Source organism: Lissotriton helveticus, chromosome 1_1 (genome assembly GCF_964261635.1).
Source record: "Lissotriton helveticus chromosome 1_1, aLisHel1.1, whole genome shotgun sequence".
Lineage (NCBI taxonomy): Eukaryota > Metazoa > Chordata > Amphibia > Caudata > Salamandridae > Lissotriton > Lissotriton helveticus.
In genome coordinates, this window is record NC_136057.1 from 287,090,719 (window position 1) to 287,331,212 (window position 240,494).

Consider the following 240,494-nt stretch of genomic DNA (forward strand, 5'->3'; position numbering starts at 1 on the left):
TGACAGATTCCCTATCTTGTGAAGAATAGTGTAACACTTCAGGAAAGGGATGTTTTAAATAGGTAAAACATCAAGTCAAGAGGTAAAATGCTTAAAAAGTATTCTAAAAAATGTGCTACAAACACAGGGACTATGGAGACCTTCCTCCAAAATATGGAAAAAAAACTTTCATGGAGATCAGAAAAGGTTACAGAAATATTGTAAAGAGTGGTTTAAGGCTACCCAGAAACACACATACAGCTGTCCAAAGGAAGGGACATTTGATGATAAAATATGAGATACTACCAGGTACCTTAAAAGTATATACTCAGGAGTTAAGTTATAGAAGCGAGAAGCCGTTTTAGCATTGTGGTGAGTCTTTTGTGAGAAGCCTAAAAACGCTTTAAATACTGACACATCTTGTACCATGTCCACTCGCCCATTCCCATATGACCCTACTAGTAGCTCTCCTAAGGTACCCAGTATTTATCCATTAGCGCAGTTACAGGAAGCTGCTGTAGAAGTTGAGAATCCAGAGGTTGTGACGCCCTCCACTAGGTGGTGACCTCCTCCACAATCTCCGAAGGTAACTCCTAGTGTTTCCTTACAGGCCTGAAGGCCAAAACATACAAGTACTCCCAAACAACAAACAAATGCAGATGATTCTTAAGACAAATGAAAGAACAGTTCACGTTACATTCATGTCGGGTCTCTCCCCAAGAGGTTAGAGACGAAAGGCAGAGTCCAAGAGATAATGACGATCAGTCAAATATCTCATCAGCAACGTCACATTTTTCACAATAAAGAGACATAACAGGAAGGGCAGACAAAGAGTAGGTGTCTACCCCACAACAGAGAGATGCAGATGTTGCACGGTGGAATGATTATGTTGGTATGGCTTGATGGTCAGTAACTCAATAAAAAGATGAGGACTTTAAGAAGACTGAGGATGATTTGCCACTATGGCAAAAGGAGAAATGAAGTATTACAATTACACCAGAGAACATTCGGAGATGGTTGTCACGAAGTAAAGATAAAAAAGATGAGAGAGATGCAGAGAGAGATGGACATTGCAATGATACATCAGAAAAATTTCAGGGAATTTTGGGAGGATGGCAGACAGAATAGACTAAGTACATAGGTATGAAGATGACATGGGTGAAATACTTCAATCTCAGGAAGCTGGACACCCCACCTACAAAATTAGCACCTGAGAAAGGCCCCTCATCGATCTTGATCATAGGGCTAGATCAATGGGGTCGCACAGTCACACTAATATGTTTATAAAGACAACTGGAGAAGGAGAGCAGGGTGCTTTCTATATTGTTAGGAAACCCGAGTGACAGAGCTTGAGCAGTTGCAGTTTCAGGGAACGCCTGGTCAGCCATATCCTAGAAAAGGATCTTGTGGTGTAACAAGGGGATTGATGCTTCATGACAGACTAATACCACAGCTGAATGTTCATTCATCTTCATGTGGCATTGATCTCACGCCATTGAGATAGTTGCCCAAGGAAGAAAACAGTTGGTATAATTTTGTACCCTATTCTGTTAATTTAGCTGGGTGTACTGAAGGCCTATCCCAGCTGGTGAGCCCATGGCCAAGAGAAGGGTTCTTTGATCCACATGACATGGCAATTGCTGAGGACTGGATCCTCTACTGTGAGGGAGATCCAGACTGGAATTATCCCTATATGCGACTGTAACAATTGTTTTGTTTTGCCCCTATTTTGGCCTGCTAGATGCTGGTTTTTGACTCTGATAAGGCACTGGGAACTGCTAACCAAACCCCAGGCCCCATGCTCTTTTCCCTAAATGTGATGTGAATTTGCACACCCAATTGGCAAGGTACTTTTCCCCCATATAAGTTCCTAGTATATGGTACTAGTTGTATCCAGGGCAAGGGTGGTAAAGGGGTAACCAGTGCGGCAGCATTATATTATGCCACCCTGTGGGACCCAAATGAAAGCATTCAACACTGTCAAACATGACAATCTACTCTACCTCTTGCAACGCAGGATGGGGCTCTCAGGCACGGTCCTTAAATGTTTTTCCTCTTTCCTCAACAACAGAACACAAAGAGTCAAATCCAACCAGGCTCTGTCTAACCCTAGTCCCTGCACACTGGGTGTCCCCCAATGATCCTCACGCTCCCCACACTCTTTAACCTTTTCCTGGAACCATTGACTGTAATTCTTAAAGACTCCAACATCCAATATCACATGTATGCGGATGACACCCAACTTTGCAAACGTCCAACTTTGCATCCTAAGAAAACTCAAATCTTACCTTCCCCAAGATGACTTTAAATCGGCGGTGCAAGCACTTGTCATCTCTAGACTAGAATACGGCAGTGCTACTCTATGCGGACTGCTAAACTCATTTTAGCCCCCATCAGAGCATCTCTAAATGCTGAAACTAGACTCATCACGGGTTCTAAGCAGACCAACCACATTTCCCCAGACCTGAAATCGCTCAATTGTCTTCCTTTTGAGGCAAGGGTCCAACTAAAGATCGCTTTAATGCCCCATAGAGCACTACACTTCAACACCCCACTCTACCTGACAAACAAGTTGGAACTATCTGATGGCTCAAGGTCCACAAGGAGCTCCGGCACTCTGCTGCTCAAGCCAAAGAAATATAATAAGCTTACAACCTACAAGCGTACATTCTCTGGCATCGCCCCAAGAATCTGGAACTCCCTACCAGTGGAAACAAGACTGATTCCATCTACACTGGCCTTCAAAAGGGAAGTCAAAGCTCTACTAATGAACACTGCGTTGAACTACATACTTTTCTCCTCTTGCCTCTAGCCTACTGAATACATATCATGTGTTGAGACCCATTGTCGTTTGCCATATAGTCTTGTTTGCTCTTAATGTATATTGCCCCACTTTTCGTTCTCACCCAGCCTGCTTCCTATGACGATCAGTTCAACTAGATGCTTTTCTCCTCTTGCCTCTAGCCTACTGAATACATATGTTTTGGATTTAGGTGATGCGGAGGTCCGTGGCGTGACAAGGATTCCTGGTGAGGTTTTTCCTCCTAATCATCACAGTACTTATCTCTTACAAACTTCCTCTCAAAAACAAGGGCCACAATATGTATTCCTACTGATAGAGTGTATTGAGTGCTGCCGGATAGAACATTTATGAAAGACAATATACGTTTATTTTCTTCACAGTACAAATACTTAGACACCTTCTCTCTAACTCTAGGGGGCAGCATGCCTTTCTGCTGCCCCTTATATACCTTTTTTACTTAATTTCCCCAACACCTCCAATTTTTTACATTAAACAGTAATGGTGGCCATTTAATTTCTAACATTCCAACAGCCAGCCAATGAGAGCGTGCACTGTCATGAGACTCACAGGAGCCTCTCGCGAGAGCGTGATTGCTCACAGGAAAATTTGGCTTCTTGACCAATCACAGGCCTCCATTTATGATTTTGTGCTCTCACGGGACGCCCCGGGAATTCTCATGAGCCTAACTGCCAAAATATACAACTATTTCTTACCCATTATATCTCAAAAACTACTGAATGGATTTGCACGAAAAACACACTCTGCGGACCAAGGTCTAGCTTCCTGCTGAAGGTAGTGTAATTCAGTTTAGTGGTTTTTGCTATACCCTTGTCTAAAGAAGTCTATGAAAAATGCTTGGAGATTTTGCGTTTTGGGCCCCTTACATTTTTCTCGGTCCCCGCAGGTCACCCCGAAACTTTCCAAGAAGGTGCTGAGGTGGATGAACCTTTATTGGGAATGTTTGTTCCCAAAACTGTATGTTCTGAAACTGAATATTATGAATGAATATTTACATGGTCGTACACAGTTACAGGTGTGCAGTAGATTCATATTTAAGTGGAGTGTCAATGTTTATGGATTTGTTTAGGAAACAATTCTATTTTTCAGTTGAAAACCAGGAGTAAGACAAATTAAATCCAATCTCAGGTGAATGGTTTCTGGGTTAGTGGTATGTTAACGTCACAATCTGGGAAGCTCTAGGGGCTGAATATAAAGTAGTTCACGCGCTCAGGCAGGAATTCCGGAACGTGGTCCTGTGTTAGTAGTGTTTGTGCTGACTCACAGACCTGTGTACAATTTGCGACAGTGGTTTTCTAAAGCATAAGTCAATGGGGAGCATCTATATAATAGTAATATCAATACAGTGTATACTACAGATCAATTCCTAATGGAACAAAGGGTGGAGTTATATTTAATTGACAAACATCAAATGTTGATAACATTTCATTACTTCACAGTGACGTATTTTCTTCCTACATGACTAGATCACACTAAATAAATCAACATTACAAAATATCCTACACCCATTGGTAAATCATTAAATGATAATGGGAAATGATTGATTATGTCGATAAGTATCCTGTATTGACAAAAACGTTATACTTGTGTTTCACCGGTAAACTCCTTTCTCAAGGCTTCTCATTAAGAGTGAGCCATAAAAAACTAGATATAAGAGTAATAGTCAAAGTAATTAATATCCTGAAGGATAAGCCATCATAAAATCAATTCAACTCAAAGGTTTTTCTTCACAATTACCACTAAATCATAGGACTTTGCTGAACGACAAGATGGAAATTGTCAATCCCAAATCCCAAAATTAAAGTTCTCCACTTTGAATATCTTCATTAGGGTATGTGGAGTAAAAGTTGAAGGGTATATAACATATTTTATTCCAAACAAATGCCCATAAATGCAGAGAAATAAGCAAACATTCCTAAATAAGAAATAAAATAAGACAACCTAAAAGGAGTGATAGGCAGGTGCATGGTATGATAAACACCAGTAGAATCAAAACAAAAGACACATCACTATCTGGCCAAATTATTGGACTTAGAAGGATTGTACAAATAATCACATATAGAGTGGTACACATCAAAGTGGTTACCGGAAGAACCTCCACTAAAAAGCTGATAAGTACACTAGGCAGAATCATAGCATGGGATTCCCATCAAAATGTACTGCCATAATGTAAGCCCCTCTTAATGTTATCATCTTAAGCCCAGGAGGTAGAGGCATTACATTAAAGGTGTGGATATATATGTTTATACATAAAATATCTCTACAGAGACACTGTAAAGCAAGGCTTTACTGTAAGTAACTGGCGGTCCACTCTATGGCTACCGAGAAAACCAGAGAAAGTCAGCCCCATTATGGAGTAACTGAATTGTGTCATGTTTGGTGTCAAATAATGTGCTTTTCACCCCAACATAATTTATGTGTCGAGGGTAAGCTGGCATGCACGTAGTTGCCACCCTGAGTGGGTGCCCACCAAATGTTTAGTGCTTGAGTGCCTTGGTGGGCTTCCCTGAGCAGTTTGCCGCCAAGACAAGAGTCTGCCCTCCTGGTGGGATGTGCTAGCACTTTCCCATGACGGAGACAAAGGCTTGGGCCAGAAGGAGGTCATACCTCCTCCCTCCCAGGATGGCTAGAGTTTACAGTGAACATGGCGGTGAGCCTCAAAGGCTTTCACCGCCCTTGATTTGTAATTACTTGTCCCTCACTCAAGGACAAAGCCCTGTCCATGCAAATAGGCAGTCAGGAGACATACACTTCCAAATGGCTAGCCACAACTCTAGGGTGGGCTAGGAGGTCTGTACAGCCATGAAAGGGTTCTGCTTATTTGGAAGACCCTAAATTAGAGGACTCTGGGTAGAAAGGTGATATACACCCACAGAATGTTATCACCTTAGGGGCGTATTAGCTGCATGGACAGCTAGCCCATTGACCACTGTCCCTCACACCCTTGATGTCCCCTAAACTCGGATTTAAGGGGCTCACCTGACCCCAGAACCTCAGTTCTAACTTTGAATCCGAGAAGAGGCACAAAGAAGACACAGTCACTGACAACAGGACTTTGGACTCTGCCACCAGGTGAAGATAGGGCACTAAAGTGCACTGAAGAGACCATATACTGGAACTGAGTGTTTGACATGTATCCGTGGCAAAAGCTCGTTGCTCCCACCAAAATGGACTCCAATGGATGACAGAAACAGAAGCAGACTCCCTTGGATTGGTGGGACTTGTCCCCTGCAAGCTAGCAAATTGTTGTGCTGCGTAACCAGAATTGCAACCCTCTGGGCCTGTTAAGAGTGAGCCCAAATGGAAGTGGTGTCTTGCAATCCTCGAGTGGTAGCTAAGATTTCACCAAGGTTCAAGCCGCTACTTCACTCCTGTTGACCTCTAGGCGCCATAGTAACCTTGGACTACAGTTGCCGCAGCCAAGGCTTGATGATCGCTAGTCGGGTGATCAACCCCTTGAACGACATCTCCAACCCGAGAGCACCTCACAGCGACAGCGACCGACGTCAGCTTTTACCCCTCTGCAGTGTCCCTGCATTTTGAAGGTGGAGTCATCGAGTCTGTGGTAAAGCATATAAGGTGGGACCTATCCCGATGAGTGACAGCTGCTAGCTACCTCTCCACCCAGAGCCGCCTAGCAAGGTAGAAGAAATTCGGCTGTTGAACCCGAATTCTATGACCCCAAATGCCTCTACTCTTCGTGGGTAGAGTGGAATTCCATCTCCAAGTGTGGTTTTGTCGAGTGCTGCAAGTTTGACAGCTCCTGCGGATACCGTTCAGTACCAAGGACAGCAAAGTCACATCTGTACCTGGACTCCCTGGGCACGGTAACGAAGAAACAACTGTTGGAACTTCATCTAAGGACTCACATGACTTTATCCACTAGAGGTTTTTTTTTAACTCACCCTGCAAGTGACTGAGCATCACCTGTGCTTTCCCCCATTCATTTCTAAGGGATCAGTTTGACTGATTTACTTTATTTTGGAATGCTTTAAAAATCCACAACTCCAGTTGTATGTATGATACAAAGTTTGTTGTAGTGTCTATATTTATATAAAAATTCACTCTATTTTTATAAATTGGTTTTGGATTTCTTTCTAGTGGTCTCAATTAATTATGCACCATAATAGTACTGTAAAATTCTGTCCAGGATCACACAGGAAGTCAGAGAGGAGAAAAGAGATCCAAACGGGAAGCATGCACAAAGGAACAAGGTACCTAGACCTCAGAAAGGATAGGCGCTCAAGAGGTGATTTAGTATTCAGAATAACTACACCATGGACAGATGTGCAAGACATATATATAAAACAACATTAACAATAAAGGGAATGTGGTATAGAGCACTTGGGAGCTCTACCGGGGAAGACAGGAGCTCAGTAAGTTCCTCACCCACAATTACTGTTACAGATAATGACTGCAAATACCCACATATAGGATATGCATGCAAAGGCAGGGTCTGTGGAGCTGATACCTATGGTGATGTTATAAATGTAACTCAAAGATAATACTCACAGTGAAGAAGAAACACCACCTAGGTAGTCAGCTGTGCCCATGGGTCCTGGCGATCAAACAGGGACACATAAGGCAGTAACAGCAAGGGCTTAGAACTAAACACAAGCACAATTGACAAGGTGCTAGCAAGGAGGAATGCTTAACAGGAAAGAAAGGAAATCACAGGGCACACTTGGCAGAAAGCAAGTAACAAACATACTAGGTAACAGAAGCAAGACAGTAGAATAGAAAGACAGCAAACTAGTAACTAGAACCAAGGAAATGGGAAGAAAGGCAGGGACTAGAAAATGATATAAAGAAGGGGAGGCTACAAGGGTATACTAGAATAGTGCTGGATCAGAAGTCAAGAAAAAAGGTAGAACTGAAGGCTGTGCTGGAGCAAGTATAAGAATATAGCAAAAGCTCAAAAGCCAGGGCAGCACTGCAGGCTGTGCTAGTTCAGGAACCAGGGACTAAGCATGGGCGGATTTTGCGAATCTGCCGTACGCGAACTTGCGTATTTACGGATTCGCAATCCGCAAAATCCACGAACTCTCGCGAAATTGCGGATTTTTGTGGTTTTTTTGTGTTCGCAAGGGTTTCTGCCAGTTCGCGAGGTTTGTTTACCAGTTCGCAATTGCGAACTTACTTTTCGGCTCGCAACGGCCGCGACTATGATGTTTCTACGTCTGGTTCATCATCACAGGTTCACAGCACCCTCTGTTTCACCACTGCCACCCTCTGGTACACCCATGCCACCCTCTGGTACATCCTCACTGCCACCCTCTGGTTGGGTTATCACTGTAGATTATGGGGGTGAAAAAAAGCAAGCACACCTGCCCTGCTTCAACTGCCATGAATTAATTTGGGGTTGATTAATGTGTCACTGATTTTTAAACTTCCAGTCTGGCTGGCACCTGCTTCCTTCCTTATCTGTAATTTGCTTTCTGTTGCAGTGCAATTTTTTTTCACAGGACCTTTATGGCCTACTTGTAGCTATTCTATGAGCCTGCTGTGAGGGTCAGAGCAGGGTCATAGAATAGTTGCAAATAGGCAACTGAACTCTGGAGGGGCCCCTCAGGAAGCACTAGAGTGACTGGTTACTAATGTTAAGATTGAACTTTTGCACCTGCTGATTGCTTTCAGTTTAGCAAAAATCGTTTTTCTGCAATTTCGCGCGATTTGCGGGGCGCGAATCCGTGCGAGATCGAATTCGGAAGCCGCGAATTCGTGCAAATACACGATTTGTTTTTTGCTGCGTGTTTGTTCGCGTGATTTTTTGCATGTTCGCAAGCCGCTTGTAGCACAATGTTTGCGAAGTTACCCTAGCGGTCGTACATGGGCGCGGCCATCTTGTTTGCGTGACGTAATTCCGTTTCCGGGCGCTATGTGTAATCTCGCAAAGTGTGCGGCTCGCTCGTACATGTTCGCGTGTGATCGCGAGGAAAATCTCGTGCGAACTTACCCACGCGGTCGTGAACGGGCGCGGCCATCTTGTTTCTCATTCATTGCTATGGTTCTGGGCATGCTCTCTGTATCCTTTCTTAATCTCTGCCATCCTTTGCTTGTTTGAAGTTTTTTTTAATCTATTTTACTTATTATCTATCCCTCTATTTTTTTAGCTCTATATTTTTGTGTTTTCTGCTACTTTTTGTTAATTTTAAACTACTTTTTTAAACGCTTTTCTTTTCTTCTTCCCTGTTCTATTTCTTCTTTCTTATTTTGCTTCCTTTCTGCCCAGACCATGGCAAAGGGAGCCGGGAGGAAGCCCGCAAAGGGGCAGGGTCCCACACCCCGTGCCCGGCTCCCGTGCGGGCGTTTGAGGGGGGAGACAGTTGTAGCTCGGGAGATTTTTAGTGCGGAGGAGGTGGCCGCACTAGTCTTTCACGTCCAGCGCCGCCTCCCCAAGACCATCATGGGAGGCGGCAGGATCGCTACCGGCTACGGGATCCGGGAGCGCCGGAAGCGGTGGGAGAAGGTGTGCCGGGCCATGTTTGAACACTCTGGGGTCCGGCGCACCTATAACCAGGCCACCCACCGCTGGACGGATCTCATGGACCGGGAACGCGACTTGCTGGACGTGCTCGACGTAGAGATCCCCGGGCTTGGTGAGTAGTAGTAGCTATTTCTATCTATTTCATCACTACTCTGTTTTATCCCGCTCTGTGTGTTATTATATTGCAAATTTTTGTTTTTTACCAAGAGCAATAATGCTGCCGATTACATTGTAGGTAAATTATATTTCAAAATCTTCTATGCATTTCAGGTGCACTGCTCTCCTTCTCAGTAGCCTTGCTACTATGCTTATTTGTTTTCTATTTTGTGTTCATTTCATTGGCCTGAGAAATTATGTATGAGTGTAGTGTAAAGAACTGCGTAATGCTAGACACTAAGGGTCAGATTTTCAAATTACCGGCGCATCCCTGCAAAGTAGCAGGGATGCGCCAGTAATTGTGCGCCATGCCACCACCACCCATGTTGCGCCGTATTTACAATGTGGCGCACCATGGGCCCAAAACGTCACAGAAGCCTTACGCTTCTGTGCCGTAAAGGCGGCGCATTGCTGGAGTTGCGTGCCAACGATGGCGCAGCTCCAGCAATGCTCTGGGGTGCCCTATCTCTCCAATGCTGCATCAAGCCGTACGTCGGCTTCAAGCAGGCGCAGGCTTTGAGTCACGCATCATTGTCCTAAAAGTGACTGATTGACATCTTGTAGATTTCCCTCAGCCACTTTTAGGATTCGTTCCTGCGCAGGAACGCCCTCCCTTGCGCCGGAACGCCCCCTGATGGCGCAGGGCTTTACAACGTGATGCATCTCCCATATGCGTCACTTTGTCAATATACGCCGCACCATGGCGCCTCTTTTGTTCTGCCGCTGCGTCACAAAAGGCACGCAACAATGGAGCAAAAGAGCCGCAAGGGGCTTCTAAATCAGCCCCTACAGACTCAAGTCCAGTCCTTCCTTTAGACATATGGCTATAAGAACAAATAGTGGTGGTGGTCGGTGGATTGATAGTTTGAGTATTCACTGATCTGCAAGCACGATGGACTTTGTCTGTCACTTTGCGTGCTGCGGACTGCTGCCTGCCAGGCCTAGGCAAACCTTTTTAATAGTTTGTTTACTGAGTTACATAGGAACTTTCCAAGTCAACGGTCCGCAAATCAAGCAATGCTAATAACGTAGTAGACCACATGAGATCGGTCAATATATCCCGTGGAATAGTTGTCCATTTGCTATTTCGCCAAAATATTTTGTTATTGTTCTTTTGAAATGTTTGCTTTGGTTGACAAATATCATCCATGTTTTCTGGTCTTTCTTTCTTTCATGTTGTACATCAGCTCCCCCCAGGGGCAAGAGGACACAGGAGGAGGGTGCTGTTCAGGATGCAGGCCAGGATCGGGCAGGCGAGGACTCCTTTGCTGGCCCCAGTAAGTTTTAATTTTAATATAGAGTACCTATTTCTTCCTAGCGTTCCTCATTCGATTTTTTCTAAATCGTCTTTGATCTTCTTGTAGACTGGATCTAAATTCTTATCCTGCCTCGACTATGACTCCCTGTGGTATTACTAGATTATTCTTATTAGTCTGTCTGTGTAGCTAACTAAGATTGCACATTTGGCAATTCCATTGGACTCCCATTCTAGTCAGCAATAGCTCTATGCACTGAGTGCAGTCCTCTGGGATTGTCCATAATGTCTTTTCAAGTATTCTAAATGTTTATGCTTTGACAATTGCCAACAATAAAAAGGTGAATGACCACCAAGAAAGAATAAGATACTACTTTACTTTGGGTTTGGATAGTAGGACAATCCATTCTACTACTGTTGCAGGGACAAATCTGCACAAACAGAACTATGGACACTAAATAATGCATTGCTTAGCTTATCAATTATAATAGGTGCTGTTAGACTTTCCACATACCTCAGTGATAACAGACTTTGTAGTTGAACCCCCAATCTCCTTACTGACTAGATAGTGTGTCAGAGTCATTTAGCTCCCAAAGTCACCGATGATTGATCCCCAATGATGATTAATTTATCCAACGCAGGACAAGAGTACGGAGTCAGAGTCAAGAAGTGTCAGAGGCACGGACTCATGCTTGCAAAAATTCCAAAACCTTTAGCTCATCCACTCTAGTCTGGAGGACCAAAAACCACAGAGTCTATTTAAGTTTAAAAGCTTTATTAAAAGTAAACACATTTATTAAAATCAACTTTGTCATAAAACTAAACGTTTAACTGAAAATGGAAAAGTGCTTAGTGCTGACGATTAATTGGACACATTTCTTGTGGTCGAGCCGAGCTCTCACCTGGTTTGAACTTGATCCTGCTCGTGTTCTTAGAAGGCAATCTTCTGTCTGTTAGGAGAAAAAGTGGTGCGTGTTAAAAATAAAAAGCAAGCATTCATCAGTTGTGCCAAAAAGTGCAGCAAGACAACAGCCTTCCCTGGAAAAAGGGACATTTTTACTTTAGAGTAGACAGTCGCAAATTATTACATTGTATTCTGTTTTTTTCACATTTCTTTATTCCTCCTAGACCAAATATTATATAGTAGTGAGTGGTGTATTCTAACATTCTTAAATGTACTTTGTAGGTGGAACATCTGGTGGCGGGGCCAGCGCGGAGGTGGTGGTATTGGACGAGGGGACCAACTCTGGGGAGGAGGCCGTGCAAGTGCCGGACGTGCCTGTGAGGGTTCACACGGTGGTGGCGGGCAGAGGTAAGCTATATATTCCTTACTTATTGAGATTGAAGACTGCATAGTGTGCTTTCTGCACAGGTGTATTATAAATCAACCAGGTAGTAGCCTCCTATAAATGTACTTCGACTTAGGTGTGCAGTTTTTGGCGAGAAGAATCCCAATAAGATCTGAGATGAACTTGATGGATGGGATGAACGAAAAGCGAAAGAAGGGTGTAAGTAAGTGTGGAAGGATGAGAAATTTAATGATGACTGGCAAAGAAGAAAGATATGTGTTTGCTTGGTCCCCGAGGTGGCTGGGAAGGAAAGAATATGGTATGGTGCATGGCTGGGTGAATGATGAAGCAAGGATGGGTGGAAGGAGAACAGCCTGGGTGGGTGAAACAGAAACTGTATGTGTGCATATACTTTGAATGGATGGATGCCTGGATCATGGTATTATCTGACTCTTAGATAGCATATGTGTATCTAGAGAGAGTAGACGGTCACTGGATGAACTAAGTGTTACTTTGAAGAGCATGTAACACCGCACCCGCACGTCCGTTCCAGTGTAGGAAAGGCAAGGAAAAGAAGTTGTAATTTTGTCCAAATACTTCCATGAATAGTAGCAGTAGTTTGTATTGCAACTGCAAGCACAGCATATATCCGGTTATTACTGTGGACACTCCCTACCTCTCTTAATAACTTTAGTTTAGTAGTAGGACGTCATTCATGTGTGGGTGTATCACTGTTCACTCAATAATAAGCAAAGCACCTAAAGTCATCCCATATGTCATCAAATACATCCCATGTGAAGTGATAGATAATCAGATTATTTAGCTTCTTCATTTTCCTTTTCTAGTACTCATTTGCACTGTAGGGTGAAAGCTAAATTAATTAAGCAGTAGCCCTTTTAACAGAGTATTCTCAGTGCCACCCGTAATAGAAAAGTAAGAGCTTCACCACCTGCATGTACTGGACCGGTACAGTAACGCAAGTCTGTCTCACTCATCATGGTGTGCGTCTGTTTTTCTCTGGTGCAAGTTCACTGCGCTGGCATTATGCCGGCTTGCATAAGATAACGTACCAATTTTCCTAAACAAGAGAGAAGAAGAAGAATAAGACTTGTGTACTGTCATAGTCGACTGTAATGGAAGTCCATAGTGCTCGTAGAATTTGTTCCTTAAACTCCCACTAATGTTAGAGCAAGGATGAAGAAGTGGGAGGTTAGATAGATACTGTCCTCAATAGTTATGTACTGTGCTTTCAATTTGCTACTTGTACTGTGACACAACTTTCTGCTCAATCATTTTGTGTTAATCTTAAGGAGCATTGGTTACAGACTATGTCTTTCTTTCTTCATATAGTTGCTCCTTCCAAATCAAACAGACCATCAAGGAAGGAGCTGGCTGGAATGGCCCGGCAAAGGAGGCTGGATGCCACTGTCGCCGAATATCGGCGGCTGGTGGCCCTGGAGGAGGAGGACATGCAGTCTACCAGTACAACAACAACATCCACTGGGACAGCTGCATCCTCCTCCGTGCCCCCACGGGCTGCCAGCCAGCGCAGTGCTCCAGCAGTACGGAGCCGGGCTACCAAAGCCAACCGCCACCGCCAAGCAGCAAAGACATCAGCTACCCCCCACAGGAGTTGCAAGGCACGCCAGCGCCGCTTATCCCTCAGAGTGTCCTACCTGGAGCAGGAGGTCTTAACCTATAAGAACTTGGTGGAGGGCCTCCGCTTCGACCATGCCACCCTCCGCAAGGAGTATGATGCCCTGGCCGCTACAGTGAACAACATCCTGCCGTAGTGTCCCTTGCCCCTTTTTTAGAGACTTTTGGGGGGTGGGATTTGGGAGTTGGGTTCTTTTTGGGACTTTTGAAAGACAATCATTGGGGTTAGGGAGGGTCTTGAGGGAGATTATTTTGTTAGGGCTACAAAAATATACTTTTGAAACTTTATCTGACCATACCTGTTTTTTACTGCTTTTGAGTCTGGTGGGTGGGGGTTTAACAGTAAGTTTGTTTTCCTGAAGAGTCCTAGGACTTTAGTAGTACTACCGTCAATCTCTCGTCTAGTCCTAATACTCCATTGTACTACCTCCCACCAAACGCTTATCTTACCTGTAATTTGTGTTTGAAAGTAGGGCTAGGCCCAGGGCTGGCTCCACGGGAAATGGCGATTAAGGTTGGCAATCCTGGGCGGATGAAATGTCCTCATTGCGGTGGTACTAGTGGTGTGACACAGTGGCAGTTGCATGCCTATGAAAAAAAAGAAAATGAAACCTGGTTTGTCCTTACTGTAGCATTACAACGGTACGATAGAGAATAGAGAATATAGCAGGTGACAGTACACTAGAACAGTGCCACACAGAGCCTAACAAATGGTAAAGTATTGAAAGTATAACTAGTACTTGCGTTGAATTTCTTTGACATTGGCTACTACTACAAGAAATAGTACTGAAGCTGAGTAAGTCTAGAATATATCCTCGGATTCCTTCACCAGCCTGTTGCTATGACCTTATCCTCCCCAGCAAGTGTGTGGAATTATTGATGTCATTTAGTGACACATCAAGCAAAACCACACAGCCCGGGGGAAGAGGGTTAGGGTTTGGAAAATGGATGGGAATGGGGGTTTCTTTTTGGGTAGGTTTTGTTGAGAGAAAAAAAAAAAGCACAGCATGGACAAACAATAATTGAAGATAAAGAAATCTTTGGGTACAAAGCTAACCATAAATCTTTTACGTGACATAAAGGAAGTGCATGCCCTACTGCATGCATTTGTACTGAAAAGTAAGTAGTACTAGAATGCGACAGTACAGGGCTGCAGCGTTTTCACTTGCCTATCTCTGCACTCAGAGAAACACTTCTTACATTAAATTAGCCGAAGTAAAACCTATAGAATGGCTGTAGGGATCAATTTAGAAGCAGAGAGAGATCCAAGAAATGCAGTCACACTCATAGAAGAAAACAATGGATACTGTATCTGTATGTTGTTGTAGTTGTCCTGTTGAATTTGGTAAGTAAGTTGCATGCAGCAAACAATTCCTCTTATTAGCGGCACTCCTCCATTCCAGCTGACGCTTCGTCCATCAATGTTGGTGACCAGAAGACACCCTGTCCACTGCCTGCCTGGTGGATGCTGAATTGCGGCTCGCTAATGTGAAGCCTGACTCCATCCTTTTTTTCCCCTTGCACAGACTGAAACCCGGCCTGTAATTATTGAATGAAAAACAGGAAGTGCTATTACAACACCACTGATAAATAAATATAAGGTATGTACGCTGTGTAGTGCAAAAAGTCACACTTTGATTTTCCTAATAGACAGTACAATATTTTTGAAAGTGCGTACTCTGTCTGAGTCACCTTTTGAAGGATAAATAAGTATGGGCAAATTAATTTAGCGGATCTTTCCCCTCAAGCTAGGTGTACTGTAAACTATGTTTTAGAACAAAATTAGACCTTCCCAGCAGTGCTCCCACCCAGACCCTTACTAAAGCCAGTCGCAAAAATGTAGAAGACCCCCAATCAGATCTCAAAAAACGAGGCCTAGCAGAAAACTGGTGACAAAACGTACTTTGAAAGTAAAAGTAGGCCCCAAATACCCCCTTACCCATCGTGGATTGTATTCAAACCACTTGCAAGCAAGCAAAAGTATCCATAGCCAGCATCGCTCCAAGACTCGAAACGCCCCCCACCCAAACACATGCAATAGAAATACTGCTAACCCTAACGAGCCCTAAGTTAAGAATAGTGGCAAAGGCTTTCTTTAACTATGCCAAATCCCCCCTTTCCCACCATACTACTGCTTTTGAGTCTGGTGGGTGGTGCTTTAACAGTAAGTTTGTTTTCCTGAAACTTAAGTCTGTGTCATTTTCTTCCTTTAAGTCTAAATGGCGAAATGTTTTCAACATATTCAACAGTGGTGTGGCTCACTGGTTAGAGGCGGCAGACCCGTAAGCAGAGGACGGCCCGGGACCAGGGTTCGATTCCCGACGCGGCAGGGTCGTGGACCAGGGTCAGCGGGCTCGATAATTCTCGCCTCGGTGCCTACTCTAGTCAGGGACCACACTCGGCAACTCTGGGCATTAGCTTGCCTCATCTTCACAACGGCCCCCCAGACCGCCGGGGATGCTTGGTCGCACCTTAGAGATACCCATTAGGGACCATCTCTCAGGGTGAGCCAGGACGGGTTCCCCAGCGGTCGAAGCGCGGAGATACTCCTCCGGGAGTTGATTCTAGCGCTATATAAACCCACAATTAATTAATTAATTAACACTAAGTGCCTCTCACAGAGTAAGTGATCCCCCCTTTCCCACCATGGATTTTCTTCAAATCACTTGCAACAAAAATTACACATTCCCACAAGTGCTCTAAAACCCCAGAACTCAGTTGCAAAAATAAAGAACACCCCGAAACACATGTAATCCTGCTGCTAGGGCTAACCCTAACGAACCCTAGGTTACAAAAAGTGCCAAAACCTTTTTCCTCATGGATGTTGTTAAAACCAGTTTTATCCGGTATTAGACTTTCCCAGCAATGGCCCCAGAGCCGTCAACCCAGGCGAAAACAAGTAGAAGACCCCCAAACAGCCAAAAAGCAAAAGTACAAAAATGTGGACTTAGTCACATATCTGAAAATTTCCAAAATCACTCAGCGCGCGCGCTGCAGCTAGGCCCTAACTCCCCTCTGCCTCCATTGATTTCCTTCAAACCTCTTGCTATCTAAACTATCCATACCCAGTAGTGCTCCCAGACCCCGAAACCCACCCACAAACACCAGGAAGGCCCCCAAACAGGCCCTCGAAAACGCTACATTGAGTGAAAAGTCAGAAAATGCAAAACCTTTTTCCTCATGGATGTTGTTTAAACCAGTTTTATCCGGTATTAGACCTTCCCAGCAATGGCCCCAGAGCCGTCAACCCAGGCGAAAACAAGTAGAAGACCCCCAAACAGCCAAAAAGCAAAAGTACAAAAATGTGGACTTCGTCACATTTCTGAAAATTTCCAAAATCATTCAGCGCGCGCTCTGCAGCTAGGCCCTAACTCCCCTCTGCCTCCATGGATTTCCTTCAAACCTCTTGCTATCTAAACTATCCATACCCAGTAGTGCTCCCAGACCCCGAAACCCACCCACAAACACCAGGAAGCCCCCCAAACAGGGCCCCGAAAACGCTACATTGAACGAAAAGTCAGAAAAGGCAAAACCTTTTTCCTCATGGATGTTGTTAAAACCAGTTTTATCCGGTATTAGACCTTCCCAGCAATGGCCCCAGAGCCGTCAACCCAGGCGAAAACAAGTAGAAGACCCCCAAACAGCCAAAAAGCAAAAGTACAAAAATGTGGACTTAGTCACTTTTCTGAAAATTTGCCAAATCACTCAGCGCACGCTCTGCAGCTAGGCCCTAACTCCCCTCTGCCTCCATGGATTTCCTTCAAACCTCTTGCTATCTAAACTATCATACCCAGTAGTGCTCCCAGACCCCGAAACCCACCCACAAACACCAGGAAGCCCCCCAAACAGGCCCCTGAAAACGCTACATTGAGCGAAAAGTCAGAAAAGCCAAAACCTTTTTCCTCATGGATGTTGTTTAAACCAGTTTTATCTGGTATTAGACCTTCCCAGCAATGGCCCCAGAGCCGTCAACCCAGGCGAAAACAAGTAGAAGACCCCCAAACAGCCACAAAGCAAAAGTACAAAAATGTGGACTTAGTCACATTTCTGAAAATTTCCAAAATCACTCAGCGCGCGCTCTGCAGCTAGGCCCTAACTCCCCTCTGCCTCCATGGATTTCCTTCAAACCTCTTGCTATCTAAACTATCCATACCCAGTAGTGCTCCCAGACCCCGAAACCCACCCACAAACACCAGGAAGGCCCCCAAACAGGCCCCCGAAAACGCTACATTGAGCAAAAAGTCAGAAAAGGCAAAACCTTTTTCCTCATGGATGTTGTTAAAACCAGTTTTATCCGGTATTAGACCTTCCCAGCAATGGCCCCAGAGCCGTCAACCCAGGCGAAAACAAGTAGAAGACCCCCAAACAGCCAAAAAGCAAAAGTACAAAAATGTGGACTTGGTCACTTTTGGGAAAATTTCCAAAATCACTCAGCGCGCGCTCTGCAGCTAGGCCCCAACTCCCCTCTGCCTCCATGGATTTCCTTCAAACCTCTTGCTATCTAAACTATCCATACCCAGTAGTGCTCCCAGACCCCGAAACCCACCCACAAACACCAGGAAGCCCTCCAAACAGGCCCCTGAAAACGCTACATTGAGCGAAAAGTCAGAAAAGGCAAAACCTTTTTTCCTCATGGATGTTGTTTAAACCAGTTTTATCCGGTATTAGACCTTCCCAGCAATGGCCCCAGAGCCGTCAACCCAGGCGAAAACAAGTAGAAGACCACCAAACAGCCAAAAAGCAAAAGTACAGGTGATTAAAGTTTTAATTATATTAACTTGTGCAAAACAAAGAAAGACAGAAACACAGGAATAAAAGTCAATAAGTACGAAAAAGAAAATGTCTGAATTCATTGGCTCATTTTCAGGCCTCGGTGTCAGGGAAGAAGAGTTCATCCTCATACTCTGCGAAATCATCAGGCAGGAGTAGGTCAGTGTCACCTAACACAGAAGAAATTCCCTCATCTAAGTTACTGTCCTCCTCGTCTTCTTCCATCGTGCTATTTGGTACTTTGAAATCTGGTGGTATGAGGTGCTCATTCATCTTGATCATTGTCAATATCTCCACATTTTTGGGCGAGAGGCGGGTCCGTTTGCAAGTTACAATGCCACCAGCAGCACTGAAAACACGTTCAGAAGACACACTTGCGAGTGGGCAAGACAAGTAATGTATAGCCAGGCGGGAGATCTCTGGCCACAATTCTTTTTTCCCATGCCAATACGCCAATGGGTCAGCATTAACATAGACCTCTGTTGAGTCATTCAGATAGTCCTGCACCATCGACTCAAAGTTCTCCACGTTTCCTCCACTTTGCTGAATTTTCGCTCGGACCTTTTCAGAACCATAACTAATCTCAGCTAGCCAATCCTCTTCATCACCCGATATTTCTGTTGTGTCTGGTGCAGATGATGCGGTTGCCGGTGTCTTTAACAGCTGAGAGGTCACTTCTGCCACAGCCACAGGTGCAGAAGGGGAGTCTTCTGACTGGGGATGGCCTGCTGATGCTGATGTACTGCCTTTTCCTTCAATTTGCTTCCGTTCTCTTTCAAACCTGATGGCTGACCAGGCTACCCAACGTTTGTACTTTGTAGCATCTTCATCACTAAAAGGAAATAATGCAGAGCCTGCCAGCGCCTTTTTGTAGCGTGGATGCAGAATAGTAGCACAAATATAATGCTGTTCTGAGTGGATCTTTTGAAGACGTTCATCGCCACGTAGACGCTCTAATAATTTCTCCGCCAAAAGAACAGCTTCTTGCTTTTCTTCATCGTTTTGAAACTTTGAAGACACCGCCTTCAGTTTGTGCTCCAGCATGCGCAACAATGGGATAGCTTTTCCCAAATTACAGTGCTCCCTGCTGACTGCACGCGTGAAGAACTCAAAAGGACGAAGCATGTCTGTCAGGCTTTTAACTAGCTCCAATTGCGCCGCATTTAACCTCAGGTCCTCCTTCACAGCTGTACCCATTGTTAAGAAATACTGATCGAGTACCGTAAACTGCTCATACAGACGCTCAAGCATGTAGAAGGTTGAGTTCCAACGTGTTGGCACCTCCTGGATGAGTGCTTTCACTGGCATTCGACGTTCATGTAGCAGGCTCCTCAGATGCTTCCGGGCCTTAAAAGAATGGCTGAAATGGTTGCACATTTTTCGGCAGGTGACCACTAACTGGCATGCTGGACTTTCTTTCTCCAAGAATTTTTTAACAACCAGGTTTATACAGTGCGCCAAACACGGCACTCTGAAATAGTCACCCAGTTCCATGGCCTTAACTTCATTGGCGCCATTATCCGTGGAAACATAACCAATGCCGCGTTTTTTTGGAGACAGCCAGTGAAAGACCTTTGTGTTGAACTCATTCAAAATGTTTTCTGCTGTATGACGTTTCTCCAAGCCAAACATGGCTAGTGTTGCATGTTTCCGAGCAGCTTTAAAAACTTGGTCCAGGTCAGCACCTGCGTTTAGCTTTGCTTTAACCCCTGAAAAAGAGACCCAGTGTGCAGTGATGCACATGTAATCAGTGCCTGCGCCACTGGTCCACATGTCTGTTGTGAGATGTATAGTGTGAACAGCACTCTTCTGCAAAGCTGCCCCAATCACCTCCAGCACATCTTCATGTAGTGCTGGAACCGCAACTCGGGCAAAATAGTACCGGCTAGGAACCTTCCATTTAGGGCAGAGCGCTGCCACTAATTCGACAAAAAAACCCCTTCTACAAAAGAAAAAGGTAGAAGATCCAGCGCTAGCATTTTAGCCACCTTAGTGTTATACAGACGCACCATTGGGTGGTTGCGGTCATATGGCGCGTCTGAAAACAACATTGTTTTAATGTTGCCCTGGACCATTTTACGGGATGATGATGATGACTTCTTCGACCCAGTTACGCTCGCTGATGAACTTTTTCGCATTGGTGTCTCACTCTGTCCCACACTCTTAGTGTGGCTCCCAGGGGTACTGGGTGTAAGTGAAGTGTGTGACACTTCTTCCTCCTCGTCATCATCAGATGGAACATCAACGTTTTCTCGACTTGCAATTCGGGCTTCCTTGATCTGCTTTAGGTGCGCCAACCATTGGACAGTGTGCTGTCTCTTAAGATGACCTCTCTGGCCTCCAGCCCCATAGTTGGTACCAAGCTTACCACGACTAACTGCAAGCTTACAAATGCTACAAATGGCTATGTTTTCCCTTTTTGTGGAAACACTAAAGAAGTCCCAAACTGCAGACTTGAAATGTCTGTGGGGGCCGGAGGAGGCGATACTGGTGGTGGCCATGCTGCTAATGCCAGATGAAGTGGAGGATGTGTATTGCTGAACTTTACTATGTTGTGCACTTTCACCACCACTAATTGAGGTCGAGGTGGAAGGAGGTCCCTTCTGGCGAGTAAGAAATATGGAAGCGGCACGTTGTGGTGTACTAGTTAACATCAATGATTCTGGTGTTCCCATTGCCTCCTCGTCGACTTCATCATCACGCTCAGCAGCTTGTCGGGCTAGGGTCAAAATGTCTGTTTGCTGCATGCCTGCTGGGGCTTCAGTGACGTTAGTGATGATGACTGCGTCGTCGTCGTGAGAGTCTTCAGCAGCAGGAGTATACGCCACTTCTTGTTGAGCGTCATCACACTCCATAACTTTGAGAGTTTCGACGACCTTCCTTTTACGCTTTGCTACCTTTGTCAGATCATGGTGTGCCTCCTCAACCTCACTCTCAGACGGCAGTGGTGCTGGTTCCCAAGTAAGATCCATATCATCAGAAGGAGGTGGGCTTGAAGAAGATGTAGACACCAACACCCTTGATCTTTTCCTTGCTCGGGATGTGGACGACAATGAATGATCATCAGGAGGAGTGGCTTCCTCGAATGATACCTCGGCTTGATTGTCGATTTCCAGATGTGCCCCTACTTCTGGAAGAACAACTATTGTGGCCACTTGTTGTGCCCCTCCATGCACCTCTGCTTGCTCCTCTCCTTGCGCCGCCTCTCCTTCCACATGTACTTGGGCTTGTACTACTTGCACATGTGATTGTTGTTGCGGCTGTGGTTGTTCAACACTCGTCAGATGAGTTACAACAACCTGTCTTGATTCTTGAGGGACATTGCTGCTACTTTCTTGCGATGAGCCAACATCACTGGTCGATGGTGATTGAACAACTATACTGGCTGCCTCTGCAGCACTCAAGGGCTTGGACCTAAGTTGGCGTGGTGGGGGTGGCACTGAGCCCAATGGAGCGGAGATGCTGCTCCCAGCTTGGTCCCCAGCAGACCCCGCTGCTGCAGCAGGCGTACTTTTTTTTTCCCCAAAAAATGTGGCGGTCGTCATCACACCAGTCTCCTTGGCAAGTGGCGCCACTTGCTTCTTCTGCTCCTTACTGGCAACTTTCTTGCTAGAGGAGCTACGGGCCACTTTTTTTGGGGCCATCTTCTTCAGATGTCACTCTGAACAGCAGGCCGCAGTTGCACAAGTTGCAGAGTTGTCTGTGGCCACAAGTGACGTTGTGCTGCACACATCGCAGCAGGACTTCTTCCTGGCACTGGTGGTTCTCTTGTGCACCTACAAGCAATGGAAGACAGAGGAACATCAGTTATACACCCCAAAAAGTCGAAAAAACACAAAAATCAGCACAATCCCAGCCCATCCATGGCCTCAATGGTGTTTAACTCCAAGAAGACACCCCACAGAAAGACTAGGCCCATGCATCACTCACTACCCCTGGGCATAATGGATGAAAGCTAGGCAAAATAAGTGCAGGCCTCAGACACTGCCTCTCTTCAAAATGGCCCCTTGCTCCCCAAGCACATGTTGCCTGTACCAGCACTCAAGATGGCCACCACCACCCACATGGCCAGTCCAAATCAACAGTAGCACCCCCAAAAAAACGAAAAACACACAAAAATCACCACAATCCAATGCCATCCAGGATGTTTACATTAAAGAGAGTGAGACCCCACAGGCAGACTCAGTCCATGCACCACCCACTACCCCTGGCCAAAAGGCCCCACCAGCAGCCCCAAACAAACGACAAAAAACACAAAATTCAGCACAATCCCAGCCCATCCATGGCCTCAATGGTGTTTAAATCCAAGAAGACACCCCACAGAAAGACTAGGCCCATGCACCACTCACTACCCCTGGGCATAATGGATGAAAGCTAGGCAAAATAAGTGCAGGCCTCAGACACTGCCTCTCTTCAAAATGGCCCCTTGCACCCCAAGCACATGTTGCCTGTACCAGCACTCAAGATGGCCACCACCACCCACATGGCCAGTCCAAATCAACAGTAGCACCCCAAAAAAAACGAAAAACACACAAAAATCACCACAATCCAATGCCATCCAGGATGTTTACATTAAAGAGAGTGAGACCCCACAGGCAGACTCAGTCCATGCACCACTCACTACCCCTGGCCAAAAGGCCCCACCAGCAGCCCCAAAAAAACAACAAAAAACACAAAATTCAGCACAATCCCAGCCCATCCATGGCCTCAATGGTGTTTAAATCCAAGAAGACACCCCACAGAAAGACTAGGCCCATGCACCACTCACTACCCCTGGCCAAAAGGCCCCACCAGCAGCCCCAAAAAAACGACAAAAACACAAAATTCAGCACAATCCCAGCCCATCCATGGCCTCAATGGTGTTTAAATCCAAGAAGACACCCCACAGAAAGACTAGGCCCATGCACCACTCACTACACCTGGGCATAATGGATGAAAGCTAGGCAAAATAAGTGCAGGCCTCAGACACTGCCTCTCTTCAAAATGGCCCCTTGCACCCCAAGCACATGTTGCCTGTACCAGCACTCAAGATGGCCACCACCACCACCCACATGGCCAGTCCAAATCAACAGTAGCACCCCAAAAAAACGAAAAACACACAAAAATCACCACAATCCAATGCCATCCAGGATGTTTACATTAAAGAGAGTGAGACCACCACACAGGCAGACTCAGTCCGTGCACCACCCACTACCCCTGGGCAAAAGGCCCCAACAGCAGCCCCAAAAAACCGACAAAAAACACAAAATTCAGCATAATCCCAGCCCATCCATGGCCTCAATGGTGTTTAAATCCAAGAAGGCACCCCACAGAAAGACTAGGCCCATGCACCACTCACTACCCCTGGCCAAAAGGCCCCACCAGCAGCCCCAAAAAAACGACAAAAAACACAAAATTCAGCACAATCCCAGCCCATCCATGGCCTCAATGGTGTTTAAATCCAAGAAGACACCCCACAGAAAGACTAGGCCCATGCACCACTCACTACCCCTGGGCATAATGGATGAAAGCTAGGCAAAATAAGTGCAGGCCTCAGACACTGCCTCTCTTCAAATTGGCCCCTTGCACCCCAAGCACATGTTGCCTGTACCACCACCCAAGATGGCCACCACCACCACCCACATGGCCAGTCCAAATCAACAGTAGCACCCCAAAAAAAACGAAAAACACACAAAAATCACCACAATCCAATGCCATCCAGGATGTTTACATTAAAGAGAGTGGGACCCCACAGGCAGACTCAGTCCATGCACCACTCACTACCCCTGGGCAAAAGGCCCCAACAGCAGCCCCAAAAAATCGACAAAAAACACAAAATTAAGCACAATCCCAGCCCATCCATGGCCTCAATGATGTTTAAATTCAACAAAACAGTTGTATAATGCATACACCCATAACCAACCCTGGTCATACTGGATACTGTGGCTACCCACAATATATTTTATTTAATGTTCTGAAAAAGTTCCAAAATTGTAGTTGCAGCAACTGTAATGCCCCAACAAACTTACTTGTGAAAGTTGATTTCTAATCCAAAAGTGATCCAAAGAAAGTCAAAAAGGCCTCAAATCCAAATATCCAGCAGCACCCACAAAAAGTAATCCTTCCAGGTCAAGGTCCAAATGAAAGTGACCAGCACATGGAGAAAGCACTGGGAGGAGCCTGCTGGACAGGAACAGGAAGTTGGAGACTGTGGGGCACTTCCTTCCTCTCTACCCCCCCCCACCCCCCCAAAAATGGACTCCTTGCAACAAAAAAGTGCAGGCAAATGTCAACCTGAGGAGTGATTCTGATAAAAATCATCATTTTCTGAAGGTTTATGCTGTTTGCTGGTGGATTTCTTGTGCAGAATTGCAAAATCTCTATTTCGCGAGTGCGAGATTGTTCCTGCCCGCCGCACCTACGTGTTCGCAATTGCGAACTCTCGCGATGCCTGCTGTGCAAGGGAAGGTGGCAAGCCGCGATGACGTATTCGCGGGCGCCAACTCCCGCGGGATCCCGCAGCAAGATCCAAAATGGCGCAGCACTCGCAAAATATCGAGAAAAACAACTCGGCAAACGTTGAATGACGGAAAGTGAACGACGTGCGCCACGCCGCGCGCCGCAATATTGTATCACCAAGCAAAAAAATCCGCCGCGTGCGAATCGACGGATTTTCGGCAAATTCGCTAGAGTTCGCGGATTGCAATTTTGCCTCTGTTGAGTCATTCAGATAGTCCTGCACCATCGACTCAAAGTTCTCCACGTTTCCTCCACTTTGCTGAATTTTCGCTCGGACCTTTTCAGAACCATAACTAATCTCAGCTAGCCAATCCTCTTCATCACCCGATATTTCTGTTGTGTCTGGTGCAGATGATGCGGTTGCCGGTGTCTTTAACAGCTGAGAGGTCACTTCTGCCACAGCCACAGGTGCAGAAGGGGAGTCTTCTGACTGGGGATGGCCTGCTGATGCTGATGTACTGCCTTTTCCTTCAATTTGCTTCCGTTCTCTTTCAAACCTGATGGCTGACCAGGCTACCCAACGTTTGTACTTTGTAGCATCTTCATCACTAAAAGGAAATAATGCAGAGCCTGCCAGCGCCTTTTTGTAGCGTGGATGCAGAATAGTAGCACAAATATAATGCTGTTCTGAGTGGATCTTTTGAAGACGTTCATCGCCACGTAGACGCTCTAATAATTTCTCCGCCAAAAGAAAAGCTTCTTGCTTTTCTTCATCGTTTTGAAACTTTGAAGACACCGCCTTCAGTTTGTGCTCCAGCATGCGCAACAATGGGATAGCTTTTCCCAAATTACAGTGCTCCCTGCTGACTGCACGCGTGAAGAACTCAAAAGGACGAAGCATGTCTGTCAGGCTTTTAACTAGCTCCAATTGCGCCGCATTTAACCTCAGGTCCTCCTTCACAGCTGTACCCACTGTTAAGAAATACTGATCGAGTACCGTAAACTGCTCATACAGACGCTCAAGCATGTAGAAGGTTGAGTTCCAACGTGTTTGCACCTCCTGGATGAGTGCTTTCACTGGCATTCGACGTTCATGTAGCAGGCTCCTCAGATGCTTCCGGGCCTTAAAAGAATGGCTGAAATGGTTGCACATTTTTCGGCAGGTGACCACTAACTGGCATGCTGGACTGTCTTTTTCCAAGAATTTTTTCACAACCAGGTTTATACAGTGCGCCATACACGGCACTCTGAAAAAGTCACCCAGTTCCATGGCCTTAACTACATTGGCACCATTATCCGTGGAAACATAACCAATCCCGCGTTTTTTTGGAGACAGCCAGTGAAAGACCTTTGTGTTGAACTCATTCAAAATGTTTTCTGCTGTATGACGTAGCTCCAAGCCAAACATGGCTAGTGTTGCATGTTTCCGAGCAGCTTTAAAAACTTGGTCCAGGTCAGCACCTGCGTTTAGCTTTGCTTTAACCCCTGAAAAAGAGACCCAGTGTGCAGTGATGCACATGTAATCAGTGCCTGCGCCACTGGTCCACATGTCTGTTGTCAGATGTATAGTGTGAACAGCACTCTTCTGCAAAGTTGCCCCAATCACCTCCAGCACATCTTCATGTAGTGCTGGAACCGCAACTCGGGCAAAATAGTACCGGCTAGGAACCTTCCATTTAGGGCAGAGCGCTGCCACTAATTCGAGAAAACCAACCCCTTCTACAAAAGAAAAAGGGAGAAGATCCAGCGCTAGCATTTTAGCCAGCTTAGTGTTATACAGACGCACCATTGGGTGGTTGCGGTCATATGGCGCGTCTGAAAATAACATTGTTTTAATGTTGCCCTGGACCATTGTACGGGATGATGATGATGACTTCTTCGACCCAGTTACGCTCGCTGATGAACTTTTTCGCATTCGTGTCTCACTCTGTCCCACACTCTTAGTGTGGCTCCCAGGGGTACTGGGTGTAAGTGAAGTGTGTGACACTTCTTCCTCCTCGTCATCATCAGATGGAACATCAACGTTTACTCGACTTGCAATTTGGGCTTTCTTGATCTCCTCTAGGTGCGCCAACCATTGGACAGTGTGCTTTCTGTCAAGATGACCTCTCTGGCCTCCAGTTCCATAGTTGCTACCAAGCTTACCACGACTAACTGCAAGCTTACAAATGCTACAAATGGCTATGTTTTCCCTTCTTGGTGAAACAGTAAAGAAGTCCCAAACTGCGGACTTGTAATGTCTGTGGGGCCCGGAGGAGGCGATACTGGTGGTGGTCGTGCTGCTAATGCCAGATGAAGTGGAGGATGTGTATTGCTGAACTTTACTACGTTGTGCACTCTCACCACCACTAATTGAGGTAGAGGTGGATGGAGGTCCCTTCTGGCGAGTAAGAAATATGGAAGCGGTAGGTTGTGGTGTACTAGTTAACATCAATGATTGTGGTGTTCCCATTGCCTCATCGTCGACTTCATCATCACGCTCAGCAGCTTGTCGGGCTAGGGTCAAAATGTCTGTTTGATGCATGCCCGCTGGGGCTTCAGTGACGTTAGTGATGATGACTGCGTCGTCGTCGTGAGAGTCTTCAGCAGCAGGAGTATACGCCACTTCTTGTTGAGCGTCATCACACTCCATAACTTTGAGAGTTTCGACGACCTTCCTTTTACGCTTAGCTACCTTTGTCAGATCATGGTGTGCCTCCTCAACCTCACTCTCAGACGGCAGTGGTGCTGGTTCCCAAGTAAGATCCAGATCATCAGAAGGAGGTGGGCTTGAAGAAGATGTAGACACCAACACCCTTGATCTTTCACTTGTTAGGGATGTGGAAGACAATGAATGATCATCAGGAGGAGTGGCTTCCCCGAATGATACCTCGGCTTGATTGTCGATTTCCAGATGTGCCCCTACTTCTGGAGGAACAACTATTGTGGCCACTTGTTGTGCCCCTCCATGCACCTCTGCTTGCTCCTCTCCTTGCGCCGCCTCTCCTTCCACATGTACTTGGGCTTGTACTTGCACATGTGATTGTTGTTGCGGCTGTGGTTGTTCAACACTCGCCAGATGAGCTACAACAACCTGTGTTGATTGAGGGACATTGCTGCTGCTTTCTTGCGATGAGCCAACATCACTGGTCGATGGTGATTGAACAACTATACTGGCTGCCTGTGCAGCACTCAAGGGCTTGAACCTAAGTTGGCGTGGTGGTGGTGGCACTGAGCCCAATGGAGCAGAGGTGCTGCTCCCAGCTTGGTCCCAGCAGATCCCGCTGCTGCTGCAGGCGTACTTTTTTTTATCCCAAAAAATGTGGCGGTCGTCATCACACCAGTCTCCTTGGTAAGTGGCGCCACTTCCTTCTTCTGCTCCTTACTGGCAACTTTCTTGCTAGAGGAGCTACGGGCAACTTTTTTTGGGGCCATCTTCTTCAGATGTCACTCTGAACAGCAGGCCGCAGTTGCACAAGTTGCAGAGTTGTCTGTGGCCACACGTGACGTTGTGCTGCACACACCGCAGCAGGACTTCTTCCTGGCACTGGTGGTTCTCTTGTGCACCTACCTACAAGCAATGGAAGACAGAGGAACATCAGTTATACACCCCAAAAAGTCGAAAAAACACACAAAAATCAGCACAATCCCAGCCCATCCATAGCCTCAATGGTGTTCAAATTCAAGAAGACACCCCACAGAAAGACTAGGCCCATGCAACACTCACCACCCCTGGGCAAAGGGCCCCACCAGCAGCCCCAGAAAAACGACAAAAACCACAAAATTCAGCACAATCCCAGCCCATCCATGAACTCAATGGTGTTAAATTCAAGAAGACACCCCACAGAAAGACTAGGCCCATGCAACACTCACCACCCCTGGGCAAAGGGCCCCACCAGCAGCCCCCAAAAAAACGAGAAAAACCACAAAATTCAGCACAATCCCAGCCCATCCATGGCCTCAATGGTGTTTAAATTCAGGAAGACACCCCACAGAAAGACTAGGCCCATGCAACACTCACTACCCCTGGGCATAATGGATGAAAAGTAGGCAAAATAAGTGCAGGCCTCAGACACTGCCTCTCTTCAAAATGGCCCCTTGCACCCCAAGCACATGTTGCCTGTACCAGCACTCAAGATGGCCACCGACCACCACCAACCACATGGCCAGTCCACATCAACAGTACACCCCCCCAAAAAACGAAAAACACACAAAAATCACCACAATCCAATGCCATCCAGGATGTTTACATTAAAGAGAGTGAGACCCCACAGGCAGACTCAGTCCATGCACCACCACCCCTGGGCAAAGGGCCCCACCAGCAGCCCCAAAAAAACGAGAAAAACCACAAAATTCAGCACAATCCCAGCCCATCCATGGCCTCAATGGTGTTTAAATTCAAGAAGACACCCCACAGAAAGACTAGGCCCATGCAACACTCACTACCCCTGGGCATAATGGATGAAAAGTAGGCAAAATAAGTGCAGGCCTCAGACACTGCCTCTCTTCAAAATGGCCCCTTGCACCCCAAGCACATGTTGCCTGTACCAGCACTCAAGATGGCCACCCACCACCACCAACCACATGGCCAGTCCACATCAACAGTACACCCCCCAAAAAAACGAAAAACACACAAAAATCACCACAATCCAATGCCATCCAGGATATTTACATTAAAGAGAGTGAGACCCCACAGGCAGACTCAGTCCATGCACCACCACCCCTGGGCAAAGGGCCCCACCAGCAGCCCCAAAAAAACGACAAAAACCACAAAATTCAGCACAATCCCAGCCCATCCATGGCCTCAATGGTGTTTAAATTCAAGAAGACACCCCACAGAAAGACTAGGCCCATGCAACACTCACTACCCCTGGGCATAATGGATGAAAAGTAGGCAAAATAAGTGCAGGCCTCAGACACTGCCTCTCTTCAAAATGGCCCCTTGCACCCCAAGCACATGTTGCCTGTACCAGCACTCAAGATGGCCACCACCACCAACCACATGGCCAGTCCACATCAACAGTACACCCCAAATAAAAACGAAAAACACACAAAAATCACCTCAATCCAATGTCATCCAGGATGTTTACATTAAAAAGACCCCACAGGCAGACTCAGTCCATGCACCACTCACTACCCCTGTGCAAAAGGCCCCAACAGCAGCCCCAAAAAATCGACAAAAAACACAAAATTAAGCACAATCCCAGCCCATCCATGGCCTCAATGATGTTTAAATTCAACTAAACAGTTGTATCATGCACCCATAACCAACCCTGGTCCTACTGGATACTGTGGCTACCCACAATATATTTTATTTAATGTTCTGAAAAAGTTCCAAAATTGTAGTTGCAGCAACTGTAATGCCCCAAACAAACTTACTTGTGAAAGTTGATTTCTAATCCAAAGGAGGTCCAAAGAAAGTCAAAAAGGCCTCAAATCCAAATATCCAGCAGCACCCACAAAAAGTAATCCTTCCAGGTCAAGGTCCAAATGAAAGTGACCAGCACATGAAGAAAGCACTGGGAGGAGCCTGCTGGACAGGAACAGGAAGTTGGAGACTGTGGGGCACTTCCTTCCTCCCCCCCCCAAAAAATGGACTCCTTGCAAAAAAAAGTGCAGGCAAATGTCAACCTGAGGAGTGATTCTGATAAAAATCATCATTTTCTGAAGGTTTATGCTGTTTGCTGGTGGATTTCTTGTGCAGAATTGCAAAATCTCTATTTCGCGAGTGCGAGATTGTTCCTGCCCGCCGCACCTACGTGTTCGCAATAGCGAACTCTCGCGATGCGTGCTGTGCAAGATAAGGTGGCAAGCCGCGATTACGTATTCGCGGGCGCCAACTCCCGCGGGATCCCGCAGCAAGATCCAAAATGGCGCAGCACTCGCAAAATATCGAGAAAAACAACTCGGCAAACGCTGAATGACGGAAAGTGAACGCCGTGCGCCACGCCGCGCGCCGCAATATTGTATCACCAAGCAAAGCAATCCGCCGCGTGCGAATTGACGGATTTTCGGCAAATTCGCTAGAGTTCGCGGATTGCGAATTTACCGAAAATCCGCAAATTCCGCGAGCGGAACGGATTTTACGCCCATGCTTACCAGGGACACTGCTGCAGCTCAGGAAGAAGGAATGCTAAGGCTCAGGAGTCAAGGTACACTGCAGGTAGTTCTAATTCTGGAACAAGGAAAACAGTAGCAACTCAAGAACCAGGATTAACCAAAGCTCAGGAAACACTGGAAACAAGGATATCAGAAGCTCAGGAAACACTGAAAACAAGGGCTGATCTCACCGGTACACAGTTACAATGACCAACCTTGGACTGAAGGGAGCTGGGGCTTAAAAGAGCTCACAGTAATCACATGCATCAGGTGTGAGCAGGCTAGCAGCAGCCAGCCACAGGTGAGCTGAATTCCTCCACCCATCCTTGGCCTGCAGGGATGGAGACGAAGCAGTGTGCAGGGAATTCTAGGTAGTGGTGTTTGAAACATGAGCAGGCTGGCTTCAAGCATGAGTAGGCTGGCTTTCACAAAACCCGGCATGGATTGTGACTGGATGTCAATTCCTAAATAGTCTCCAAATGGCTGGAAGTCAGGATATGCATGCAGGGGAGTGTCTGGAAGCTTATTAGAACACTGGAGAGTCCCACAACTCACAATGCACCCCTCTGGTGGTGGGCAAGAGAGTGTAGGAAGCGAATCAAGACAGTAACAGGAGGAAATGCTGTGTTGTTTTATAATGTCGTAAAGAAGGGATTACCCCCTGATGTACAGGATAATTTAGTCAATATAGTGGCATTGGAAGCCAAACCTTGAATGGAGATACTGTTGTGGAGCTGAGCCTTGCATTTCTACAGTGTTAAGTTAACATGAGCTTATTAGAAGTTTAAACGCCATTTTACCTTTTTGCTTTCTTTTGCACACGGCACACATGTTAGTTATTGTTTCACATTAGGCTGAGAGTTTTGCTTAACATGAGAATAACTTGTTTTTCCACATTGCTAGACTTGCCTCGTAAGCATTGTCTGAACAGTGAGTGCCGAGGCCTTCAAGACAGACTTAAGTTAGGATTTTGTCTTAAGTCTGTCTTAAGTCTGTCTTAAGACAAACCTAAGACAAAATCCTAACTTCTGTGAATACCAAAAGTAGTAAGTTCATTCTGTGAATGCCAAAAGTAGTAAGTGCATTCTGTGAATACCAAAATAGTAGTAAGTTTAGGATTGAGTCTTAAGTTCATTCTGTGAATCCGGCCCTGTGTTTCTCTGCCACATCAGTGCCTGTCAGCCCAAATATCCTGACTAGCTCACAGTGCCTTACCTGAACCCTTAAACCTTCTAAAGTGGCAGGCAATTTTGGCAATCTAGATCAAAACACTCTAGACCCCAAGGGAACCGTGACAACAGATCATCAACTTTCTCTTCTCAGTCCTACATGTCCCTAATAAACAAAATAAAGACACAAGGAAAGTTTACAATATTTATTAAAACTATAATACTTTATTATGAAGCAAGTGTGTTACAATTAGAAAACATATACAACTAAGCAAAGTAATCAACATTTCTAGCAAACTGTATACAATGAAAAGCCCTAACATCTTAAGTGATATATCTGTCTAATATTACCCTCACTACGTGAGTGCAGGGATATATCAGTGATCTCTGGGATTATCACTGGTATTTTGTACTTAGGTGGTCTGTGGCATAAGTGTAAACTCAGTTTATGCAAGGCTGTGGGGCCTGTTCTATGACCTGTCGCTCTGCAAGAATCCTCCTCCTCTCTGTTTTCTAAAGGGTAGGTCTTGGTTTATATGATAAGAAGTGCTGTGATGGAAAACGGCAGCTGAGTCTCTGTGTTATTGTCTAAATGTTAGGATAAGTTGATGACCGATCACAGAAAAATAGGGCACTATGTTGTGACCTTGTACGAACGTTCAGAAGAAGAAGAACTGAATAATAAAAACACGTGAAGTTTATTTCTAAACTAATATCGTGGCACAAAAGTAGACATGTTACGTGTGGCTGTGCAAAGCAAAGTGACCTACAATGATTAGTTAGGCTAAAATAAGGGAGAAATAAATTGGAAACTTCTTACACTAGCTTGTTAGATAACATCTGGTATCAACACATGCCAGAAATAGGATTAGGAAGCAGCAATGAATCATGAATCATGCTTTGTTTGCTCATTGATACCCCACTCCACTTGATCAGATAGATTACCCTCAACTAAAGAAGTACCCCCGCTTTATGTCTCTTGCACCTTTATCTCTGTGGGATTAAGGACCAAGTGTAGCCAATATATGTTATGGTAACACATTTTAGAGTTAATACTACAAAGCATGACTCCCTAGTAGACATATTACATATCGTCACAGATAGGCAGGATATTAAGGACAAAATAGCACAGCTGCAGAAAATAGGTCATCACAAGACAATAGAATAGATAGAAATGGTTTTAGACTTAGGACCTCATTTATGAGGCCCTTACACTGCCATTGCGTCACCTTGCAGTGATGCTGCGGCAGCTTAAACAATGCAGCACATTGCGCCCTATTTACAAAGTGATGCATCTAGGCAGAGGCGTCATTTTGTAAACCCCTGAGCTACATTATACCTGCAACAGGTATAATGTATGCAGGGTGGGCGGTCCGATGCAGGAAAGCCTCTTATAAGTGGCATAGTGAAATCTGTGAGATTTCATTGTGCCACATCCAAGGCATCACTGTGTCAAATACTGCTTGAAGCAGGCATAAGGGGTGATGCAGGGCTTTAAATGTGGGCTTGCCCAATGTGAAATGACAAATTGCTCGAGTTGCGTCAGTTTTCAGACACACTCCAGCAATGCGCCATTTTTGGCCAGTAGATACGTCACAATTCCTGATGTATGTGTTAATCTCTGCAACATGGAGCGCCGTACTGTAAATACGGTGCATCCATGGTGTCGCAAGAATGGTACACTGAAAAATGTTGCATCGCTGTTCTCACCAAGCGATGCTGCACTTTTAATTAATAAGGCCCATAGTCGTTTTAGGATTGGCACATCTGCCCACTCTGTGCAATAATTATTTAGTCAACCTTTTGCCGCCGGATTGTGTCCATAGGCCTGGACTCAAAGTTATTGGGTTAGTTCATGCCTATGGTCAATGGCATTCCAATATTGAATGGCACTGGGTTTAGGATGCAATACAAAAGTTTTCCGTATATGGGACAATAATATTGTATGATACACTTGGGTGGATGGTGCAGTAAGCCCTGGGACAGTAATCAGATTAATATCTGTTTCTTTATATTTTGTGGGAATGACATCATCAATGTGGGGGAAAATATCAATTGCATTACCACAATAGATACCACTGACATGCAGGGGGTACCTCCAGCCTCATGGACCATTATTGGAAGTGCAGATAACTTCTATACACCCAGTGCCACCTACATGGAACGACCTCTGTTCTTTGGTTACTTTGCACACACCAGTCTTGGTCATTCCAGGATTAAATATTTCCAAATTACATGACCACTCCTTGAGCCATCCAATGACCTTGTTGCATCATCAGCAGAGGAGAAGAGCTGCAGAATAATATGACACTGCTACCTGGAATGATGTTCCCCAAGAGCACAGGTTGTTCAATGACACTCAGCTGTTTTTTGAAAATGTCAGCAAAACTGATTATGCTGTGTGACATGGAATGATGATCATGCAGCACCGTTATCTATTTAATCATATGAGGGTCAAGGGAGGAGGAGTATGTGCCAAGACAGGGACTGCTTGTTGTACTTATGTCCCTGCAAACTATGCAGAAAATAGAACATTATCGGAGGCATACAAATAGTGCACAGTTTACAAAAGAAAACAGAGGTTGAAGGAAATGCCCCAGATTAATGGCTTGAGAGTTGGTTTGATTAGCTCCCATCCTGGATGTCAGGAGCTTAATTATAGCTTAATATGTTATTGTCTTTGATATGTTGTGTTTTCAAATTAGTTATAGCTTTTTGCAAGAGGTTGAGTACAAATAAGGGAGGGATGTTCATGGTCAGGCCACCTACACAAGTAGTAGATCCTTAGGGTAATACATATCATTGAAACCAAGTGCAGATTCAGGATTAGAAGAACTAGTTGAAATATCAACTAGAGGGGGGAATGGTAAGGAGAAAATGAAATGTGGGGAAATCGCGCTACCGCAGACAATAGTAAAGAACAATGTGAGCGATGTGTGGTTAAAGAGCAATATATGCCTTGAATTCATAAAGATGCAATTTAGGTTAAAGTTCACCAGAAATCAGAAAAACTAGTTCAGCAGGTTTTCAGTTAAACAGAAAAACATGTTTACGAGCCTTAAAGAGATTATAATCAAAGCACACAAGCGGGGTCCATTCTCTTTGTTAATTGAGACATTATTTTAGAAAATGTTGGTCAAAGGTGACTTTGATCTAAAGCATACAGTGTCAGATAAGAATTCTTGGGATCAGTAATCAAAATGAACACACTCGGAAAGAAGGGTAATGTTTTGTTAAAGCTTTGTTAGAACTATGATAAAGAGAATGTAGAGAAAAGGTAACGAAGTTAAAGGACACAGGTGATGTTTATGTTAAAATATATTATTAACTCATGTATTCTTTGACCTGTTTTTGGATTTTTCAGACAATTGTGTTTAGGTCATCACTTTTTCAACTACATAAGCAGCTGCCCACGAGCAGCAAATTGAGATCCCTTTTTCAGCTCTACGGAGGTGTCTGTTGTCCCGACCTACTTTTGCCTTGGCAGTGAGGTCTTGTCTCTCTTTATTCCATTTCTCCCCCAACATTTGTGCAAGAGTCCTTGCAAACCTCTAAAGCTGGACATGTGTCTAAAGTCAGTCGCAAGCCTTCAGTGGCCTACCCAGATCAGTTCACTCAAGGTAAACATATGTTCTTAGCCAGAAGGAGTCAGGAAGTTACATATAACACCCAGAGACATGCATCAGCCCCATCCTTACCAACACCTGCTGCACTGCCAAGTAAGGGAAGCTAAATGAGGCTGTAAATTGGGGCTGCAGATAGGGTGACTTTCAAATGTAGTGAGGAGTGTGTGCTGGTAGCCATATAGGAGAGAAAGAAGGAGGGAGGCTCTGTCAAATGAAGAAAAGTATAGTACCCACGAATGAGAAAAAGATGTTAGGCTTTTAGCTTGTACTAGAACAGCAGTATGTTAAAGAATCCTTCCTTTTTTTAAGCATGCCAAGATGGTGTGCACAGTGCTTGTCCCTCACCCTGTTCTGAAATGACAAATGAGGTTGGGAGTGAATTTAGGATATACCCTGTAGTGCACTTACTGATGGTGAATGATGGGCTGAAGGTGAGAGTGCTTCTGCATTGCACTATTGCTCAAGCACTTGAGAACTGAAGATTCAAGTCCTACACTCACACTAAGCACACGCTAGGTCCTATCAGAGCAGAGAAGCTGAAGCTGGATGTGAGGTTAGGACTTGCCCATCTATCACTAAATAATGCAGTCAGACTATGAGAGCACTGAAGCAGGACATGCTGTGGCAAATAATCAGAGTGCAGCATACTATCACAGGTCTAAGCTTTCAAAAATCATAATTCCATAGATTATAAACTTTTAGTCCTTTTCATCCTATGATTATACAAGGGAGCTTGTATTCACTATATACACTTCTACCTCTTATTTCTCTAGTATGTTCGAGTTGTGACGTTTCTAGTCACCTGTAATAAGATAACATAGATGCTCATCTCTAGTATGTTATTACACTCGAGGAATGACATTATAATGAATGGCGCCAGAGCCACCAGCCAAGGTGAACGAGATCCCAGAGTATAATATCATCTGCAGGTCAATCAATTAAAATGGAGCCTGGCTTTTCAATCTTCCGTAATGTTTTTTTTAAATGATCAGCAAAAAGGAGATAATGATGGAACCAGGTTTATTTTTTGCATGCTACTGGTCATTACAGGAAAGATAAAATCCCTTTGCACTTTCTGAGCTACCACATTATTTTAATCTGATTTACATTAAACTTATTCTAATCGTTTTTTCAACAAACTATGAACATTCTTTTTGGTGTATTTAACTTTGCACTACAGATTGTGCTTTTGTTCTGCACATGTGAAAACATAATCTCTCTTTCATATGAAAGAACATGATGCCAAGGATTTAAGTGATTTCTGGGAAGACTGATGGTCTGGCTATGCATAAAAATGCCATTTGTTAAAAGGAAATTTTCAAATCACATGGGTCTAAGGGTATGGACATTCCATGACCTTAGAGAAAAACTCTCCCTTCAGCTTTGTCTTGCTAGCTAGTCAAGGAAATCCTCGGTGACTTGCAATATACTTGTGATGTATGGAAGGGGCATTGTATCCTGTATATAAATTCAGGTCTACAAAATACCATAATGCAAAAAAGAAGTTGGACTGGATGAAATATTCATGCAATCAATGAGGAAATCTTAATTCTCTGCAGTGTTCAGGTGCTGAATCTAGTGATGGAGGCTACTCTTGCAATTCATGATTTTTAATGGAGAAGGTTCTGATATGAACGGAAATGTCTTCCTAAATGCAAAAGTTTAATCTCACCCTTGGATAAAGGCAATTCGCTGTATCTGGGCTCGTCCAGGTATGTAACAAAGAGATCCCAAGTGGTACAGACTGCGGCAGCTAGACTCTTTTTAAAAATCCCCAACGGCATATCTACTAGGGAACCACTCAAATAGCTACACTGGTTGGAGATTGCTTTACTTCTTAGCACCTGTGCTTTGAACATTGCGGGCACCGATTGCTTACCCCGCGTGACAGCTCCACTCTTCTGGGTTTTTTGCTGCTCGCCAGCATCACGTGCTTCCCCTCCATGCCTACGGTCTGATGCTGCTTCCATGGAGCTGACAGGAGCAGAGGCACTCTTCACTATGTCCGCAGCATTTTCGGAGCCGTTCTGTCCACCGTGCCCTCGGATTCTCTCACTTTTTTTTACACTCCGGTAGCGCACAATGCTGACCCATATTTACAAGGCCACACATAGCCACCCGTGTGGTTTTCCATAGCCTTGAAAATATGGCCCTCTGAAAGGGGCTTTCCATTGGTGTTGCTGTGGGTGTTCCCATGCAACACCTATGGATTCTGAGGCATTCCCAGAATTACAAGTATTCATAAACCTGGGAATGCATCAGATTCTAACGCTTCCCCAGGGGAGGCGTTAAAGTGGCGCAATGAGGAGAAATAACTTTATTTCTCCTCGCTTTTTGCTCTTGGGGATTTCTATGTGTGCTACATTGTGAAGCTCACACAAAAGAAGGAAAAGACCATCAATTATTGTTTTTGTGCAGGAAGTTGTCCCTTCCTGCACAAAAACAATAATGTCTGCAATGCAGGCACCCTTGCACCATGGCTGCTATCTCTCAGCCTTCATAGAATCTTAGGGTACAGAGTTTAAAGAGCAGAGCGACTCCTTAAGTGACTCAAATCTTACAAGCTCAGGCCATATTCACGATATGTATTGCTTAGGCTTATTTCTGTTACACTGATCCTACTGCAAGTGTAAATGCACTTCCCATTATCCCTCACTTGGGGATTTTATTGCTATCTAAGCAAAACTGTCACCTCTTTAAATTCCTGAATGTTAGACCTGGCATCCTTGACGTGGTTCTCCCCTAACCTTTTGCCTTTAATCCTCCTGTTTTGATGAATTCATTTTTGCTGGCTTTAGGACTCTGTTCACTTTACCACTGCTAACAAGTTCTAAGGTATTTGTGCTGTCTTCTTAAAATATGGGAGAATTGGCTTACAACCAATTGGCACATGTAATTTACTAGTGATTCCCTAGTAAAGTGGTACTGCCTGTACCCAGGGTCTGTAAATTGAATAGTGCTAGTGGGTCTACAGCTCTGATTGAGTCAACCACTTATTAGCCCCTTAATCATGTTACTGGCCTCCCGATGTAGCCTGTGTGTGAAGTTTTAAACTGCCATTTAGACCTGGCAAAATAAACCTATTCCAGGCCCAAACTTTCCATTTTGATGAATATAAGTCAACCCCAGGGTAGGCCTTGAACAACCTAGAGTTCAGTGTGCAGTGTATTAAAAAAGTTGGTAATGTACTTTTAAGTTTTACATGTCCTGGCAGAGAAAAACTCCTAAGTTCGTTTTTCGCTACTACAAGGCCAAACTCCCCATAGGATAACATCAGAGTCACCTTATTACATTTAATATGCTATAACTTCTAATTGGGAGCAGGAGCAGGTAAACAAGTCTGGTTTGGCGTCTTAACAATTGTAATTGAAAGCCCTCTTCAATAGAAAAAGTCCGATTTTTAACCACAATTCAGAAAATGCCACCGTTGGACAGTTGCCATTTTCTTGTGCCAACCATTTGGTGCCTGCAGCCTGTCACATGACTAGGCGTGGCTGGCAGTGAAATAAAGGGCGATAGGTGTCTGAGTTAATGATGGGGGGAGCTGCCACCTACCACACTTGCACATCAAAAAGGCTCTGCCTGAGCACACCCACAAAGGACTTGACACTGGTCTATTGTGACCCCAGACAAGCTGGGACCAGCACAGAGAGGAAGGGATCGCCTGACACCTCAGGAGTGTGGAAAACTTTAGAAGCTTCTTCCACTTCATAGTCGCTCCCAGGTATACATTTTGGACCTCAGACCCCAACGCTTAAGTACACTTCTGGACCTGTGGTCTTTGCCAGTAATAAGGACTGCTGTGGTGCTGAAAGTGCTGCGACTCTCCTAGACTGCTGCTCTGAAGACCTGCTGCTCTGTTGTGCTGACCTGCTGTCCTCTTTCCTGGGTGAGAGGGAGTGGACCTGCTTCTGATAAACCTAGCACCCCAAAGTGACTCCAACGCTAGTTGGCTGGGCTCCTGACCAAAGCTTCAGGGACAGAAGGCTCCACCCACATTGAACCCTGAACCTGCACTCTGTCATCTGTAAGCTTACCATGCCAAGTGGTGCCACCCCAGTCTTGGGTCCATGGAAATGGGCCTGAGGGTACTCTGCCAGCCTATTTGTAGATCCAGCAGAACCAACGCATCTCCTCTGATGTGTCGACTTTCCATTGTAGCTTCGTAGCTCTTTGGAACCAAAGCTGCACAACACATCTCCATCCAAGACTTCGTATTGCCTTAACTGCGTGACACATTCTCGCCTTAGGAGTCTGCAGCCTGGATTTAAGATACAGCACATGCTGGGTCCCTGTAGTCAGGACTAGCTGGGTCCCTGTAGCCGGCCTGTGCTCCATCACCGTTGGCGAACTTGTGACTTTGTACCAGTCTAGCGCAACCAGATTTCCACTGTTGCCGCTTTGTGCTTTTTGTCCCTATAGTCATTGAAATCTCAAAAATTCCAGATCTCTGGTTCTACTGATTTGATGTTTGTCATTTTGGTCACGATTTATTTATTGAAATGTGGTAAGTTGGAGTGGGATTTTTCTTGTGCTGTTTTTTCACCTTATTATTGTTTGAAGTACTCCAGAAATACTTTAGACATTGCCTCTAAATTACGTCTGACTGCTCTGTGCCAAGCTAACAGAGGGTTCAGCACAAGTTATTTGGGGGTTGCTTCTGTCTCCCCCTGACTGAGATTGTGGTTGCTGCTTGAGTAGAGTTTCAGCCCCCCACCCAAAAAACCAGTAACCCAATTTCCTCCACTGAATATACCAACCAGAAGTAGATTTGTAACCAGTTAACTTTTGAAAAGTATCTGTTGTAGCATTGTGCACTGCGTGGAGTTAGTTTAATACCATTCAATGAGTTTCATTTAGAAACACAATTGTTTTCTTAAAATATGCAAATTATACAGGAGATGTTGGGTTATGTAGTTGGTGCAGAAACAGTTGGGGCCATGGAATAACTATTTGCATCTGGCCTTGATTAACAATAAGCCTTCATGCATAATCGGTCTGACAAACTCTTTCCATCTTACTCGCTACCACCCACTTCCTTTTTCTATTACCCTCTTACTGTCATTATCTTTCCCCATGTATCCCAATACTTTGCGGTATAAGTTCCACAATAGCTGGTAGGCCCTCACAGGCACCATTCCTGCATTTCCCCCATCTTTCTAGACTTCCTCTATGTCTGCGAAAAAAACAAAGTGCAGCTATGTACATGGTATTTGCATTTGTAGCATCACTGTGCAATTTTGAAGAGCAGATGTACAAATGGTGGTCATGGTTTCTTCTACATTCCATCTTTCCTTCTCACATAGGTACAACCACGTGTACCCTGTGCAGTAGCAGCCAGAAATCAGTAGATCCTGACCCTTCTCCTGGATCTCAGCCAACATGCACTGTAATTGGTTATGACTTACGGATGTCCATTTCTGCCACTGCCCGACACTCCATGGCCTCCAACTAATCAACAGTGGTGGGGATTGCTGGATGAGGAGACCTCAGGCTCATTTAGCACCAAAATACTGGCTGATTGAGCACAGCTCAGAACAATAACAATAGAGTCTCGAGGCCACACTCGCACTTGAAACATTTTATGTAATCCAGGCTTTGTGTAAAATCACTATCAAGTAGTTCTGACAGGTGCTCTGTACACTATACTTGTGAACTTGCAAGAGTAAACAGAGTTGGCATATTGCTTTGAAAACTACTGGTTAACTGCAACTGAGCAGATACATCTAACAGCAGAATACAAGATGATGCACTTAAGACTAGAATTAAGTTCAATATGCACCTTGTAGTGGTGATTCTAAAAGGAATAATAAGAAAATAACACAGTTTTATAATAATGTGCAGAATTAACATGTACACTTTAATAAAAATAATGCATTTAAAATGTATAAAAAGCAGTAGGTAACCATATTTACTCGTATTAGGCCTCAAATGCTAAAGCAACATTTGATGACAAGCTGACTTGACGAGAAATGTTAAGTCTGACTGCTCTGTGCCAAGCTAACAGAGGGTTAAGCACAAGTTAATTTGGGGTTTGCTTCTGTCTACCCCTGAAATAGATTGTGGTTGCTGATTGAGTAGGGTGTCATCCATCTCTAAACCAGTAACCCAATTTCCCCCACTGAACCTACCAACCAGAAGTAGATTGGGGACCAGTTAACTTTTGAAACATATCTGTTGTAGCGTTGCACACTGTGTGGAGTTAGTTTAATACCATTAAATAAGTTTCATCTAGAAACACAAATGATTTCTTAAAATATAAAAATTACACAGCAGTTGTTGGGTTATGTAATTAGGGCCATGGATTAATTTTTGCATCTGGCCTTGATTAACAATAAGCCTTCATGCATAATCTGTGTGACAAAACTCTTTCCATCCTACTCGCTACCTCCCTCTTCCTTTATCTATTACCCTCTTACTGTCTTTATCTTTTCTCACGTATCCAAATACTTTGCGGTATAAGTACCACAATAGATGCTAGGCCCTCACAGGCACCATTATGCATTTCCCCTTCTATCCAGATTTCCTCTATGTCTGCTAAAATAACACTGTGCAATTTTGAAGAGCAGATGGTCATGGTTTCTTCTACATTCCATCTCTCCTTCTCACATAGGCACAACCATGTCTATTCTGTGTAGTAGTAGCCAGCGATCGGTAGATCCTGACCCCTCTTCTGGATCTCAGCCAACATGCACTGTAATTTGTTCTGACTTACGTCCTAGCCTGTCTTCCTTGATGTGGTTACAACTGATTAAGCCGTGATTGGCCATGATTGCTACCCCCGAGTAATAGTAGCTTGACGAGTGCATGACAAAAGATCTGACCCAAGATCTTTTAGCCACCCCCTATTATTCCAACAAATATGTGTCTCCTGAAGACAGAGCACATGAATTTTGATATGTCTGATAAGCTGAGAAAAAATGGCAGTCTTTTTCTTATCATTCAGGCCACAGCAATTAATAGAGAAAATTTTAATGTATTTATTCTTCATTGGCATACCAGTAGTAAATTGTTTTGACCCAATACAATACTAAGATCTTGACATTACCCTCTAGGCAAACATTACAAGAAGAGAAATGATTAACTGACATTTGAACTACCATAGGTTTGATAAATTCGTCATAACTATAAAGACAAATCGCTACTAGTGTGAGCCACCCCCTCCCACCCCCCTATGCATCCCCCCTGAACTCCTCTCCTTCCCACTCCCCCCTCCACCCCAGCCTGCCCTTCCCCTTAACCACCCACCATCCAAGGCATAGGGACCATCTGTCCCTGGTGATGATGAGATAAACCACATACCCCTCCACCCTGCTTGACCGCTACTCCTTTGCTGCTGATAGAGAAACCGAATGTGGACACTCACAACAAAGAATACACTGCTAGCATATATAGGGAATGAGGCCCTTTACATACATTTTTCTCAGCGGGTCAGAAGAAAAAAAATATATTTTCACAAAGAGTAGAGTTGCTAGGATCCAGAACTTATGACTGGTTCAATGCTGTCAAATACTTTTTGGCCTGGACCACTGATTGAAAGTATTGTGTACGACCCTGAAAGACCACCTTCAGTTTTGCTGGGTTGATAAGATAGGTCTGAGCTCCTTTGGACTGGAAGCCAGAGATCAATTGCCGAAGAAGCCAACGTTGTTCTACTGTCTTTTGGCAAAAGTCCAAATGGACAGAAAACACGCAGCCCTTCCCTGATCTTTTCCTGTCCAGTCTGGCAAGGTTGTATAGGATTCCCTTGCCAAAAAGTTATTTAGTAATATCAATATGGCACGAGGCCGATTATCTGATTGCCCCCCAGTTTTCTGCTGATTGAAGGGAAAGCGATGAGCCCATTGGATCTGAGTTTTCAAGTCCCATTGAGGTAGATCGGGAAAGCCTTCCCAAAGAGATCAATTACAAACTGCTGGATATCAGATCCTTCTTTCCCCACTGGCATGCCCAAAATATGCAAGTTATTGCACCCTGCGCGATTTTCTAAATCAGTTAACTTCATGAAGGTGTCATCCCTCATTGCTTGCATTGCCTCTGTTTTTTCTTCTGCGTGCTAAATTCGTCCTCAAGCTTGGAGATCCCGACCATCAGCACAGGTTTTAGCAACTCTCCTAACAGCATTTTGTAGCTTTCTGCAAGTCCCTTGTTTACGAGAGCTCTCTGCCCTCGTTTCAGCACGATGTGCCGTAATTACTTGGTAGATCTTTGAGAGGGTAATTTCTTTGGTACCGTTGGTTCCTATAAGGGGCCTACCCAAATTGCCTGTTTTCTCCACACTGTTTCCCTCCTCCTCCAGAATTGGGAGTGAAAAGCCCCCTCAGGTTTGTTGGCAAAAGTGGGAAGAGAGGGAACTTTTTTACCAGTGCCGAACTGAAGCATGAGTTGATCACCCTTCCCCTCCCAATGAAGCCTGCTTGTGTCCCTCCCATCTCCACCCCAATCTTTGTCTTGAGACTCGTCCTCAGATGAATTAGATTGGTCTGATAGGGATAAAAATCTGTCAGCACTTTCTTCTTCTCTATGATTACATTCCTTGCCATTATCCAGGCTAGCAAGGTTACCCAGCATCCTTATTTGTAACAGCAAGTTTGTCAGGGATTTGTCCTCCATTTCCCACAATGCACTGGGGGTGCTCTGACAAAATTGTGGAACCATCTTTTGGCAAAGAACTCGGACATATTGCACTACTATCCAAAGAAAAGTTCCCCATGTCTGTGTCTAAAACTTCATTTGTCACAGAGCTACTTTTAGTTAAGCCTTCCATACTTGAGTATGCCCCCGCCAGGGCGATGGCCCCCTCAACTTTAGATGCAATGTCCTTGCCCAACTTAGTTCCTGAAGGTGCTACTTTCTCTGAAGATACTCTTCCCATGAGGAGCAAGAGATTTTTGTAGCGGGGGTGTTGTGACATTGTTGCCAGAGGGGTTGGAGATTGCTTTACTTCTTAGCACCTGTGCTTTGAACATTGCGGGCATCGATTGCTTACCCCGCGTGACAGCTACGCTCTTCTGGGTTTTTTGCTGCTCGCCAGCATTGCGTTCTTCCCCTCCATGCCGACGGTCTAATGCTGCTTCCATGGAGCTGACAGGAGCAGAGGCACACTTCACTATGTCCGCAGCATTTTCAGAGCCGTTCTGTCCACCGTGCCCTCGGATTCCCTTACTACCAGTCTTCGGCGGCATCTCCTCGGAAACATCAAATGAGCACGGCGACTGAAGCGCCACAGAGAGAGAGTGCCGTCGGGACGCTAATCGGCTTGGGAGCGGAACTCCCCAGAACCACTGCCACGACCTCCAAAGCATTCAGCTAGATCACCAACAATGAAGTGAGTATCCACTTGGTTCTGTCCCATTCAATACTTCTTAATTTAGTAGAAAAAACATTTTCTGTAGCTTGTCGTACATCTCATTACAGCGGTCAGGCCGGGAGGAGTAGATGAGGCGCTCACTCGGCCGGCAAACCGGCTGCCATCTTGCCTACGAAGGGACACCCAATACCTCTTGTGCACTTGTGTAGCCCCCTGACATTCCATGAACAGATGTAGGTGGCCATGCCTGTATTTGGCTAGCATGGATAATGCCTAAATAAGGGTAGGATTTCTAAGCCTAAATATGGGCAATGCGAATTGTACCTATATAAGGTCATAAATCGGGAAACCTATATACAGTATCTAAATCAACACACAACAAATGGCTTTAGCCATTTTAAAGCTCGGCAAGGACAGCAGTTTGCTAGTCCTATGCTTAAAGACTTTCCTGTAGAAATGGCAAAAGACTTTGTCCCTTTTTATCTCAGCATGGATAGCACTGTGCTAATCCTATGCTTATAAACTTTGATAGAAAAGCAGACATTTGAGGTGAGCATATCTAGAGTGTCGCTGGCATTGAGAGTGCTCTATACAGGGGCTGTTTTCCACCTAAACTTGAGAACTACCCAGAGTTCTCTGCTTCTTCTTTTTAGTATATATATATATATCCACAACAAAATCCCAAAGTGCGACCATCCAAACAAACGGCGCAACACCAGGATACAGACTCCGTGGGCAATGATGAAGATAAGTGTTGTTTATTCACACATCATAGGTCCAAATGACGCTTTTCGGCTGCCAGACATGTGGCCTTGTTCACATAGCGCGCAGTGCATTATATACATGTGACAGTGGTAGTATTTTTTCTATGTTGTTTCAAGTGACTAGGCATTTTACTACATGTGGTAACCTTTACTGTAGCGTTGCTTTACTGCTGACAGGCATATATACTGAAGTGACAAAGTGAATTACATCCCTCTCTTATGCAGCACACTTCTAGGTCACTAGTAGAGACTCTGAGAGATGTAAAACAACTCTTCCATTGGATCTTGCACACAATGTTAGTACACATCCTAGTAGATAGTTATGTATTCTTGTGGTGTTCTGTTGTGCAGAAAAGTTACCCATATTTAATGTATAAGGGTATATGTTCTTAGCGGGGATCTGATATAATGTTTTCTTGTGTGGAATTTGGCAGTTTATGATTAATGCTGTAATGGATGATGAGATATCATGTCTGATTTTAGGGGTGCCCTATCATGATGTAGTACGTTAGGTAAGTTATGGGGAAATGTGGTATAGAAAATACTTTCTCTGTGGAGAAAACCTTCCCTCTACACCCTCACACATTTAGGGATCTTAACTCCATTTTCCCACACAGGCTGCAAGTTTACACTCTTGCTTAGGGGCATGACCAAATCTCACTACATTGAGGTGGGGATGTGCTTTGTAAAGGTTTAGGAATATACATAAACTAGCAGGCATTCATCAGCTTTCCAGGGTATCCCAGTCCAGTAAACAGATTTGCTTGTACATAATCTTAGACTGCAGCATTGATTGATTTCTAAAAAATAGTTGCAGTGGCACAAATTAACCACTGCACCTTAGTGATGTGATATTACAAGGGACTATGAGTCACTGCAGTGTCAATCCACGTTTTGTGTATATAGATTGTGAATTTAAAATGTTCATGCAAGGCGTTTCTACACCTAAATCCAACTGCAGTGTGCAAATGACTATGTGAATTGAGCCTCTGTGGGTTCTGGTTCAAAGACTTCTTATATCCTGCAAGTCACTGATCTGAATCCTGGCAGCGTTGATTCAGTTGCTCCTCCTTCCGTGTTCAAAATGCATCAATAAATTGAGATTCATGAAGCTAAAAGGAAATCCTTAATTGCCAAAAAGTTCTTCGCATCACTGTGTAGACTTGCTAGTATTCATCGTGGAAAGGATATTCGGGGTGATCAGTGCACCTGGAAAACACAATTATTTACTTCCAGTAGTCATTCTCTGCAAAATGAAGTATTAAATGAATATAATTAACGAACTTAGATTGGATGGGAAATAGTCAGTCCACTTTCTACATGGGTTTGGCTGCAAGTGAAGATTTGCATTGCAGACAAGTTATGAAGCTACGCCACCCATCAGCAGATGTAAGACCTCAGGTTTGGGATCCACATTAGCATGTACAAACAGAATATGTTAGAGAAAATACCCTACTTCTGACTAATTGTGTTACAAAACCACCTATCTTCACAAACGTTGATGTAAGTGTCTGAAATACCCAGAAGTCCATTTTCAGATGTAAGTAGTAATGGCAGCCATCTTGCAAATCACAGGAGGAGGTCCTCGTGCCAGCTCTTCCTGCAACAGTTCTCCTGTCCAGCTTGACCACAGTATGCTACGCTGTGCTGCCTGTCTACCAGCTTCCCTCTGTTTGTGCCTCATTTGCTCGGTTCTTGCTCTGTTTGGCCGTTTCTGTTCATTTTCTGCCCTCTGTTATGCCTTTTTCTGCTTGTTTTCTGCCCTGAGGTTTGCCTTTTCTGCTCGTTTTTTGCCTGTTTTTAAGCTCTCTGTTTGGCCATTTCAGCTTGTCTTTCTGCACCTCTGTTTTGCCCTCTTATGCTCTGATTTGCCTTTTGCTGCTTGCTTCTTCCCTCTTTCCGCCATTTCCTCACGACCTGGCTTTTCGACAGAGACCTCACACCCCAATTCCCAGATACCCCCAGGGATGATAGTGCCTCACTCTACAAATGCTGATTGATTGAAAGCAACACCTAGTCATTGCCTACTACTTTAAAACACTACTGACTGGTGTGATGGCCTGAAGGTAGTTACCCTTTTGCGGTTACCCGGTTCACTAATTACCACCTCTCAGCCTTCCATATCAAATGAAGAGTCGGTCAGACAGTGGAGAATACAAACCAATATCTGTTTATTCAGGTACACTCAGAGTGGAGCCCAGTTTGCCCAGTCGCTCGGAGTGCTGCAGTGGTACTGACATTAGCAAGCATAAAGAAACATTATGTATATTTCAGAACCACTGAAGACACACCCAGAATGGAATTTTCCTAGCAGTTGCAGCTAAACAATAAAGTACAGAGGATAAGTTTCGATTCTGAGGCCGAGCACACACTATCTACTACTCAAGGTCACTCTGCCCATGCCCGCCACTAGACAAGAGGGAGAAGGCCTTTAACGAAAGGGAAAGGTATGCGTTAATAAGAACAGTGTATTCATTAGTGAAGTGAATCCCAGCCTCGGGGAAATGAAACCCATTAAAAATGGAGCCTCGAATGCTAACCTACATAAAACAATACGCAAACATTATTTTTTTTATTCTAACACCCCAAGCACCCCTCTGGGCTCATTGCTCAAAATGCACAATTTAACACAGACACCTCATTAGTATAGCTACCTGTTGTGAGTTTTCTTAGTTGTGACATTTTCTTGCTTGCAGTCGACTTATGGGTGACATTTCCTGGCCTTATATGTGACACTTTGAGTGACACTTTATAGGAAACTCAAGCAATGATTTCCGATCTAGGAATGCAATCTGCCTACAACAGGATGTTACACAAACACAACCATTTTAAAGCTTGGGACTGAAAACATGGTTTACAGATGAAAAGGAATGAGGGAGCAGCCTTATCATCTGTAAATTGTTCAATACAGCTTGTACATTTTGCAGTTAGTGGCTGGGTAGCTGGGTGAGGAGACTTATGCTTTCCGTTTTTTCTCCCATACATGCTCTGTGACACAAATCATATTTTTGTTTGAATAATCACTTTTGAAAGGGGGTTTATTCATACTCGTCTAGCCTCATGACAGAGGGTCTAGTGTAGCTGGTGATCTGTTCAGACTTGGGCCCCAGGAGTGATTCAAGACACTCCACGATGTGTGGGAGCAGAGATACGCCAAGATTTCACCCACACACGCACATATACACAAACACACGCAACTTTACTAGAAGAGTCCACCAGTCACAACAGCCCTCACACTTTCTTCATTATTATGTTTCTGAAAGCATCTGAGGGAACACCTGCATATTATTTTAAGGCAACAGAGCAATGCTAAATTACTTTGCAAATGTATTTATTTAATCAGTGAATCAAGATTTAATATTTCCTTCTGAAGTGTACCAATTAAAATGGGATTTGCTAAACCAGTACAAAGATGCTACCTTTGAAGGTTCAGGCCTTGTTCCCGGGTCAATGGCACCTGGCAGAGAATGGGGGTGGTGGGGCAGTGGGAGTTGAAAAAATTTTTTTTTTTTTTTAACGCACTTACTTTTAAAACGGGTGCCGTCTCTCTGCTGCGTTGCCGCACTTCTGTTCTCACCAGGAAGCATCCAGGCTTCCCATAGCCAATCACAACACTGCAATGCAGCGATGTGATTGACTCCCCATAGCAAATCACGTGATTGGTCTGACCACCGTGGTTCTGCGCGCAGATGGGGACAGGGAGCCTGTGCATGTTCCTTACCAGGCTGTGTAATACAGCACAGTGGGGAACATGCAAAGTGCGCATGACCCTTTGGCCTGCCCAAGACATTAGGCCAAGCAGCCATGCACACTTAAAAAGTTTAAACCACTCCTCCGACTGTGACCTTAGCCCGCCCTAAACCAGCCCATAGTCAAGAAAAATAAAATGATAATAATCAGTTTATTATCCTTTTCTTCTGCTCTACGAGCATCGGGGCGATGCTCCTCCGCCTTAGCGGAGAAGCCGCCCCTGTCCCCGTTTACCCTCACCGGAGAGTTGAGAGGTTGTTGGTACCCATGAAAACCTCATCTCTCCTCACCCCACGCACTCCAGGGCACCTAGCAGCATTCAGGCTGACATTACGCTATAGCACCTTGAGCGGTAAGAAAGACAGAGGATAATGTATTTCAGTGCATTGATGATGTGAAAGGCACTGAAAGGCATTTGTTTGACCTGCTATGCGTGGGACTTGGCAGGGCTACCTTGGTGTGAAAAAAAAAAGTTTCTTTAATGTTACAAGTCTGACAGGAAAAACATCAACACCTGCTCTGTAAGGTTTCATATGCAATATAGGTAACCACGAAAAAGGATATAGCTCAGCAAACACTCTACAATGGGTCGGGAGTGGCTTAGTGGACTAATGTGTCCACTGCCGGAGGCTGTGTTCAACCTCATGGTCAAAGGTTCAAATCCCCAGTGGATCGACTCAGGCCTTCAGCCTTCTGAGGTCGATAAAATGAGTACCACTGAGCTAAGTAACAACAGACATCTGTTATTCAGCGCCAAGTTACCCTTTGATGAATATGTGTTTTACAAATACACATTTTATGTTAGGAGTAGGGTTACAATTACCCCAATTTCTAGCAAATGTAAAACTAGTGCAATAAAAAACATGTTAGTGCAGGTGGTGTAGTTTCTTGTCGACCAATTATGATGTATAAACATTCCTATTTTATTTTAATCTTTCACTAGGGGGACCAATTATGTATGTCTGTACATTTGTATGAATGTGTGTAGTCTTTTTTTAGTGTGAACCTAGCCAAAAGGCAGCGAGTGCTGTACAGGGTCAAAGACTAGCAAAAAGTCGAGGGAGAAGTAGCTGAATTGTGGACCCTCAATGCATTGTGATGCAGGGTTTTTTAAATAGGTGTCTTTAACTATATCCTAAAGTGCATAGACAGAAAAGGCCTTTTATCATGTTTTTTTTTTCACACATCTTAGTCTGTAGTTTAATGTTGTCCTGTATGCAGGTGTGCTTAGAACCACCAAACATAATGAGCTTGGTGCTGGACGTGATGGCCTTGTAGCAGCTGGGTATGAAGATGGTACCAGCCAGAAAGAGGAGCCAATGGACTTCAATCAAGATTAGGATGATTGAACTATTTGGATGAGATTTGCTGTAGTGTAAAGGGTGCAAGTATGGAGTTTGGGAGGCCAAGGAGTAAGGCATTACCGACATTCAGATGCAAGAGTACAACGTCTTGAACAGCAGCTCTAAATTACCTTCTGGAAGAAACAGTTGGTTGCACTTTCCAACTTGCACTTTCTTAGAAGAGAGAGTTAGAACCAGGCTGTGTTTGCTTATTTGGAAATGTGTTCCTTGAGGGTGAGGTTGTTGTCGGTGACTTGCTATTCTGTGAAAGTTGCCTTTCGATGCCTTCAAGGGTCACGTCACTGAGCCAGGCTTGTACTGTTTTTTGTTTGTTGTTCTTGACAAATCAGGAATTCTGTCTTGGATGGGCTGAGCTTCAGAACATGCTGAACATTCTAATCTGGCTTATGTAAAGGCAGTATTTCAGAAGGATGTTGAAGCAGAGGAGACTTCAACTAGTGCTCCATTACAGTTGAATGCAGGCATTATCTGCTCATAATTTGACAACATTAAGTGGATGTGGCAACACAAATTTATTTTGTGCCACTTTTGGCAGTCATTTTAACTGATTGACTATAATATTGGATTCATATTTCTCATTTCAGCAGTGGGAAAAAATTTAAGATTGGATATCTTCATCACTCAGAAATTATATTGGAGGGAAATCACAGGTGTATTCACAAGTAAATCAGGTGTATACAGCCCAAAGACTTCTATAGAGGGACTTATGACTTGAACTGAAACAACCTGGATGGAAGTGAGAAAAACAAGGACCCCCTGAACAGTAAATATTACGATTCCTAGGACAGGGTAAAACTGTATGAAGAAAGTCACTTCTAGGCAATCAGAGTATTTCACATTTTTTATATTTTCCAGATAATTGTGTGGCTACTCCTAAGGAAGGCGTTGAAATATGCAGAAACGCGTGTCGAGAGAGTTTAAAGATATTGCCACATTTCTAACTTCTTAATTTTGTTTATGTTGATGTTGATATTATAAATTGTGATGTACTGTGTGCTGTGTAAATGACACCATTTTTTATACATATGAAGTTTTTAACAGATAATCATTAAAGTATAAATATATTTCGTACATTTTTTCCTTTTTTTCTGTTTCTCCCTATATTATGATGTGTATGCCTGTTGCTGGAAATACTCTGATTGCCTTGGAGTTACTTTCTTCATACAACATTGATAGAATGCGGACAAAAAATGCCATGGTAAAAGAACTGGAAACAAAAGGTTTTGACCTAAGCAATATTAAAATTGGTTTTAACTGGAATGGAATGTGGAATACTTATCATCTTGGACCCTGCACAAATAAATATTTTTAAAAACCCCTCTATTCCAAGATTAAGTCACTTAAGTTACAGCAGTCATTGCACGAAGCTAAAACTATATAAATCTATGGTGGTTATTAGAAATGGAACATATTTACAAAAGTATCTATCTTTCAACATAGATCATGGCATTAGGTGGTTTATACGGTTACTTAGATTAGGGGTGCTACCACTAAATTGACTGTAAGACCCGTTAGCATAACTACACAGAACTGTGCGATCTATTTCAAGAAGGGATTCAAAAACGTAGTTCTTGAATCCCTTGACACTCGACACTTGACATTTGCCCTGCAGTCTCAGTAGCATGTCGGCAATTTAGTAGTCTGTTATAATTTAAATTTAGCATACCAAACACAGATAAATTATTATATTTTATAAGGTTTCCACCAAAAGAATTTGTGTGCTATAATGTATTTACATTGCTTTTTATCCTTTTGAAATTGTTTTAAATATTTGATGTATGTGCACATTTGAGTCATAACATGATTGTGGTAATCTCTATTTTATATTGTTGATCCCTGCTGAAGTCTCAATCAATAAAAATGTTTCACTTGAAACTTTGACAACATAAGCAAAACAAAGCATTTCAGATCTATCTCGGTTGCTAAGACCTTCTGGATATTGTGTGGATTTTCCTTTCTTCGGTTTGAGGTTGAAATTAGCAAACTGCAGTCGTCTCAAGATATAATTGATAGGACAGCAACCTTTCTTGAATTTTCTCACTGCCTTATTGTATCTAAATTGCACACATTTATTACTCTCTACATAACCTCTTTAGTGATTCAGCATCACTGGCATTTGTAGAATCAACAATCCAACAGGAATATATGGCATCCATTGAACTGTGAAAAAATAGCACAATACAGTGGGCACCAATTGTAAACAATGATTACCCACCAAAGAACCGTCTAGTAACAAATGGCTGCATCAGGAGGACATAGAAACAACACCTAAAACCAAAGCCAATGGAACTGCTGGTAAGAGGAAATTCACAGAGTTGAGTTATTTGGATGTCAAGGTATGACCAAAAGCAGACCTCCACCTCAGAAACATTGCTAAGCACCAAAGATCCTCTTCAACCACTGCTGTGACCTGCGTAAATATGTGGAGAACAGAGGTGAAGGACAACTGGCCCAAATTACAGAATTGTCACTGTGAGCGTTTTGCTCCCAAAGCCTTCCAGCACAGAAATGGGATTATCATTTATAAAGGATCACAAGAAATAATGGGCCTCATTTATGAGGCCTTGCGTCAGTTTTGCGCTTCCGATGCGTCACTTTTTGTGACGCATCGGCGGCGTAAAACATGCCTCCTGTTGCGCACTATTCACAAAGTGACGCATCTAAGCAGATGTGTCACTTTGTAAACCCCTGCGCTACATTATACCTGCGTCAGGTATAATGTATGCAGAGGGGGCGTTGCCCCGCAAAAAGCCTCGTAATAGTGACGCAGTGAAATCTATGAGATTTCACTGCGTCACTTTTAGGACGCTGTTGCGTCAAAATCTTGTGCCTGCCTCACAGCAGGCGTAAGACTGACGCAAGCCCTTTCACATGGGGCTTTCCCCATGTGAAAGGAAGCATTGCTGGAGTTGCGTCACTTTTGTGACACATTCCAGCAAGGCGTGACTTTTGCGCTTACAGATACGTCAGAAATACTGACGTACAGATACTCCTTGCGCCATGATGTGTCATAGTGTAAATATGACGCATCATTGGTCTCGCAGGGAGGGCGCAGTGAAAAGTGACGCATCGCTGTTTTCACGCAGCGATGCGTCACTTTTCATAAATGAGGCCCCAGGAATGCGTTTGTTACTCTACTACATACTCTCAGTGCTCCAGGACAGCAACATTAGCTCTTCTAGGCTGCGTTAATTTCTCTAAAAGTGCCCCTTGTAGTTAGTGCTCTAGAAACATTGATTGATGAGATTTCATCACCTTTCACCAGAAGTATGGCCACCTTGTCTAGCTGGTACGGTTTGGAAAACAATTCTAGTGGATATGAAGTGTGGGACTGCAGCTTTTTTAAAACAGGAGATGAAGAAAGCTGTGCACTTTTTAAGTGAAGTGTGTGCATAGCTGTAGTGCGTTTGGTACATCCAACAAGACCCCAGGCAAAAAGTAGGTGTGAGTGAATCACATACACGTAGGACTAAGCAGTTTCATCAATATGCTCACTTTGAAGAAGCAGGTTAAGCTCAAGGTATGTGGTATATAAGCTTTAACATCTGGGAATTAAAAGGAGCCACAATGTTTTGAATATCACAACTGATGATGAAAAAACAAAAAAATATATTCTCTTGCAACAAGGCTCAACCAGATTACTGTAACTCTGTCTTAGTTAAAGATTCTAACATTATTGATGACATGCCCATTTTGGACAAAATGGGCACCGATGTGGATATCAAGAACGCTTTGGCAGGTTGTTCATCGGGTTCTCCACTTGATCTCTGCTCCCAATTTTCTTTTTATTTATCATGTGAGATTATTTGCTCCTACTCTGTAGGTTTCTTGGCTTTCTCAATTATTCCCTAGAATTTGGGATAATCCCCTTCTACTGATAACCTGCCACAGGGATGCCTCTGCTGGAGAAGTTGACTGTAGATCCTGCCATTTTGGCAAATTTAGCCCTATTACTTTATTGCACGTGCCAACTAAAATCTTGTAAAAATCAGTAAATAAGCAGCTGTCAGCTTTCTGGAAGCACTCTCTCCACTGGATGGCTCACAGTCAGGCTTCGGGCAACAATGCAGTACACAGACTTATCTTCTAGTCGTCATGCTGCTTTAGTGTTATTAGACCTTTCAAAGGCATTTAACACCATGCTATACTCTATTCTCCTAAAGCAGCTGCTCAAGTGGATACACTCTTTTCTCTTAGATCAATCTCAATGAATCACATTGTACCTGTACAAATCTACACCTTTTCAGCTTAAACGGGAGGTTCCTCAGAGCTCTTCACTTAGGCCTATCCTGCTTAGATTGCATTTAACACATTTTCCCCAAATTGTGTAATCTTTTAGTTTCTTGTGTCTTTTGCCCCGCACCTTGGTGTAAAGCAGGTGCAGCACAAGAAGAAAATGAACACACCTACACATCGGTCAGCAATGCTACCCCCAAAACTTTGCCAGAAGGGGACCCTGAGCAGCCTCTATCCAATTCTCCACTGGACATAGAATTATCCCACCTAATTTCCAGGATAGAAAGGAAGAAGACAGGAAGCGGGTGACCCAGGGCGAGAAGGAAAGCCTTGCGCAGAAAATTGAGCAACCCGTAGAACAAACAGAGCAACATTCACCTACGCCCCGATAACACCAGATATTACAACACCACAGGAAAATGGGCAACCTCAAACCGTCTCCCTACTAGGAAGACTCTTATCAACTCACAAAGGACCTAACCTACCTTCGATTCAAGGAATGGGAAATCATGCTCTCTTCATATGAAAAAGAAGCCTCTCACAACACAAGACCCCCATTCACCCCAAATGAGGAAAGCAAGGCCAAACAGGAGTCGGCCTGGACCACAGCCCTAGGCATACTACACAAGTCGGTGGATGCAATGTCGTTCCAAGCCAACACAATGGGCATACAGATAAGCCAATTAAATACTCTGGCCTTATACGCAGGCAGCATCTATGAAAATATCGGATACCGTTGATGTACCGGAAAAGACACCCACATTGTGCAATTGTTCAACCATTACTAACGAGAAAGCTTTTTGTAATCTGGTGTCCTGGAATGTTGTTGGCTTGCGCTCAAAGCTGAGCGAGCCCATTTGGTGTGAGTTTCTACTAAATCATGATCTCCTTTGTCTCCAAGAGACATGGGCTAGAGATGCGATTCACATCAATGGGTTTAAAACTTTACATACTAGGGCAATTGGAGGACACAGAGGAAGACCCAAAGGTGGGCCCTATACCTACATATCCAATAGTTTAAATGTTCAGGCTGACCTTTATATAGAGGACATCTATTATTAGTTAATCAGGATTCAACTAGACAGTAAGCACCATTTGATTTTAATGAACATTTATAACAATATCCCAGCGCTTAGCATAGAACGTGTTATCAAAAAGCTATGCAGTGATATACAATCTTTATGGGGAAAATCTGCCAAAGAAACGGTTGTTATCTTGGGTGGGGATTTTAATTGTGTTTTATGTTCACATACTGTAAGTAATATCTGTAGTCATGAAGCTGAAGAGGGGCTTAGCAGTACCCATGTTTGTCATTCTAGTCAGGGGGAGATATTTAACGAGATGTTGTGTCTTCTAGATCTAGGGTTTGTAAATGACATGTGCCCAAATCCTCTTGCATTGGGTCATACTTTAATGGCAGGGGCCTGTGTTCTACTATAGATTTTATACTCATGTCAAACAATTATGCTTTGATAATCCGTTCTTTTCTCATTGATGATATCTCCCTGAGCGATCATTTTCCACTATGTCTGACAGTCACTTTGGGGATGAATCACCCAAATAACAGTAATAAATGTGACCAGATCTTAGACTCAATTGCTCTTCACAAACATAATGGTTACACGTTGAAATGGTCCACGGTTGATCCTGAATGTGTTGTCAAACAGGTGGTAGTTAACTGTGAAAACGCACTAAGGGTCTGTCTGAGTGAGACATCACCTCCCACGAAGATACTGGATTCTTTTTTATTTATATCCAGCTCGGTGAGGGAGGTACTACATGTACAGAAATAAAGCAGATGGATGTTGGATGGTTCAACTCGAAATGTACCACAGCATAATCAAACTTAAAACATGCCCTCCATACTAATCCTAAAAACCAGGATAAGACATGCCAGAGGGATGTACAAATCAGCAATTAAGGAAAGGAAAATTATCTTGGGAAATGAAACATGGGACTCGCTTCATATGGTTGCCTTAAACCGAGATAGCAGCGCTTTCTGAAAAGTGGTCAGAGCTCCTTTTCGAAAGCCGGAAGGGGGTCTGACAATAGAGATTGCTTCTTCAGAGGATCAGTGGATGCAACATTTCACCAGAGTCTTTAACGGGGAAGGTATAATAACTTTGATGAATTTTTGTCAGACAATAATACCCAATACTCCGACCTCCAATTTACTTTGTAGCAGTTATAAGGGCCATTTCGGTTTAATTAGGAGGAAAAGCCCCAGGTCCTGATGGCGTCCCAGTAGATTTATTCAAATCTAATATGGACTTATGGGGACCAGTGGTCAGACAGGTAGTTAATGGAAGCTGTTCTGTATCTTTTTTGCCTACCTGGGTAGAGTCAATTATCATCCCCATTTTGAAAAAGGGTAACCGTCAGGACCCGCGATGCTATAGACCAATCTCTCTGCTGGACTCACTGACCAAAGTAGTGGGCCGCATAATTTTAGCGCGCCTAAATGATTGGGCACAGGACAACAATGTACTTTCAGACCTTCAATTCAGGTTCCATGAAGGTGTGGGAACCACTGAACAGGGCTTAAATTTAGCTCTATTGGTGGGAAAATGCACACGAGTAAAAGAAGGTAGACTATTTCTAGCTTTTGTAGATCTCACTGCTGCATTCGATTCAGTTAGACACGCTAAACTCTGGGAGAATATAGATAATATAGGTGTAGATCCACACATCATCCATTTTTTGAGACTTTTTTTGTAACGCTAAGACAAGAGTACGATTTAGCATCAGTGGCGGTTGTACCGTCCCGATCCCAATTCGAAGGGGGGGTCAGGCAAGGTTGTGTCTTGGCCCCCATTCTTTTTAATCTTTACATAAATGGTCTGGAAGTGGCATTGGTTAAGGAAAGAGATTGGCTCCCCTCTTGTAAACGGGCGGCTGATTCCTGCTCTTCTTTATGCTGACGACGCTGTGCTAATGTCACGGACACAATTCGGTTTACAAAAGGTCTTAAATGGTTTTACCAATTTTATGAATAATTTAGGACTCCTGGTGAATACTTCTAAGACGTTTGTTATGAGATGTGGCAGAGGGAGCCGAAAGTGTTGGGATATGTTCATGAATGGCAAAAAAAATATAGGCAACTAAGACATTCTCGTATCTAGGAATATTATTCCACGAGGATGACTTGTGGACCCAGGCCATCTTATCAAAAAAGTTAGCCTTCCTAAGAACTATTACCGCACTTGCCCAGTTTTTGAAAAAACTAGGGAGAAAACCCCCTCTGGAACTTTTGTAGATTTATCAGGCAAATTGTATTCCAACGGCAAGGTATGGAGCAGGGGTGTGGGGTCTGGCAAATACGCAAACCCTTCAGATCGTGGAAAAACAATTTCTTGAGGTACATTTTATCAGTACATGAGAGTACCTCGTCATTTGTTTGTCACACTGAACTGGGTTTATCACACTTATCAGATATGATCAAACTTGAGCCGGGTCTTTTATGGCATCGGGTATGGACCAAGGAGGAGACTAAATTAAATAGAGATATTTTAACTGATATTTTGTAGATGGAAAAGGTTTTAACAATTCCTTGGGTTAGATATGTCCGTGATTTTATGCAGTACCTAGGCCACCCAAAAGATACGTAGAAAAGATCTGAAAAAGGAAGGCTTGATGATGTTGGACATGTCATGATTGACCACAGAGATTCTGAAACCCACTGTACTAGATAATCAACTTATTTTAAGTGTTTTTAGCATTCAGCCATATTTAGCAATTGTTCCTGGAGGCTATGACAGATTTTTAATAACAAGATTCAGGTTGGGAATATTGCATAGAATTGTAAGCTTTCCCACTATGAACGATTGGTCACGAACAATGATTCTGTGTCCTTGTGACAATTTTTCCAAACAAACTGCTATTCATGTTATTCTTTTTTGTAGATTGTATTGTCACATTAGGAAAGTGTGGATTCTCCCTATTTTGAAGTCTATGGATATTAGACAGTGCCGCCCTGCGTTCATTGCTTTACAAACTTTGGATAACGATCATGTAATGTGGAGAGTAGCAATGTTTTTTAAAAAAGTGGTTAGTGTCAGAAAATCTATTGTCAATTAACTGATTCACGCAGCGCTTTTTTTGGCATGTTTTCAACGCGCCCCTTGTGCTATGATTCTATTCTGTTATAATTAAAAAATGTATTCTGATGAACATTAATAACTTATTTTAAGCTTGGGCACAAAGATGAATTACATTTGTAATTATGAGATGTTTATTGTAACCATGTGTATTGCTTTTATGATTGTATTGTACAACAATTGAATAAAGCTGTTCTTTAACTTTGAGTTCTAGAAAAGTTTGGAAAATCATCATTCACAAAGTGATGATGCCTAGGTTGGATTATGGCAACTCACTTTAGCTGCCCAAATATGACGTTCAACAACTGCAGACAATACGGAATGCAGCGGCTTGTTTAATGTTAAAACTACTGCACCACCTTTCTCTTAAGAGTCTCCTCAATACCTTCAAAAGCTAGTTCAGCTGAATGGTACACTGACAGCTTGAAGGTGTTTATAAATAATGCAGCTGGCTTTGAAGGTGGTACAGGCAGGCAAGGAAATCAAATGTAGTTCCATGGAGTTATTTACTGTACCCAGGTTTCTGCATTCTCGATTGGTTGGACGTTTCTTCTTCTTTCTGGCCTCCAACCACTGGACCATCTCCCAGCTGTCCTGTTTATAGCACTTACCATTAAGAGGATCTGAAAAAAACTGAAAACCTCGCATTTTAATCTTGATTAGCCTTCCCCTGATGAGCATGCATTGCCTCCATGCCTGGTATGTCATTTGGGGTAGCTGTTTGCGCTTTGCCATTTTTTTATTCATTCATGACAAGCAAAAAACTGTTTTACAATTATCTATCCGGTTGTGTACATCCAGGCAGAAGCCTGCTCAAACAGTGCATTGATCCGCAGGCATTTCAGGCTTTGCCTAATAATTCGTTCATGCAAGTAATAGAAGGCCTTTTAAAGCATGTTGCGTGTACACAAATGGGTGCATCCATTTTTAGACTGACAATAATTTAGAGAGGGGATATTACTGTGGCTCGGATTGGACCTGTGTTGCTGAAAGCAGAGCATGCAACAAGTAAATGTGCTGGAACATCTGAATCTCAATCTATGGAGAAACATGAAAGAATCACTTTCCCAAACACACACTGGGTAGTTACTCACTGGCAGTTGCTTCCACTAACCCTGCTTACTCATACGAAACATAGTTTCTCACCACTGGACCTGCTGCAGAGCACAAAAGGAGCAGGTACTCCGGATGGAGCCCTCTTCTCGGGTACTCAATGGCTATTCCTTCTGCTGGACCATAGGTGCACTTACCATCTTCTTTGTTTTTAACTGTGAGAATTAATTTGCAGGATACTTTTTCACTGTGCCTTCATCTTTGTTGTGGTAAACTTCAAGAGTAAATGGTTGAGTACCAGGCTGATGGAACATGATCAATAATCAAAGGTATTTCCTGAGACAAATGTCTCATTTTTGGAAGGCTACCCACTGACATTGTCACATTAGTCTTTTCTAATTCGTTAAGTGCAGTCCACACTTAATAATAATAATACAGAATTTTATAAAGCGCGAACGGTTACCTCTAACAGAGGTGTCCCGGCGCTAAGTGGGCAGCATGAGACTAGGTGGAAGAATAAGGGCCTGTGTCTTAGGGCTTCTGGGTAAAGAGCCACGTCTTCAGTAATTTCCTAAAGCTGGTTTCAGAAGGTGCCATCTGGATCGCAGGTGGCAGAGTGTTCCATAGAAGCGCCGTGCTTGCCGAGAATGTCCTGCCACCCAAACGTGCCCTTCTAACTCGTGGAACGGTTAGTTGAACCAAATGGTTGGAGCGGAGGATTCTCGCCTGGGAATATCTAGGCAGGCGAGTTTTAAGGTAGTTTGGCCAAGTTCCATATAAGGCTCTAAAGGCTAAGGTGAGAGCCTTAAATGTTATCCGACTGGCCACTGGCAGCCAATGTATCATACGTAAATGCGGAGAGACATGATGTTTATAAGGAATATGCTTTATCAGCCTCGCAGCCGCATTTTGAACGGTTTGCAGACGTTGTATCAAAAATTTCGGGAGGCCCAGATAGAGGCCGTTGGCATAATCCAGCCTGGAAGTAACCATGGCATCGATTACCGTTTTTCGGCATCCCTCTGGAAGCAACTGGAGAAATTTCCGCAGATTCCGCAATTTGCTTAGGCATCCTCCAACCACCTGCTGGATGTGGGAAGAGAAAGATAAGCTGTCATCCCACTTGACCCCCAGATTTTTTGCCATTTTACTGGGGGGGCACTGGACCCATCTCGGCAGGCCACCAGAGTTCCGCCAGGGGGGGGGGGGGGGGTGCCTTTCCCGAAGAAGATCACCTCCGTATTGTCTGCATTCAGTTTTAATTTATTAGTGTTCATCTAATTTGCTACATCACGGAGGCACCCCTTGAAGCTAGCAAAAGCAGCCTCCGACACCTCTGAATATGGGAAGACCAACTGGGTGTCGTCAGCATAAGAGATTGCCTTGACGCCCCAGTTAGCAATCAGCGTGAAAAGGGAGCCAGATAAATATTAAAAAGCAGCGGACTGAGCGCCGAGCCCTGCGGGACCCCGCAACTCAGTCTCCTAGGTTTAGAGGAAAAGGCGCCCAGCGCCACCTTCTGAGATCTGTTAGACAGATACGAGTGTAGCCAACCGAGCGCCTGATCCTGAAGGCCAATCTCCGTCAGTCGCTGCAATAGCCTACCGTGATCCACGGTATCAAAGGCGGCCGATAGATCCAGGAGCACCAGCATAGCCGAGGCCCCTGAATCTAATGACCACCTTACTGATTCGGCCACCTCAATCAGGGCGGTTTCGGTACTGAAACCGGGTCTAAAGCCCGATTGTGTTTCATGCAGAATTTTGTGGTCTTCCGTAAATTTGTTCAATTGCCGCTGAATCAATTTCTCTAACATTTTACCCGGTGCTGCCAATAATGAAATTGGGCGAAGGTTGCTAAGGTCCTCTGGATCACCGGTCGTTTTGTTTATCAGTGGGAGAAGAGTAGCATGCTTCCAACACTCCGGGAACACCCCCGAAGAAATGGACGTATTCCAGATATGCTGGAGAGTGGGCGCAATTGAATCCGCCATCAGACTCCAGAGCATTGGAGGACAGGGGTCATCTGGCGACCCTGATTTACATCGCTTTAATTCCTGCATGATTGCGGCCATCGACACAGGCTGAAATTGGCATAAGGTCGCCTGGGGTACGCTAGGTACTGCTGTATCAGCCTTTACAGTAGGCCTAGGCGGGCCAAAAGTATCATACACTTTCTTGATTTTATTGTCGAAAAATTCTGAGATACTATCACAGAGTACTTCCGACGTGGTGACCTCTGTCTCAATGCATCTCGGTTTAAAAAAAAACTGCACTATTTTAAAAACTTCCTTGCTCCAGTGTTCTGCTTGTTGGATGGAGGTAGCAATAAAAAGTTTTTTTGCTTTTTTTATTGATTTATGAAGATTCCGGATGGCTGCTCTATATTGAACCCTCGCCAGGTCGCAGTAGTTCGCCCTCCAAATCCGCTCCAGCCTCTTACAGGCAGATTTTTCCGCCCTGAGCTTCATTGAAAACCAGGGAGCCGAGGGGGATTCCCTTCGTGACATTGCCCGTTTGGCTGGCGCAATAGACGACACCATGTCACCTATCCATTGGCTCATAGCATCCCTGTTAGTGTTAGAGGTTAGAGCAGGGGGATTTCGAGCCAGGACTGGGCCCATAGTTTCCGGGAGCAATTTTTTCCATTGTCTCTGCAAGTAAGAGCGTTTCCCCGTCTCCATCCCACCACCTGCTAGCTTAACCACAAAAGGGATTAACGCATGATCTGACCAGAACAGCGGCTGCGGTGCTTCAACTGACATGTCCCTAATGTTAGAAAATATCAGGTCAAGTGTGTGACCTGCTTTATGCGTGGACCCTGAAGTGGACAATGTCAGGTTAGCGGCGCTCAGGGTAGACATTAGCTGCTCCGCCAGCGGGCAATCCACACTGTCAGCATGTACATTAAAGTCCCCCACTACCAGGAAATGTTGATAAAGGAGGGAACTTTGTACAATGGTGTCCATAAGTTCAGCTGAGCTAGCCTCTACACAATCCGGAGGTCGGTATATAACTAACCCAGCCAGTGATTGATGGGGATCGATTTGGAGACAAAAATGCAATCCTTCCACCCCTGGGATCCTAATCGGCGAAGAGGATGTAAGTGTGTACCGATCCCTGAAGATGAGGGCCACCCCCCCACCCCTTCTACCATCATCCCGATTGGCAAAACTCATTTTAAAGCCTAATGGCACCGCTAAGGCGATGGCGGTCATGTTGTCGTCGTTGAGCCAGGTTTCTGTCAGTAACATAGCGTCCCATTCCTCGTCCCCCAGCAACAGCAAGATGTCTTCTGCATGCTTTACTACGGATCTGCAATTCAGAAGACCAGCTCTAAAGCTGTAGCTAGGCGGGCCAGCCAAGGCCTTAGACTTATGAGACCTAGTTGCATTTACTTTGTTAAAAGATTTCCCGCAGTCCAAGCATACCTGCGGAATATTAACTTTTGCCAAGTCCAGTAGGCGTGCTTTGCACGGTTGTGCCGAATTCAACGACAACAAGCCCTCTCTTGTCCAGACAATCCTCCTCACGCCCTCACCTACACCGGCAGCATAACTGGCCCTGGTCGCTGTCCGGTCACGGACGGGCGCAGACGGGCTTGACTTTGGCTTATCATTACAGGTCCATTTGATTGAATTATTACTCATTCCTCTACAAAAAATGACTTACTCTGCCAAATAATCATAGTGTATATTTCTGTTGAGGCCATCAATGATTTTCATATCTTCAGGTTCCAAGTGGAAGTCAAACACCTGTTGGTAAAAAAAAATGTGTTCTCAGTGACATTATGCAGAAGCAAACTATTGTACTGCACAACACATGGAGAAGATTATTTCTATGGTCAATGAGCAAAAAGCTTAGATGAAAACATACCATGCCGGGGGAGCAAATACTTAATGAAATAAGGGTGTCTGATTGAAAATCCTTCATTTCATCAAATTCAAAAAATTGGTTAGTAAAAACTAAAACTTAAGAAGCCATTACTTCCATTGCTCTAAGACTGGAGGCAGAAAATTAGTTGAAGGACACAGAGGGTTCTATGGGATTGAAATCTGGGTAATACTTTTAGGATTAGTGCTTTTTTAAAATCCACAGATCTGATTCAGGCAACTAATGTTGGAGCTATAGGAGCCTTACACAGTTCACCAAGGGTATTGTGTCTGAGGCTTCTGAGACAGAGAGAGAGACAGAAAGAAATAGGGATACAATTAAGTACCACTTTTAAATATCAGTAAGTTACCCCTATGTAGACCTTGTAGCCCACGAGGTACAATGCATGGTACTTAAAGTAAGACATGTAGAAAATTAATGCTACTGTGTCCAACACTAGGTCCAAAAAAGCTTTTTTCACTGTGGCAGGCGCAAGCTGCACTACTTAGAAAACTTGAGTACACATTCAAATATTAATACCGCTAACTCAGGTTCGGGATCAGCTGGGAAAATATTGTAACTACTGTTTAACATAGTTATTAAAAATCCTACTCAATTATGAGGTTGGATTTTAATAAATATTAAGTAAAAGTAATTTTGAAAAGGTTACTCTTTACCTTCTAGAGCCTTTGAGAGTCTATTTAGCATTAGTCACTGACAGCTGGTCACCATGTACTAAGCCAACAATGAAATGTGAAAATGCTCTGGAAACACCCAATAGGTCACTTTGATTGACAGATCTACCTGACTGAGCACTGATGGCCTATCTGAGTTCTGCTGAATATTGAGGCTATGAACTGCTGCCATCCTTTTGGAATAACAGTATGAAGACCCGATTAATAGGTCTGTCTGAGGCACAAGTAAAACCTTTGCACTCTTGAAAGGGATTAAACAGCAACATATAGCAATTATTGTGTATCTCCTGTCTGGTCAATGATGGACCTTGCTTTATTTTATTACACTTCTGACTTTTTTGTTGTTGTGGGTATTGGGCCTGCTTCAAACTGCATTTTAGTATTAGATATGGGAGGACACTGGGGATTTGGCTATACAGAGATTGAAGTTTAGTCCTTGTCTACTGCAGCCATTTACTTACATTAGACACTATATTGTTCTTGGTACTTTATACTTTAATTCTTTAAAAATTCACATCTCTGGTTTCCATTATTGAATTTCTATCATTTTGTTCGTAATTAACTCAGACTGGTTTGACAAGTAAAAATGTGTTGTGAAATTTTAAAGTTTGTGTGACTTTTTATACAGTTTATACAATGCTTACAAAGTTGACGCATTGACTTTGATAGAACCTGGCTGTTTTATGTCCCGTTACCAAGAATTGACCATGGCTATAGTGTATGTTGAGTAATATCCAGCAGGTAGTAGCCTTATTCTTTGAGGTGAGCCCTAGTCCTGTCCTAATAATATTCCTCTTTCCTAATAATTATTTACTGGAGGATGTGAATAATGCTCAAAATAGGATGTAAAGCGGTACAAAAGGGGGTGGTGATGGACGGATCATCTAAACCAATCAAACACTCACACCTAGTCAACAGATCTGGGTTTAATCCATCACCATTCTTTAGCCCACTTTGCCACCCCAGTTCAGACAGGGCCATATGCAAATCAGTCTGACCCTGTGCCTCATGGGAACAGTCCAGCCCGAACTGCCAAGCCATGCCTTCCCTGGACCGTATTTAAGCTTCCTAGGACCGGTTTCTGTCATCACAGACCGTTCTTTAGCCCACTCTGCCATGTCTGAACTGGGGTGGCAGAGTGGGCTGAAGAACGGTGATGGATTAAACCCAGATCTGTTGACTGGGTGTGATTGTTTGATTGGTTCAGATGCTCTGTCCATCACCACCCCCTTTTGTACCGCTTTGTTCGCCATAAGTTGGCAGGGTATGCTCAGACGTGAGTCCCTTGCTCACTATGCCACTGGATTTAAGCAAGCCTGGGTGAAGACAGCTGAAATGCCAGAAACCGGTCCCAGGAAGCTTGTTTCCGGTCCAGGGAAGGCATAGCTTGGCAGTTCGGCTGGACTGTTCCCATGAGGCACAGGGTCAGACTGATTTTCATATGGCCATGTCTGAACTGGGGTGGCAGAGTGGGCTAAAGAACGGTGATAGATTAAACCCAGATCTGTTGACTGGGTGTGATTGTTTGATTGGTTCAGATGCTCTGTCCATCACCACCCCCTTTTGTACCGCTTTGTTCGCCATAAGTTGGCAGGGTATGCTCAGACGTGAGTCCCTTGCCCACTATGCCACTGGATTCAAACAAGCCTGGCTGAAGACGGCTGAAATGCCAGAAACCGGTCCTAGGAAGCTTGTTTCCAGTCCAGGGAAGGCATGGCTTGGCAGTTCGGGCTGGACTGTTCCCATGAGGCACAGGGTCAGACTGATTTGCACATGGCAATGTCTGAACTAGGGTGGCAGAGTGGGCTAAAGAACGGTGATGGATTAAACCCAGATCTGTTGACTGGGTGTGATTGTTTGATTGGTTCAGATGCTCCGTCCATCACCACCCCCTTTTGTACCACTTTGTTCGCCATAAGTTGGCAGGGTATGCTCAGACGTGAGTCCCTTGCTCACTATGCCACTGGATTCAAGCAAGCCTGGCTGAAGACGGCTGAAATGCCAGAAACCGGTCCTAGGAAGGTTGTTTCCGGTCCAGGGAAGGCATGGCTTGGCAGTTCGGGCTGGACTGTTCCCATGAGGCACAGGGTCAGACTGATTTTCATATGGCCATGTCTGAACTGGGGTGGCAGAGTGGGCTAAAGACCGGTGATGGATTAAACCCAGATCAGTTGACTGGGTGTGATTGTTTGATTGGTTCAGATGCTCCGTCCATCACCACCCCCTTTTGTACCGCTTTGTTCGCCATAAGTTGGGAGGGTATGCTCAGACGTGAGTCCCTTGCTCACTATGCCACTGGATTCAAGCAAGCCTGGCTGAAGACGGCTGAAATGCCAGAAACCGGTCCTAGGAAGCTTGTTTCCGGTCCAGGAAAGGCATGGCTTGGCAGTTCGGGCTGGACTATTCCCATGAGGCACAGGGTCGGACTGATTTGCATATGGCCATGTCTGAACTGGGGTGGCAGAGTGGGCTAAAGAACGGTGATGGATTAAACCCAGATCTGTTGACTGGGTGTGATTGTTTGATTGGTTCAGATGCTCCGTCCATCACCACCCCCTTTTGTACCGCTTTGTTCGCCATAAGTTGGCAGGGTATGCTCAGACGTGAGTCCCTTGCTCACTATGCCACTGGATTCAAGCAAGCCTGGCTGAAGACGGCTGAAATGCCAGAAACCGGTCCTAGGAAGCTTGTTTCCGGTCCAGGGAAAGCATGGCTTGACAGTACAGGCTGGACTGTTCCCATGAGGCACAGAGTCAGACTGATTTGCATATGGCCATGTCTGAACTGGGGTGGCAGAGTGGGCTAAAGAACGGTGATGGATTAAACCCAGATCTGTTGACCCGGTGTGATTGTTTCAGATGCTCCGTCCATCACCACCCCCTTTTGTACCGCTTTGTTTGCCATAAGTTGGCAGGGTATGCTCAGACGTGAGTCCCTTGCTCACTATGCCACTGGATTCAAGCAAGCCTGGCTGAAGACGGCTGAAATGCCAGAAACCGGTCCTAGGAAGGTTGTTTCCGGTCCAGGGAAGGCATGGCTTGGCAGTCCGGGCTGGACTGTTTCCATGAGGCACAGGGTCAGACTGATTTGCATATGGCCATGTCTGAACTGGGGTGGCAGAGTGGGCTAAAGAACGGTGATGGATTAAACCCAGATCTGTTGACTGGGTGTGATTGTTTGATTGGTTCAGATGCTCTGTCCATCACCACCCCCTTTTGTACCGCTTTGTTCGCCATAAGTTGGCAGGGTATGCTCAGACTTGAGTCCCTTGCTCACTATGCCACTGGATTCAAGCAAGCCTGGCTGAAGACGGCTGAAATGCCAGAAACCGGTCCTAGGAAGCTTGTTTCCGGTCCAGGGAAAGCATGGCTTGGCAGTACGGACTGGACTGTTCCCATGAGGCACAGGGTCAGACTGATTTGCATATGGCCATGTCTGAACTGGGGTGGCAGAGTGGGCTAAAGAACGGTGATGGATTAAACCCAGATCTGTTGACTGGGTGTGATTGTTTGATTGGTTCAGATGCTCCGTCCATCACCACCCCCTTTTGTACCACTTTGTTCGCCATAAGTTGGCAGGGTATGCTCAGACGTGAGTCCCTTGCTCACTACGACACTGGATTCAAGCAAGCCTGGCTGAAGACGGCTGAAATGCCAGAAACCGGTCCTAGGAAGCTTGTTTCCGGTCCAGGGAAGGCATGGCTTGGCAGTTCAGGCTGGACTGTTCCCATGAGGCACAGGGTCAGACTGATTTGCATATGGCCATGTCTGAAGTGGGGTGGCAGAGTGGGTTAAAGAACGGTGATGGATTAAACCCAGATCTGTTGACTGGGTGCTATTGTTTGATTGGTTCAGATGCTCCGTCCATCACCACCCCCTTTTGTACCAAAATAGGATGTGACATGTTTGGATTAGTTTCTGTAATGAGCTATGTAAAGGAAAAAAAGAGTGCAAGAAAAAGGATCTCCCATCTGGTCAGGAAACAAACTACACAAATAACTAACTCAGACTGTTGTGCCCACAGTAAAAAAATAAACAAAATGTCACACATATAAAAAATGTACAATTGATTACTCTCAATGAAAATATATGCCATTAATTATAATCGAAACACGATACAACTTGTAGGTTTAATGATACCATTTCACTTCTCATTATTAATCAACTGAATAGGACAAAATTCCTTATTCCAAACACATAATGTGAGATTTTCTATTCTCTTGAAGGGGATTATTAAATCCTAGTTTGCATCTACGGACCTAATTGGGTTTGGGGGGAGGGACATCGACAGAAAGCTTTCTCATGCTGCCTAATGGAGCAGGGCTGTTGGAGCTAGGACATCACACCACCCACCCTATTGGATGGCCAGAGTAATGTCCTTTGTTCTGTCTGTCACAGACAAAAACAAATAATGACCCCCACATCCTGAAAGAAAACAGTCAGTGTTGAGGTCAATAGCTTTTTGTTTTTAAAAACCAATTGCAGCCACTCACCAAACTTTTTGTACCATAAAGGGAACCACCATGATGGTCCGTTGGCTAAGGATTCTCCTGGTTGGTGTCTTCCACCTTCCTGAGCCTGGGGAGCTAAGGAGGGTTAAGCACCCACCCAACACCGCTCTTTGCTTGGGAATGCTTGGCAAGCCATTTTTCCTCAACTATTAAGCCCCAATAAAGTGGTTGCTTACAGAACTCAGGGAAAGACACATGTCAGTGTTAGGTGTATCGGCCGGCCCACGGGTGATCTGGTCAGCCAGCCACAGACAAGCAATGTGGTTGGCCAGCCAGCGGCTGGTCATCAGGTCAGCCAGCCAGGCAGCAGAGGGTTTGGGCCGACCTGGTGACAGAGTGCCCAGGCGGCAGCCGACTATGAGTCCAGGTCTCAGGAGGCTCTTTTATTGAGCTTCCTGCCTTTTGGCAACTCCGCTGGATCCTGCTCTGGCCATCTGATCAACCTTTGAGGGTTCATACACTCATCCATGCACCCAGCAGCACATGTTGGGAGGGTGAGGCCCCTGTGCCGTTCTGTTGTGGTGAGCCCATCCATTATGGTAAGGCCACTTCACAAGCAGCCAGGCTGATTGGCCTTCGCTCTGCTGAACGGCCTCCACAAAAGGCGGACCATCGAGTCCGACAGTCCAGACGAGATGGAAGCTCTATGCAAGAAACTATAGCAGAGGCTCGCCAAGCAGTCCATCCCTAAATGGACCAAGTGTGCCCAATCAGAGTACAGGGCTGCCTAACCCTGGCCTGACCAGACCGTCCTGCATGGGGATGTTAGCTTTGCATCCCTACCTTCTCTCCAGGAAGCAATGTTCAGAAGAAAAGCGTGCAGGGATGGAAAGCAGGCACAGACTCAGGCCCTAGGGACCCCGAGACGAGCCGGCCCAGGCACTTTCGGCACCTGGGGAGAAATACGGGAGGAGAAGGGGAACGTCAAGCCTTGTGCTTAATATTCCAGAGGTATGCTATCTGCCTCTCTTGTAATCCATGTACACCGAGTGAAAAGGGACATTTTGAGTGCACACATCCAAACTCCGGGAGCCCTGCATGGCCCTGGAGAGTCAAATAAGACGTCTTCAAGATTTCCAGGTGAGCCGCCCATCGACATCACATTACATTGCTGACTACACCACCCCTGAGAAGGCTACCCTTTATCAGGATGTCACCTCTACACCCCTGCCTGCTCTCTTAGAAGCAAGACTTGGAGGAAACGTCCATTGGACAGCGCTGGATGGCAGCTGCAGACCCGGACAGCCCCATGGTGAGAACACGGATGATAAGGTGGTCCTTGCTAGTCAGGAGCAAGTCTATCCCACTTTGCTGTAATCCATACACACTGAGGTATGCTAGTGCCACAGCACGTAAAAGTGGATGACACAGCAGTAAACGACTCTACACTTACTGGCACGCAAAACAAAGTGCTGTTGATCTATCTCCTCAAGCCTGGCAGGCACCCTGAGTCCCTAGGCTCCTATCGTCCGCTAGCCCTCCTGAACACTGCAAGATCTTTGCGTTGATTCTTGCTTAGGGCTTGTCGCCATCAGTAAAGGCATTGGTGCACGCGGACCAGAATGGTTGTGCCCCCGCCTGAAGCACCTCACTTAATATACGCAGGTTCTTCCGGATGCAGAAATATGCACTACATAGATGGCCACACTCAGGCTGCCTAGTACTAGACTTAGAGAAGGCCTTTGACTACCTGGAGTGGCCCTATCTGTCGGTGGTACTACACAAGAATGAGCTAGGGGACCATTACATGAGCATAATCGAATTGCTTTACCAACGACCCATTGTCCAGGTCAGAACCGGTCGACTCATTTCGGACCCCATTCGAGTGAGACGAGGGATGCGCCAGGGTTGCCCCTGTAACTGTTACTCTTCTCCCTCGCAATGGAACCGCTGGCGATGTTACTCAGTGTAGATGGGGAAGAGTGGGGAATCCAGTTGGGAGATGGGATGCATACCGTCTCTTTATACGCTGAGGATCCGCTACTGTATCTGCTCGATATACATGATATTGCCATGTCCATAGCAGACACGCTCCGGACCTTTGAGATGGTGTCAGGTCTTCGGGTTAACTGGGCCAAGTCGGGAATGTATTTCTTTAGCGAGAACACGGTAGAAACGGAGGTGCTCCTCAATAGCTCCACTCTCACGTAGTACCCCGCTACGTTCTGCTACGTTTCGCTATCTCGGTGTCTTCATATACCGATCGTGTGCTGATATACTTGAGGGCAACCAAATCAGAGCTATTTCGGCTGTTAGGGCCCAGGTGCAATTTTGGTAGTCACTCCCGCTGAACGTTATGAGCCGCATTACTTTGATGAAGGTGGCTATCGTCCTAAGTTACTATACTATTTTTCAAATCTCCCAACAAATGTTCCAACCAGGGTCTTCCAAGAGCTGGAGCGTATGTTCCGTGACTTAATCTGGAACAAAGGCATGCCCCGGGTTTCATTGTGGAAGCTACATGCCCCTACCAGCCAGGGAGGGCTGGCGGTCCCTAACATGGAGTTATACTACTTAGCATCACAGTTACAGTGGGTGACGAAGTGGTTACGCGGCAGGAGTCTGGAGGACAGGGCGACCCTGCAACGGCCCTGGACCCAATCCCAGATCTACCATTTGTTCCACCCCATTGCCAAGCCTCCACGTCCATCCCAAATACACCTGGAACTGGCGCATAAATGCTACAAAAGGAGCCTGCACCTCACCCGAGAAGTAACCTCGTACGCCCCGATACTGCCATTCAGGGGACACCTAGAAGAAGAGTAGGCACCTCCGAGGGGGTCCTCACACTCTGGCATACAGCCGGCATAGATAAACATGGCGAGCTATATGTGGACGGTGCTCTGCTCTCATTTGAGGCGTTGGCAGAAGACTATGGCTTGCCGGCAGGACAGTTTCTTTTGCACACTTCTCTCACAAGGGCCCTTTCGACCGCCTGGGGGGACATGACGGCCGAACCAATGACACACCTGCTGTTGCAGTACTTGCATGTAATGGGTGAGGGTTCACACATGCTGAGTCTTCGCACACATTGGGAAACGGACAGAGGACAGCCGTGGATGGAGAAGGAATTGAGTACTATCCTAGCCAGCTCCTCCCCCAATCAATCAATCAATCAAGGACATTTGTAGAGCGCACTACTCACCCGGAGGGTCTCAAGGCGCTTGGGAGGGGGGGGTGCTGCTACTGCTCGAACAGCCAGGTCTTGAGCTTCTTCCTGAAGGAGAGGTGGTCTTGGGTCAGGCGCAGGTCGGTCGGGAGGGAGTTCCAGGTCTTGGCGGCCAGGTAGGAGAAGGACCTTCCTCCTGTTGTCGTTCTTCGGATGCGGGGGACGGCGGCGAGGGCGTGACTGGCTGATCGGAGGTGGCGCTTGGGAGTGTAGAAGTTGATGCGGTTGTTGAGGTAGCTCGGGCCTTGATCGTGTAGGGCTTTGTGTGCGTGGGTGAGGAGACGGAAGGTGATTCTCTTGTTGACGGGAAGCCAGTGCAGGTCTCTCAGATGTCCGGAGATGTGGCTGCGTCGGGGGATGTCGAGGATAAGTCTGGCTGAGGCGTTCTGGATCCGCTGGAGTCTCTTCTGGAGCTTGGCGGTGGTTCCGGCGTAGAGGGCGTTGCCGTAGTCCAGTCTACTGGTGACGAGGGCTTGGGTGACCGTCTTTCTGGTTTCGGTGGGGATCCACCGGAAGATCTTCTGTAGCATGCGCAGGATGTTGAAGCATGACGAGGAGACGGCGTTGACTTGTCTGGTCATGGAGAGGGAGGAGTCCAGGATGAAGCCCAGGTTGCGTGCGTGGTCTGTCGGTGTGGGTGCGGTGCCCAGGGCGGGGGGCCACCAGGAGTCGTCCCAGGCAGAGGGCGAGGAGCCCAGGATGAGGACTTCCGTCTTGTCTGAGTTCAGTTTCAGGCGGCTGGTCGTCATCCACTCGGCTACATCTTTCATCCCTTCGTGAAGGTTGGCTCTGGCGGCGGCGGGGTCGTTGGTCAGGGAGAGGATCAGCTGGGTGTCATCGGCGTAGGAGATGATGTTCAGGTTGTGTTGGCGTGCGATGGTCGCGAGGGGGCTCATGTAGACGTTGAAGAGGGTGGGGCTCAGGGAGGAACCTTGAGGAACGCCGCAGATGACTCCGGTGGCCTCTGACTTGTACGGTGGTAGACGGACTCTCTGTGTTCTTCCGTCGAGGAAGGAGACGATCCATTCCAGTGCCTTCCCCTGGATTCCGATGTTGCTGAAGCGCTGCACTAGGGTGCGGTGGCAGACAGTGTCGAAAGCCGCGGAGAGGTCTAGGAGGATGAGGGCCGCTGTTTCTCCGTTGTCCATCAGGGCTCGGATGTCATCGATGGCAGCGATGAGGGCGGTCTCGGTGCTGTGGTTGGCACGGAAGCCAGACTGTGAGGGGTCGAGGGATCCATTCGTCTCGAGGAAGGCGGCCAGCTGCTTGTTGACGGTCTTCTCGATGACTTTGGCTGGGAACGGGAGGAGCGAGATAGGGCGGTAGTTCTTGAGTTCGGTGGGGTCCGCAGTGGGTTTCTTTAGTAGAGCGCTGAGCTCGGCGTGCTTCCAGCCCTCCGGGAAGGTGGCGGTGTCGAAGGAGGTGTTGATGATGTCCCGCAGGTGGGGTGCGATGACAGCGTCGGCCTTGTTGAAGACGTGGTGAGGGAAGGGGTCGGTCGGCGATCCGGAGTGGATGGAGTTCATCATGCGGACAGTGTCATCGGTACTGATCGGAGTCCAGGCGCGGAGGGTGGTCGTGGGCGGCGGTGCTGCGGTCGTTGTGTGCGATGGTTGAATGCTGAAGCTGTTGTGAATGTCCGTGATCTTGTTGTGGAAGTAGGAGGCGAGGGAGTTGCAGAGGTCTTGCGATGGGGTGATGTCGTTGTTTCCGGCGCTGGGGTTGGAGAGCTCTTTCACGATGTTGAAGAGTTCCTTGGAGTTGTGTGCGTTGTTGTCCAGCCGGTCCTGGAATGCAGTTCTCTTGGTGGCGCGGATCAGTTGGTGGTGCTTCCGGGTGGCGAGCTTGAGGGTGGTCATGTTGTCCGGTGTTGGTTCCCTTCTCCAGACTTTCTCGAGGGCTCGGCAGTCCTTCTTGGAGCTCTTGAGTTCGTCTGTGAACCATGGGGCTTTCTTGCTGCCGGGTCTGCTGGGCAGGGTCCTCAAAGGGGCGAGTTCGTCCGCGCAGTTGCTGATCCACTTCGTGAGGTTGTCGGCGGCCTGGCTGGGGTTCGCTGAGCTGGCGGGAGGGTGCTGACTCAGGGAAGCGGCGAGCTGGTCGGCTGTGATCTTGTTCCAGCTTCTTCGGGCAACCTGTTGCTGGTGGTGGTGGATTGTCATTCTTCTGAAGGTGAAGTGGACACAGCTGTGGTCCGTCCAGTGGAGTCCTGTGGCGTGGCTGAAGGCGATGTCTTTGCTGGATGAGAAGACGGCGTCGAGTGTGTGTCCGGCGAGGTGGGTGGGGGTGGTCACCAGCCACCATACCGAGAAGTTCTAAATTTAAGCTTATACAACCCTATATTATACAGAGAGCATACCTCTCGCCTGATAACATAAACAGATATTTCAACATTGCCACTTCTGTGTGTCCACGCAGTCAAACGCTCAATGGAAACCTGTCACATATGCTCTGTTCCTGCACCTCCCTACAACTCTACTGGCACGGAGTAACCACAGCAATTGATCCTTGCACTGATATACCCCTGCCGCATTTTTGGGAAGTTTGCATACTGGGGCTATACGCCAGGTCCAAGAAGAACAGGGTCACATCCCGATTTCGAGATTTGGGTCTGATAGTGGTGAAGGGATTGACCACTAAGAGGTGGAAACAGAATGCCCTGACTCCCCCCCCCCAAAATAGTCAGTTGGGAAAGATCACTCACGATTTGGGCACAGGCAGAAAGCACGACACTGCACAGGGAGGAAACAGCTGGGCTCCGCAAATATCCTATATCGCAGCCCTGGGATGCCATACTCACGACATTCACTCACGGACGGAAATGACTATGGCAGTGCCCCCCCCCCCGACACCGCCTAACTTGTGCACCGGAAGCCCCGAGACACTGAACGTGCGGCATCCATTATTAACATTGCGACCTATGGCGAAACCTGTCTGTGGCCTGACCGCCAATGGGAATTTCCCTAGCCCCCGGCCGGCTGTCTAGTATTCCACGCTCATCATAACCTGTATGAGTCATAATGCCCCCCCTGGCGAGTCTACATGATATAATATACTAGACACATGAACCTATACCCAGGCGCATAAGGTTTTCTTTTTGATGGCCGTTTGTTTAGTAAAGCGATACAAAAGGGGATGATGGACGGAGCGTTTGAACAAATCAAACACTCACCCCCAGTCAACTGATCTGGGTTTAATCCATCACTATTCTTTAGTTCACTCAGCCACCCCAGTTCAGACATGGCTATATGCAAATCAGTCTGACCCTGTGCCTCATGGGAACAGTCCAGCCCGAACTGCCAAGCCATGTCTTTCCTGGACCGGAAACAAGCATCCTGGGACCGGTTTCGGATTCATAATCCTCATCAGCCAGGCTATCTTGAATCCAGTGGCCAAGTGAACAAGGGACTCACGTCTGAGCATACCCTGCCACACTTAGGGCGAACAATGCAATACAAAAGGGGATGATGGACGAAGCGTTTGAACAAATCAAACACTCACCCCCAGTCAACTGATCTGGGGTTAATCCATCACCATTCTTTAGTTCACTCAGCCACCCCAGTTCAGACATGGCTATATGCAAATCAGTCTGACCCTGTGCCTCATGGGAACAGTCCAGCCCGAACTGCCAAGCCATGTCTTCCCTGGACCGGAAACAAGCATCCTGGGACCGGTTTCGGATTCATAATCCTCATCAGCCAGGCTTTCTTGAATCCAGTGGCCAAGTGAACAAGGGACTCACGTCTGAGCATACCCTGCCACACTTAGGGCAAACAAAGTGATACAAAAGGGGATGATGGACGGAGCGTTTGAACAAATCAAACACTCACCCCCAGTCAACTGATCTGGGTTTAATCCATCACCATTCTTTAGTTCACTCAGCCACCCCAGTTCAGACATGGCTATATGCAAATCAGTCTGACCCTGTGCCTCATGGGAACCAAAACTGCCAAGCCATGTCTTCCCTGGACCGGAAACAAGCATCCTGGGACCGGTTTCGGATTCATAATCCTCTTCAGCCAGGCTATCTTGAATCCAGTGGCCAAGTGAACAAGGGACTCACGTCTGAGTATACCCTGCCACACTTAGGGCGAACAAAGCGATACAAAAGGGGATGATGGACGGAGCGTTTGAACAAATCAAACACTCACCCCCAGTCAACTGATCTGGGTTTAATCCATCACCATTCTTTAGTTCACTCAGCCACCCCAGTTCAGACATGGCTATATGCAAATCAGTCTGACCCTGTGCCTCATGGGAACAGTCCAGCCCGAACTGCCAAGCCATGTCTTCCCTGGACCGGAAACAAGCATCCTGGGACCGGTTTCGGATTCATAATCCTCATCAGCCAGGCTATCTTGAATCCAGTGGCCAAGTGAACAAGGGACTCACGTCTGAGCATACCCTGCCACACTTAGGGCGAATAAAGCGATACAAAAGGGGATGATGGACGGAGCGTTTGAACAAATCAAACACTGACCCCCAGTCAACTGATCTGGGCCCAGATCAGTTGACTGGGGGTGAGTATTTGATTTGACCAAACGCTCCGTCCATCATCCCTTTTTGCATCGCTTTGTTCGCCCTAAGTGTGGCAGGGTATGCTCAGACGTGAGTCCCTTGCTCACTTAGCCACTGGATTCAGGATAGCCTGGCTGATGAGGATTATGAATCCGAAACCGGTCCCAGGATGCTTGTTTCCGGTCCATGGAAGACATGGCTTGGCAGTTCGGGCTGGACTGTTCCCATGAGGCACAGGGTCAGACTGATTTACATATAGCCATGTCTGAAATGGGGTGGCTGAGTGGGCTAAAGAATGGTGATGGATTAAACCCAGATCAGTTGACTGGGGGTGAGTATTTGATTTGCTCAAACGCTCCGTCCATCATCCCCTTTTGTATCGCTTTGTTCGCCCTAAGTGTGGCAGGGTATGCTCAGACGTGAGTCCCTTGCTCACTTGGCCACTGGATTCAGGATAGCCTGGCTGATGAGGATTATGAATCCGAAACCGGTCCCAGGATGCTTGTTTCCGGTCCATGGAAGACATGGCTTGGCAGTTCGGGCTGGATTGTTCCCATGAGGCACAGGGTCAGACTGATTTGCATATAGCCATGTCTAAAATGGGGTGGCTGATTGGGCTAAAGAATGGTGATGGATTAAACCCAGATCAGTTGACTGGGGGTGAGTATTTGATTTGCTCAAACGCTCCGTCCATCATCCCCTTTTGTATCGCTTTGTTCGCCCTAAGTGTGGCAGGGTATGCTCAGACGTGAGTCCCTTGCTCACTTGGCCACTGGATTCAGGATAGCCTGGCTGATGAGGATTATGAATCCGAAACCGGTCCCAGGATGCTTGTTTCCGGTCCATTGAAGACATGGCTTGGCAGTTCGGGCTGGACTGTTCCCATGAGGCACAGGGTCAGACTGATTTGCATATAGCCATGTCTGAAATGGGGTGGCTGAGTGGGCTAAAGAATGGTGATGGATTAAACCCAGATCAGTTGACTGGGGGTGAGTATTTGATTTGCTCAAACGCTCCGTCCATCATCCCCTTTTGTATCGCTTTGTTCGCCCTAAGTGTGGCAGGGTATGCTCAGACTTGAGTCCCTTGCTCACTTGGCCACTGGATTCAGGATAGCCTCGCTGATGAGGATTATGAATCCGAAACCGGTCCCAGGATGCTTGTTTCCGGTCCATGGAAGACATGACTTGGCAGTTCGGGCTGGACTGTTCCCATGAGGCACAGGGTCAGACTGATTTGCATATAGCCATGTCTGAAATGGGGTTGCTGAGTGGGCTAAAGAATGGTGATGGATTAAACCCAGATCAGTTGACTGGGGGTGAGTATTTGATTTGCTCTAACGCTCCGTCCATCATCCCCTTTTGTATCGCTTTGTTCGCCCTAAGTGTGGCAGGGTATGCTCAGACGTGAGTCCCTTGCTCACTTGGCCACTGGATTCAGGATAGCCTGGCTGATGAGGATTATGAATCCGAAACCGGTCCCAGGATGCTTGTTTCCGGTCCATGGAAGACATGGCTTGGCAGTTCGGGCTGGACTGTTCCCATGAGGCACAGGGTCAGACTGATTTGCATATAGCCATGTCTGAAATGGGGTGGCTGAGTGGGCTAAAGAATGGTGATGGATTAAACCCAGATCAGTTGACTGGGGGTGAGTATTTGATTTGCTCAAACGCTCCGTCCATCATCCCCTTTTGTATCGCTTTGTTCGCCCTAAGTGTGGCAGGGTATGCTCAGACGCGAGTCCCTTGCTCACTTGGCCACTGGATTCAGGATAGCCTGGCTGATGAGGATTATGAATCCGAAACCGGTCCCAGGATGCTTGTTTCCGGTCCATGGAAGACATGGCTTGGCAGTTCGGGCTGGACTGTTCCCATGAGGCACAGGGTCAGACTGATTTGCATATAGCCATGTCTGAAATGGGGTGGCTGAGTGGGCTAAAGAATGGTGATGGATTAAACCCAGATCAGTTGAAAGGGGGTGAGTATTTGATTTGCTCAAACGCTCCGTCCATCATCCCCTTTTGTATCGTATGTTTAGTAAGTTATTAGCTTAGTAAACCAGATAATGTATATCTTATTGGCACATTTTGAAGATTTCTTAGTTTATACTGAGGTGACCATACATTCGCAGCCCCCATACGATTCGCTTCTGTACATTACATGTGTTAACTGAACAGTATTATGTGAGACGTGATTACATATCACATAGACGTTATTACCTGCAAATAAGAGAATGGTACGATGCAATACGCGAAGAGAGCAGCGTGCAACTGTTTTTTGGCATAGTATACCCATAGGGGCATATATATATATATATGTATATATTACCTACTGGCGATAGCCAGTAGGTATATATAGTTAAGACCTAGCTACCATAGGAAATCCGCAACATTCTATTGGGAGTAACTTTGGCGCCGGTTGAGGAATTTGCGTGTAATTTTCCAAAATTTTGGCCAGCTCCGCTGCGCTCCTTCCCTGAAAGTTTCGGGGAGATTCATGAAGTGGGGGCTGAGAAAAAAGGGGGGTCTCAAAACGTGTTTTCCCCATGTTAATTTCCATGGGACGTTCTGACAAGGCTACCGAACCACTGAATGAAATTACACCAAACTTGGCAAAATTGTAGGGACTGGTACACAGAAGTGCCTTTGCTATATTTGGTGAAAATTGCTCCAGTGGTTTTTATGAAAATTAACTTCAAAAACACATATATATCTGGGCGGAGCCTAACCACACATCTCATCGTGAGATCTGATTGGCTGTCAGCACTTCATCCAAGAAGTGTTGGCAGCCATTTTGGGACCAATATACATGATAGCACCTCATTAAAAAGCATTGTAGTTAATAGAGGGTTTTAGGACTTTAGTTACATTATAAATCATTTGTTGATGGTACCATACTCATTTTAGGAATTGTGGTGTGTTCTAAGGTGATTTTACCATGTGAAAAAGCCTTCTGCTGGGATATCATGAATCCTGTTTGAAAGAAAACTATTATCTCATGTTTTTCCCACAGTGGTTTGGAAGGGGATCTATAAGCTAAACTGAATCATATTTTCTGTAAATTCACATTATCTTTCTCAGTCATGTGAGAATGAAGTCTGACATTGTCAGTAAAACATGTACATCCAACAAGGACAGAGACTGTCAGTTGATTCCTTTGTATTCTACTGCAGCCTCCTAGAGTGTTCTAAAGAACAACTAGAACGCTAACAGTCCTACTTATTACAAAGGTATGGCACACCTGAAGCCATCTTGATTGGAATAAAGTTGTAACTCTTTAAACATTTAATTTAAAAAGGAAGAAAATGAGGGGGTATATTTTGCCAAAGAAAGTATGATTAGTGCTGCAGAAAGAAAAATTAGGGCACATTTTGAGTGACTTCCCAAATCCTCTTCTATTTCATTAAAAAATTCTGACATGCAGTCTCCCAAGATGGCCACCAGAGACAAAAGAGCCCAAATGTAGCCCAAATATCACCCAGATGTAGCCAAAGTATAGCCCAATGACAGAATGTCCCAGAGTGTTCTAAAGAACAACTAGAGCACTAACAGTCTTACTTATGACAAAAGTATGGCACACCAGAAGCCATCTTGATTGGAATGAAGTGGTAAGTCTGAAAACATTTAATTTAAAAAGGAACAAAATGAGGGGGTTCATTTTGCCATAGAAAGTATGATTAGCAGCAGACTTCCCTGGTGAGCAGTAGCTTTACTACAGTGATCTAATGAGCAACTAGAGTGCTAACATTCAGAATTTATGGCAAATGTGTGACACATCTGAATGCCTTCTTGATGGAACCATAGTAAACAAGCATTGAAAATGCAATAGATTATATATGTTTATATATGTATGTATGTATATATATACACAGTGGTACAAAAGGGGGTGGTGATGGACGGAGCATCCGAACCAATCAAACACTCACACCCAGTCAACAGATCTGGTTTAATCCATCACCGTTCTTTAGCCCACTCTGCCACCCCAGTTCAGACATGGCCATATGCAAATCAGTCTGACCTCAAGCAAGCCTGGCTGAAGACGGCTGTAATGCCAGAAACCGGTCCCAGGAAGCTTGTTTCCGGTCCAGGGAAGGCATGGCTTGGCAGTTCGGGCTGGACTGTTCCCATGAGGCACAGGGTCAGACTGATTTGCATATGGCCATGTCTGAACTGGGGTGGCAGAGTGGGCTAAAGAACGGTGATGGATTAAACCCAGATCTGTAGACTGGGTGTGAGTGTTTGATTGGTTCGGATGCTCCGTCCATCACCACCCCCTTTTGTACCGCTTTTGTTCGCCATAAGTTGGCAGGGTATGCTCAGACGTGAGTCCTTGCTCACTTTGCCACTGGATTCAAGCAAGCCTGGCTGAAGACGGCTGTAATGCCAGAAACCGGTCCTAGGAAGCTTGTTTCCGGTCCGGGGAAGGCATGACTTGGCAGTTCGGGATGGACTGCTCCCATGAGGCACAGGGTCAGACTGATTTGCATATAGCCATGTCTGAACTGGGGTGTCTGAGTGAACTAAAGAATGGTGATGGATTAAACCCAGATCAGTTGACTGGGGGTGAGTGTTTGATTTGTTCAAACGCTCCGTCCATCATCCCCTTTTGTATTGCTTTGTTCGCCCTAAGTGTGGCAGGGTATGCTCAGACGTGAGTCCCTTGTTCACTTGGCCACTGGATTCAAGATAGCCTGGCTGAAGAGGATTATGAATCCGAAACCGGTCCCAGGATGCTTGTTTCCGGTCCAGGGAAGACATGGCTTGGCAGTTTGGGTTCCCATGAGGCACAGGGTCAGACTGATTTGCATATAGCCATGTCTGAACTGGGGTGGCTGAGTGAACTAAAGAATGGTGATGGATTAAACCCAGATCAGTTGACTGGGGGTGAGTATTTGATTTGACCAAACGCTCCGTCCATCATCCCCTTTTGCATCGCTTTGTTCGCCCTAAGTGTGGCAGGGTATGCTCAGACGTGAGTCCCTTGCTCACTTAGCCACTGGATTCAGGATAGCCTGGCTGATGAGGATTATGAATCCGAAACCGGTCCCAGGATGCTAGTTTCCGGTCCATGGAAGACATGGCTTGGCAGTTCGGGCTGGACTGTTCCCATGAGGCACAGGGTCAGACTGATTTGCATATAGCCATGTCTGAAATGGGGTGGCTGAGTGGGCTAAAGAATGGTGATGGATTAAACCCAGATCAGTTGACTGGGGGTGAGTATTTGATTTGCTCAAACGCTCCGTCCATCATCCCCTTTTGTATCGCTTTGTTCGCCCTAAGTGTGGCAGGGTATGCTCAGACGTGAGTCCCTTGCTCACTTGGCCACTGGATTCAGGATAGCCTGGCTGATGAGGATTATGAATCCGAAACCGGTCCCAGGATGCTTGTTTCTGGTCCATGGAAGACATGGCTTGGCAGTTCGGGCTGGATTGTTCCCATGAGGCACAGGGTCAGACTGATTTACATATAGCCATGTCTGAAATGGGGTGGCTGATTTGGCTAAAGAATGGTGATGGATTAAACCCAGATCAGTTGACTGGGGGTGAGTATTTGATTTGCTCAAACGCTCCGTCCATCATCCCCTTTTGTATCGCTTTGTTCGCCCTAAGTGTGGCAGGGTATGCTCAGACGTGAGTCCCTTGCTCACTTGGCCACTGGATTCAGGATAGCCTGGCTGATGAGGATTATGAATCCGAAACCGGTCCCAGGATGCTTGTTTCCGGTCCATGGAAGACATGACTTGGCAGTTCGGGCTGGACTGTTCCCATGAGGCACAGGGTCAGACTGATTTGCATATAGCCATGTCTGAAATGGGGTTGCTGAGTGGGCTAAAGAATGGTGATGGATTAAACCCAGATCAGTTGACTGGGGGTGAGTATTTGATTTGCTCAAACGCTCCGTCCATCATCCCCTTTTGTATCGCTTTGTTCGCCCTAAGTGTGGCAGGGTATGCTCAGACGTGAGTCCCTTGCTCACTTGGCCACTGGATTCAGGATAGCCTGGCTGATGAGGATTATGAATCCGAAACCGGTCCCAGGATGCTTGTTTCCGGTCCATGGAAGACATGGCTTGGCAGTTCGGGCTGGACTGTTCCCATGAGGCACAGGGTCAGACTGATTTGCATATAGCCATGTCTGAAATGGGGTGGCTGAGTGGGCTAAAGAATGGTGATGGATTAAACCCAGATCAGTTGACTGGGGGTGAGTATTTGATTTGCTCAAACGCTCCGTCCATCATCCCCTTTTGTATCGCTTTGTTCGCCCTAAGTGTGGCAGGGTATGCTCAGACGTGAGTCCCTTGCTCACTTGGCCACTGGATTCAGGATAGCCTGGCTGATGATGATTATGAATCCGAAACCGGTCCCAGGATGCTTGTTTCCGGTCCATGGAAGACATGGCTTGGCAGTTTGGGCTGGACTGTTCCCATGAGGCACAGGGTCAGACTGATTTGCATATAGCCATGTCTGAAATGGGGTGGCTGAATGGGCTAAAGAATGGTGATGGATTAAACCCAGATCAGTTGAAAGGGGGTGAGTATTTGATTTGCTCAAACGCTCCGTCCATCATCCCCTTTTGTATCGTATGTTTAGTAAGTTATTAGCTTAGTAAACCAGATAATGTATATCTTATTGGCACATTTTGAAGATTTCTTAGTTTATACTGAGGTGACCATACATTCGCAGCCCCCATACGATTCGCTTCTGTACATTACATGTGTTAACTGAACAATATTATGTGAGACGTGATTACATATCACATAGACGTTATTACCTGCAAATAAGAGAATGGTATGATGCAATACGCGAAGAGAGCAGCGTGCAACTGTTTTTTGGCATAGTATACCCATAGGGGCATATATATATATATATGTATATATTACCTACTGGCGATAGCCAGTAGGTATATATAGTTAGGACCTAGCTACCATAGGAAATCCGCAACATTCTATTGGGAATAACTTTGGCGCCGGTTGAGGAATTTGCGTGTAATTTTCCAAAATTTTGGCCAGCTCCGCTGCGCTCCTTCCCTGAAAGTTTCGGGGAGATTCATGAAGTGGGGGCTGAGAAAAAAGGGGGGTCTCAAAACGTGTTTTCCCCATGTTAATTTCCATGGGACGTTCTGACAAGGCTACAGCCCGAACCACTGAACGAAATTACACCAAACTTGGCAAAATTGTAGGGACTGGTACAAAGAAGTGCCTTTGCTATATTTGGTAAAAATTGCTCCAGTGGTTTTTATGAAAATTAACTTCAAAAACACATATATATCTGGGCGGAGCCTAACCACACATCTCATCGTGAGATCTGATTGGCTGTCAGCACTTCATCCAAGAAGTGTTGGCAGCCAATTTGGGTCCAATATACATGATAGCACCTCATTAAAAAGCATTGTAGTTAATAGAGGGTTTTAGGACATTAGTTACATTATAAATCATTTGTTGATGGTACCATACTCATTTTAGGAATTGTGGTGTGTTCTAAGGTGATTTTACCATGTGAAAAAGCCTTCTGCTGGGATATCATGAATCATGTTTGAAAGAAAACTATTATCTCATGCTTTTCCCACAGTGGTTTGGAAGGGGATCTATAAGCTAAACTGAATCATATTTTCTGTAAATTCACATTATCTTTCTCAGTCATGTGAGAATGAAGTCTGACATTCTCAGTAAAACATGTACATCCAACAAGGACAGAGACTGTCAGTTGATTCCTTTGTGTTCTACTGCAGCCTCCTAGAGTGTTCTAAAGAACAACTAGAACGCTAAAAGTCCTACTTATTACAAAGGTATGGCACACCTGAAGCCATCTTCATTGGAATAAAGTGGTAACTCTTTAAACATTTAATTTAAAAAGGAACAAAATGAGGGGGTATATTTTGCCAAAGAAAGTATGATTAGTGCTGCAGAAAGAAAAATTAGGGCACATTTTGAGTGACTTCCCAAATCCTCTTCTATTTCATTAAAAAATTCTGACATGCAGTCTCCCAAGATGGCCACCAGAGACAAAAGAGCCCAAATGTAGCCCAAATATCACCCAGATGTAGCCAAAGTATAGCCCAATGACAGAATGTCCCAGAGTGTTCTAAAGAACAACTAGAGCACTAACAGTCTTACTTATGACAAAAGTATGGCACACCAGAAGCCATCTTGATTGGAATGAAGTGGTAAGTCTGAAAACATTTAATTTAAAAAGGAACAAAATGAGGGGGTTCATTTTGCCATAGAAAGTATGATTAGCAGCAGACTTCCCTGGTGAGCAGTAGCTTTACTACAGTGATCTAATGAGCAACTAGAGTGCTAACATTCAGAATTCATGGCAAATGTGTGACACATCTGAATGCCTTCTTGATGGAACCAAAGTAAACAAGCATTGAAAATGCAATAGATTATATATGTTTATATAAGTATGTATATATATATATACACAGTGGTACAAAAGGGGGTGGTGATGGACGGAGCATCCGAACCAATCAAACACTCACACCCAGTCAACAGATCTGGTTTAATCCATCACCGTTCTTTAGCCCACTCTGCCACCCCAGTTCAGACATGGCCATATGCAAATCAGTCTGACCTCAAGCAAGCCTGGCTGAAGACGGCTGTAATGCCAGAAACCGGTCCTAGGAAGCTTGTTTCCGGTCCAGGGAAGGCATGGCTTGGCAGTTCGGGCTGGACTGTTCCCATGAGGCACAGGGTCAGACTGATTTGCATATGGCCATGTCTGAACTGGGGTGGCAGAGTGGGCTAAAGAACGGTGATGGATTAAACCCAGATCTGTAGACTGGGTGTGAGTGTTTGATTGGTTCGGATGCTCCGTCCATCACCACCCCCTTTTGTACCGCTTTTGTTCGCCATAAGTTGGCAGGGTATGCTCAGACGTGAGTCCTTGCTCACTTTGCCACTGGATTCAAGCAAGCCTGGCTGAAGACGGCTGTAATGCCAGAAACCGGTCCTAGGAAGCTTGTTTCCGGTCCAGGGAAGGCATGGCTTGGCAGTTCGGGATGGACTGCTCCCATGAGGCACAGGGTCAGACTGATTTGCATATGGCCATGTCTGAACTGGGGTGGAAGAGTGGGCTAAAGAACGGTGATGGATTAAATCCAGATCTGTAGACTGGGTGTGAGTGTTTGATTGGTTCGGATGCTCCGTCCATCACCACCCCCTTTTATATATATATATACACATACATAACTGCATATGCATATATATGTATATAAATATGTGTATATGTGTGCGTGTAGAGAGAGGTAGAGAGGTAGAGGTAGAGAGGTAGAGGTAGAGAGGTAGAGACTAGTAGAGAAAGAAGTAGAGAGAGGTAGAGAGGTAGAGAGAAGAGAGTGAGTAATAGAGTAGAGAGTGAGTAGTAGAGAGTAGTAGAGAGCAGTAGCGAGAGTAGCAGAGAGTGAGTAGTAGAGAGTAGTAGAGTGAATAGTAGAGTGAGTAGTAGAGAGTAGTAGAGAGTGAGTAGTAGAAAGCAAGTAGTAGAGAGTAGTAGATAGTAAGTAGTAGAGTGAGTAGTAGAGAGCAGTAGAGAGTGAGTAGTAGAGAGTAGTAAAGAGTGAGTAGTAGAGAGTAGTAGAGAGTGAGTAGCAGAGAGAGAGAATAGTAGAGAGTAGTAGAGAGTGAGTAGTAGAGTGAGTAGTAGAGAGTAATAGAGAGAGAGAGAAGTAGAGAGTGAGTAGTAGAAAGTAGTAGAGAGTGAGTAGTAGAGAGTAGTAGAGAGTGAGTAGTAGAGAGTAGTAGAGAGTGAGAAGTAGAGAGTGAGTAGTAGAGAGTAGTAGATAGTGAGTATTAAAGAGTGAGTAGTAGAGAGAGTAGTAGAGAGTGAGTAGTAGAGAGTAGAGAGTAGTAGGGAGTGAGTAGTAGAGAGTAGTAGATAGTGAGTAGTAGGGAGTGAGTAGTAGAGAGAGTAGTAGAGAGTAGCAGAGTAGTAGAGAATGAGTAGTAGAGAGTGAGTATTAGAGAGTAGTAGAGTAGTAGAGAGTAAGTAGTAGAGAGTAGTGGAGAATATTCCAAAGTTTGGCACAGCACCACTTGCACAATAAGTCCAATCAAATCATATCACTTAGAGTCTTTATTGAAGCGCTGAATCTTGGTGTATATTCAAATGCTTTTATTTTCCTTAAGTTTATGTACCACAGCCAGCTGATGCGTTTTGTTCTGTACAACAGAACTTCTTCAGGGCGTTCTTATTTCCTTCAAGTTATGTCGGTATCCTGTTGTCATATAACTAGATATTTCTTCCAAATGTTAGACGAGACGTAAGTACATTCTTATTCAAAGTGACTAGGTATCAATTTTACCCACACAATTCGGGCAGACTTGAGTAATTTATAGCATCCTCAAAGTCAGTCTTTCAAAAAATTCCAAAGTATAGGACATGATAATCCAAATCCAAATGTTTCTCAAGAAAAGTCATTTTCAATTGTTCGGAATTTCGGCGTTTGGGCAGATATGACCCAGGGACCCCCAGTATGCAAGGGGAATTAGTCCCCCCTCTGCAAACGCGCCAGTGGCCTGCGTTGCAGAGAGGTGTAAAAAGAGGCATAGCCTCATTACACCTCTGTGCAATGCAGCCCCCTGGCGCATGCTGGAGGTTCCAGGTAGGCTATTTGGCCCCCAGGGACCCCCAGTATGCAAGGGGAATTAGTTCCCCGTCTTCAAACATGCACGGGGGCTGCGTTGCAGAGAGGTGTAAAAAAGGGTGTGGCCTCATTACACCTCTCTGCAATGCAGCCCCCTGGCGCATACTGGAGGCTCCTGGTGGGCTAGTTGGCCCCCAGGGACCCCCAGTATGCAAGGGGAATTAGTTCCCCCTCTGGAAACGCGCCAGGGGGCTGCGTTGCAGAGAGGTGTAACAAGGGGCATAGCCTCATTACACCTCTGCAATGCAGCCCCCTGGCGCATTCTGGAGGTTCAAGGTGGGCTAGTTGCCCCCCAGGGGCCCCCAGTATGCAAGGGGAATTAGTTCCCCCTCTTCAAACATGCACGGGGGCTGCGTTGCAGAGAGGTGTAAAAAGGGGCGTGGCTTCATTACACCTCTCTGCAATGCAGTCCCCTGGGGCATACTGGAGATTCCTGGTGGGCTTTCAGGCCTTATATAGTTAGGAATTAGCATTTAAAAAACCTTGCAAATTCACTGAAAAAACCATAGGTTTCAGGCCTTATATAGTTAGGAATTAGCATTTAAAAAACCTTTGAAATCCACTGAAAAAACCATAGGTCACTATGGACATCTCAAATGACATCACTGATGACATCACTGATTACATCATCCACGTGACAATCACATACACCTTTTCATACACTAGTAAAATCTTTCATCACTCTTTGTAAAATACAGAGTATCATATTTGAATCCATTGTTACAGCAATACAAGTATCTAAAAACCCACTCAGTGATTCATAGATGTATACACACATCTAATCACTTACCTGTAGATTCACTCATACATGCTGTCAATGAACAATAGAACACTATCAAAAATACTTATACACCTAAATCGACATTACACACCAGCACACATCCTATTCACATATGAAGTCATCCTACTCACTTATGCAAACAATGGATCATACTTACATATTTACTTAGCTACACACTTATACACACACAACTTCATCTATTCATTTAGATAGTAAGTCATACTTAGTGAATTATAAAATCATTATTACAAGTATAAAGTTATCCATACAGTCACTCACACAATCATTGAGTCTTATGTATACTTAATAATATACAACAACTGACACATACACTGCCTTTTATTTTTCTAGTTTGTTGGACATGTACCATTGAGAAATATATTTGCTCATCACCACACCCATAAAGATATCCACTCACCCAAACAACTGTTAGAACATGTAGTTTTAACTTCATATATCTAGTGAATCAACTATTCACACATCTTTGGGCAGTCACACCCCCCCCCACCGAACCACACACACATTCACTCTCCCATACAAATACTCAGTTAACTAATCAATAACTAATACAGACTTTCACATAGCTAGTAACCAACTGCAGAACCAGTTTACACAACAACTGACAAAGTGATACAGATATTCAAACAGTTTAGTCACTATCCACTATATTTAGTGAGACACTATAAATTGGTCAAGTAAACAGTCAATTACACTGCTACTAAATCCTCCATCCAAATATTTATTTTTATATATCCACTCATTCTTCAATGCAAATTGCTATATATATAATGCATATTTAAATAACGAAGCAAACCACATTCACTGTATGATGTCATCAGTGATGTCATTTGAGATGTCATCAGTGATGTCACTGACCATGTCATGAATGATGTAATATGTGACAGCATCAGCAGTGGATTGCGGGTGCGAGAAATATAGTTAGTACAACTAACTATATAGGAGCAATTTCAATGGTTTTGTATGAGTGAAATGTCCAGCTAACTATAACACCCCTAAAACTTATAGTTTTTTGAGTGAATTTTAAAGGTTTTTTAAATGCTAATTCCTAACTATATAAGGCCTGAAACCTATGGTTTTTCAGTGAATATATATATATATATATATATATATATATTCTGTATTTATGCTTCTGTTATACACCTACGCTATACGTACTCTTTTACAATGTTGATACGTACACGTATGTACATTTCTCCGGATGACCTCAGAATGTCATAAAATTCAAAAATGCAATAAAGATATTTAAACAAAAAAAATCCATGCACACTGAGTGCCAGAGTGTGCTGTCAGACAAAATGTACCCGATCTCCTGGACCCCTGTCTGGCTCACAGAGTCAAATGAATCCTCACTGGAACTTCCAAGGCAGCCCATCCATCTGGGAGCACCATAGGAATGCATGTCCTGGGACCAGAAGTCCGGGGCTTGGAGCAACCAATTGCCCATAGTAGAAGGGCAGACATCTGGTTTGGTCTTGACTGAAAAAGTCGGCAAAGTGTCTCAGTCCTGGGGTCTCAGAACCCAAACTGGTTATCAGGCAAGGAGCCATAGCAGAGTCCTCACGGAGCTCTGACCCGAGGCCTGGTCATAGCTTCTGGACAAGTCAGCAAGACTTCCTGATGCCAGAGGGAGCCCATCCCGGGCACTCTGCAAACCAGTGGGTCATAGAAGGAAGCCCAGGGCCAGGGGCTTTCACCCCAGGGTCAGCTGAAGCTCTGGCCAAGGGCCCAGTCAGAGCTTCTTATCTTAGGCAAGAAGGAGAGGTTTCCCTCAGCCAGTGAGTCTTTGTACAGGGTACTTTGAGACATGCAAAGGCCAGGGAGCAGAGCCCAGGGCTGGGATCTTTCACCCCAAGGCCCATCGAGGCTCTGATCTAGGTTCCAGTCTGCGCTTCCTATCCCAGGGAAACAGGGGTGGCCCTCCTGGGCCTGAGTGTTCTTGTCCAATGCTCTAACTCACACAGAAGGCCATATAATGGATCCCAGATCTGGGGGATTCTACCCCAGGGCCTTGTATCCAGGGCAAAAAACAGAGAACTCGCTGCATCTCCATCCAGGGAATTTAAAGGCATGCGGCCAAAGAAGCGAGCCCAGGGCTGGGGGCCTAAACCCCAGAGCCAGCCAGAGCTCTGACCCGGTCTTCGGGCAGAGTTTCTGAACCTGGGGAAGCAGGGGAGACCTCGATGGGCCTGGCCTGGGCACTTTGAGACCCAGAGGGTACCTGTCCAATGCTCCAACTGACAAGGAAGGCCATGGAACATAGCCCAGGTCAGGAGGCTTCCACCCCCAGGGCTTGGTCAGAGCTTTTTATCTGGGGCAAGAAAGAGTGAACTCACCAAGTCTGTGGGTCTCCGTCCAGGGCATTTTATGGCATGGCAGCCAGAGAAGGGAACCAAGGGCTGGGGGTCTAAACCCAAGCCAGAGCTCTGACCCAGGGTTTGGTCAGCACCTCTGAACCTGGAGAAGTAGGGGAAACCTCTACGATCCTCTCTTGGGCACTTTGAGACCAAGAGGGCTGGGAAACAGAGCCCAGGATAATGGGCTTCCACCCCCAGACCAGCCAGAGCTCTAACTCAGGATTCAGTCAGAGCTTCTGAACCCAGAAAAGCTAAAAGACCTCCCTGGGCCTGTGAGACCCTGCCCTGGGCGCTTTCCCACACAACAGGTCAGAGAAGAGAGCCCAGGGAATGGGCTCGCGCCATCCCTCTTCGCCACCCCATCCTCCCCCCAGGGACAACTGGAGCTCTGAGCCAGGCCCTTGTCAGAGCTTCTGAACCCAATCAGAGTACAGTGCTAGTTAAATCACCCCCGAGCAGGCCACCCTGCACGGGGATATCAGCTGCCCATCTCTGCATGCTCTTTAGGAAGCAGGGCCCGGAGAAAAGGCCATCGGACAGGGCTGGAAGACAGCCAAAAACGTAGGCCCTTGGGACTCCGTGGTCGAGCCAGGTCATGTGCTCCCAGCACCTGGGAGGAAAGACCGGAGGACACTGGGGTCCCTCATAACTTGTCCCTAATAATCCAGAGTAAGGCTACTTGCCTTTCTTGTAATACATCCACACTGAATGAAAGGGACAATCAGACCAAACAAATCCGACCTTCTGTAGCCCTGGCTCGGCTAAATATTCACATGAGCCTTTATTGAAATCTCTATGTCGCCCGGCCATCACAGTGCAGTGCTTCTTAAACCGCACTAGAGCAGGCCCTCCTGCATGGGGATTTCACCTTTGTAACTTCCTATCCCCGGCAAGCAGGGAAAGCCTCGAGATGCAGCTGGCCAGGGAACAGAGCCCAATGCTGGGGGCTTTCACAACCTCGTCCATCAGGGCTCTGACCCAGGGCCCAGTCAGAGATTCTTATCCAGATGAGCAAGGGAGGCCTCCTTGGGACTACAGGTCCCAGTCCCAGGCTCCAAGTGACCCGGAAGGCCATGGAACATGCTGCCAGAGCTGGGGACCTTTACCTCCAGGCCTGCTGTGGCTCTGAGGCTGGGCCTGGTTCTTATCCCAGGCAAGCATGGGAGGCCTTCTTTGGCCTGCAGGTTCCTGTCCTGGGCACTTTCTGACACGGTGCACGGAAACCAGGTCCCTGCAGTCCTCACAATGGGCCCGACAGAGCACTTTCTATTCGTGTAATCCATTCACACCGAGAGACAGATGGGGACATTGAGTGACTGAAGTGACTCAAGCTGGACTCCTGGAGCCCTGGCTGGGCTTCAAACTTCAAATGAGCTCTCACTGGGACTTCAAAGGCAGTTTGGAATTATTTATTATTATTTATTTATTTAAAACATTTGTAGAGCGCACTATATCACCATGGCAGGCATCCTGGCGCTGACTGAGACTAATGGGGTAGGGAGAGATCGGAAAACAGAGGGGGCAGGAAATTAGTGGACAGAGGTCTTGGGAAAAAGCCAGGTTTTGATTCTTTTCCTAAAGGGTAGAAATTCGGAAATGTGTCTAATGTCTGATGGGAGTGAATTCCAAAGCTTGGCAGCTGCCACGTTGAATGATCTGCCTCCGGATCTGACCCTTTTGAATTTAGGAACCAGTGCCAGTTTGGCGTCAGAAGAGCGAAGCTGCCTGGCTGGAGTATACCACGCAAATTTGGATTGGAGGGAGGCAGGGCCTATTGCGTGTAATGCTCTAAACACGATACATAGGGCTTTAAACTGGACCCTCTGCCTCACCGGAAGCCAGTGGAGCTTGCTCAGTGAGGAGGTTGCACTTGCTCTTCTGGGGAGCCCCAGTGCCAGTTTTGCTGCGGCAGACTGGACTCTTTGGAGTCTGTCCAGTAAGAACCCAGGGGATTCCAGCAACAAGGCGTTGCAATAGTCAATACGACTAAGTGTGGTACAGCGTACCACTTGGGCCCGTGCAAGAGTAGGGAGGAGAGGCAGTATCTTCCTTAGGGAGCGGAGGATAGCGAAACAATATGCAGAGGTCTTTTGGATGTGCGTCTCCATACTGCGGTCCTGATTCAGCATGACCCCGAGGTTGCGGATCGTGGCTACTAGGCGCACAGTGGTCCCAGATTCAGGTGGCCAGAAATTGTCTGGGCATTGTGAACACTGAGTCACCTGAAGGAAATTATGTCTTTATTTATTTTAAGTAAAAAACATCAGGATGGTACATTTTGCACCACCAATGTAGGTATGGTAAAGGACACCTAATTTGAATTAATTCCCAACCTAGTAGATAGTCATTAGATAGGATTATTTTATTTATTTATTGTGAACGGCAATTGGGACTAACAATTTTGTATAAACTGTGCTCTAAGGCCGGTAGTGAAAAAGTAGTTTTATAACTAAAACTGGTATCTTGTTTGGTTTATAGATATGACTGTACCATATTGTACTCTGTTGAAACAGCAAAAATATGAAAGTCTGCACTTGGGGTGCAGTCCTTTCATCCCCATTCCTTCTAGAGTATCCATGGGAATTGGGTTCTAATTCAACCACAATGATTAAGCAAACAGATTAGGTATTCTTCGACATTAATATAACATTAATTTTCCCGTAATTAATGGGTTCTCAAAAGAGCATTCCCCCATCTACGTCTGATAAAAGGGGCTCCGCTGTTTCTCAATTGCTCTTCGAAAACTGTCCTAATCCTTGCTGTGATGTTACGCTGGGTTTATTGCAATAGTATACAAAATGGCCTCTTGGATATGTCTCTCTCACAACTCTAGAGAGGTTTGAAACTATGCAGCTTGCATGTTGTGCAGCCTGAAAAAATATGACAGTATCACACTGGCCCTGAAAACCCTAAATTTGATCCCAGTAAAAGAGTGAAATACTTAGGCAAGTACAAAAATCACCCTTTACTTATTCATCCGGCTATCCTACAAAATGGTTTGTCCCTCGCTAACCGACCAGGAACCTCAGTCCAACAAATTACTGCTGCCATCAATTGTTTAGCTGTAAAACATATGAAAGTCAATATATTCCGCTCCAAAGCGACTAAACGTAAAAATCCCAATCTTGAAAATAATGACTGCAAATTCATAAGATTAATTTAAAAGACACACCCCTTCAGCTTGCTGTTTGATTAATCACCACTTCCTCTCGATAGCTCCCCTCAGATGGATCTGCCCAGTCAGACGACTAATACTGGCTTTACATTCCTTACCCATCCTATGTGGACTGTTCCTCTTCTTCAAGGCTTTATGATCATGCTGAATCCATACAAGGGCTAGAATCCCTGAGCACTGTTTATCCCTGCTGGATGATCAACCAGTAGGATACCACTGGATCCTTGCGAATCTTGTATGTTCCGCCTCCTTTTACTCTCTTATACACGCTATCCCAAAGTGCTCTGCAGCTACTGCAGGGTATTTAGAAGTGCTTTAGACCCCATCAAATAAAATAAATGTGAATCATTTAAACATTTTTAATGAAATACTGTATATGGTTTTAATTATTTATTACAACACAGATTAATAATACATTTTTACATATTGCCAGTAATACATAATGGTTATTCTCTGTGACTACCTGGTAGCTTCTTACTAGGCTACCAATCTTCCAGAATCACACACCATGGTAGACGTTTCCCAAGCCCACACATTGTTTCTCACCTGGAGGTTTTGTTTAATGTGTTCTGCGGAGAAGCTCATAGCCAGGGCCACAACACCCCTCTGGAGCACGTTGCGCAAGGCAATCTGGGCTGGTGACTTATTGTACTTTTGCCCAATCTGCACAAGTACCGGATCTTTCAGGAGCACTGGAGAATTTTGATCAATGCTGCAAAAGAAAACATAATAATCTGTGCCTACATACTGCATCATGAAGTTATCAATGTGGAGGGAATAAGAAGCTGTGATCCATTCGGCTTCCAGAGGTTACAACAATAATCAGTGGGAGAATGGATCACTTTTCCTATGAAATCACGGTCTTTGTAGTGTTGGAACCATATAAAAACCCTCATAAAACGTACACAGGCCGGTGGCGGTATATCTTGGTTCTCCGCCTCGGTGTAACGTTACAGCATCATCATAGGGTTCTTGGAGAGTATGCATGCTGTCCTCCACCTGGAGGTAGACGGACTGATTTTCCAGTAGTGTTTAGATTTTAAAAAGGTGAAAACGTGCAGGTGCTCATGTGCAGTGAAGTTAAAATTCCCTACATCACTATATAGCACAAAAATGTTATTAGGAAAACAGTGATGTGAGAAAATAAAAAAGATAAGTTGCGTCCGTAGACCTAGTTACCAGTCTACTGCACTATAGGGTCAACATGTTTCAGCCTTCTTGTGAAATCTAAAGGCTTTCGTCAGGACCAAAGGTGCATTAGGATGCTTGCTGCAGCCCCTAATTACAGTGGTTAACTTACCACCAGCATTTATGAATTCAGATCTGTAGTATCTTGAATTGTAAGAAAAGAAGTGATTATTATCATAGTTCTTGGATATGTACCCTATGTGTCCAATGTAATTACATTTTGTTCCACTATAATATCAATAATGCTGTTACGATTCTTAGTGCAGATTTGTAAATAAAAACTTGGTGTGCTATGCTGGTTTGGCCTAAATGGCATGTGGCATATCTTGGCTATTTAGAGATGGTGAGTATATCAGGCTTTCGAGTGGTTTGTATAGGAGGATATTCATTCGTGCAAAAGAGTTAGTAAGTCTGACTGGCATGGTGTTTAGTTTATCACTGCAGTCATCGCGTAAGGTACATAGCACAATAAGCATGACGTGCAGCGGTAGAACGCCAAGAGTGTGTGCCTTGATTTGTCAGTGCAGTTACCTAACAGGGTCAGTTATGGCATTAAAAACAAGGTGCAATGTGTTCAGGATATGGCAATAAAAACGGTCCTTGTCAAATGGAGAATATGCGTTATGAGTATTATCAACGCGCATTTTTCTCAAACATTGGTTTTCAGGGACATGAATCCGTGTATTAATATAATACAAGCAAGGTACCTTGTTCAGTGGGCTTAACTTGGTTCTTGCACCCAGGTCATGCTCCATCGCGGTCGGCCTGAACTTGTGACTTTGTGCTAGTCTGACAAGGTCAGATAACTGCAGTTGGTGCTTTGTGCATATAAGCGCTATTTTTATATAAACCTTTAAAATTATCCATCCTTGTTTCTACTGGTTACATTTTTCTCCTTTTGGTCTAATATTATTTATAAATTATTTATTAAATTTTACTTTATTTTTCAAAATTTGTGGGCGATATTTGTATTATGTTTTCACTTCATTACTGTTTGAAGCGTTGCTTCATACTGTCTCTAATTTCTGTCTGACTGCTTTGTGACAGCCACCAGAGGGTTAAGCACAGGTTATTTTGAGGTTGCTTGTGACTTCACCCTGACAGAGAATTGTGGTTGTTGCTTGAGTAGGGTTTCAACCCATTCAACCATTAACTCAGTTTCCTAAAGACATATTTGGGAATATGGAATGAATAGCGTTCTTTCAGGGCTAAAACCCTGATTTTGTGGAGTCCTCAAAAATATACAGTCTTATGGAAATGTTCTGAGAAAGCTATGACTATGAAGCTCAGGAAATGCAAAAAATCTTAACTTTTCTTGGTATACTACAGTTTCACACAAAGTACATTCCCAACCTAGCCTCCAATGTGAGATATGAGAGCACTACTCAACAAATCAAGAGAATATATGTTATGTTATGTTATGTTATGTTATAACAATTTGTTATGCGCACAGCGACTCCAGCGAAGGAGCATCCCGGCGCAGAGACACAGAGCAGTCATAACACAACAAGGCTAAAATGCTACAAAAAGTGCTAAAACAAAGGGGCTAAAATAGGAAAGTTTTTATGGCTCTACGAAACGACAGCAAGTCCTCTATCAGCCGAATTTCAACAGGGAGGGTGTTCCAGATTGACGCAGCTCTCACCCTGAAGGAACGGCCTCCCATCCGGCTGAGCCTAAATCTGGGGACAACAGCAAGGGCCTGACCTTGTGATCGAAGGTTACGGGTAGGGACATAGAAGGAAATAGAGTTGGCCAAGATCTCAGGACCTATGCCTCTAAGGATTTTAAAGGTCAGACACAGGACCTTGAAGAGGATACGCTTCCTAACCGGGAGCCAGTGCAGGGAGCGGATGACATGAGACACCTGGGAGAACTTAGGAAGTCCAACAATGGCTCTCGCCGCGGCGTTCTGCACCCGCTGCAGGCGTGTTAACTCAGCCTGGTTAGCCCCCGCCAGCAGAGAGCTGGCGTAGTCCAGACGAGAGATGACGGTTGCCTGGACCACAAGCTGTCTAGTCGGGGCATCAAAGAACTTAAGCACCGGCCTTAACCCTCTAAGGAGACCGAAGCAACAGGCTGCGATTTTTTTGGTGTGCCCTATAAATGTGAGACCAACGTCAAGCCAGACCCCAAGGTTCTTCACCTCCGGCACTGGGGTCGGAGTGGGGCCAAGCTCCGAAGGCCACCACTGATCGCCCCAGAGCTCCACTCCCTTCCCGACAACCATCACCTCTGTTTTTGTGGCATTAAGCTGGAGACAGTTAACTGTCAGCCAGCTAGCCACCGCCTTCAGACCGGACTGGAACCTGGGGGCATCCTGTTCCGCATCCCCGCTGAGAGTAACCGCCAGCTGAGTGTCGTCGGCGTATGAGACCATGGTTAGGCCCCACTGCCTTGCGACATCAGCCAGCGGTCTCACGTAGAGGTTGAACAACGTGGGACTCAGCGAGGATCCCTGTGGAACCCCCATGGCCAGAGGCTGGAACCCGGACTTGAACGGAGGGATGGCAACACAGAAGGAGCGGTTGTCTAGGAAGGAGCGGAACCATTGCAGCGCCAGGCCGCCGATACCAGTCTCCTCGAGCCGCCCAAGGAGGATGCTGTGCGACACAGTATCGAATGCGGCGCTGAGATCTAACAAAATCAGCGCCGACGTCTGTCCAGCATCCAACCTTGCACGGAGATGTTCCACCATCACCAGAAGAGCAGTCTCCGTGCTGTGACCAGCACGGAAACCATTCTGTGTGGGATCGAGGGCATTGGACCGGGCTAAGTGTTCAGACAGGGCCAGATTGACATGGGCCTCTGTCAACTTAGCTGGCCAGGGCAGCAGCGAGATGGGGCGATAGCTTTCCGGCTTAGACGGGTCAAGAGATGGCTTTTTAATAATCGGAGACACCACCGCCTGTTTCCAGCTGGTAGGAACGACCCCAGTCTCTAAGGAGAGATTAACAAGAGAGCGTATAGCCACACGTCCCACAAAGGTCTGATCCCGAAAGAGGGCAGGCCTCACTGGATCGGATGGGGACCCAGATTTAACTTGCGTAGCAAGTTTATCAAACCCTTCCACGGTGAGGGGGGGAAAAGTGAGAAGAGCGGGCTGGTAGGGTGTCCCCTTGGGGCTGCCCAGTGCTATACCCATACTCGGGAAAGTCCGATAAATAGACTGGACTTTACCCAAGAAGTAGGAAGCAAGGGACTCACAATGTGTGACAGAACTCTCAGCCGTAGAAATAGGCCGCTTAGACATAAGATCTTTCACCGCCTTGAAGATAGCCTTCGATGGGTTGGTGCTGTTCCGGAATTCCTCGGCATAAAATGCCGCTCGGGCACGACAAATGGCCCGGTGATAGAGCTTGACGGACGCGACATAAGTAGCTTTTTGCTCAGCCCCATATGTCTTCCGCCAGGCCCTCTCCGCCCGTCTACAGGCTCCCTTCAGAGCGCGCAAAGCGTCGTCATACCAGGGGCTAGACACTCGAGGGTTGATCTTCGTGGTTACAACAGGTATCAAAACATCCAGAGCCCTAGTGAGCCAAGAGCAGAAGAGATCATATCCCTCCTCTACGTTGTTAAATGGGCCCAAAGGTTCCACTGACAGGAGATGGTAAAAGTCATCCAGCCTGAGTTTACTCCAGGGTCTCCTGGGTACCTGCTTGGCTGGAGTGGTGGAAATGTTGGAAGTCATAGGGCAGTAGATGGACACCAGAGAATGGTCAGACCACTCTACAGGAGCCACCGACGTGACTTTAGCCTCGGTCAAGTTGGTGAAAAAAGGGTCAAGAATATGACCCCCGGAATGAGTGGGCTGGGAGACCAGCTGTGAAAGTTGAAAGGCCTCTAAGTCCGTAAGAATACTACGCGCTGCCAGACAGGATGGGGCATCAAAATGCAAATTTAGATCGCCCAGAATGGAAAAATTGGCACAGGCAGTGACCAAGGTGGCAACAGTGTCCGGGAAAGCATTCCTGAACGCTACATCACTGCCCGGCGGACGATACACCACCATCCCAGAGAATGTAAATTCTGGGCTGACAGAGACTTTAAACGAGGCGCTTTCACAGCCAGCGATCTTAAGAATGGTCCACACACAGGGAAAACTAGATCTCACTATCAGAGCTATACCCCCACCTCTAGATAGCCTATTCGCAGTATACATGGAGTAGCCGAGAGGGCAGACTAGATTGGGAATGGCAGTGTCGGCTTCCTGAAGCCATGTTTCGGTTAATGTCAAAATATCCGGGGCTTCATTTTCAATCAGGTCGTACACATTCTGCTGGTGTCTAAGAATCGACCTGACATTAAGATTCAGAATCCGCAGAAAAGGCGGTAGCCCCCTATTACGCCGAGCGGCAGAGGGAAGAAGCCGAGAGAGAAGCAGATGAGTGTGAGAGAGAAAGAAATTAAAAAAACGACCCTTGGAAAGCAACTGATCATGCTCAAGAATATGGGATAGCAACAGATGTTTGGGCAAGAATGAAGTTTAGAATTGGGGGGAGGGAATCTTCGATTTGTACAAATTGTTACCCTTTGATATTTAGAGAAAAAACTGGTTGGATTGTATTCATGTGCATCAGCAGATGGATAGTAGTTTTGCAGGAATTTAATTACAGTGTTCATTATAAACTTGGTCTGTGAAACACTGTACCAGATTGTCTGTTAAGATTAAGTTCTGACTTTGAGGGTGAAGAATAGGTGGAGGCATGCTGTTACTGAAGGAGCTATGAGTCGAAAAATGGGTGTAAACACTCAAAGGTGATGTAGTATTTCAAATGTATGTGGGCATACATGAGAGATGGATGCGTAAGAAGAGATCACAGAAGTTGGAAGCCTATTAGAGGGTACAAGGTGGCTCCTCCGCTAAGGCGGAGGAGCGTGGCCCCACTGCTTTAAGGCAGTGCAGAAGAAAACCAAAATGATAACTAATTGTTATAATTTTCTCTTCCCGTTCTTAGGGGAGGGGCGGGGCTAGCATGAGCAGGGGCCAGGGAAGGAGTGGTTTGCACACTTAAAGTGCACATGAATGTTTGACCTTCTGTGTTGGGCCGGCCAAACATTCATGCACACTTTGCCTGTTCCCCACCAAGCTAAATTACACAGCCTGGTGGCGAACATGCACAGGCTTCCTGTCCCTATCTGAGCTCCAAACCACAGCACTCAGACCAATCACAATGCTGCAATGCTGCATTGTGATTGGTTATGGGCAACTTAGGGGAAGCAATCACAACACTGCATTGCAGCATTGTTATTGGCTTAGGGAGTCTGGGAGCTTGGGTGTTTTCCCTGCGTTTTGGGGAACTTAGGGGAAGCAATCACAACACTGCATTGCAGCATTGTTATTGGCTTAGGGAGTCTGGGAGCCTGGGTGTTTTCCCTGCGTTTTCCCTGGACCGATCAGTCTACTATGACTGTTTTTTAAACATGAAGAAATGCCAATATAATTGTGAAATAAAAATCACTTGTACTGGTTAAACCCAGTAGCTTCCGGGGGGCGTGGCCGAACAGCCACGATGGCGGACGGCTTCCACTAGTGCTCCGTGCCCGGCCAGGAATTATCCAGTAAAAACGGAGCTGTGCGGGACATTTGCACCGCAGTCCTGAGCGGACTTGAGGCAGAGCACAGCCCGAAGAGCAGCGGCCCGAACGGCGGTGAGGAGAGACGCCGGACGGCCGGATTCACGGCGCGCCGGGAATCGCGGAGCGGGCCCCAAAAGCCGGGAAGTGGAGTGACGCTGTAGCCCAGCGGCGGGCCTGGAATCCTGGGGTCTGTCTGGCAGCGGACACCGGAGCTGCGGGGGAGGGGCCTGCGCCCTGAGGACGGCGGCGGAGGCCGACTACACCTTCACGGAGGTCACTGGACACTGGAAGAGCTGGCGGCACACGGCGGGGACGGTGAGGAAGGCCGCGCTGGTTCCCGTGCTCCGGCTGCAGGATCAGACGACGACGCCATTTTGAAGCCGCCGGACTGGGGAGTACCCTGTGATCGCGGCGCGGCCCCTGCAGCGTGAGGAATCTTGTGGGTCTCCTCCTTACCCTTTCCCCCCCCCACGCCTTCTGTTGCTTGCTGCCCGGTCCCACTGGGGGGCCGGGGGGTTCATATGCGGAGGGGAAGCGCAGTGACGCACAGGACTATTGGGCGCTCACCCTGCGCAGCGGCCATAGTGAGGAGCCGCACTCACTTACCACCTTCATTCGGACCTGGCCTGGAGACTGAGGGAGGCACTACCGTAGTGTGGGTTCCTGCCTGGCGTGGCCCCGGTGCGGGCGAGTGATTGCTGGGGCGGAGGCTCGAACCCCAGGAGAGGAGACCCTGATCAGTGCCAAACACATTTGCCCCTTGGCTCTCCCTCCTCCTGGGCCCCCCTGCACGGGATCACCGGAGCGGGTGTGCCGTGGAGACGGTGGCTTGCTGTCTGGACTGCGGCGCCCGTGGGGCGGAGTGCCCGCGCTGTAGTTGAGTGCCCCGGGAAAAGCACAATATGGTGCAGAAGGGCCAGAGAACTGTAGAGGGTCTGGGAGAGCAGACGGGACCCTGCCCGCAGACGGGGGCTGGAGCGGGCAGCAGCGGATCCAGACAGGCTGATCAGACGACACCGGGCAATCAACAACCGGATAAGCTGGACCTCATACTCCAGGAGATCCGAGACTCACGGCACGCACTGGAGCAACAGTTGGGGACCCTCACCACCAATTTATCTGTTCTAAAAGCTGATCAAGGCAAGGTAGCGGACAAAGTCAAAGACCACGGGCTAGTGCTCACAGACCTTGTGCCCACTGTGGCGGAACACAGCACGTCTATCTGGGACATGCAGGGTCAGGTTGCCGCCCTGATGGAAAGGGTCGAAGACGCGGAAGGACGCAATCGAAGAAATAATGTGAGGGTGATTGGCCTGCCAGAAAAATGTGAGGGACCGCGGGCTGCGGAGTTCATAGAGCAGTGGTTCCGAGACCACGTTGCGACAGACGGACTCTCCCCATACTTCTGCGTGGAAAGGGCGCATAGGATCTCGACGGGACAGCCCCGGCCGGGGCACCCTCCGCGCCCTCTCATTGTCCGCATCCTTAACTACCGTGACAGGGATGTCCTCCTGAGGAAAGCTCGTGAGAAATCCACCATCCATTTCGAGAATCAGAGGGTGTCGCTTTACCCGGATTATAAGAACATGGTACAAAAACAGCAAGCCTCATGTATGGAGGTGAAGAAGAAACTGAGAAGCGCACGGCTGAAATACGCGTTACTCTTCCCTGCCCTCTTGAAAGTAATCCATGGACAGAAATCTCACTTCTTCGAGAGCCCTACTGACGCTGAAGAGTGGCTGGAGGTGGTGGGATTAGATGGCAGTCAAGAGGCGTCCCAAGGAGCGGAGGCGGAGATGTCGGAGAGGGGCTCGGGAGGCAGCCGCCGCTCATCCTCTGGATCCGGGAAGGGGATTGCTGGGCGAGGACCGTCGCGGGACCATCAGAAGAAAGATCAACTGACGGCTCTCTCGATCGCCGGCACCTTCAGGGAGGACTCGGCGAAGATAATCACGGACTCCGACGACAACGCGGTGCACTCAGACACGGAGAACAGTGTGCTGCTCTTTCCTACAATCACACCCAGAGCCGCGGATGACCTCATAGACAACTGACCTGCCGGGTGAAGCCCAGGACCGGCACCTTTGCTACTGTCGCTGTATGGTATCCTTTTTTGCTGTGATTGGTACCTCTGGTGCCTGCCTCTTTCTGGAAAGCTATGTATGGGGGAGGTGGGAGGTATACATGGTGGATGTCAACGACTCTCTCCCCAATATACACCACACCCCCAGAACTGAGACTACAATGGGTACCTCTGGGCATTGCTCGAGGACGTTTACTGTCAATCCCACATACACAGTTTATATATTACACTGATCTTCCCTTCTGTGCATCATGAGCCCCGGCTGGGCCACTGTTGAGCCGGTGGAGCCCGGAGCTGGTAATAAAATGAACGCAAGTGTGCTAGGCCACCCCCCCCCAATGGCGAAAGCACGAGAATTTGGCTCTCTATGTTTCAATGTTTTAATGTTGGGCACGGCTCTGTTCTGCGGCTGCGCCGAGTTAGTTCTGATTATGTTAGATGTATTTAAAGGTGTATTCTCCTGGGTTCAGCTCCCCGGTGTCCCCAAACCACGACCGCTGGCAGAAATGGTTTCGCCACCTGATGATTATGGCTGAACAGTCCGAAGTGTACAAGGTCATCACCTGGAATGTGCGAGGGCTAGGGGCAGTGCAGAAAAGACACAGGGTCCACTCCTACCTCCTTAGGCAGCAGACACACAGGAAACACACCTCACGGTGTCTGAAGTTCAGAAGTTCAGGAAGAAATGGAGGGGGACTATATACTCCACGTCATATTCTGCCTTTTCCAGCGGGGCCACCATCTGGGTACGACATGGGACACCGTTTCTAGAAGTGGAGCGGAAGGTGGATGACCAGGGCAGGTACATTCTAGTCAAAGGTACCTTAGATGGCAAACTGATTGTCCTGGACAGCATTTACGCCCCGAATTACGACCAGGAATCGTTCCTACAGAGGGCTGGGAGGGCTCTTTCCTCATGGGCAGACATACCTTGGGTACTCGGGGGGGATTGGAACGCTGTTCTAGACCTGGCCTTGGATAGGTCACACCCGCCCCTACAGGCCGCTGGCACTACGAAGCTCACTGACATTTTTAAGGCATGGGTGGAGGGCTGGAGACTGGGTGATGTATGGCGACTGGTACACCCCACACACAAAGAATACTCCTTCTACTCCCCAGTACACGACCTACACACACGCATTGACCGACTCCTGTGTTCTCACACACTGGTTTCATTGATAGGTGCCCCGGAATACCTGGCAAAGACCTTCTAGGACCACAGGCCCCTAAAATGCACCGTTTCCTGGGGCAGAGTCCCGACCCCAGTCCCTACATGGCATCTCAACCCACAACTTTTGGAAGACGGGCCGTTCAGAGCAACTCTTTCAGAGGCCCTGACAAATTACTGGGATGTTAATTGGGGTTCTGCTTCCTCCAACTTGGTGGTCTGGGATGCGATGAAAGTGGTGATACGGGGGGTGGCGATAGGGAAGTTGGTCGGCGCCAGCAGGAGATACACCGGACGTTATGCGAGGTGGAGGCCCGATTAACGGAGCTTGAACGGGAGGCAGTTGAGGATCCAGGGAAAAAACAGGCCCTACAGGAACAACATATCTTACACGCAGAAACGCTAGAAACACTGCGCAGCCTTGACTACAAAGCCTACCTACAGAGACAACACATGGAGGCGGACCGCTCTGGCGCGCTGCTAGCCCACTTGGTGCGAGATAGACCAGACACTCCGATCATTACCCAGGTCCGTAACCGGGCGGGCTACCTAGTGTGTACACAATCTGACATTAACCGGGCGTTCCACAACCACCTAAAGGCACTGTATGACCGTACCGGGACGGAAGACCTTACATGAATAACTGACTTCATGAGGGACCTTCCCTTCCCCCTATTAACAGCAGATGTGCAAAAGTCGATGGAGGGACCCATTACCCAACACGAAATACGTGCGGCGATTAAAAACTTAAACAGAAACAAGACGCCGGGCATGGATGGACTCCCGGTTGAGTTCTATTCCACTTATGCTGATACGTTAGTACCGGTCCTGGAAAAGGTGCACAAGGAAGCATTCAAAAAAGTCTATCTGCCACACACAACCATGCAGGCCATAGTGACCTCCATACCTAAACCAGGTAGGGACGTTTCGGATATTCCCTATCCATGCTGGCCACGGAATATGAAATTTTGAGCAAAGCTATTGCTCTGCGTGTCCAGCCTCACCTGACTGCGCTCATACACAGCGACCAGTGTGGGTTCCTTCCGGGGCGCAGTATCTCTCTCAACACGAGACGGCTGCATGCCATAATGACAGCGTCACCGACAGAGCTTGTGCAGGCAGGATATATCGCGTTAGATCTCAAACAAGCATTTGATTTGCTTTCTTGGTCCTTTATGTTTGAAGCCCTGCGACCCTCTGGTTTCCCGGCCCCGGTAATAAGATGGATCAGGCTGCTGTATACTGATCCCACGGCCCGGGCGAGAATGGGACGCTATGTGTCGGCCGAATACCCAGTTCATAGAGGCACCAGACAGGGGTGCCCTCTGTCCCCCATGCTGTTTGTGTTAGCGCTTGAACCGCTGGCCATTGCTCTTCGTAAATACGCGGCTGTGCTGGGTATATCAGTAGCGGGGACGTCCCATATTCTATCCATCTACGCGGACGATATGTTGTTATATCTCCGGGACCTGGAGGCCGACCATATGCTCTTATATGATACCTTTTGCCGGTTTGAAATAGTATCGGGATTGGCCATTAACCCGGAAAAGTCCGTGGGATTCTATTTCCGGGATGTGCCCCACCCGCCCTCTATACCGTTTGGCTCTTACATGATCCCAGTGGCCCAATCCAGTTTTAAATACCTGGGGAATCCGCATATATAGAAACACGGAGGATCAGCTGGATGGCAATATTTCTAGGGCCATCGCCGGCCTCCGTGGCAGTATTGGCTTTTGGACCTCGCTTCCCTTATCAGTAATGGGCCGCATTGCAATAGCAAAGATGGTCATGCTACCTCGTTTATTGTACCACTTCGTGAATCTACCTATATGTATCCCGCACCGCATTTTCGCGACCATCAAGTCCTTGCTGACCACCCTTATATGGGGGTCGGGCAGACGATGGATCAGTCTGCGTAAATTACAACTTAGTACCTCTCTGGGGGACTTCCAAGGATATTATTACCCAAGTCAGCTCCAATGGCTGTCCTGTTGGCTGGCCGGGAAAAACCTTCATGAGATTGGATGGACGACAGAACGGTTAGACCGGGGTGACTTGCATACTCTATTGCTACCCAAAAGTAGAATACCAAGATCATGCCACCCTCTGCTACGTACTGCCCTTCTCTGCTGGAAGAAGGCGCTGGCTTATACATCACCCGCACAGCCATATGCAGATAATATCCCCTTACTGGGCATCCCAACACCGCAGGGAAGGCTTACCAAAAACGCACTAAGGCAATGGACGGAGTGCGGAATTGAGGGGGTGGGTAGTTTCTTTGGAGACAACCTACTGCTGGACTATCGCACTTTCGCGCAGGTGACTGGGATCTCGGACAGATACTTCTTATTACACGCTACTGTATCTCACTTCATTAGGACGACTTGGGCACCGCAATGCATTCAACCACAGCAACACGAGCTAGTCCATCTGATACACTACATGGGGGCCGGGGGCCACTTGGTACGATGGCTGTATACAGGGATTAGAACTCACGCTGCACTGCCCCTTGACACCCTACGAGAGACCTGGTCACGGGACACAGGGGAGGATTTCACAGATGCAACCTGGCGGATGGCCCTGGAACACCCAAAGAGAGTTTCCCGGAATGTAAAATTTAAATTCATCCATGCCATGGTACTCCATAGGGCATACCTCACCCCGGAGAGAATTCACCGGATGTTTTCCGATGCCCCACATCAGTGCCCGCGATGCAGGGCGGATGGGGCGGGCCTCCTACACATGCTTTGGTCATGCCCACAGCTGGGCAGCTACTGGAGAGAGGTCTGCCGCACACTAAGAGAGGTCTCACAGATACAGGTGACAGAGAGCGCACTATATTGTTTAGTGGGAGCTTGCCCTCGCCCCAAGCCGTTAAAACCCAAACTGCAATTTGTGGATCTTGCCCTCCTCTTAGCGATCAGGAAGATTACAATGCAGTGGAAGTCCCCAAGAGTGCCCAGAGTGGAGACATGGAGGGGGGAGGTAGTGAGATGGGGCAGAGCTGAATGTGTTGCCCTTAGAAAAGAGGAGAAAGGCGGGAGGCGGAAAATCCCCATGGCACAGGATTGGGAGGTCATGCTACTGGAGTTAGATAGTATAGATGAGCCACTGTCCCAGGACGCTTGAGCGCGCTGCGCCCCGGGGAGAAAACACCTGTGTATACTGGACACCGAGAGGGGATGGATGAGGCAAGGAGGGCCTCTGCTGTTTATTCTGGAAGGAGAGTGGTCAACACTGGGGAGCTAAGGCTGAACAGTTAAGGAGACTATAGACACCTGGGTAGGATGGGTGGGGGAGGGATAGTTGGGGAGGACGAGGGTGGGTACAGGACATGTCTTGACAATGACAGAGGACCCTGATACTGTGCATAAATCTGTATGGAAATGACCTAGTTACTGAGATTTTGCCCTCCATTTACGGGCTGGGAGTAAATTGAAAACCGTGATGTGTTGTATGTTTATTGTCTAATACTGTATGCATATGCGATGGAGATACATTCACGAATAAAGTTTTGAAAAAAAACAGTAGCTTCCCATCTCCTTCAGCCTCTGGCACTGTTGGCCTCTCACTTTCAAGATGTCCACGACTTCCTTGTGCTTCTCCACTCCTTCTCCTAGAGGGAGTAGCAGCTTCACCTTTAGCCACACAACAACTCTTGATGCTAGGGTCAAGACACACTGGATAAGGAGACTATTTACTATTTCACTGAAAATGAGGGGACGTCTGGAGAGGGGATGATATAGTGAGGCGCTTTCAAGGTGGGGGATCCACATAAAGACCATTCATAGAGCTAGAATAGGGCAAGCTTAATAAAAATATCCGACCACAGAAGGGGCTAAACAAAATGAGGAACTCAGACTCATTTATGAACTTGCAGACACCCATGGTCTTACAGAACTCAGGAGGAAACATAGGGACCTGGCTGATAGACTGTGGACTACAAAAAGTAAGTGGCACACCAGCATGCAGAGGTAGATAGGTCCAGACAGCTGATGGCATGATTATTGAAAGTGGAGTCAATAGAAAACCAATTGGAGTTATCAGATGCTACAGTAATACATGGTTAACGTCAAAGCCAAAACAAAATTGGGGCCATGTTTATCATTATTTCTCGCAACGCAGCAAGACACTTTGCTGCACTGTGTGAAAAGGTGAGAGCAGGAATGTGCCATATCTATCAAGATATGGTGCATTCCTGCTCTCTCCTTGCGCTGGCGCACCTTTGGCTGCCTAGCACCAATGCAGGCACCCATGCACCATGTTGCAAGGGTGCCTGTGGAGCAGGCTAGGTTGTTTCTGTGCAGGAAGGGACACCTTCCTGCACAAAACCTACCCTTTGAAGCTTATTCCTCTTTCTACATGAGCTGCAGCTCATGTAGAAAGAAGAAAAAAGCGAGAAGAAATAAAGATATTTATCCGATATACGCCTCACCTGGGACGGTGAAGCATTTTGATGCATTCCCAGGTTGACCACTCATGGTAAATCTGGGAATGCATCAAAATCCATGAGTGGGTGCGTCGGAACACCCTAGCTCCACCCAAGCTCCACCCACAGAACACCTCCCTGGGGCAGAGTATTGCAATGCAGTTACTTGCGGTGCCTTTCGTTACTCCAGATTTACAAAGTCACGCAGAGCCGTGCACGGTGATCTTGCCTGGCTAGGTAAATCTTATTAAAGATTTAGCATGCCCTCCGTCCCCTAGGGTGGTGCAAGGATGACACAAAACCTACGATAAATCTGGCCCTCTGTATTTTCAGACTACTGTCAAACATTGTAAGAGGTACCCCAAAATCTTGACAGATTGCAAATCTACCTGACAGGTATAGATACACTGCATCGTGACCCACTGCAGTGTCAGTCGTTAGAGGAACGTTTGCCTTGGAGTAGACAAAGCAATGGAGGCGATAGAACAGATAGCAAGGATCAAGACTATAGGATAGAGAGCCTCCCGGACGTATTTTATCTAACGTACAAAACTACACTTACCCCATAACTCTTAAAATGCACGAAAAGCCTAGTCAATTGGGCCACCTACTGGGTTCTTTAAGAGAGGCAATGATAGTAGTCTTTCCTGAAGAAGGCAGGGCCCCCCAGGGCGTAGGGTCATCTCGCCCCCAAGTCATGTTAAATTTGGATTTTAAAGTACTGGGGAGACTAATCATAAACAGACTCCAGACAATGGTGCCCTGTATAGTACATCCATACCAGAATGGTTTTGTGCAGTTTCCAAATAGTAGAGGCACCAGGCAGGGTTGCTGTTTGTCGCCCTTTGTCTTCACCATCATCCCGAGCTGCTGGCAAGCCTCCTGCGCAGAAGAGTGGCAGACTACGGTATAAGCTTGGGCAACCAATGGCAGGTCGACTTGCTGTTTGCAGATGATACCCTTGTATATGTTAAGGAAGGTCTTGAGGCCCTTCTGGAGGTGATGGACATCTTAAATGAGTTTGGGAGCAACTTCTGGATATCATTAATTGCAGCAAATCTTGCCTGTTACAGTTCAAACCACTTGAACAGTGAATGCTCCAGAGGAATAGAGCTGAGGCTTGACTGTTTCAAATATCTAGGAGTGAATGTCTCCCACACAGATGAGGATCTAATAAAGCCGAAACTAGGCAGAACAATTACGTAGCCCTGACAATCTGTGAAATTCTGGGTGTCCTTGCCGCTTTCTCCTATGGGCAGGATAGTGATCTCCAAAATGCCGGTTCTTCTTACACTACTCTATTTCTTTTCTGAACTGCTGGGCACAGCACCTAAAAGTTTTTTTACTGAACTGGACAATATACTCCCCGATCTTGTTTGGGGACTTGTATGAAGAGTGGAGCTGTGCAAACTGCAAAGCCATAGCCACCAACTATGAACAGCACTATGCAGCAGTCAAGTTGCAATGAGTGATGAGGTAGCTACTTAGTGGTCCTGATCCAGAGAGAGATAAAGGAGTCTGGAACTTGCAGGGGCCTCTGATTCTACACCTCAGCCAAAGTGGCATCAACCGCCAGGCAAAAAGTGGTGGGGGCACGGCAACAAATGCCCAGTTTCTCACATAAAGTCTAACTTTTCTAGTAGTAAAGTTAGAATTTTGGTCTACCTTTACATGTAGTAAAGTTAGACCTTTGGTCTAAGGTTAAACAAAAAGTCTAATTTTTTTACTAGTACAGTTAGACTGTAGGTCTAAACTTAGACTTCAGTTCTAAACTTAGACTACTGGTCTAAGTTTACCTTTTTGACCTGGGCCCTGAGTATAGACCTAAAGTCTAAACTTAGACTTCAAATTTAAACTTAGACTTTAGGTCTAAAGTTAAACTTCAAGACTAAAGTTAGACTTCAGGTCTACAGTTAGATTTTATGTCAAAACTCAGGGTCCCATTCACAAAAGTAAACTTAGACAAAAAGTTCTAAGTTTACAACCTCGATATCCACAAAGGTAAGTTATGAGTAGTATCTTTACGTCCACCATCAGGGCAGAGTTTACGCACTCGGGTGGAATCTCCGCACTTGAGGCGGAATCCCAGCCGGAGTGCAGAGATTCCACACCCGAAGTGGAATCTCCACACCTGGAGAGGAATCTCTTCATTCTGGCAGATCTCTGCCCGATAGCGGAGAGTCTGCTCTGAGTGCAGACGTAAAGATACTACTCGTAACTTACCTTTGTGAATACTGAAAAGTTGTAAAGTTAGACCTTTGGCCTAAACTGGGATCAAAAGTCTAACTTTGTGAATTAGATCCTTAGACTTCAGGTCTAAGTTTGCCTTTGTGATAGCCCACATTTACTAGGGAGAAGATTCCAAATACTCCTGATGTAAATATTCTAACCCATATTTCCATCATAAGGTGAGGCAGCGTCTTGTAATATCACAGTTTGGGACAGAGAAACTTGAAGTGTTTGCAGAGCTGACAGAGAAAACTATAGCTCAGGATCCTACAATGTGCTTCCTAGGAATGATGTCCAGAACAGAGAAAATGAAGTATGTTAGATTCATAAAGCCAGCCTCTGGTTCAAGTCAAACGTCACATTGAGATGGCACAAAAGTCCCACAGGGCTACAGAAATGGGCATTCCCTTCTGCCTTGCAGAGGAGAACTGCAGGAGCTCAACTGGCCATGATCTGGGATACATTTGTTCTAGCACTTAAGGCCAAATCTAATGCGTGACCCCTCCCCACTTTAAGAAACTTGAGTACACTCCAGAAATCGTGAGAAGCATAAGACGGCCTGCGAAGCCGGATACCCAAACGTCCCCCAGTAACCCAACTCGCTGTTTATTTCCTTAAATTCAAATTGTGGTTTGGGCTATAAAGTGAGTCATACTTACATAAACGAGAATGGAGGGTCTAAGGGAGTTTTAAGACCAGCCCAGGCTATCATTCCCTAATTGACATACTGAAAATACAAAGAAACCTGGGGGTCTAAACAGAGAAAACAAAGAGTCAAGCATATACTCTAGACTTATGAGACTAAAAAGTCACCAATGTACAGCATAAATAAGTCTTATACAGAATTAGTATCCCAACGCATCTAACCACCAGCAAAAGTAGGTGAGACCCAAGATCCAGAGATGGATTCCCATCAAAATCTTGTTAGCGATCTAATTTTCTCATCTGGTCATCCAAAGGTTGGGCTGAGGTGTTTCTAGATCATTGAGACTGCTTTCAGACCCACCAAGTAGGACTGGGGTCAAGCCCACAATTACTTGTAGACCATGCATAGGATCACTAAATGGGACCAAGTGCAGTGCAAAACGTGAGTGTATGAAAAAAGTGAAGATTAAAAGTAGAATAGAGAACAAACAGTAAGACAACTTTAATAGCTGTAAGCCTCTTTCTGATTAAAAACCAGAACAGCGCAAAAAAGCAGTGTAAACAAATAACTGCTTGTGGGCCAACATGTTTCTGCCATACAGGGGGGCTACCTCCCAAGGCTTTCTTCAGGGCCTCTGTTCTTAAAAAATTCCTTTGCAACTGCTAGTACGAACTACAATGAAAAAACCATATCAACTGTGAATAAAGTAACAGCATAAAGGATATATGTTTGTTTCCTCCATGTCAACTGGTGTATCATTCACCTACAAAGAGATGCAAAATGGTATCAATACATTGGGTATAACTTCTATATATAAATCAATAATTGTGTAAAGGACAACCAGGATTCCTTACTCACCCATAATGACAGGGGATATTACCTCACCTCGCCTGGACCAAGCTCAGGGTAAGGGAGGCCACGCTCAAAAAAGGTAAGAAAAAAGGGGATGCTCACATTAGGGGGAAAAGAAAAGAACTGCTCCTTTCTATCGCTAGTGAGTCCCTTATAACTGTCTTAGCTATAGAGCTCATTCTCACAAACAGTTCCCACCTAGGCTCACCCACAGGCTCTCAGCCTAAGCAATCTAGAAAGGGGAACCAGGCTCTGTCACCTCAGTATCTCAACATCAAGGATTAAAAGAGTATTTCACCAGCAAGAGTTAAATAATATGACCTGCAGATTCATCTATCGCTTACCTCTCCGTCGCTACCTCGGACAATTCCTGAGATTGGGGGAGGTAACAGACGGGAAGCAAACGATCATCTACCACCTATCAGGCACGTTGGTTAGCATTGCGTGCAAAACGATGGCCAATCAATGCGCTTGTTATACGCATTGTCGGCCATTGGGTCTATTAGTTTAGTTCCTATTAGTTAGTATAAGAAGCTCGTCTTTTGGGATAAGACTGTAACTGTACCTTATATTAGTTGGATGAATTAAAGAGCCGAGCCGGCGAAGAGATTCATACCGGCTTAGAGTAGTCTCGCTGATTGTCTGAGGCTTAGTCTTGCGAGACCAAAAAGAACTACAAAACGACAACACAGCAGTGGGAGTTGTAGTTCTCTATTCTAGGAGACAGGAGTTCGATCCCTCCGTATGTCATTTAGAGAAGTGAATTTGAAAAAATGAAAGGGAGGTTTGCATAGCGTGTGTCAGTACCATATGTATTAATCAGGCTATTGCGTGTATTTTACAAAATAAATGTGCCTTGTATTAGATGGATGAATTAAAGACCCGAGCCGGCAAGGAGATTCATACTGGCATAGCGTAGTCTCGCTGATTGTCTGAGGCTTAGTCTCGCGAGAGCATAAAGGACTACAAGTCAACGACACAGCAGTGGGAGTTGTAGTTCTCTCTTCTGGGAGACAGGAGTTTGATCCCTCAGTCTGTCATTTGGAGAAATGAATTTGAATAAATAAAAGGGAGGTTTACATTGCGTATGTCCGTACCATGTGTATTAATCAGGCCATTGCGTGTATTGTGCAGAGTAATATGTTGTATTCACTCATTTATTAAGGTAGCTATGTCTACATTGTGACTTCATCTATGGCCTCTTTGCAGTTTGCTATTAAAGCTGCAATTCATAGTTGTGCCATTTCGCTCTCTCCCAATGGATGAAAATACTGGTACGTACAAACGGAATGGTACAAGAATCTATCATACATTCAGTCTCTTTGAGCAGTCTCTTTGGAACAGACATTAAATCATTTAGGCATGTAGGCAAGTCTTTGCTTTTTGGCACCAAAGCTTTTGGAGTCGAGCCGAAATGTCCTATTGGTGCTGAGGGTTTAGACTCCGAGGGATGTTTCTTGATTTTCAGTGTCAAACGTTTGGGTTCCAAAGGTTTCGGTTCAGAACTCATCTTGGATTTGGAGCTGGAAGATTTTGGCTCGGAAGTGGACTTTGGCCCACTTGGTCCCGAGCCAGAAGGCTTTTCAGAGAATTTTGGTGCCGAGCCATGAGGGGTAGCGTTGGAAACCTCTTTTCTGTGCTGACCTTGGCCTTGAGGTGGAGGTGGTGCAGAAGCCTTAGATTTCTTAGGGACGGTGGGAGGGGGGAGAAGGTGTCTTCGGTACTTGTGTCCCCTTGTCCCTGCCGCACATCATCGTCCTCGAGGTCGATCTGTAAGTCTGATCCAGAGTCAGACACAGCTGAAGCCATCTCCTTCTCTGCTGCTGATACCTTTTCTTGTTTGGAGTCTTCGCCGAAGAGGTCCGGTGAAACATCTACCCGCTGCTAAAGCATCTCTCGACATCAGGCCCGACGATCACAAAGAGTTTTCTTTGACCTGAAGGATCGGCACATGTTGCAGTCTTGCTCTTTGTGCTCAGGGGACAAGCACAAATTACACACTGGATTAGAGACCGTACAGGGATATTTTGCATGGCAAACGGGACAGAATTTAAATGGAGTCCATTCCATCGACGAGGAGCTGAACCGACGCGGATGGGCCGGAAGGCCACACGCAAATCTTCCGGTCAAAATGTCAAAGTCTCTTGAAATTCGAATCGAACCATGGAAAGAGAAAACACGTTCAAAAATAATAATGTCAAGGTAGAGAGAGTACGCCTGAACAGGAACCTGAGGATCAATTCTGAAGCGGAATGCAGCAATTCCCGTCCAAACCCGAATGCGGAAAAAAACAATCTAACAATGGAGTCAATGCCCATGCGCACTATACCCGAAAAGAGGAGCCACCTACCTCATGACTAGAAAGACGTCTTCGAACAAAAACAACTTGCAAACACCCGAACCCAACACTACATGGCAGAAGAATGCACAGCATGTCATCTACAGCTCACATGCATCAAACATCTCTTTCTTATAGCCAGATTTTTGGAGGTTTGCAATAAGTTCCTTTCTAGTGAATTGTCTTTAAGACACCATGAATGTCTTAGCTGTTTGGACAAAGGGTAAGGTAAGCACATTTATGCACTTAATAGGAAGCAAAAGGCAGACAAAATATTGTGGAAGTGTTTATGCCAGCAATCAATCTGTTGCTAACAATCACCTCTAATTGAATTGGGTTACTTAAGTAAAGCACTTCAAATTTACTGAGGCCATTTTTTAGACATTGTTTTCAAAAGGTAAACAATGTAGAAGAAAAATATCCTCCACAATTCTTTTTAAAAAAAGCTCTTGGAGCTTAAAGTTCGGTAGAGAGAGTACTCCATCGCATTACCAAATAGTAAAAGCGACTAAATTGTGTTTGGAAACGGTCCCTCTAGTTTGGTAAAGAATTGGGCTTCCTTTAGGACCTCTAAGACGTCGAAAGTAGTAGAAACAGGGGCAGTTCCTCCACAAAGGCAGGGGAGCGTTACTCCACTGCTCTTAGAGCAGGGAAAAAAATGATAACCTCATTATTATCATTTTATTTTTCTTTGCTACGGGGCTGGGTTGGGGCGGGGCTGGTGCCACAGCCTGGGAGGAGTAGTATATGCACACTCTAAGTTCGCATGATGGTTTGGCTGACTGAGTTGGCCTGGCCAAACAGTCCTGCGCACTTTGCAAGTTCCTCACCAGGCTGTAGTACACAGCAGGGTGGGGAACATGCCCAGGTTCCCTGTCCCCGACTGAGCACCGGAACACATAGCTCAGATCGATCACAACGCTGCATTACAGCATTGTGATTGGCTTAGGGGAGCCTGTGTGCTTCCGCGACTCATCGGGAAGCAGTGACAGAGAAGGACGTAAGGGAGTAAGTGTTTTTTTAATGTGTTGATCCTCTTTCCCCCCGCCACCCCTGTTCCCTGCCAGCTGCCACTGATGTGAGAAAGGGAATATCTGTTTTTAGTAATAACTTCGTTCAAACACACGTGGTCATTGTCTATCTGTAGTTACATGGTGCCTTTCTTTAGAAGCAAAATTAGAGAGGCACCAGCCAGAGATTTAGGATGAGCAATGAGGTTGATAAATAAATGAAAGAGTTGATACTGTTGCAGAGTTTGTCTCTCCATTTGAGTTGAGGAGGATAGTCTTCTGGAAGTCGGCATGTGACTGTAGATCTATGTGACAAATGTAACTGCTGTATGATGATTACATTCTTTGTGGAGATCACATACCACATCAAAAAGTTATGCTACTTTGTCCGAGTTTCAGATATATGCCCACTAAAGCTAACGTTCACTTTAATTTACTGTGGGAGTTTGGAATGGCAATAGGTTGGAGTCCCTACTATACAAGCCACAATGTGCCGACCTAACTAACATGGTCTTGTCTGCACAATTTACATATGGATTATTAAGTAATAGCTAAGAGAGCCCCCAAACTATGGGATAAGAAGGTGCTGCTATGACATTGAAAACCATGATTTGTGGTGGTGTGCTATTTGCAGATGGAAGGATGTTGTGCTGTTCATAACAGGACCAATGGGAAGTAGTGTTTCATGAACCGCTTCACTATAGAAGGATGCTTCTTCCACTAAGTGGAATAAGGTGCAAATGTGTCCCGTCCACATTCATAAATATTCCTGAAACATCTGAAACAACAATAGTGGGTTACAAGTATTATTTGATCCTCTAGTGCCTTTGTAAAAGAAAAATACTGAAGTCAGATTCTAGATTTTGACGATGAGCAGTTTCGTCTCTTTCCTCTGTCTTACAGACGAGTGGGATAGTTGCGGACCGTTTTCTTGAATAAACCTGACTGATTTCCATTCTTGTCACAATATATAAAAAGTCCTTGTTTTCTTCTCTTTTTCAGGTTTTTATCAGAAAGAGGATATTCAGCTGCATGGAGCCTTCAGTTTCAGCTTTCTTAAAAAGTTGCTTTTAATACCAATCGAGGAAGTAGACAATATGGTAGGAGAGTATGTTTTTCTTGCCTTCTGTCTTGGAAAATGTGTAGTCATTGCAACTGGTCAAGGGTGTGTTTGTTTTAGTGTTGATGCTCTTGTCTTCTTGAGCTGAAGATAGGGTCTGTCATTTCCTTTTATCAACTTGAGAGACCTTGAATGAACTCAAAAAAGATTCTGGGTGAGAAGTGAAACAAAGAACAGAAAGAAATTCGGCCCTTCCAGGGAAAAAACCTGAAAGACAAAAGTCTGCTTTAAAGAACCATGCAAAATTAGGGTTGGTTGGGTTGAAGAAATACTAGCATCAGCCTCCAAATCAACAAAGAACAAGGTGCTAACTGCCACTGCTAAGAAAGCCAATACTCAAACTTTTTCGTATGGAGCTGGCCATAAAATCTTCAAAAAGATTAAAAAAATCTTTCATGGTCAATGTGTATAGAGCTACATATGACCACCCAGAATTGTAGTCAGAAATGTTAAGGTTAAATTTAATTCCCAAAGACCCTAAAATAATTTTAGGCATAGACCTTCTTCTCATCTTGACCCAAAATTGGACTGCCAATCCACAAATAAATACAGAACTCCAAAGCCACAAAAATCTCTTTGCAGACACTGGTGGATTGCGAAGTGGCATAGCCTCACAGCACACCATACTACATATATTTTAGTTATAGAACGTCCCAATGGATCTGCCCTCCAATACATTCAGCCATCACAAGTGTCTTTTTACCTACCATGCCTTATCTCTACTTGATCCAAGAACTCTGTACGCCACCAACACAATATTCTTAGACTTGCAGAATTCCAATAATTTGCTCTGGTTCAAATATATGTGGCATTCCACCTGCAGAACATAGCACATTGTCAACTGTAAACGAACTGTTAACACAAAAATACAAATTATAATTCTGAAAAGTAAAGGGGACTGACCTAAAAAAAAATCACAGTTGCTGGCAAAGGGGAGCTTTTCAGAAATATCATAAACATCTTACTGCTATCCTTTAACCCTTCATTGAAACAGAATATAAATAACAGTTTTATATACAGTACCCCTGCCTACATGTGTAACAGATGTTGTCCACGCCATAATTATGAAGACGACCCAGTTCAGGACAGGTTAAGTGTGCGAAGCCGCCCATCAGTATATACTACAATGTTTCAGCTCATTATATGGATTGTGTACATTAATGATTGCAAGCTCTAGCTCATAGGCAAGTGAAGAAGTAATCAAAATGTTTTCCATACTCCTGCCAATAGGGATAAATATAGCACATCTTGAGAAACACTAGTACAAATAATGACATATGATAGAGGGTGGATGCTGCCCACAGAAACAAGAACAGCCCATCAACTATTTCTTAACTAGGGACTATGATGAGGGAACACACGTGTTATGCCAATGCAGTCCTCCTGAAGCTAGACCTTTGTGTAAATTGCCATCAGAGCTGCAGAGCATGATTTGGAGTAATACAATCCTGCTTCAGATTAGAAGGAGAATCCTTGCTAACCCTATGCTTAAAAACATTGTTATATGCTTAGAGTATTGACGGTGTAGCATATGCTCCATATAAAATATTTGTTTGCCACCTAAACCTTGGGAACTACTCAGGGTTCCCTATTCAATCAATCCAAAATTCTTTATTTCGCTTACAAAAACCATAAGAGAAGCAACTATACAAATCAGGATTAGACCACACTAAGCTAAAAGGAGCGTTCAGGAGACAAATGTGCAAGTAAGAAATAAAAGGTGCTCAGGTTGACATAATGAAACAGCATGGACATGGCATGGGTGTTGCAGTTCCCAATAATTTATGGTTGGGATCTCTCTGGCAAGACTAAAAGGCTAAAGTGATAGTGCATTAACAAAACTTGTAAAAATCAATTTCCAGATTTATAACCCACACATAGAACAATAAATAATAATTGCCCTCGTCCGAAAATAGTGCCTTTGCGCTAGGTCAACAATAGACAAAATTAAAATACATAAGATATTAACATTAAAACAGTTGTTTACAATATAAAATAACAGCATTGGTGTTTAAACCACTCTTGCCTGGTCAATACAGTCTCCATTTTGTCGATCAGGACCAGACAATGGTGTTAGCTGCGCCCTCCTTCTAATCGCCCAGAAGTGGCCTAGGAATTTCGCAGCAGAACAGGCGAAAAGGGGTCTATTTATTTTATTTATTTTACAGATTTGTAAAGCGTTTGACTTTAGCATTTGAATTTAGTATCCACAGGGCGTCTTTAGAGCTTCGGGTCCCTAGTTGTCTGCACACAGGAGCTAACCACTTGCTTCTTGGTTTCGCATAGGCTGTGCATGCAAAAAAGACATGACCTAGACCCATAATTGCGAGAGTTTTTAATTTCAGAGACACGGACAGTATCCTCCAGGCCTCTAGAACTGGCCCACCGTTGAGGATAGACAACTATGAGGTCTCCTTCTTTCCTGATTTCACGGCGCGGGTCCAAGCACAGAGACACAGTTTTCAGGCAGTCAAACAGGAACTCCGCAACAGGGAACTCAAGCACGCCATGCTTTTCCCGGCCAAATTGAGAGTGGAATGGGATGGTAAACCATGGTTTTTTGACTCTCCAGATGTTGCCTGGGCCTGGCTGGAGGGGTGGGCAAAGGTTGGTGACGCGAAAGGAGTCTGACGCAACAGGTCCAAACGACAGGAAGGTGAAGAGTCTACTGTTCCAATGACGAAGGCTGGGATGGAAGCCAGCGGACTGGATGAACAGGAATGAGTAGCGACATTGTCCACCTGCTGGTCTAACATGCGGTGACATCTGCAAGTAATGGGTGGGGGGGTGTCTCCTGGGGGGGTGGGGGGTGGTGGCCTGGCCAGGGGGGGGGTCCACGGGGTGCGTTCTAGTTTGTTGTTGCGAATGTGTGACAGGCCTAATCTGCGCTCTATAGACATGTATGATGTTATTCTGACGGTTGTGTCCTTAGACGATAAGCACTGATTTCTTAAGTTTACAGTCTAAGCCACGGGTTGGAGGGGTCCGCTTCTCCTCTGCGTATGTAGCATGGTTTGGGGTAGTACAGGCACTCTGCCTTGTTGGGGGGTGGGCAGTTTGAGGTCCACAGGCAGGGGAGCAGGGAGGGGGGTGGGGGGAGTTGGAGGGGGATGGTGGGGAGGTTGACAATATTGATTGCAGAAACACTGAACAGCTTACATTTTCATTGACAGAAGAGGGGTGGGGATTGTTATGTTTTTCTCTTTGTTTTAGTTTTAGGTTGCATTTTAGCTTTGCTTATGGTGGGGTGCATGTGACAGTGATGGGATTTCAAGGAGATGTTGATTACAATGGCAGACGGGGAAATGGGTGACTTGGAGATTGAAGTTACTGCCCCGGTCCAAACCCTGGTGCCTCCCATGACCCTCCTTACTTGGAATGTGCGCGGGTTGGGGGACAAGATTAAGCAAGGATTAGTATTGCAATATATCCGCCGTGCTGCCCCAGCGCTTGTATTGCTCCAGGAGTCGCACTTGGTAGGGTCGACTTGTAAGGCCCTGGATCGCTGGGGGTACACGATGGTGGTACATTCTGAATTCTCTACTGGGTCTAGAGGAGTCGGGATATTGCTGTGCAAGCGCTTCCCTTTGATTATACAGCGGATATGGACAGATACACAGGGTCGCTTTGCGGCTGTTTCTTGTTTGTGGGAAGGGAGAACATTTTATGTGGTGACAGTGTACATTCCACCGGCCCTTCATGCTGTTGCACTCCCCGCCCTTAGTACTTTTCTGTTGACGATGCCGGAAGGGGAGCTTATAATAGGGGGAGATTTCAATGTGGTTTTGGATGAGGGGCTAGATCGTCATCCTTGTAGACAGCAGGAAGCGGGAAGGTCGAAATTGGCTGGTTTCACAGAAGCCCTAGGCCTCACGGAGGGGTGGAGGTTTAAACACCCTGGGGAGCGCTGCTACACCTTCTACTCGGGGTGCACAATAGTTTCTCACGTATAGATTGCTTCTTCCTCTCCGCTGATAGTCTGCCCCATTTGACGGAGGCAGTGGTGGGCCCCAGAGGTATCTCCGATCATTCGCCGGTTTCCATGACATATTCCACCTATTTGACAGCGCGTAGGCTTATTTTCCCGATCTCCCCTGGTTGTTTGTGTAGTATTCTCTGTATTGTGCCTCCCTGGCACCTGTAGTTAGAATCTCTCTGCCTGTATGTTCTATGGCTTTGTAGTAGAATGTTGCCTTCTGGCAGTTGATAGCTTTGTCTGCTCCCTGTCGCTGTGCTTCTCCTAAGCTGAATAAACCTGATCTACAAACTAATCTGTTGTCCAGCCTACATCAATACTACAAAATTGTTGGCGACGATGCTGCTTAGGAGAAGGTAAAAGAACCTGCCTTACCTCGTTTCTCCTCGTGTTCCTGCCAAGATTACACTGTGGATCGAGTGTACTTGAACTGCAGCTGTTTGACTCTCTGGTGAAGATCATCAGTGAAGATAAGTGGTCCGCTTTCCTTCTGCGCGTATTAAATTAACTTTAAGCCCATTAATCAGCTTAATTTACGAGCGCTCAACGTCATTGGAGTTTGCAGGTTCCCCAAATTCGGAAAGAGTTGGCCATGGTTACGAAATATTACTTTCAGGAAAATGCGGACTCGGTTCGCTCGCCGGGGTCCTCTGGGAGGCGTACAAAACAGTGCTGAGGGGCCAGGCGATTGCCATCATAACGGGTCACAAGCGGGCTTTACATGCTGATCTTCAGGTGATCGAGGGTGACCAGGCACTGTTACAGTCTAGGCATGAGGACAACCCTACAGAGGAGCCTAGGCAGCAGTTACGCCTTAAACTGGCGGAATACACTGAGTATCAACGGGCCCAGGTCCGATACCGGCTTTTACGGTCACAACATACTGTCTATGAAATTGGGGATAAAGCGGGGAGGCTTCTGGCCTGGCTGGACAGAAAGGAGCGGGCACAGAGGACAATAGCGCAACTCCACACGCGATCCGGCGCGGTTGTTACTACACCTGCGGATATCGCTGATACCTTGGCCGACTACTATGAAAAGGTTTATACCCCCACCGCCCAGATGACAACAGAAGAAGCGCAGACATATATTCAAGATATAAGAATGCCGTCACTAACAGATGCTGACGCATTACTCTTGGACTCGGACTTTACGAAGGACGAGGTCCTGCTCGCAATACACTCCTTACAGTCGGGTAAGGCCATGGGACCAAACGGTATCCCTATAGAGCTATATAAGCACGTCTCGGATCTCGCGGCTTTGCCTCTTTTGAGGATGTTTGTCAATAGCCTGAATGCGGGGGAACTGCCGCAAGATCAGCGGACAGCCACAATCATTGCTCTACCCAAACCTGGCAAGCCTCCAGACGAGTGTGCGTCGTATCGTCCGATATCGCTGCTAAACGCGGAAGCAAAGATATTGGCAAAAATGATAGCTAGTCGCCCTAACCCCTCACTTGACAACGCTTATCCACCCGGATCAATCTGGGTTTATGCCAAACAGAAGCACTGCGCTGAATTTGAGCCGTGCCCACATGGTAATGACACAGATACCTAGTTTGTCGGTACCGGCGGTGATTCTGTCATTAGATGCTCAAATGGCCTTCGACATGGTCGAATGGCCATATCTTTTTGCGGTTCTTCGGCATCTGGGCTTCGGACCCAAATTCTGTGCTTGGGTAAGATTATTGTATACCAAGCCTCTTGCACATGTGGTGGCTAACGGCCACATTTCCAGAGATTTTCAACTTGGCCGTGGCACGCGGCAGGGGTGTCCTTTGTCACCTCTGCTTTTCGCCTTAATACTGGAGCCCCTGGCGGCATGGATAAGGTGGGATCCCATGATTAAGTGCCTTAGCTGGACGGAGACGTGGGAGGATCGTATATCCCTCTACGCTGACGATATCCTTCTATATTTGACCATGCCCAGGCGGTCAATAATAGTCCTCCTTAATATTTGTGAAATCTTTGGTAGGGCTTCGGGATATACCATCAATTGGTCTAAATCGGTCTTGTATGTTCTTAGGGGTCCCCCACCGTTACTCCCGGCTGATTGTCCTTTGGTAATCACTGATGGGCCATTTAAATACTTGGGGGTCTGGGTGACTGCTAACTTGGACACCTTTTTCCAACGTAACCTACTACCCCCGCTTGACCGTTTCCGTACGGATGTGAAGCACTGGCACACCCTACCGCTGACCCTTTTGGGGAAAGCGGAATTATTCAAAATGATGACTTTACCGCCGCTACTATATATTCTTGAAAACACTCCGTATCTTGTGCCTTTGAAATACTTTGCGTCAATAAATACACTGGTTTCCGGTCTCCTTTGGGGGGATAAACCGGCACGCGTCTCCAGGCAAAAGTTAGTTAGGGGCAGGTACGATGGGGGCATTGCACTTCCGGATATGCAACTGTACTACTGGGCAGCTCAGTTAAAGATCCTAAATCACTGGCTTCATGCTCCACAGACTGAACCGGCGTACAAGGCGGATAGGTACGATCTGGGTGCTGGAGGGGTTCTGACAGCGCTTTATGATGTTAAGAATGCGGCGGCCTTGGTGGGACCTACGGCCCATACAGTGCGGCTGTGGTACTTGGCAGCGGCTCGCCTTAAATGTAAAGATAAGATCACGCAGATGACGCCACTTTGGTCATCGCACCGGCTTGGCCAGCTTCGCAATGGTAAAGGGTTTGAGGCCTGGGATCTGATTGGTATCTCAACGGTGGGGGATCTTTGGCGGCGGGGTGCGATCCTTACGTTTGATCAACTGATGGGACAATATGATCTGGCGCCTACCGAGCGCTTTAGATACCTACAGATTAGCCATGCCCTCCAGGCAGTGATTCCTATTGGCGAAGAGTTGCCCGAATCCACGCGCTGGAAGACCGACTGCTTACGGAACATATGCCCAAAAAAACGACCTCGTTAGTGTACCGTAAGCTGGTCAATAACTTGCCTGACCTCACTACGAAACTAAAGGCAGCATAAGTGGTGGAGATAGGTGAAATGGATGAATCCGATTGGCAGACCGCGCATGTCCTCTGCCAGGGAGGTGGCTGTGCCGTCTAGGCTCCGATTGGTGCAGCTAAACATTTTGCACCGAGTGTATTATACTAGGGTCACTCTTCACAGGATAGGGAGAATTGCACATCAGTATTGCTTGCGGGGATGCGGGGAGGAGAAGACCTTCTTCCATACCATTTGGGACTGCACTTTCATAGCTGCATATTGGGCCAAGGTTATGCGAACTATATCACAAGTAGCAAAGGTCACACTGGTTCCGGAGCCGCGTTGTTGCCTGCTTAACATTTGGGAGCCCAACGACTTGAGTCACCACATGCAAGATTGGGCCACGCTGGCTATTATGTATGCCAAGCGAAACGTGGCTAGGGCGTGGGGGTCCACCTAGGTACCAGCGCTCAGGGACTGGTGTGCTGATCTTGACTATGCAATGGTAGCAGAAAAAGCGGTGTACTTGCATCGAAAATGCCTGCGGAAGTGGACAAAGATTTGGGGGGCTTGGAACGAGTATAAGGGATTCATTTGTGATCCTCCACAGCTAGATAGTGACACTGACTCCGATTAGAGGGGAGGGGGGGGGGGGGAGGTTCTTCGAAGGGGGGGCCGGGGATGAAGTACTGCCATGATCGTGGGTTCTTTATCTTCATATGTCGCTATATTTGTCTTTTGCTCGTCGTCTGCTTTGCCCTCACAAATGTATGCCCTATATGTTTTATTCAAATGCAATCATTCTTTTTATGTTTATAAACAATAAAAATCTTTTTTTTTTTAAAAGACATCCCCTATTAATCTGTGTGCACGTGAACAGGAGGGACAACCCCTGCATTGGGTTTTCTTATTCAGCCATGAGTTAGAAAAAGCCTTAATTGGTAAGCTTCCGTGTCTGAACTGTGGATACAATTTCCTGTCGGCTGGCACCTTGATAATATCAAAGTAGCTTTCTAAATGACAATTAGTTTTTAGGATAATGAAACTATATGTTAGGTTGCAGAGTTGTCTTTTCAGAAGGTTATTCTGATCAACCCAAGCCCAGTACACAAGTTTTACTTGGATTCTGGAATGGGATGGTGGATAGCCGGTAACCTGATTTGGCAAACCAATGCTGGACCGAAGACCGTCTACCTGTTTAAGCGAGCCAATTATTTTTGTGGTATCCAAATTAGAGATCTCACAAAGGGCAGCAGCATAGGGTGCCTGATCAGGAGTGGTGACCAGTTTGTGCCAAAACAGCAATGGGAAAAGCCTTGCAAGATCGCTAATAAACTTAATACCCAGATCAAGCTTAAGAGAAAAAAGAGGCATGCCTACGGGAAAGGATATCAAATTCCTAAGGAACTTATTTAACACAACTGCGAGTTTGTATGTATAACTGTGCCCCATAGATCTGGCCCATAGAGAGCACTGCACACAGCCTTGCAGCTGTACAGTTGGAGAGCAGGAGCTACTGACTTGGTATATGATAGTAAGTCTAAAATAAATTCCCTTTGGGATTCCTTAAAAGCTTACAGTAATATTCAAACACCACATTCAATCAAATCAATTAATCACCAACAGAGTGTAACGATAGCCAAAAACCCAATATGGAAATGTTTATTAGATATATCTATACATTCAATTTAAAAACAATTTATGATAGGCAATGCTCCCGCCTCAGAGCCCCAGTTAGCTGAGTGAATTTCAAGGATGCCTTGTGTGGATGATTCTTCCAAGCCATTCCCTCAGATAGTTTGATACCTAAGTAGTCAAAAGAACTGACCCTATCGAGCTGGACATTGTCCAGGAACAACCCATGGGGGTTTTAGAAACCAGTACGGTATTGTCAGCTAATTGTAGTGTGGAAATTTGATAGTTCGCCAAAGATGGTGCATCAGCTGGTATGGAGCACAGAAGGAACCCCCGCTGGATCTTGATAGGCTCAGTGGATTGTCCGTGGTTTCCCCATCTCACCCGGGTGTAGTTTTCATTGTGCAACCTGATTAAAATGTCCAGGATCGCCGGGGGCATTCTCATATCCCTAAGCACCCGCCAGAGTGAATCCCTGGGCAGAAGTTCCAATGCTTGTTTTAAATCTATAAAGGCAAGGTATAAACTTCCCTTGCCCAAGACAACTTCCTTCCAATATAGCGTGACAAGACGGAATACTTGATCTATTGTGCCGGTCTTCCGCCAAAATCCTTCTTGGAGTGGCGAGAGGATGTCATTCTTATCCATCCAGTCCTGGATCTTAATTAGGAGGGTACGCCAGATGACCTTTTGGGCACAATCGATAGGCTGATCAGGCAGTAGTTGGAAGGCATCGACTTAGCCCCTTTCTTAAAAATGGGTATTATTTCGGCCCCTTTCCACAAATCTGGGATCCTCCCCCCACCAGCTATATCATTGGCCAGTGTCATATTGTATGCTGCCCAGTTATCCCTGTCTGCACAGAAAAGGTTGCCAGGGATGCCATCCGGGCCTGGGGCTTTTGCAGGTATAATTGCGTCCAAGGATTCCCTATTTATCATTTGCATAGATAAAATCAGATGTTAACGCAACATTATAGTAAGGTATGGTAATAATATCCTATGGTACATTAAAAAAAACAACTCTGAAATTCACTGAAAAAACAAATATTAAAGCAATGTTATAGTTAGGTGAAAATTCAAATTAAAACGTAACATTTTAAACTAAAGATAAGGCTGAAATTCACCAGTTATAGTTTACGGACCTAACTAGAACATGCGCACCCACCATGCACTGCATACATTTTATACTTTGAGATTTCTTCAATGATGTCATTAAACATGTCATGAGTGATGGAATATGTGAGGTCATAAGCAGTGCATGGTGGAGGCACAAGTTCTAGGTAGGTCAGTAAACTATAACTGGTGAATTTTCATCTTACTATAACATCAATGTAACCTTCATGTTTCTTATTGTATAGTAAGATATTATTATCATGCCTATTTACAACGTCCACTAACCTTTGTTTTTTTCAGTGAATTTCTAGGGTGTTTTTTAACGAAAGTGTCATTTTATAAGCATTCCTAACTATGCCAACCCACGCTGCACATGGCTGAAGGCTCCACACCCACATCCTTGCGGGTGGCCAACGCCCTGCCAGGCACAGCCTTTGGACTGGGACCTGCACTCCACTCGAGACACTGTGGCTGCCAACCCTCCAACCCATCTGGTGCTCACAGCCTTTGGTCATAAGGAATAACAAAAATGAGAAAGATAGAGTCAAGGTACATAAGAGAGTTGGACACAAGACTGGACTTAATAATGATGAAGAACTTTCGATACATATCTGATAAGTCTTTTTTCACCATTTATAACAACCACGTTGCACCCTCTTACTTCCCTATGTGCCCTGACAAGTTGTGTGTGTAGGAGAGATATGAGTAGGGAGCTACACATAAAAATTGCATCCTTATGGCTAGCAGGTATAACACATAAGACAGTAGGACCCTAGGCAAAAAGGAAACATGGAACACTTGAGCATGATGTAGGGATTGAGTAAAATAGCCTCCTGGAGCGAAACAACATACCCACAGATAGTAAAGTTTAATCGAGATTGTCATGATTATTTGCCACTGTAGGAGTTTTACAGAATCTATCACAATCATGTGGTATGCAGTGTTGATCTCCATTAAAATAAGTGATTTGTATAACTTATTTTGGAGTATATTATAATGTGGATCAGAAGGACCCATCCACTTCCCTTTTAAGAGATCATCTAGCTATGAAAGACCAAAGCGTGGTCATACACTTTGCCCACATGAGAGTGGGCTGCCTCCGTTTGTCATCTTTACCAAATGCACCAGGGTGTAGTGCCCATCTATATACAATCTTGAGGACGATTTCTTTAGCTCCAGCAAGGCAGGAGAAATGATTAGGATTCTAAGGGCCTGATTTAGATCTCGGCGGGTATCCAGTCTGCTGTATTACGATACACTTTGCAATGAATTCCTATGGAGGAGTACGGATGCAAGGGATAAAGGATGCTAAAGATGCTCCAAGGATGCTGTGGATATGATGCAGTTGATGGGGTCTTCCTGCAGGGATTCCTCAGTCCACAAAGATGGTGAGTCGGTCCTGGTTGCAAGGTCGAAGTCCCACAAAGTCCTCTCCAGTCTGGACATGTGTCATTGTGTGTGATGTAGTCTGTGATACTCGTCCTAATTTTGGAGTCTGCGACTGCGTCCTTTAAGAGGCAAATCTGATGTTGCCATGTTCCTCTATTCCCCCGGGGCTTAGCTTGCCCATAGTTCAGAGTACATGAGACCAGACCATGATCTGAATGTGAGAGAGGGAGCTAGATTGCCTTGGTAAGGCCCAGAATCAGAGGCTTGTCTAGAAAGATGAAATCAAGTCTGGTATATATTCTCTATGTGCCCGAGGATAGTGTGAATAGTTCCGCCCCATGTCGGGTCTGTTACTCCATGCATCTATCAGGCCCATTTATTCTAGGAGGAGTTTGACAGTTGCCGACCGGGTCACGGCGACTCCCAATCCTGTTTGATCTGAGTCTGTCTCCTGATCGGATACTAGGTTGAGACCTCCCCCATTATGACCTGGCTGTGAGGAAGTGGATTATTGTTGTCTGGAAGTGCTCCTGCCCTTGGTTAGGAATGCATATCGAGGCCAGCGTTAGTGGTTTGCCCATCAGAGATACGCTTATGGCTACCCACCAAGCCTGTGTTATCTCCAAGGGTCTCTTCCACTATCAAAAGCATCTGCAATGAATCAGATTCCCCACTCCCTCACTCAGTTTGGCCCCAGAAGAGAAGTATTGACATGGGCACTCTTAATTTCAACCAGGCTTGATCTTGTTTTAAAAGGTGGATCTCCTGAATAAGCGCACCATCTGCCTGTAATGTGGTTAGTTCTTAGAGGATAGATCGCTGTATGAGTGGATTATTGAGACCCCTCAGATTTTATGTGTTAATATTAAATGTGTAATTCGCCATTAGTGCAATATAAGTCTGACACTGCGTTTACTATCCTTCTGTACCTGCTGTTTAGATGGGTTGACTATGTAGTGCAGGTTCCCATACCTCATTCCCCCTAACCCGTTTAACATCATAAGCCTGAACAGGCAAGAGTTCAACAGTTAACTGAGAAAGGTGTTGGGCACAAAGTGGTAGAGGACTGATAGGACACTTTTTGCACTATACCAAGAGGGAAGAGAGAGGAAAAGAAAAGAAAGAATTCAGAGTAATGGACATAGGGAGTAAAACCTCTGTCAATGTCCATCCAAATGGGAACCCAAAAGCTGCTCCTTCTTGTTTTTCAGTGAGTGTCCGTGTCCTTCTGGGCCTCTGTGTGTCAAAAGTGTGTGGCTCGAAAGAGCACAGCTGCCCACAGTAATGTTTTTTCTTTTAAAGAACTGTAACTCTCTCGGGTCGCCGGGACACTCTTCGGAGTAGCCGTGCGCTATAAAAGTACCCTCTTAACATAACATAACATAACATAACATAACATATGCCCAGGAGATCTTGCATTATTTTTAAAGCACTCTGAACTGGAGCTGTATGCTCTTCAGCTGGAGTGCAGGGACCTTTTGTGGTTGGTGGTATGGCTGCATTTTGTAGCCTGCAGAGTGTCACAAAAAGAAAGACTCAAACACACATTTAGATTTGTAAAATGCTTTATTTAAAATAGTTTGGTGAAAACAATTATTATGCATTGCCATGTGTATATTTATAAGAATTACTTTGGCGAATGGCTATTGATAAACTATTGTGGTGACTTTTTGCCTTAGCCAGTAGGTCTGCTTTATATAGATTGATGTATTGACCCCTTGCTAAAGTCAATAGGAAAGCGTTTTATATTTTGGTGTTCTGACTCTTTGTCAAAACCAGTAGGTCCGCCTTGGTTAAAATTACATATGTATATTGTTACTTTACGTTAAAAAAACTCCGAAATTCACTGGAAAATCAAAGGTTAAAGTGATGTTACAATTCGGTGAAAAACTCAGTTAAAATGTGTTATTAAAATTCTAAAAACAACTGAAATTCACAAATTAATTGAAGTACCTATAATTCTCACCCTCACCATGCATTGCTAATGACCTCACATTATCTCATGCATGACATATCCTATGATATCATTGATAATATAAATGTGACATCTGAAATGACATCACTGATGACTACAATGCACACAGTAGGGTGTGATTACATTTACTGTTCATTAACTATAAATTGTCAATTTCAGTGGTTTTTAGAGATTAAAATGTTACATTTTAAATTACATTTTCATACAAATATATATAGATAATGTATATGTTAAACAATATAAAATAAAACATTTCATTAGAAAATATTTTATCAACATTTTTTGAATTGATAAGTTCATGTACATTATTTTTGATTAAAATATAATTGAATTACTTCCAGTTAGCTCTATACATCACTTAATAATTATTACTTCATAATTAAAATTATTTTTTTTACTTTAAGAGGGAACTTATTTTTTAATTTAAAATTCTGACAAAATATTATTTTGTATTATTTAGTATATTTAAATTAATTAAAGATTTAATGAAAAATTAAGTTAATAGTAGTGTAGCATTTTTTTTTATGTTGTTCTATATTTAACATAAATATAGTTTGAAGATCCAAACAAGGTGCAAAGAACCTGCTTGCATTATGCAGCGAACCTGCTGTACTTCCTAGAAATCTGGTGCCATCCCAAAAAAAATGTCCATAGGTAATCAGTTAGCAGCAGGGAGAGTTACCTTTAGCCAACCGCATTTGTACACATTATCTAAATTATAACTGCACATTGACTGAGCAATGTATAATTGCTTGCATGCAGCTGGTGAAGAGTATTTTCTAAAAAACATTTCAAGCATGCATAGATAACAAAAACATGGCTCACACTGCCTGGTTTAACAGAGTAAATGCTTACACAGTTTAGAAAGAAGCAGCATCCCTCCCCCTCCTAATTTCACAATGTACATGCTGCATGTGATGATTTCCCACCCTTCAAACTACCCATACATCCAGCAAAACACAGCAAAACCAGGACCTAAATCCCTTTTAGGTTAGTACTCTGCCTTGGAAGATGCACTGTAGCTATGTTCAGAAAGGATTTGTGTCCCGAAGGATATTTCTAGTCTTCAGGGGTGATTCTTAGCTTAGTAAGGTTTAACCAACCAGCCTTGACACAAATCCTGCTTTTGACTAATTTTTGGGCTCTTATTCCTTTCATTGTTGGTAGAACCAAGTATGATACATAACCATCTTTGTCAAAAGCTTTCTTCTGACCTGCAAGACAGCAGGTGCATCCAGCTTTCACTCCTCTGTGGATCCTACTTGTTGTGGTCTTTCACCCAGAACACTTCCAGGTGCAGCCTGGAAAGCAATCCCAACTATGCCACTATACAAATAAACCATTCACTCTTTACAGTTCAGAAGCAAAATGTTAAGTAGATCTCCCCTAAGATGATTTAGTAGCCCAACTAAGAGATTACAAGATGAACCACTTGGATTCACCATGAAATTGAAGCCGAGGCTATCTTGTGGATTGATGATGAACCCTTCTATAGATTTCATTGTACTTCATACTGGAGAAAGTGGGGATATCAGTCCCAGAAACAATAATACATTCAATCAACAGATAGCATTGAAAAAGCCCAGACTCCACCATAGGTCTTATAACCTGATAGAATGTTGGTTCGCTAGCTTTTTAATCACAGTCTCTTACCTGGTTGCAGACAGGTTTGTACTTGAGCCCTGGTTTGTTAAGGATCAGCTCCAATTGCCTGCGGTTAAAATTTGACACCCCAATGGACTTCACAAGACCAGCATCCTTGCACGCCTCCATGGCCTGCACGACAAAAAGGCAATAAACCTGTGAACAAGACTTGCATACCCCTTGCATACTTCGAGCAGTAGCAGCACCCCCTCCCCTCAGTGCCTTGAGACCCTCATGGGTAAGTAGTGCGCTTTACAAGTGACTGATTGATTGATTGATTGAAGAGTTATAACTCACAGCAAGATAACAGTAAAGTTCAATATTTCATAAATTAGGAGAGTTTATGCAAGCAAACTATAATTCAGGAGTCTACATATGAAGCAATCCTATAACTTCATGTAAAGTACATCCGACAGAAAGTGCATAGATCTAAGGGACCCACAGCACCTCATTAGAGTGTTTTAAACATTAAAGAAACCTACCTAGATTCCAATCACCATGAACATAACCACTTCTAGGCACTTTCATAAAGAGTGCACATTGGAAAATAATGTGTTGTTAGAGGACACATGGCTAACAAAAAAACCCACTTTCCTAGATGACCAAGTAAAAGAAACTTTCATACACTAATAGTAAAGCTTGGAGGAAATCGACATAAGAGACTTGGTGATCTAATTTGATTAGCATGATGAAACCATTAGCATGATGGGACTAAATCCAAGACAAGCCTCACCCACATTTTTGTACAACTGTATCCATATAATTCAGTGCCCAAAGTAGCTTTGTCTACTCTCACACAAGTTCATGATCTGCAATTTTATTATCTGTTCCTCAGTGGACCAGGGTTTTCTGATTAAGTCTATGTGAAGCACTGTAAGAAGACAGTCACTTAGATGCTGCACCCTTCACGAAAGCGCCCAGCATTGTAGAATTCACAAGGTAAATCAGAAACAAAATAAATTGTAATCTTAATTTAATGTTTGTTTTGTCCAGAACACATTGGTCCTTATAACTGGAAATTGGCTTTTGATATTGATCACAAAGTGCACTAATTTGGGGTGGTCTTAATCACAAAGAAGCTGATGCTACATGTGTTCACAAATCTAAACAACAGACATGCTCGTACAGCTTGTGTGGAAACAACGGCAGCCCAAAGAAAAAGAGATTTTCCAACAGGCTGCTACACAATTGCTAAACAGACCACTCTCTACTGACAGTCTATATGAGGAATTATCTCAGCCAATAACCTACTATAAATGATCAACACTGACATTGTGAAAAACGTATTGTAGCCCTTTATATTCCAAAGAACTTTCAAAAAGATGTACCTACCCTTTTAGATATTCATCTGTTGACTTATAATTTAGGCCATGTTTGAAGCTTTGGGTGCCATTCGAGACAGTCTCCAAATAGGTCCAGTGAGCTTGCATAACATGATGCAGGAAGGTGTTAGATAATAGTTGAGCTTGCAGAGATACCATTTTCTTCTTCCCATAACTGTGTGTTTGGCAACAGGCAGGTCTTATCCACTCTCCAAAGATAGAGGGGTGTGTAGTATATTTATGCTCGCAAGAAAGCAAATTCCAGAGCTTGGACTATTTGTACAGAGAATGATTTCTTGCCATTGAATGCATTTCTGACATGAGCTGGGTAGCTCTGTGTCAGTGTTCTTCTATAGCAGCAAGCCATTGAAGGAAGATTGGCTAAGCCATGGATGGCCCAATGTGAAATTTAAAGGGCTTTTAATGAGATACCAATGCACATGCTAAAAGGATAGAGTGATGTCATCCTGCATATGCAGAGCTAGAAGACTGCTGGATACAGAATCAGCTGGAGAGGAAATAGTGCAAGTTGCCAATTTACAAACTGGTGGAGTGATAGGACCATAGTGAAATTGGCCCACTATGTGTGAGGGGAACCCTAAACATGGAAAGCTGCAGCATAGGGTCAACTTTACACTACTGGGTGACCTAAACATTCATGTTGAGGACCCAGTATGTACCCAGGTAACCAACTTTCTAGGAACATTGCAATGATCGAATTGTCTTAGGTGGTTAGCTTTCCAATGCACAATAAGGGTCGTACCTTGGACACAATTTTTACTAACATAACTAACTGTGTGCCCTGTCTGGATGGACCATTATATTATTCCCTTCTTCATACCAAAACCTGGAGAGTCCATATCCAAAACCATCTACTTTAAGACCACACAACAATGTTCAAAATTGTATACAGCCACCTGGGAATTGGCATTCCAAAACTCAGCCCCAAACCAAAAAGAATATAATGGGGTGTCATAGTCATATCTAGGACTTAAACACTGGATCTGTAAGACTCTGTATGACTTAATACCATTAAAAACCAGTAAATAAATTCAACATGTGAAAAGATTCAATGGTTCTCTCATGGACTAAAACAACTAAAAAGGAATTAAAAAATGTGAAAGAAAGTGGAGACTCAACTATAATGAGGGGTAGACACATATCTATAAAACCTCCCTTAAAAAATATCATCATGCCATCCGTAAAGCTCGGATTAACAATTTTGCAGGAAGGATCACGCAATCCTCAAACTCCTCTAAAAAATGCATAACTCCTGTGGCAGAATGCTGTGAACAACTTGCCAACCGCTTTCTTGGATAAGTGAAGAATAGCTACAATGCTCTCTTGATCAGGATCGGCATTCTACAAAGCCAACATAGATGACTAACAATATGACAGCTAATCTGTCCTTATTTCCTCAATTGGACAAAGAGGAAGCCGGTGTCATAGCAGAGTCAATCAAATCAAATTTGCTACTTGATCCTGCTCCAATAGACATTCTACTGAAAGGGAGAAATGCAATGCTCTCCACATTGACTGATATATACAACCTGTCTTTGACCAACTGCTGTGCTCCAGAGGAATACAAACATGCCATCGTCCGCCTCTTACTTATAAAATCCACGTAGGATTCAGAGGTAGTAGATAACTATAGACCTATACCATTACTCCCTGGAATCAGTGGAATCTAAGAAAAATAATAAAAAAATACCTGGCAAAATATTTGGATGCCAACAATATCCTTTATGCCACTCAAACAGGCTTCCGTGCAGACTGTAGCACACAAACAGTGATTTTAAGAGCCCTGGAAGATCTTAAAATGATCTTGGATCAGGATGGTTCAGCCGCAGTCATCCTCTTTGACCTAAGTGCATCATTTGATATGTTATCGTATCCCATCCTACTCCTTCGGCTGGAAGAAACGGTCATCACGTGCAATGCCTTGACATGGCTTGCCTTATTTTTTGAGAAGCAGAGCTTTCAAGTTAGTGAAGGGGCGTTTCTTTCAGCGAATCATCAGCTGAAGTGTGGGGTGCCTCAGGGTTCTTCCCTGAGCCCAACACTTTTAAATGTATATGTTCGCCCTTTATTGGATATCTTTTGCTCATTTGGCTTTACAATAGTATCTTATTCAGATGATACCTGAGTTAGGGATCGGTTATGTCACTGATACATTGAGAGCAGCTCCGTTGCTTTGCTGGCTCAAAACTTGGCTGAACCCCGAACTAACCCTGAATCATTTGATCGTACGAGATTGTATAGCATTGGATAAGTCTGTAAAAATCAAATGGGTGGCGTACGTAAAAAGTATGTTAATTAAATTAGGACGGCCAGAGCTCTATGAGGATCCTGACAAGATTCGGAAGGAGGTCGTGTTGTGGGTGAAATTGAATTTTAAGAACCTCCTGTCGGTGGAGCAAGAAGAACAGGAGCTATGTAAATCCTTAGTTAGGGCCCATTACCTGTTAAAAACATCTATTAACACTGAACCTTATCTGTTAATTGTTAATAAGTCGTACCATCGCTGGCTTTTAACGAGGCTCCTTTTTAATTTGATCCACCTAACATTGGGGGATTATCATGGATGGTGTAAACCTGAAGATGCTGATCCTTGCCAATGTGATGATTTCTCGCCCCAGGACACATTATATTTTATGATGTTTTGCGGCTTTTTACCAATATTCGCAGAAGATATCTGTTACCTATACTGAGAGGAAGGGGTTTCACTCATGCTAGAACAGCGCTAGTTTTTCTTCAAGCTTTGTGTAACCCTGATGACATTTTTAATATTGCATCCTTTTTGGTAGCAGCAGTGAGGATTAAGAACAAGAGAACTTTGAGGATGAGTCCATCCAAAGTTACTACTCATTAGCTATTGCCTAATTTAATTTTAAGGGATCTGAATATGTGTTAGGTTCCATTATGAATTTTAATACCGCCTATGTATTGCTAATAGTATGTTTAAAGATTTGTAGTAGTGTCCATGTTTATGTATTGTTTTTTTGTACTTTTATGATTTTAAGTAATCGAATAAAGTGGATTGACTGACGGATGATACCTAGCTGATCATCTCCCTATCGCCTGATACAGGCTCCATACCTATGAGTCTTAACAGAGGTTTAGCGAAGGTTTCCAATTGGATGGCAGCCAGCTGCTTAAAACTGAACAGGGAGAAAACAGAGGTTATGGTGGTCAAAACCTCACACTCTGGCAACAGATTAGCTGGCCCCCTCATTATGAAAATGTCAATCCCCCAAGCTGGAAGTCAGGAGTCTAAGATCACTTTAGACAAGCAGATCGTCATGGGATCCCAAGTAAAAGGTGGCAGGAAGCTGCTTTGGCCTCCCGACAGCCTTGAGGAACATGTTGCAATGGCTCCCGAGGGAGTCAAAATGAATTCTGATCCAAGGACTAATCCTTTCCTGCCCTGACAACAGCAACTCACTATACCTGGTAAGTCCTCTGTGCTCACTAAAAACTCCAAGTCATCAAGAATGCCATGGCGCAACTACCACTAGCCATTCCCAAAACACAGTCAGCACATGTGTTGAAAATTAATACGGTTTTGTGAACATTATCTGCGCCATCTTGCCTCTTCCCCTGATGCCACACTTTTTGTCGTGCGCACCCGCCATTTTAGAATGCCCTGATCAGAACGAACCCTTTTTCATGCCGCTGGCCCCTGACATAGCCCTTCGCCTTCACTAAGCCTGCACGCTGACCAAACCCCCCCGCTTGCACCTGCATCGAGCCATAAAACCCCTCTCCGGCGCTGCTCTGCCCCAGGCCCTCATCCTGTTCCCAGCGCGACACCTCCCTTCTTCCCTTTCATGATCCCCGGCCCTTAGATGCAAACCCCCTTTTTCCCCGTGTGCCCGTTTGTCTTCCCCGTTCCCAGGCCGACACCCAGCTCTGCCGATACCATTCCTTGCCCCTCCCCGTACAATAGAAAGCTTCCCCCATCAAAGGATCCCCGGGTTGATCAAAGCCCCCACTCCATGAGATCCGATCAAACCCCCCACATCCCGTGAATCGGCGGAATATCCAGCTGCGCGATACTCATCACCTGTTGTGACTAGGGTGGGGACTTCAACTGTAAATGTGTGTGGGAACGGGCCCAAGGGGAGTTCCGGGAATGTCTTTTCCATACATCAAAGTTTTAACATGAATATGTAATCTGCAATAAAGTCATAAAACAGTGTATAAGAGGCCAGGCCTCAGAAATGTAGTTAGAGCACCTCAGAACGATACCTTCTGCCCGTTTTGTTATGTTCTCCTCCGGAGAGAATAAAAACCTTGTTTCCTGCCTTCCAGTCTCCAGCGCCTGCCTCTTCATTGATTAAATAACTAGAGGGTCACAGAGGCAATACCGCCGGGCAAATACCGATTGTCCCCGACCCGACACCAGGTTCAACACATGAAGCACTTAAAACCCAGCACTGGCTGCCCACATGTTGCAGAGTACAATTCAAGGCACTCTGCATCACCCACCGTGCTTAATACAATGGTGGCCCACATGTTCTCCATCAGCTGACCAACCCATTTCACACCAACAGGGCTCTTAAGTCCAACAATCTCAACCTTTTTGTTGTTCCCAGAGTCCAAAAGCCAGAGTTGGGGGTTGCTCTTTTACATTTCTTGCACCAAAGCTGTAGAACTCTTTGGCTACAAACCTGAGAACGGAAGACAATTTAATGATTTTTAGAATATAACTAAACACTTACCTCTTCTCTTACATTTTATCATCCTATTTCACTTTAGCCAGCTCTGTTAGTGATGGGAAGCCCGATGTAGAGTATCCACACACTTTATAAAACTGGTGAATAGAATAGACTAGGGTGTAGACTGATTTTACCAGCAGTGCAAGAGAGAGGTTGAATACGACAATCACTCACAAGTTCCTCACTTTATTCAATGTAACTGAGGGCGGTCCAAGATTCTGAGGCAAAAGGATGGCGAGGGATAGATTGTCTTTGTAGATAAGCAGAAATGTCAGTCTTAGTCTGGAAGAAGTATTCCAATTTTAGGATGTTCTCGATTGAATAAATCCCAGAAGAAGACAAACTAGCCATAATGTTAGAGCCTTGTTAACTCCCACAAGCATGATAAAGTATTCTGCCAGTGGGTTGCAGAGAATCTGAGAATGAATGATACCAGTGGAGGTAATTTTGTAAAGTTTTTTAGATGGGCATGTTACGTCTTAAGTGAGCTATGTGAGTGTAACCTTTTCGCCTTCTTGTTGACAGGTTTCTAAATACTGTAGTGATGTTGGAGACAGGGCATGTGATTGAAATGGTTAGATTTCTAACATTGCCTTTCCAGGATTACGTGTTCTGCTTTCATTGTCTTTATGTTGAACTCTCTGTCATTTAATCCATGTTGAGAGGGATGTACGTTGTTACCACGCGATGTATTACATGGCGGTACATTACAACGCGTCTTTTACAACGCAAGTCGTTACCACGACTTACGCTGTAGGGGTGCTGGACTTAGTAAAAGTTAAATTTACTATTTCAACACCAGCCTAGGTACAGTAGAAAAGGTGTTGGATAGTAAATCTACTATTCCTTATCCTCGAGCGCCCTCCAGCGCAAGTCGTGGTTACGACTTGCGTTGTAAAAGACGCGTCGTACCTGCACTGCGGGGTAACATCCGCGTTGTAAAGGATGTTCCCCTGTTGAGAGCAAGAGGTGATATTGTGAAAGAGCAGTGCAGGCCAAAAACTTGTGCTGATGAGAAAGAAATGAAGAGTTCTCTTGAAGGCAGAATGCATGACCTGTAAGGTTGTAGGTAAAGGAAGACTTGTGTTTAACAAGCTTGAGGGAATCTGTGGCCTTAGCACACAGGCACGTATTCTGGGGTTTTAATAGATTGAAAAATAATTGTTCAATAGGAGCAGGAGATTGAATTAGCCAAGAACGCACAGAATCCTATAGGAGGTCTTAGGAGCACAATGACACAATGATAAAGCACACACATCATAAATATGCATTCACCACAAATACGCACACATTCAAAAGTAGAGGAATAGCTAGTTTGTTAAGCAATGTTAGAACTAAAATAAAGAACGTGCAGAATTAGGTTCAAGTTTAGGGTCACAGGTGACAATGTTTTTCCACAACCAATATGTAAGAGCTAGGCCTGTGCAGTGAACTTCGCTCCGTTCGTGGAGTTTGCGGAGTTTTCTGCACTCTGCACTACTCCGCTTCGCGATGTGCTGCAGAGTTTTTTCCACTCTTGCGATCACAAGCGGTAAGTTTGCGATCGCGAACAGTTAGTTCGTGAGTGCGAGCTGCCGCTCGGGTAGAATTTCTACCCGAGCGGCAGGAATACCAGCAGAAACTGCAGTTCGCACTGCACTCCACCACTCATGGAACTTTGCGGAGTGTTTTTATAACTTCGTGAAGTTCCGCGTAGCAAATCTCTGCGACCTACGCCCGGGCCTAGTAACAGTGTATTAATTAATTTATTGATCTTTTGTAACAAGTATTGTTTGACTGTGTATAAAAGTAGCTGCCTGTGAACCAACAAATTGAGACTGGCTGTTTACCAGCATGAACATTGCCACTCTCCTTGTCGCAACAGTAAATAGCTGTTTTTACATTGCCAAAAGGAGCCTGTCTTTTTTTTTATTTATAAGTTACCCTGCAACACACCCACTTATTAGTGGTGATTATCAGCTGCTTGGCCCACTAATATTATGTTATGTCTGGAAGGGCTAGAGCTGTTGTATACCCCCTTCTCAATTTGTTTAATGCTATGTATGGAGCTTTTCTACTTCAAAGCAGCAGTCAAACAGCAGTCCTTAGCTTTTTGAAGTCAGATGGGATCCAAAACATGTTCTGTAGGGCATATAGAAACTGGGGTAGGAAGAACATCTTAAACTTGCCCGCAGTTTCCATCAAGAATAGAGGCAGGGATCTCCAGTGTTATGTTATGTTATATTGATTTGTATAGCGTACTAATCACCTGCGAAGGTATCCAGGCATTTAACATCCTCCCGAAATCTTTAATGCAGGATATTTAACATTTTGTCAAGGAAAGTCTTTCTATCCCCCATCATGAATATTCCTTGATATCGAAAGCCCTGGCTGGATACTTGTACTGGACAGTGTTATCTATAATCACAGGGCCATATTGTTTAGTGGGAATATGTGTGACTTACCCAAATTAATCTTGTATCCACAGCAGTTTTTAAAATTCTTGAACACTTGCAACAATCTAGTGATGATTTACTTAGCTTCTGCCGCATACAGTAGTTCGTCATCAGCGTACAACAAAATTCTTTTCTGCCATGCTCCATCCCAGCTCAGCCTTCTTATGAGGGAATGCTCCCTAACGCATGCTGTCAGTGGCTCCAATGTTAGTGTAAAACTCATGAGATAGAAGGCAGCCCTGTATAGTCCTTCTCCCTCACTGGAGGGGCTCAATAAAATACTGATGAGCATCACTCTGGCTATTTGTTGCCTGTGAAGTACATTAATCCACTACATATAAGTAGGTCCACATGTTGCCTAGTACAGCGTACATATACGTCCATCTAGGTTGTCAAAAGCCAATCGTTGCATCATGCGAAATCACCAATGAGGGGTCTTGTATCAGTCTCTTATCCCATGCATTCATACAGTCTTCACAGGTTCAGTCTTGTTCCCCTGTTAGGCATGAAACCGAATTGATCTGAATGAACCCGTAAGTTAATTACTCACCTTAGCCAAGTTGATAGCGAGATAAGCCTTATGAGGCACATTTGTCAATCGGTTTATCATCCTCTAGAATTGTAACTAATGTAGCCAGCCTTGGCCATCCTTTGATCGTACGGAAGCATACCCTTCTTCCGAGCTTCTTTGTACATTTCCACCATGTACAGGGAAAGTTTGCTGGCCATGGTCTTGTATAGTTCTATTGGAATGGCTGCCTTGCTGAGTGTAATACCCTGATAGCTGTGGCTAGCTCCACAGCCTTTATGTCTGCCTCTAAACTTTGTCTACAGGTTTCAGTATGGGGAACTGAATATCTTTTAGATAACCTTCTACGTCATTTTGTGTCTTTATAGTAGAGGATGCATAAATCTGTGGTAGTGGTCGGCAAGCATTTCTGCTGTGTCTTTGTCTCACTTTATTGGCCTCTAAGAAGACTGTAGCTTTGATATGCAGGTTCTCCTTCACTCTGTTTGACCCAGTAAGGTCAGCATCTTCCCAGCTTTGTTTTCTATGTCACATAGTCTGTGCCGAGAAGACAAAAAGGCAGCCAAAAAGACAATAAGCAACTGTCTTATCCTCGCCGGATATCATCCTGTTTTCCAACTTAAGGATGTTGGATTCAATACAATACATTTGATCTCTCTTCCGTTCTGGGTTGCCTGCAAACTAGGATATTGCCTGTCCTCTCACTATTTTTTATAGACCTCCCACACCACCACCCCAAGAAGCCTGTACCCACATTCTGAAGTATTGTCAGACCTCACATGCAATTCATTAGTTACTTCTTTATTCTTAAGGTACAAAGGGTCTATGAACCATTCCTCCCTGGCTGAGGTATCTTTCATAAGGGTTTCTTAGCACCTAAGAAATGCCCCAAATCCTTTGTTGTGTAAGAAAATAGTATATTTGCGAGTAATTGTCATGGGTGTTGGAGTACTAAGTGTAGTGACACTCCAATGGGTCATGAGCCTGACAGATGTCTGTGAGGCCAAAGCCCTCCAGACTGACTAGTAGAGTGCCTCTGGTGAATCGTCCTATGCTCTGCCATTTCCAATACATCTCCTCATCGGCTACCATATTGAGGCCTCCCTCCAGTACCAGAATTCCGGTTGAATTCTGCACCAAAAAGTATGTTTGATCCCTCAACAGCGGTGCCTGTACAGGAGCATGCATCCTCATCGAGAGAGCCATCAACTCAGTCAACAGACGAGAGATACATAAACCTGAGACAAGGGACAGTCAATTTACTGCCACACCATCTCCACTCTGACAGTGCTGAAAGCCTTCAATATCTAGGCAAAGGTACCTCAGAGATACCTGGCCCCCTTTCCTCATCACATACAGATAAGGATGCCGACAGGCAACTTTTATTCTAAACTTCAGCTTCCTTTGCCTATGAAGCTCATTCAAGCGACCTCGTTTTCCCATGGTGACATGACTCATATCTAGGACTGTGGTGAAGCATCCGGTGTTCGAAAGACTTCCAAACTGGCCCAGGAGAGGCAAGCAGGTTTGGTTCCTAATGTTAGTCCATGCAGCGCACTGAACCAGAATGGCCAGCAATATTTTTTTTTACCCTAATCCTTTAAATCAGAGTTCATCTGGATCCATGCCAGATTTTTAGCCTATCCCCATTTAGATAAATAGTTATCTTAAGAATCTGGCATGGATCTTGCCCTTCAGGACCAACTTTGGAGAACCCTGCATTAAATGATCAGTGTTTCCGGGTCAGAGTTCAGACAAACAAAGACTGTTCCACTAGTGGCCTGCTGTTGTATATATACAGGCAAGGTACACAGCATGGAAAGTCACAGTGACATCAAGAGGAGGGGAGAGGCTCTCTGCTCTGAAATGCCATCCTCTCCTAAGTGATGTCAGGAGAAAGTCAAGTAGCTGAGTCTTTGTCAGGGAGGAACACTAATCATCACAATTCACCAATGATTTTCCTGACAAACACATAAGGATCTTACTTTTTGAGTCTGCACTTTTAGGGACACTGCCTTGCACAGAGACTACCTGCCATATCTGAAGTGATGACCTTTGATGTTTCATAGAACTCATAAAAATCAATTGGTTTTAAAAATGAGTGATGTACAATTCACACTTCTCTCATATTTTGAACTGTGGTATGCAATATCTAAATATTTTCAATATCAGTATGCTTGATTATTCCAAGTGCAGAAAATGTGGGACAAGTCTAGATTGTAAGTCACCAACTATATTTTTTCCTGAGATGTATTACTACTGGCCCCTAAAATGTATAACAAACTTAATGAAGAGTTGCTATACTGTCGTGCTTTATGTATGTCTATGTGGTATTTCTGAACTGCAAACCTTGCCTAAAGGCAGCAGAGTACTACTAAAGATATGACAGTCCTACACAGAAACGTTGGCTTTATCCAATGAAAGCATGAGAGTAATGCAAAAAAGTGCTGCACCTTGGAAGGCATAGCACCTACACGGGTCTGGTGGCTCAGTCAACCAATGCCTTTACTAGAGGGATTTGCGTTTGCCCTCATGGTCACAGATGTAAACCCCAAAGGGTCCAATCAACCTTATGTCGTTCTTTCCTCAATAAATCAGATATCATATGGTTAGGGAAAAACAAATTGGCATTGTTAGAATAAGAATGTCATCTGCATGGATGTTTGGAGCAAGTTCACCCATGCCCTGAGTTACCCAACTGCAAGTTACCACAGCATTTTTATTTTTAGTGCCCAGAGCACATGCCACTCCTTGTATGTGTAGAGGTACTGGAGACCAAGAGTGGGGCTCTCTGGTCGGGAGGGGCACCACATTTCCTCCTTTCTTATTACATGGGACTACTGTTCCGGTTTAAGAATGGTGGCAGCATACCATCTTTGAATGTCTTTTAGCAGACATGCCTTTTTCTTGTCTGTGGTAGAGAGCGGTAAGCCTACCGGCCCCTTGGCTGACATCTTAACTGTGAGGTATGTGGCCATGGAGTATCACTTAACTGGTATTCCGAATCTGTATGACACGTGAGAGTGTGGTTAGGAGGCCAGTGGGATCCATTTTGGATTTTGCTTACTGAACCATAGCACATGATGGAGGCTGGGTAACCACCACCTAGACATGCAAAGACTATCACTGACATTCCTGACTCTTTTGTGAAGCAACAGGCATTAGGGCACAGAAGGCTGAAGGCAAAGCTCCCTATAGAAATGTAGCCATGTCCTTTCAGCAGGGGCCTGCCTGATTGTTCCTACCTCAGCCCTCCCATTAGTATAGATGGAGGGTATGGAGAAGTTGAGACAGCGGTTTTCTTTGTAAGTGAAGGAAGAACCATTCTATAAGGGCCTGTCTTTTTTTCTCTCTGAGAGATGGTACTGCCAATGACTGATGGTGCAAACGTTTCCTTCCTCAATCTGCTCTTATTGTGGTGCTTTCCCTGGAGAAACCCCTCATCACTCCCTGCTGTGCTACCACCACCTGAATGAACAGTGTGCCTGCTCTGGAGAGGAGGAAAACAGTACACAACCACAAACCAGTTTCTTAGCAGCGACAGCTAAATTAATATTCCCTGTCTGGAAACGAAGTACGAGAAATCTTGAAACTTCCGCAAATGGTTCCAAGACGTCTCAGTGACAATGAGGTGCCATTCTGCAGACCATCTACTAGAGAGGAGGGGACATCAATCTGAAAATCTGCAACTACTGGCTGGAGAAGAGTTGTAGGTCTGAACTGGAAAGGAATCTATCCAGCCTGCTGGGAGAGAGGATCCAAGCACATATCTGCAGGAGGAAGCCTGTTTATAGAAGAACCTAATCTGCAGTGACGTAGAAGAAGCAACTGTCCAAAAAAGCCCCATGGCTTGGAGGGTTATTGCAGGAGCAAACCTGAGTTCTGGAGTTGATCTCCCTGCATTCCCTGTTTGAGCCTGGTGGACTGAGCCGAAGATTGCAAGAATTACTGCTGCCTGTGGTCACCAGCCAGGACCCCAAACCAGGATATTGCAGATGCCAACCCCTTGCATCTCTCCATGTGATTTTAGTGCGCTGTACCAAGCGAGACTGCTGTGCATAGTCATGCTTGGTGAGGAGTACCTACCTGCCTCCTCCCATGCCCCTGGCATGCTGCATCAATGAAGAGAATTGTTAACACCTCCCACAGTTTCTACATGCTGTGCTCCTGAGAACTGTGGTCCCATGACCTTTGACCCATTCGAGCTCCTGATGGACTTAGCAGTGACCAGTGGGGGTGGTCTTCTTTGGTTGTGGGGTTGTTATACTGGTCAAAATTGCACCACTGGAGACTGCAGTTGCACCTGCTGAACATCTGTGGCATCTGCATTTGCACCGGCGGCGGTGAAAGATAGAAGGCACGGGCACACACAGGTATTGTATCCAGCAAGGATTGAATCCCTCTCCTCCTTGACACTGCCTCAGTGACAGGCAAGACGTAAAATTGAAACAGTGCGTCTACATCTTCACTATTTTTTAACAGTTGGCATTAAGAGACTGGCCTATGGGTCACACACACAGTAATATGCTCTCACTTCCCATTGTGAGCCTGCACTTTGCCTAGATAGCTTCCTTTTGCCTTTCTTGTAGCACCTCCATCATTCAGGACTGGCATACAGAACAGTGAATTACCTTCAGATGAGTGATCTCTGCAAGGTAAATGAGACCCCAGTTTGGCAACATTCTTGGGTGTATACACTACTAGAGGAGTAAGGCTGCCTAAGCTACTGGCGAAATAAAGCCCCTACGGTCTGACTCCATTTTAAGTAGGCCCGATTCCATATTTGGTAATGGAGGTCGCCATCTTCTCAATCTTAAGCAACGGAAGTCACCATCTTTCTTGATTTATGCAGCATCATTGTCATGTCTGCCATTTGAATCAGATGTCATCTGACCTTAAATGATGCAGAAGGACTGAGGATTTGGCAAGCAGGGTACTTCGTACCCTGTCCACCAAATTCTAAAACTGGTTCTTAGTCAGTTCCTGAGGGGTAATCCTGGAGACTTCTAAAGAATATTTTTTTTAAACATAAGCACACTTAGCTGGCACTTGTTCTTTTATGTGGTATGTCACCCGTGCCAAGATGCAGCAGTCCAATGTAGCAAGCCTTACTCAAATGTTGACTTCCCCTTTGTAATATAGAAACAGGTATAGTCCATCATCGATGGAGCGCTTTCAGGCTATCCCAGTGGTGTAAAACAAGCCCCCACAGCCCCAGCGGTGTGTGTGTGGGGGGGTCCCTGTGCCGCAGGGGACACCCACTGCACAGTACTTTGGCCTGAGTGCTCCTGATTAAAACCAGAGCGGAGGCCCCCATATGTACCTTGCAGGGGTGGTCCCCTCAAGTTTTGTTATGCCAATGGGCCATCCACTATCTAATACTTGCTCTTCTGTGCATTCCTTGTTGAATTATTCCATACCTCCCACGTAGCGCACAGGTCAGTATTCATGCAGATGATTTTTCCAGTTTCATCCAGTGGATAAAAGCTGTCTCCAGGCTGAAAAAGATATAGAACAATAAGGTAAAAGTACAACTACAATACCATGCCCCTTGTGTTTTTAAGGTGCATTGACGCAGAAAATCACATCCCTTTAAAAAATTAACCTAACCATGGTTTCAGAAGGCTCTGCTGCACCTGGATGTGCAAGGATTGTGTTATGTCTTGTGTTGTGTGTATCTGTGTGTGTGTGTTCTGTTCAGCTCCCCGCTGGCAGGAGTTTAAGAAATGCTCCCGCCCCCTGGGAGGAAACTTTGATCTGATTCCCCACTAGCAGTGATGCGGGCAAGGAAGCAGATTTAAATATTGCTCCCACCTGCAGGGAGCAGCTTTATTAGCCGCTCCCTCCAGGCGGCAGCAATGCAGGCTCGCATTGGATGTGGGAATCTGGCTGGGGCCATGGGGCTCCACTCTCGGTTCCCAACAATAGTTCAGTATTAACTTTATTTGATTTTCTTTAAAAAATCATAAAAAGACATGCAATAAAGTACAATAAAACCAAGTAAAAAGAGAAGAATGAAAACAGCTGCCCCCACAATCTAATTACATGTATTAAAAATCAAGTTAAAGTGCATATGCGCAAACAGGAAAAACTAAGGATATCAAAAAAACGAGATGCTAAATTACAAACTAACATAAGTCATGTTAATGACAATTTAAATATTTAAGGAACTTTCAACGTCCATGAAATATACCAGAAAGAAAGCAGGAGGGCATGGAACATATTCTAGGTGATTGTAACAATTGCAGGTACAGAAGTGCAGATCTCACCGTCTAAAATACAATGGTAAAGGTAATGGTTGAATACAACTATATAGTAAGCTATTAAATCTGGGGAAATCATGATAATATGTAAGGTATCTGTCAAGGATATATTATCACAAGAACAAGCTTGTAGCACAGATACTTTGGCCCAGCAACTCTTAGGAAGTAAAAACTGGTGGAAAAGGTTCAATCTAAAATAGGTAAACAACCTACGATGATAGCTGGTCACCCCCTAGTTCAAGATGGTTCCATCCTCATGACTGTTTTGACCATCCATAATACATTTTTGCATTGTGCGTTTGCACAAAGCAGAGGCCGATCAACTGCCACCTTAGAGAGAAATGCCTGCTTCAACCATACTATATCTCCTTTCACAATCTGCTCCGGGTCAAAAAAAAGTACAGGGTGACCCAAATAATAACCAGAGGATTCTAGACCAATTGTCCAGGTGTAAACAATCACGAACCAATGCACTATTGAGTTTAAGGCCTTCCTTAAGCCATTAGATAACCATAAAAGCAAACGACTTAAACCCATCAAGTAAGCAATATACCCCAGGCCCAGTTCTTCATGGCAATCTCACTAGGTGTTCCCTCAGAACTTTTAGAATACCTCTTACCACCTGTAATAGCGGTATGGCGCATACCCCCAAACGTCACAACCAAAGTCTGTTACTGAGGTGCATTCAGCCTTATCCACTTTGAGTAATGTCTCTAGATGAGATTTGCCTAAACGTCTGGAAAATGAACCAATGCTGTTAATTGCTCTTTTAAACAACATTCAATATTTTTGCAATTTTCTTGTGCTGGATTTTCTAGGGCCAATCCCCGTAACATAGGACTTGGTGTAGTTAGTTGACAGAAGAAGGCCATCCATGAAGGAGAAGGACCGCTCTAAAAGATGCTGCAATCCATTTGCTGTACAAGATATAAAGGAGCTCCCACCCTCGGTACATCCAATCCCAGAGTGAAAAGGGTTGTCTCCAAACCAATGATGTAAATAATGAAAAGGTAGGGGCCAGTGTACATCCCTGGCGAACCCTCCCTTCAAATAAAAGGCTAGGTGTGTTCTACATGTGTCCTGTATTTCAAAGAATCCCTGTGAAGGCCATACAGGAAGGTGATCAACGAGGGCTCTACCCCATGGACCCTAGCGTGGCCCAGCTGAGCTCTGTTGACCCTATCAAAGGCTGATCCGAGGTCCATGAAGGCCAGGTGAACTGTCCCTCCCTTCACCCTAGTGTAGTTGGAGATCAACGGGAAGAGGTTCAAGGACTGTTCTACAGTCCCTCGCCCTGCCCTGAAACCATATTGAGTCTTTGAAAGCACATAGTTCCCTTTGGCCCGTGCGGTCAGGCAGTTCAGAAGGACCCATCCGATCATTTTTATTTTTTTAATAAATCTTTTTATTAAACAGACTCGACATCAGGTACAGTGCCACAAAGGTCAATAAAGAGGGTACAGCGAAATCAAATATGCATATAAATATAATAGGATAGTTATTTGGAAATCACGGGGAGGGGGTCATCCCTGCTCAGGTCACGGGGAGGAGTTCAAATGTCACCACGGTATGCCTTCCAGGGGCCCATATCTTGGACCATTTCCGGGGGAAACCCTGGGCCATGTATGCAGTCTTTTCTCTTAGCATACATCAATCAAGGTATTTTTCCCAATCAGTAATATTGGGTGCATGAGAGGCCCCCCAAAGCTGTGCTATGATTCTCTTGGCGATCATGCAGCCGAGTGTGACCCACTTTGTGGTGTGTGTGTTAAGGTCGGTCGGTTCCCAGATGTTGAGGAGGCACCAGGGCGCTTTTGGCTTCACTTCGACCTCCAATGTTTCGCTCATGACTGTGTGAATTTTACGGCAGTATTCTTGGATTGGTTCACAATGCCAAATAATGTGCATGAATGTGCCCATCTGAGTTCACCCTAGTCTACAAGACCCATCTGTCAGCCCACCCATGTGCACCAGTTGGGGACCTGTTATATAAATTTTGTGCCACGGAGTTAAGGCTGTTGTGAGTTGAAGTTAGAAGTAAATCACTGTCTCAACGGTCAACATGTTTCAGCCACCAGGATAAATCTCCCTGGCTTTTGTTAGGACCTCAACAGACACACCTTTTGTCACTGCAAGAATTTATTTTAAGAAATACATACATACAGTCTGTATCTATTCTGTTGTTGTAATATTCAAATCCTTGATAGAGGCAAGATGCTATATGGCATCATTGCTTGTCAAGGACTGGACCTCACTTCACTTGGCACCAGCTCAAGTTTTTTTAAAAGGCCCTGCGCTATCCGTCAGTACCGCCGGATGCAAACTCCGCTGCGGTGGAGGTCAATGAAGCAATATAGGTGAAACTGTCTCTTTTTTCACCTGCACTTTGGGTTTATATTGGAAAACGTATCAGAGAAAGCACCAAAGGATTATTTGTACTGTTTATCTCTGTGGTTTATCCCATTTTAATTCACATTTTTCATTTCTCTTGCACTGCACTTACAAAAAATACATTAAGATAAAAAAGAAAGAAGTCCTTTTTGCACTTGTTTTCTCTTGTGAGAACTACATAAGAGGATACAAATCGATCTCTCTGTCCCTCACTGATGTTCAAAGGAGGGCAAGAGTGAGTTGTTTGGAATCCCAGATGATGACACTGGGCATGTGAGTGTGTAATGATGGGGCACCAATCATTCTGAGGTAGTTCTTGCCCGTCTTCACTTTAGTCTCCTGTTTTTCTGCCCCTTCTTGTTTTCTTTAATTCACTCTAGGAAGCACATAAAATAGAAAGCGTCTTTTGACTTTATTTCAGAGGTACGCTGTCTCTAAGGCCACGGATTCCTTTTGTTTTTTCACATAGTATGGATTAGGGGGATCGAATCCTGTTTGGCCTTTGTATACTATCCTTCAGACCCTCTATATTGTAATTTTGTTAATATATACACACACACACACACACACACACACACACCCACACACACACACACACACACACACATGACTAAATGATTCTAAGACTCCGAGAGGTCGAAACGCGTTATTTTGTGGCCGAATGAAATGGATTAATTGGCATCCACAACCTGAGTGGCTTGTTCATTCACCACAACTCTGGTGGGACTGTTGTATATATATTCACTGAAAAAAACAAAAGTTAAAATAACGTTCAAGCATTCTAGTTTAGTTAATTTGTCAGTAACATTTACATTTTGATCTAAAAAAAAAACACAGAAATTCACCAATTATTGTTAGTAGAGCTAACAGAAACTTGTGCCCATGTCATGCACTGCTTATGACCTCATATATGACATCAGTCATGACATGTTCTATGACATCATTTATGACATCACTGATGACATCTCTTAATAAACAGCAAAGGAACAAACAACTTACTTTTCAATGAAAATACCAGGCGAACAAACCCAAATAAATTAACTACCATTAAAATCTTTTTAACAATAATATTCCATTACTTTTCTAGAGCATGTTTTGAAAGTAATTTTTTGATTGACTAAATTCTCACATGTGTTAGCATGCCTGCTTATCTTGTGTTGTCAAGTTCAACTTACCATCTATACTGTTGACTCCATTTCCAGAAGACATTATAGAAACTTCCTGGATTGCTATCCACAGCAGCAAAGTTCACAAAGGTGTACTAGAGTTTTTGCTGTTGTAAGGGGATAGCTTAACAGGAATACATGGGAACTTATCAGCCATAGGTGGTCATAGGCTCCGCTTGGCAGCGTCATATCAGAGACCCTTGCATCCGCAGGGAAACCATTGATGATGCCTGGGACGGGGAATGTTATAATCAAGGAGTGATGAGGTATTCATAGAGTCACTTCCATAACAGGAGTGCTGTGAAGATCTGCTGTAACCAGATGGCAGTAAGATGCCTGCAGCCTACTATTTATTTAAGCAAGGCCTTTAGGCAAGTAATCATTCATAATCTGTCTGGTGTTTTTTATGCTTTGATTAAACAATCTCATGACACTGCTGGTGCTGTTTGGAGCATACTCAGAACTCTGGACAGTACACTACTTCTCTCAAAGCTCCAGCACCATTCCACTGTGTTTTACCTGCATAGGTCCTAAAAAAGGAAAATACATGACCAGTTGCATTGGCCTTGTAGCCTGAAGGTGTCTGTCATTGAGCTAATTCCACTCCTTGTTGATTCCAGGCTGGCACAAGGCCACTGACAATGGATGGAGCTTCAATTGGTATTTATTTTGGTGAAACTACTTTAACTGTATCTCTGTTTAATCTGGGACCCATTGGGCAGGTGGCCATCTTCTACACCTACAGCCATAATGTAACATCTACTATAGGTAGGCTAAAGTTTTCTTCTTGCAAAAGGACTACCGTTATTCCGATTGTGGAAATTGCACACTTATTACTGTACTCGGGCCAATATATTAGTTCATGGACTTTGTCTTGCTGAATGAACATTGTTGCCTAATAAACCCATTTGACAATGACTCAAGAGGCAATATTTTGATGGGCTATAGATCCAAGCCCAGCCAGTACAGTGACCCATTAACAACTCTATGTATTGAATACTGAGTACTGGTCTTCAAATACACACATTATTATAAGGCATTATGCACCCAATATGATAGCCAGCACTGGATCCACAAACATGTATCAAGAAACATCTCAGCATCCTACAGGTTCTTTAGCATGCCTCCCAATACTTTAGTCTCTGGATCTTAAATGGATGATTGATATCTAGTTACTCTTATTTCTCAATGTTCATGACGCTACTAAGTAATTTTTCTAGGCATTTCTACACATACTCTTTACATTTAGCAATCTGGTTAGCTATGTAAAACTGTTGCCCTTATCATTTTAAGCATGCCAATCTATGTGTAACTACTCTACCATCAGTTGAGTGAACACTTCATTCATCAATACACTAATCTATATAGTCTAATAACTGTGTGATTAAACAATCTATCGACTGGATGCTCTTTTACCAGACCATTTTTCATCATCTGCTGATCCATCTACCACTGTTTACCAAATTAACTAACAGTCTAAACATTTAACTAAAACAAGTATGTGGATCATTACAAAATTCTGCCTATTACCACTCCTTGCATAGCTTACCGCAAAGCTCATGGGAAAGTGTATGAGAAACATGTCCATATAGTCAAGATGAAGATATTTCAGTGACTTCTCCAGGCACTGCCGGACCATCTCAGGGGAGTTACAATTTGGAGGCAGCTGTAGCAATAAAACCACAAAATAAATTAATCTAATTCTCATGGTATTTAATATGCTAGTCACATTTTACTAGTGCAAACAAACACTCCTACACCCTTTAACTGGAAAATCCCATCACATTATTTTTTTCTCAGACTTTACCTTTCCAGTGTAGAATATCTCTTCTCTCTTCACTGTGCCGTCTGCAATCTTTTCACGAATGGCTTCGCCAACCTCCACCTCATTTTGGTACAACTGGGCTGAATCAATGTGGCGGAAGCCGAACTCAATGGCCACTTTCGTAGCCTCCTTGGTTTGACTTTTTGGAACCTAAAATGTCAGTTAACAAAGAAGTAAGGCCCGTGAGATTGTGACTCATTCACTGAAAGTCAAACAGTACATAGGTCTGTGTCAAACCTACCAAGGTGCATAATGCCAGATGATCAAATTTTCTTACCCTTTCTCGATTGACTTTGTTTCTAAAAGTTGACTGTTTGGTATCCTCATAAGAGGATAGCAAGCCTGTGAAGTGTCTTACAGAACAAACATGTTCCTCTTAGACCATAGTTAGAGGTTGATGTATTGAATAAATTGAGAAAACTAGCGGGAAACAGTGAATCACCTGCTCATCATGCGTCTTAATTAACGGAAAAGCCTCAGCTAGTCTTGCCAACAGACAGCTGCAAGGAACTGATGATTTAGTTTGTAATCTGAGTTTGTTTTTGCTAATATGAAGCCTTAGAATAATTATATATTCTCCTGTTCTGCAATATTTTCTCTTTATTCGACCCACTCAACTCCGCTTTTGAACCTCTTTTTCATCCAGTAACAGGTAACTGTAGGAATGAGGCCACTCCAGAAGTTGTACAGTGAAGAATTTTTATGTAAAAGTGAGATGAAATGGAGCTGCTGCAAAGAGCCAAGGTAGCTCCCAAGAACTGTCTCTGGATCATAACATAAGAAAATATGTTAAATAACAGAGCGTATGCCGTCCATTGAGCGAGCTCAAAACTATTCTAGCATAAGCTGTAGTGTAGTTCCTATATTCCCAATGGTCTGTGCGCATTTGAATAACATAAACAGCAGTTTAGACGTAGGACAGAGGTCATCTAGGTCTCTACTGACTATGTTAGACTTAATTAGGTTTGCCAGCTAGCTCAGAGGTCACTAGAAACGTTCTCGAATGTTCAGGAAAGAGTTAACTCTCCTGATTTAGACAAGAAGGGCTTAGTTTCCAGACAACCGCATAAACATGACAACTTTGCTCCCTCAGAATAAAGAGTATATCTCTAGAGTCGTGTGAAAACAATAGACGGTATGTCAATCGTGCATGCTTAATTTCACCAGAGTGCAGAGAAATAGAGAGACGGGCATTTTCAATAAAAGTTGTTATTTATTGAGCAGTCTTCTTTCTCATGCAAGAGAAATGAGTTGCCACAATTGCAATACTTATCATGAAGGAGGTCTTGTATCTCTCTCTCAGGACTCGATCTCCCAGCAACCCGCAAGGGTGACTGGAAACACCAGAGCTGGAATTTCTCGGCTGGAGAAAAGACAGCGTCTCTCTCAGTGTGTCAAATGGGAGGGTCGGCTTCCTTCGGCACTCGCATCAGCTGGGCGTCGGGCAAGTAGATAGCCGCTCTGCTCCAAACCACCGTGTGTTTGCTTAAGGCAACGTTGGGATATTTATACCTGAAAGGTGCTGAGTTTGACGTAAGGTTGGACATAAGACGTCACTAAGAACTAACAGTTCTTTCTGGACTCCAGGAGTTCTTGTGCAAATCAAAACAAAAGCAGGGGGAATTCCCGGGCTGCTGGAGGCGTGGTTTGTTTAAAGAACGCGTTGTACTTTCTAGGAGTCTATGGGAGTAGCCTTGCCGTATTTGGACTGCATTGGCTACGACTAAATATGGACATGATTCCTATGCCTTTATAAGGATATGTTTCGTTATAACCACAGAAGGGCATGAATCGGGGATATCTTGATTAGGGTTCTAGATAGATTTACAACAAAGCATGGTATAAGGTTGTAGAGAATGCAGATGCTGAACATCTTCCCCTTACACAATCAAAAAAATAAAAAGTCTCCCTTTGAAAGGCTGGTGCGTTCCTTTGACGATTCCAGCGGTCTGATCTCTCGCACATATCAAGTTCTTCACACACACCCTCCGTGCTGTCCCTAATACTTATCAGTCACAATGGCAGTCCGACACCTCTACAGACATCTAGCCCACATAATGGTACCACGTCTGGCGCTACATCTCAAGGGTTTTCTGCAGCATCTCTCAGAGGGAATCTGCATACAAAGTTATGGCACAATGGTATTACACCTCCCACAAGTTGCACAACTTGTTCCCGACCTCCTCCCCTCTCTGTTGGCGCTGTGCGAATGATGTTGGAGATTTTCTACATATTGGTGGCATTGCCCGCTTTTGACAACCTACTGGATGGAGGTCCTTAGTCACATCAAATTGGTGATTGGCTACCCATTGCCCGAAGTCCCGTCCACAGTCTCAGCCCGCGAAGCTTCGGGCTTTGCACTTTGTAGTATCCTCAGGTTGTACATATGTTCCTTATTTGAGGATAATAATCTCCCCCGGATGCGGACAGACTTTTGGGGCCCAATAGAACTGCTGACTAATATCTCCACTGCATGGAGTTGTTTTTTGTAAGTTGTCAAGCTCCTTTCTCCCTTTATACATTTCCAGTCCCAGGGGGTCAGTACCTGGCAGTGGTACACTTTGTTCACCTCCCCTACACACTACGCAGCCCTCTCCTCCAGCTGGAGCCCTCCATCAACTAGCCCCTCCCCACAAGCTGGATATCCTTTCCCTCTCTCAGGGTAATGCCCGTGATCGTTGATAGCTTTGTGACGCACCCTTACGTAGCTTTTTGTGCTTTCATTCACCGATTTTTTGGCCTGGCTAACACTGCGCTACTCCCTTTCCTCTTTTCTCCCTCTGGTCCTCTCTTCCTCTCCTTTTTCTTATTTCACCCTTTTTCTATCTTTTGATATTTTGCATGTTGTATCGCTTTGTGATTTATAATCTCAATAAACAGACTTAAAAAAACAAAAACAAAAATATTATAAGATATGCAGTGAATTATTTCACCAAACAGTAAAGCAACATTGGAGTCAAATAACTGCCAAGAGAGTAAACCACCGATGACTGCTGCTCCACTTTTGTGTGGAATTCCAAAGACAAGAGAAATGATTTCAGTTGGTATGTCCTGTCACCAACTGATTAAATCCCTGCTTAGCTCATTCATGTCACCTTCATTCAGTTTCTGTTCAATTTGTTCATCTAATCAATCTCACTATAATGCCTCATTCCATAACCCTTAACATGACTCAGACCAGTTTCCGTGATCTGCTCATCAAGTCCAGATTCAGCCAGACATAACATATTTCATTGTTTATTTTAGCAGTGGTAAGAGTAATTAGGTGTTCAAAATTAGAGTGGTTACATAAGGTTTCATTTTACTAATGGCTTCTTCAAACAAGCATTTGCATTTGGTCTCACATTACTGAAAGTTTGAGCTATTGGCATAGAAAATAATAATGCAATGCCGATACTTCAAACTTTCAGTAACGCAAAACCTATTGCATTGCAAATGCTTGTTTATGAACTGTAGTGTGTCACTGTAAGTGTGACAGGTATGCCCAGACATAGATACCGTGCACACTGTCACTGTAACCAAGCCATTATTTGCTCATGAGCCCTAATTAGGGCGGAACTGGCCCTATGCTGCTTGTGTCCTGGGTGAGGGGAGGGCCTCGCTTGATAATTCCGGCTGGACTGTTTCCAATTGAGTTGGGGAAAGACTGATTTGAATATGACTGTGCCCAAACTGAGGTGACATGGTGTGCAAAGAAACGATGAACTGGGATGAGGTCCGTGTAATTACCAGCGTTTGAGATTAATTAAGCATTCCCTTCATCACTTTTTGTATATCAGGGCAGATATAGATACTAAATATACAAAACCGAGGGCGAGGAGCAGTGGCCACTCATGGAGATGATTGGGCCACACTGCTTGGGTTAAAGAAATCACACTCACGCACTTTGATTCATGGGGCAAACTGTGCCCCAACATGTTCGATAGTTACCAATACACCTAGGCTTTTTCTCCAAGACAAAGCATTCCTGAAAGATTGGACTCTTATCGCGTGCCGGTGCATGCATGATTGGATCATTTTAATTATTAGCACGGCAAACGCATTGCAGACACAATCTTAATCGAAATACAGACTTTAAAGGCACAGATTAAAACTGTAATTTCGGCAACTCTGTACAAGAAAAACACAGAGGAATCTAATAAATCTAACAAAGAATTCGGAACCTGCCGGCGGTCCAAGGGCATTTTCCCTGCGATTCATGTGCGGGGTGTCCACAGACAGAATATACCACAATAGTGGACATAGGCACGGACAAGCCATTGGCACAGGTAAAAACACAAATTGCAATAGCGATACATTGATTTATCTAATCATGTGTCCAGGCCCGCTTCGCTATGTGGGTATGACTACCCGTGAATTGAAGTTCAGCATTCTTGAACATAAGAGCACTATTACGTGTAACAAACAAGCTACAATTCTTACGAATCATTTACTAGCTCATATACACAATGCAGAAGAACTGAAAGGTCTTGGAGCAAACCTTTATCCCTGCTCATGTTACAGACATAACCAAATTCTTATTTCAGAAAGAACAGAGATTGGTCTTTAAATTGAAGAGTGACAGTAATGGTCTGAACGATGATATACCTTTGGTCTTTAGCTTTACCTGTAGTCTTCAATCCAAGAATAAAACTTGTATTTTGTATCCTAGACATTTATCTCCCCGTCTCACCATATATATTATACACCACTCCAAGGGCGGTACGCAACAGACGGATCATCAAATTCCTTGGTGTGTAAATCAGGAGAAACACTGGGGAGTGTGCTACAGCAAATCATCATAAACACAATGTAATTTCTCCAGAATCAATGATTTACAACATACTATCAGTGGTCATTTTATAAAATTATGGTTTTACACAATACCTACAGTCATTTCACCGTATGGAATTATCTAGGAACATGCGTCTAAATTTACTGAAATTCTTTTTTAAAAGAACTCCATATCACAAGTTTCCATGGACTAACTCATAGTTATTTACAACATATTATCAGTGGTAATTTTATAAAATTATGGTTTTACACAATACCTAACAGTCATTTCACCGTACAGGATTAACCAGGAACATGCGTTTAAATTCACTTTAATTCTTTACAAAAGAACTATATATCCCAGGTTTCCATGGACTAACGCGTAGTTCTTTAAAAATGATGTCATAAAACTGAGCCACCCTGACATGCTAATTGGATACACTGAAATTAGGTGGATAACTTGATATGGGTATAAAATGACCTACTCTACCTGACGTCGGTTACCTCCGGTCGCAGCTCGTGAGAAGTCTGGGGTACCGACAGACAGGTAAGTAATACACACTACACTCTTGAGCGCGCCATATTGCAAGAGATGAGGTTTTGCGCAACCAGATACTTCTATACCATTGCGGCTGTAGCCTGTTCCATTGTATTTTATTTGATCTATTTGACCTGATTTGCCCGTATTACTTAATAACTCACAGAGGCACTCGTGGCTCTTGGCTATTCATGATTTTTTCTATTTAAATTGCCCGCATTTATTTTCGCTTGCTTTACACTTTGCCCATATAAACTTAATACACAACAGAGAACATGAGTTGCTCTCGGCTGCTTACTTTTCCATTACCAATTTTCTGGGTGAATATTCATTAACTAGACACTTGTTTTTTTTTTTTTTTTTTAAATGTACTTATATGCCGGCTTTAATTATAAATAGCATAGATACCGGGTCTCACCAATGAGCTGTCAACCATTTAAAATCAGTTTTGACACAACTCTAAGCGTGCAATGCCAATGTAAACAATGATTTTTCAGATTTGTGGCAACCACAATAGATCGCATTGTTCTGTATTATTCCGCATAGTCTTCACTATATTGTATGTGTCTCGCACTGTGATAAATTTGACTCGCAAAATATTCAAACTGTAGGAAAAACAAACTACAGACTGCTTCCGTTGTCTGACTTTTACCTACGATTTGCCCCCCTTTTTTTTAGAGCGGTGCCTCACATCCTGAGCTGTTGGCAGTTGAGGTGAAGTGTTTATTCGCAACCATTGGGTAAGCGAATTTCACAGTTCAATTTGTTAATGCATACTGGGAGGTACAAAAAATGTTGGGCAATAATGACTCATGAGTTTGAATGATCACTCAGTACAAGCATTTAATCTCTTTGTATTCATCATGATTTTTTAGTCACACTTTTTTGTCTTTCACAGGTGACATCAACATATTGTAAACCATTAAAACTGAGACTAATGGTTTTTAGGTCTCGCCTCTTGGAATCGATCCGCTTTTGTCCACAAAAACGCTCTTTCAATGGCAACGCATGCACGTTTGGCGATTCCCTGCGGGAGTGAGCTTTAAAACCATCTGTTAGTAATTAACGGATAGTTCCTGCTCGCTCCCGCAAGGTAAACAGGTGAAGGCCCCCTCCTCTCTCCCCTCCCCCTGCTGCTTTTTACTTTCAGTTTTCATCCCGTCATGTTCCCACATTTCAAAACAACAGCTCAGAACATGTCACTGATGCAGCCCTGAAGTGGTAATACAAAGCACGTTCCACTAGTCAAAGGAGAAATTGCGAGTCCTCCAAAACACGAAAAAATATTTCAGAGTTTAGGCAATAAATACACAACTCGCAGACCGGGTTGCTACAAAAGATAATTAGCTGCCAGAGTCGGGCACACAGCTTTTTTGTTGGTAGTATTGAATTGCTTGCTATAGTAAATGTTAACAAGGACACGCAAAGGAGAAAGGTGCCGCCGAGCGCACGCCTATTTTATTTGGTAATCAGATGTCAACACCCCCGCACTTTAAATTCTCCAGAGATGCTCACTGGGTGACTAAGCAAGTTTTAATATCTATAGATAGTTGTACTCACATGTGGAAATTAAACTTGTTTTGAGTAAATAGCATGAGGGGGCGTGCCAATCGCCACGTCAGTGAAATTCAACCACAGCGGCACTCGCCAAACCACTTAAGAAATGCAGGGAGTGGTGTGGAATGTGGAAGGGGCAGAACGGAGCGAACCTGCGCCCGTGGCAGGGCTGTAATGTCAGGCATCATGGTGGGTAGACATCTTGTTCGACTTGCTTCATCACCCGCCGTCGGGCTTCGTTTATGAAGTGAAAAACTACTTGAGTTTTTAAATCTGTCAGTGGCTTGGCAAAACCAACATTTATGTTTCTCGAGAGGGCGGAGGTCAATGACGCAGCATCCCATTAGCCCTTGAAGCCATGCGACCACTTGTGCTGAAGGATACAAAATATAAAGCTTTATCAGGCAAAACCGACACGGTTTTTCCGTCCCGTCCCAGATTTGCGACGATGATGTTGCTGTGACCAAAATACAGAATGGACTGCAGTGGCTGTCAGTCAGCCCAGCCCTCCATCAACACTCTCACCGCCCAGCCGGTCCAGTTAGAAATAAGTTAAAGTATTAAGAGAAAAGAAGTGTAGCACTGTGCTAAACTGAATAGTGGATGGTTTCATGTAGCTTGATGTTCATGTCAGAAAAACATGGCATAACATATACTTAATTTGTCCAAAAACTTTACTTTACCCCTCCTGCCACATTTTGTTCCATTTTCCACCCGGAGCTTCGGGTGAAGTTCAATTGCAAAGGCAGGGCACAAGTCCTAAACAAGCATTGGCATATCCAACATGGGACCTTATAAGTGTTTACCCAAGGATTTTGTGCTGCATAACTAAATACTTATAAGGTCCCAAAGCCGAGACCTATTGTCTATGCCAATGCTTGTTGTAGGTTGTATTTGTTGTAATCACATTACCAAGTGCTCTTATGATTATCACTTTCACTTTTTTTCCACTGTTTGCAGTAGCATTGAACATCTAGGTCCTGAGCAAGACTGCTATCCCATTGAGATCGCAATGGCCGAAACATGTAGACTTGTTATCTGGACAAGTGCAGCTAATATTTTCTAACTGCACATGCACTGTTTTTAATCTTGACACCAAGAGTTAACTAATATAGTTCCTTTTTCTCTTGGTAACCTATTTTAGATCACATATCACTTTCCTTCCTTTGTGCACTGCGCCCATCACTCAAAAACACTGCAGCTCTTTACATCAGGTAGATTTTAGTAGATCCTACAACTGATTAGTATCTATAAAAACATCCCTGGGCTCCTCCCTCACAGTGAGGTGTTTGTAACCCTTAGCTGCACTAGGTGTTGCAACCAAGAGGAAATCCCAGATGATAAAGCATGCCACTTCGGTGGGTGATGGGATTCAGTCCTTATAAAATGACTCTCCCCATGTATGAATAGGAGCCTCTTGCTTATACTGTTTGTTCTTAAAGCTTTTCTAAGCTTGCCAGACCCGCAGAAAATCGGTTATTCAGATATAGATACTGTTCCTAAGGGTACATCGCTGGGCTTATATTGTGATGTCTAAAAGTGACCACGCGCAAGTGGTGAGGGAGAAATTACACAGGCGAGCCAGGAGGATAGGATGGAGGGTCCCTTTGAGGATTGGCCTATGGCGCAATTCATTGTGTCCCCCATTTGAGTGGTAGATAGCAAGGAGCAGGGCAGTTTAGGATCCAGCAACAATCCTGGCCCAAGGGACAGTCTGTGAATGACTTCATTCCGTCAGAACAGGTCTTAGTGCCATATTTATCTGTGAGTGTGGCCTGAGCTTTAGTTGAGAAAGTTGAACAGGGGGCACTGATGGCTAAGAGTCAAGGTAAGTCTGTCTTTCGTTTGTTGTCGGTACGCCCGGCTGCCTTCCAGCTGCGCCCATCTTAAAAAAAAAAAAGGACTATGGCAAAACAGGAGAGCTGGAGGCCCATCTCTAAAAAAGGTTCATGGCAATGCAGGGGAACGGGGAGGTATGACTCCAGAAAGGTCTATTGTTAAAAAAGGACAGTGGGGAGGCCCATCTCCCAAAAGGACTATTGCAAAACAGGAGAGGAGAGAGGGCCGTCTCGCAAAAGGTCTATGGCAAAACAGAAGGTCAGGGAAGCATGTCTCCAAAAAGGTCTATGGCAATACACAAGCGGGGAAGCCCATCTCCAAAAAGGTCTATGGTATAATAGGAGAGCAGGGAGGCCTGTCTCTAAAAAGCTCTATAATAAAGCAGGAGAGTTGGGAGACAGGAAGGTTTACCGGAAGGACACTTGCGTTGGTACAAATTAATGCATTTATTGCTGAACATTTTCATCCATGGGGTAAAAGAAAAACACACAAGGATATGGTGATGAAGTCCCGAAAGATGGGAAAATTAAAGAGTGAGGAAATGTAAATCAGAGAGTTGCATTACAAAGGGACATCAAAACCGCACTTCATGCGAGCGACCAAGGAGACGATTTTGGAAGGATGCATATGGAACAATGCTGAAACTGCTGCATAGGTAGCTTAGGCTATGAAGAGTTCCATAGACAGACTAGATGGTACAAGGGTAGCTATTAAGGTCTACAGATGTTGTTCACAGGGGTGCAAACCCTACCTGGAGAAATTTGTTTCTCAAAAGGGCCAGTAAATATACAGTCTTGGGCAGCAATGTTTTTTTATATAGGTGGGTGTGAGAGGTCGGTCACACTATTTAAAGAAATGAACATGCTTAGACAAGGCCAGATAAATTAAGGAGGTTACACCCGAGCTCCCTATGATGAGGAATTAGGACCCGGATGACGGTAATCAGTCCTCGAAATATCTATTCGCCCACTCATAATTGCGACAACATTTTTATCAGGTTGAGCCATTTTTAGCACCAACTAATCACATCTGGTGAATAAACTTTGGCTGGAAAGGAACATGTTTTCTGTTCATTCAGAAAGTGAACGAGCAATAAAGATGGCATTAAATCTTGTTATGGGTTTTGGTCAAGTGAGCGGGCTGAAGAGTTCAGTTAGTTTTCCTCTGTTACTGCAAAGCATTCATTGTTGGTACACATATGAAAAGTTGACTGATATAACAAATAAGTGTTTTCTAAGAATACATAATTCAGTTTATGCACATAAATGTTATATGAACTTAAGTTGAATGTGCATGTTAAATACATTACACTGTGCGCACTAGTATTAAGGTACACATTCACGTGAAATATATTCCATTAACACGGAATGGGAGACAGGCATCTGCCTGGCCTAATACAGCACGCAATCATTTTAAATAGGTGGTTTAAATGCTGATAAACATAGTTAAAACAGCTGTGCACCACTCACAACTCATTGTTTCGTTATTTTTCTCAAACACATACATACCATTTACATAAATAACGTGTAAATTAATATTGCAAATATTTCAGGAATTACATTAGTACATATTTTTTCAAACAAAGAAGTGTGATGCAAACAGAGTTCAATAGGAGCAAAACAAATCAGAACACTTTACTTTGTGATGAGCAAATGACACATATTTGCAGAAACTGTACTTCCAAATATTGTTTGTACACTATATAGTTTTATCAGTAAAGCTGCATGTCAGTGGAAAGGTATGTGGCCATTTCAATGTAAAATATGCTGATTACAAATGACAGTGTTCCACCATTTCATGCTTTAGTTATGTATTTATAAAAAATGATAGTTTTTAAACATGATTTGAGAAACATTCCTGCCCGTCCTGAAGACAATTCTGTGAATAAACTAAGTGGCAAGTCAGGGGTCATGTGTATCCTATATGTGGCTAGATTTGTGTTATATATGGAAAAAAGGTTAAGTCTATTAAATCAAAACAAAATAGTTTTTTGTACAGCAGACATGCTTAACTCGCACATTTAATGGTGCTCTCATATGTGATAATGAATTACATTATTTGCCCCTGGTCACACTATTTGAGCATTACAAATGAGTCAAGTAGATTAATTAAGTCACTAGACCTGCAGGTCTAGTAGAATTGTAATGATTTTTCTAGGTCTGCCGTTTGACCCGGGTGCAGTGGTGTCACTAGGGGAGTGCGGGGGGTGCGAACCGCACCGGGTGACACCATCAAATGGGGTGACACCCTCAGTCCCCATCCACACTTTAGAAGCTCCTTACTTGTTTCCCATGTCCGACAGGGGGGCTCTTGGCGGCCACAAATTATACAGCCTTACCTTACGCGAATCTGCACTGCTGAGTTTCGTGTGGCTCTGTGAAAAGTTTGAAACGTTTTCAGTGTGTTGTTTGTTATTCACCACTAAAACCCGACAGGACCTCGGCTAAGCAGGAGTGGCGCGCCTCCTGAGTAAAACTGAGAGTTCAGGGCTGACAAGAGGATTCACGTCGTGTGATCACGCCTGTCACTTCAGGCATGTCATCCTCATTGCTTTAAATGCAGCGTTTTTACACACACGCCTTTATTAGTAACTACGCTGTCTATAATGCAAGCGCTGCACAGGGAAGGGACATCCAGGAATGGCTTAGTATGTTACGATTGGCAACTAAACACAGTGTATTCTCTTTTAGAGAAGTGCAACTGAAAAGGCGGCAAACGATGCACTACAGACATCACATTCTGCATTGAAGAAGAAATACGTCGTCTGAACACGAGCAAGTGCACGCATAACAACGTGCACTGCCATTTGTCACTAACACTGCCCTCATTGACATTCACTTTCACACATTGGTCAGATGAATTTAGTTGCATTCAAGAGAAAAGAACCACCTTTTTTTAAATTTTACCTTACACCAAATATTTTGTGTTGTCTTCCTGCTCTCCTTTTGTTCATTTTATAACAGCAGCAAGCGTTCTTAGGATGAACTTAAAACCAAGGGAACCATTACTCTATAACTTCTGGCGTGTAACCGCAGCCTCACCCCATTGTGTGATCTTGGGCAAATGCAGTTACCTGTCTCAGACAGCCGTGAGGGGGTGACACCATGAGTTTCCTGTACTGGGTGACACCAACTCTAGTGACGCCGCTGCCCGGATGCTCAATGAGGCACGCTTGACACTGGTTTATTGCAGCGTTGCATTGCAGCAAGGAATGCTTACAAGTTTGGTGGTACAAGTCTAAGTCCGAACAGTAGAAAGAGGGTACAATCCTCAAGCAGGCAGTTGCCCGGTTTGTTGGGTTGGCACCCTGCGTCTAGGGCAGGCAGTGAGGGGTGAGTATTTAAGCACGAAGTATGTTTTGCAATGTGCTGGCACGGATTGAGCTGGTTTGGCACTCGTGCTTTCAGGATGAAATATCAAGTGGGCAGGTTTGGGGCCAGGGGAACATCATGTAAATAGGAAGATGGCAATCAAATACTTTCAGAAATATGTTAAGAGGGAGGTAGATGGGAAGAAGTACGTGCACAGGTTGTCAACTTTGTTACTGTTTCAGGTTCTGTTCCCGGACCCCAGGCAGCAAGGATGACCACCTGGATGGTGGGCAACTCCTTTGTTAAGTGGGCAGATCATCACGCAAAGGCTAGCAGCCACTGGAGAATTTGGGGTACAACAAGGCTTTGGGTGGGAAAAAGGGTGATGAGATGGGGGAGCTACTTCCATGTCTCAATAGGCTTTTGGTGCTTAAGAACTGTCCTGATATACGTCTGCTGCATTCAGGAGAAAATGACTTGGTGGTACAGAAAGGCTTGGCAAATATTATGGCCATATAGGAGGATCTGAGGGAGCTCATATGGCGATGAGCAGGCTGCCGCATTATTTGGACCAAATTCATACCCAGAGGGTTTGGCGTGGGGCAGTCAAGCCATCACTATGGTTATGTCTAGGAGAAACCTAAATAAACAAAGGCGTGCTTTTTGAAGGGACACTGGTATTGGTAGAGTAGTTCACTTGAACCTACATCACGAGGATATGGAATGTGCAAAGCTGATGTTCTCCACTTGTCATTCATGTGTATGGAGTTATACCTGTTGTAAGCAAATTGGTTCTGGAAAAGTAGTTGGTCAAAATTACCTTATGCCTCACAGGAGGCTAGGGTTGAGGGGGCAGAAATAATGGGGAGGAGGCTCCTTCCCTCCCCTTGTTTCTGGGTGTCAGTTGGCTGAGAAGTTGCCATGGTTTGCGGAAGGTTATTGTTATTGTTGTTGTCGGTAGGAGTTCGCGTTGAAAGAGAACGGGTAGGCAAGTCCAAGCCTGGACGACCTAGGAAGTGCAAGGTTAGGTGGGAAATAGAATGGGTTCAAAGGTTAATAGTGGTAGAAAAAAGGAAAGAGATTTTAGTAGTCCCAGTTACAGTTGACCAGCCATGGTGCAAGTATTCTATTGATGATTTAAGTTGTTTGGATGGAGGGATATTTTACGGGTGAGGGTAGCTTATCATAGGCATATATGTAAAGAGAGGTTATAGTTTTGTAAGGCAAAGGCCCATGTTATGTGCATCTGTTTCAATAAAGCAGCCTTTTTCACACAAACTTGGTCTCAGTGGTCTGGGCTGTTCCCCTCTTCCTCAATCAAGTTTGAGTGTACACTCTCGGACTTGAGCGCGTCACAACCTCGGGGTTAATACAGAAATATATTCCCACTCAAAAAGTGACAACATACTCGTCAGAATGAAATAGTACTGACAGCATACCCTACGCTTTCCCCCTGTAAACTGCAGAAGCACTCCACATGCCAGTGCACAGTACCTTGTCTTGACTAGAAACTGTCCAAGAAAGCCTTTTAATAATAAAATTGAGGTAAGATGGAGCTTCTTCAAGGAGCCCAGGAAGCTCTCAATTACTGACCTAGGATCGCATAGCTCTCAATACCGGTCTCAGGATGAGTGCAGGCGTTTGGGTGGTATTACTGGTGCTACCTCATTGGTCACAAAGCTCAGGGGGTGCTGCATTTTGAAAGATTGTATGGGGCTTAAGGCATCTGCTGCAATGTCCCTAGTGTGCCCAGCAAATTTCAGGGGTTAATAAAAATGTCAAGATAAGTTTGGCGAGTAATGTACTTTGCCTTGTCACGGGTTTGGCTCATGATTAGGTAGCCTCCTGCAAAGCATGTGTAACATGCAGATCACAGAATTGTATTTTCTCTTGATAGCTCAGTGGATTATTGCTTTTGTCGCAGATATAATTTTGTTACTTGACCTTCATAAATTATAATTATAATAATGATCAGTGAGCTATGAACTAGAATCAAATAGCTGAAAGCAAACTGCAAGCCATGTGCATAGAACCTTATTTTTTTCCTTCAATCATTTGCTAGTCTCAAGTTGCTAAAAAGGATTTCTTTGGATAGTAAAACATTCTTATTAGTGAAGACAACCCCAACCATTGTGCTACATTTTAATTCCAGAGTTTGTATTTCTATAGATCAAGCACTTGTAATATATAATGCCTACCATTATGGAGGACTGTCTGCATAATATGTATATAGATGTGTGATGTAAAGAGTTGTGACACACTACACTTGGAAGAGTAACGCTATAAAGGAAAATAAATTCATGCAAGAGAGGGACTATAGAGAGTTCATGGGCACAGTTGGAAGGTGGTAATGAGGGAAACTGTGGAGAATGAGGTCATGGGGTGGGCTAAAAAGATGGTCACACTGAGCTCTACCGATGGTCAGGGTCGGAACATAGGAAAGTACATTTCGTAACAGGACGAAAGGCCCACCAAAGACTAAGCCCAGACATGTTCCATCATAAACTTGATATAGGGTTACAGAGAATAAAGAAGCCACAGTAACTTTGTTGCACGTTGTAAGTAGGTAGCACACAGTGTAGTGCTATATACATCAAATGTATAAAGGAGTAAGCCAACATTAACTTGCATAATGGTGTTTTTGAACCCAACCGTAAAGGCTAAATGGTGCAACTACAAATGCTAGCATACAAGTTTAAGCTGGCGGCTATTAAAATGTCAGGATTGGATGTAAGTGTCACAGATGATATGGGCCATTTGGTAGTTATTGTTTTTCCCCTCCTAAGTTATCAAATCTTTTTTGAGAGTCATAAGACACATTGAAAATTTCGATTAAACTTCTATCTGCAGTCTACATTCAATTTCACACTGAATTACTGCTCACTACACTGATACAGACTGACAGTTAAAATTCTGGAGATCTGCCCTGCCAGAAAACAAGAGTACAAGAAAGAGAGATGGGAACTTACCTCTTCCGGGGCATTGGTTCCGAAGCCCAAGACTGGTATCCGGTTTTTGTCACTCATTGTGATGAAGGAATCTTTCTTTAGCTCCATAGTCTCGCTGGCAGGATTCCTGTATGCAGTTATGGGTTAGAAATGGAAGCTGTGGTGATGCTAGATAAATGTGGTGATGCTAGATAAATAAGTATACAAGAAGTGATGGATGGAACACGTGGAATAGTGGAGAAGTGTGGCTCAATAGTTAGAGCGGCAGACCCTGATGCAGAGGTCTAGCCGGGGACCAGGGTTCAATTCCCCGCCTCGGTGGGTCTTGGGCTCAAAAATTCCACAGACCTGATAATTCTCACCTCGGTGCCTATTCCAATCATGGAGTGCAACTCTGGGCAATAGCTTGCTTAACCTCCACAACGGCCCCCACAACGCAAAGGATGCCTGGCCTCCACCTTGGAGGTGCCCAGGAGTGGACACCGCACAGGGAAAGCCAGGATGGGTTCCACAGCGGTATTAGTACAAGTGCCTTGAGACCCTTGTGGGTGAGTAGTGCGCTATACAAGTATCAATTTACATTTACAATACGTGAATTAATCTCAGCCACTGGTAACTAATTGGCCCACATACCAATCCATCATTATTTTGCGCACAATGCCACCTCAGTTTGGACCCAGCTATATGCAAATCAGTCTTGGCCATGCTTTAATGGGAAAAGTCCAGCCCGAACTGCCAAGCCAGGTCCTCGCTAAACTGGATCACAAGCAACCCAAGGCATAAAAAAGGAACTAACCCACTACCTAGATATTTGTTAACTTCCAATACACTGTGAATACAATCCTCAGCACACGCATGAATATACAAAACATTTAATTATTAATAATCGCACACAAAAGAATGGTTTGTTTTTTCCTGGTCTTTGTCTTTAATTCTCTACGCCCAGCCAGCATGTGTTTTCTCGATAGGGCTAAAAAAACATGATAATATCAATTTCAAATTCCAGTCATATACATTCTACTGTGCACTACATTTTAAACATGGTGAAGAGACACATCACCACTGTGCATTTCTTGTTTGGTTGGTGCACATATACAAAGGAGATATCACAACTTATTACATAAGGTGGAAACCTATGCATCAAATATTTTGTGTACGACAATATTAAGACCTTGTACTATTGTCCCCTCATTGTGTCGTGCCAATTCTGTCTCATTGTACCAGTAATCCGTTCTGTGATGCCCAACAATTCAATCTCTCCAAATCCACCAAAACTATTCCTGTCACTATCGAGGACCAGCATGAGACAAGTCCCCACATCTTCTTGTAAATTCCACAGGGCCTACCTGTCAGGCTTGCCACTTCAATATTTTTCTCTCACCTATAATGGAGAGGGAAACATAACCAATAATCTGGATTTATTATGTGGATCACACCAGCTCATCCCATATATAACCATTCAGTCATACTTCCATAAATTATGCCTCGCATCCTTTACCTCTCCACCGGTTCTACTTCCGTCCCAGCTGGTCATATATTTTTGTGTCTTCGCCCGAGTGTTGATTCCTATGTCAATCTAATTCCAATACTACTTAATAACAGAGTCCATAAAATGTCCTTATAATGCGTATCTGTAACGTGTGTGGAAGTCTTGAGCTCAAAGCATATTTGTCTTCCCACTTCCCAGTAATCAAATACGTTAGAATGGGGGCCATTAGTTAATTCAATTAAAACTTCTGCCACTTCTTATGACTTTTAAAAGCCTATGCAAGAATTCAATGGATCGGAGACATGCAATAAGCATTCCTCTGCTGTTTTACAACCCGCTGAACTCCAACCTCATACCTGCACCACCTCTTAGGTTATTACTTGTACCATGATTTCCCCTCTTCTCTGAAGTAAATGGGTGCCCAATGTTCCACAGCCACAGCTATATCCACTCCACTCCAGGCTACCCTACTCCACCGCAGTCTAGAACAATCTACCTCATTTCTACCTAATCTACCCCACTCTATTCCAAACTACTCTACTCAACTCCATTCCACTCTATCCCACTTTAATTTAACTAACTCCACTCCAACCTATTCCAATTGACTACATTGCAATCTACCCCACTCCAATCTCCCCCTCTCCACCCCAATCTACCCCACTCCAATCAACCTCAATCTACACCATTCCAACCTAATCTACTCCAATCTACTCCCCAGACATCACCGGCTGTCCTGCTCTGCTGAACTTTAGCTTCTGAGACATTTTTCTTCAATAACGCTTGTAAATCTGAAGGTAAGCGAGAACTGGGCCCAATCTACTTTGTGTATTCAAACCGCTCTCCATCGCGGTCGGCTAGAGCTTTCAACTTTGCCCCGGTGCGACTTGGCGCTTTGATCATTTAGGTGCTAGTATTCACCAAAACCTTTACAAATTCGTGACTCTGTTTCCAGTGCTTGGATTTTTGTTGATTGATGTCAAATATTTTACAGAATTTTACTCTATTTTCCTAAATTGGTGTGAGATTTTTCTTGTATTATGTTTTCACCATATTACTGTTTGAATGCCACATAAATACTTTACTCATTGCCCCTACATTAAGAATGACTGCATTTGTGCCAAGCTACCAGAGAGTTAAGCACAGGTTAATTTAGTCACTTTTGTAGTTCGCCCTGACAAGGAGTGTGGCTGTTGCTCGAGAAAGGATCACACCACTCTCAAACAATAAACCACACAACACTACCTCCTATTCTTCCTATCCCCATCCCATTCCTTACTTATGGAGTGAGTGTACTGATTCGCTCCTTACCTCACACATGTAAAGCTGTTTTCCCTTTCTATGAAAGGGATCAAAGAAGCTCTATAAAATCCTTTGCCCTCCTCTATTTCCTCCTGTTTTTTAGGTCGAACTTTCGAGACCTCTTGTATATACTTTAGTATATATGTCTTTTGTGGGCTTACAGGGAATACTTGCTTTTTATTGGTTTGTTTCAGTGTCCTTAATAAATCCATGCTTGCTAGTGGTCAATCCTTCATACATTCCAACCCTTCAAAGCCAGACGGCAGACTATCGATTTTAAGGCTAGTCTCCCGCCTCCCGATTCTTGCATGCAAAATCCTGATTTCTCTATGGGCTTCTGTCAGCAGGGACTGGTCTTGTGTGCCCCGGAGTATGCACTGTGATCCTGCAGGGCAGTGCACAACATTTTTGTCATCCTCTCACTGCCTGCCACCGCACCACTCCATGCTCCTGACAGATAGAAAAAAAATTATATTTGCATTTCTGATATCGGATCCTGCAGCAGCACACTCTCAAGTCGCATACATGGAAATATACCTGATTCAGGCCAAGTTAATGAGAGAAATACATACTCCCGATTATTTTTTACAAACCTCTCACTTTTCTCTTCTAAAATGTTGGCATGTATGCTCCTTCCTCTTTGTCCCTGTTTTTCATCAGAGCAGTGCCCCAGTACTTGTACCCTTCCACTTGGCCCATTGTGGCATCTGTTTAGGGACTACTTTTCCCTTTCTCTAAGAGCATTTAACCAGAGTGCTCCACGATCCAGGTCCATTTTTGTAAACGGTGCAGTAAGTCATGTTCTCTTCCTTTACATTTGCTGTGCATTCAAAGACAGAGGTGAAATATTAGAGGCTCTTTTTGAGGAGCGCCTCGTTCAACCCTCTCCACCACCACGCAAAGAGAATCGTGGCCGTAACAATTCATAATGTTTTCCAGTTGTGCCCTACGGATGTGCAGAGAAAATCGCTATAAGTAATATTTTTTATTGACTATTGCCCCAAATTAAGATGGTGGGTGTACGTGCGATGACATCATAAATGGCATGATAAAGCAGTCTTGTTAGGCCGAGCCTACAGCGCCGCACTGCAGGATCATCTATCGTAGGTACTTTGTGGGCTCTGGAGTATTGCCACAAGACTTTTCTGCATCTGCTTTTTTTGCTTTCTGCTTGGGGACCTTATCCACCTTATATTCAGTGGCTACGTTCATGCCTGTATGCCTTTATTTTTTGCTCTCCGCCTCACCAGCCCCGACAACATAGGAGCAAAAAAGTAGTAATTTACCTCGTGGTGTTTGTGGCATTACTGCACCATCTGTGCCACTCCGAGTCCTGGTACACGCTCAGTGGCCCCCTGCCCGGCTCAATCCACCCGCAGGAGTCTAATGGTGGCCCAAGCTCAGCTCCCAACCTCCAATCCTAGCATCAGCAGTGTGGATGCCTTGCTGACTCCTCCTTGCTGCTCACTAGCCCATTATGTCACTGCATTTGACAGAACACCAGCATTTTCAATGCGCCCTGGCGTTGTTGACAACATGTTCTCACTGGTTCACAGACTCTAAGGCAGAGGAGCGTTATGTTATGTTATGTTATATCCACTTGTAACGCGCGTGGATACTCATGAGTGTCCCGGCGCGAAGCCAGAGGCGTTGCCCTACTGGCAGAAGCAGCAAAGAAAGAAAATATAAAATGATAATATTGAATGTTATTATATTTTTTTTTTTCCTCCTGCTGCAGCTGGAGTTGGCGGAGCTGCCGGGGATGAGTGGTAGAACACTCCTGTACACAATGACTGTTTGGGCGGCCCTCTCGGGCTGCCCAAAACAGTCATGTGCTCTCCCGTGTTCTCCATGCAGGCTGCATTACAGCCTACATGGAGAACATACCCACCCCTACAGCCCGTGGCTGAGTTCCATATCACAGCGCTCAGACTAATCACAACGCTTCATTGGAGCATTGTAATTGGCTTAGGGGCAGAAGCCAGGATGCCTGCATCCTGCTCTGACCTGGAGTGGGACACAGGCAAGCAGGAGAGAAGATGCGGGACCCGGCGGTGGCAAGATAAGTTTTATTTAAAAAAATAATTTTTTAAGGAGCCCGCGGCCCCTACCCGCACCAGTCACGAGCCACGCCGTCCACCCCTGGCTTTGGCCCAGGAGCAGCTGCAGCTGCAGGTGGCCGCAGAGTAACAGGTCTCGGCTAACCCTTGCACACCCTTGCTTCAGCAGCCACTTCCTTATCCTCCGCCCCTACTTTATATTATGTGTGAAGGCTGCATAAAAATGAGTGCCCACTGTCCACTTCTGCTCTGCCTCCGGCAGCTGTGCCCCCGCCCCTCTCTTTCTTCCTCTTCCCCCTCTCTTTCTTCCTCTTCCTCTTCTTCCGTCTCTTTCTGTCTCTATCTCGCTCCAGCTGACTTGCTGAAAACCGCGACTTTCAGAAACGGCTCTTACCAACTCTTTCCTCCATTTTTTTTTTTTTTTTATTTAAAAACTTTTATTGGCATATAAAAATGTATTACCCTGTGAAATGGACCCAAAAACAGAAAGGAACACTTTTACTGGAACTGTTGTCTTTTTCTGCAGTTTTTCTACTCCAAAGTGCAGTCTCGGGACAGAGAGAAAACAAAATTCAAAATACAAAAATTAACTAAATAAATCAAGACAGAGCGATCACAAAGTGACCAGATTGGTTTTAGTCACTCCCGTGGCACTTTACTGAGTTTGCTAGTGAACCACTACTTTTTTCGTCTTTCTGAGAACAACAGTGTTTTCCCTGGGTGGGAAAGTGCACCATTCTTGGCAGGCGTACAATACCTGATTGATATATGGATTAGAAAACATTTAATGTGTTCCTTTTCAGCTGGATTCCTTATTTTAGTTTATAAAGTGTGTACCAGGGCTCTAACCAGGGATGTGGTCTATTTAAACCATACTGCTTACTTTTTGTTAGGATATAAACCATGGACATTGAAATAGGTCGCTTCCGTGGCCTGTAGTCATGTCCTTAACTTTTCAGGCAAAAACACTGAGTTCTGAATAATTAATGAGTGTAAAAACTTTAAGGTTACTATGTTGTTCCTGCTTACATTTCACATGCTTTACTTAATATTGCATTCACCTTGGAGTGCTTGCTTTTTCTAGGATATTACTTTTTATTTTTTTCAGGCAGTATATTACTCTTGTCTAGTGGATAATTTGAACTGAGTCGTATCCAGGTGTTAATAGTGGGCACAATTGGGTTGTAGCTGAAGGCTGTGCGAGTTTCTCTCAGTGGGGCAGCCTTGCGTTCAGTAGGAGAGAGGATGTGGCACCAACTCAGCACCACCTCAACATCAGCGCAGCTCCGGCCAGCGTCACTCAGCACCACTTCTACATTACTAAGCATCACCTGAGCATCACTCACCAGCACCACCACAATGCCACCACAGCATCACTCAGTCCCAGCGCAGCACCATCTCAGCCCCAGCGCAGCACCATTTTAGCCCCAGCACTGCACCGTCTCAGCCCCAACCCAGTACCATCTCAGCACCAGCCAAGTACCACCTCACTTCCTGTGCTGTTTATGGTCCTCCACTCTCCCCAATAACAACAAAAAGCTATAACGAACAAGCATTAGAACAGGCAGGAAAGAACAAAAAAACTAGAAGACGTTTTTTATGTTAATTCTTTTTGTAATTGGGCTGTTCAGTTCTACATAATATCTTCTTGGTTATATATAAAATAACAAAAATGCTTAAAACGCTTTTTTATTATAATCTTTCAACATGCTGCACAGCAGCCTCACTGCTTTTGATTACGGTTTAAATGAGCCTTTGTCATTTTGTTGCGTGCCAGACCACCCGGGGCAGTGATTTCTAACAGATTTTCTGAGATTGTCTTGTGTAAAAATGTTCGCATGGTATGTATCCTGGTTCTGTGATCGCGAGGCTCTCCTGCCCTGGGGTCCTGTATTTACTTATGACAAACTCAGCCCAGCCTCCTGTCTGAAGGTTCATTTACACCCTTGCGGCGCCATCTGTTTACCATCAGGGACTTGGCCTCCCTGGTACCATGTTTTTCTGTTCCCTCTGCGAGGGGTGAACCGGGATCACGGTACATGTGCTTGTTTCATGAGCATAATGCAGCGACAGCCATGCTGTCAACATCTAGTAAGCTTGACAAAATTTATGTTTTTGATGTTGTGTAGCATAGAGACCTTGTAACTAAACCTGTTCACAGTATGGGCAAATGATTGATAGCGAAAAAAGTAGACATGTACACTAATTAGCTAGCTAATTAACACCTAATTAAGTAAAAGTAAACCTTTTTTTGAGAGAATTCTGAGTTTATTTTTTTGAGTAGTAGAATTGCTTTTGCTGGTACAAGAGATTACATCTTGCTTGTGGTTACCCGCCCAGGCACTATCTGTTTTGCATTATCGTGCCCAGATACGTGGGCGATAATGCAAAACACCACTTGTGGGACGCTGCATTCCTTGAATTCCTTGTTTTCCTTTCCTCCCTATCCCTGATACTCTGTATCTCTCATTCTGTCTCTCTCTCTTTTCACTTTAGGCAGTCTTTCTCTCTGTGGCTCGCCCTCCCTATTCTCTCAATCTGTTGCTGTCTCCCTCCCTCTATTTCTCGCGCTCTCCGTCTCTGTCCCTTTATCTCTCCTCGTCTTCTGCTTTGTCACTCCCTCTCTGTGTCTCACACTCTTGCCGCCTCTCTCGCGCATCTTCCCTCCCGGCACACACCCCTCCTTTCTGTATGCAGATTCCCAGCTAGCAAGCAGTCAGGGATGGTACAGTCCTTCTAACTTCCTCATCCTTTTGTGATATCTTAAATTTGGGGCAGCAGGGGGACTACAGTGCTAGTTAGGATTTGTGTCAGCTACAGGTAATTGACATTCATTTTGATGAGGGTGGGTCAATTACTAGATGCCCTTCAACTTTGTTTCAGAGGCCGTTATTGAATTATTGGACCAGCAGTCAATGATGTAATTACCAGCAGCTATTTAGCCGTTTGGGGCTTCCGCAGACAGGGGTCTTTTACAGTGGATGGTGGCTGATCACTGTCTCATTTGGGGTGCTCTCTTCTCGGCGAGGTGTCAAAAGCTTCCACTGCAATCACAAAGCTCACTGGGGCCAGCGAATGACTCGGACCGGCGCTCGTTAAAGTAGTTTTTTGTTGAAGCCCTTCTGAAACTTTTTCGGCGCACTTGAACAGAAATGTCCGTAATGATGAGCGGTGATGAGAGAGCGAGGGGGTCTTCAATTTAGGTCAGCAAAATCGAACCATGAAGCAAAGCTTTGCAACATTTCAAATAGAACTGCCCGTTTATTTCTAAGTTTTTGAGGAGCAAACGAGAGTGCTTTATATTATCACTCTATTATATTATCACACAAGTTCAGTCTTTTGGCACAGGGAGGGTTGAGTGATATGCATAGAATCTCAGGATGTTGAGGGATGCCGGAGCTTGAACCCTGTCCCACAGTTTTAAAGTCTGCCTTTAAGCAGCTGAGCATGAGGAGAGCCTTTCCGCCACCATATAAACAGACACGCGTGCAGCTGCTTATTAAAACAAGCATTGCATAGTGCCCACACCGCCAGCGCTCGCTCCACATTGTGCATCATAACACTTACATACCAAGGAAACTCACGAGACATATTTGTGGGAAAGCAGTGGTTTCGCACAACAAGTAGCAGATAAGGTGGGTCATCTTACAGGCGATCCAATGCGGCAGCCCCTCGCTGACCCGCATGCCTAACGAGCCATCTTGCACGGCGAGTCGATGCTCTGACGGTGCAGTACATTATCAATATATTTCGATCTACTCCCGCCCCCCCTGTCAGGGCGGAGCGATGAGGCACACCCCCGGTCGGTTCAGGCCCCCCGACCGCCCGAAGGACTAACGGGGCACCGACGCTGTTTCCTGGAACCCCCTTGGCTCCAGGTTCTTGGCTCAGGCACCCCTACTGTGCCAGGCAGAGGTCTTGACTGTATCCTTCTGCCGCAGAGGTACCCCTACTGTCCATCTGCTTCCAGATCGCCCTGTGACTCCGCCTGCAACATAAAACAAGACCATTAACAGTTCGCAACTTCGCCTGCCGCTCTGCCGCTGGGTCAGGGATAGGGTGGGAACAGCGCAGAGCAGCCCAGGGCGAGCGCGGCAGGAGAGACCGAGCAGCGTTGCTGTGCTCCCTATAAACCTCTTGGGAACACCCACCCCGCCAGAGGGCGCCCTCCCATTGGTCGCGCCCTCCCATTGGTCATTAGCGAGGATGCGGCTCAATAGACTGGCGCGCTGCAGTTCCTCTCGCGCGGCATGTGGTACTAAGACGCTGTCTCGCTCAGCTCCCCTTTGCGTCGCGCGGCCAGCGGCATAGTGCCCACACCGCCAGCGCTCGCTCCACATTGTGCATCATAACACTTACATACCAAGGAAACTCACGAGACATATTTGTGGGAAAGCAGTGGTGCAGGTTTATTTCGCACAACAAGTAGCAGATAAGGTGGGTCATCTTACAGGCGATCCAATGCGGCAGCCCCTCGCTGACCCGCATGCCTAACGAGCCATCTTGCACGGCGAGTCGATGCTCTGACGGTGCAGTACATTATCACTTTATTTCGATCTACTCCCGCCCCCCCTGTCAGGGCGGAGCGATGAGGCACACCCCCGGTCGGTTCAGGCCCCCCGACCGCCCGAAGGACTAACGGGGCGCCGACGCTGTTTCCTGGAACCCCCTTGGCTCCAGGTTCTTGGCTCAGGCACCCCTACTGTGCCAGGCAGAGGTCTTGACTGTATCCTTCTGCCGCAGAGGTACCCCTACTGTCCATCTGCTTCCAGATCGCCCTGTACTCCGCCACAGCTCTGGAGGAGGCCCCCGTCGATGACAGAGCCCCCCACCAACTAGCTACTTTCCGTTGCTGTTTAGTGCACTTCATCAAAGTTTATTTCTCACCGATCGGTACCGGCCAATAAATGTTTCTTGCTATAGTTCTCATGCTCTCAATCACATCGGCCACACCACTTATGAAAATTTCTTAAACGGGTCTTAAGACGCGCCCTTGGTTACCTGAGCCATGGTGCATCAATAATCATGACAGTGATTGTCCTGGCAGGTCACTGCAAGACAATTATTTGCGACTGGTTAGGGCCGGCTAGCAGGTGCCCGTAACCGTCAATGTCATTCCCAGTTCTCAGTGTAAGTGTTTGCCATTATTGCGGTGCTTTCCTTGTACCTTTGTTTGTTACCCTTAGGGACAGCCACCCACTTCTCTCTGAACACACCGTATGCTATTTTTCACGTGTTGTTTTACCTTTGCACTTACACAAGTGTCATGGCTGCCTCTGTACGTTTGTTCTAGTGCCTGGGTGTCAGGCATGTATTGCGTACCACCTGTAGAGCCCCACACAGGGTGGCGTGTTTGCCGAACAAGCTTGGCATGCCTATTTTGCTGCACCCCTTATCGCCCGCCCAAACTTGTGGATCCATGAAGTATTCTCTGGTGTAACACAGTGCTTGTGTGCTTAAATACAGCCTGGATAGCACTTCCATACCAGGGAGAGTGTCTGCCTGCAATTTGGTAAATTATATGCTGGAAGGAATTTGTCTATTCGAGTGACATATAAATGTCTTATGTCCAGGGCTTATGAAAGTCATGTACAGTGCTGTACTAATCGTGACAGTGAATGTCCTGGCAAATCACTGCAAGATCGCTATTGAGATTGTTTAGGGCACCAACTAGCATTTGCCATAATGCTGAGAGGGTTACTGTAGCCTCCGCCTTGCAACTCTATCCCAACCTGAACTGAATTACTTTCCATTGAGAAGATGTCCTGACATCTGGCAATCTTACCGTGCCTGTAATCATATGTAGGATGTACACCATGGCGCTAACCCACTGAACAATCTGTTTCTAGTGGTTCTCCCTCTATTACATTAAGTGCTATGAAAAGAGTAATGCAATTCTGCAACCAGTGCTACATGTTTCTGACTATTTTACCAATTTAGATGGACCACGTTCATTCTGCCATTGCAGCTTTACTACTCACTTACTCTGAGACAGTGGTAACGAATATCATATTCATACATGGCCATGCGCACTCCACGAAGGCAAATTAGATGGACCACGTTCATTTTGCCATTGCAGCTTTACTACTCACTTACTCTGAGACAGTGGTAACGAATATCATATTCATAAATGGCCATGCGCAATGCAGAGACAGAGAGCGCGAGCAGCTTCTGGGAGGCGTCCCATGGATAACACAGGGCCCAGGCATCTATCAATAGACTGTAGAGCTTGCAAGGGATATATGCATGGAAGCGCTCTGAAAACCTTTTACAGCTGGCGCTTTATAGCTACCAGAAAAGCCTGAAGTAGGTAGTGCTCCGAGGTAGGCGCGCCGAAACCCGGCCTACCTGGCTGCTCGAAACCGCCCAATGTAGCCTCTCCCCACCGATATTACATGACCTCGAAACTCAGCAGATGTGAAAAGGTCGCCAGATCGAGGCACAGATTCGTTGGGTGAAAATTGGCAACTTCGTTCCCAGCAAGTGTCACTCGAAACTGAAATATCTCTGATGATGTATATTTGTCAAGAGAACAACAACGAATTCGTCACACAGTACAGAGAACAAACATTGAGATTTGGAAATAAAGATTCTAATATTTGAAAGGGAAAGTACTTATGCTTGTTTGCTGTGTTAAACGTCATGTAACTCACCAAGTTACAGCAATTAATGGACAGGCGACCGTGAGAGACCACCATAGCCCCTGATAGATGACCGAGTTCTATCTGTTGCTGTTGATACATCTGCCTTTCTAACTCATGCTTACAATCGGTCCTTGTTTTCCTTCCTAACACCAATTAGCACGACAATCTCAGTGGAGCGAACTAAGATGTTAGAAACACCATAATTGGGGCAACAATCTGGTCACAATAGTGAATTGTCTTATGAGGTAAGAATTCTGGCTATGCAGGGTCTGGACTCAGTCATTTTATCACATTCCCATGCTGTACCCGTTTACGACTTCACCTCCGAGACACAAGCACACGGTAACGTGGTTGGAGGCAGGGGAAGTGTATGATTTCTGATGCCTTCTGAAACGCTACACAGGCTCTTACAAGAAAGAGACCCATTACAATGTTAGCTGCTGCCGTAGCCGCACACTAACATAGTTGCCCTCTTTGTGACCCCCACCCCTAACACGCTACCGGGTTCCTGTTTTGGCTAAACATGTAGCTGGAAGGGAGGTGCTGGTGAAGGGTCTCAACTAAATGCCTTCAAAAGACTTCCAGGCATCCCTCCCTACATATAAATTAACGGAAGCTGTTTAAAATTCCTTCTGTGTTCCGCCTGTTAGTTCTCACCCAAATGCAGCAGGGCGATGACCAGCTGAGCTAACTCACCCGCTTAGTGACCCTGAACCCTGGCTAAAACGTGCAGTATGTTCAAGTTGAAGAGAATTTGTACGAAGGGATAGGGGGCAGCGCCATCTGTTGACGTAGATACCCACTGAGGAATGCTACATCAAGCTGAAAGAACCTCCGAACAGCCCAACAGTTTGTCCTGCCTTCGCCTAAATCAAAATACCCTTCATTGGTCAAATACACCGCATTGCCCTGGCAGGGATATGTCGCCCGCAAACCTGAAAACAACCTGCAATATTCATAGCCCAGACCTAATTAAACGCGAAACAGTGTACATTGTCGGCCTCGAGCACCCAGCCAGAACCATGGTAACATATATAACTAAATAACCTTGAAAACTGGAATACGAACCACGCACTGCGTATAAGCCTGCCCAATGCCCTGCAGGTTCGTGCGCGAAACCAAACAAAGTAAAACGGTTAAGCTGGCCGTCAACTGCGGACAACGAACGATTGCATAACTAGTCGGACACCCCAACCGCCTCCACGCTTATTGACACGCCAACGCCCATAAACAGCAATCTGTACAACTGCCACCTAGCCACAGTTAGCTGTAATGCCATGACCTCTGCAATTTCAAAATTCCTTGAGTCACACGTTTCCAGCAACCCAATAACTACCTAGCAGATCCCCACTCGCGGCCTAGCCAGCAGGCACTGTAACCTCTACACGGACAGCCGCCACCTCCCCATAGGCATCAGCACTTCGTAAAGGTAGAAACGGGCTATCGTGCCTCGCACCGCTCCCTAGAATGGCGAGCCACAAGCCGGGCCTCACAAGTAGCTCTCCTTTCCGGTACATGATCCTATCCCCGAACGCGTAGGAGGGGGGGGGGGTAGAGGACACCCAAACCCAAGCATTGCACACACGCAAACATAGTACTGAGCACGTCAAAACCATACAGCGACCTCGACACTGACCGAAGGAGTTTGCCTGCTATTAGGACTCCCTTCTCACATTATGCCCCGGCACTAAGTTGGCACCCTTCATAAAACGGCCTATCTAGCTCAGCTACGCCGCGGCCTGACTGGAATAAGACCTACAGTTTGAACTGATTGGGCGCGCATAGCAATGGTAAAATTGGAGCCACCCGGAAGGTAGCAGGTATGCAAAGTTCTGTGGCAAAACACCTCTGCCATTACCACTGAACGGCCAATAATTACTTGCGCCCCGTCCCTGACGCATCAGTCCCTCGGTCCTCCGGCTACGGTCGGGAACAGTAATCAACGCTTTGGTGTCATCAGTGGTCAAGGAATGTATGATGTCACTTCCGTTAACCCCCTTAATTTGGTAAATGTCATTTGGAGTACGGTCAATACATATAGTGAAATTTGCCGGAAGGGGTGTTTAGTTGCCCTCCTTCTGGAGACACGCTGATGTCGTTCTCCCACCCCTACTTCACAGCTTCTGTGTAACTCCTGCACCGCTAAATTTTGAATCTATTTATTTTATGTATATAGGGGGTGAGGGCCGCCCAAAATTGGCATGCCAATGACCTCCCTCCAAAGAAATTGTTCTGTTTCTGCCCCCCCAGGAGGCATATAGGGGCAATACTCCCTTATCTGCCCCCGGGGGCATAAAGTTCATTAGCCACCAGGGATTATGATTATTTTATTATACGTAGGGGTAGGGGCTGCCCCGGCTAGGCATACCAATCCCCCACCCGCACAAAAATTTGGCACAGTCTTTCAACCTCCCCCGAGAGGCAGTTGGGGGGCAATAGCCACTGATCTGCCAATGCTTGGGGTGGGGACAGAAAGCCCAGTAGGCACCAGGCATTATGTTGGTTCATACGAAGAGGTGGGGTCTGCCCAGAATGGACATGCTAATGCCCTTGCCCCCAAAAAGTCTTTCTGCACCCCAGAAGGACGAACGGGACAAGGAGGCCAGAAAAGGCAGCAGGGGTATGTTTATAGCAGGGATATTTTTATAGGCTTGTCAGGGAGAGCAAGGGTTGCTCCCCTTTTTTTAGGGCACACTTTTTCAGTGATATTTGTAGTATCATCAGCCCCCAGGCGGGGACAAAAAAACACTAGAAACCAGGAAATGTTTGTGTGTGCATGTGAACTGGAGTTTGGCTAACAGTCTGCGTGTACTGTCCTTTGGCAGGAATTTTTTTGGCAGTGTGTCCGGACTTGCACTTGGCTAATGGTGTGTGTGGATTTGTCATTGATGACGGTGTGTGTTCATTGGCGCTTGCCTGGTGGTGTGCGTGGAGTGGCACTTGGTTGGTGGTGAACCTGGACAGACACTTGGCTGATGGTGTGCAGGGATGGCGCTTGGCTGGCGGTGTGCAGAGATGGCACCTGGCTGGCGGAATGTGTGCCTAATGGACTCCCCACTCACATTGACCTTCAAGGATGGTGGTTTTCTGACTCTGTCAACCACCTGTGTCCTTCTCCCCTCGCTGGATACATAAGTATTATGTCTTTGCTTTTATCTTTATGCATCCTCATGTCTTGCGATGTTATGCAATCTTTTATTTTCCTTTGTGTATGTCAAGCGCTCTGAAACCCACGGGTCTAGCTCGCGCTATATAAAACTTTATAAATAAAAATAATTTTTTTATCAGAAAACCTAGGGGAAACACTGGGTGGAAGGAAATTTCTGTTAGCCCGGGTATCCCACCAATTTCCCCACACAGAAATGTAAGGACAATTGGATTTTTTTTAGCTAAATTTGAGGTTAGATGGGGATCCTGGGTAGGAAATTGTTGGGAGATCAATGCAAGCTACACCTCCATGGACTCCCTTGGGTCTCTAGTTTTCAGAAATATCTGGGTGTGTTACTTTTCCCCAGATGCCTGCCAAGCCCAGGACCAAGAACGCAGGTGTCTCCCTTGCAAAACCAAGTTTTTCTGTGATTGATAATTTTGAAGTCTCCACAGTACGTTTTAGGGTGTTTCCTGTCGCAGGCACTAGGCCTACCCACACAAGTGAAAAAAACATTTTTATCAGGAGACTTGGGGGAATGATGGGCGGGTGGAAGTTTGTGGCCCCCCATAGATTCCAGAACTTTCCATCACGGAAAAGTGTTGAAAATTTGGTGTTTTTTTTAAAGAGTTTGAGGTTTGCAAGGGATTCTGGGTAACAGAACCTGGGGAGAGCCACACAAGTCACTCCATCCTGAATTTCCCTTGGTGTCTAGCTTTAAAAAATGTACAGGTGTGCTAGGTTTCCCTAGGTGCCGGCTTATCTAGAGTCCCAAATACATAGCTAGGTACTTTGCAAAAAAAGGGTCAGTTTTCATTGGAAAAATTGATGTGCCCACGTTGCTTTCTGGGCCGTTTTCTGTCATGGGCACTAGGCCTACCCACTCAAGTGATATACCATTTTTATTGGGACCCTTAGGGGGAACACAGAATTGTAGAACAAGTGTTATTCCTAACTGACTTTCTATGCATTTCTCCCTTCCAAATGTAAGACAATGTGTAAAAATGAAGTCATTTTGAAGAATGTCCTTTAATTCACATGCTAGTACGGGTGCCCACAATTTGGGAGATGTGAAATAATTACTGCTTCTAAACTCTATGTTATGTTCCCATTTCAGAAATACACAGGTGTCCTTGATACCTATTTTTCACTCTTTATATTTTACAAAATGAATTGCTATATACCTATGGACAATGAAAAACCATTACAAGGCATACCTCAGTTACTGGCTGCTGGTACCTCGGGTTCTTGATGAACCTGCAAGTCCTATATATCACCACAACCAGACGGGTCCGGTGAATGTAACAGTATATTGCTTAAAAAAATCTCCCATACTTAAAAGTTACAGGTGAAAACGTGGCCACAAATGGCTGTTTTTTTCAACTCAATTTCAATATTTTTCTTTCAACTATTAGTTTCTATAGGAAAACTTTGAAGGCTCTACTGACCTTGCTGAATTCAAAATGTTGTCTACTTTTCAGAAGTGTATAGCTTTCCAGGATTCATTATTGGTTTCATACCCATTTCTACCACTATCTGTAAGGATGTTGAAAGCAAAAGAAATAAGAAAAATAGACTATGTCCCAGTAAAATGCCAAAACTGTGTAGAAAATTTGGTTCTCTGACAAAGGTCTGCCTGTTCCTGAAAGCTGGTGATTTTAGCGCCACAAACTCTTTGGTGATACCATTTGAAGGGGATAAAAACAGACGTTTTCTTCAGCAGCACTTTTTCCCCCAAAAACAAAATGTAGCTGTATTTTGGCTAATTTCTCGGAACCCTCCAGGGGAATCCACAAACCCTGGGTGCTTTTAGAATCCTCGGGATGTTGGAAGAATAGGAGGCAATTTCACGTGATACCTTATGTGCACAAAAAGTTACAGGTTCCCCAGCCGCAAACTACCCCAAATAGCCAAAACAAAAGGCAATGCACGGGGAAGGGGAGGCCTAGCAGCGAAGGAGTTAAACCAGCACCTAAATATATCATTATTCACCAAGACTGTAGTGATTTTCTGGGGGTGTGCTCTGTCTCTATTATTTTAAAAAAATCACTGTTGTTTGAGGAGAACAGGTTAAATGATTTTAAGGACTAGGTCCCTCCCTAATGAACAAACAAGAAGATTTTTTTACTAGCTTGATGAGCTCATGAATTTGTAAAGTGAAAAATAATGTGTTTTGGATCTGTGAATGCAAATAGTAAAGTGCTAAATTTGTGCCAGTGGTTTCCGGTGCTCATCACGGCCACATAATTGTCAGCACTGGTTCTAGTGACAGTCCACCACATGGTGGCGCTTTCTTTTTAATTTGAGCACAACCACCATGTTTATTAAGTCAATATATATTGAAAATTAATATTACCAGACTTTCGTGCCAATATTATAGCTTTGTGTGGCCTGAAATAGTCTGAATTGTCACACTTGTAGGAGTGCAATGATTAGGTATCATGTTGGTACTGCCATTAGCAGTTCTGGCAGGGTATGGGTGGGGAAGGCAGCAGAGGGTTTCTGAGAAGTGCCCTGGCACTTATTGCTATACAAATTAAGCCCTGAAATATTCATTCACAAATAGCTGTACTTTAGTAATTTACTTTATAATTATTATTTTTTTAGGTGAAATTGGCATTGTCACCCCAGTGAGTATTTATTTTTTTACCTTTTGTCGCCAAAACTTTTCTTGATGCCTTTTTGGTTTATTTATTTATTTATTGCCTGCAGATGGCCCCAGGAAGGTTGCTGGTGTGTCAGAGAAGCTGTCATTGCAGCTAGCATTGTGCAGATCATGGCTTCAGAAGGGATGATTTTGTAGTTCTCCTATCCTATACTATAAGTCTGTATCCTAGCACAACCACTGAAAATGCCAACCAAGAATACCCACTACTGCCAGCCAGTGTTCTAGGTTTGCCTGCATAGATGAGCTGTGCAGGGAGTTTGTTTTTTGCAGCGCTCCTTTGACAAATCCGTATGCCAGGACCAAATAATAGTGCTGAGGTCAGAAGAACATCCTCGGTATGCTTACCCCACCTTCAACAGCAACTCCTGGCTGAAAGGTTTTCCATGATTTTTTACCATTGTGTACCCATAATCCATTTCACATCACATTCTCCATCTAGTAGTCCTCAATGTCTTAAAATGTTATTGTTTACAGCTAAAGTACTGTGTAATCTCGATGGATAACTGTAGATTTTCATTGTATTGTATTCCACTGTTTGTATTTTGCTTACTATCCCTACATGGAGTGCCGAAGTGCTTACCCACATGGATTACAATCTACACTGTGTAGGGTGTACGGTTGGAAGAGTGTAGAGTTTTGTTTTAGGCCTACTTGGGAATCTTTTTCATATCGCAAGTGATTACAACTGACGAGTAGGTATCATTTTATGTGACCCACCACCTGGCAGTGTGATGGGTGAAGGTTTATGAGAGATTAAAAACGTACATTATAATTGCATAAAGGAACTACACTATACATTCAGGGATCTGCTCAGCACCAGGGTGCTGTGCGCATGTACAATGAAAAGGTTACGTAATGTGAGAAGGCCCAGAAATCCTTATGGAGGCATGCACTAAGCAGAGATTCAAATGAGTAAAATTATGCCAAATGGGCTAGAATAGGAATTGGTGATATTAGCAGTAGCAATGCACCATTATTATTTTACTTTTAGAAGGTGGGTTACTGCTTACTGTTGAGTAAGCACACAGAAAGAAGGAGAAATGGAGGGGAAGAGCAATCAAAGTAGACAACTTGATCAGAAACTTTGACATCCCAGATTCCATGCTCCCCTCCTCTTCTTAGGGTGTCTTCTGCGTACACAGGTCCTCCCTTTTTATGCATCTGTGGCCTGCTCTTCTCTTCTTTCTCACTTTCGTCACACACTCCTTCTGCTTCTCTATCTCGAGTTCATTCACCACTTCCTTCACAAACTACCTATACCGCTCTATCTTCCTTTCTATCTATTCTGTTCAGCTTTCACCCCTATCTATTCATCATGCCATTTAATTCCATTACACAAATATACTGTACACCACATACTTCCAATACAACTCACATAATTCCACCCCACACCCCATATATGCACTACACTACAAACCAAAACACATATAAAAGACATTGTCATTTACAACAGCAATAGCTCTAACTCTAGCAAATGAGAGGCCTATAGCATTGCAAATGCTTGTTATTTTGACCTGTTTTCCTCTAGGGCTGTTGAGGGGTTGCTAGGCACCCATCCTGGAATCCAGGTATATCCATTTATTTTTATTTGCTGCAGTGCTGCATGTTATATGGTTACTTGTGTACTTTGTTCCTGTGGCTGCATGGGTGCATTCTTTTCATTAATAGCTACCTGTTTAGGCTTCATTTGCCAGACTCTTGCAGTAGTGTCTGGGGCACTGCTGCTTTACCTGTAGTTCTCCAGGCCGTTGGGTTTTCTTAATGCCGGGTCCCTGGGGACCGTGTTACTTATTTCCGCAGTTGAGGGGACACTGCATATTGTTGACTAAAAACAGCGAGATGGTTTACAGAAACATATGAAATCCCCGGCCTAACGGAGCACGGGATGCCACAGTCTCCACAAGCCATGCAGGGGTTTCAGCAAGTTGCCTTTGGGGTTGCAATCCGCCTGCCTGCGTGTTGCTGTCCTGCCGGCTCCTCCTGACCGTCCCAGGAGAGGGGTGGCAATGGTAGCATAGGGTGATGTCGGAGGCTGGGCGCTGTGGAATTCTATAGGTGTTTTGCCACCATTTTTGTTTACTTAGCTGCTAGGGTGCCCGTTGGTCTGCCTGCTCTTCTTTCAGGCAGTGAGTTAGACTTCTTCTTTGAGACCTTGATATCTCAGTCCTCCTCTGACCTCTCTGCTCTATATTTTGGAATATGCTTAGTCAACATCGGAAGCATACTTGCAAAACACGTCACAGATCAACTTTAAGAGTACTGTATGGTGTTCATGAGAGGCCATAAGAGCCAATGGCCTGCTATTCCATGGTCATGACTCCAGACATTGTGAAAAAGTTGTCAGACACCTAGAAGCCTGTAAGTCCTTCTCGAATCTCTCCTACTTCTTCGCCGGTCTCTTCTTGGTCTGTTTCCTCTCCCTCGTCCGTGTCTTCATGGTCCTGTCCAGATGATGAAGAGGTACGTTTTCCTTCAGACAATAAGAGGGAAGTATATTTTGAAAGAGGACTTGGTGCCAGTTGTTTCTTATGTTTCTTCCAACCTTAAACTTCCTCAAGATGATGATCAGGCCAGTACGAGTGAGGAATCGTTCCGACAATTCCAGAGACCAGCAGTCCCTAAAGTGCCTGTGATTCCTGCCATTCCGAACCTGTTGGAGCGGGAATGGAGGAATCCAGAGTGTCAGTATCCAGGTTCATGGGGAGATTGTATCCTTTATCAAAAAAGGAGACTGATTTGCCACAGGTTCTTACTCTTGATCCACTTACGTCTAACATTGCTGGAAAGCCTTCTATTCTGACCAAGGATGTCCACTCTAAGTGACCCTGTGGAAAGGAAGGTGGAGGTAGCTTTAAAGGGGACCCAAACTTATCTGAGCCTGCCTTTAAGATTAGAAATATAGGGCCCGATTCACAGAATGAACTTAAGACTCAATACTAAACCTACTACTATTTTGGTATTCACAGAAAGCACTTACTACTTTTGGTATTCACAGAATGCACTTACTACTTTTGGCATTCACAGAATGAACTTACTACTTTTGGTATTCACAGAAGTTAGGATTTTGTCTTAAGTTTGTCTTAAGACAAACTTAAGACAGACTTAAGACAGACTTAAGACAAAATCCTAACTTCTGTGAATACCAAAAGTAGTAAGTTCATTCTGTGAATGCCAAAAGTAGTAAGTGCATTCTGTGAATGCCAAAATAGTAGTAAGTTTAGGATTTAGTCTTAAGTTCATTCTGTGAATCGGGCCCATAAGCTGTATATTTTTATTTTCTTTGGTTAAGGGCTTCTAGGTCCTCTGTTTGGCTATCCACAAAGGAGAGAGTTGTTCACAGTTGTTGGAGCGTAGGGAGGCACTGGCAAACTTCCTTGCTATCTTCACCAGTTATGTAGCTATAAGAAGACATCTACACCTTAAATGTTAGAAGGTGGAAGCAGAAATAAAGAATTGTTTGTTCAGAATGCCTGTTTCAGACAGCAGGCTTTTGATGAGGTATTTCAAGAAGTGCTTAAAGCCCTTCAAAAGTCAAAAACATGTCCAACCTTTTCGTCATAGACCGAAGGCTTGGGAGTCTGGCAGAGGGAAGTCTGACCAATTCAGAAGGAAGGAAGGAAGGAAGACTACTTTCAAGCAGAACCAATCTCATTTTCGGGGAAGCAATTGCAGCATTCTGGATTCTCTTGCTAACGTGGTGTGAAGTGGGGTCCAAAACAAGCTTCCAAACTACGCTTTCCTCTCCAGCCATTCTGTGTGTGTGGGGTTCGTCTCTTAGTATTTCAGGAAGTATGCGACAATTGGGTCCCTCAAGTTATAGCTCAGGGATATGTACTGGAGATTTCTTCAGATTTTCAGGAACCTTAGTTTCTACAGACACAGAGGCCCAGGTAGGAGGTCTAGAGAAAGGCATTGGAGAACAGAATAACTTTGCTGCTGCAGAAGCAAGCTATAGTGGAGGATCTCCCTCAGGAGAGAGGTTGTGGCTGTTATTTTCGAGTATTCCTTGTGAAGAAAATCATGGGTGATTTTCAAATGATAATAGACAAGTGATTCCCCTTGTGTTGCCAGGAGAATTTTGAGAAAAATTGATCAGCAGGATGCTTATCTGCATGTACCAGAAGCATCAATCTCACAGAAGTTTCTCAGATTTCCTCTTTGGACTTCAGCACTGTCAGTAACAGATGATCCCATTTGTACAAAAATCACGTCTGTAGGTATTTACAAAGATTCTTGCACCATTGATGGGTCTCTTTCATTCCCAGGCAATTATTGTTCACCCTTATCTGGACAATACGTTAATACAAGCTTCCACTTTGCAGAAAGCCCAGGAAGCCACAGCTTGGACTTTGGTTTCCTGCACAATCAAGCAAAGTCCATTCTTATCCCTGCTCAGAGAGTGGAATACATAGGTGCTGTCTTCATCACTCTCTGGGGGACGGTCATCCTCCCTCAGGCCAGATGCACCAGATTTAGAAATCTCGTTTGCCCCCATCTGCAGAAATGGGAGGTGTTACAAATAAGAATCTTCAAGATGCCAAGATGTAGGTTCCAAGTTATATCTTTATTTGTAATTAAGTTACAGGAAGCTTAAGGTAGAGCCAAGATGGTAAATAGGCATAAAGTACGCCCCACCAGGAGCTGTTCCCTTGAGCTCAGCCAGGAGTCAACTGTCACATATCAGTCACACCACATTCCGTGACATCAATGAACATTCTAATTGTTCCTAGGCTGAACAAGAAAGGAAGACAGGGTGGAAAGAAGGAAGAGAAGGAAAGACCTTATAACAGGAGGCTTTGGCGAGAGATTGGTTAAGAGTCCTAGGGCATATGGCAGCAGCTTTGTACATTGTTCCATAGTCTTGTCTTCACCTAGACATGTGATTCACCATATAGTAGCCCACTGGCATCTAATTCAAGAGGACTATGAGAAAATGAATCCGGTTTGTTCATTAATCTGTCAGTAACTTCTCTGGTGGTGGACTCCGCCTTTTTTGGAGAGAGGCATTCCTCTCCTTCAGCCATAAACTGCGACGTTAACCACTGATGCCAGCAGCGTGGGGTGGGGTGCTGTGTTAGAGGATCAGACAGCCTAGTGTCTCTGGACGTTAACAGACACTCCTCGGACTGGAAAGCGTTGAGGGTGATTTTGAATTCTCTTCTTCATTTTCAACATTCCTAAGAGGCTGGGCGGTGTTGGTTTGCATCAACAACAGTGTGACAATATCTTATGTGAATCGCCAATTCGGCACTGGGTTCTCTTCTCTTAATAGGTTGGCTCTTCTTATCTACATAATGTTTTGAGCCTCCAAGCCATTCACATTCAGGGGACGCTCAACTCTCAACTAGACCATTTAAGCCAAGCGTGTTTTAGATCCCCAAGTATTCCAGCAGATCTACCGAAGGAGGGGTGTTCCGATAGTTGACATCTTTGCATCACCGCTGAATGCACAAGTAGTTCTAATTTCTTTTCAAAGTTTCAGACTTAGGGAGCATCAGGCCTGATGCTTTAACAAGCCCCTGGCCCCCATGCCTTCATTACGCCTTTCCTCCCATTTCCCTGATCCCCAGGTTCCTGTCTTGCCTTCGAAGGAAACCAGCTGAGGTATTTCTGATTCTCACTCGTTGGGTCAGGAGACCGTGGTTCCCTCTTCTCAGACTACTGTCCCTAGAACAGGAGTGGCTCCTCCCCTTGAACCCATCTTGCCTGAGTCACTGTGTTCTGCAAGTTGAAACTGTGATCAAGTTAAAACTTTATGTATGGAGGTAGGGAGGGTAGGCTTCCTAAGTAAGGGACTCTCTATGTCAGTTTTCTGCTCTCTTCAGGCTTCCAGGAGAGAGCCTACTAATAAAAAAAAAATAAACAAATCACACAAGCACCATTGGGCCTCTTTTGATCATTGTTACAGGGAGGGATCTTTGTCTCCGGTCTCTGCTCCAACTCCTGAGATTTTTCAGTTTCTCCGGGAAGGGTCTTTCTATCTCCAACCTTAAAATTAAATGGTTTTCCATCAAGACTTTCCAATACAAATTGGACAATCTGACTTCCATTGAGCAAATGGCCTCCAGATTGCTTAAGGGTTTTCAGATCTTAAAACCTAAAATCTGTCCCTCTTTTCCTTCTTGGGATCTTCCTTTGGTCCTTAGTAGAGGTAATCTTATGATCCTTTGGATGAGGTTCCCCTCAAATTTCGCTCATTCAAAGAGTTCTTTTTGGTGACCATCACCTCTGCAATGCGCCTGGGGGGGAAACTGTATAATCTGACTTGCCATCCACATTATTTGAAAGTGTTTGGCGACAGAATAGTTCTGTCTCTTGATCCTAAATTTCTACCTAAGGTTCATTCTGTGTGTTCACTGTGATGCAGCGCGCGCTACAAACTTCGTTTTATTAATTACATTGTTTACTTACCTCCAATTATCCATATTCCGGTTTTTAGCACCCCCCACCCTGCCCCTCCCCTGCACCGCCTTTCTGCCCCATCAGTACTCCCTCCACGGGCCGCAGCTGACTAGAAAGAAGTTGTAAGAAAATAAAAGCTGGTCTCACCCTCCTAAAGCCCATTTTGTTTTAAGATAGGGATCCTAAATTTCCTTCTGGGAACAGCATAAAAAGTGTAGAACAAATTTAAAGTGCTTCATGTCCTGAGGAGATTCTCCATCGCAACCACAGGGCATGAGGCACTGACCTCTGTGAGAACCATCAGGGTATGCCAATAAGTAGTGGAAAAGGTCAAGCCAGAACCTCGTTGGAAGAAAGCGATCGTGTATGCTTTTCAGCTCTAGAAGATAAGGCTCCGTGATAGGCACGGTTTTCAGTACAACTTACTTGCGCACACTGGTTTACACAACTCGTTTCCTTCTCTTTCACTATGTCACATTCTTAAAAAAGGCTCCTTGACCCAAATGAGGTCCCTCTTACCAATTCCCTCAGGATTTGTAAAGAGATCAGCTCTTCCTAGTCTAGCAAGGCCTACTTTTCTATACTGGAGACATCTAATAAGTGAAAAGTGATCAAGAGAGGGGCAGTACGGTAGGACGTCTTTGCTAAGCATGCTCTCTTGCTTGGCCCATATTTTAAACCACAAGGCCAGAGGTCAAAAAGCCAAGTTGTCAGAGAGATAAGGCATCCCCAATTCCTCATGCACAACATAAGATGGGGTGCCATGCGGCACAGAAAGAGCTCTTCGCAAAAATGAGTTTTCGGTGCTATGCAGGGCCCCAAGCGCGATATGGCCCCATATCTCACTTCCATAACTGACCTTTGAAATACATTTCGCTTGGTAGATCTTCAGCATGGCCACTATTGGCTTCCCTCCCACTCTGGTGTCAAAGTTAAAAACAGCAGTTGAAGCGTTACCTAGCTCCGCTTTCTTTCGGTTAAGCAGGGGGCTCCAGCTCAGTGAGTCGTCAAACACTACTCCCAGATAGGAGAAAACATTTGTCTTGGGTATTATAGAACTCCCTAGTGCAGAATGCAGCCCACGTGGAAAAAAGAGAAATAAACATTTGTCCTCATTATGCCTCACCTTCCGGAGGTGTGAGGATTTGCCGCTTCCCCAGGTTTACACGATTTTGTAAATCTGGGGCAGCGTCAAAATCCATGGGTGTTGCATGTGAAAATACACTGCAACTCCCATAAATCGCCTTTCGAGCGCAGAGTAAGGCGACTTGGCGATTTGCTTTGCCTTGCCTTATTCATGATTTATGAGGCCACTCACAGTCATGCAGGGTGGGTTTGCGTGCCTTCATAAATCTGATTTTGAGCCCTACGCCATGCAATTGCCACTTTACATGGTGCAAAAGTAACGCAGGGCTCTCATAAATAAGCCCCTAAGTTGTAACACACAAGAGTCTTTTGGGCAAAACCCCTCTGTACGCATCTTCGGGGGTCCATTGTCCCCTTCTATTCTCATGTTGCAGACTGAAACATTTGCAAAGTTTCCCACAATGATGGGAACAACATTGTCCTCACACACACAGGATAGATTTTAACATTGCTAAGCATTTCAGTTAACACTCTGCCTCTCCATACTCTTTTTTCAAGATCTAATTCTCTGGGTCTCTCCTTCTCTCACTCGTACAGTAATGTATCTATTCTCAAACGACCAATGCATGTGAATACCTGCAAGAAATGTCATGTTAACAGAAATTGGAAAACAATATTTTAAGCAGCAGAGCGAGCAGGCCTACCAAGGACAACTTCAAGTATTAAGTCAATGGTGCCCGTTTAATATGCATGTGAACATTTAAACTCCAACAAATGTAAATCTCTAGTAAAATGAGATTCATATTACATGTGACATACAGTAAAACCTACAATGCATACGTGTAAGTATGCCTAGGAATTTTTTTTTAATGCACTATATGAACCATTAGAGTGCACATTGCATAAACCTAATTTGTTTCAAACATCTCAATAGTAAATGTCAATTAATGTATTAAGGCACACATCATGTAAAATCAAATTCAATTTACAGTGAGTAAATGTCTACTAAAAAAGGATGATTTATTCAGCAAGACTTCAAGCAATATCCGTATTGGTATCGTTAAAGCATACAATATAATTAAATTCACCATATGTTACAGTAAATGCACTTTAGAAATAATGTCAAGTGCAACACGTTTTAATATTGTTAGACCACACAAGAAATGTGCTACGTGCAAGTTTTTTAGGTCATGTATCTGTTATGAAATTGTGACATATTTGTGACATGTAAACAATGGGGATATTTGTGCTGAACCACGTAAAAGCGGTATAGTTACAGCAATACAAAATATACCTTTTCATTTTTTTCGAAAAGCAACACAAATCCCTTAAAAAGAGGGGACTGGGCACCCTTGGTGACTGGGCACCTCTCCCTTCTTTGCCTGCTGACTTCTTAGATTCCATTTGTGAAAGTAAAACTGCCTTGAGTGAATCTCGGCTGGGGCCTGATGAGCTTAGGATCTGCTGCAGCACCAAGGCGGACGTGGCCTGGGGCAAACAGCAGTGCACTTTAAACTAGAGCAGAGTGGAGCTGTTTACCAGGAGAGCCGCATGAAATTGTCTGGTGGGCCACAAGTGGCCCCGGGCCATACAAAGAGTACCACTGGTCTATATAAATAATTTCAAAAATCCCCATGTGTTGCTGCATGAGGTTGGAACCAAGCTCCAGCTAAGCCCATTTTGTGAAAGATAAATATAGAGCAAAAACACAGATGCACTGTGCAGTATCAGTGACTACCAACCTGTGCTTTGGACTGGTTGTATGACTTTGACACTGAAAAGCTCTTGCACAGTAACAGCCTCTGCACAGCACTGAGAAGCCAAGGTACAATAGAAACTCCAAAGGTCACTGTACACATAAAAGGTCCATAAACTGAAGGAGAGGCCACTGATTAGCAACAGGAAAGATTAATACACACCACTGAGTGCCCCTGCTCATTGGGGAGAAGCCTAGAGACAACAGGGGACAAGTTGGGCGTACATACGGGTAGACTGTGTCCACCCACTCGAATTGTGGACACCATCCACTCTGCATAAAAGTTAGGCCCCACTGAACTATGATGAACTTGTCCCAGTGACACAGAGAGACATTCAGATGGGCATGCATGTTGTTTGCTTTCCACCTGGGCAGCAACTGTGCAGGTGATGGGGCTTTGTTATTTTAAAATCCAGCTAGGCCCAAAATGGAGAACGAATTTAAGGAGACATCAGGCCTTCTTTTGTTCGAGCATCCTGGCTGGGAGATATATGAAGCCTCACACCTAGATACAAATGTAATGGAGGGGAAAAAAAGGCACACAGTTTGTTATCACTTGACAGGTAAATAAAAGTGGCATGCTTTTGAAAATTTTCGGTCACTGAATTAAAGAGATATGCATGCTCTGTAATAATGTCAGATGTGTTGGTCTGTCCCACTATTTACACAAATAACAATTTAAATACCACTATTTTGTTTTGTTTCTTTTATAGCAACATTCATCTCAATGCAAGATGCCAGAACGCTTTACATTACATATACACATGCATTGACAATAAATCATATACGTGTGTAAATCAAAGTAAAGGATGTGTTACATAAGACACTGAGGGTTATTACATGGTGCTTTAATCCCATAAAATATTTTAAAATGAGACTTTGCAACCAATTAAGCAGAACAGATTTACTACCATGTTTCTCTTGTTGCCTATTTCTTTGTGGCAGAGTTAAAAAAAAAATGTATAAGTTAAAACCCAGATTTTGTGTCATGGGTGCGTCACTTTTTTGGCACAAACCCGTCACTAAAATATGATTTGTTCAATATTTAAATGCACTAAAATGTACTCATGATAGACCTGCTAAACATATGTGTAAGGTCTTAAGAGCTGTTAAGATAATGGCACTTCTTGTGATGTCACTCCCTGTGATGTTGCGGGTTGTGATGCTACTTCCTGTGATGCCACATGCAATATCTCACACCGTGATGTCACATACCATGATGTCACTCACATATTGCCTAACTTGGATAGTCCCCCCACTTCTTTTTTAAGACTTGTGTCCTGACAAATAGTGTGGGAGACTCTCAGAAACGGCAGGGCCAGGCTGGTCTAAAGGGCAATAAGACAGTGGCAAATAGGCTGGTCTGACAGGTTAATGTGTGTGCCTTTTTTGGGCTGTTTCTGGGCCTGTTTTATGTTCTGTTAGACCGTTTCTTACTGCTGATTTTTTTTAATATTAAAACAAACATTGCCTGCAGCAAACTCAATTCCATGCAATCTTCCATACCTTACACTTATAAAACAAATTCAAAACTGCCCCAATTTGCGAACGTGGGCGACTTTTTTAGCTATCTGATTCACTAATGCTGGCCACTTTTTTTATTTTGGGGCCCTTTTTCTGTCCTCTTCCGACCCTGTGCAATAGCGAGTACGCTGTTCACAGTGGTGATCCCTCAACACCTCTTGCTGTGGCCTTGAAGCTCACCTCACTTGGTTGTAGAGGATATCTGCTTCTGCTGTATGAGAGGTGCAGCCTAGGAAGACTAACTCACTGTAGATCATTGAGGACTCTTTCTCTGGGCCTGAACTTTTCACAGACAAATCATTGAGTACATTTAAGTAGCTCAATCAAATCAAAACAAGACTCACCTAGAACCCATTAGGCAATCACACAAAAGTTCAAGACTCGAAACAGTCTCCATAATGACCTGGAGGGTCAGCCATAGAGAAGCTTCAGGCCAAATGAAGCAAGCAGGAGAACTTGGACCAGACCCTCCATGCCTGCTCCTCAACTCCCGCTGTACCCCACCCTAAGCCTGAACAGCGCCTGTGAGGCTGCAGGCATCCTATTCTCCAATGCCATAAGGTACTGAGCGTGAATTGGTATCAGGGGTCATGAAGGCAACAGCAGAAAGAGAAAGTAGCAGTTTTTAATAAACCACGTTTACACACAGCCTTTCTTTCACTTCCTCTGACCTCTTAGCAGTAAATAGAAGGCTTCTGATGAGCTCTATTTGGGCTAAGGTCCGCCCTGAGAAGTCCTCTGTGAAGAAAGTAGATGTGATCTCACTTCTGCTGCTGCTGGCATTGTGATGACTGAATACTGTTCTCAGCAGCAGCCACTGTTTATTATCAAATCAATCCCATCAGTGTTGTAACATCGCTTAAATATTAACCTGTGCAGCAGGAGGGATTAAAAACCAATTTACATTGAGACTTTGGCCTGCTGGGGAATGTAAGACAAGGTTAGTTTATTATTTTCTTCGCATCTGCAACGAAGAGCACATAAATTAATCCCACGTGTTTTCTGAATGAATGCATTTTAAAACTAAGTTGATTAATAATTTCACCACATGCTTGTTAATACTGTTACATATATTATGGAAGTTTAACTTTGCGAGTTTGAACAAAAAGTTATTCATCACCTCGCTCCATCAACTCCCTCATCTGGTGATTTCAAAATCACCAAACTACACTGTAGTAACTTGGGTCCAGACTGAAGGTAGCTTTTAAGTAGATTTATTAGGACAAGTTATACATATACAAAAACCCCACCAGGAGCGTCTGGCTAGATGCTCAGCCCAAGACCAACTGTGATGAAACAGGTCATAACATTCTAAATGACATCATATTTACAGAGTTCCACTGGTGGAGTAGAGGAAGACATGTGAACACATTTATTAAGATATTACATATCCTCCTTTCTCAAAAGAACACAAAGAAAGAAACTTAGATAAGAAAATAATACATCACATAAAAGCATAAGAGTGAGCAGAATCAGAATAAAAGACGTTCAAAAGAGAAGTAAAGAGAATTGAAGATCCAGCAATAAAAGTAAAGACAATATAAGAGAGATGAGGAAGTAAATTAAATACAAATAGAGATTCGTTATTGAATTCCATAAAAGATATAATACACAAAATTAAACTAAGCCCACACTAAACATCAGAAGAAAGATAAGATGTGCACAATAGTGAGGGCATTGAACAAGTAAACTGAAGTGCATATAATGATGGGAAGACCCAACAAACAAACCTTAAGAAAGGTCAAAAATTATGCATAGTAAACAGAACACCTTTTGAAGAGCTCTACGTTGTGCACTGTAATGACAGGACTCAACATCCTTTCGTGATACCCTTTGCGGAGTAAAAAAAACAATTTGTATTAACAGACAGGACCATAACCCTGTGAGACACCACGACTCGTGGTACAGATTGTGCATCGTGAAAAAGAAGTACAGAAAGTCGTGCACTGCAAAAAAAACAAATTTCCTGTAGACATTGTATACTGAAATAACATGAGGTACGTATTATTAGGGTAAGAATCCAAAAGAAAATGAGAATCATTTTTTTATCCAACTCTTAAGAAAGAGAAACAGCTATACAACTACAAACCTTGAACCGACTGAAGCTTAAAATTTGTGCACTGTGAGACAAAACGAATATACACTGTATAAGACTAAACTTAATTGTGCACAAATAACTGCTGTATTATTATAATTTTATAAACTGTACTGTGCTTGAAATAATAACGGCATTACTGTACGCTAATAATGCGTAAAATAAAGTTGAAAGCATGACAATAGTGTGCCTAAAAAAAAACGAGGTAATTTTTGAGCTCCGCAGAAATAGATTTGTCAACTTGAACACAAAATGAATTACGTTCACTATTCCCAAATTGCACCATTGAAAATGCAAGGAAATGGGACTGAAATGGGACTATACTAAAGTGGATAAAATTCAAAATACTAACTCGACCCAGAAGATGGCAGTATGGTACAGTGAAATGAATTCTGTGGAAATATAGGAAAACTACAGATAAATGTGACGAACGCAGATTTCACTTATGGATTGTAATTGTGAAGCAGTCCAGCACTGGGGCTCAAGTTTTCATATGCGCATTGACAATAATTTTACACGCCGGAGCTCGATCTTTGCCCCCGAGCAATATATCCTCATTGAAATGAAGGACAAACTGCCACCAAAAGAAATAGTAGATCCACAGTACCTTCCTGTAGGATGTCCCTCAAGAACAAACAGTAGAAGCTCACTTCCAAAAGTCCCATCGCAGTGGTTTGTGAAATGTAGAACGACGGGAAACAAACTCCAGTGGTGATAGGACGCACTAGCGCAACACAATAAAAGATGGCGGCACGTACAGTGGCGCAAAGACGGATGGCTCACGGCGCTTCTCCACACCAAAGCATCGGAGAATCCGGCAGGGAAGGCAGCGCGTCATAGGAGCTCCGTAACAGAAAGCAGGTGAGTGCGCAAAGCAAAAGGCGCGCGCTGCATTTTTTAAACGTTGTTTTAAACGTGGAAAGGCAGTTGAGCAGTTGATATGACGTTGGATTAAGTTGCACGATATTTCTTCAAGCTTATTAAATATTGAAAATATTAGAATCATCACAATTGTATTCAAAACTTGGCATAAAAATTAACGACAGTTTAAGACGACCAATTTAAGGCAGTAAGGTTTGTTCTGTCGTAGTTGCGTGACCCCAAATCCATCTCGTGACCTGGTTTTGCTCTTCCTAGTATCACAACAGATGATTAGGGAAATAGACATAAATCAAGCCGATTCTTTAGCATGTCTGTTTGAAGCCAGATGGTCAAAAGTCAATTACTTTGGGAAATGCGAGTTAAACAAACGAACTGGTTTATTGTACTTGGAGTGTCTCTGTGCAGTTTCTTACACGCATGTAATATTAATTTGTTTGGACATTGAACAGTACTCTTTAGCTGTGGTTAAAATGAATTGCTGTAAGGGCAGTAGGGACTGAGTTCTTGATGCGCTGTAGGAACAGCATGTAGGACTTTGTTGAAGTCCAGTTATAAACAAAATGTCAAACTCAGCTTACAACATGCAAAGCACAGCAGCCAAGGGTCTCAATATTGAAAGAAGACCAAAGCAGGGCAGAGCGTGTCTGGAAGTAGTGTAGATCAAATAAGAGTAATTGTCTGCTCACCCTGTTTTGTAGATTTAGCACGCAAATATAGTTGAGGAGTGGCTTCATTCCCTCATGAAATCATCGCTGAAGACATGGGTTGTGGAGTGTCTTGCTTGCTCTCACTGGGAGTACAGCACGGGAACCAACTTGAATGCTGATGAGGGCGACCGGTGTAGAGGTCACTGGTGGGGTTGATTTCTTGATAGTTGGTTACAGCAGTGTAGATAACTTGAGGTTCCCAGACACATCTTCTTTTCCTTTTTGAGGTGGAAATTGTAGGTTCTTTCTTGAAATCGTCGCCAAATTAATGTAGTAACTTGGGTCCAGACTGAAGGTAGCTTTTAAGTAGATTTATTAGGACAAGTTATACATATACAAAAACCCCACCAGGAGCGTCTGGCTAGATGCTCAGCCCAAGACCAACTGTGATGAAACAGGTCATAACATTCTAAATGACATCATATTTACAGAGTTCCACTGGTGGAGTAGAGGAAGACATGTGAACACATTTATTAAGATATTACATACACCCACATTTTTTTGATTTTTTTTTAACCCTTGAACATGTTTTGGACTTTCTTAATATTAGTATTTCTAAACTTTTGATTCAGCTGTTTGTCTGCAACTCTCATATTGAGATCTACGAAACTCTTCCAATTCTATTTCTTTTTCTTTTTCTTTTCTGAGTTTGTAAATTCTTTTCTTTTACCTTAGATATTTCTTTCTCTTGTGTATCATACAACTAATTTTTAACAAAAGTATCACTATGACTATGACTATTAAAGGACACAGTATTTTACCTAAAATTGAACTACGAATCTCTAAAAACCAGTTTCTGATTGCTGCAAATCTTTTGCTCAAACGTTCTGAAAAATGTTCATCTTCTAAAGGTTCTACCTCGGCAATTCTGTTATATTTTTAATATACATCTCTATATTCTGACTCTTGTCTGGAATGTATGTACAGCAATGCTGGACATGTAAAATTCCACAGACTCCTCCTTCTTGAGCTAGCAGAATGTCTAATGCAAGACGTTCTGCATTACTATAGTTCTCATGGCAATAAGTTCTGTATTCACTAATTGAAATCCACTAGCAGTATCAGTAGACAATCTATCAACAATTGTAGACATTTTTCTGATTTTAACTGCATTCAGGGTTATACCCACCATAGGTATTACTGCACCAAAAATATCTCCCAAAATTTCTGAAAAGCTTTCTCTTTTGAATCTATTCAAGTGTTTGCCAATTTCAAATGACCCCTTTTCATTTCTATCTACATGAAAAATCTTTGGGAAAACTAAACCAACGTAAGAAGTCCCATACCAGTGGTCTGGAAGATTGTAATAAGCTTTTGTCCCACACACAAAATAAATTCCAGGAAAAATTGGATCTTTGCCTGCTTTAAATCCCCATCCCCCTAAGATTTCATAAGTATCTTCACATTGACTAGCACCTACAAAGTAATTATCGAACAATGTGTTATCTCTTCTAATACAAAGCTTTCCACTAACAGGTTTATCTATATGAATTACAACATTCTCAGTTCTACCATTGAGCTTTTCATCCTCAATCTGCCAAAACTTAGATTTGGTTTGTTTCAGCATCTCATTCCGTTTATAAATTGCCTTTCTCTCTTCAACCATGTTTAAGAAAGATTTTTCTTCCGTCCTCAATTTGCATGTTAGATTATTGCTAAAGGCATACTCATATGTAAGTTCATTAGTTACTATGAAAAATTCCCTCATCTGTTTAGCATGTTTCAGTTTATTCAAGCTTTAAAACAAGAGCCTTTCAAAAAAAAGAAATAATACATTTTTTTAAAAATTACTAAATATACATGCTCCTCTTTTTACTTTTTTTTAAAAAAAAGAAAACCCTATTTCCCTAACAGCTTTTCTTCGACCTTACGTCTTACATCAATGTGTTTTTCCAGCTAACAGAATGTCTTCGACCTTATGTCACCTAACACACTTTCTTCAACCTTGTGTCAGAACAAAATCAATCATTATCACTTGTATCATCTAAATCTTCTTGGCTACTCCTATTTACTTCCACCACTGGTGGGATAATGATGTAGGTCCATTCAGGTGACTTATACTTTTGATTAGGCTTTATTACTCTCTTTGCTCTACTGCTTATAACTTCAATTTTCTTTCCTGCTTGATTTTTCTTATCTGAGTCTCCTAACTTCTGACTTGAGACCTCATTAACTTGCTCTTTTGATCTGTTCACTAGTTTAAATTTTAGGCTCTCATTTTCATCTGGCCAATTATCTCCTCTTCTAGATAATTTCTTCTTTGGTACAGTTAGATTACATTCCACTCTCCAAGCTCTTTTCTTTGATCTTTTCACTTTGGATTCATCATCACTTTCATCTGTTTCACTTTCTGTGATATCAGCTCTAGATCCAGGTACTTCTTTACTCGGCAGTTTCACTCTGTCAGGAACATCATCCTTACAGCTGGTACTTGGTAATTCGTCTTCTTCTTCAATTACTTCCAATCCACCAGTTTCAGAATTTTCGTTCCTTCTTCCAGAGCTTCCAGAGCTTCCAGAACTTGTAAAAAGATTTACAAGTCCTTTGCGCCACGTTTGCAAAAGTGGCGCAAGGGGCTTGTAAATCTGCCCACTTGTCCTCTGTCTTCAGAGGTAACTTTAGGGCAGTAGCTCCTTGTCTGCACAGAGAAGCCAAATTACACCATTTCAAACCTGTTTGTAAATATTTGGAACATTTTAACTTTCTCTAAAATATTCCCAGACTGGAGTTCAACTATCACATTAGCCTCCCAGGCAATTGTGTGGAATGTTGCACTTGGGCTGTATTAGAAGAGCACAGCAGCCAAGCTGGAAAGTAGTAGTTTATTTTAGAATTATATAGGCAGGTGGGAACCTCCACAGGGCTAACAGGTCTTCAAGTTGCCAAAAGAAAAATGCCAGCCATGTGTTTCATAAACAGCCTGCAAATTTCTTGTTTTGGCACTAAATGCGGTTTATAAATAAAGTAGAAAGTATTTATTTGTAGTGTGACTTTTCAGTCTGTTCCTTTTAATTATCAGTCATGGATCAGTCATGGATCTTTCAGGCAGCCCTAGAACACAATTTAAAGTGCTTTCTATTTATATTTGCTGTTCAAAGTATGCACAGATAAATTCTGTAAATACAGCTTTAGTGAGTACTTAATTTTGTACCGCCTGGAACATCAAAATAATGAGCTGACAACCCTAATCAAAAGTTTGTTGCAGGATCAGCACATTATGTATTTCCTCCACCCTCGATCCCTGGTTAATTCCATAATAGCAACAGTTAACTTATATGTGAAACACTACGCCGCCGTCAATAACATGCTGACATACTTCAAGTGTCTGGAAATGCACCCTGCATTCAGACAACACTCCTCATTTTCATCTTTAACTTTTACACTCACCCTGCACTCACAGCAATCACAATGCCCTCACACTGTTCCCCCTGCACTCAAACCATTCACCCCCCACCCTGCACTCACAGTGATCACTCTGCACTCACAATACACTTCAATTAATGGCTGGTTTCTTTAACTTTCTGCACTACCACCACACCCTTCGCTTTCAGGCAGAGACTACTCAAAGTCAGTTATAACCATTCAGGGGCAGTTTTTGTGAAAGCGGAGTCCATGGGGTGGCAGGTAGAAGCCCAGCAGGGTTGCATTCAGATGCCGAACCCTGATGTCTTGATCCCTGGGGCCTCACAGCAATGGTCTAGGAGACAAGAAAGGAGCGCGATTCATAGATATTGTCAAAGAGGAGGCCCACAATAGGGAGCACTGTATGAGGACTCATTTTTATGTTTACAAATGGCCAGAGACGACATCTTCAGAGAGATATCACAAAGAAGGGGACAATAGAAGTGGTTTTATTTTTTAAGGGACATTCATTAGTGAAGCTGATACTGCTGACAAATGTGTAAGTGGATTTGAGGGGCCCACTGCATCACATATATGACTGTCTACTTTTAAAAAGGGGGCATCGGAGCTTATTTTTCTTTAAAGCATTAGGACCGAGGTGATGATCTGTCATGGTGGGGAAGAGGTAAAAGATACAGAGGAGATAGCCTGCTACTCAGGGCTGCAGTTATCATTAGTGCAGCAGGTGTAGTTGCATGGGGGTCAAAGCGTGTGATGGGCTCACAACCTCCCAATTATGGGGAGCAGTTTGTTCGGGATAAAATCTGTTTTTGTTTGATGCATTTGCTGTTTTATAAGTCTCATATTTAGTGCAGTTCATAAGCTATAGAAAAAGTATTTCTGATACCATCTCATAAGCCCCACTCCCTGCACGCAGCCATGTCCCTTCCGCTCCCCAATACTTGCCATAAAGATTTGGAGGGGGGGGCCCGACCTCCAAACATTTTGCTTAGGGGGGGCTCAGAGTAAAAAAGTTTGAAGACCTCTGCTCTACACTTTACTGCATTTGTTAAGACAAGTATCACCTGTCTTGCCTTCTGCCACCTGGGTACTAAGCAATTTCTTCTTCGGTGTACTTTTGTTCTCACCCAGTCTCCTGGTAACAGATCATGAGCTTGTTCCTTCTCTTTTGTTATGACTTCAGTTCCCACCTGATGGAACACAGAAGTCACCACGTCAGATAGATTCTTGCAGTACTCCAATATGACGCTATCATTAATGCTCAATAGTTTATCAACTGGAACAAATGCTTGTCTCATGACTCTACCCATGACAATTTCGTGAGGGCTCAAACCTGTTTTTCTATCTGGAATACTTCTCAAAGATACTTCTCAAAGACATTAAAACAAGTGGAAGTGCGTCAGTCCACGTCATTCCTGTAGCTAGACACATTTTAGCTATTCTATTCTTTATTGTACCATTCACATGTTGAACAACACATGATGCTTCTGGTCTGTAAGCACAGTGTAGCTTTTGCTTTATATCCAGTGCTTCACAAATCAATTGTAGCAATCTGTTTTCAAAATGTGTGCCACGATCAGTCTCGAACGTCACTGGAAATCCATACCTTGGTATGATTTCTCTCAAAAGCAATTTTGCCACAGTAACTGAATCATTGTGACGTGTTGGGAATGCTTCCACCCATCTTGAAAACAGACAGATTATCACCAAAACATATCTTAACTTGTTATGGGGTGGCATGTCAATGAAATCAAGCTGTAATCTGGTAAAAGGACCACTCTCCCGTCCTATGGTTCCCATACTCACAACTGTTTTTCTGTCTGGATTGATCTGCTGGCAGATCAAGCATCTCTGACAAAACGATTCCGCAATTAGTCTGAACTTTGGATTGTACCATGTCTGCCTAAACAATCTGATCATTGAATCTCTCCCAATGTGTCCTGGACCATGATACATTCGAGCCATGTCAGCAATCATGCTATCTGGCATTACTGGTCTGTCATCTTTGTAAACCCAAATCTCATCTTCTTCTCTCTGTCTGCAACCTGCTTTTAACCATGTGTCTTTTTCTTCATCACTTGCCTCATATTGTAAATCTTTTACTCCTTGCCATGTCTCAACTACAGATGTTAGCATAAGTGAGTTCAAAACATGTTCATTGTCTTTTTCCCGATTAATGGACATATTATTCTTTGCACAAAATTTTGCAATTTCGTCAGCATATGCATTTCCTTTTGTCATGTAATCATCACCTTTTTTGTAAGCTGTTCATTTTACAACAGCAATCTTCTCTGGTAGCTGAATACCATCAATCAGCCTTTTGATCAATTTTGCATTCCTGATAGGAGTTCCCGCAGAAGTTAAATAACCTCTTTGAGACCAGAGCTGGCCATAGTCATGGACTACGCCATATCCATACTGACTATCAGTCACTATGGTAACTTTTAACTCTTTTCCTTTTTCACATGCACGAATCAAAGCAATCAATTCTGCTACTTGAGCTGAACGAATTCCTTTGAGACAAGAGGCTTCAATCACATCTGCAACTGTGCACACAGAGTATGCTGCACTCAGAACACCTTCATCTGTTCTTAAGCATGAACCATCAACAAATAAAACATAATCTGATTCAGCTAATGGGACATCTTTAATGTCTTGCCTAGGTGTAGTGCAATATTCTAATACGTCCAAGCATTCATGATCAATATCATTTTCATTTCTGATTTCTGTTACAGTACCATCAGGCAATAATGTGGAAGGATTTACATTCACACATCTCGCAATCGATACGTTATCTGATCCAAGAATAACTTTTTCATATTTTGTTAGCCTGTTACTTGTTAAATGCTGTTTTTTGCTTCTAGTGAGGAGAATTTCAACTGAATGGGGTACATACACTTTTACAGGGAATCCCATTATTATTCCTTCACTTTGTTCCAAACTTACACGTGTTGCAGCTACTGCTTTTAAGCAGCCTGGTAATGCTTTTGCAACAGGATCAAGAACAGCTGAGAAATATGCTATTGGCTTTCTCAGTCTTCCATGTCTTTGAATTAAAACTGATAATGCACAGCCTTCTCTTTCACTGCAATACAGCTCACATTCCTTCTCATAATCTGGCTTTCACAATGCTGGAGCTTCAAACAAACTTCTTTTTAACTGTTCAAAAGCTTCTAACTCAGTTTTTGTTAGGATAATCAGGTCTTTTATGTCTGGTTTTGTCAATCTCTGCAATGGCTTTGCAATTACTGAAAATCCACTAATCCATTGACGACAATAACCTACCATTCCTAGAAACATTCTGACCTGTCTCTGTGTTTTTGGAGGTTGCATTGCCTGAATAATTTTTATTCTCTCAGTTGTCACTTGTCTGATTCCCTTTGCAATTCTGTGACCAAGATATTTTACTTCTTGCTTGCAAAACTGTAATTTTGCAGAAGACACTTTATGTCCCTCATCTGCCCAATGATTTAAAAGAGTATTGGTATCTGTCACACAGTTATCTTGTGTTTTTGCAGCCACAAGGAGATCATCAATATACTGCACTAACGTTGATTTTCCAGGTAAATCTAGATTTCCCAAGGATTCTTTAGCAACTTATTAAAAATAGATGAACTCTCTGTGTACCCTTGAGGGATACATCACCATACTGGATACGCTCTTTGAACCTGAACGCAAACATTTGCTGGCTTTCTGGATGCAATGGAACGGTAAAGAATGCGTTACAAAGATCTATAACTGTATACCATTCTGCATCATGCGGAATCTGATATAGAATTATCGCTGGGTTTGGTACAACTGGGCAACATGGAACAACTATTTTATTAAGCTTTCTCAGGTATTGAACAATCCTGAAAGTTCCGTTTGGCTTTTTGATTCCCATAATCGGTGAATTACATGGACTGCTCTCACTTCACTTTAATTAGTCTTTATTCGATATATTTCAATCATCAAAGACATTTTACAAAATAAAAATTTGTTGTTTTTTATCCCACCCCTCCCCCCCACCCCACAGAAATACAGGATCCACATGAGTTAATACAATAAATAAACAAAAGTAATAAACATCTTCCTATCTCATCCTATTTACACTATTACACAATCTTAAAATATCCTATTTACATCTTTACACAATCTTAAAATATCCTATTTACATCTTTACATAATCTTAAAATATCCTATTTACATCTTTACACAATCTTAAAATATCCTATTTACATCTTTACACAATCTTAAAATATCCTATTTACATCTTTACATAATCTTAAGATATCCAGCTAAGTTCATTAGTGCCAACCGAGAAAAAAAAAAAAAAAAAGTAACAACTACTTATATGGTTTGCATAGTTTATCACATAGAAAAATATACTAATCAAAAATTCAAATAAACGCAAACAGTACGACATGAAATAACAATCCTAAACTTATTCCAAACTGATTTTGCGTGCCCGAATTATCCACATCCAGTGGAGGAATTTTGCCATAGCTATAACAACAGGCTGAGAGGTATCTGTTCTTAAGATCCTGACAGCCTCGTTTGACGTTTTTAAACCTAACTGGATGCAAATTGGTTTAAGCCATGATCGTCTAGGTATTCTATATTCAGGGCAGGCAAATAACACATGTCCGATGTTTTCATTATGGTCCGGACAGAAGGGGCACCTTGGAGTTTGTACCTTATTCCATTTCACTATTAGGGCATTTAATGGAAGTGTCCCCACCCTCAACTGATGGTACCTCTTCCGGTCCCCTGGGACCGTGATCCAATCCCAGTAGGATTCGAGGGCCGGTGAGTGCTTGAGCTCCAAATAATCATATGTAAAGGAACGGTCAATATGATTCCTAAAGCACTTAATCTCCACCATACTCCAATAGAGTTCGCGAAGTGTCTTTTTCGGTGGAAATACACTATTCAGGGGATCATCCCACAATTGGGATAAACCCAGTGCCCTATATAAAAGTTTAGCCTCTTTCAACCAGACTATCTTACTAGCAGTATCCAGGGTTCTCACCTCCAGGAAGCCTTGGGCATACTGGAAGAGTTCAGGGGTTACCCATAACCTTCTCCAGTAGGCCACAATTCTATACCTGGCTATGTCCCTAAAGCTATAAAATCCCAAATCATACTTTAAAGGTATCAATGGGGTTGACATTGGTAACCCAGTAATGTTGCGGAGAAATTTGTTCTGTGCTACCGTCAACTTGTTAAGATTACTGGACCCCCAGAGTTCTGCTCCGTAAAGAACAGCTGCTCCGACCTTAGCGTTGTAGATTTTTAGGACAGGTCTAATTGGTTTGGTATAAGATGAAAAAAGCTCCTTTGTGAGAACTCCTGCAAGTTGAGCATGTTTTGTATCTAGTTCATTTATATGCTGTTTCCAATCTAGATTGTAGGACAAATTGATACCAAGGTACTTAAAGACCTGGGTCTGCTCGAGCTGGACCCCATCCATAATAACTCTACCTCTAATGTGTTTCCGCTTGTGCATAACCATAAATTTAGTTTTGCTGGTATTAATTACAAGACCATGATCAATGCAAAATCCTTCAAACACCCTAATGGCCTTTTGAAGTCCCTGCTGGGTCTTTGATATCAGCAAGGTATCGTCCGCAAACATCAACAGGGGGATCAGCCTTCCTGCCAACCTTGGGGCATCCGTGGGCTGATGTTCGAAATAACTGATCACCCTGTTGATGTATAACGAGAAGAGTGTTGGTGCGAGCACGCATCCTTGGCGTACACCCCTCGCAATGGGGAACTTCTCAGTGGTACTACCCTGCTGATTCCACCGTACTTGTGCAAAACTGTTTTCATGCATCCTGATCAATACAGACAGGATTTCTTTTGGAATACCCTGATCATGTAGGATATTCCACAGTTTATGGCGGGGAACTAAATCAAAAGCTGATTTTAAATCAACAAAAGCTGCAAAAAGCATCCCGCCCCCTAATAAAACTGTACGCCAATACAATAAAACAAATCTAAAAACTTGATCGATAGTGCTGGTGTGGCTGCGGAAACCAGCCTGCAGGGGAGATAATATATCATGATCATCTATCCACCCATGAATTCGCTGTAATAATAACCTTGCCACAACTTTTTGTATACATGCAATCAGGCTAATAGGCCTGTAATTGCCTGGATCCGAGCATGCCCCCTTTTTAAAGATGGGGATAATCTCGGCTCCTTTCCAGGTCTCAGGAATAGGCGAGCCCTTTGCAATAGCGTTGGCTAACAGCTGAATATAGGTGGCCCATAGGTCCTTGTCGTGCATAAACAAATCTGCAGGGATAAAATCTAGGCCCGGGGCTCTGGCTTTAGGTATACAGCTCAGAGTTTTTAAGATGTCATCTTTGGAGAAGACTAAGGGGCTCGCAAGAGTATCTGCTAAAGCTAGACGTTCCTCTTCGCCTTCATCCTCAGCAGCAAAGTGAGTAGAAAAATGGGATACCCAGGCTTCTGGTAACACATGGTTTGTGGGTTCTCCTCTATTGGCCCCCCTTCCCCATTTAACAATGTTCCAGAAGGGTGTCATAGATCTTTCCCTACTGGCTTCGAGGAGATCCCTCCAGTAGCCTTCCTCCCAATCCCTTTTTGCACTAAATTGCACTTTTTTGTACATAACTCGGGCCTCCCTTATTTTAGTTTTATCTCTAGTTTTTACCGCATCTGACAGGAACCTATAGGCAGTCCTGCAGGTCTTGTCATACCACTGATCCTCCTTTCTTATCGGTCTACGTGGCTTCCTCTTAGCTTTCTTTACAAAAAACAATTTTAACTTGTTAAAAAATTTATCATGGATCCTGCTAATTTCAGCTATCGGGGTATTTTTATCATTTATGTCCTGGACTTCTTGGATGGCCAGGGTTGTTAAATCCCTTATAGCTATCATGCTTTCCTCATTTGCTGCACAAATTGCCCATCTGATGTGTCTTTGATCATTGGAAAGGTTTATCTGAACATTTTCCCTCTCTTCCTCATTTGTCATCAGATCGAACAATTTACAAGTTAAAATCAATGGGTCGTGGTCACTTTCCACCCTTGTCTCAATCCTCATATCAAGAACATTCCCCCAATTCTCTTTATTAGTCAATATATAATCAATACGACTATGAGTAATTCCATTGGAGAAAGTAGGGGCACCCTGCTTATCTGATAATGTTCTTCCGTTAGTGGCCCTCAGCCCAGACTCAACACATAGTACTTTTAACTGTAATGCAGCCTCAGACCATCTTTTGATGGGTAACAAGGAAAGCTGTGGGATTTCCCAAATGAAGTCCTCTTCAATAGTGAGGTCAACGTCCTGATTATCAAGTGGTTCAAAACAACAGTTAAAATCACCACCAATAATGATATCGGCATTCAGACAGTGTTGATTTAATAGAATATCCAACAGTTCAACGGCCTTAGTGGGTTTACCACCCGGTAGGCCCCTTGAGTAGATGTTAAAGATAAAGATGTCCCTACTTGGCGGTCGCTGTAATTTGACCAATAATATATCAGAACTATTGGTATCTATTTGTAACACTGAGTAATCATTATTCTGCTTAATCCATGTTACCAAGCCACCTTTTGCCCTTCCCCTTGAGCTCGGGGTGGCTGGAATGAAATAATGTAAATATCCCTGAATTGGATCCGGTTCTAGCTGCCAAGTCTCCTGAAAAAGGATTATATCCTTTGAATCCAGGAAAGTTAGCAGATCCTGTGATAGAATCTTGTTTTTTAACCCTGCAACATTCCAGGACATTAAGGTACGTTGTATATTGATATTGTCCCTGGTAGATTTTGTACTATCGGTTTGACCTTCACACTGTTGCTGGGTAGAATCATCTTCACATGCGTTATCATCTATAGCAGCCAATTCAGGAGACAAATTCTCATATGACTCAAGTATATCATTATTAATAGTATGTTTAGAACATTCAATACACTGGTGAGCATTAATCATATTACCAGACTCGTCCTGTATGTTGCTTACATTAATCAAAGCATCAGTTAATCCAGTATTTGACCGGGTGCCCGTTTCCCTGACAGCATGAGTGCCAACAGGAATTAGAAGGTTTTCAAATCTATTACCCAGTCAATCACAATCATTTAGCCCTGATAAGGCTTCATATCTATTACCTAAAACCATACCCCAATCATTAAGGGGAACCCCTTGGCCTCTGGTGTTTCTCACAGTGTTCCACATAGGTCCAGGAGTCCTTGGAAAAGTCACATTCTCTTGCTCTCCATAAAAAATTTTTAACGTAAGAGGAACAACAGATCCTGCTCTTCTTTGGGGGGGATTGATATGGTTTAGGAGATTTGGCAGAACACCTGGATGGAAAAAAGTCACTATAACACAATCTCCCTTGAATCCTTTCGGTCGATTTCCAATCCACGCCACCCTCTTAGTGGATTTAATCTCGGATGCAAGTTGATATTTTCCTCCTGGTGCCATTTGCGTATTATTTGTTAGCCAATGGAGGGCCTTACTAGACAAGGATGCTGGTGTTTCGGATTGTGCATCTGTTGGCGGGGGAACATTGGCCAGGACCAGGACCTCAGGGGAGGCTTCCTCAATAAATTGAAGGGGATCTATTTCCTGACAGTTTATTGGCACATTACCTTTGGGTCCTGATACCCCAGCGGTGTTCAAGGGTCGATTAGTAGAATGAGTTTCATTCCCGGCTGAACTTTCTGGGAGCGTAGGACTGCTCTCTTTTCCTATAGAGCTCTTTGCCTTAGGTTCGATTGGTTTCGCCATTTGTGTCACTAAGGTATTAACCGTCTCAACCCCTTCCACAGCTTTGACTTGAAGACCACTCATCTTTTTTACCTCCGCGTTCAATTTGTCAATCTTGGCGATTAAAGGCTTAATGATGGTTTGGATTTTAGAATCAATAATGTCTGCTATTTTCTGAAGCAAATCGTCCTCATTATAGCTTTTATCATGATTGCTTTTATCAGGAACATTAGTGTCACCATCATCTAAGATTTTTGCCTTGTTTTTCCCTGTCGGAGTAGCATTTTTCCTCCTATTACCTGAGCGTAACCCCATCCGCTTTTGATGAGTTTTCCTGTTTTTTCTCGAAGGTCGAGTTTCCTGCTCAGGGGATGGCAATTCATCAACATTATGCGCAAGAGTCTCGTGTTCATGTTCAATGTTTATTCCTTGGTCTAGTGGCACTATATTTGCGACATCATCCAGGATAAGGCTATTCTGATCATCCAAGTTTGGAGTAGGATGGACCGTAATGTCTATTAGGTTAGTGGAGTCATCAAATACTAAAGAACCTGAATGTTGAGGACTTTGGATTGGGCTTAGTAGCTGTAGCTCAGGCGACTGACTTAGTCCTAATGATTCTCTTCTGTCTTTATTTATTTTGGTTATGACTTGGAGCATGTAGTTTTCTATGGGCTTAGAGTTAACTATAGGCTTAGAGTTAACAGAGGGCTGTTTTTTAGTATTTTTTTTAGACATATTAAGTTTATATTGTTGATTGCCCTGAGATTATATAGGCTTTGCCAGTAGCCACCAGATACTTAGATAAAGCGCGTGTATCAGTGAGTTTAATTAAAAGCTCACAGGGAGCCTTACGAGATGACACTGCACAGTAAAGTTAATAGAAAGGGAAATCTCTTACTTGCTTGGGTTGCAGATGTTAGGGGGGTTGCCCAGTCCAGTCCCGGCCAGTCTAGGACTGTCTAAGACTGTCCCGCCCTTGTCCCGGGCTTCTCCCGCGCGCGACTCGCGAGGCGAGTGGGGGCGTCTCCCTTTTCAGCGCCGCCTGGCGCTCTTCTCGCGTCACGAGCGCGTCACCCCTGGTGCTGCTGGGGGCTGTAGTGCGCTCTCAGCGCGTCCCGCTGTTCCTGCCGTTCACCTCACGGCTTCCCTGCCCGATGGCTCACTGCTCCGGTTTGCTGGAAATTTGAAACGCTCCGCGGTGCTCCCGGCGGCGTCTCCCTTTTCAGCGCCGCCTGGCGCTCTACTCGCGTCACGAGCGCGTCACCCCTGGTGCTGCTGGGGGCTGTAGTGCGCTCTCAGCGCGTCCCGCTGTTCCTGCCGTTCACCTCACGGCTTCCCTGCCCGATGGCTCACTGCTCCGGTTTGCTGGAAATTTGAAACGCTCCGCGGTGCTCCCGGCGGCGTCTCCCTTTTCAGCGCCGCCTGGCGCTCTTCTCGCGTCACGAGCGCGTCACCCCTGGTGCTGCTGGGGGCTGTAGTGCGCTCTCAGCGCGTCCCGCTGTTCCTGCCGTTCACCTCACGGCTTCCCTGCCCGATGGCTCACTGCTCCGGTTTGCTGGAAATTTGAAACGCTCCGCGGTGCTCCCGGCGGCGTCTCCCTTTTCAGCGCCGCCTGGCGCTCTTCTCGCGTCACGAGCGCGTCACCCCTGGTGCTGCTGGGGGCTGTAGTGCGCTCTCAGCGCGTCCCGCTGTTCCTGCCGTTCACCTCACGGCTTCCCTGCCCGATGGCTCACTGCTCCGGTTTGCTGGAAATTTGAAACGCTCCGCGGTGCTCCCGGCGGCGTCTCCCTTTTCAGCGCCGCCTGGCGCTCTTCTCGCGTCACGAGCGCGTCACCCCTGGTGCTGCTGGGGGCTGTAGTGCGCTCTCGGCGCGTCCCGCTGTTCCTGCCGTTCACCTCACGGCTTCCCTGCCCGATGGCTCACTGCTCCGGTTTGCTGGAAATTTGAAACGCTCCGCGGTGCTCCCGGCGGCGTCTCCCTTTTCAGCGCCGCCTGGCGCTCTTCTCGCGTCACGAGCGCGTCACCCCTGGTGCTGCTGGGGGCTGTAGTGCGCTCTCAGCGCGTCCCGCTGTTCCTGCCGTTCACCTCACGGCTTCCCTGCCCGATGGCTCACTGCTCCGGTTTGCTGGAAATTTGAAACGCTCCCAATTTTTTTTAGAACACCTTGTTTTATGAATTTATCAATTACAGGTATGACACCTTCAATAACTTCTGCTTTCATCTTATACTGAGGAATTTTTGGATAATCCACTCCTTGTTTTACTGATATTTTTACTGGGTTTACATTTTTCATCAAACCCATTTCATCTCCAGTGAAATCTCAAATTTTAGCATTGACTGTCACTTTTAATTCTTCAGGTAGATTATTTTTATCAAATACAGGAAATAATTTACTTTCTTCTGCTTCAACCATTAACATTGTTAATTAGTAAAGCCCATCTTCTTCTTGAGTTTGGAGCTCAATACCATCCGGTGAGCAATATATTTTACAGTTCATTTTACAAAGGATGTCCCTTCCTAACAGGTTTACAGGACTGCTGTTACAAACTACAAATCTATGTTTGTCCTTAAATTTGCCAATTTCAACTTTAACTGGTTCTGTTAAATCTGTTTTAATTTGTTGATTAGCTACGCCAACTACTTGGATCTTGTCCCCAGAGAGAGGTAGGTTTTCTATTTCCACTGATCTAACAGTAGAACGGGTAGCACCTGTATCCACTAGAAAAGTGATTTCTACATCATTCACTTTACTATTTACAAATGGACCAGACTGATCTACCTCAAGAGTGGCTCCAAGCACACACTCTTCCTCCTCTCTCAGGCACCGTCATAAGTAATCCTCAGAATCACTCCCTTCATTTTCTTTTAACCAATATTGTTGAGAAACATTTGACACATTCACTCTTGGCGATCTGTTTACCTGTTCACCTCCGCAGAATCCTATTTCTGTATTGTATCTCTGCACATTTACACAGTTTGGAAGTGGCGGTTGTGGAATCTGACCTTGCTGATTCACTACCTGTCGCTGTAGCTGTTGCTGCAGATTTATCTCATTCTGCATCTGTGGATTTAATGATGCATTTTTAAAATTTCTGGGCGGAGTCTTACATTCGCGCTTCCAGTGTCTATTTCGCCACAATTAAAACTGGAAGTTTCTGTTTTAACTCTTCTATATTTCCCATCAATTTTGGCCTATTATAATTGCCTTTAAATTTTCCTTGATTCTGATTAACATTTTTGTTTTCTAGAGTTGCTATTTGTTGTTCAGCCACTTTTACCTGTGCCCACATAGCTTTTTCTTTAAGTTTCTTTTGTTTAGCATCTAATTCATCACTACAGTATTTTGCTTTTCTCAAAATATCATCCACTGTGAGCGATTGCCAGCCAACTATTCCTGATCTAATCATTTCACCAATTTCAGGTCTTAAACCATAAACAAATCTGTATATGAAATGGCTCATATCCTTTTCACTTAATTTTTCATAACCACTGTATTGTTTAAATACCAGCAATAATCTTTCGTAGAATGAATGCACTGATTCTTTTGGCTCTTGATTTGTTCTATCTATTTTTACCCGATCTACTTCTTTTGGGGGAAAATTGTTTTTCAACCACACAATTACTTTATCGTACAGATTCATAACATCTGGTGAAGGAGCACCTGTTACCTTATCTCGAGTAGGTTCTTCTTTAGGCCAATCTACAGAAATTGTACATTCTGTCCATAGATCCGATGGGACAACTATGTCAAAGAATCCATCAAGATCAATCCACAGAACTTTTGAAACCTTAACAAATCTGTCCACCTGTCGATACCATTCCACAGGTTTTTCTCTCAGCCGAGGAAAACCATTTGTAAACAGTAAAATGTCCTGTCTTGTCCGTGGAACATGTACATACCCTCCTACTGGTATTTCTCTCATTGGAAATTCATTAGCTACTTCTCCTCTTTCTCTTCTGTCTTCCTCTCTTTTCTTTGTCCATTTTACTCTCCATTTACTTAATTCACCCAATCTTTTTAGAAACACACTTACATCTTTTATCTGTCTACTTAAATCTATTTCTAATTCAGCAGCCATTTCCTCTAATTGATCATACTTGGTTTTCGTTTTCCATTGTATGATTTTACAAATAAATAATAATTTATCATCCTGATATAGCTTCAAACTGTCAGGTCCAATTGTTCCAATAATTAATTCCTCCAAATCTGCTTTCAATTTTGCAACATCAAGTAATTTAAATTCTGGGGTTTATGGGGTATGCGTTAAATCTATTTTATTAATGCTCTTTTCCGGAGTTCCAGAATCAGATTCTGCACCAGATGGAGTTTTATTTCACAAACTTTGATTAAAAGTTAAGTCAGGCATCATTGTTTTCTCTCGGTGAATTTCAGATAAATCTGAATAAAATTTTTCAGCCACTTTCTGAATTTCTGCGTTTAATGGAACAGTTAAAGCTGAATGTCTAACTTCCCTTTGATTAGATACTGGAAGAACAGGTCCAATCATTACTGGTACTGTTACTGCTTCCATGCTTTTAGTTAACTCCTGTATTAATTCATCTTTTGATCAGAAATATTCTGAGTATTTGGTATTTCCTCACTTCTTTCTGTTCTCATTACATTTCTTGGGGTTTCATTTTTATGAACTGGGGTTTCAGCATAATTTCAATTTTCTCCTGATATTCTAGAATTAGATCTTGTTTCTACTCTTTCAGGAGTTTTTTCATTATTCGGATTTAATCTAGGTGATGTCTCATCAATAATTTCTCTTGGAGGAGCACTTGGGGAAGTTCCTGGTAGAACTCTCGGGGAAGACTATGAACAAACTGGTTGATAAGGTGGCAGTTTCGGTTTTGTAATATAAATCTCTTCTAAAACCGCATCTTCTAATTTACTATCTTCACCATTATTATTTTTCTTTTGAGCACTCTTTTGACCAGTTGCCTCACCAAATCTCGCTGGATACAAACCATCACACATTTCTGCACGTCTCCATCGACGCAGTCTATCCTCATGAGTTTCCCTATTAATGTCTAATCTAGTACCTCTTGTTACACCTCTACTTTCTCGTTCTAGTTCAAACATTTCATCCTCCCATTCAGCTAAAGCCTCAAATTGAGTAGGTCTAGGTCTTGGCACAAGAGTCATCATTTTTTCTCTTAAGTTTTTCAAAACCTTAATGTTAAATGATCTATCTTCTGGCCATGCCAAAACACCATAATTTTTGGTATATTCCATCCAATTCTCAATCCAAAGGCAAGTATGATAACCATATTCACCTAACGTATAAGCTGCCGGTGTTTTATACTTATGAAGTAATCTTCCACCTCACGTTTCAATTTTCTTGTCAGGTTTCAATTTAATTTTCAATTTCTGAAACCATGACAGCTTCTTTTTCTCTTTCATGTAATAATAATCCATGTTTTTAAATGATTCCGCTTACTTCGGAATAGATCGTAACTATTTCCTTGTTGTTCCGCAAAATCAACCAATCCGTGCGCAAAACTCACAAACAAGCCAATCAGGTTAAGATTCGTCACTTTTTTGCTCAAACAATAGAATTACTGCTTTTCAGAATAAGCCAATCAGCTGCATGCCTGCCTAGTCTCCAGAGCCAATAAGTGCGCGAATACTGTGACGTATGTTAGCCAATCACAGCGCAACACTAGTGACGTATACTGCCGCTGCAGCTTCTCTGGCCTCGCTCCGCTCTGACACTGACACCTCCTTTACAAAATATATTCACAGCGCCATATTTTACAAATCTTTTCAATGGAATTCAATTAGTAACTCCACAAAAACAAACTATTTGTCTGTTTCGCTAAAATAAAGTGATAGCTTTTCCAGTCATTCAGGTATTCTTTTTGAGTGAAATAGACAACGTTATTCTCACTGAATATTTAAATTAGTTGATAAAGTAAGGCTACTCTACCCTTCTAACAAGTAATAACAAACTCGTTTCTCTCTGAATGCACATATAGTAGCAATTCAAAGTTTCACTCGATCGTATGTTACAAAATCATTTACGCACACTCAAACAGAAAGATCCCTAACCATAAATACATGAATCTTAGTAGGACTTTAACCCACCACAGAAATCCTCACACACCAGTAAGATAGACGACACTTCCTTACCTTTCACTCAAGCTTGGATAAATTCTAATACTCTTTTCACAGTGAGTTTTAAAACAGGATACCAGGCCCTATACTCGAAAGTTACGATTTCATAGACAATCCTCACTATACATTCTACCTTACACACCTAAAATCCCTAAACTTGTGTTGTACGTCCACAACACTAGTGATATATGACAATACCACTATTTTGAAAGAGAACAAATGCACTGTGCAACTTCACCTGTTACACTACACTTTTACTTTACTTGCCGGCAAAACCAGGAATTTTCACACTGCAGGAAAAAACCTTTTGACTACATATAACAACTAGACAAATTTAACATGTTTTAGTCATCAATCCTATGTATTTACCATGTAGCATGTCAGTTACCATAGAAACCGTAACTCTGCTACCAATTATTGATCCAGCGCTCCTAATGAAAAACTGTCTCACCAACGCTACCTAACACCACAATACTCACCATTAATCATAAATCACTTATAAAGGCCCATAAACCAACGAGACAATTTTGAGAGACTGAATCATGTGACTTAATTAATCAGAACTATTCACAAACTATTTACATATTTATATACAACTGCAGTTTATCTTTTCTTACCATGGTTTTAAATATATATCATTTTAATTAAGTCACTAAGGCGAATGGATCAACTGATGGCAACTAGACCATGAATAAACAAGACCAGCTTGTCTTTTCAAATCTAATTTTTATTGACTTTATTATTCAAAGAAAGAGCATTTTCGATTATAAAACTTTATTTTATTAGCAAACTTGAAAGCAGCATTTTAATAGGAATGATTAAATAGACTGACACATTTAAGGCAAATCAGAAAGTATGAGTATTAGCGAAAATACCAGTTTCCATTCCCTCAATCTATTTCCCTGACTATTCTCACTTCATCTAGAAAGGAATAATCAATTAAAGTCTGCTGTCCTTACGTGCGCCAAAGAGTCCAACAGCACGTCAAGCCATTCAGGAATCGTAAAGCGAGAAGCGCCCTCCTGCCCATGAGGTCAGGTTTTATACCTTTATATCTAGCTTAACTTTTCTACATTTGTATACTTTCTTCATAATCCGGGTTTCCTATTGGCTGTCTTATGTCAGTCCACGTTAGGTCATCACCGTTTCTAGACCAAGATCAGGCATTTGTTTAGCCCTATTGTCCTTTGCTTTCGCGTTATTTGGCTTCCTCAAAAGAGTCACTTTTCTCTCGAGTTACAGTTCACAACTTCCTTGCCTTGGCAATCTTGCTGGTTTCCTGTCCTTGAGCCATTTTTCTCCAAGAGCACGTTTAGCACAACTTATTAAACTGCATTTTCTGACAAAAATGTCAACTTGGCAAAAGTTTCCACTTCTGAATATGTGCAAGGCTCCTCTCTGGACAAGATTCGAAACGCCTTTTCTTTGTATGCCTTAGGTCTTATTCGGAAATTATTATTCAAACAAACACAAGATATCAATTAATTAAAGAATTGAGACCCATTCTGTTACCCACCCCCTTAACCCGTTAATTTATGTTACCTAGCTGAGCACACAAAGCAGCATTTATATCTACCTTCTTCTTTAAGGAACTGCAGGAACTCTTTTATGCATCTTGTCACAAAAAGACATAACATAAGCACACAAATAAGCACATGCCATTAGTTAAACAGCCGCATTTAATACTGACAAAGACAATAGACAAGGTTAATTTATTATTTTCTTCGCATCTGCAACGTAGAGCACATAAGTTAATCCCACGTGTTTTCTGAATGAATGCATTTTTTTTTTTTAAAACCTTTATTGTACAGAAGGCGCGCACAGATACGGGCCTACAACCCACCGGGCCGGCCACCACAATAAAGAAACATACGAGGCAATACAGGAGAGACAACAGGATTTCTAAATAGCTCATATGAAAGGCAAAGGCAACAAGTCTTTGAGTCGCCATCACGGACAGGATAAAAGTAGGTTAATTTTATAATAGAATAAAGGGTGTCACAGGATAATGTCAATCTGTAAAGTCCAGAGGGCCGTGGCGGGCCGTGAGCAAGCCGAAGTCTCGAATACAGGAAAAGACCAACAGAACAATACATTTTGGCAAAGGCAGAACGTGAGTCCCACATCAAGAACAATCACAATCGCTGCTCAGCACCCACCCACCACTATCAGAGCACATAATAATAAAACAGTGAAAAATACGTTTACAAAACTAAAAGCCCTCCGTTACAACAACCCAAGAGAGGAAAAGAAAATGGGGTGGGGAAAAGGAAAAAAGGGGAGGAAGAGGACATCAAAAAAGGGGAGGGGGAAAGTGAGGGTGCAGCGTCAGTGCACGCCCCCCACGGCTAACAAAGCACCCAATACTAATTCGGCACATGGAACTAGTGGCAACAGGAGAAATGAATGCGTAGTAAACCGTGACAGCAGACATACCAAAAGGGCCATGCCAGCACAAACACCCCGGGGGGCTACGTGCCGACACCGCGCCACGAATTTAGGGGATACATAAGAGCCATAGAACCAAAAAGAGGAACAGGGAAAGATACAATAAACAGACCCCCCCACCACCCCGCACAGCCCACCCTGCACCCCTGCAGAAGGCTATGGCCTACCCCCCAGCAGCGTGCCTGTCGCCCTAATTAGAACCCGAAATATAGAGAAATATAAGAAAGAAAGAATCACTTAGATTAAAAAGGGGGGGAGAAGGGGAAACAGGGAAAAAACAGCGGGAGAGTAGCCACATAATCAAAACCCCTTCAGCTCCCACCCCCCGCCCGAAAATACTCAGAGCCCACGGGAAGATAATAAACACACGGATAAGCTCCAGGAACGTAACGACGTATCAAACATAATCATACAATTATGAACGGATCACCCAACCATACCACAAAATAACAGTCCACAGAAGCAAGATCAGCTCAACCCTGTCCTCGTTTTTCACAAACTGTAATCGTCCAGCGCACCAGGAACCAGACCACATAAAACAGGAGGTGAATAACAGGGAGTCGAATCAAAAATACACTCAAGTTGTAGTGATCGTGACCCGGATGATCCAGAAAGTACAGTAACCACTTCAGGCAAAACAGGCAAAGTTCCGATGAGAATACGGAGAAAGCCGGTCCAGCGGCACCGTCACAGGATCTTCGTACGGCCATGTGAGGCAAAAGAGGAAAAGGAGACCCATCGAGGTCGGCGCAGACGGGATCCAGCAGGTTAACCTCCGGAACAGAAGGAGGCACAGGACGAAGACGGGCAGCGGATCCCCGCACATCCACACCATCAGCCGCTTCCAGGTCCACGACCCCAAGGAAAGTTCCAGCAGCACACAACAGAGATGAAGCCGCACAAACCGAGGGGGGCCCGGCAGGCCCAACAAAGGGACCCCCCTCCAGGACAGCGGCCGGTGCGGTCATGTGTGCCCCCCAGGAGCGCAGGGCGGCGAGGATGTCGCGGAGCGTAGGCTCACCTTTACAGTATTCAGCAAACGTGCCGCGCGGCGGACTCGCATCGCCGGTCCCCGCAAGGCCGAGAATCATGGGGCCGGCCGCCATCTTAGAAGCCCGGCGGGGCCGCTGCGAACACCGACCCCCGCCCGGATATCAGCGGGGCAAAACAGGATACCGGCAACCACCAGCGGAGGTGCCACCAGGGCAGGAAGGGGAGCCACCAGAAGAAGGCGATGCGCCGGCACCCCACACGCCGCCGGCACCGTTCTCCGAGTCCGGGCGGAGGAACCTAAAATGGCCGGGCCGGAGAACAAAGGGGAGACGAGCCAGATGTACGGTCAACCCCGTCCATGGAAGTCAGCTCCCCAACACCAGGCCACAGGACCGCCGGACCAGGCCCGGGAGGCCGCAATCGGTCTATTAGCACATCGGCCCCTCCGACCGACTCCACACCACCACCAAGGGCCGGCCACCGCGCCCCGTCCAGCCCGGGCGCCGCCAAGGAGTGCCAGGCCCGGCCGCTCCGGAGGCCCCGAAGCAGACAGGGGCGTAACTCAGGATCCGTGACACCCAGGAATCACCGGAGCAAACGGTAAGTGCCTGTGAGTTATCGTTGTTCCACTGCACATCGTGGAATACTTCCCGGGGCAGGATAAAGTACAGGATATCTGTTGCAGACAGGAGAGTGATCGGAGCCGAGCTAAAACGCGGCCATCTCGGACGCGAGCTTGGCTCCTCCCCAATGAATGCATTTTAAAACTAAGTTGATTAATAATTTCACCACAGGGAGGAGCCAAGATGGCGATCGGGACGGCCGCATAGTCCCTCGGCTCCGAAGACCTTTTCCTCCCGAGCCCACATCCTGCCTGTAATCCTGTACTAAAACGGCGCACTTGTGGTGACGAGCACCTCCGACTACTTGCGGCACAATCCTGAGGCTTGCGCTTGCTTTAATTTGGAGGATCCACCCAGCTACGGTTCGTGGCCCGCAACAGCCCTGAGTCCGGAGCCTCGAGTGGACAGTAAGGCTGGTCACCGAGTGAACAACAGCGGCCACCAGCGACCGAGACGTGCCGGACGGGTCATGGCTGACGGGGAGCGGCCGATTTTCGAACAGTATATCCTGTCGGCTACGGGTGCAACTCCGAGGAGTGCCTGACATGGTGCTTGGTGTAAATTACACGATCGTAGGAGCCTTACTTGTTCACCGCCGGGAACCTGCTTGCGCATTGTCCCGCTACCGGCGGGTGGCTCCCGGATTTGTTGCTTACTTCATACCGTACGAGGCCAGCGTTCTACTCGGCAGTTGCTTTTAGCTTATACTGGGCCTTGGCAGACACGAGAGTGATACAAAGATGCCTCAGGCCCCTCTGCCTGCAAATTTGCCCCGAATCTGGGTGGCCCTGCCTGTGACCACAATGGGCAATACGGAATGCAACCGCGAAGAGTCTGAGCCCCAAAGTGATCGTGGATGTCTGGAGAAGGGAGACTCGATCGAGAGGGGGCTTGGAAGAGTCCTGCAATATGGCGATCTTATGGCGGCCATTGTTGCCCTGCGTTACGACTTGGTGCAATCTGCCCGACTCCTGGGTAGTAAGGTGGATGAGATTGTGTTTACAATGGGGCACTCGAGAACGTCTGGTCAGTGGGAATACGATGATATGCCTCACTCACTGCCCGGCTGCGACAAGATGGCTGCACTAAACGACATTGGCGGACTCGAAAATCCTATTCCCGAGCCTTTTCTTGTTGAGGATCCTGAGTGCCTGGGACGACGTGTGGACATTGGTCTGGAACCGCGATGGGTGTGTCCGCCCCAGGCCGTGCTTCCCATGACCCGGGGGCCGCTCCGGCTATGGTCGGACATAGATGCTTTTCTTCCTGGCCCTGCTCTGCTGAATATCGGGTGGAAGATGTGCTCTCGGGCCGGGCCGGGGTCCCTGGAACAACATGAGAGAGATCTAGCATATGTCTGGTTATATCAAATCGACGCTCCTGTGCTGCTGCTCGCGCTCGCCTGGACACTTCGACTCCCCGTACAGATTGACCTGATCGCCGATACTATGGTGCGCTTTGTTAGAACGGATAAGACGGGACAAGGATGAGCGGTGCCTACTATGGACTGGTGGACCCTAGCCGATGTCTGATACGAATGTGTGCCGAGCTGACTTGCCTGATGGCGCAGTAAGCCGACTATGTGCCTTGAGAAGTGTTTGCTAGTACTGGATTTTATTTTTGGACTCTACACCCTGTGCTGTCATAGAACTTGCGGGAGGGTGATGCCGGGGGACAGATGGAGGGCTCCCCTTCGTTTGTCATCACTTTTACTGTAGTCATGGATTCCGCCATCTTGGTGTTTCTCTCCTCCTCCCTTCCTCTCTCTTTCCCTTTCTGTAGGGTAGTCTTCTGGGGCGACAGACACGCTGTTAGTGGGGTAGGCCATAGCCATTACGGTGATGTAGGGTGGCGGGTGTTGGGGGGGGTTTTGTTATTTTAGTTTGTTTTGTTCTATGGTCCCTTTTTCTCTTCCTTTCTTAGTAGAGTTGGCTGTATCTTCTTCTTTTATCCTTTTCCCTATCGGGCATTTGCGCTTGCCTCTATTTTGTTTCGGGAGGGTGGGTTTTTCGGATGATGCTTTCGCTAAATTGTGGACCATTGTTTGCTTTATACTCCTGGCCTGCCCTGGCAGGCGTAGCGTGCTTTAGACCGTATTGCTCATCACCGACTTCTGATCGCAGGGAGGATACGCCCCTCCCATCTCTCCCTTTTCTCGTGTAGTGTGATGCCTCCGATGATATAGCCACGGCTGCTTCTTTAAACTATAAAAATGAAACCTTTTCCATCCTAGTGTTTCGTGGCGCATACATACCATGTGTTATGATTGTATTGTGAATACTCCTGAGCCGTAAACATGTTTAACGCCTTTGCATTTAACTCCTGATTTTGCGGCCTGCCTCCGTGGTTGTTGGCCTGCGCTTGTACTGCTTTACTCGAATCAATAAAGGTTTTCAAAAAAAAAATAATAATAATAATTTCACCACATGCTTGTTAATACTGTTTCATATATTATGGAAGTTTAACTTTGCGAGTTTGAACAAAAAGTTATTCATCACCTCGCTCCATCACCATCAAAAAGAACATGGGGTACACTGATATCCAAATACCTGAAAGAACTGATAAAGGGACAGGGAATTTATAGGTCTTGCTTCAAGACCCTCAAGAAATATATATTTTCACTACTGCGCAAGGGACCGTAAAAAATGTAATTTCCAAGACCATTCCTTCTTCGTCAAAAAAAACTATGCCAAAAATATTTCTTCCTCCTTCCATGCGGCCTCCATCCCAAAGGCACCAAGAATAAACCATTAGCTGTTATACTTTGGTATATTTGACCCCAAGGAATTAAAACAAACAAAATGGAAAGAAACAACTTCGGGCCTGTTTCCGATCTCGTCCGGAAAGCAAACAAACGACTCGTGTGAGGGGAGTCCAACCGAACAAGTACGATGCGTTTGAATGCATCCAGATACGATTCGGTTGGACTCCCATTGACTTCAATGGGAGCCTGTGTACCGAACGCTTACACAGGCTTGCATTGAAGAAAGGGGCGACTTGGGAAAACCGTGCACCCTGTGGCGGGCACCCATTGTTGCATGCCACATGGTGCATGGTCTGAAAGGAGGGACCCATGACTACCCCCACAGGCACGATTCAGAGGGCCCCGGGTAAAAGGGGGCCTGTTATGGGCCCCCAAAGACGGAGTCCGGCAACCTTTTTTCTTCAGGCACAATAACTCGTAAAGGCTGTCCAAATCGTTCATCGTACTCGGTCGGTCGGAATATGGCTCCATAGCATGGCACAATGCGGCTTTGAACGAGTCATACGGATAGGTTGGGGTCCCGGAAACGGTTCGGTTGGCACGTACGGGATCTTCACATCATACTTGGTTGTTCAGATCTGTGTATGATTCAGTCGTAAACAAGAGCTATGGATCGGATCTGGGAAAGCCAAATCCGATTGTGAACACTTCCTACCAAGCTCTGCAGTTACTTTAGACATTGTGTATATATTCTTTGCTATTGCCCTATGTTAGCCACACAGTACAAAGCATTTTTAATCACAACATTTAAAGAACTTCTAACGAGGCAGTACTCTATTGTTTAAATACGTCTAGCTTTTTTAATCGGTAATGCATTTGTTTCAAATGGAATTGGGAAAACTATGAGTTGCTGCCATCATCTTCCCTTGCTATTTTTATTCAAATAGCAAAGAACTATATAACATGATATTTAAAAAAAAAATCTCTTTTGTATTTTCTATGGAAATTTGACATGCTGTATTGTATTGGTTGTTATTAATCAAACAAAAAAATGCCACTGGTGGATATGTAATTTGTCTGCAATCAGCACGCTGCTTCTGCGCCTTAAGGTTAAACATCTGTAGATTTGCTTTTTCTTGTTCCATCTGTGGCACAAACTTACTTTCATCTACATATATCCTGGCTATCTGTCTGCGGATGCTACCTATTTTTCTGTTCCTGCTATTCCTCCATTTCCCTGTACCTTCTTCCTGTATCTCTGCACACCCCTACGGATTCATCCCTGCGCGCTTACTGTCTGCATCCATAACATTATATAGTGCAATCTTGACCCAAAGGTATTCAAGCACTTTACATGAGCACCAGTTACATTACACAAGGACACATACATTCTTCTAGGCACAGGGAAATTAAGTGATTTGCCCAGAATCACAGAATGTTGAGCTGACACCGAGACTCAAACCTGATTTCCCAATTTCAAAGGCGGCAGGTCTGGTCATTAAACCACATCATCTCGTCATTCATCCACTGACTCATTATTGCATTCATCCTCTGGCACAAATGCAATAAAACAAACACAAACAACAACATATGTGTAGATAAATTAAAAGAATATAAGTAAAAAATAGAAAACATGCTGCCGTCTTAACAAGGTGGGCATTTTCTTGGAATAAGAAAACTAAACAAAGCAGATGTTGTCCATCTTGCAGAGGTATTGTAGGTAATATAGGGTTGTTTTAACATTCAAGGATAGCCGTCACATTTTGACTGATGTGTTGGCCATCTTGGAGTGGTAAAACAATGATACACTATGGACAACTGTATTCCATAATGGTCTCCTTGATTAGAGGAAGTGACCGTGTGGGATGCAGCGCCCTGCAGATGAAATGAAGGGTAAGCAAGTGACCAGTTAGCACTGACTGGGGAACTGTAGAATCATCTCAAGAAATATTAAAATAAAAGGAAGAGAAGCAAAGAAATGAAAGAGGAACTATAAAAGGAGAAAAGTGAAAACTAAATGACTGGTCAACCATCAAAGACGCGGAGGTGTTCTCATGTACACATGATCAGAAATTACCATCATTCACAGGCAAGAGAGCTAATGACTGATGTAGACTGAACCATTACCACATGTAGTGCACTGTCATGAATGGAAAAAGAGTGTAAATGACACTCAAGCAGACCAATGGCAGAACAGAAATGAAATGAAGGCTTTTCAGGTATCCATATGAATTTATGGATTATTTATTTCCTTTGTTAGAAGATCCCATTAGGCAGCTAAGAAGAGATTCTAGCAAGAATGATTACAGTGCAAATCTCCTCCCCCTAGGAAATGTCAAAGGAGTTAAACATCAACAAAATCTTTCCCAACAAAGGTAATCTGTGACATTTCATTAAAAAAAATACCTATCTGTAAGGGAAATAACAATCCACCCAATTGACTTCAACATTTGGTTTTAACAATAAATATGACAAGCCTTCTACGTTTATCATACCTTTTCATAATAAACAGACCTTTAGCATCTGAAATATTTGTTGCTAGTGAAATATCAGGCCTCTAGCTGTTATCGTTGCCATGCCCCCATAACCAATTCAAATCTACTATGTTGTTTATAAGCCTTCCCACAAAGCAACCATCAGGTATACTATAATTAAAATTCAAATACGTACATAATGCAGTTGTCAACCAAATATAAATCCCTACTAATAGAGCCTAAAAAGGATTACCAGAGTGCTAATCTTCTATCCCATGGTTTTTTCGAGTGGGTCACTAACACCAGAACCCTTGCCTACTAAGGTAATATGCAAGATTCTGTGTAAAAAAAAACCTGCCTACAGGCTTTTGTACAGTGTTATAACAATTTACCCTTTAAAGGCTATTGCTTTTCATACATGCTTTTCACAATAAGTAAGAAAGGCCTACTTGGTTTTTCGTAACTTTCCCTAATACACAAATCAGACCTAAAGAATCTGACAGAGCATTTCCTAGTGTACAAATAATTCCTCTAGCCTTTACTAATGGCTTGACACTGTTTATAACACAGACCTACTAAAGTGCGTATTAAATGGCAACCACTATGCATGCAGTTGTAAAATTACAAATATGTACAAAATTGAAGTTGGCAAAACAATGTTGCCTCTATAAATAGACCTAACAGGAATCATCACAGGCAAGTCTGCTCCTAAGGTTTGTTAGATTGGGTGACGAACCACATACAGTAGCCTAACATAGTAATCTCTGAGATTATATTTTTCCAAATAACATGTCTCACTAGAGATAGTTTCAAATATTGTTGGGGCTTCATCTCAGTATAGGTTGCTACAATGTGTCAATTATGGTCTTTTGATTGTGGTCGAGGAGATCTTCCTTTCCTGAGAGGGTTTTTGATGCCTTTCCTAAAAGGTATTTGAAGGCCCCCTTATGTTATGTTACGATCAAATGACTGGATTATTTGAAGTTTAAAGGACATCCACACTACATCTTGCCAGGGGTATGTTGCTGACTTAAGTAAATCTTTGCCCAGATGCACTCCGGTAGTGTAGTTCCTATAAAACATATATAGGATCTGCCCGTTTAGACAACATACATTGTAGGATTGGTGTTAGTCTGATTCTAGACACCCCCACCGGGTATGTTGGCCTGTGTACCAGCTAGCGCACAGTGCCACTAGAAACTCCTCTTACCAAGGAGAGAATAGTTCTTGGCAACTATCGAACATGACAACCCTGATCCCTCTGGACCGTGGAAACAGTGTACTACTTTTCACTCAGTTATTCGTGCTCACTTAATCTCAGAGAGTTACACAGAATGTACAGTATGGACGTTTTTAACTAAGTATTTATTGAACAGTTGTTATTCTAGTGTAACATATGTGCGCTGAAACACTCATTAGACAGTACAGAATTTAAATGATTAGAAGCTCTTAGAAAGTAAAAGGATGGTAGATTTATACCATTTTGCTATAACCATCAATACAGACGAGTGTATAAAATACATGACAATAAAAACGTATACTCCTACTATGATACCCTAACTAGATGTACCTAAGTGTATCTAGCATGTATGTATGTGTTAAGCCACAAATCCCTGTAGGATAAAGTCAACCCCATTACCTGACGTGAGAGACTGTGGGACCCCTGCTTGGTCTTGAGTGGACACCCCGCAAGGGATGTTAGCCCACTCCGAGCAGGAGTATCTGCATCCCGCGTCAGTGTGTGTCGGCAGGGAATTCCTGATCTCCTCTCTTTGTCTCAGTAAAATGTGATGTTTATATACCCAAAGGTCTCCCTGGGGGTTCTACCTTGCTCTGCCACTTGTCAGACTTAGGATGATCTCGGTAATGAACTTTGTTCATAGATATTATACAGGGGATGGTAGTCCTGCTGAGTTTCCAAGAATCCCCATGCATAATGTAGGAGGCCGGTATCAGGGAAATTCCTGCGTTCTGTGCAGTGTTGTAGCTAGGTAAAAGGTCAGTTCCTGAGAACTGTTATGTATGCATTGTAGGGAAGACTATAGGTGAAGGATTACGATGTTACCTGAGCCTATTGGGGTACCTGCTATATGGAATATAACAGTCGCATCTTCAGATTTCTTTAGATTAAACCAGTAGTTCAACAAGGCAGCCCTTGGCACCAATTTTTGTTCTGTGAGACCAAATTCTAACCTTATTTAGGATTCTCTTGCGTACTTTGGGAGTCTGAGTATTTGGCAGAAGTCTTGATTGATAGTTATTTAAGCAGCCCACAAATGTGTCGGGAAGTATTTACCACTACTACACCCACTTTCCAACATCACTTTACTAATTGTCTGTGCTGACAGCGGGATATCAATAGGTAAGGCCTTGAGGGCCCTTGGCTAGTAGAGTGGCTTAAGTAAAGTTAATGCTTCTTGATATAAATCGAATGCTCCCTGCAGTGGTTGCAACCTGGTACTGGCTTGGTATTGGGTTGCAGCCTCCACATATAATCTGACTATGATCTACTGTTAGAGGCCTATTGGATTTACCATATGCTTTTCACAATAGATAAGCCAATCCTACAGCCTTTGAAATAGCTGTGACAGCCAATATTATTGGATTGTCACCATACCCAACTCAGGCCCACTGTACTGAAGGTAAGCTTTCTCACAAGGCAACCATCAGGCACACAACTGCAAATATATACAAAATTACAGTTGGCATGGCAAAATGCTCTCATCTAACTGGGCTTAACAAGACTTATTGCAGTGCAAATCTTCTATACCATTGGTTTGTTAGAGGAATTAACCAGCACAAAACCCCTTGCCTAAAGTAGTCTGTACGATTTCTTGAAAGAAAAAATCTTTTTTGTAGGCTTCGATTCAGATTAATAAAATGTCATTCTTAAATGACTTTAACATATATTTTCACAAACGATATGCCAGGTCTACTACCTGTATTTTAACTTTTTGTAAAAATAACCAGGCCGATAACCTTTATTATTGGCATGTCACCATAACCAACTCAGGCTTACTGTACTGTTTTAACTTTCAAAAAGGCAACCATCCAGCATACTGTCATGAAGGTACAAATACATACAAAATTACTGTTGGCAAAGCAAAATACTATCTCTCCAAAGACAGCCTAACATTGATTATTGTGGAGCATATCTTCTATCGCCGCAGTTTGTTCAAGTAATCAGCAACACCAAACCTAGGGCCTTCTATGGCAAGCTATGAATGTCCATGCTATAAAATACCTGCCTACAGTCTTGAGCACAGAGAAATAACAATTCATCCTTAAAAGCCTGTTGTGTTTAAAACATGATTTTCACAATAAGTAGGCCAAGCCTATTGGATTTCTTATAACATTTCATAATAAATAAATCAAACCTCTGTATTGTGGCATGACTTTTCCCAATAAAACAATGAAGCCTGTAAGATTGGCTTGACACCGTACCCATCACTGGCCTATTCAAGTGCACATACACTGGTAACCATCATGAATATGGTTTTAAAATTACACAGGGACAAAATAAGCATGTCACTGGGCTGGCCCAGATCCAGGTCAATAATTACTGCTGGATCCAGGATCCAAATGGGATCCCCACCCCTTCATTTCCTGCACAGCCGCATGTATACTGTCTGTACCGAGAAAGGCTCTGAAACTATGAAAACAAGCATTACCAAAGTCAATAGGTTTGGCTTGTAGTACAGCCTCAGTCATTGTGTGTATGTCTCACAACGTGGAGCACAGTGTTACTCGCTGTGTATACCCCTTTTTCGCTTTAAGCAAAGGCTCCCTCATAGAAAGCACCTTGAGACCCTATTTAGGAAGAAACTGAAAACCTACCTCTTCACCATGCCTTAAATTTATCAGGTTCTCCTCCTCAGCTCTAATCCTGGCAGTAACCCTCTAAATGCGAGCACCAGCGCAGAGATATCCCTTCGGGAATTGATTCATGCGCTTAACAAGCAAATAAATAAATAAATAAATATGGGTGAGCAGTTGCGTTTTACACGCCATCTGATTGATTGATTGATTGAAAGCTCAACCTAATTCTTGGATAACACATATTCCGTGATCTTGTCACTCTAACACAAGGCAACTCATTTTATGTATTTCAGAATAATGAAAGGCTTTGAGGAAATGCCAAACCTTGTGGCTATCAGCCGGACATTATAGTGAGGCATGTTAACCCAGTGAACAATTTAGCTGGAAAAACTTTGCTTTAATTACATTTTTAACATCCCATTGGAGATATGTAATGTTTTGTGCAAAGATACCTTTATGTGACACCTAGAGTAAAGTAGTGGATATCATTCTAGGGGCTAAGACAGGTGTTAATATACAATTCACAAAAAGAGGACCAGAGGAATTTTTAGAGACCAACTGGGGCCGATTTCCCACTATACAACTAGAAAACACAATAGTATTCCCCTGGGTCTAATCGAATGTAAAAGTGTTAGGGTATCCCATTCTTAGAACGGTTCCCCTCACCCACCCATAAGTGGCATGCTTCCTCATAAGGGATCACCTCACACTACGGACCTAGTTGTAATGCGGGCTACATCCCTCTCACTAAGAGGGAGGTGCACAGGGATGTTTTGATAGAGATATTTAGGTCTACTAAACCTCTGGATGAGCATGGTGTGAGTGAAAAAGTGAAAATGTCTAGAACTAACTCTATGATATGCTGGACAATTTTAGTATTACATTCATAGGTCAGGATTAAAAAATACCACTGTGAAAGAGAGAGACTCAATCTGCCAAACAATTGGGAAGGTTGACATGTTTCAGCCTTACGCTCCCAATAGGGATGAAGCGTCTTTCATTAGGACCAAAAAGGTGTGCATAAAGTGAAGTGCCAATAACCACTTGGATTGCCCTGAAATAGTGGAAAAGTGTTTATACAAAACCAGTAAGTGGAGTGGTAAGTCACTCAAACGTGTCTGATATTTTTCCTTCTTTAAATTGATGATGCTATGGCTGATGCAGCCTTGTTTGTGAGGGAAGCACTGCTCATGCTGAGTGAGGCTGGGGTGAAGCTGGGAGGGAGGATTTTATTCAGCCCAGCGTATTGTCCCAAGTGTGGGCGGGCTTTGAGAGGCCAAAAGGGCAGCTGCTAATGGTGTTTCAGCAGCAGTTATAACTTGAATGTCGAGTGAATGCTTCCCCGAAGTGAGCTCTAATGATTTAATAAGGGAGAAGAAAAGTTAAGCCAGCAGGCTCTGCTCACCTCCTCTCTGCACGGTAGCTTTTCTTCATTGAAGATAGGGAGGGGCAGAGCATTGCTTCAAACAGAAAGAGGCTCCTTAAAGGAGCAAAGAGAATTAAAGGGAAGTATTCAAATGGTGAAAATAGCTCGACTTCGCCCCCTAGTGGTTTGTCATCAAATGAAATCCAACTCGTTTGGAAGGAAGTGGCTATTTCCAATGTTGATAGGAATAAATATATCCCTATTTTTGGTAAAAAATAATAATAATTTGGTAATAAAGATTTATCCCAGCCGCTTGAAAGGAGCCTATCACCTATGGTTTGTAGTGAGTCTGGCGACAAAATGTTACAGCCATTACCTTCTCAACCCGAACTTTTAAAATCAGTTGTGAGCAACAAGGTCAATAATTATGGGCCCGATTCACAGAATGAACTTAAGACTCAATCCTAAACTTACTACTATTTTGTACTTGTAATCAGTAAATGAATTCCCACGAGTGGTGAGACAGAAGTTGTTAACGGACGAGAAAGAAGGGAGAATGGCAGGCCCCTTTGCTTCATGACCATTACTACAGGATCTCATGATATCTCCATTAGGTGATATAGCATTTGTCGTGGCCACAAGGCTCTTCTGTTAATGATTTTATAGCAAATGAGGATACTAAGGTCTCATTTACATCAATAGATATAACTTTGGGTCTGAAAAGGAAGAGGGGCCCTAACGCTGAACTAGCAAAATGCGACATTAAGTCAGCTTTCGGGCTTCTACCAGTTCTCCCATTGCTAGGCACTCATTTTGAGGAATAGTTCTTTGTGGATAAGGTGTTACCTATAGGTTGTGCAATCTCATGCAAATTAATCTAGGTGTTTAGCACCTTTTTGAAATGGTGTTTTTCATTCAGGACTGGTCACATGGTAGTCACTCGTTATTTGGATGACTTCTTGTTTATTTGTACATCGGGCTCTAATCAATGTGCAAAAGCCTTACATAATTTCGAACTCTTTGCTAATGAGCTGGGTGTACCTTTCCCTGCTGAGAAAACGGAGGGCCTGGCATGCTGCTTAATCTTTATAGGAATTGAAATAGATACTATAAAAATGGAAGCTAGACTGCCAAAAAAGAAAGTGAAAGAAATGGTAGCTATGTTAGAACACGCTAGATTGTCTCTTAAACTAACACTGAATGAAGTTCAATGTCTGTTGGGGCATTTGAATTTTGCTTGCCGAGTGGTAAACGCAGGCAGAAGTTTTTGCAGAAGGCTTTGCCATGTCAGGTGTCACTCTTCCGCATCACAGGATCCGGATATTAGTAAACATGAGGGCTGATTTTGAAGTTTGGTTGATGTCCCTAAAAGCGTGTAACGCTGTAACGATATGGTCTCTAGATGAAGATTTTGCGAGGCAAATTCAAATATTTTCAGATGCTTCTGGTACGAATGGCTTTGGACTCTTTTTTTTGACAGAAAATCGTGCGCGGAGAAGTGGCAATCGAAATGGATGTCAGAAAAAAGAATCATAGCCTTTTTCAAATGTTTTCCTTTATTAGTGGCATTGGCAGTTTGGGGTGAGAGTTTGGCAAACAAAACAGTGTTGTTTCATGTGGAAAGCAGAACAGTGGTCGACTTGGTAAATGGTCAGAAAGCCAAAGACAGACACCTATTAAACTTTCACAAAGATTCATGCTGGGTTGCTTAATGCATAACAGGGGCTGATTACGATGGACAAAGCCCGCCCGCCATCGTTGCTGCAAAAGTGACCGCCCGCCATAGGTGCCGTGGTCCCACAAAACGAATTATGATGCGCCCACCACACTGGCGGGCGCATCCTGTATGTTTACATTGCGGCAGGTGTCAGCACCCGCCACAATGTAAAAATACAAGTTTTGCATATGTATGTACAACGTAGCAGGCATCGTGCGGTGCCTGCCACCTTGTACATGCACATGCAGGGGGTACCATATGTACCCCCACGTGCAGCACCCCACCCCCCCCCCACCTCCGGGGGCCACCAACGGGCCCCCGAAGGCATTCTCCGCCTGTCTTTTTGTGGCGGGAACTTCACCGCAAAAGACAGGCATCATAATGCCCAAGGCGGTGCCTGGCACCGCCTCCATTACCCCATGGTACCTGGTCCGGCATGATGGGCGGAATAGGCCCGCCTTGCAGGGCCACGGTGAATGGTCTTTTCGTCCGCCGCGGTACCTTTCCCATTCCCACCGCCATCCTAATTTGGCGGTGGGAATATTCAGGGTGATGGCGGAAATCCACCACCGCCTGGCCGGCGGTCCTCACCGCCAAGCCGGCGGTGGCGGACTTCCCGCCATCATAATCAGCCCCATAGTTTTTAAAGTCAAGCATGTACCAGGAATTGATAATAACATTGCAGATGCATTATCTAGTTTCCAGTGGCAGAGGGCCCGATTCACAGAATGAATTTAAGACTAGATCCTAAACTTAGTACTATTTGGTATTCACAGAATGCACTTACTACTTTCGGGATTCACAGAGTGAACTTACTACTTTCGGTATTCACAGAATGAACTTACTACTTCGGTATTCACAGAATAGATTTAAGACTACTAACTTTACGTCCGCACTCGGCCGGAAATTCTGGCCCGGAGGTGGAGCTTCCGGGGTGATGGCGGAGCTTGCGGCCCAGAGGCGGAGCTTGCTGCTTGGAGGCGGAGCTTCCGGCTCGGAGGTGGGGATTTAGCCATGGGTGAAATCTCCACCTCTGGGCCGCAAGCTCCGCCTCTGGGCCGGAAGCTCCACCTCTGGGCCGCAAGGTCCGCCCCCAAGCCGGAAGCTCCGCCTCCGGGCCGGAATCACCGCCTCCGGGACGGAATTTCCTGCCCGAGTGCGGACGTAAAGTTAGTAGTCTTAAATCTATTCTGTGAATACCAAAAGTAGTAAGTTCATTCTGTGAATCTCGAAAGTAGTAAGTTCACTCTGTGAATCCCGAAAGTAGTAAGTGCATTCTGTGAATACCAAATAGTAGAAAGTTTAGGATTTAGTCTTAAGTTCATTCTGTGAATCGGGCCCAGAGATTCCGTGGTTTGTTGCCCAGAGCAGATCTGCAGAAGACTCATGTTCCCCACGAGGTATGGGAATTAGCAGAGTAAAAGCTCAGCTCTAGTTGAAAATTCCCTTGTAAGAAGAACTAAATTAGCCTACAGAAGAGCTTGGTTAGAATTCCTTGAATCTGGGGCTTCATTCAGAGCCTACAATCCCAAAGGCCTTGGGAAGCATAGGGAGGACATAATTGATTTTATAATGGCCAACATAGATCGGAACATTTCTGCGACAACAATATCAATGAAGTTAGCAGGCGTCATTTTTACGGGAAATGTTTTGGGGGGCTACGAACTATCAGCTCGTGAGATGGGGAGAAGAATACTGCAAGGCTGGGCAAAAATAAAAAAAGAGGGGACAGTTTACAAGAGATCCTATTTCGCTGAAACTACTATATTTAATGTATTGCCAGCTGTTTTCTTCTCTAATTGTGAACTTCATTTATTTAAGTTATGCATGATTTGGTTATTTTTTAGAGCCTTTGGAATCGCTGAGCTCCTGAGTAAAACTAGACATGATTATCTCAAAGTTAAGAATGTTATCATTCATAAATTATTAACAGGAATTTTACTGTAGAAATCCAAAACAGACCAAGTTGGTAAAGGAGCAAAGGTATTGCTCCAGAAATTAGGTGGCCAGCTGTGCCCGATGAAAACATGGTGGGAATTTAAGGCAGCAGGATGTGCTTCATCCGAATCTGTTTTCAGGCACCAGGATGAGTCTCCCCTTAAGGCTTCACAGATGTTGGTAATAATGAAAAAATCTTTCCAAAAATTGGAAAAAAATCCTTTCAAATTTGGAACTCACTCTTTCAGGATAGGACGGCCTCTGAAGCTGCCAGGTTGGGTTTTTCCATCAAAGATGTAAAGACATTGGGGCGAAGGTCTTCAGACTGCTGTCTGAGATACATTAGACAGCTATAAGGACTATGATATATTTTCCAAACATACAAATGTTTTGTTTCTTTCTAGGTTACGTTGTGGGTCTTTCATTACCTTCAAGGGCTGTTTGGCTAGTTGGACACTCATTTTTAAAATGGGCATCAAAGCAAGCAGAAAAGAGACAATTTGGGAAAAATTTGGGTTTTCGTTCAGATGACTTCTTTATTGAGTGGCGAGAAAAAGCGGTATGAAATGGGTCAGTTCATTCCTTTTTAGGTCGCGCCTGCGAATGCAGGGGCGAAAGCCCCTGCTGTCGCAAAGCGATCTATTGTTATCATTTCAGTCCTTTTCCCGTTCAAGGACTAGGCAGAGACAACAGACTGTCACGAGCACGCAGCCGGCCGGGATCGGCTCAGGTCACGCGCTCCGATCCCGGCCGGCTGTTCACAACACATGCACACATGCACACGCAAGCACAGGCAGGTACGCACACACACAGGCAGGCACACACGCAGGCACAGGCAGGCACACACGCAGGCAGGCACACAGGCAGGCACACACGCAGGCACAGGCAGGCACACACGCAGGCGCACACAACACACGCACAGACAGACGCACGCACGCACGCACACTCCCCCCCTCCCAAACTCACCGGGCTAAACAGTCACAGAGGACGGACTTAAAAACAAAAATGCTGTCGCACTCGCACCCCTTCTTCTGGGAGCAGTGTAGGCCACTTTTACATAGCTGCCAAGGTTTGAGATTGCCAAGTGTGACATTTAAATAATTTCAGTTCAATTAGGAGTGACATTCCAACGAATATGAGTGACACTTTTTGCAAGCAAAATCAAGCAATGAAGACTAGGAAAACATATAAATATCTGCAATTACAACCCATTTGAGAAACAAGACACTTGAAGAAGATGTAAAAACTGCTGGAAAGCACCAGAAAACTAAAGCATCTAGTGCCCCTTTTAAGCTGATCCTACTGTTAACCACAACGAGGACTCAGATCTGCACCACTCATTGACAGTCATTGCCATACCACTACTAACAAAAGGACGCTTCTGTAAATTTCAGCAAAGTCAATATTTGTAAAACAGCCTGTTGAAAATAAAATGTAAACCTGTATACAAAAACGCCGTCATGGAGAGTAGATGCAGTCAGTCAGAGCATGTGCATAACGAGGGGTTGGAATCAATTTAAATGTGCTAGTGTGACTGCTGAACAATTTCAAAGCAGGCCGCCCTCTGCAACAGTCTAACTTTCATAACATAATGTAAGTAATGCTGAGCCCGCACACTGCCCAGATGAACAGGGGGGCTCCTTCACATATTTGTTTTCACTTACAGGCTGTCACAGAGCAACTACACCAACACAGAATAGGAGGTACTGACCACGTGAAGTAATAGGATCGGCAGCGCTGTTGGCGCACTAGCGCTATTAATAAAATGTAAAGTACTGTACACTGAAAAGAGAAATACCTCGCTGACTGAGGCACAACTTACTTTATGAGTAGACTTCAGTAACGTTAATTGTGCAGGCCGCACCTCGCTGCAAAAACTCCCACCTCAGCAAGCACTGGCCCGGCATGATTACAGGAAGGGCTGGTGTACTGCTGGGGAAGAACTCCACAGGCTGCCACAGTCCGTGCGGACGCCGGAGTTCAACTGATCCACCGGTCGAGACCCACGGTCATGGTGTCAGCAGCGCACCGCTGCCATTGCCACTCCCTGTAGCCACTATTTTATTTAAACTACAGCCGCCGCTCCCCACTTGCGCCATAGCGCACTTTGTGAGGCTAGTAGAGCGACAATTCTGTTCAGTTGCACCCACCGTTCTCAGTCGAGTCATGCATTCTCAGCTACCATGAAAGTACGGGAATTACACCCGTGAGTTTTAATCCATCGTTAAATATTATTTCGCCCCACAGTGCGGGCGGCCCGGCCCGGCCCGGATCAGCTTGCTGGGCAGCCGAGCCCCATTCCAGCGCCACCCGCTAACCATTGAGGAGCCGGCCTCCACCTCAAATGTCTTTACAAAATGTATGTAACGCCCTGCGCGCACCCTGTCTGTAGGACGTGACGTCGCGTCCCCACACGGCGCCACGCACAATGCCCTATATATTTAAACTGCGGCAGCTAGGTGGCAGGCAGGGCCCGGATCTCCAGGGCACATCAAATATAACATTGTAGCACTGAGAGCAGTGCACATGACGTCGAATCTTTAACTGCTACACACTGAGCCTGCAGCCAAGCGAAGTCTGCTTTACCCGGGCCGGGCCACAGCACACTTGTGTCAGGGGAGCTGGAGCATGCGCTAGCATCTGGCGTAGGTTAATGCAGCCACTTTCAGCTCTGTCAGGTTAGAGTAAAAATGCGTGACCATGCATTTCAGTGCGGTGATGCGGGAACACCACACTGAAATGCGTTAGCGTCACGCCAAATGCGTGATACTTGGCAGGACTGCTTTTACGTCATTGTAACATCAGAAACCGAAGGCTCGTCAGCTAGGGGACTCCCCGGTTCCTCTTCCATGCCGTGACCACGTCATTCCAGCTCTGACGTAAGGAGCCGCGCCTCTGCTGGCGCCGTGCCTGGGGGGAGGGGGACTGCAAGGGTTAAGTTGACAAGTCAAATGAACTCCGCGGCTCCTGCTTAATGCACTCTTATCCGAGCCCGGCTGATCCGGTCAGCGCAGCTGTTCGCTCAGTTGTGCACTTGGGTGCCGATTCCTCCGGTCTCATGCAGTAGTCCAAAGAGCCGGTTTCTTTTACTTTGTGTTTTAACCTTTCCGTCTGTCTGTTCTGGTTCCGACCTCTCCTTTGATCCCCAGTATTGTCGGAGTCGGCGCAGGGCTAGTGTGAGGAGGCGCAGGTTCTGAGAACCAAAAACCGAGACATTTCTCTCACAGAAATGCACGGCTGTAATTTGGCATCGCCCAGGGGCCCACGGTGGCTTGATTGACAGCGCTCATCGTCAGAGAGAACGCAGACAGTGGGCGGGCAATCCATTGCACCTTTTACACACACTGCTAGCGGCTGCTAATTCATTCTGCACTACGGCACGTGCAAAGGGCTCTCGGAAAACTGGGTCTGTACTAAATGTTCTGAAATTTGCTGGAGCCCAGAACAGGTGCTGAAAAGGGAGGACTGCCCTAGCAAATGCGTGGCGCCGTCACCCTGGCTTATTTTTTTTTAAAGCAACTGTTGCAGAATAGATAATGCTGGCCATCAGGTGCCTAACGAGCCACTAACCCAGGCAAAACTAACCCAGGCAAAACGCGTCGTCCCTGATTACTCGTCAGTTTCATTGCAGCATCTGCAGAAGTCCGTGCCTTATAATGTGTGGCCTATAGTAATCAGGAGGCCACACTCGAAAGCATGAAGACGCCGTGGAAGCAAGTGCACAGAGAAGGCTTCCACTTACAAATAATGCATGTTTGCACAGAAAGTGACTCGCATGCACTTTGAGGTCTAAATGAAGCTGCAGCAGGATGAATGCATTTCTGCATTAGAGAGGGAAAAAACACATACGAATATCGAAGCTTAGAACTAGAAGCAACATCTGCCTCCCGGCCTGGACAGTGGGTGGCAGCAGACATGCGGCATTAGGTTGGGAGGCGGCACCAGTAAACTCTGCTCCTTGGAGATTGGCAGAGTTCTTTTTGTGCGCTAAAACTCTGTGTACTCCTCCAACGGAGCGCAGTTAAACGCCCACCCCTAGACAAAAGGCCCTGGCTAGAAGCTCGGACCACGACACTGGACGACCTTTCAGTACACAGGATGCTTTGCACAATACAAAACAGTGAGGACGAGCATTAGTTGGACCAGGTCAATTCATCATATAAAATGTATATATAAAATGTCCTAATACATGCATTGGGCCAGAACTGGGAGGACCATTGGCCATCTTGCAGCCCTTGATTACCCACAGCCAAGCGAGAAGGGTTTTGATCTGGCTTTTGTCCTGGTTGAATGCAGCATTGCGACATCATGTAAGTCACCCAAGCCTTATTAACTGAGCTTGTGGCAGAAAGACCCGAGTCTGACACTCGACCACCTTGAGGCAAAAGTTAGAAGAAAACCGGTATCCTTGGCTGTGCCGGTTTGGGCGGTGGTAAAGAATGGGCACTCCATTAATGGAATTTGTTAAGTACATCTGTTTGTCAAGCTGCACCATAAACGTATTATGAATCAAAAGTTAGGGCTACCATCGGACCAGGAAGGCCTTGGATGAAAGATGGACTTAATATGACAACCTTGTTACATGCTTAAGTTAAAAAGAGAATGCGAGAGGTGAGAACTGATGAAACAAGCATTGGTATAGCCAATAGGTCTCGCCTTTGGGACCTTATAAGTGTTCAGCCATGCAACAGTTGATGTTGTTGCACCAAGGATATTGTGCTGGATAACTAAACACTTATAAGGTCCCAAAGGCGAGACCTATTGGCTATGCCAATGCTTGTTTAAGTGAGTCATTGTCTTCAAAGAAGTGGCCAGAAGTTCTTCTTATCCACCTTGGCGAGAATGATTTAGTTCAACTATCAGGCCTGGGGTTACTAATCAAAATGAAAGCTGATCTGGAGTTGATAGTTAAATCTTGGGCCCAAACAAAAGTGATTTTGACAGTGCTCATGCCCAGAAGGGTTTGGAGAGGGGCAGAAAGATTCACAGCTGTAGAGAGGGCTAGAAGAATGCTTAACAGAGAATTACATCATTTTTGTAGCATCAATGGAATTTGTTGGTTGGCCCAAACCGATATTACTAAAGAGGATTTTACATTTTTGCATCATGATGGGGTTCAACTTTCTTTTATTGGTAACAAGATATATATTCTGAGCATTAAAAAATGGTATCAAAAGTTGAGATAAAAAGGCATGGTTTTAAACGAAAGGCTGTTATGAGGCAGCTTCATCTTTCTCACCCCCGCACAATATCCCCTTGCTACACTTTTTATTAAAATTATCAAGTTTACTTTTCTAAAAAGAACAAAAAGTTTTCTCACTGTTTGGTGACAGTTTTTTCAATGAAATTATTTTTTTCTAATGATCTTGTTATATGGACATAGAGAAGGCATACATATTTACAAGCAGAGTTTAGGGGACAGGATAAATACGTATGCAGGGTTTTTCCTGGTGGCAGAATTTGAAGAAATCGAGCCAGGCA

At 44.5% G+C, this 240,494-nt stretch overlaps 1 protein-coding gene across 2 annotated transcripts; it reads right to left on the reverse strand.

The window, feature by feature from the left end:
- Nucleotides 1–45,774: 45,774 nt before the first annotated feature.
- LOC144796670 (estradiol 17 beta-dehydrogenase 5-like) lies at nt 45,775–167,081 on the reverse strand. Of its 2 annotated transcripts, XM_078668207.1 has the most exons (9): nt 166,978–167,081; nt 151,994–152,161; nt 151,736–151,852; nt 145,787–145,864; nt 131,369–131,491; nt 117,381–117,490; nt 94,577–94,742; nt 63,970–64,052; nt 45,775–47,007 (listed from the first exon to the last, which is right to left on the reverse strand). In XM_078668207.1, exons 1-9 carry the CDS (start codon nt 167,062–167,064, stop codon nt 46,965–46,967), a joined length of 975 nt encoding a protein of 324 aa, XP_078524333.1. In that variant the 5' UTR covers nt 167,065–167,081; the 3' UTR covers nt 45,775–46,964. The 2 variants fall into 2 exon arrangements, with proteins under 2 accessions (XP_078524333.1, XP_078524334.1); XM_078668208.1 differs by lacking the exon at nt 63,970–64,052.
- Nucleotides 167,082–240,494: the final 73,413 nt, after the last annotated feature.

What these genes read in the sequence shown, in the direction of transcription:
- LOC144796670 (XM_078668207.1), bottom strand. Translation starts at nt 167,064, where the DNA reads ATGGAGCTAAAGAAAGATTCCTTCATCACAATGAGTGACAAAAACCGG. An exon ending in GAACCAATGCCCCGGAAGAG is followed by an intron (nt 152,162 to 166,977) that starts GTAAGTTCCCAT and finishes CTGACATTTTAG; the next exon opens with GTTCCAAAAAGTCAAACCAA. An exon ending in ACTTTCCCATGAGCTTTGCG is followed by an intron (nt 145,865 to 151,735) that starts GTAAGCTATGCA and finishes TATCTTTTTCAG; the next exon opens with CCTGGAGACAGCTTTTATCC.